The sequence below is a fragment of the Rissa tridactyla genome, chromosome W, assembly GCF_028500815.1.
Source record: "Rissa tridactyla isolate bRisTri1 chromosome W, bRisTri1.patW.cur.20221130, whole genome shotgun sequence".
Classification (NCBI taxonomy): Eukaryota; Metazoa; Chordata; class Aves; order Charadriiformes; family Laridae; genus Rissa; species Rissa tridactyla.
Window position 1 is genome coordinate 6,992,508 of NC_071496.1, and position 288,358 is coordinate 7,280,865.

The 288,358-nt window shown below is 42.6% G+C and overlaps 1 protein-coding gene across 1 annotated transcript; it reads left to right on the plus strand.

Annotated features, from left to right (window-relative positions):
- Nucleotides 1-9,091: 9,091 nt before the first annotated feature.
- On the plus strand, nucleotides 9,092-140,704 carry LOC128901959 (guanine nucleotide-binding protein G(q) subunit alpha). Its single transcript, XM_054184164.1, has 7 exons — nucleotides 9,092-9,280; nucleotides 39,420-39,604; nucleotides 85,301-85,455; nucleotides 102,321-102,449; nucleotides 103,408-103,537; nucleotides 132,920-133,073; nucleotides 140,514-140,704. Exons 1-7 carry the CDS (start codon nucleotides 9,145-9,147, stop codon nucleotides 140,702-140,704), a joined length of 1,080 nt encoding a protein of 359 aa, XP_054040139.1. The 5' UTR covers nucleotides 9,092-9,144.
- Nucleotides 140,705-288,358: the final 147,654 nt, after the last annotated feature.

The window sequence follows — 288,358 nt, forward strand, 5'->3', positions numbered from 1 at the left end:
ATTTGGTGAGGGTGCACTTGATCCCACTGTCTATGTCATTGATGAAGATATCGAACAGTACTGGTCCCAGTACAGATCCCTGAGGGACACCGCTTGTCACCCCTCTACATCTGGACATCGAGCCATTGACCACTACCCTCTGGGTGCAACCATGCAGCCAGTTCCTTATCCACTGAACAGTCCTCCCATCAAATCCATATCTCTCCAACTTAAAGAGAAGGATGTTGTGAGGGACCGTGTCAAAGGCCTTGTAGAAGTCCAGGTAGATGATATCCATTGCTCTCCCCTTGTCCACTGATGCAGTCACTCCATTGTAGAAACCCACTAGGTTGGTCAGGCAGGACTTGCCCCTGGTGAAGCCACCTCCCTGTCCTCCGTGTGCCTTAGCATAGCTTCTAGGAGGATCTGTTCCATGATCTTCCCAGGCACAGAGGTGAGGCTGACAGGGCGGTAGTTCCCAGGGTCCTCCTTTCTACCCTTTTTAAAAATGGGTGCGATGTGTCCCTTTTTCCAGTCACTGGGGACTTCACCTGACTGCCATGACTTTTCAAATATCATGGAGAGTGGATTGGCAACTACATCAGCCAATTCCCTCAGGACTCTGGGGTGCATCTCATCAGGTCCCATGGACTTTGGTATGTTCAGGTTCCTCAGGTGGTCACGGACCTTGTCTTCACTAATTACTTAGTAAATTACTTAGTAAATTACTTATTATACCAATTTTTTTCAATGTATGTCCTTTTGTTTTAATGTTTGCTAATCAGGAAAGTGTTTCCCTTTAAGATAACTAGGTTAAAATACAAATATAAATGTGAGAGAACTAAAACATATATTGTCCATTTAAATCTTTTGCTGATGGCAAACTCTCAGTTATCTCTTTTATTTGTGTTGTTGAATGATACCTGAAACTATAATGATAGTGGGTGATATCTGCTGGAATCTGTGGAATAAATACTAAATTGGCTAAAAAATACAAAAGTACAGCATTGTTCACACATTAAGGAAAAGTATAAAATCAAGAGGCTTCTGAGGTAGAAAATAGCCGCAGCTGGCATGAAGGACACAACATCTGTGGTTCCCTGATAAGCTACATGAGGTACGGGACGGGATGCAATTATTCCGTGGCTTTACCTTATGATGTATAGCGGATACGGGAATGGGATGATACCATGAAACAGATAAGCTGCCAATTAGCTGCCTGCTCGATACTCGGAGCCAACTTTTTGTCAAATTTTGATGAAATGCTGTCCTTTGTGTGAACTTTGCTCATTATAATGTCATTATAATACCAAAACACACCTCCATCCCAAAGGCTACCCGCCTCCAAGGTGTGACCACTCCTTCTTGAGTCTGCGCCCTGAATTCCTCGTAAACTATACCTTTAATTGTGAAGCGAGAGAAATTTACACCAATCATGATAAAAGTATGTATGACTAAAGTCACTCAAACTCCACCTTGAAGATAACAAATAGTATAAAAATAGCCCGAGAGAGGGGGGATACCCAGGGAAGACACCATCATAAAGAATTCCATCACTGACTTCTGGGATCAGTCGATGGGCTGAGCCTCTCTTCCCCCCCATAGGGACGCCTTTGGGTAAGACTTAGACTATACCGAGTGCTTCCTCGGGAAACTTAGAAATTTCTCTAGAGACTCTTTTTTTTCTACATTTAGAGCCAGGCTGTATCATTTATAACTTTGTCGTGCGTTTTGTATATGTAACAATACTTTCATTTGCACGTGCTTTGCAGACAGTGTATTTATCACCGGCAATCCCAAGAACCTATATATCTGTTGTTTAAATAAACTGCACTGTTTAAGTAGCTAGTCGTTTCAGTTTCTCACTGAACGTGACCAAAGACTGGAGAGTGGCCGTGCTAGTTCAGGAGCATGACTAGACTGAAGGTGCAGTCCACTATTAGTGTATCCAAATCGTAATAGTTTAATACATATTAAACGCGATTGGACTGATAGTGCTGAATTGGGCATCACTCAGAATTTAAACCTAGCCGCACCTAGCCTCCCACCTCAGTGAGGAGTGTTAGAATGCAAGGGGGTTTATTTTCTGCCAAAACCGCTTTGCCCCTTTTCACGCAACAGAATCACACCAAGAGTATCCAATTATGATTTACTCAGCTACAGAATTATTTGGACAGAACAATATAGAAATATTTTGACTTCCAGTGTTGTTGTAGTGGTGATTGCTTTATTTTTATAGTTATATATAATGCATTCTGTGCTCTAAGTACTTGATCCCATCTGGAACACTTCGCTTGCATTGAAATACAAATATATTTTTTTAAAAGCTCAAATCTCCTATGCCTACTACATACCTGTGTTTTGATTAGGCATTGCTCAGGTATTTTAAATTAGAAAATGACATAATGCAAGATGACAATTTTTTGTCTTCCATACTAACTTTTAGTATGAGGTTGTGAAAAGTGTTGTGGCATGCTTTGATTTTGGACTAGTATTCCATTATAAAATTAAGGCCAATGAGATAGTTATTTTAGTGACATATTATGGATTGCAAAAATATAACCTCATTGGATACACTCTTTGGATGATGGAAGAAATTATGAATAATACTTCCCAATTATATACTAAAAGAACTACCTCTATCTGCATACTGAATAACTCCCCGTCTTGTGACACAAAAAGAAATAAGGTGGGAATGATGGCCTAACAAATTATTCTAACAGCTAGAATATTTCTGAGGATATAGGATCAAATATTTACTTAATAAAGCGGAGGATTTACACAGTTGCATTGTGTATATTAAAAACCTTAAAAGAGAACTCAGGGTCTGATACTACTATGTACAATGGTGAAAAACAATGTCATTCCATTGAAGATGATGTATTTACAGTGCTTTAAAACTTGAAGGAAAGCAGAAATAGGCTGCATATATCAAATAATAGACTGTAGGAGAAGAGTAAAAGCTACAGCAGGAAAATAATGTTTGAGGTCTTAGATACATATCCCAAGCATCTAATGTTGTTAACATTTATAACCCAGAAAAGCATGAGATGGCTGCAAATAAACTAGTCAGTATGAAAAGTGTCTATAGGTTAATAAGAATGCATGATCATATGCCCAAGAGTTTGAGTTTGAGTTGCACAAAAATAAAAACCCTATAAAGAATAAAAATCGCCTTTTAAAAAGTAGTGCTAATTCAAGAAGTTGAAAGGAAAGGATAAATGTACTTGAATGTTGAAGAATGTGATAAATAAGCATAAAAGGAATCTTGATAGAAGTGACAGCATTCCTAGGCTGCCAAAATGCAGATTTATAATTTAGGTTGCTTGGCATCCTTTTCACGATAAAGACAGTAGATAAACAACAGGGAAGAAGTCGTCAAAGAAGTAGCAGATGCTAATATTGAACACTTAACTCTCTCCCTTTTCTGAGATGCTGAATTACTGTGGTATCAATTTGTACTTTACCAATGTAATGGTGTACTTTGTGTCATATGGCTATGTCAAGTGTTTTTTCATTGCTGGAACTTAAGATCCTTTTCCACCAGACCTATGTGGACTATACGGGAACAGTTGGCTGGTGCAGCTGATCCAGTGGCTCATTGCCACAGAAAGGGTGGTCCCACCTCCCCATACCTACCAGACATTTCCCTCTCACTGGTTCTAAGGTTCATCTGAACCTTTGGGAAGCCAATGCAACTCTAATTCCAATGAAATTTCTGAGAGCCAGAGCTGGCAAAAGAGAGGAAAAGGATGGGATGTTGCAGAGCAGGGAAGGGAGCTGCCAAGGGTGACAGAAAGAAAGGATCTCCCTCTGTCTCTTCTGTCCAGCTTGACTTCACTGTGAGCACCAGAGCCTTCTGTCCATAGAAGCCGTATCACCCACAGAGCCCACTGCTCATGGCAGCCATCTCACCCTGTCACAGTCCATTTGGATCCCTCAAGTTTACATGACAGAATACTCTGTAAATTAAACTTTATTTCATGAGCTCATTAGGTTAAAAAACCCCCAACCATCAAATCAAACAAGGGCTCAATCCCCTTTGTACAGACTAGTCTAACATAAATTCTCTAATTCATTACTTCACAAATTCATGAGCCCATTGCCTACAGGAGCCATCTCACACACAGAGCCCGGCACCAGGCCTCCATGTCTCTCTTGCCCCTGCAGTTGCCATGGCACCTTCCCTTCTCATCAGCCTCTCTCTACACTCTTGATACAGGAAAATCGATCTGTGGACAAGACTTTATACTGCCCTGACCTCAAACTACCTCTCTTCAGCAGAGAGACCGGAAAAGAAATACCAGGCCATAAGGAGACATTTTACAGATGATTTTCTCTTGGCTACTAGGTGCAGTTTCTAGAAGTAGCTCGTATGTCGCAGTAAACCAATATGTCAATGCGCCCCCTGTTGGGTGCCCAGGACAGATACAGCATGATGCGAAGTGAACGGCACACAATGTGCCATTCCCCACGCGAAGCCAAGGAGAACTAACCCTCACCGCGCCCGGGACTTGAACTGAAAAGCAATGATAATAACATCATAAGGGTCCTTGAGTGAGGGACGGAGGGATAAGTTACTATTTCCGTTTCAAAGAAGGAACAGGAAAAGGGCAGGATCGCCGTGCGTACCCTGGGCACCGTTCTCTCTCCCTCCTTCTCCCCCGGCTAGTGTAGCGCGGGCTCACGGGGGTAATCCGGATGGGCAGGGGAGCCGGGCTGCGGTGGCATGCCTTCCAGCCGGCAGGTGGCGCCGCAGCTGCGCCGCAGGGGCGTGGCGCCTTCTCGGGGCAGTCCCTCCGTGGAGGCTGGCTTCCCTTCTCCTCCCTCAGAGAGGGGCGCCCGGGGGCACGGGTGTCGCCCCGAGGAAGGCACGTCAATAACACCCGGCAGGTTCTGCCTAAATGCTCTCAAAATGTCTTAGTCTTTACGAGTGAGGGAAGTTGTAACAGGGTTTAAACATTCTTCAAGAAATAAAATGTTCCATTAGTTTTACACACACATATATATACACATATACATATACATAAACTTTCCTTCTTTCAAATGTTCTATAGAGTCAGAAAGATATGTAGGATACATCCACGGTGCACTGAATCCAGCTCTCTGCACAACATATGAGTGAGGCTATATTACTTGCCTGGCAAGCAATCCCCTTCTGATAGTTTCTCTTGTGTGTATTTTTTTTTCCTTTCTGTGTTGCATTGTCAACAAATTAACAAATCAAATACTTTTTTTAACCCTTTCTTAGTGATTAGTCTATACCTTAGGACCTTCACAGATAGCTATTACTTCTAAATAAATATCACTGGGGAACTCATAAACAAGGGTAATTTGCTCTACTCAGACATACTGATGGCCTCTAAATTAACTGTAAGCACTCAAGACTGAGATATAATTGTGCATAGCACTGTGAAAACATCTTCATAATGCACAACGGCAATCAAAACGGACTTGTAAGATATTCCATTGCTTAAGATGGGACACTGACTAACAATAAAAATCAACAATGTTGTTATATATGGTCTGCTGGTTTACTGTCATGTGAGTACCAAGTTCAGATGCTAGTTGCAATCTTTCAAAACATCACAGAAAGCATATCTCAAACAATAAATATCTTTAGGTATGCGGAAGAAATGAAAGACTGGGCTTGATTAGTGCAAAGAAAGATACAAAGATGATAGAGTGGTAGTTCCCCAATCTCTGTTGGCTTGTGAGCAAGAATACTGAAGATGCAGCATGTTTAATATCATACTTTGCTCCCTCTGACAGCCACACTTTTAGCTTTTAATTTCCTGTGACAGTGAGAAACATTTAAACATCTCACAGGCAATGGGTTTGCTTTAAGACATGACTACTTGGATAGAGGAATATGAAATTAACAATGTTACAGGGAAGGTTTATCAGGAATTATCTGTACAGGATTAGGTAACAGTAGGGATAATATCTATGAATAATAATTATCTGTATGGGTAATTGTATCTGTAATTTACTGACAGTTCTTATTAGGATAAAATATTTATAAAGGATATTTCATGTTTCAAAACAAAAACCAACCATTATGGAGGTGAGGGCTGAAAAAATTTCCTCTTAGGTTTATTATCACATAATTGTCCATTATGGGGGTTCTTCTAACTTCCACTAAGTCACAAAGCAAATGGATAAAACAGTGTGTAATGGCTATCAGCTGATGCCTGATTAAGGACTACATGGCTCATCCATTACAAATCTGAAGATATTTATTAAGTAGTGATTTTGAATCCAATGATGTCAATGGGAGTGGTACATACAGATTAAATTTATGGCCCTTGGGGTGTCTTTTCTCACTAAAAATGCAAAATTAAATGGCAGTTTCACATTTGAGGTACACACAGCGTTCGTGCCTTCTACACTGAGCATGTAAAAGAGTTGGTTAAGAAAGCTGAGTCAGACTTCATCTACTGGGGAAGGTTACAATATTGTTTGGGGTATGTGGGGTTTTCATAGGACTGCTTTGCCCTCAATTTGGGGAGGGATTTTGATCAGTTGATCCATATGTCACATTCATTGACCCGTTTGTATCCTTTCTTTAGACTTGTTGCCAGATGCTGTTTGCTGTGGACTTGAACTCAGTGCAGCAATGTTTCAGGCACAGAGCAGTTGTACATCCATTGAATATTTCTTGTAACCTGCACCACACACCCATTTTCATCTTTTTGGGACACAACTTTTAGGAGAAAATTCTGATATGTTAAGAATTTATTTAATGAAGAAAAATCTTTTCCCCTTTGGTTACTTATTTGCATTTTTACATTTATCATATTTGTAATTCAATCTTTATAAAATTATCAAATTTATCAATTTATATTTAATTATCAAATTTTCTTTATCAGATTATCAAATCTTTATTGCTGAATATTAACACATTAATCTGGGACCACAAAATAGACAGATAAATACATAGATATACCTACATACATATGAATTTTAAAATCCACATCAGGTAAATAAAGAAGATGCTTTAATGAAATACCATTTTTGATTAATAAATAGAATTACAGAATTTAGAATAAAATTCACATATTCATTTACTGGAATAAAGAACCATATTAAAATATTCCAAATTTTCTTAAATGCTTTTATACATTATACATAAAAATAGTATATAGATCTAAACAAAAATCATGCATTTTTAAAGTAACAAAAGACATTTTCATGCTCTAAAAACTGAGAACTATATTATTCTATTGATTATTACATTTTCATTTTTTAATTTCCTCTTAGTCTTACACCTTATGGTGGACTCTACTTAATTCATATTGTCAGCATATATGAACAGTTGTAAGAAAGGGCACATGATTTTCAAAATAGATAACAGGTGCTGGACATCACACGTGAAACTAGAAGATGGAGAGTGATGCACCCCTCTACCTACTTAATAGACTACTATGATTCTCCTGGAAGATTTTGCAACACTCCTAGATAGTTAATTTAATATGGACGTGGGAAAAGGTAGGGCAAGTGTGGGAATTTTGAAATATTTTACAAATCCACTAGAACTTAATATGTCCATCAAATTGTGTGCTATCACTCTGGGAGCTACTAAAAGCTATGTTAAAGACAAGCTTTCTAGTATTGGAATTGAAGGCTGGTTGTGAAAAAGGATGGTAGTTGAAAGTTGAATAAAGGTCACAACAACAGAATATAAAATGCAATATATCTATGCCTTGAAATGATAGAATATTAGGTCCTTATAAGCAAGGGAAGTATCCTACTGTTTTTATTTGTTGTAAATGTCTTTCATTTCTTCTGTATATGACAGAACTATTCAAATACCGTTTTCAGGATTACCAGCATAAAAAGTTAACTAGTGTCTAGTATATTTTTATCCCCCACATTTTAATTTCCATCTGAAGGTGGAGAAGATATTTCTCCCCTCATGGAAATTATTACATTTTTCCCCTTTCCCTATGAACCAAAGACATTTCTTCTAGGAAGAGAATGCAAGGGTATAACAAAAATGTGCATTATCAACTAAAACCAAAGGTAGCAAAAACAAATAAAACGTGTAGAACGTGAAAAAAAAATTATCTACCCTACAGAACAAATAAGAGAAGGCTGCATTCCTCGCGGCCGTTTGGCACGAGAGACCGTCCACTCCCCTCCCCTCTCATCCCCTCTCCGATGGCTGTGGGCCTAGCAGGGGCGGCCTTCGAGCGCCGGGCTTGGTCGGGGGCAGCATCCCGGGAGTTCCTGGCTCTACCAGCTGCTCATTCCCGGCGCGCAGCGGCGCAGGAGAAGAGCGTGAGAGGCAGCAGGAAAAACAGTCCGCCATATTTCTGCCTCACCACGCCCGCGGAGCCAAGTCATTGAAAAGCCCGGCGAGCTAGGCTCACGGTGTGCACGTCCCAGTTTCTGCCTGCCTTTTCTTCTTTTCTGGTAGCGCTCTACCTATCCCCCTCCCCCCTTTTTCTTACTGTCAGGGCAGGAACGAGCCGTGACAGCTCTTCAGCAGCAGCTCTCCCCACGAGAGGGGCGAGCGACTGTGCCTACAAGAAAGGTCCAATGTAAGGAAGTTCTCCCGCCAGGCACACGCTGAGTTTGCCGGGCGGCGGCGGGCTTACCCACTTTCGGAGGAGCCGAACTCCCGCTTTAGGACAGAGGGAGCGACAGGGAAGTGTGTATGTGTGGGGGGGAGGGATTAGCAGCCATTAGCATTTCCGTGTGGGGTGGTTACTTCGGAGGGCAGTGGGGGTGTAGTTTGCGAGGGATACTCGGGGACCGCGTTGGTTGCAGGAGGAGGCGGCGGCGACAGCAGAGGTAGCGGTGAGGGAAGAAGGGAGTGGGGTGTCTATGCTGAGTAGTTTGGCTCTTCTAGATAGCGCTGCTGCTATGGTGGATGTTTTCATGTTGCTTGGTGCATAATTTAGAGGAGAGGAGGAGTTGGAAGCGGCGACTATTAGAGGCAGGGAACGGGGGATCTGTGCTGCTGGGGGGGGGGGGGTGTCTCTCTCTCCTTGCCTGCGTGTGGCATCGAGGCAGCTCCTTGCGCTTGCCCTGCAGTGCCCGGGTGGGGGCTCCCGGGCAAAGAGCGTCTGTGTCCCCCGGGGCCGGTGCTCTGGTGGGGTGTGGGTGTGTGCGCGCGCGTTTTTAGGGTGGGGGTTGTGTCTGAACCAGTTAGGAAGAATGACTTTGGAGTCCATCATGGCGTGCTGCCTGAGCGAGGAAGCCAAGGAAGCCCGGCGGATCAACGACGAGATCGAGCGGCAGCTGCGCCGGGACAAGCGGGACGCTCGTCGGGAACTGAAGCTGCTGCTGTTGGGTGAGTGCGGGCCGCTGTCGGCACACACGCTTTAAGTGCCGCTGGGGGTGCAGCCCACACATCGCCGCCCCGGGCTCCCTCCGGCTGGCCCCACCGGCGCGTTACATGGTACGGTCGGTTCGGTTTCCCCCGGGCGCTCGCCACCTTCTCCGTGGGGCGGCCGTCGCGATGGCGGTGGTGATCCGCTCGTCGTTTCTCCGCCGCCGCGTTGCGTGTGCGCGCCCATGTGCAGCCTTCGCTGAGGCGCTTGTAGTTGGGTAAATAACTGTGGTTCCTATGGGTGGGTTTGATATGATAGGGAACCCGGCCTTCCAAAATGTAGAGGGAAAGGATGGCTGGTGAGTGAGGGGGTTTTGGGGGAATATCGGCGATGATGGGTGTAGGAGAGTGATGGTAAGGAAGGAGATTAATGAAAGAACTCGTAGGGGGGGTTGCTTTGCGGATTGATGGTGACAGGCTTTAATATCTGCATTGTTCTGTAAGCCTTGAAAAGGTTGTTGGGTCACCGGTTGCATTTTTTTTTATTGCGATTTTTATTTAATGAGGCAAACTGGGGTAAGGGGCTTATGCCCAGATTGTAAACTAATTTTTAAAGCAAAAGGAGAAAGAAAACATAAAGACCCAGATGCACCCACGAAGATGAAGAGTAATCTTAAGTATGCTGGAGGATAACAGGATCTTTAATACCTTTGGAATCCACCCGCCCTTCGGGAAATAAAATCCATTGTATCATTTCTCTTTAATTAAAATAGAGGTTGTTATTTTGGAGCCACAAATGTGCAAAGACAATGTTTGTTTAATAAGAATTTGGCTTGTGTTAAAATAAGCCTTTTGAATTAAAATACATTTGTCTGTATTTTGTGTGTTCTGCTACATTGTGTAGTTCTTGCGGTAATACAGCCTTAGACTGGCAGGCCTTGAAATATGTCTGCACCAGTGTTTGGTGTGTGGATGAATGGGAATGTTCCAAGTGGATGCGGGGTGTTTATGCCAAAGATTTTTGTCTTGGGTCATGTACATGAAAGTAATGATTTATATTGGATGAATAAACTGCCTTTTCAATAAGGTAAGGAGAGTTGAAAGGAAGTCAGAATTTATTTTAATACTTGCTTACGAATGTGTTATTTCCTACTTTAAATAATACAGTTGGTCTTCTGTATATGGAGAAAGGTATTGGGATCCTTAACTGATGTGGAAAAAGGAGGGGTGGAGACAGATACAATGCTACCAGTAATAATGTTCTGTCTCATTTTGGCCTAATTTTTGGTTGACGGAAGTGTGTGCTGTGGCTATTTCAGGATCCAAAACCAAGATAAAATAGAGGACTGATAGCTTGCATTTGTTTGATTTTATGGATGTTTAAGTATAATTGCTTAACTATATACATTTGCTACAGGAGAGGTAGTTGAGGTTTGACTTGTTACTCAGGTCCAAATTGTTTCTGTTTCCTGGTTTTCTTGCAGTAATGCTGGAGGTTTCTCCCAAGTTTTTAAAAATGAATGAAGCTTATTGAATGATACCAACATATATCACCCAGAGAAGGAGTTCAGAGATTTGGTTCTACAATCAGTAGTACAGAACTCGTGTTGTTTTATAAGATCCACCCACTGGTAACGTTAAGTGCGTGGAAAGGTAATGGTAGATTAGGGCCTAATTGTGGCATTACTTTAGACCAAATGAAATAAGGTGTTTTCAGAGCAAATAGATAAGAAGCCATCGCTTAGAAAGCTTTGGACAAAACTCACTGATTGCTTTTATGAATGTTTTCTGCATATATCAATATAAACCATGCTTCTGAAAATGTAAGCATGATGTATGAGAAACCAAGAGAGGTAAGCATTCTGCTTCATACTTAATAGCATATCTGTGTTTGAGTAGAAACTGGTATAGAAATTATTATTGTGTACACATTTTTCATATTGTATTTTGTCAGCCTCAGTCATATATTTGATTGAAAGTGTTTGTGCATGTGTAGCTGTTTAACAGTTAATGATCTCATCTTGTAAAATGCAGTATATTAGTGAACCACTGCTGAAGTCACGGGGTTGGCTAGAGATTCAAGTTTCAATTTATAAAAATAAAAAAAAATAAAGCCCCCACAACAAAACCGTCTAAAAATTTAATTAGCGTGTTTCTCTTGAGTATCTGACTACTCTTTTCAGTCATTCTCACTGCTTCCCCAGCATAGTAATTTGTTCAGTTCTTAAGTTTGTGTTATTTGTTTGTATCATTCATATGGTTCAGATAGACAAAACCGTTTTAAAAATAGGAAAATAATAATTAAAATGGTGAGACTGGGAACATAAATGTCTGAAATTGCTTAGTCATCCATTTTTTTAATTGAGTTGACCTCTACTGTCCCATTACATGTCTTTGTCCCTCAAAACTTAAAGTAGCAGTATTACTTTATGTAAATGTTAGGCAAACTTTTTTCAAAAGTGCCAACTTCTCAGTCCCACTTTGAAAAGTGTTGTTGGATTTAGAAGCCTAGAGTGAGTTAAAGGCTTTTAAACGTGGGACAAAGGTATATCCTTTTGATCATAAGGAGAGAACACAGCTTAAGCTGAGCTGTTAATTGACCATGCCTGCTCTTTGAACTTGTTGCAAGTGCAAAGTAAAAGGTATTAACTCAAAAGGTTTTAAGGAACAAATGAGTATATCTATGCCACATTTTTTTTCTTATTTAAAAAATTAGACATACATACAAATGCACATATGTAGCAAATATAAAGAAAAAATTCTGTGTCAGAAAAAAGTATTTTCTTCTTAACTTGCAGAAATTATAGTGCTTCCTTGCAAAGTTAAATATTTCCCTCCTAACTGTGAAGGTTACTGTGTGACACACACTATGCTGTGTATGCCCTTCTTATGTATTAATAATGATATCTTTTTACTTTTCATGGGATCAAAGAGTTTAAAATGTTGAAAGTAATTTCTGGGAAACTTTTTTTTTTTGCATGGTAAGATTATTTTAAATTATTAGTTTAAAAAATAAACCCTCTTCATAATTAAACATTAAAATACCACTTTTAGCTACTGCATTGAGCATCATTGTTCTGTTCTAATCTATTCTAAAAATTAAGTACCTTTTTTATTTTTGTAATTCAAAAAAGTGAGAACTCTAACATCGTTCTGATTGGCCAATCCAGCCAAAACCACGACACATAGGCACTGAAGTGTATTACAAAGGCATAGTAATAGTTCAGCTAGCACAACTTGGCTGTAATGTTTAAGGTACTTTGAGGCAAATTCAGTCTTCCACTGAATTTGGTTTTCATCTCCTGTATTTTTCAAATTCTTCTGGATTTCATTACTACTGAATATTTTGTAAAAACTTATGATTGTTCTCCAGAGTGTAAAATTGTTAATGTCCATCTGTTGTTTGCTGTTGTAAAAACATTTATTGTTATAGTATGAAAAAAGAGGTGTTTTTAGTGTTTTATATTGGTATGTTTCAAACAATGTACAGTATTCTGCATGCTTGTGTTTTAAGCATGTATGTACGTATTTAGTGTTAAGTAGTAAGAGCCATGTGCACTGGCTTTCTATGTATATAGTTTTGCCTGGTCTCAGAAAGCAATGTTTGGGCCTAAATGTTAGATTATAGCCATAAACCTTCACTACTGGACATACTATGCCTGTATACTGTATATACTTATATTATGCATTACTTTTCTCATCAGGAAAGTATCTTGAGTACCTAAGAAAACAATTAGCAATATCTTGCTAGCTATGTCTATATAGTATAAAGTATTCTTTTTGTCTGAAATAGCAGATGAGTCAAATATGAGTATCCTTTCCTTCTCTATATGTTACCAAAGGAAAAAGATGGGAGGTAAACCATTTGAATTTAGCATGAATTGCAGTCAGTCTTAACTGGAAGACTCTTATGTTCTCTGAACCTACAGCATATATATATGGGGGCTTTTGTTTGTTTTTTTTTTTATACCTGTGTTAGCCGAATGAAAGATTCGCATGCAGAACTCAGTGAATTAGCAAAGATTTAGACTTAAAAAAAAACTTGAAGAGGAAGTGGGCCCATCAAGCCAGCAATGAATCTTCCTTCCCTGCTATAATCTGAAATACCTATGCAAATAGACAGTCTTCTCTACTTATATAAGTAGGTAAAATGATACTATGTGTGTTTATGTACACAATTTAAAAATGCTGATATTGGATAGTATATTCTAATTAGCTATTTTCTTTGCTTTTCATTAAAGCAGAAAACTTAATTTGAAAGAGCATTGCAACCTTTTCTTATTATCTTGTATTGATCCATAGAATCAGAATTGTCTAGGTTGGAAGGGACCTTTGAGATCATCTAGTCCAACCATCAACCTAATACTGCCAAAACCACCACTAAACTACGTCCCTCAGCACCACATCTACCAGTCTTTTAAATACCTCCTGGGATGGTGATTCCACCAGTTCCCTGGGCAGCCTGTTGCAATGTTTGATAACCCTTTTGGTATAAGATATTTTTCCTAATATCCAATCTAAACCTCCCCGGCGCAACTTGAGGCCGTTTCCTCTTGTCCTATCACTTGTTACTTGGGAGAAGAGACTGACCCCTGCAACCTCCTTTCAGGTAGTTGTAGAGAGCGATAAGGTCTCCCCTCAGCCTCCTCTTCTCCAGGCTAAACAACCCTAGCTTCCTCAGCCAATCCTCATAAGACTTGTGCCCAGAAGTGAACATGGTATTTGGGGTGGGGCCTCACCAGTGCAAAGTACGGGGGGGGCAATCACTTCCCTAGTCCTGCTGGCCAAACTATTTCTGATATAAGATGGGATGTGCTATTGGCCGCCTTGGTCACCTGGGCACACTGCTGGCTCATATTCAACTGACTGTCAATCAACACCCCTGGGTCCTTTTCCGCCAGGCAGCTTTCCAGCCACTCTTCCCCAAGCCTGTAGCGCTGCATGGGGTTCTGTTGTGGTTTTGGCCAAATTGGCCAATGGTTGGCGACAGATGCTTCCCCCCCCCCCCCCCCCCCCCCAACCTCTCGTACACGGAGAGGAGGACTCAGCGATGGGTAGGAACTGTATTCCAGAGCTGGATTCAGGAGCACGCAGATTGGGATCGAAGGCAGATGTGAACAGACAGGGTCCTCCTTGGACGTGGGCCATTGAAGAAAAGAGAGTTGACCCTTTGATCCCTCAGCTTTTATACTGAGCATGGGGCAGATGGGATGGAATACCCTGTTGGTCAGTTTTGGGTCACCTGTCCTGTCCGCTCCTCCCCGCAGGTGGGACCCTTCTATGCTTTTCTGCTTCCGACCCTCCAATGGGGCAACTAATGAAATTAGCTGACCTTGGTTGTTATAGCAATAAGTCTAAGCAAGAGCTTCTCTGCATACCATTCCCTGGCACCAATTGTAAACATTGGTCTTATCACTCTGAGAACGAACAGTTTTCGGCACAACATGCCGAGAGTTAGAAGAGGCCTAGCTAAGAAGTAAAATTACAGGACAGAAAGTTGGTTCTGTTTTACCTCAAACCAGGACAGGTTGTTGTCCTTAGCCTTACTGAATCTCATACAACTGGCCTCAGCCCATCAATCCAGCCTGTCCAGATCCCTCTGTAAAGCCTTTCTACCCTCAAGCTGATCAACATTCCCACGCAACTTGGTGTCTGTCATCTGCAAACTTTCTGAGGGTGCACTTAATCACCTCGTCCAAATCATTGATAAAGATATTAAACAGAACTGGCCCCAATACTGAGCCCTGGGGAACGCCACTTGTGACAGGCTGACGACTGGATTTAGCTCCATTCACCACAACTCTTTGGGCCCAGACATCCAGCCAGTTTTTCACCCAGCAAACAGTATACCTGTCCAAGTCATGAACAGCCAGATTCTCCAGGAGAATGCTGTGGGAAACGGTGTCAAAAATGGTGTCCATATTTATACTCGCACTGAACACTTGAATAATTTTAGATAGTTACAACAGTATGTATTTACAATTAGAAACAAACAAATACTTAATATATATCTTGATGATGTGTGTTGAAACTAGATTGGTAAGTAACTCTTACTTTGGAGAAGCTGTTTCTATGGTTATCTAATTTGATTCTGGATGGCAAACACTGATATATTCTATTATATATAGACATGTACATCCATATATAAAAATAACTGGTTTTGAGGAAACATTAATCGTCATCTTTATCAATGCGATATCATGATTTCACATTTGCTGGAAAAGAGCATATTTTTTATAATGCATGATAAAGAAATATTTTATTTTCAGTCCTTATAAAGGATTTTCTCGTGGGTTGTTTTTTTGTGTTTTTTTTTTTTCTTAGATTTTCCTCCTTCTAAAGAAGTGATCTGCTGTAGTTAATGGAAATTAGCTTAGAACCTCAATAGTCAAAGAATTCTGACTACTTTAATTTTTCTCATGTGCCAAAAACCCAAGGGACCCCAAATTTGTACTTCCCATTAAAAACAATATTGAATTTGTACAGGAGAAAAACATATATGCTGAACAGAGGACTCTCTTGAGAAGGGACTTTTGGGTATATACTGTAATGTTAAGACATAATTCTGTGTTTTTAGCTACTTCAAATTATTTTTGTTGGTGTGTAAAGGCAATGGCAATTTCATAAGGGACAGCATTTCTTTTGAAGTAATAAGACCGTCTCTGCAAAATTAATCAGGAAGGTGTCAAAATAGCATAATAAGGTAGATGTATGTTTCTTGCTTTACTGAATGGAATAACACTCAGGAAAGATGTCTTCTCATACTATGAACAGCTGTTGCTAATAAGATTATGGGAAGTTTTTCAACATTCACCTTTTATTTGCTCTACTTATTTATAATGTCTGACTAGCCAAGAATCAAGAGCAAGAAAGCAATATCAAAACTGAGGAAGGGCTTGAATGTAGGAAATACTATGAGGCCATATATCCAGTATTCTTAAGATCAAAGTAGTAAGCGTGCAGCAGGATTTAAGTATTGTTTTAACCCTGTGCAAAGAAATGAGATAGACTCATGCCTTTCAGTATTAATGTAAGTGATACTACAGTTTGGAAAGTTTTTAAAGTTACTGGGGAAGTTCCAGGAACAACATAAATGTGGAGTTTTTTTGTTTGCTTGTTTTTTTCCAAGCTAAATTCAGGGATGACCAAAAGTTAAAACATGTTATTAAGGGAATCGTCCAAATGCCTCTTAAGCACTGACAGGCTTGGGGCATTTACCACCTCTCTAGGAAGCCTGTTCCAGTGTTTGACCACCCTCTCAGTAAAGAAATGCTCCCTAACGTCCAGTCTAATCCTCCCCGGCACAGCTTTGAACCATTCCCATGCATCCTATCACTAGATACCAGGGAGAAGAGATCAGCACCTGCAGAGAGCAATGAGGTCTCCCATCAGCCTCCTTTTCTCCAGACGACCCCAGAGTCCTTAGCTGCTCCTCATAGGACATGCCCTCCAGCCCTCTCACCAGCTTTGTTGCCCTCCTCTGGATGCATTCAAGGACCTTCATATCCTTTTTAAATTGTGAGGCCCAGAACTGCACGCAGTACTCAAGGGGAGGCTGTACCAATGCTGAATACGGTGGGCTAATCGCCTCTCTTGACCAGCTGGTTATACTGTGTTGGATGCACCCCAGGATGCGGTTCGCCCTCTAGGCTGCCAGGACACACTGCTGATTCCTATTGAGCCTGCTGTCAACCAGCATCCCCAGATCCCTTTCTGCAGGGCTGCTCTCCAGCCACTCCTCTCCCAATTTATACTTGTGAGAGTATTTTGACTCTTAAGTCTTTAATCTGAATGTTAATTTTCTTGCTCATGTTAGGGAATGTTGGATAAGAATGCCTGAAACTATTTCAACCCATGTTTCTGGGTAAATGGGAGTTGGCCAGAAAGTCAGACAGATTTCCATTGAAGCAAATGCTAACTTATAAGGCCAGAAAAACTCAAATGCATAAAAGTTGGTAAAGATGCCATCATTCCTTGTACTTTTAGGAACCTATCAGGCTTGGGAAACTGAGGATCAAATATGGGACCTCTTTAGGTTTTTTTTTTTACTCTGATACTGGATTTACAAAGCACTACGTGTGCCATTTCATCTCATAGACCAGGGCAATACTAGCAATAAAAATTAAATGCTTGTACGGGGTGGGATGGAGTTAATTTTACTCATAGCAGTCTGTATGGTTCTGTGTTTTGGATTTGTGACTAAAACAGTGTTGATATCACCAATGTTTTGGCTATTGCTGAGCAGTGCTTTCACAGTGTCAAGAACTTCTTCCCCCCCGCAAGTGAATAAGCTGGGGGGAGGTAGGAAGTTTGGAGGGAACACAGACAGGACAGGTATTCCATAACATATGATGTCATACTCAGCAATAAAAGCTCTGGGAAAGGAGGAGGAATAGGGGAAATGTTTGTGGTTATGGCATTTATCTTCCCAAATAACTGTTGTACATGCTGAGGCCCTCCTTTCAGGAAGTGGGTGGACATCTGCCTGCTGATGGGAAGTAGTGAATTATTCCTCTTTTTGCTTTGCTTGCACATGTGGCTTTTGTTTCACCTATTAAACTGTCTTTATCTTGATCCACAAGTTTTCAGCTTTTGCTCTTCTGATTCTTTTCCTCATCCTGCTGCGGGGATAGTGAGCAAGTGACTGGGTGGGGGCTTAGCTGCTGGCTGGGGTCAACCCACCACAGTGCTGAAACAAAGGAATGGCTTATGCATCTTCAGCAGGTTCTGAGGGGGAGGGTGAATGTGAATGCCTGAGGGTTAATCTTCTACAGTGGCAACTATTTAAAGGTGTTGAGCATTCACCTGTCCATTGGCTTTTAGAGGGTCGATGTGGGTGTATGAATTCAACTGTATAAAAGCTTTTGTGATATATACGAACCTATAAGAGAAAAGAAGACTCTGTGATTTTATTTTTGTCTCTTTCAAATAGGAAATGTATGACCAAGACCATTAATTTTAGGGGAAAAAAAATGCAGTCTTGAGCTAAAAACTCTTGGACATGGAGGTATTTTATAATATACTTCTTGGTATATTATAAAAAATAACTTTCCCCTGTAAAAACATTGTCCCTGTTCTTAGCTTAGATTTGTCCAGGATTTGCTTCTAGTCACTTGCTATTATATCTTGTCTATTTTGACATCTGATATTAGATGTCTGACCCGTGGACACTTAGAAACTGAGACCAAGATACTCATTAATCTTTGTATCTATTGTGAAGCTAAATTAATTGATTTCCTAATGCTAATTGTGGGGTGAATTTTTGAATCCTTTAATCATTCTTATAGTTCTCTTTTTAATCCTTTCCAATATCGCTTCTGAATCACAATGAGAAATGACCACTGAGGCGTATATATTCTTTACTACAAGTACAGAAGTAAAATTTCTCTTCTGCTAGTTGAGATGCCACTGTTGAGATTTGTACAAGGAATATAACAGGCTTTTTAGTCATGGCATCAAACTATTCATGTTTAGATGACTATCTACCATAACTAAAATATTCTTCAAAATAATTTTCAGGGTGAGTTCATTCATCATTTGCAACCTGGTTTCTCTATTCCTGTATAGCTAACCTTACATTTAGCTGTATTCAGAAGCACAGTCTCTGCCTGTTCCTGGTTTACGGGTTATCCAATTACTTCACATTATCATATCCTTCTTAATTTACCAGCTCACAGCTTTTGTGTCACTTACAGGTATTGTCAGTAATAATTTTAGATTTTTCTTCTGTCTTGTGGGTTAAGTTTCTTATCAGAATGGGTGTATCACTGGGATCTTAATAGAAACAGAGCTGTCTGAGGACTTTATGTAATTTAATACTTACTGCTTAAACAACTATAATATGTGCTGTGTTAGTTTGTTGTATGACACCAAATCAGTTGCTCAGCAGAAGTCTAGTTCCTCAAAACTGCTGCATTTATAAACCAAACCATTAGAGCTGTTGTAACTGCATAATTCTTGGTATGCAATCTCTCCCTCATCCCATTCCCATCCTTGGATTTGTTTTTTATTTTTTTGTGATAGTTCAAGGTTTATAAAGCAGGAGGGCTTCTCGGTCAGTTCTTCTAAAGCTCTTTGATAAGAGGTATCTTGACCTGCTGAATACCAATGTTCTAACTTTAGTAACTGCTCTGTAACATTTTCAGTAACTGCTGTAGTGGAAATTCTTTCATTGTCACTTTAAATATGGTCTGTGTTTCCCTAAAACCAAAACAGAAATATTTATAAACTACGTGTGGATTTTCCCTGTTAATATGAAGAGTCATATCCATTTGGTAAAGGACTGATGCTGTTATAACAGTCGTTGACAAAGGTCCTGCTAAGGACAATCAGTAAAATTCTCAACAAGAACAGCAGGATGCACATCTGGAGTGCGCATCACATACTTAATGAGTGAATAGTATGTGTATTGCTCTATCATCTTCTGCCTCACATTCAGGGGTCTTCAAATTCACAACAGACTATTGCTGTACTGCCAAATCTGATTGGTTAGGGAACTTTGGAAGCCTAAATATAATGCTAAATAGATATGTTAAAGATACTTTTGAAAAAGCTGTTTTGTTAATTAACATCCACACATTCCTTACATAATCTTTGGTCAAATTAAGCAAGAATTAATAAATAGAATAGATTAACAAAATAATAGCTGGTATTTGTTGCTTCTGGTTTTGTAGCAATGACATTGGGAAGGGTTCAGTTAAATTTTGCTTGCCTTCCTTTTTTTTTTTTTTTTTTTTTGTTTTGAACCTGGTTGGTAAGTATTAAATATCCTTCTCAGGCCTATGAAAAACTTTTACTATATAAAGGGCAGACTTCTACTTTACAAAGCAGTATCTTAACTAAAATCAACAAATGTGCTTTGTTTTATCAACTTTTATGAAATAAATATGCTATGATCAGAGTTTAATTAACAGGAACAAAGTTTAACAGTAGAGAAATTTAAGATATTCCAAGTTAATTCTTGCTTTCACTCTGCTTTCTTTTTGGATGGTAACAGCTCAGTAGTATTTGTAATAAAAGGGAATAGTTATTTATCACTTGACATGTTCAGCATGTTGTACATCCACTAGCTAATCAGTCTGTCACCTTGGTGAGGCAGGTAAGTAGGTAATTATTATCCCAGTGATTGTAGGTGGGGGAATGGAGACAAAGGCTATGTCTACGTTAGCAAGTAGTGTGGACAGGAGAGAGTGGGTCTGTAGGGTAAAACAGTACGTGTTGAGATCCTGATGTCTGTGTTCCAGGGGTTGGGGTTTTTTTGCTTCAGACCAGGTCTAGCCTGATCTCAGGGACTAAATGCCTGTTTGTGGTTAGAATGTATTAAGTGTGGTCTTGGAATACATCTCTCAGGATGTACTTAGTTTCCATTTGCCTTCTTAATTTCGTTCTAAAGGAATCCAGTTCCTCACTTGGGGATTCTTAGCTACTAATGAATAGTATATGCATAGTAAGCAGGGGCATTCAGGAGGTTCACTTCAAGTGTGCTCCTGAATCTAACTTAGGTCCAGAGGGATATGCTGGACAGTGATTTCAAGTGGGAGTTTTGCCATGCATACAGACTGAGAAAGCCAAGCATTCATTTATGGTTGGACTTGATGATCTTAAAGGTCTTTTCCAACCTAAACAATTCTATGATTCTATGATTTTCAGAGCTGCTAAGCACAGCTCAAGTGGCAAAAGGCTTATGTCTGCTAGACATCTCTAAATAGCTTTTTATATATACAGAATAAAAACTTGGCCCTAGTGATTGAATACTACTTTGCACAAAAGTGGTAGAGCTGGCATTTTACCTCAGGAACTTTTCCTTCCCTGTTAGTGCTGTGTATAATGAAATATTAATCCTTTAAGTAGATCGATTTAGATTTAGAAACATCTCTTAATTACGCCTGATTCTCATGAAGAATGTGAGCTGCTTATTCTCTTTTTTTTCTGTTTATCAGTAATAATGTAAAAAACATTAGTCTGTTAAGGGAAAACACTTTGAATGTTTTGTACTTTTCATGGTATTTCTATATTTTAAATTGTCTAAGCCATTGACAGTGTTTCACTTGTCCATTGCCTTGCTTTCCATGTTAGACTGTAGAAAGTTTATATGGTAACCTAATTAATGGGTTAGGGAAGTTTTTATTCTTTGATCAAGTAATATAAGACCTATTCAGTTATTTGTCTTTGTCTAAATTACCAGTGTGGTTTTTTTTGATTTGACTTCCTTTCAGGTAATCATAGAATCATAGGGTTGGAAGGGACCTCTGGAGATCATCTAGTCCAACCCCCCTGCCAGAGCAGAGTCACCTAGAGCAGGTTGCACAGGAACAGTGTCCAGGCGGGTTTTGAACGTCTCCAGAGACGGAGACTCCACCACCTCTCTGGGCAGCCTGTTCCAGTGCTCTGCCACCCTCAAAGTAAAGAAGTTCCTCCTCATGTTTAGGTGGAACTTCCTATGCTCAAGTTTGTGCCCATTACCTCTTGTCCTGTTGCCGGGCACCACTGAAAAGAGCCTGGCCCCATCCTCCTGACACCCACCCTTTAAGTATTCATAAGCATTGATAAGGTCCCCCCTCAGTTGTCTTTTTTCCAGACTGAAGAGACCCAAGTCCCTCAGCCTTTCTTCATAAGAGAGGTGTTCCAGTCCCCTAATCATCTTGGTAGCCCTTTGCTGCACCCTCTCCAGCAGTTCCCTGTCCCTCTTGAACCAGGGAGCCCAGAACTGGACACAGTACTCCAGGTGTGGCCTCACCAGGGCAGAGTAGAGGGGGAGGATGACCTCCCTCGACCTGCTGGCCACACTCTTCTTGATGCACCCCAGGATGCCATTGGTCTTTTTGGCCACGAGGGCACATTGCTGGCTCATGGTCATCCTGTTGTCCACCAGGACTCCCAGGTCTCTTTCCACAGAGCTGCTCTCCAGCAGGTCAGCCCCCAACCTGTCCTGGTGCATGGGGTTATTCCTCCCCAGGTGCAGCACCCTACACTTGCCCTTGTTGAATTTCATAAGGTTCCTCTTTGCCCAACTCTCCAGCCTGTCCAGGTCTCTCTGTATGGCGGCACAGCCTTCTGGTGTGTCAGCCACCCCACCAGCTTTGTGTCATCAGCAAACTTGCTGAGGGTGCACTCTGTCCCCTCATCCAGGTCATTGATGAATATATGGAACAGGACTGGACCCAGTACTGACCCCTGGGGAACACCACTCCTCACTGACCTCCAACTAGACTCTGTGCCCCTAATCACGACCCTCTGAGCTCTGTCTTTCAACCAGTTATCTATCCACCTTACTGTCCATTCATCTAACCCACTCTTCCTAAGCTTCCCTATGAGGATGCTGTGGGAGACAGTGTCAAAAGCCTTGCTTAAGTCAAGGTAGACCACATCCACTGCCCTCCCCTCATCCCTCCATCCAGTCATGCCATCATAGAAGTCTATCAGATTAGTCAGACATGATTTCCCCTTGGTGAATCCATGTTGAGTACTTCTGATAGCTTCCTTGTCCTCCACATGCCTTGAGATGACGCCCAGAACGAGCTGTTCCATCATCTTTCCAGGGATGGAGGTGAGGCTGACCGGCCTGTAGTTCCCCGGCTCCTCCTTCTTGCCCTTTTTGAAGACTGGAGTGACATTGGCTTTCCTCCAGTCCTCAGGCACCTCGCCTGTTCTCCAGGACCTTTCAAAGATGATGGAGAGCAGCCCAGCAGTGACTTCTGCCAGCTCCCTATGCGCTCTCAGGTGCATCCCATCAGGGCCCATGGACTTGTGGATATCTAATTGATCTCTCACTTGATCCTCCTCAACCCAAGGGAAGTCATCTTCTTTCCCCGTTAATTCCCCCAATGCCTGGGACTCCTGAGGGCTGGGCCAAGCAGTAAAGACCGAAGCAAAGAAGGCCTTCAGTAACTCCGCCTTCTCCGCATCCTCCATCACCATGGCTCCTGTCTCATTCAACAGTGGGCCCACAACTTCTCTGGTCTTCCTTTTGCTTCCAATATACTTGTAGAAGCCCTTCCTGTTGAGCTTGACATCCCTAGCCAGGTTTAATTCCAAGGAGGCCTTGGCTTTCCTTGTTTCATCCCTGCATGCTCTGGTGGCATTCTTGTAATCCTCCCAAGGGGTCAGGTAATGGTTATAACTACCATCAATTCACATCACTGAATTCAAGGGAAGTATCAGTGAAGTAGGAGATGATGAGAATTAATGTTTCTGGTGCTTTTAAAAATAAGAAAGCAAGCTGGGAAAACTGCAAACAAAAATTTCAGGCTGTCTTTTTGTCAGGAAGAAACAAAAGACAGCTCCCCTCCTGCTTCTCTTTGCCTGTGCAGGTATATTCAGACAGCCTTTAAATTAACTTTGACCTGTGTAGCTCCACAACAGTATTTTTAGAATGAGAGGTTTGAAGTTGGTTTTCCCATGTGTTGGTTCTAAGTCTACCAAAATGATCTGACTTCTGAATTTTTTCTATGCTTAAACTGGGCCAGATGTCTTTAACTTGATTTACACTTATCTTTTACACGTTTCTCAGAAGTGCTTTATAAAGGTTATTGGTCACCAATAAAAGTGGAAAAGGAACAACTGAAGTTAATAAAGAGATGGGAAGCTTTTGGTCAGATAGATGACAGAATAGGTTTAGAATGTTGGAGAAGTGTGTCTCAGAATACATTCTAGACTAATAATAAGGGGAAAATAAATCTTACTCAGCTGAGTTTGTAAGGGAGTGGACTATTACACTCTAATGTTATGAGAGTCAAATACTCTCCTAATTGTGGTCTTCTGCGTTATCGACAGCAAAAGGCTTCCATCCTTAGGTAGGCTATAGAACATTCCTGTAGGTCACGTATTATTTTTAAATAATAAGAAAAATATTTGTTTATTAACTGAGACAAAGAAGACAAAGCAAAATGGATGAAAACTGAGACAAGACTGGATTTTGACCTAGGAAATTAGCTAGCTGAATTCACGGGACATGGAAATATAAAACAAGCTTTCTTGTCGATCATTCTTCATGGACTAAGAGACTCTCAGACAATTTTTCTCTTATGGCTTCAAAGAAAATTAATAAATATCTCCTGAATTTAATTAGAAAGAATCATAATGTAATTGCATCATGCATTAGTTTCTAACTAAGATTGCCAGTAAAATTCATAATGGTAAATGTGAATAGATGCATCTTTTTATGTTAGCAGTCCTTCCTAGCAAAAGCCAAGACAACATTATTCTTTAATAACATCTCTTTCTCTGTATTGAGTTTACATGGGGGGGTGGGGGTGGTGCCAGGGTGGCTTCTGTGAGAATTCACCAGAAGCTGCCCCCGTGTTGGGCAGAGCTAGTTTCAGCTGACTCCAAGAAGCTGGCCAAAGCTGAGACAATCAGTAAAGCTGGTGGCACCTCTGTGATAACATATTTAAGAAAGGATAAAAAATGCTGCATAACAGCAGCTGAGAGAGAGGAGTGAGAAAATGTGAGAAACAATCCTGCAGACACCAAGTTCACTGAAGAAGGAGGGGGAGGAGGTTTTCCAGGTGCCAGAGCAGAGATTCCCCTGCATCCTGTGGTGAAGCAGGCTGTCCCCCTGCAGCCCATGGAGGACAACAATGGAGCAAACATCCACCCTGCAGCCTGTGGAAGACCCCATACTGCAGCAGGTATATATGTACTGAAGGAAGCTGCAGCCCATGGAGAGCCCATACTGGAGCAGGCTCCTGGCAGGAACTGCAGCCCATGGAGAAGGGCCCCACGCAGGAGCAGTTTGTGAAGGACTGTATCCCGTGGGAGGGATCCCATGCAGGAGCAGGAGAACAGTGTGAGGAAGAAGCAGCAGAGAGGAAGTGTTGTGAACTGACTGTAATCCCCATTCCCCTGGGCTGCTCAGGGAGGGAAGAGGAGGACGTAGAAGAGTTAGGAGTGAAGTTGAGCCTGGGAAGAAGGGAGGGGTAGGAGTAAAGTATTTTTTAGCTTTGTTCTTATTTCTCACTATCCTACTCCTACTATTGCTACAATTAATTGGCAATAAATTAAATTATTATCCCCAAGTCAAGCGTGTTTTACCCATGACAGTAACTGGTAAGTGATCTCCCTGTCCTTATCTCGACCCATGAGCTTTTTGTCGTATTTTCTCCCCCTGTTCTGTTGATGGAGGGGGAGTGATAGAGCAGCTTGGTGGGCACCTGGTAGCCAGCAAAGGCCAACCAACCACAGGCGTTTGTGCTGCCCAAAGTGGGGCTATCAAGGGATTAGAGATAAGGATAGTAATTGGGAGAGGTAACGGGCAAAACATGGACTCAGCGTTGCTAGAGAGTGGAACAATTGTAGGAATTTTTGTTCTTGTAATTGTAGTGAAGGAACGAGGGGTGGAGTGTGTTTAATTGTCCACCTTTGTCAATGTTATGATGATGTTATTTTGACTTTGGTGTGGGAAGTTCTTTTTGTTGATCTAAGTGAAGTTTGTGAAGATTGCATGATGAATGTAATCTCCTTGTCCTTATTTCAACCGATGAGCTTTTAAGCCCAAGTCAAGTGTGTTTTACCCATGACAGTAACTGGTAAGTGATCTCCCTGTCCTTATCTCGACCCATGAGCTTTTTGTCGTATTTTCTCCCCCTGTCCAGTTGAGGAGGGGGAGTGATAGAGCAGCTTGGTGGGTACTTGGTGGCCAGCCAAGGTCAACCCACCACAGGAACTAATCTGAGAAGTGATAAGTCACATATAGCTGGCTTAACCACACCAGGTTCAAATCTGTTCACGTTCAGGTAAATGGGTGTTTCGCCACTAAATTGGAAACAAATAGGATCAGGACCCGAACATATAACTTTGTGATATCTTGCAAAGAACTGTTTCTCAAATAGAAATTAAAAAGCATTAGAACAGGTTAATAATAAACTTGTAACAGTAGAGCTGCGTTAGACTAAATATGGGGAATTAGTGGAAAAATTAAGTGTTCTGTTCTTTTCACTTGGCAGTTTAGTTTAAGAAATATAGTGGTTACTAGAAAATTAGAGTGAACTCTAAATAAATTTGACTTCATTTATTAGTATGCTATAACAAAGATGAAGTCACTTTTCAGGACAGCATTTAAACATGTTTAATCTTATTAACTACTGAGTCCAGTAGAATTTTGTGAAACAAAAGAGGGCTGATATATTAATTTACAAAGCTTGGTATTTGTACATAACTTACACATGCAAAAAAAAAATTAATGTGGAGCAGCTGATATGTGGTAACTATTCACACCATGGACTCTTCCTTCCCATTTTAAAAAACTATTTAGATACTTGGGTTACTAAGTGATGTGCAGAAACTTATAAAGCATCAAATGCTTTTTATTCTTTATTTTTAAAGAGTGCCTCTGAAATGATTAAAAACCCTTGCAGTATATTCTCTTTATCTCTAAGTTTTCTACTCTTATTCACATTAATAAAGCCACAGTTTGCAGTAATCTGTTTGCACTACTTAAAGAGTAAGGATGTAGGAATAAAATCCTTAATAAGGTTGCTATGATTAACCTTTCCTGAGGTCCTTATCACTTTCCTTAATTTATTTTTCCAAGCTGTTCTGTAACTTAATTTTTTTGAAGACGTGTGACTGTATATTTGCTGTACTACGGAAATAAGTAAAATTGATAACGGGAGATCATGAAGTGGTTTTATTATTATTGAAAATGGTCTGAAGCTCTCTTCTGTTCACTTACGTGGTCGAAAGATCTTCAGGAGGAGATTGAACAGCTGGGTGTGGGTTTGTATGAAGGAGCTGTGTCTGAATGGCACACGCAATCAATGGAGGTGACACTTCATTCTTTGGTGGTGAATGGGGATCTCTAAATCGTAAATTCTGCAAAATGATATCCAAAGCCATATGGGGAGTCTGTTAATCAGAAATCGTGAAGTTAGTGGAAGGAGTAGTGTTTATATCAATATTATTTCTTGTGTTGAAAAATGATAGTTTTCAAAGGTACTTTTATTATAAAAGATTGAAGGCCTTTAGGGCAACAGTGTTGTTATGCTGTTACTTTTTTAGACATCAAAAAAAGGGCTAGGCTATTTTTTTTAGTCATCAAAAGCTATTATCTGTAGTTTCTGTCTATGTGTCCAGGGCAGACCTGAGAACAAAAATAACAACTTCTGTTGTATTTCCCAGAGTTTGTTTTTCACAAGATAGTTTCATATGTTCCAATCCCACTTTAACTATAGCCTTTAAATCCATTTTATCTGATTTAGAGACTACAATTTATCAAAAATTGTAGCCAATGGGGAAACACAGGTAAAACACCTCAAAGGAATGCCACCTGGAGAGCAGCAGAAAGGAATTGCAGCCGCTCCAGCCAGTAAGTCAGCTTCAACGGGGACCCAACTTAAATACCTCTATGCAACAGCACGCATGGGGAACAAACAAGAGGAGTTGGAGATGTGCATGTGCCTCCAGGACTATGATCTTATTGGCATCATGGAGACGTGGTGGGATGGCTCCTATGACTGGAGTTGTGGGATGGAGAGATACAGGCTCTTTAGGAAGGACAGGCAGGGGAGATGAGGGGAGGGCGTTGCCCTCTATGTCAAGGACCAGCTGGAGTGCATGGAGCTCCACCTGAGGATGGATGAGGAGCTGACAGAGAGCTCATGGGTCTAGATTAAAGGGAGGGCAGGGGCAGGTGATGTTACAGTGTGGGTCTGCTACAGGCCACCCAACCAGGATGACCGAGTGGATGGGGCCCTCTATAGACAGATAGGAGCAGCCTTGCATTCGCAGGCCCTGGCCCTCATGAGGGACTTCAACTACCCCGATATCTGTTGGAGGGACAACACAGCAGGGCATAAGCGATCCAGGAAGTTCTTGGAATGTGTCAATGATAACTTCCTTCTCCAAATGATAGGGGAGCCAACGAGGAGAGGTGCCATGCTGGACCTTGTTCTCACCAATAAGGAGGGACTGGTGGGGAATGTGAAGCTCAAGGGTAGCCTCGGCTGCAGCGATCATGAAATGGTGGAGTACAAGATCCTTACGACAGCGAGAAGGACAAACAGTAAGCTTGCTACCCTGGGCCTCAGGACAGCAGACTTTGGCCTCTTGAGGGACCTGCTTGGCAGGGTACCATGGGAAAAAGCACTGGAGGGGAAGGAGCCCAAGAGAGCTGGTTAATAATCAAGAATCACCTCCTCCAAGCTCAGGAGCCGTGCATCCCAACAGTGAAGAAGTCGGACAAAAAAGCCAGGAGGCCTGCATGGATGAACAAGGAGCTCCTGGACAAGCTCAAAAGCAAAAAGGAGGCCTACAGAGGGTGGAAGCAAGGACAGGTAGACTGGGTGGAATGCAGAGAAACTGTCCGAGCGGCCAGGAACCAGATTAGGCAAGCTAAAGCCCAGATAGAATTAAATCTGGCTAGGGACATCAAGGGCAACAAGAAAAGCTTCTCTATATATGTCAGTGATAAAAGGAAGACAAGGGAAGATGTGGGCCCTCTCCGGAAGGAAATGGGAGACTTGATCACCCAGGATATGGAGATGGATGAAGTACTGAATGACTTTTTCACCTCGGTCTTCACCAGCAAGTGCTCTACCGACAACCGCCTAAGTTGCAGAAGGCAAAGGCAGGGCCTGGGAGAATGAAGAACTTCCCACTGTAGGTGAAGATCAAGTACGAGACCATCTGAGGAACCTGAAGGTATACAAGTCCATGGGACTTGATGAAATCCATCCATGGGTCCTGAGGGAGCTGGCAGATGAAGTTGCTAAGCCGCTTTCCATTATATTTGAAAAGTCGTGGCAGTCTGGTGAAGTTCCCACTGACTGGAAAAGGGGAAACAGAAACCCCATTTTCAGAAAGGGAAAAAAGGAAGACCCAGGGAACTACAGGCCAGTCAGTCTCACCTCTGTGCCTGGCAAGATCATGCAGCAGATCCTCCTGGAATCTCTGCTAAGGCACATGGAAAATAAGGAGGTGATTGGTGATAGCCAACATGGCTTCACCAAGGGCAAGTCATGCCTGACAAATTTGGTGGCCTTCTATGAAGACGTTACAGCATTGGTGGATAAGGTGAGAGCAACCGATGTCATCTACCTGGACTTATGCAAAGCGTATGACACTGTCCCGCATGACATCCTCGTCTCTAAATTAGAAAGGCATGGATTTGATGGGTGGACCACTGGGTGGATAAGGAACTGGCTAGATGGCCGCACTCAGAGTTGCAGTCAACGGCTTGATGTCCAAGTGGAAACCAGTGACGAGTGGCATTCCTCAGGGGTCAGTACTGGGACTGGTGCTGTTTAATATCTTTGTTGGTGACATGGACAGTGGGATTGAGTGCACCCTCAGCAAGTTTGCCGATGACACCAAGCTGTGTGGCACAGTCGACACACTGGAGGGAAGAGATGCCATCCAGAGGGACCAGCACAGGCTTGAGAGGTGGGCCCGTGCAAACCTCATGAAGTTCAACCAGGCCAAGTGCAAGGTCCTGCACCTGGGTCATGGCAATCCCAGGCACAAATACAGGTTGGGCAGAGAATGGCTTGAGAGCAGCCCTGAGGAGAAGGACTTGGGGATGCTGGTGGACGAGAAGCTCAACATGAGCAGGCAATGCGCACTTGCAGCCCAGAAAGCCGACAGCATCCTGGGCCGCATCAAAAGAAGCGTGGCCAGCAGGTCAAGGGAGGTGATTCTGCCCCTCTACTCTGCTCTGGTGAGACCCCACCTGGAGTACTGTGTCCAGCTTTGTAGTCCTTAGCATTACAATGATGTGGACCTGTTGGAGCGGGTCCAGCGGAGGGCCACGAAGATGATCAGAGGGCTGGAGCACCTCTCCTATGAGGACAGGCTGAGAGAGCTGGGGTTGTTCAGTCTGAAGAATGAAAGGCTCTGGAGAGACATTATAGCAGCCTTCCAGTATCTGAAGGGGGCCTACAAGAAATCTGGAGAGGGACTTTTTACAAGGGCACGTAGTAATAGGATGAAGGGCAGTGGCTTCAAACTGAAAGAGGGTAGATTTAGATTAGATATTAGGAAGAAATTTTTCACTATGAGGGTGGTGAGGCACTGGCACAGGTTGCCCAGGGAAGTTGTGGATGCCCCATCCCTGAAAGTGTTCAAGGCCAGGCTGGATGGGGCTTTGAGCAGCCTGGTCTAGTGGGAGGTGTCCCTGCCCATGGCAGGGGGATTGGAACTAGATGATCTTTAAGGTCCCTTCCAACCTGAACCATTCTGTGATTCTATGAAAAAGTTTTTCTATTTTTAATTTAAAAGAATTTAAGTTCAATTACATTTCCTTCCTAAGGTTATGCATGTGTGCCTTCTTACAGTTGCTGAAGAAGGACTTAGACTTACAGACCTGGTGTCATTTGAAATAAGCCAGTTGATAGCTCTTATGTGTTGTTGTTGACAGATGGTTGTGTGCCTGGTTGCTTGGTTTTTTTGGTTGAACTGAAATTATAATATAAAAAATTTATGAAGAATGTTGACTTGTTTGGATAACGTTTTAATAGCTGAAAATGTAAGTTAAAAATTTGGACTTGAACACTTCATTTGATTGTTGTGCAAAGGAATGACATATAAAGTAAATGTTTATTCCTGGAAATAAAAGTTTCCTTTGGAAAAAGTTAAAAAAAAAAAAAAAAAGTGAAGAAAAAAAGACAAACAAGCTATAAGTGCTCCCCACCCCTTGTGTGAGCTGAAATTGCATTGTGATTCTTTGTTAGAATAGGGACTGATTCCCTACCTAAGCATATTCTTAAGTATCTTGTTCTATAACAAATAAAAGTGACTATTTCAGTCACTTCTGCAAAACTAGAAGCTAGTATAACTAGTGAAAAGTAGAAATATTGAAATACTTGTTAAACGAAAACCTGAATTAGCCAGTGACTTAAGTGAATTTAGAATTTTTCCTCAAATGCTGAGGAAAATGAAGTATGAAGTATGATTTATAATCTCAATAACTTTTGTGCCAGTGATCAGCTTGTGAACCTTCTATTAAACAAAAAGCCATATAACATTTCAAGAGAGAATGGAGCTATGAAGAAACTTTGGGAGAGAGAGGAGATTTTTTTTTTTTTTAAGGTACATAAAGCTGTAGTATAGCTTATTTGCTAGAGCTGATGCAGTTTGATAAAACTAGTTGTGACTCAGCGCTTCTAATTCTTGCATTTATTAAGACTTCTCATACTGTAAAAGTATCAGTGTGTAGATACTGTTTCTGAAAGGCAACAAGGAACACCACTTATCTATAATTTCCATTGTGTTCTGATTGAGATAATATTATGACTTGTAACGCCTTTTTAATAGGGAGCAGTTATTAATCTAGACACTTTTGTTTGATGTTTTCTCTGTGTGTGTATATATAAATTCTATAAAAACATTGCAAAAAAATATAAAAGCTTTTTGAGGAGATGCTGATTTGGTATATACAAGGTTACGTAATCAAATCTAAATAAATATGTACTTTCAGCATATAATAAGCTACTAGCTAATTGTAAAGAGAAGCAGCAGCTCTTCTTGAGGAGAATGTTGGGAGTATTAGAACCATTAGTTTTGATTTGTCTGAAAAGTCTGGAAACCATTTTCCTTTTAGCTATTGAATTAGCTCATCTGAGCAGCTGGACAGAATGGATTTGAATTCAAGCTAGTCTGGCTGAATGGGCACTACAGGTGAATGCTGTCTACATAATAACATGATGCTCTGTTGTGCTGCTAATAATTTTGCAGAAGAACTGGAATATTAAGCTGCTGTTCTCAGCCATAGGAAAACAATGCTTTAAATGACATGGTGTGTTAATACACTGTGCTGTTATGAATGCAAATGCAAAATGAAGTGACCACATGTTTTGACTGGTAAAATTTAGCTGGTTTTCCCTGGTATCTTCTAATCTCATGTTCTTAGTGACCCAATAAAAGTTTCTGTCCTTCCCTTCCCCCAAGGTTAATTTTTTTGTTTGTTTGTTTCCATTTATTTTCATGAGCAAATATTGCATCTGAAGATGACTTTGCATTTCAGTAATCATGTAGTTAGCATAAAAATACCTATATGGTATAGTCCATAAGGCTAGCAAGGATGTCCTCTCAGAACTTAGCTATTCAATTTGCTTTCTCTCTCTCTTTTTTCTTTTTTTTTTTTTTAATAAAAAGCAGGGTTTTCTCTGTGTGTGTAGAATCTAATTATTATTTTAATTATAAACTTGTTCTTTGATAATATTGTCCTTGACCTGATTTCTTAAACTTTCAGAGTACCAGTATTTGTATCTGTAAAGTCTTCATCGCTCTGTAGGTGTCTGTGTACACACATGAAAGTATGCATATGGAATCGTTTAGCTTGTAAAAGACCTTTAAGATCATCAAGTCCAACCGTTAACCTAGCACTGACAAGTCCATGACTAAACCACGTCCCTAAGTGCCACATCTACGACCTCCAGGTGACTTGACTACTTCCCTGGGCAGCCTGTTCCAATGCTCGACAATCCTTTTGGTGAAGAAACTTTTCCTAATATCCAATCTAAACTTCCCCTGGTGCAACTTGAGGCCATTTCCTCTTGTCCTGTTACTTGGGAGAAGAGACCGACGCCCACCTCTCTACAACCTCCTTTTCTCTAGGTTAAACAAACACAGCTCCCTCAGCCGTTCCTCATAAGACTTGTTCTGTAGACCCGCTTTGTTGCCCTTCTCTGGACATGCTCCAGCAGCTCAATGTCTTTCTTATAGTGAGGGGCCCAGAAGTGAACACAATATTTGAGGTGGGGCCTTACCAGTGCCGAGTACAGGGAGACAATCACTTCCCTAGTCCGGCTGGCCACGCTATTTCTGATGGAAGTCAGGATGCTGTTGGCCTTCTTGGCCACCTGGGCACACTGCTGGCTCACGTTCAGCTGGCAGTTGACCAACACCCCCAGGTCCTTTTCTGCCAGGCAGCTTTCCAGCCACTTGGAAAATGCTTGTAGTGTTGCTACAAAGGTGTACATAGGTATATTGATATTAAAATATACAAGGAACATGATAAAAAATATGAATTTATTTAATGACTTATTATTACCTGTCTCGTTAGATTTGAAATGATTGAAATTAGACTTGGGGTCTCTCCTGAGATACAATAATGTAGAAGTTGTATGGTTCCTGTCCAGCTAGAGAGCTGGCTGGCCCTGGTTCCCTGTATGGGAACATGGCCAGCTCCCATGAGAAGTGCTGGTGAAGGGGAGCTGGCCAGGCTCCCCCCTCTCCTTGCTGGATGATAAAGTCTGTGGAGGAGCTAGTTTCCTTTGAGAGGGGCTGCTTGGTTCATGCACAGCTCCTTGCAATGGCTGTGAAGACACAGAAGTGCAAGAGGACAGCAAAAAGTAAATTGCTGGTGACTCTCTCCAAGGGAAATAGCTGTTAAAAAGCACTCTCGAGTTAAGGACGACCCACTGTAAGCAGTAGGAAATGCGTCACAATATTTGGAACTGTGCTTCCCTCTGTGTGGATTTATAATGCTGTTGTCCTTGGAACCAGCATAGATATCTCTGCGCGCACACACATGTGGGTGTTGTGAGAGACAGCTAAAACTGTAAGCGACCCTATAAATTTAGGACCAAGAGGGAATACAAACTCAACACTTGAGTCCCTCAGAATACGTGAGAGATGAAAATAAAAATTGAGTAGTGTTTTCATTGTCTTACTACTGTGTCAGAGCTCCTTATTGTGAACTTCTATCTAGTTTGGTCTATGCATACTCACTGGAGAAGAAAGGATGAAGGAATACTATTAGTTTTAAGGAACAGGTCTTTTGGGGGACATAGTCTCTCTTATAATTTCTTATTATGCTGTGAGAAACTTTCACTTTGAACAGTGGCTTTCATAAGGAAGACCTATGCTTTGTGCATAGCCAAGGAAGCAATAGCTGCAGTCTTGGAGCCTTAATGTGAGGGGAAAGACAAGTTCTAACCCCCCTGCCATGGGCAGGGACACCTCCCACTAGACCAGGTTACTCAAAGCCCCATCCAGCCTGGCCTTGAACACTTCCAGGGATGGGGCCTCCACAACTTCTCTGGGCAACCTGTTCCACTGCCTCACCACCCTCACAGTAAAGAATTTCTTCCTGATATTCAATCTAAATCTCCCCTCTTTCAGTTTAAAACCATTACTCCTTGACTTGTCACTACCGGAACTGGCAAAAAGTGTCTCCAGCTTTTTTTTGAGCAACCTGATTTAGTGGAAGATGTCCCTGCTCATTGCAGGGGGGGTTGGAAATAGGTGATCTTTGAATGTCTCTTGCAACCCAAACCATTCTATGATTTTATTTGTGTTTATTATAAATAAAAGTAATTTTTCTTTTTAGAAGGAATGCTCCATGATATCTAGGCTAAAGCCTAAAATTTGAGTGAATATCTCTTCTGAAACAGCGGCAAATCATTTTTGAGGGGAAAAAACATGAAAGCACTAAGAAGCACTTGCTGTTCTTAGTCTCGCATTTAAGACAGTGATATTTAATAATATCAGAAATGATGCTTGACATAAATATTGCGTTGTAACAGAAGTATAACTATTCCTATGACTTCTGTTTTCAGTAGAGATGTTTATGCTGGCTTTGGTATGATAAAACAATTCAATTTGAAAGCATTTATGCATTCTAAGAAACAAAATGCTCTGCAGTATCCTTTGATTTCCTGGATGGAGACCATTAATACAAGTGGGAGGTCAAAAGTTAATGTTAGACTGTCAAAATAGACCTTACAAATGTAAAATACGTTAAATATTACCAACACCCCCCTCCTTTGGAAAGTTTCCTTAATGTTTTTGCACTTCAGTTTTTAACACATTATTAAAAATTAACTAATTATATAACATACTGGGTTTTAATCTGCATTTCTGATGTATACAAATATATATCAACTATACTTTCCAGGTATTACAGTACTTATTTAAAATATCAATTAGAAAATCGAGCACCAAATATTTTATCTACAGTTCATGAAAGCAGAATGTACAAAGTATAAAGTCATATTTGTGTGGTAAATGTGGGTGTTTTTTGTTTCCTAGATATGTTTTGGTACATGATAATTACGTATAATAATAGAAAACATCAAGAGATCTAGACTCATCTTTTCCAGTTATGATGACTGAAATGTCATTCAGTGGAGAAGAATGGTAGTCAGTAGGGTCGGAGGGGGATGACAGGACAAATTAGGAGGAGCCGTTGGATTCCCTCGAGGGTAGAGAGGTCTTACAGAGAGATCTTGATAGATTAGATCATCAACTGTGTGAAATTTAATGAGAACAAATGCCAGATTTTGTACCTGGGATGGTGTAATCCTGGGTGTACATATAGATTGGGGGACAAGAGGCTGGAGTGCTGCCCTGCAGAAAGGGATCTGGGGGTTTTGGTTGATGCTAAACTCAGTATGAGTCAACAGTGTGCCCTGGCAGCCAAAAGCGCTAATCACGTCCTGGGGTGCATTAAGCACAGAATAGCTAACCTGTTGAAAGAAGTGATTGTCCCACCATACTCAGGATTGGTGCAGCCTCACCTTGAGTACTGTGTGCAGTTTTGAGCTCCACGATATAAGAAGGGCATCAAACTATTGGAATGTGTCCAAAGGAGGGCAACAAAGTTGGTGAAAGGCCTCGAGGGCATGACTTATGAAGAGCAGCTGAGGATACCTAGGATTGCTCACCTTAGAGAAGAGGAGATTGAGGGGTGACCTCATTGCTGCCTACAGCTTCCTCAAAGGGGGGCAGCGGAGGGGGAGGTGCTGATCTCTTCTCTATGGTGTCTGGTGACAGGATGTGACGGAATGGCTTAAAGCTGCATCAGGGGAAGTTCAGATTAGATATTAGGAAATAGATCACTGTAGCATTGCATGGGGTTGTTATGACCCAAGTGCAGGACATGTGATACTCCATGCAGTTAAGGAGGGCTAGAAATGTTCTCTTCACTGTTGCTGCTGTCTTAACCACAAGATTAGTCTGTGGGAATAAACAGGATGGTTTATTGAGCATTGACCTAAGAAGTGACAGACTTGAGGAAGTACGTAAGCAGAGAGAAATTACATTTTTATATATGTATGTGTAGTATTATACTTTTTTTGTGTATGTGCGGCTATATGAAAAAAGGTATTGGGTCCAATTCTATTCCCTTACAGACTTCTAGAAAAGCTGAAGATAGGAGTAAAAATAATTTTAATTTGGCAGCAGTGAATTATAATCTTTGCAAATTTTAGCATACCTTTAGATCTCCAAATATAGTTTATTATTAGCATTAAGCTGACAAAGCCTTAGTACAGTGCCACTCAATTCAAGAACCACAAAGCTAAATAAGATATAGACTCCTTAAGTTTTACTTTCTTCTTTGGATTTTAATTTTGTATGCCTATATATTGCAATTTTTATAGACTCACAAAGTGTAAATAATCTGAAATACTGTCTTCTCTAATGTAATGCAGATGGCTTTATCAGCATATTTTCTTTCCAATTGTGTGTGATTCTGATTGCTACCTAAACTCCCAGTAAAGAATTAAAAGAATTACAAGCTTCAATTTTTATTTTATTTTAAAACAGACTAGATAATACAAACGTGTTCTTACCATCTGAGTGGCTAAATTTGTATTTTATGATTTTTTTTTGAAGGAATATGGATTCCCTCTTAAAGAAGCATTATGTTGACCGAAAATGGAAGTTACTTTGTATTCCAATGATTTAGAGACATTTGGTGCAAATTATTTTCTTAGGCATTAGTTAAAGCAAAATTTTTCAATAAGAGTTAATCATGTCAAAAAGGCATACCATATACTATTCTGTGCTTTATGGGTTCATATTGAACAGACTATTGTACTAAATGTGCGACATATCTTGCTGGGAAAAGTGGAAAATATTACAGAATTATTAAAGCAATGTGTGATATGGTACTTTATTTCACTTCATATATAACAACATGACTCTATTGTGTAGGTTTCAGAAAAAGGGAAAACCTGAGATCTAAGGGTAGCCTGAATCATTTTTATTTATATTTTTTTTAGTATGCAGTAGTTCTGCATTGCCTAGGTCTATAATTTTATAAACTCTTGAGAAAAGTCATGTTCTCTCCCCTCTGGTAGATTACATCCTGGTGGCCAGTCAATGCCCTGCAGAGATGGTCTGTGTATTTGGTGCTTTGCTCTTGACCACAGCACAGTCTGGGGATCATAGTGAAGGCTGATTGTGGAAGCAGGCTCGGTCTAACTTTTCAACTTTGGAGAAGTTTAATTGCAATACCAGCCATTTGTGTTTCCACAGAGGAAGTAAAATAGGGTCTGTATATAACATTGTGCTTGATTTTCTGGAAGGGTGTGTGTAAGGAAGACTTGTATTGGAAGTTTGTTTTATAAACGTGGGAGATGAGGATAAAGGTTTCAAAACAAAGTCCACGGTGTCACAGTCTGTTTGTATCTCAAATTTTCAGGACAATGTACTCTGTGATTTAAACTTTATTTCATTAACTCATTAAGAAACATGACAAACGGGCTCAATCCCCTTTTGCCCAGACTAGTCTATCACATGAATTCACTTATTCACCATTCAAGTCATAAAGTTTCATAATTTATAACCCATAACTCTTAATATCGTGCACCTATGAGCAAAAGAAAAGAATTAGTTACCTAGCTGACAGTGAGAGTGCTCATCCTTCCTCCTCCATCATGATGTGGGCGTCCCCTGTGTCACACCGGGAAGCATGAAAGCCTCAGCAGTCCAGCTGCTGTTGGATCCACTTCAAAAGCTTTTTGGGTAAGCTAATGTTTTATACCTTCCAGCTTGGAGGTTTGGTCTATACCATTTCCATAAGTTAGCAGATTCTGAGAGACTGCCAGACAAAAGATAATGGCTGCAGGAGACAGCAATTTGCAAGTGATAATGGCTATAGTATAATAGTCCTTCAGCTCTTTCTGGCCACCTGTCCTGCCTACGTGGTGCTTTGTCTTTGACCTAATGGCACTGCTCCCAGCGTGCATCAGTCCTTAGCATGAGCTGTGTTAGTCAAAAATCTAAGCAGGAGTTGAGTGAACAGTCACACACAGTAGAGGCAAAAGCTTTTAGAGGCTTCCGGGTTAGATTTTGCAGTGTACTACCTCAGAAGTACTTAAGGGTTACCAGTACAGCATCGTTCTTTAACCTTATATTGCACTGCTTGTGAAATACTTTACTCTGAGACACCTAAAACATCATGTAAAGCATAAGGCTTTCTTTGTCCTGGGAGCCAAATATTAGATACTCTATGCTTGAGGCATGAAAGCTTTATAAAAAATTATCAAAATAAAATCATGGATGAAAGGTTAAAAGCACTGCATGCAGGTAAATGCGTTGCATTTCTTAGGGGGCTAAGTAGCTAGGTGATCATACAGCATTCATATGGCTGTGCAGCTGTTTGTTCTAAATTTCAGTTCTTCCTTATAAATTATTCATATGATATGTTTGCTTAGATAAGCTCTCCTAATCACAGAGAGACTGAATTGGACCAAAAGAAAAAATGCTGTGTGATATATTCTGTGTGAAATTCCCAACAAACAGATCTTAATTTAAAATTGTTAAACATTCCAAATGTTAATTTATAAGTTACTATTTGTGCTTTGTGTAAAGTGCAAAGAAATTTAAAGGAAGTAATGACTCTCTGTTCACAAATATGACCCAAATTTTAATTAAAGCTGATTTTATTTCTGAGGTTGAAGTTTGCAGAACTGTAATTGTTATGTTATTTGCCTTTCTAACAAATTTATGTATTGGTTGTATATTGCTGCTTATCATAATGTCCTGAAGGTCGGCCAAGCAAGATAATTTATTTTTTTTACTCTATGAATTTTTGTGATAGAACATCTCATAATAATTCCCTAAAGTTAGTTGTTGTTGAGAACTATATCTTCAGGAATGGAAATTTATGCTTATAATTTTAAATACACAGTGGTATATTCTAGATATTTTGGAGTGTATATTTTGGTTTAGATATTAGTTTAGTTATTAAATCATTGCTGTCCTTTTTTTCTACTTCTATTTTGTCTTCAAAATAAAAGTTTTAATTCAGTGTTGCTTCAATTGTTACTGTGTTACTGCCTTTTTGATATTGAACTGGTCCTTGTAGCAAGCACCTTGCAAGCACCATAACCACTTGACAGTGTTCTGCCCTGCACTGAACAAGCTATCTACTTTGTGCAGAAAAGTCATGTTTGTGTCCAGTGGCTGAAGTATATTCTTATTTGTCTTGTAGGCACAGGAGAGAGTGGCAAAAGCACGTTCATCAAACAGATGAGAATCATTCATGGATCAGGTTACTCTGATGAAGACAAAAGGGGCTTTACAAAATTGGTGTACCAGAATATATTTACAGCAATGCAGGCCATGATCAGAGCCATGGATACCCTCAAAATCCCATACAAGTATGAACATAATAAGGTGAGATTTTTGTTTATTTCCATAACTGAAACTTTTCCTCTTTTATCTTTAGGAAATGTACTGAAGATCTCTAAAAATTATACATCACATATAAGTTATATTTTACCTAAAATTTAGAAGAAAAGGGCTTCTTCCAGTCCTGCCTCTAGTTCTCTGCCCTTTGCACTGCTCTGATAACACAGTTCCTAACAAGATGTCTGGGGGGTTTGTCATAGCGAGAGGGTAAAGGGCAGGCTGGTGTTTGCCTGTGACTTTAGTTATCTTTTTTCCTTTCCTCCCAGCCCATGTATTGGCCAGAGCACAGTTAAGCCATTTTTCTGGTTTGTACCAGTACTACTTAAGGTTTTCCATTAATATGTGGGGAAAAAATAAAATTATTAGAAAAATAGGTGCTTCTGTGTGAGTATATTATAAATAAAACTTTTGATACAAGGCCTTAGAATAAGCAAATTCTTTTGAAAGTGATATCATTGAAATTTAGAAAGAGAAAATACATTTAAAGCATTTTGTAAGGTCTATCTTTGATTAGCCTAACTTCTTTCCATTTTTTCCATTCAGAAATTGAAATCAAATGTATAACTGGTATAACTAGTATTAAAAAGGAAATTTGTGTGTGTATTTCAGCTCCATGTTTTTGCTGTACATAAAGCACTGAATTTCCTAACAAGCTTACTTGAAAAGTTAGTTGATTGTGAAGCGCACATTTTTATTTAGAATTGGTATTGACTGTCACTTTGCTGTAGTATATGAAAGTCTTAATCTTAAATCAGTAAATTATTTCCTTGTATTATACTACAAAGTATATATTCTACAGTTATTATTCAAATTGAGTGTTGAATTTATATAAAATTGTTCATATAGTTGATATGGCATAGCTGTATACACATGACCAGAGCTTTCTAATTCATTTTCTCTATATAAAAATAACTTGACTGAAAATGAGCAAGTCTTTATCTTTTAGCTCAGCTACTTTGCAAGCATTCCCATCAGTTCTAATAGGGCTGGCTAGGTGTGGAGTAAAGTAAAACTTGCCAAAGTTGTCAGGTTCTAGATGCAATTCCTTTAAAAACTCAGGGGAATTAAAAAATGCAAACTTGTTTGGTTCCCCCCCCCCCTTTTTTTTTTCTCCATTGAAAGCAAATTCGTTAGCCTTGCAAACTAAAACACACAGGAAGGGCACTTACTATTAATTTGAATCTCATATCAGGAAATTCAGTCCCTGGAGAGAATATGTCAAAGTTTGAGTAACAGCATATTTTTAGCTCAGTATTTGTTTTGCACAATAGCTTAGAAAACTACAGCTCAAGCTGATGTTTATGCAGCTGAGCCTAAAGAAAAGAGAGTGAGGTGACCCTTTTATCAAATTCAAAAAGTTCAGTTAAGTAGGCAGTTGGGATCTTTGTACAGTGTAAAAAATGACATCTAGGCTGGATTATTTTAATATCATCAATGTAGGAAGAGGCATATTTTAAGTTAAGGAAGTTAGTTCTTCCAGCATTGTGTTGGCTTCTGTCGTGGTTTGGCCTCAGACAGCAACAAAGAACCACATGCCGCTCTCTCGAGCTTCCCAAATACGGAGAAGAATCAGAAGAAAAAGGCAAAACTCGTGAGTTGAGACAAAGGCAATTTAACAGAACAACAAAGGTAACAAGAAAACAACAACAATAACACGGACAGAGGAATATACAAACACGATTATGGAATCCCCGCCGGACCCAGGACAGCTTCATAGTCACCAATATAATTAAAGAGGCAGAGTCTGAAATGCATTGTCCTATATTATAATAATCTAGGCTCTTTGAAAGATTTATTATGAGAACAGTGAAAGTCAGTTGAGAAATGTAAATATTAGTGTTTACATTGTAATGTCTCAGAACTGATGTTAGGGCATTGTATCATACTTCTTTCATCACACTTCTTTCTTGTCAACTCAAGAATATGAGCTCTACTGAGGTTTAAGATAATGGGTGAGGGTTGTCTCTTCTCTTAGGGATGTGACATAGGAAATGTTGGTTTATGGATTGGTTTTTAGTTTCCTTTTGAGTAAATGTTAATGTGTTTACATTATTTTTTTAACCAGAAGTTGTGAAGTTTTTATATGCATCTTGAATTTTGGAGAAGCAGTTTATAAATTACAGAAAAGGCTTAGGTGTTTGGTTGTTTTGTTTTGTTCTGCTTTTACAGAAATGGACTTGAGCAATTCTCAGAATTGACTGTCTGCAAAATTTTTGTGAATGTACAGTAGTAACTCACATGCAACCACTGACATTCAAATTCAATTTTTAAAAATTAAGATACAGATGTATATATCTTAAAATCTTTTTAAAAACTGTCTTTTTATAAATTTGACCTATGTATCTATGTTCCTGTCAGTCCTTTCAAATACTGAATTAAGAAAACCATTAACTTTAGTTTTTTTAACTTCTGACATTCCCGGTGTTGTCCATAGTGGCTTAGAAGCCATTGCTCCAGGTAATGTAGTCCCCCATTTCTCTTTTTCTATCTTTTTCCATGTCTAATATTGCTGAAAGTTGGCTTTTTTTTTTCTTCATGTTGTTACAGAAGTTTTACTAAATAAATCTACTACTGTACTAAAGAATTATTACCACTTTTACCCCTTATTGTTCCTTTTCAATGTAATTTCCAGAAGACAGTTGCCTCTTCTTACAGACGGTCAGGAAGGTGTCACTCAGTAGTGGTTAGCAGGCAGGAAATCTTAATTGAATTCATGCCCATAATTTCCTGTGAGACTTCTTAAATATTTATAACAAGATATCTAATGTGAGTAAGATAGTAACAGAACAGGTTACAAGAAAATATAGAGACTGAAAACATAAAATCACGTCTTATTGTAGACCAAGACTTTTGCTGCAAAGAGTGGTTATATTGCTGAAGTTAGCCCCAGCCGGCAACAAAGAACCACGCGGCCGTTTGCTCACTCCTCCCCGCGGCGGGACGGGGGAGAATCAGAAGAAAAAGGCAAAACTCGTGGGTTGAGATAAAGGCAGTTTAACAGAACAGCGAAGGAAAGAGGAAAACAACAATAATACTGATAAAGGAATATATAGAAACATAATTAATGTACAACCGCTCACCACCCAGAAAGCCCCAGCCGGCTCTGGAGCAGCGATTCCTGCAGTGCCCCCCCCCCCCCCCCCACTCCCCTGGCTATATACTGAGCATGACGTCACATGGTATGGAATGCACCTTTGGCTAGTTTGGGTCAGCCTTTCCAGCAGTGTCCCGTCCCAGCTCCTTGTGAAAATTAACCCTGTCCCTGCTGGAACCAGGACAAACACACACAATAAAGTGGCTCTTCAAGCAGATGGAGAAGACTGAACTGTGCAAACAGTATTCTTCAGTGTCTCAAACGCGAAACAGAGAGTTTAAAAGCAGGTTGCAGGAAAAAGGGATTTATAGTAGTCATGTTGGTTAGTATTTGACATAGCCTAGTACTCTCAGATGTCTTCCTCCAGACACACAAAAAATAAAGAAAAATTAATAGAAGTTTTGCAGACAGTTAAATGCTTCTAATGTATGGTTGGACTTGATGATCTCAAAGGTCCTTTCCAACCATGAAGATTCTATGATTCTAATACTGTGAAGCTCCTGATGCATTTTTTTTTTCCGCAAGAAATAGACTACCTAAGAGCCAGCCAACATGGAAGAGAGTGTATAGTAGGATTTCAAGTATTGTAATCAGTTAACATCTATTCAGATAAAGAAATTGAAGATCAGTCTTTTTTTTTTCAGGAGCCTTGTTTGACATGAGGTAAAAACTGGTTCCCCAACAGCTTTACATTTCCTTCCATGAGGATGTTCATTAAAGAGCTTTAGGGGCTTCAATAAAGCCATGAACAATTTCTTCCTCAGTGCTTCATAAAGAATGAACTTCCACAAGGACTTCCACAATCCTAAATAGATCTCAGTCTCTCCCCAACTGCTTTTCTCTTCTTTTTAACTGTCTCCCTCTGTCATCCTCTCATGCCTAGCTGGCCTCTCCAGTCTTTTTACATTTGACCTTATGAAGTTTTTACCTTATAAAGTTTTTATCTGTTTACCTGTGACTTTACCATATTGTCCTACTCTCTACTGTTTTCATTTTTCATTATATTTGAAGCAAACTTTTTTAAAATCATCTTTTTATCTATGTAGTAACTTATATCCTGGCCTCCTCCTACCATTTCACTTGCTTCCCTCATTTGTTTACCTTTTGGTTAGAGCAGGGATTTCTTGCATTTGTCTGTATTGTTCCAATGATTTTGTGAATTACTCATTTCCATCTCTTATATTCTGCTTTACTATTTCATATTTTATCCCAACAGAAGTGACTTTTAGATTTATTTTTTTTTCCAAGTGCAGGAAAAATGATTCTGTATCAGAGGTAAGGTAGGTTAGCAGGGTCACTCAAAAAGCTGAGAATATCTTTCTTAAAAATAAACATATAAATATACAAGCAAACATTTTTCACCTTCCCAGTAAAATTATAGGTAATTTCACCTACATGAAATGTCGAGACTGTTTAAACCTTCAGTTCTGCAAATGTACTTAAATATTCACATTTTAGAACAGCTGCAAACCCCAAATAGTCAGTGAATTAATTGCATTTAAGTTCATGCATGCGCTAACATTTAATTTTGAAAAGAGTAGGACCTTGATTATGGAATATATATGCCAAATATAGGATACTGTAGACATAAATTTGAAAACTCAATGTTAGCTACTCGTTTTGCAGTGCATTAAAATTTCTTCATTCCTCCTTTTATATTTAATTTTAAGAGAAGCACTTTATTTTTTTAAAAACATAATATTTTAAGTGATTAACTGCCCTTTGCTAATGGAAACTGATAAGTCATATACAAAAGCATATGTGTGGGGTGTGGTGTCCATGTTTATCTTTCCAATTCCATCATTTTACTTCTAATAGAGAGAGAATGGGTGGTGAAAATGCTTGCTTACAGATTCTTGTAGATTTTGCAATGGCTCCTGCAGGGCTTAAAGGACAATAACTATAGGAAGATATTTCTAGCTTTTTTTGTCAATGTTGTTTCTTTTTAATAAGTATTCTTTCTCTTATACTTCAGATATGTTTGTCACATAGTTATTTTTCTTATTGGGTGTCTGAAAAGAAACATTCATGTGAGCATGCATTCTGATAATAAAAATGTGAAATACTCTTAGGTCAACTTTTCTATGTAATAGAGGTCTGGAGTTTATTTTAAGGTAATGAGTGAGATGTCACAGTCTTGGAACGATTCTGACTTTTTCCTTTATTAACAGTAGTTATATAACTATATGGGTATTTGTATTATGTATAATATTTAATATACAAATATAAACATATTTTTTCTTAGAGTAAAATATTTGTTAACTTCCTAATTAGTTCATTCATTTGTACAAGTTATGTGTTTAGATAACCCAGTGTTTAATTCTGAAATAATTTCAGATTGAAATATTTTCTTAAAATTCCTCTGAAATTTAAAAAAAAAATTTCCCTCCCCAGTAAACATTTTTTGTGAAACTAACTGATGCAGTTATGTTCCATTTATGTTATGTGAAATTACTAAAAACTCTTCAGTCTCATGTCTTCATCGTTCATTTCTACTAACTCACAAGATCTGCTTGAAAAGGTGGACAGGGAATGGGGATTGCGGTCAGTTCATCACACATTGTCTCTGCTGCTCCTTCCTCCTCACACTCTTCCCCTGCTCCAGCATGGGGTCCCTCCCACAGGAGACAGTCCTCCATGAACTTCACCAATGTGAGTCCTTCCCACGGGCTGCAGTTCTTCATGAACTGCTTCAGCGTGGGTCCCCCATGGGGTCACAAGTCCTGTCAGAAAACCTGTTCCAGTGTGGGCTCCTCTCTCCACAGGTTCACAGGTCCTGCCAGGAGCCTGCTCCAGCGTGGGCTTCCCACAGGGTCACAGCCTCCTTCAGGCACATCCACCTGCTCTTGTGTAGAGTCTTCCACAGGGTGCAGGTGGATATCTGCTCCACCGTGGACCTCCATGGGCTGCAGGGGGACAGTCTGCCTCACCATGGTCTTCACCATGGGCTGCAGGGAAACCTCTGCTCTGGTGCCTGGAGCGCCTCCTCCCCCTCCTTCTTCACTGACCTTGGTGTCTGCAGAGTAGTTTCTCTCATATCCTCACTCCTCTCTTCCGGCTGCTGTGTGCAGCAGGTTTTTTTCCCCCTTTTAAAATATGTTATCACAAAGGTGCTACCACTGTTGCTGATTGGCTCAGCTTTGGCCAGCAGCAGGTCCATCTTGGAGCTGGCTGGCATTGGCTCTATCGGACATGGTGGAAGCTTCAAAACCTTGTCATGCAAACCCAATACAATTTTATAAATTCTCTTGCAGTCAGCCTGCAAATTAAAATAAAAAGAACATAGGGAAGAGTAAAATGTTGTGACATTTTTCAAAAGTAGCTTGTGGAACGTTTAACTTAGATGTGCAGTAATAATTTGGGGAAGAAAATAACTTCAACATTTATTTTCTTTTTTAAAAAGCTTTTTCAGCTACCTGCCATTTCATAACTAGCTTGTGTTTTTTAAACCCTTTTCTGTAGTGAAAAAGTTAACTGGTTCTGTAGTAATGCAGGTGCCAACAGTATTGGGCTGAGATATCACTAAAAGATATGAAGAACATTTGACTAGTACATATAGTACATGTATGTACTTTGGCAGACAGTATAAAATGGATAATGGATTTTTCTAAAAGAGAATTGGAGTTACTTCTTTGTTTCAAATTTGCTCATGGGAAAAGGTGTTTAAGGATATGTATGAGGAAATTGAGGAATACATGAATGGAGAGATTTTTTCAGGGGTTGCACAGGAGTCTCTTGCACAATGGGATATCTGCAAGGGAGAACAAAGAGTGTTTAAGTAGTTTTTAAACTGCCTTCAGGAATTTTCGAAGAACCCTATCTGTCCCTTTTTGGATGCTCGTCATCTTTTGTGGTCTTCCTGTAGAGCTTCCTGTGTACTGTTCTTGGATACCATATGAATCATCAGTGTGTGTGGTGTTTTACCCATCTGACAAATGAGAAAACTGCAACAACAATATTCTTCATGTTCTTCATTGAGATTGGCTCTATTAAGAGAACTACTTTCTTAGATTGCACTGGAATGAATTTATGTGATCCAGTAGGTCTTTTTTAATTTCTGTCATCTACTAGCTAGGATAGACAGTAGAAAACAGCCTTTTATGAATGCATGCCAAGCAGATGTTACAACCGTCTGGGTGTACTGAAACAGATGCCATCTACAGAAGCCTTTTCAACATAAAATGTAATCACATTGTGGCTGTTCCACATTCTAATGTAAGTTTTCATCATGTCCTGCATTACTGGGTTGAACTACATGAAAATTGGATTGTGTGATTTCTTTCCCCTTGGGAAAGGAATGAAAATGAGATTTCTCATATGAAGCTATCCCAATGAGAGGAAATGTACGTAAATATGCCTTGGAGGGGATTTGACAGTATAAAGGTAGTCGTATAGCTGAGATGCAGCTTGACTCGTCAAACCTACTTTTAAGGTTAGGGCTAATGCCTGAATAAGTGTATTCAGTAATGTTTCTCCAGTGTTCAGATGGTCTCATTAAGTCATTATTTCTTAAACATGACAGTTATTTCTCAGCAGGATACCAAATTAAGTTTTTTTCACTAAACACCTTTTTTGCCTATTCTGTATTTGGCAGTTAGATTTCTTTGATCATGTTAGGGTTGTGTATGTGGTGGTTTGGTGGGGTGGGCAGGTGGTGGGGTCTTTCACCATGGGTATTCTCCATATCTGATCTTGTACAACAGTATTATACTGAAGAAAGTAAGAGGAGGAAATAAACAAGAACTGTTATACTGCTGCTTTTTTCCTGGTTCCCATATTTCTTTTGAGTATTTAGTCTTTGAAACTTAGTAAGTTTCTCAGGAAATTTTCTCTAGCAGTATGGATCATGGAATTCATCACATGGGGGTCATTCTTTGACATAACATCATTTTGTCTAGCTATATGAAGCTAAGGTGGCTGTGAAGTACAGTCTTTCTGATTTAGTAGTATTTTCAGACTTATTTTACAGAGAGAGGGCTATTACCAGCTGCAGAGTTCTAAAGAACTGTGATACAATGTTTGTTAAAATAAGTATGCCAAGTGACTGTGGAACCAAACAGAAAACAGTGTCATAATTTTAGGCTTTACAGTTGATGGTATTGTACAAAATACAAAAACATCCCTTCTATAAGCTGTATGTAAAGAAGCAACAGTATCTTTTCTTTATGAAGAGCAAAAATGTAATGCATACTTTTACCATGAATTAATTTTGTCTCAGAAGATGGAGTTTATAGATACTTTGATAGGCTGAATAAAATGTGCTTAACCAGAACCATACCACATCCAAAATTCAGACATCTGTATTTATCTCCATCTCCTAATTATGTCTCAGTGCATCAGCAGATGAATGTACTGAGTAACAAGAATAAGTCTTCTCTGTTATGATATGTTACTGGTGCCAGCACTGTTATAGTTTATAAATAAAATCAGTAAGTGAGCAAAGCATTTTTTTCTGCATTATATAGAATTTTTTCCTCAGCATAACCAATTATAGAATAAGGGAAAGGCTTATGTACTTTAAAATGTTTCTTCTGTTTTGATGGAATCTTGCCATTTTGAGTGTTAGTCTGTGCTATAGCTCATGCTTTTACAGCATCTTGCTATTCAGCAGCCCAATGCTGTTAGACACCAATGGGTAGGATTGAAATATTAATATAGTAGACTTCACGATGAAGAGAGTGATGGAAAAGTGTTCAAAGCTGTTATCCAAAGACTATTTGACTGTAGACCTCTTTTCCCCCTCCCTGAGTGCTGAACTGTGTCACTATCCATTGCCCCAGCCTCTGCATCCCTTGCCCTACTTGCACTCTCATAGTGAGTGGTCCCAGAATAACACAACATTTGATTTACAGCGCAAAGTCATGAATGGAAAGCAGCAGTAGCGTGTCCAGCACATGCTGCCTTGGATTACCATAAGGTAAAAAATCTCTTTGGAACTAGGTCATCTTTGTGTAAATGATGTGTGGTGGGCTGTAGGGATCCTTCGATCTTCAATCCCTGTCTCTGTCAGCAACTAATTATGTGGCCACAAGAAAGTCAATTTTGCCAGAAGTGTTGAATATGCTTGTTAAATTTGGGTAATTCAATCCAAATATCCTATAATAATGCCTTAATTTGTTTTACTTGCTTTACATACTTAGTGCAGCATATGCTAGCTATTGAAATTGATGGCAGCTGATGGCAATGATACTGGCAGCTAAGAACCTAAATATAGGTCTTGGATTGTATCCTACAGAATTTAAATTTGCATTAATGCTGTTTATTTTAAAGCTATCAAACTTTAAACAGATAAATTTGAATATGATAATTGTCTCTTTTATCCCCCTCTTTTCGCTTCTGTTTAAAATAAAATTGTTTCCTCCCTTTATAACTTTATTGTATCAAAGTGTTAATCATACTAGTTTGGGGTTGCTGCAAAATCTGTATGATTGTAGAAGTGAATGCTGGAATCATGTATTTGTGGCTCAGTGCCTTGTGCCACTGTGCAGAAATATAGAAATACATGCTCTGCATATTACATGGGTAGAAAGAGACTGACTCAGCTTATCAGTATTTTCCTCCACCCCGTTTGTGTTTTCAGTGTTGGTGCGTAATATATATTGATAGTGCATGTGACTTTCTGCTGGTTTTGGCATAATGAAACTTTGTATAGTTATATCACTATATAGTGTTGTCCCTCCTAGTGGAGTAGAAATGCACACAGTAATTTATTCATCATGTTCTTTTGCTGATTATTTGATTGTTGTTCGGTATGCGCGTGGGCAGTAAAGTTAATCTTATCTTCATGCTGATTTTTGGGTAAATAGCAGACTATATACTTCTAAAGCAAAATTGAAATTCATCTGTGATTCTCCATAGTGACAAAAATAAAAGGAATACACATTTACATGTGGCCTTTTTTTCATTCAAATAACATATTGCAAATTGATTCAAACTATATATATAGGTCAAGGAAAATGTATGGCTTACCGACACTTGCTCTAATGTTTCCATTTTACTTTATTGTTAGTCTTGTGATGTTTAATCATGTGGAAGTATGCTTACCTAGATGCCATGCACAGGAAGTAGTCTGAGGTAGAACTCCTTGAAAAACATAGTTGATATTATCCTTGCACCGTTTTGCTAAATTGTTTTACAAAATATCATCTAGTACTCTGTCCCACTCGGGAATATCCTCTCTGGAGCCAGGAGCTCTGTCAGCATCTCTTGGTTTGCCAAGATTCCAAGCTTATGGGTGTGCTGCTCTAAGAGGAAAGGAAGTTTCTTGTTTCCTGTACCTTTGCCTTATTGTGGTACAAAACATGAATAAGCACTCAGTAGTTTTAATGTATCGAACCATGTTTCATTAATTTCCAATATATTCAGAATTGCCCTCAGATAACTTAGACTTAGTAATTACATGAAATGTATTAAATCATTAAAACCTCAGTGTATTCTGTGTTTTTCTGGAAGGGGAGGTTGGGGAGAGGGGCTTTGGGTGGTTTGGGGGGGTGTTTAGGGGTTTTTTGTTTTTTTTAAGATGAGTTTGAGTTTTGGGAGATTGGAGTAATCTCAAGAATGTGCTGGAAGCCTCTCATTTTTAAGATTCAAATAAATATATGAAGAGTTGGAAAACATGTTATAGACAACAATCTTGAACGTGTAGGTAGATAAGTTCCTACATGTAGTTGGCGATAGGACAAGAGGAAACGGCCTCAAGTTGCACCAGGGGAGGTTTAGACTTGATATTAGGAAAAATTTTTACACTGAAAGGGTTATTAAGCACTGGAACAGGCTGCCCAGGGAAGTGGTTGAATCACCATCCCTGGAGGTATTTAAAAGATGGGTAGACATAGTGCTTAGAGATATGGTTTAGTGATGGTTTTTGTCAGTGTTAGGTTGACGGTTGGACTAGATGATCTGGTGAAATTCCCGCTGACTGAAAAAGGGGAAACATAACCCCCATTTTCAAAAAGGGAAAAAAGGATGACCCAGGGAACTACAGGCTAGTAAGCCTCACCTCTGTGCCTGGCAAGATCATGGAGCAGATCCTCCTGGAATCTCTGCTAAGGCACATGGAAAATAAGGTGATTGGTGACAGACAACATGGCATCACCAAAGGCAAGTCATGCCTGACAAATTTGGTGGCCTTCTACGATGTTGCCACAGCATTGGTAGATAAGGGGAGAGCAACCGATGTCATCTACCTGAAATGCAAAGTGTTTGACACTGTTCCACATGACATCCTGGTCTCTAAATTGGAAAGGCATGGATTTGATGGGTGGACCACTCAGTGGATAAGGAACTGGCTCGATGGCCGCACTCAAAGAGTTGCAGTCAACTGCTCAATGTCCAAGTGGAAACCAGTGATGAGTGGCTTTCCTCAGGGGTCAGTACTGGGACCAATGCTGTTTAACATCTTTGTAGGCGACATGGACAGTGGGATTGAGTGCACTCTCAGCAAGTTTGCCAATGACACCAAGCTGTGTGGCACGGTCGACAGGCTGGAGGGAAGGGATGCCATCCAGAGGGACCTGGACGAGCTAGAGAGGTGGGCCTGTGTGAACCTCATGAAGTTCAACCAGGCCAAGTGCAAGGTCCTGCCCCTGGGTCATGGCAATCCCGGGCACAAATACAGGTTGGGCAGAGGATGGCTTGAGAGCAGCCCTGAGGAGAAGGACTTGGGGGTGCTGGTGGACATCCAAAAGGTGTGTACAGCTTGGTAACATGGAAAAACAAAAGTGTGCCCAGTGAAAACATCTGTAACTGATATGTGGCTATGGTGATATGTAATTGTATTACAACAGTATACTTAATATAAGAACTTACCTTTGATTTATCACCAAACTTTAAAGAAAAAAATTAGGAAATATAAAAAAAACTTAGAATCATAGAATTGCCTAGGTTGAAAGGAACCTTTTACAGAATCATAGAACTGTTCAGATTAGAAGGGACCTTAAAGATCATCTAGTTCCAATCCCCCTGCCAAGGGCAGGGACACCTCCCATTAGACCAGGCTGCTCAAAGCCCCATCCAGCCTGGCCTTGAACACTTCCAGGGATGGGGCATCCACAACTTCTCTGGGCAACCTGTTCCAGTGCCTCACCCCCCTCACAGTAAAGAATTTCTTCCTAATATCCAATCTAAATCTATCCTCTCTCAGTTTGAAACTGTTGCCCCTTGTCCTATCATTACACTCCCTGATAAAGAGTCCCTCCCCATCCTTCCTGTAGGCCCCCTTTAGGTACTGGAAGGCTGCTATAAGGTCTCCTCGGAGCCTTCTCTTCTCCAGGCTGAACAACCCCAACTGTCTCAGCCTGTCCTCATAGCAGAGGTGCTCCAGCCCTCTGATCATCTTTGTGGCCCTCCGCTGGACCCACTCCAACAGGTCCATGTCCTTCTTATGTTGAGGACTCCAGAGCTGGACACAATACTCCAGGTGGGGTCTCACCAGAGCGGAGTAGAGCAGAGGGGTAGAATCTTAACCTGCTGGCCATACTTCTTTTGATGCAGCCCAGGATGCGGTTGGCTTTCTGGGCTGCGAGTGCACATTGCCGGCTCATGTTGAGCTTCTCATCCACCAGCACCCCCAAGTCCTTCTCCTCAGGGCTGCTCTCAAGCCATTCTCTGCCCAACCTGTATTTGTGCCTGGGATTGCCATGACCCAGGTGCAGGACCTTGCACTTGGCCTGGTTGAACTTCATGAGGTTTGCAGGGGCCCACCTCTCTAGCTCGTCCAGGTCCCTCTGGATGGCATCCCTTCCCTCCAGTGTGTCGACTGTGCCACACAGCTTGGTGTCGTCGGCAAACTTGCTGAGGGTGCACTCAATCCATGTCGCCTGTCCATGTCGCCTACAAAGATGTTAAACAGCATTGGTCCCAGTACTGACCCCTGAGGAAAGCCACTCATCACTGGTTTCCACTTGGACATTGAGCCGTTGACCGCAACCCTCTGAGTGCGGCCATCGAGCCAGTTCCTTATCCACCAAGTGGTCCATCCATCAAATCCATGCTTCTCCAATTTAGAGACCAGGATGTCATGCGGGACAGTGTCAAACACTTTGCATAAGTTCAGGTAGATGACGTCGGTTGCTCTCCCCTTATCTACCAGTGCTGTGGCAACATCATAGAAGGTTACCAAATTTGTCAGGCATGACTTGCCCTTAGCGAAGCCATGTTGGCTGTCACCAATCACCTCCTTATTTTCCAGAGGTGAGACTGACTGGTCTGTAGTTCCCTGGGTCATCCTTTTTTCCCTTTTTGAAAATGTGTGTTATGTTTCCCCTTTTCCAGTCAGTGGGAACTTCACCAGACTGCCACGACTTTTCAAATATAATGGAAAGCGGCTTGGCGACTTCATCTGCCAGCTCCCTCAGGACCCATGGATGGATTTCATCAGGTCCCATGGACTTGTGTACCTCCAGGTTCCTCAGATGGTCCCAAACTTGATCTTCTCCTACAGTGGGCGGTTCTTCATTCTCATAGACCCTGCCTTTGCATCCTGCAACTAGGGTGGTGTGTTTGGAGCCCTTGCTGGTGAAGACTATGGCGAAAAAGTCATTCAGTACCTCAGCCTTCTCCATATCCTGGGTGACCAGGTCTCCTGTTTCCTTCTGGAGAGGGCCTGCATCTTCCCTAGTCTTGCCTTTACCCCTGATGTACTTCTAGAAGTTTTCCTTGTTGTCCTTGATGTCCCTAGCCAGATTTAATTCTATCTGGGCTTTAGCTTGCCTAATCTGGTTCCTGGTCACTCGGACAGTTTCTCTGTATTCCACCCAGTCAATCCGTCCTTGCTTCCACCCTCTGTAGGCCTCCTTTTTGCTTTTGAGCTTGTCCAGGAGCTCCTTGTTCATCCATGCAGGCCTCCTGGCTTTTTTGCCTGACTTGTTCTTTCTTGGGATGCACCGCTCCTGAGCTTGGAGGAGGTGATCCTTGAATACTAGCTAGCTTTCTTGGGCCCCTCTTCCCTCCAGTACTTTTTCCCATGTTACCCTGCCAAGCTCCCAGGATGACAATCGCATCCCTGGCAGGCACTGGGGAAGTCCCAGACTGGACTCAGCAATGGACAGGAGCTGAACTCAGGATCTGGATTCAGGAACACATGGATCGCGATCAAAGGCAGATGAACAGATAGAGTGCTCCTTGGAGGCCGACCACTGAAAAAAGAGGGCTGACCCTTTGATCCCTCAGCTGTTATACTGAGCCTGATGCAGATGGGATGGAATACCCTGTTGGTCAGTTTTGTCCATTCCTCCCCTAAGGTGCGACCCCTCTACACTTTTCCACTTCCAACCCTCCAACTTGGTACATAACAAGTTAGCTGACCTGTGTTTTTATAGCAATAAGTATAAGCAGGAGTATCTTTGCATACCATTCCTTGGTATTATCTATAAACACGGGGCCTTAGCTCTGCTAGAAGCCGACACTGTCTGAAAAATATGCCGTTAATTTCAGAGAGTTCAGTTAGAAGAGGCTTAACTGAAAAGTAAAATTGTTGAAAAGAAAATTGGTTCTGTTTTACCTCAAACTAGGATAAACTATAAGTTGTAGTGACTGTTTACTGAATGTTTACAAGAAGAGGGATATAACAAGATAATTTCTTTTGAAAGCTTCATTTTGTCTGGTTCTTTTTTTAATTCCCTTCTGCACCCTTCCTGATTTCTTCTCTTACCCTGGGTAGCAGATCTATTTTGAATTATTTGCAAATATCTTGTGGGGGAGGGACATGACACAACCTTCATTAACTGCAGATGAATCTCAAAAGAATTCAAATGGAAATGCACCTAATATATATAATGTAAGCCCAAACAGGCACCTTTTTGCACTCCAGGATCTCAGGCATCTCTTTTCAAGCCATCTCCTTTCTACATTTTTTTTTCTTTCCTTGCTTTCACTTTCCTTGAAAGATAAGCCTTCCGTCAAATCTGTTATGTCCTCACTCTTAAGGATTATTGATATAAGGTCCAGGCTTGACGTGCATGAAAGAACATCCAAACTCAAAACACTTGATACAACTTGTTCTCTGAAAATTGTTCTATTCGAAGAATGTTACTGATTATCAAGCTGGGAACCAGAAGAAAGTTCATTGGGAATGCTTTTCTTACTGCATTGTGGGGAAGCAGAGGAGTTTAGCTTCTTGAATGGGACTTTTTAATGAAACTTCTCCATAATATTGTATACAGTCTAGGACAGCAGAAACACTTTATGTTGTTTACACTTCTTATTTTACTTGCATCTCCTATACAAAAGTTCTTCAAAGTATGTATATCAGTTATGTAGGACTGCAAAACTGCTGATAGTCCAAACTGATAAGTATGAAAAGAGATATCTAAGTCCAAATTGATGTTCTTTCCTTTAGTTTCCCTCTGAGAAAATGTGTCCTTGCTTATCATATATAAAGAAGTTGTAGTGGTGTGAAAACATGGTTCTGTACGTTTTTCTTTTTCCAACTGCAGTTTTGCCTTCTGAAGTAACGAAGCACCTTCCCATTTCTTTCTTTCTGCCTGTATTTTAGATTTCTCCAAATGCATTGGATAATCTGTTTTGTAATGCATTATTATTCTAGTGATTGTACAGTAATTCCAAGTTACTTCAAGTTTGGTTTCCATTAAAACAGAAAATTATATATAGCTCTGGGAGTTCTTACCCTTTGTACATCTGCCTTTTTTTGAGGGAAAAAAAAAAGTAGTTAAAACAGACCACAATGAAGAAAACTCCATATACATGCTGTTCCTTATTGTTCCCTTTAGTGCAATTACTTAAAATACACAGTAAGAGGAATAGATCAATTAATTAAAATTCAACTGTTAATGACGGAAAAACTGATTGAAGCTCAGATATAACTGTCTCAGAGCACCGTACATGTCCTTTGCTCGTGACTTTATTAATCATGTTGTATTTATAATATTGTACTTTAGTGTCATGGTTTATATAAAGTATAAATAAGTATATTATTATTATAAATATAATGGGTATATATACACACACACACACTTTATATATACTTTTATATATAGTCATAATATTATAATTTAGTGTTGTGGTTTAACCCCAGCCGGCAACTAAGCACCACATAGCCGCTTGCTTACTCCCTCCCAGTGGTATAGAGGGGAGAATTGGAAGGGTAAAAGTGAGAAAACTCGTGTGTTGAAATAAAGACATTTTAATAATAGCTACTGTGAAGAAAATTAACTCTGTTCCAGCCAAAACCAGTACACTCTTGTTTTGAAATAGTGTTCAGCTTTTACAATTTGAATATGCTGGAGGCTAAATCTGGTCCTCACTGCTGTACTGTTAAGTGCATTACAATCACTATATATTTATAATAATTATAATTTCCATATTATAATATGCAAATAACATGTTCATTTCCCAGGATTTTTTTCTAGCAATATGATTTTCTTCTGCATGTAGCATTGGATCTCTGTTGACTTATTTCTGAGACCTTCCTATTTACAAGCCCAGTTGCATTTTGACAAGGAAGTAACTTCTTCATATATTTCAATCTTTTCTACAAATTTCAAGTTTTTCCTAGAAAAATCTCCTTCCTAGTGCATCTTTAAAAATATATCTTTCTGTGATACATTTTGTTGGAATCACGTTTAAAGAATACATGTTTTTTGAATTATTTTCTTTTAGTATTCCATCAAAGACCAGGCTAAAAATTGGTTTTCCACTATAACTTTACATCTTACTCAGATGATTTAAATATTTGATAAAGTTAATCAGAATCCTCTTCTGTTGAATTTAAATTATTTTCTGTGGATTGCATTATATACTGTTTAAATGTCTAAATGAGAAATCAAACATAAAATATAAATATTAACTATGAAGACCTACATTCCAAACCAAGTGGGATTTAGATTAATCAATATCAGACTAGATCCCCCTTAATAGAAAGATTTATTTGATATATAATGAATTATCTTTAACCTTTAGCTTCAGATATATGATAATTATTTCATCCCTCCAGAATGACTGTGAACACTCATAATCCATTTGACAGAAGAGATTTTGAATTGTTACCATTCATACATCTGCTATTTACTGGGCTGGAGTAATATTTGTCAAAAGGCAATGCTTATTTTGATGATATAAGGAAAGGTTTTGAATGAGACGTTGGTACGGGTTGAGAAATCTTGACAAATCAACATTGGTTTCAGTGAATCCACAGTGATTCATATCAGCTGGCCCTGCATTCAACAATTGCGGATTACTATTAATGAGATAATTTACTGATTTAGCAAGTTTTAGAAGGAATGTGTTTTTATCTTCTAAAATATTGCATTTTAGCACAAGTGAAAATATTTTATCCTTAATTGCCCTAAGTTATTTAAATGAACTGTAACTTCTCAATGAAAAGAAATATTTTCATCTTAAAATTTATTTTTGTGCTTAGTATTTTCCTTTTATTTTCAGAATATATGTCACACTGTAAGGTATTTCCTACATAATAGATACCATAATGCATATAAATAGTACAGCATTTTTTCTTCCAGCCAAACCAGACAACAGTGACTTAGGTGCCTTGTGTAATTGGTAATGTGATGAAAGAAATCACCATTGCCACCAAAGGCTTGTTTTTTGCAAAGTTAGGTCCAGATGTTTTTTAACTGTACATCTTTTGTATGATATATGTAGTCAAATCTAAATACTTTTGAATGGTTACAGAAAGCCATGAGTCACTGAATCTCCCTCTGTTGTTGTTGTATAATATACCATAAAAGGTGTTTGTCATATACAGGGGCAGGATCTGTTTCAGTTGCAGAATCTTTTAAGAGATCCCAATAACTACTATGAACACCAGTAATTAATTTCATTCAATAAAGAGTGTCAGGAAGAGAGTTCTTAAGATTCATACTGAATAACAAAGTAAAAATTTTAAGACTTGTACATTTTGCTTCAAAACAAAATCATTCTATTTCAAATATAATGTAAGTCCATATCTTCTAATACAGCAAACCCCATTTAAAGATTTCAACTTTTTAAAAATAATTAAGTTTTAGTAGCGTAATAAATTGTCCTGGTTCGGGGTGGAGCAGAGCCAACTGTCTGTTCAGTGAGAGAGGCTCTTGCTCTTACTCGTTACTGTGGCAACCAGGGTCAGCTGACCTGGTTGTTTACCCTGTGGAGGGGTTGCACCTGTGGGGAGGAGTGAACAGGTCAGATGACCCAAACTGACCAATAGGGTATTCCATCCCATCTGCCATGCTCAGGATAAAAGCTGAGGGATGAAAGAGGTCAGGTTGGCTCTTTTCTGATGATTTCTTTCTTTGATGGCTCTCTTTCTTTAATGACTGATGCTTAAGGAAGACCCTGTCAGCTCATCTCCCTTTTGATCCTGATCAGTGTGTTCTAGTTCCCATTTGTCACTGAGTCCAGTCTGGAACTTCCCCAGTGCCTGCCAGTGACATTTCACTGGGAGCTTGATATACTTTTGTATATATTGTATCTATTTCATTAAAGTAGTTTAGTTTTTTTCTAAACTCACAAATCTCTTTATCTCTCTTCTTCCTCTCTTTGGAGCGAGAGGTGGGGGAGAGCATCTTGTCATTGGCCAACCTGCCCCAAACCACAACATAAATATATAACCAATGTTCTCTGTTTAGTGAGGTAGGAGTGATATTGACGTAGCAATGGATCTAATTTAAAAAATTGCAAACAATAGCCAAGATGTGTGGTGGGTTTTTTGTTTGTTTTGTTTTCTTAATAAAAGGCCTTTAGCCTAGGTCAGCTTTTGAGAGAATCTGTTATGCTTACAAAAAACCACTGTGCTGTAAATCTCTTCATTCAGGTATTACTGTAGTTTAGATGTCAGAAATCAGAACACATCTGGAATTCTGTCAGCTGGGGATTGCACATTTTGAACAATTTTGTTGAGATTGTACTAAAATAAAATACTGTAAAATGTTTTACAATATAGGCCTAATTATGAAAATTAAAGCCTATTACCATTTATATGTCACATTTTTAACAGATATTTTCTTCTAACATGAGAGGAAAAAAAAAGAAAACAAAGCTTAAAAAAAGAAATAGACATTACAAAAGTTTCTTAGTGTTTGACTCATTAATGTTCCATACAGTCATACTTGCAGCTTTCTTTTTTGTCAGCGCATGGGCAAGGACTGCTGTAGGGGAAGCTGCAGCAGGGGCACACAATACACTGACCATTTCTGGTTACCTCCTCCCATTATTTTTTTGTAGTGAAACAGGATTTGGGATGCTTTATGATGTTGGCTGGAACTACTTACAGACTTTCCACCTGCAGCCTCCTGTCTGTGTGATTGAGGTGAATATAACTCAAGAGTGAATATATAGTTCAGTGAGTGATAAATCTAAATGACCTAATTTAGCTACAAACTCCTGTACATTTACTGTAATGTACTTCTCTAGAGAAGCAAATCTAGGACTTTGAAAATTGCATTAGTCCATCCTGTTCTCAAGAGGCCAAAAATCACACAGAAGGCTTTTCCAATCTCTCGTTCCTGGACCAAGTAATTGAGAAAAGGTTAACTAACAATCTCCATTAGTATATTCCATGTATTAACATTTCAAATGCCTCAGTATCAAGGTTCAAACTAGGGCAGAGCTCAAAGAATAGCTCTTTATTATAATAATAATAAAGCCTTTCAAGAGTAGACTTAGTTTCCAAAGGCTGGTCTGAATGAAGGACTGTTTACTGAATGAATATGTCCACACAATGATGTAAGTGGTTTAATAAACCTTTTAAAAGTGAATTCCAATTAATTCTCCCAGGTGTTTGTGTGGAGAAGACACTGGATTTGGTAGTGAGTGGCACCTAGAATGCCTTGTAATACAGGAAGATTTTTTAAAAGTGGAAGAAAAATATAGGGAGTACTTAATTTATTCTTAAAATAGATTTATGGTGTGGTACCATATTTCTCACTATTCACAAAAGGGGTCACAGAAATACAAATATCAAAATAAAAAACAACAACCTCTTTATAAGCGATAACTTAATTCTATATCAAAATAAATCAGTGAGCATAATTGTAGCAAGCGTAGCACTTACTGGAGCTATAGCTGTAATGTAAACCAACCTGTATAATGTACCAGAGAAAAACTCAAAGCAATTATGTCAAACCCTGTTCATCGAGAACTGCATGATAAATGCACGTGGCTTTGGAATCCTGAAAAGCCTGTGAGTCAGTAAAAACTCTCGTACTGCCAAAGAATAAGCTCAATTTAAATGTTTCTTATGTCCAGAAAAGAAGTTGCTTATTTCCAAGCAAGTCTTTTTTTGGTGATAAGCCTATGTTCAAGACCGTAAAAGCTATTTGGCTTCCAAGCTGTCTAAAAGAATCCATAACAGTTTAGCAGCTTGAAAGGAAATAAAGGGTTAAATGTCTGGCTCTTGAACTGAGTTTCACAAGAAAGTTAAGAGTGCAGAGAATTTTGCAGTGCAGTAGCAAATGAAGTTTTTCTGAAAGGGGGGTAAATTTATCAACTTGCCTACAAGGCCTTCAGTAAACAAAACTAAAAAATTGCAATGGGTTAATCAGAGCTGTTCATATTCCTTTATATCCAGATGACTATTGCTTAATGCGAGATGAAAATAAAGAAGTAATGGATAATAGAAGATTGTGTGTGTGAGAAAGAGGAGCATGGTTTGGGTGAAAAAACAATATTGATAGGGATTTGGTGGTGAAATGTACACGAATGAGTGTGTTTATTTTCTTGACAGCTTTCAGTTTTAATGGTTTGTCTATTTAATAGTTCTGCTGGCTTCAAAAGATTTCTGTCTGGCTCCAAAGTTACCTGAACGCTGTCTTCCATCAGCCTGCCATGTCATTAACACAATTATATGTTTTCTTGATAGCTTTTTATGACCTATTATTCTTTTCACCAGCTGAACAGTAGAAATACTTAGACATTAGACTCCAGGCTAATTGTGATATAGGACAAGGAGCTCTATTCTGAATGCATGACCACTGATTTCAGCTGTTAGAGATGTGATTTTTTTTTATAGATTAGAATAGCAAAATGATAGATTCTGCTTATAAGATGGAGAATGCCCTTTCATCCATATTACATGATAATCAGGGAAAGCAATTTTAACATCAAGGATTTTTTTGCTTGCTTCTGTTTTCCCCTATCACTGATTTTTTTTTAATCCTCTTTAGACTATAAATGTGCATATTTCTGATAAATCAGTAAATGCAGTTCTTTTCTAGGACCTTCTTCAAGCCACAGTAGTTTGTTCCTTTTGGGGATATTCTAGTGCACGTAATGTAGTTGATAAGTATCTTAGTTTCCTTTCTACACCATTTCCTATATTTTCTGTTTCCTAATATAGATCCATGTTTTCATTTGCACCAAGAGTTTAGAAATATTTCTAGGGTCAGCTGTCTTCTACTTTGTCTGATTGTCTCTGCATTGGTGAGGCCGCACCTCGAATACTGTGTTCAGTTTTGGGCCCCTCACTACAAGAAAGACATTGAGGTGCTGGAGCATGTCCAGTGAAGAGCAACAAAGCTGGTGAGGGAGCACAAATCTTATGAGGAGTGGCTGAGGGAACTGGGCTTGTTTAGCCTGGAGAAAAGGAGGCTGAGGGGAGTCCTTATCGCTCTCCACAACTACCTGAAAGGAGGTTGTAGTGAGGTGGGTGTTGGTCTCTTCTCCCAAGTAACAAGTGAAAGGACAAGAGGAAACAGCCTCAAGTTGCACCAGGGGAGGTTTAGCTTGGATATTAGGAAAAAATTTTTCACATAAATGGTTGTCAAGCATTGGAACAGGCTGCCCAGGGAAGTAGTTGAGTCACCATCCCTGGAGGTATTTAAAAGACGTGTAGCTGTGGCGCTTAGGGATATGGTTTAGTGGTGGACTTGGTAGTGTTAGGTTAACGGTTGGACTCTATGATCTTAAAGGTCTTTTCCAACCTAAATGATTCTATGATTCTTTGATTTGTGTATGGCTCACAAGTTCTTGTCCAGATGCCGCCAATGTTTGGATAAGTAATTTGTTTTTCCCCAGAGTACTTGTTCTGCTTGTTGCTTGTTCTAACATCTTTACTCATCATGTTGAAAGGAAGGACCACAATTAATCTGGGCAAGGCCTCTTCATGAAGAGAAAAGGGCTACTAATGCTATCAACCTCTGTTTTTTTTTCAGGGGCATGAACTCCTAGCAACCTTTAAAGTTTAGCAGTCAAGTTCCTGTTTTGGTTCCAAGAACATCGCTTGAACATTTAATACTGAAAATGGACTTACCTGTAATGAGGTTTTGAGAGGGTTCTACATGAAAATAGACAATATGGTGGTGCCTTTACCATGTAAAAATAATTTTTGAAAATTCTAAATATAGCCAATATTAGTAGAGCTGTGTTTTCTCAGTTACTTTTAATAAATAATTTACCTGGCCCATTGAATCTCTGAATAAAAGTGGGGAGACCAATATAGCAGCATCGTTTCAAATATGTTTCTAAAATAGTGTTTTAGGAATGTTTTTAATACTTCCCTTGGTTTTAATATATATACCCTTCCTTTTATAATTGTACTCCTAGGACAGTAAAGAGACAGCACTGTCCACAGGATGTCCTCTTTAAAGAAGTAATTTCCTTTCCCATCTCTTCCTCCTTGTTGCCATCGCATTTTTATGGCACATACAACAGGAGAACATACTGAGTAGCAGTATTTTCTGTTATATTAATAAAAGTAGATTTGGCCACTGAATAATCCTTTACAGAATGGCACTTTTCAGCACATGAAATGTTGTAATTATGCAACACAGCCTATTGAACCAGTTATCATCATTCATCAAATACATATGGTAGTTGAATTTCCATTATGGTCTGATATCAAGGCAAGGAGAAAAACACAATGTCCAGATCTTTGCAAGACCCTTACGGAATTTATCTAATGTATCTGGTTCATATAGGGATAAGTAATTTCTAGAGTGCTCATTCATTACTTATTTATTTATTGACATAGAAGTATTAGTGCAAGACCCAAGATACTGTTAGTCATAGAGGTGAAAAAGGTTTTGGTAGGTTTAAAGGTTGGTATCAGTCAACCACTGGGATTATTTTTTTTTGCACATCAAAGGCATAAAACATTGAGAGGCTGACCAGAAATGTATGCTTGCCTCAATTTGATGAAACTGCTTGTTAAGCCTTTGGTCTTTATGGAAACAAAATATGATTGGACGGGGCTCTGAGCAACCTGATCTAGTTGAAGATGTCCCTGCTCATTACAGGGGAAGTTGGACTAGATGACCTGTAAAGGTCCCTTCCAACCCAAACTATTCTATGATCTCTAATTAAATTTTTGTTTCCTCCTCAAGAGCTCACATTTTTAAAACATTTGTTACTTTTTTCTTTACTGATGGGTCTTGTAAATATCATGCACAGAGCCCACTTATCAGAGTTGAAACAGTATTTGTGAGACTCACAACACTGCAATATTTGTGACTGTAGTGCAGGAGGCTGAGACAGCTTTTGCAGAGCAGCAGCCATGGAAATGTGCATAGGCAGAGCTTTCTTTTCTTATCCAGAGTTTTTTGTTTTTCATATGTAGGATTTTGTTCCCCTCCCACTATTATACTGGAGCTTTGCACTTACTCAGGAGCAGACGCTGAAAACATTTCTGTCTTTTTGCTGCTTAAATTGAACAGAGAGTGACCTACAAAGAGCAAAAGACTTTCTGAATGAAAATACTTATTTGCCAGGTCCAAAAATGAATTATGATAATTTTCTTCTGAGGGGGAGTTTAAAGCTCGCTGAAGAAAATAGACATCTTAATATCAGTTGGTACTGGATCAGGTCAGTAGTGTTTTGTTGTCTTTTTCAATATAATCCTCTCTTGTTCCTTAAGGTGAATTAATGCTATCTTCTGTTTTGATTTGCAGGCTGTTTTGCTATCTAGTTCAATCTTAATTTGCATTAAAACTCATTCCAGTTCAAAGTGCTTGTGTGTGTGCGTGGTAGCTGCATGCTGATTTCTTAAGTAGTTGTCTCTCTCTCATAGTACTTATGAACAGAGTAGATAGATCTTATCAATACACTTCTTTCTGGATAGTAGAATTTAACAAACAGACTATCTTTTCTGCAACAACACTTTCCCTAAATTAACTTGATTAATTTGTCTCCCAGATTTTCTGGGAAACTGCTCTGGGCATTTGTGAAAGAATTATTACAGGGGTAGATTCAGAACACTTATGGCTAAGTAGAACCTTTTGAGTCCAGGAGATTTGATAGAATACATCGGTATTTTGCTGTTGACTTTGTCCCAAGATCTTCAGCTCCTTGTTGCATCCTTGAGAATCTCCAGAGTATATCACACAGAATGATTAAGCAATATAGTATAGATGTCTTGCTATATTAATAATGAGAATACATAGTTTTTCTCAATAGACTGTGTTGTCACTTTTCTACATTTCTTATTTAGTTCCCAGAAGCTTCTTCCAGATTTAATTTAATCTAAATTAATTCCAAAAAGCTCAATTTTGCTTTCCTTCACATATATTTAACACTCAGTTAAAACAGGGGCTTACTAGAAACATAATACAAACAAACAAATAAAAAAACCTCCAAAAACCTTTAGTGACTAACGGTCCATTTTATAGGGACCACGTCCACTTTTGGCTAACATCTTGAGAGGATACTCCATTTATGCTTTGGCAGATAAATAAACCTTCTCAAATGATTGTTAAATAACCTACCTTGGCTTTTCCCTGTCAGTACTGATTAGTTAGTTAATAGAATTAATCACTTTAAAACACATGTTAATTTGCTTAAGTCAGAGTATGGATCAGTTTTGCACACACCAGGCATCACAGGAAGAAGCTTTCAAGCTCTTATATAAACAAGACTTAATTTTTTTGCAAATATATGAAAGATGTGTTTTTATTTGGTTTTCTTCCTCTTTCCTAATGATCGAAGTTGGTGCTGTGTTTCAGGAGACCGGTAGTTGCCTGAAGCCATGAAAGACAAGTCAGCAGTTCTTTGCTGCGCTTCTTTAACTGAGCTCTGCTTGGTGTCTGATTTGACAGAGCAGAAATAAGATATGTATCTAGCAATGAAAAGATCGTGACTAATTTATAAAGCTAGCACTTTTTTATGTCAAACATGACATAAAACTTTAATCTCCCTGAAGGCACATTTCAAATAGTTACTCATCACTATGCTATATATAATATGTCTGTGGTTTCTCTGGAGAAAATAATGTTGGGTTGCTATCTTTAAAAAGACTGAATTCATTCTTCCATGACCCCGTTCAAGACAACAGCTTTTCATCTGAGATTAAATTTTACCATTTATTCAATCCTGCCAGTTCTTTACTCTAGATAAATGCTTTCATAAAGGGATTAGGGAAAACACCTGAAAGAAGTAGGTGATCGGATAATATGTAGCTTGACATGCCTAAGATAAGTCTAAAGCTAATTTTCAGAGTTCTGCACTGCTTCTCTTTGCAGTGCTTTTATTTGACCTATCTCAGTTTTAAATTTCATAGATATTATTTATAAGTACAAGATTATTTTTAATGCAATACTTCCTCTTCTACATTGAAACAAAGATATGATGGCATAATTTTTTTTAAAAGAATCTGCTATTTGTTTCCTTCTGCCTGTCCTATAAACATCTTAGGTTCTTCTGTAGATATTAAAGGCAGTGAAACTTCTGCAGTTCCTTTGTTTAGGCAATTGAATGGGACTGCTGAATTTCTGAACTGCCTGAATCAACTGACCATAACTTCTACTCTACAAAGAGGCATACAGTTTTTTTCAGTTCTAACTATTTAAATCCATGAAGCCAAGCAAAGCTGTTATTCCTCTGATCCTTAAAAACACCTCTTCTGCAACATGCATTCAGTCTTTGTATAGGAATGAGGCTCAGGAGGAGTTCTGTGCATGTGTATGCTTCTTAGGTGAGAATTCACAGACTTTTTTGTTAAATGCACTCACTATTGTATTGCAATGGTTGACTGAAGCAAGTGTATTCTTCAGAGTTTTGTCAAGTACAGCCACTTATTTCACTTGAAAATAGAGTGAAAATTTGAGCGTGTCCATGTTTTCATAACATTACCTTCAATAACACCAACCATATCACTATATAAAAATAATAATGCAGAAAAAATTGCCATTATTTACAATACTAATATTGAACACCATTCTTCAGAAATAGGTATTAGGACATGAAGCTTGCTATAAAGCTATTAAAACCCATGATGCATGTAAAATAGAAGAAGGATTAGTTTTAATTAAAAAAAAAATTTACAGTGATTTATGCTACAGTCTTGTGAAGTCACTGTAGAGATGTAGAGAGATTGGCAATTAAATTTATTATTAACCCCTGTTGGTTTCCAGATCCTTTTTTTTTTCTGTGGGCAAAGCAGATGAAAGATGTCCTTCAGGAAGGATTGGGAGGGGATGATTTTGGTTTGTTTGTTTCCATGTTCTATACTGTGATCCAATATGCCTTTTGATACTGGTTGACAGTCCCTTGGGAGGCAGTCCTGAAGGGCAAAGGAGTCCAGGAAGGCTGGACATTCTTCAAGAAGGAAATCTTAAAGGCACAGGAGCAGGCTGTCCCTATGTGCTGTAAGATGAGCTGGCTGGAAAGAAGGCTGGCCTGGCTAAACTGAGAGCTTTGACTGGAACTCAGGAAAAAAAGGCCTATGGAAGAAGGGGCAGGCCACTCACTCAGGAGGACTACAAAGATGTCGTGAGGCTAAGCAGGGAGAAAATTAGAAGGGACAAAGCCCAACTAGAACTTAATCTGGCTACTGCCATAAAAGACAATAAAAAATGTTTCTATAAATACATTAACAATAAAAGGAGGACTAAGGAGAATCTCCATCCTTTATTGGATGCGGGGGGGGGGAACATAGTGACAACGGATGAGGAAAAGGCTGAGGTACTTAATGCTTTCTTTGCCTCAGTCTTTAAAAATAAGCCTAGTTGTTCTCTGGTTACCCAGCCCCCTGAGCTGGAAGACAGAGACAGGGAGCAGAATGAAGCCCCCATAATCCAAGAGGAAATGGTTAGCGACCTGCTACAGCACTTAGATGCACACAAGTCTATGAGGCTGGACGGGATCCACCCAAGGGTACTGAGGGAGCTGGTGGAAGTGCTCATCAAGCCACTTTCCATCATTTATCAGCAGTCCTGGATAACCTGGGAGGTCCCAGTTCACTGGAAGTTTGCTAATGTAACGCCCATTTACAAGAAGGGCTGCAAGGAAGATCCAGGGAACTAGAGGCTTGTCAGTCTGACCTTGGTACTGGGGAAGGTTATGGAGCAGATCATCTTGAGCACCATCATGTGGTACATACAGGACAACCAGGTGATCAGGCCCAGTCAGCATGGGTTTATGAAAGCCAGGTCCTGCTTGACTAACCTGATCTCCATCTATAAGGTGACATCCTTAGTAGATGAGAGAAAGGCTGTGGATGTTGTTTACCCAGACTTTAGTAAAGCTTTTGACACCATTTCCCACAGCATTCTCCTGGAGAATCTGGCTGCTCGTGACTTGGATGGGTGTATGCTTCGCTGGGTAAAAAACTGTCTGGAAGGCTGGGCCCAAGGATTTCTGGTGAATGGAGGTAAATCGAGTTGGTGGCCAGTACAAGTGGTGTTCCCCAGGGCTCAGTACTGGGGCCAGTTCTCTTTCATATCTTTATCAATGATCTGGACGAGGGGATTGAGTGCACCCTCAGTAAGTTTGCAGACGACACCAAACTAGGCGGGAGTGTTGATCTGCTTGAGGGTAGGAAGGCTCTACAGAGGGACCTGGACAGGCTGGATTGATGGTCCGAGGCCAATGGTATGAGGTTCAACCAGTCCAAGTGCTGGGTCCTGCACTTGGATCACAACAATCCCATGCAGCGCTACAGGCTTGGGGAAGAGTGGCTGGAAAGCTGCCTGGCAGAAAAGGACCTGGGTGTGTTTGTCGGCTGCCAGCTGAATATGAGCCAGCAGTGTGCCCAGGCATCCTGGCTTGTATCAGGAATAGCATGGCCAGTAGGACTAGGGAAGTGATCATTCCCCTGTACTTGGCACTGGTGAGACTGTACCTGGAATACTGTGTTCAGTTTTGGGCCCCTCACTACAAGAAGGACACTGAGGTGCTGGAGCGTGTCCAGAGAAGAGCAACAAAGCTGGTGAGGGGTCTGGAGCACAAGTCTTATGAGGAGCGGCTGAGGGAACTGGGCTTGTTTAGCCTGGAGAAAAGGAGGCTGAGGGGAGACCTTATCACTCTCTACAACTACCTGAGAGGAGGTTGTAGTGAGGTGGGGGTCAGTCTCTTCTCCCAAGTAACAAGCAAAGGTCCCTTCCAACCTAGACAATTCTATGAATTCTATGATTCTAAGTGTGGCTGGAAAGCTGCCTGGTGGAAAAGCACCTGGAGGGGTATTGGTCAACAGATGGCTGAATATGAGCTGGCAGTGTGCCAAGGTGGCCAATAGCATCCTGGCTTGTATTAGAAATAGTGTGTCCAGCAGTACTAGGGAAGTGATTGTCCCCCTATATCCCCCTATACTTGGCACTGGTGAGGCCGCACCTCGAATACTTTGTTCAGTTCTGGGTGGGGGTTAGTCTCTCTTCTCCCAAGTAACAAGTGATAGGACAAGAGGAAATGGCCTCGAGTTGCGCCAGGGGAGGTTTAGAGTTTTGAGTCACCATCCCTGGAGGTATTTAAAAGACGGGTAGATTTAGTGCCGAGGTGCATGGATTAGTGGTAAAGTTTTAGGTTAACAGTTGGACTTGATGATCTTAAAGGTCTCTTCCAACCAAAACAATTCTATACCTATTTCCTGGTGACCAGCTTGTCGGGCACATGCTATTGAACAATATGCATGATGAGGAAGCACGTTGGAATGAGAAAGGTATCTCTGACTCTGGGGCTGGCATCGTTCTCTGCTCACTGTTGTTTAAAGCAGTTCCAAGTCTGCCCCAGGTTACACCGGCTGAATATAGAAAGAGCTCTTTGATTTTTCTAGCTCCAGCTCTGCCTTTGTATACTCTGTTCTGCTCCATATAAGCTTGATACAGTAGTTTTAGTGACACTTATCGGGGGTAACTGGAGTAACACTAAGAAGCAGTCCAGCAGTGCTCTTTTTTGTCATGTATATACTAACTGGTTTAGCTAGCTCAAGAAACAATGGTATGATTGCTTATGTGTCCATATCATAATTATTTGTTTAATTACTCAACAAAATTTATTTGAAGATGTTAGATTAAGAGCAGATCTTAAAAAAAAAATTAAAAATATCCAGGATACTGATATTTTTTTCTTAAAACCTGATTGTATATGCATGCTTTGATATGTTTATGAAAACATTTATTGATAATACTGTCTTTATATAGACAGAGCAGTAATTTAGGTTATTTATGTGTTGGGGTTTAACCCATCAGGCAGCTAAACACCACACAGCCGTTTGCTCATGTCCTGGTTCCGGCGGGGATAGGGTTAATTTTTCCTGGTATTCCATGCCATGTGAGCCATGCCCACCCTGAGCTGCCGGGGGAGGGGGCAGGAAGTTGCCGCTTGGAGCAGGCTGGGGCGTCCCGGGTCCGGTCGGTGAGCGGCGGGGAGCGGCGGTCCCGTAATCGTGTTCTATATGCCTCTGTCCGTGTTATTGTTGTTGTTTGCTTGTTCCCTTTGCTGTTCTGTTAAACTGCCTTTGTCTCAACCCAAGAGTTTTGCCTTTTTTCCTCCGATTCTTCCTGTATCGGGAAGGCCTGAGCGAGTGGTTCTTTGTTGCCGTCTGAGGCTAAACCACGACAGTCCTTTTTGGCGCCCAACGTGGGGCTCGAAGGGTTGAGATAACGACAGAATCCAACTAAAACGTGGAAAAACGGATTTTTTTTTTTCGTATGCATTTATTTTATTAGGTAAATAGTCGCTGGTCATCATGTTGCTTGGTTTGTTCTCATGGCTGTGTTATATAAATTCCTATATGGCTTATGTACTCCCTGCGATGCTGTTTACCATGTCTGGAAGAGGGATGAGGATTGTCATTCTGCTGTCCTGTGCGATATCTGTTTATGATATGATAACATCACTGTTCAGACAGCTATTTTGGGGTGTTTATGTGGTTTTGCTGTCCTGTCCGTACATTGGACACCGTCTCTCAGAATTTATTAATAATTACACCCAGTCTGTGGGGGAAACGGGGGGGGCACTTTCCCCAGCTCTTTTGCCTCCCTTTTCTCCTTCGGGTCAGGTATGACAACTTTTGAGAATTTTGAATATCCTTGGGACGCTCAAACCAGCGTGTTCCTAGTGTTATGTCTGCTGAATGTGTTCCAGGTCTTGTTTAGGGTTAAACGACTACTTAAGACTACCACCCAGAGATCTGCTCCGAGGCTGGATAGTCAGGGGTGGCAGGGCATGTGGGAGAACATGGGCAGGTACCTAGAGAGCTTCTCACCTCCAGTGGTCTGGGACTTCACCCCTGAACAATTACAGGACCCTGATAAAGTGGTAGAATATCTGAAGGGAAAATGCTGTGGCTATTCCAGAGAGGCACAACTCACCGCACTGTGCTGGGCCCTGGCCAGTATCTACCAGGCACTGCTCAGTGTTATGCAGCACCCTCAGGGGGAAGAGATGGAAACCGGACCGGCAGCCACTGCGGCTACTGCAACCCCTGCGGCAGCCACTGCGGCTACTGCAACCCCTGTGACGGACACTGCGGCTACTGCAGCCCCGGTGGCAGTCACTGCGGCTACTGCAACCCCTGTGACGGACACTGCGGCTACTGCAACCCCTGCGGCAGCCACTGTAGCTACTGCAACCCCTGCGACAGACACTGCGGCTACCGCAACCCCTGCGGCAGCCACTGCAGTTACTCCAACCCCCATAGCAGCCACTGCCACTGAACCAGGGAACCAACCCGTGCCGGTATCGGTTGCCCCCATACAGAAGAAGAAGTACACAAAGAAATCAGTTCGCTTAGTAAGAGATGATGATGAACCAGGGCCATCACAAGAGCAGGAGGAAGAGGCAGAACCAGAGATAATTACTCGATCCCTATCCTTGAGTGAGTTGCGGGATATGTGAAAGATTTTAGCCGACTTTCAGGCGAGCACATTATCACCTGGCTGCTCCGGTGCTGGGATAACGGGGCCAGTAGCCTGGAATTAGAGGGTAGGGAGGCCAGGCAGCTGGGATCCCTGTCTAGGGAAGGCGGTATTGACAAGGCAATTGGGAAAAAGACCCAAGCCCTCAGCCTCTGGAAACGACTCCTGTCAGGCGTGAGGGAGAGGTACCCCTTCAGTGAGGATGTTGTATGTCAGCCAAGCAAGTGGACTACCATGGAAAGAGGTATCCAGTACTTGAGAGGATTAGCCGTGTGGGAGATGATTTATTATGACCTGGACAATGCAGACTTACCCACAGACCCTGATGAGGTGCGATGCACAAGGCCCATGTGGCAGAAGTTTGTACGGAGCGCACCATCATCATATGCCAACTCCCTGGCAGTAATGGAATGGAAAGGTGAAGAGGGACCAACGGTGGATGAGGTGGCTGGCCGGCTCCGGCGATATGAAGAAAGTCTCTCTTCCCCCCTTGTCTCAGCTGTGGAGAAACTGTCCCGGAAGGTCCAGCAACTTGAAGAGAATATCTCCTACTCCCCACCTGCACGGGCCAGCGTCTCAGCTATTAGAAGCAGGCATTTCCCCACTCGAGAGAGAGAGTACAGAGGGTACAAACCACGAGGCACCCTGTGGTTCTACCTGCGGGACCATGGGGAGGACATGAGGAAGTGGGATGGACAACCTACTTCGATCCTGCAGACACGGGTACAGGAGTTGCAAGGAAGGACAACCACAAAAGGGGATCCCTCCAGGAAAAGTGCCGCCCCGGTTTCCAGCGGGCAGTTCCCCAGACAGAGCAGAAGGCCTGATCTTGCTTCTGATCCTCTTGAAGGAACTTCCAAGTCATTTCTGCAAGAAGTGAGTAATGGATACTATGACCAGTATTAGGGGGGCCCTGCCTCCGGCCAGGTGGAGGAAAGGGACAACCGGGTTTATTGGACGGTGTGGATTCGATGGCCTGGCACATCAGACCCACAGGAGTATGAGGCTCTAGTGGACACAGGTGCACAGTGTACTGTAATACCATCAAGCTATAGAGGGGCAGAACCCATTTGTATTTCTGGGGTGACAGGGGGGTCCCAAGAGTTGACTGTACTGGAGGCGGAAGTGAGCCTAACTGGGAATGAGTGGCAAAAGCATCCCATTGTGACTGGCCCAGAGGCTCCATGCATCTTTGGCATAGATTACCTCAGGAGAGGGTATTTTAAGGACCCAAAAGGGTACCGGTGGGCTTTTGGCATAGCTGCCTTGGAGACGGAGGAAGTTAAACAGTTGTGTACCTTGCCTGGTCTCTCAGAGGATTCTTCTGTTGTGGGGTTGTTGAGGGTCGAAGAACAACAGGTGCCAATTGCTACCACAACGGTGCATCGGCGGCAATATCGCACTAACCGAGACTCTCTGATTCCCCTCCATAAGCTGATTCATCAACTAGAGGTTCAAGGAGTGATCAGCAAGACTCGCTCACCCTTTAACAGTCCCATATGGCCGGTGCGAAAATCTAATGGAGAGTGGAGGCTAACTGTAGACTATCGTGGTCTGAATGAAGTCACGCCACCACTGAGTGCTGCCGTGCCGGACGTGCTAGAACTCCAGTACGAACTGGAGTCCAAGGCAGCCAAGTGGTATGCCACAATTGATATAGCGAATGCATTCTTCTCAATCCCTTTGGCAGCAGAGTGCAGGCCACAGTTTGCTTTCACTTGGAGGGGCGTCCAGTACACCTGGAATCGACTGCCCCAGGGGTGGAAACACAGCCCCACCATTTGCCATGGACTGGTCCAGACTGCCCTGGAGAAGGGTGGAGCTCCAGAACATCTGCAGTACATTGATGACATCATTGTATGGGGAAACACAGCAGAAGAAGTTTTTGAGAAAGGGAGTAAAATAGTCCAAATCCTTCTGAAAGACTGATTTTAAATGGGGTCCTGAGCAACGACAAGCTTTTGAACAAATCAAACAGGAAATAGTCCATGCAGTGGCCCTGGGGCCAGTCCAGGCAGGACAAGATGTTAAAAATGTGGTCTACACCGCAGCCGGGGAGAACGGCCCTACCTGGAGCCTCTGGCAGAAAGCACCAGGGGAGACTCGAGGTCGACCCCTAGGGTTTTGGAGTCGTGGATACAGAGGATCCGAAGCCCACTACACTCCAACAGAAAAAGAGATCTTGGCAGCATATGAAGGGGTTCGAGCTGCTTCGGAAGTGGTTGGTACAGAAGCACAGCTCCTCTTAGCACCTCGACTGACGGTGCTGGGCTGGATGTTCAAAGAAAGGGTCCCCACCACACATCATGCAACTGATGCTACATGGAGTAAGTGGATTGCACTGATCACGCAGCGAACTCGAATGGGAAACCCCAGTCGCCCAGGAATTCTGGAAGTGATCATGGACTGGCCAGAAGGCAAGGATTTCGGAATGTCACCAGAGGAGGAGGTGACGCGTGCAGAAGAGGCCCCACCATATAATAAACTGCCAGAAAATGAGAAGAAATATGCCCTGTTCACTGATGGGTCCTGCCGGATTGTGGGAAAGCATCGAAAGTGGAAGGCTGCTGTGTGGAGTCCTACACGACGGGTTGCAGAAGCCAGTGAGGGACAGGGTGAATCGAGCCAGTTTGCAGAGGTGAAAGCCATTCAGCTGGCTTTGGACATTGCTGAGCGAGAAAAAGGGCCAGTACTTGATCTCTACACTGACTCATGGATGGTGGCAAATGCTCTGTGGGGGTGGTTAAAGCAGTGGAAGCAGGGCAACTGGCAGCGCAGAGGCAAACCCATCTGGGCTGCTGACCTATGGCAAGATATTGCTGCCCGGATAGAGAATCTGGTTGTGAAAGTACGCCATGTAGATGCCCATGTACCGAAGAATTGGGCCATGGAGGAACATCAGAACAACCAGCAGGTGGATCGGGCCGCTAGGATTGAAGTGGCTCAGGTGGATCTGGACTGGCAACATAAGGGTGAACTATTCATAGCTCGGTGGGCCCATGACTCCTCAGGCCATCAAGGGAGAGATGCGACATATAGATGGGCTCGTGACCGAGGGGTGGACTTGACCATGGACACTATTGCACAGGTCATCCATGAATGTGAGACATGCGCTGCGATCAAACAAGCCAAGCGTTTGAAGCCTCTTTGGTATGGAGGGCGATGGCTGAAATACAAATATGGGGAGGCCTGGCAGATTGATTATATCACACTGCCACAGACCCGTCAAGGCAAGCGCTATGTGCTCACAATGGTGGAAGCAACCACTGGATGGCTGGAAACATACCCTGTGCCCCATGCCACTGCCCGGAACACTATCCTGGGCCTTGAAAAGCAAGTCCTGTGGCGACATGGTACCCCAGAGAGAATTGAGTCGGACAACGGGACTCATTTCCGAAACAGCCTCATAGACACCTGGGCCAAAGAGCATGGTATCGAGTGGGTATATCACATCCCCTATCACGCCCCAGCCTCTGGGAAGATAGAACGATACAATGGACTGTTAAAAACTACACTGAGAGCAATGGGTGGTGGGACTTTAAAACATTGGGATGCACATCTAGCAAAGGCTACCTGGCTAGTTAACCCCAGGGGATCTAACAATCGGGCTGGCCCTGCCCAATCAAAACTTCCACGTACCGTAGAAGGGGATAAAGTCCCCATAGTGCACATGAAGAATATGTCAGGGAAGACAGTCTGGGTTAGTCCTGCCTCAGGCAAAGGCAAACCCATCCGTGGGATTGCTTTTGCCCAAGGACCTGGATGCACTTGGTGGGTGATGCGGAAGGATGGGGAAGTCCGATGTGTACCTCATGGGGATCTGATTTTGGGTGAGAATAGCCAATGAATCAGATTGTGTGCTGTTAATTGCTAAGTAACACTGTCACTGTATGTCCTCATTGCTATAATTGCTATCAGTTGTACTACAAGTAAGGCACAGGGATGATGGGATAAGAACTGACCTCAGCAGCTGGCGCCCAGCAGTTTCCTCAAGATCTACATCTTCAGCCCACGGACTGTGAGCATGAGCCACACCAGGTGCACCAGTCACAAGCTCCAAAAAAAACCAGCATGCAACAGACCAGCACCACCCAGCATCTCACCTGCCCTGAGAGACTGTTCTAACAGATGGAGCCCAAAGCCATGAATTACAAGAACTCAACGGACACTTTGGAGGGATGGCCCGTAAACTAAGGGCATTATATCTGCATGAATATATATGTATATATATATGACAGGGGAGAGTGGTGGCAATTCATTGGAACCTGTAAGATCTGGGCATGGCATAGATGGTATGGAATAAGGGGTGGATAATGTCCTGGTTCCGGCGGGGATAGGGTTAATTTTTCCTGGTATTCCATGCCATGTGAGCCATGCCCACCCTGAGCTGCTGGGAGAGGGGGCAGGGAGTCGCCGCTTGGAGCGGGCTGGGGCGTCCTGGGTCCGGTCAGTCGGTGAGCGGCGGGGAGCGGCGGTCCCGTAATCGTGTTTGTATATGCCTCTGTCCGTGTTATTGTTGTTGTTTGCTTGTTCCCTTTGCTGTTCTGTTAAACTGCCTTTGTCTCAACCCAAGAGTCTTGCCTTTTTTTTTCTTCTGATTCTTCCTGTATCGGGAAGGCCCGAGCAAGCGGCACGTGGTTCTTTGTTGCCGTCTGAGGCTAAACCACGACAGCTCACTTCTCACTCCACTTCTGTTTAACAGGACAGAAAAGGAAGGGAAAATAATAAGAATGATAAAAGATAGAAAACAAGTGATGCACAATGCAATTGCTCACCACCTGCTGACCAATGCCCACCCAGCCCCTGAGCAGCCACCACCATGCCCCAGCCAACTCCCCACAGCTTTATAAACTGACCATGACATCGTATGGTCTGGAATATCCCTTTGGCCAGTTTGGGTCAGCTGTCCTGGCTGTGTCCCCTCCTAACTTCTTGTACAGCTCCAACCTCCTCGCTGGCAGGGCAGTATGAGAAGCTGAAAAGTCCTTGACTTAGTGTAAGCACTGGTCAGCAAGAACTAAAACATCAGTGTGTTATCAACGTTATTCTCATCCTAAATCCAAAACACAGCACTATACCAGCTACTAGGAAGAAAATTAACTCTATTCCAGCCAAAACCAGGACATTATGTTAGCTACAACAACTGTTGTGGGGGAAGATTTTGTTGTAAATTCTTTCTTATGGTGATTCAAACCTGAAATGTCTTTAAGTCTGTTTCTGTCATTGCAGATTTGTGTTACATTTTAAATAGATTTTGTCACTTGAAAAAGTTTTTACCGCTTGGGCTTGTCGGTTACTAGTTGTGAGACCTTTATGAGGCTTGTAAGATTGTTGCTAGTGACTATGTCCAAGAGAAGAATTGGATTTAGTTTTATGTTCAGATTGCTTAAATTAGCAATGTTAGAACCCACGTGCTGCAATTAATTTCAAACTCATTCAGAAATTCAGTAAGGGTTTCTTCACCAAGATCTTCCACTACTTCCTTGGAAATCTTAAGGATTTATCTGAACCAGAATATGAATCCCATAATTTTGACACCCCTTCAACTGGTAAAAGGTTCTGGTAAAAACCTATGAAATTTGGTTGTAAAAGTAACATTTTGAAAACAAGTCAAAACAAGACTCATGTTTTAAAGTACATAGTAAAAGAACTTTGGAACTCAGCAATCTGGATCATCCTTTACTTACAGGGTCTGAAATTTACTTGTTGCTCTATTTTCTTCAAAGTAAAACTAGGCAAACCATGGAAAACATTGTTGAATTAATGGAACAAGGTCGCTCCAGTAAGTCCATATCTATCTTGTACTGGGGAGCCCAGAAATGGGCACAGTATTCTTTAATGCAGCCTTACCAATGCTGAGTAGAGAGGAAGGATCACCTCCCTCCACTTACTGGCAGTGCTCTTCCTAAGTGCAGCCCAGGAGGCTGTTGGCCTTCTTTATCGCAAAGGTGCATTGCTGGCTCATGGTCAGCTTGGTGTCCACCAGGATCCCCAGGGACTTCTCTGCAGAGCTGCTTTCCAGCTGGTTGGCCTCTAGCATGTACTGGTGCATGGGGTTGTTCATCCCCAGATGGAGGACTTGGCATTTCCTCTTGTTGAACTTTGTGAGGTTCCTGCCTGCCCATTTCTCCAGCCTGTCATAGTCCCTCTGGATGGCAGCACAGGTCTCTGGTGTATGTGTTGGAATATGTAGAATTCTATGGCGTTTTGGTTAGAGGGAATGATGAGAATGTATAATTCTGTCTCAGAATTACCCTCTTTCCCATCCTGGAGCCATAGTGTTCTAAAACACTTCTCTTTAAATAATACATTCACTTAAATAGTACACTATAGCAAAATGAAAAACTTTCTTTGAGCAGTGAGGAACAGAAAGCTGTCCTGAAAAACAAAGAAAAGGAAACATAAACAAATACTGACTGAAAGATGAAAGGGAGTGTCATGGGTTTAATGGGGAAGCTTCCTGGGTCTTGCAACAAAAGAAATATTTATTTTTCCTTCAAACCCTTTTAAAGACAAATTATACATTAGAAAATTGGGACTGAATTATCTTAGCTATAGAAAGCTATGTTTCAGCTTCAAAGAACACAGTATTCTCTGACTGTCAGAGACAGTTGTTTCCACAAGCAGCAAGTAAGCTATAGCATACATTGTATTCTATCTGCGAAACTTGTTACTCAAAGGAAAACTTTCTTCATATATACACAGATAAATTTCCTTAAACTGAAGTGATTGTTTAGACAAAGTGTATTTTTGTATTCAGGGATGTATAGCAACATATGTGTGTGTGTTTATATATGGATATTCAAGTAGCATGATATGGTATGTCATTTAGTATTTCTGTGACTAGTAATGTAGGTAGATCAGGTTTTGTACTGTGTCAGCAACATAGAAATATTTATAAAACAGTTTTTTACCATTTCAAGTTGACAGCAATTTTCTTCTACAGGACTGAAAACAAGTTCATTAAGAGTTATGTATATACCTGTACTGTTGACATTTTATGATAATGGATCTAGTAGTCACTAGAAAATAGTCTTATGTTTGAGAAATACCTTTTTGTGCCTTTTCATCAGTTTGTATTTACCAAAGTTTTTTCATAATGCTAAATGACGTTCCTTTTATTCTTGTAATTAATCATCTGAGATGTAATAATAATACAGTGGTAATTACTGTTATTTGGACACTAATAGGTTTATGCTTTCATCAGTGAAAATGATTGAGCTGTGTGTTGTGATAATTTTATATAACTACTTCCTAGTGATATTTGTGACATTTGTGAAGTGTTTTGAGATTGTTTGGTAAAAAAAAAATATATTGTATAATACAAAATCTAAATGTCAATATTTGCTTTGTAGAGTTGTCAATTCAGGAAGATTTTTATCATATTGAATGTGGATTCTCTTTTCAGAGTTTTTTTGTAAATTGCTCTGCTTAGACTTACCACAAACAACAGAATTAGGATGTGCTTCCAAAATCTAGCCTTCTTTTGAGAGAAAGAGATAGCAGAGACTTTAACAGTTGAAGTTATCTAAGATTACAGAAAGACTGATTCATTTAACTTCATCTGCCTGTTTGTCCTCTTAGTAGAAAGTATGTTGCTTACGGATGCTTCAGTACTCTTTTTCTCCCTGTTTTGTTTTGCAAACCTGTTTTTTCTATAGAGGTTGATTGCCAACAGCATTTGTTGAAGAAGTTGTTTTGGTTAATGGAAATATTCTTATGGATATGGATTTTTTGGAGGGAAGGGGTGAATAGAGACAAAAGTGATAATTCAGGCCTTTACAATTAGATATTCTATCAAAATAACAGTAATAAGCATTTTGATAAATTTATGTTTCTTTTATTTGTTAGGCAACAGCTTAAGTGATAGTCAGGCAACCTGAAGTTTATATATGGGAAATATGAAACCTGGAGAGTACGTGACAAAACAGTCACACCCTTTTTTTGCCCTGCAGTGTGGCATAGTGCTTATTGTCTTTGTGTCTGATGCAACTTAAAGTAAATAAGAAATCATGAAAATTCAGGGCACTGATTTCAGTGTAGAAATAAATTTCTGATTCATTCAGCTACTCCGTAAGCTTTCTCTGAGCCCTATTAAAAATAAAAAAAGAAATATCATAGGTCTAGACATGTCTTTTTTTCTTCCATTATTCCAGTGTTTTCTTATATAAAAATATTATAGGTAGAGTTTAATGATACATTTTGAACTGAGTCATTTTCAAACTTAAGTCACAAGATATTTTGTTTAAATCCTTATTTATTGTTTTACTGTAGTGCCTATGAGTCATGGGTTAGGACTCATTCTAAACATTTTACAGACAATGAATAGTAACAACAAAAATATTCTTTATTGCAAACTCAAATTTTTAGATTCTGTTATGTGTTTGTGTAATTCTTTTTCAAAGAGCATAGGCTATTTTTCCAACTCAAAAGTTAGAATATAAAATAGGAAAGGATGACAAATTCTTATTTAGACAGTTTTGATACCCTATTGACCTTTTTCAATAACTGCAGGATGATTATCATTGTATCAAGCCTCCTTCCAGCAATTCACAACAAATTTTTTAATTTATATGCAATTCTTCAGTGTAGCACACCATGAAACCTCTTTCTGTTTAGCCTAATTCATTCTGTGCTTCAGGGTTGCTCAAAGGAAGCAACTACCTCTCTACAGTTCTCTTCCAAATTACTTCTTTCAGGCTGCTATGTAAAAGCCCTTTCCTATCTTGGGCTGATCTTCAGTGATTTATGATTTCTGATATGTTAAGGAACACATTCCCCATCTGTTACTTGTTCAAGACCGTGAAATATAGCCTACTATAACTATCCTTGAATGTCACACCTGTTTCAATCATGTGCAGGTTTGCAGGAAAGTCTTTACTTTTTAATTTGCTCTTGATTTAGTAGGTCCAAGGAAAAAGAAAAGAAAAGAAGGTACATTTCCTCCAAAGCTGCATATCTTGCTATACATCCCAGTAAGACAAGGTATTTGTATGTACCACAGTTGTAGATTGCAAGTCATCAGGGTCTGAACCTGTAAATGACTTATGACTTTTGTTGACTGGCATAAATGTTTCTCCTATAAGCAAGAGCTACATTCTCAAGAAATTAATCACTTGGGGGGTTTAGTCCTCTCAAGACAATAGAGAAAAAGTCATGGTCAGGATGATGGCTTTTTGTACTGACTTCTATTCATCTCCCAGACTGCTTGGATCTGATCTCATGCCATTGCTGTCAATTATGCAGTCTATGTGAATTATGCCATCCAGACCAACCTAATATCACAGTGCTTGATGATTTAGTTACTGACAGGCCAAGCACTACAACCTTTCTTATAGGTTTGGGAAATCCTGTTACAAAATGGTAAATATTTGCTGATATATATTTTTCCATGTGAGAGAGATTCTTTAAATGGGCATCTTAAAATCAGCTAGTCCACACAGACCATTGATATGAAACAACCTTGCCTAGTGCATCTCAAGCATATTGCTTTTTTCTGTGGATCGGAAGAGGAAATTTTTTTTAAAATAGACTGCATTTGTGTATGTCTCCCTCATAAATCTTTCCGGTAGGTTAGAAAGCTAGTTTGAAAAAATTACAGAGACAATATCAAAAGGAATAGAAAAATTTGAACTTTTTTACAAGCTTGCTCCAACATTGACTGTAACCACTCTTCTAAGATTCCAAAAGGTTGGTGCATATATGGAGAGAATATGGGAACAGATCCATGTGCTGGCCCACTTAGTCACTAAGAAACATCAGTACTTTCAAAAAATTAAAAGATAATAGGTAGAAAACTGACACTATGGACCCTAGGGATTAAAAATATATTCTTATTTTTAATAGTAATTATGTGGAAAAGAGTATTGCCAGAAAGACCAGTATAAAACTATAATATTCTTCAAGCTGAGAATTAATTTAACACTGTCAATAATTTTATGAGGGGAATGATGAAGACGGAGAAAAGAAGATAGCTATTTTGGTATCCTCTAACACTCAGATTTCCTGGTTTCAGAAGCTAATGGTATTCCAGGAAATTCCAGTTTTCTTTTTCTGGGATAATTTTTTTTAATACTTGTAGAAATCAAGGAAGAAACATTTAAAAATCGAAAATGTTTGTGATTTGCTAATGATAATTGAATGAATGTTTTTATAAGATCTGTGGCAAATAAAGTGCAAATTGTTACAGGTATTCTTATATCCTCAGAAGGACATGGAAAATGTTCTTTGACTACTGATGTCAAAAGTGTATCAGACTGAAAAGTCAAACCATCTAGATTTTGTTTGTAGAACATTATGGCTTAACTAGTAATTGCATCTTAATTACCAGTTTGAATTTGGTGGTACTTGCAGAGTCCTTCAGTTTTATCTTTTTTGTTTGTTTGTTTCACTGCTTTGATAGCAATTATTGGTGTTCCAAAAGAAAGAAATCTCAGAAGGTACAATTTTCTAAGGGGTAGCAGCTTTACTATTTTGTTTCAAGGAATGTCTATTTTTGGGTACAGCAAAAAGTATCAGTGAAGACTAAGAAGTACTGGATGAAGTTTATACTGCAGAAACTGGATGAATGATGAGTCCTCAGATTTTTCATACAAGCAATTTGAGTGCTAACATCAAAAGTAATGTTCCAGAATTTATATTACATTAGTGGAAGGAAACTAAAACCGGTAATTAGCAGTAGTGACACCACACATCATGCATGATTAAGTCTTTTTCTGTATTAAAATTATGCTTCTGCATCTCATTAGATTTCAGTAGAATTACTTTTGGATTTTACCAGAGCAAATAAGAAAAGAATTAAATAAGTAGATGAGATCCTGTATTTAGATTTCTGTCTCTGACCAGAAATTAGAAACCAGTAAAAGATACTGACTGACAAAGATTCAGAGAAACAAAGAAAAATTGTAATCTACAGGAAAGTAGTACCTCTGGGGAACAAGAAGACATAGCCTAGACATAGTAAAAAGACTTGAAATCTGTGTGAAGGGTTATTGCTTTCTTTTTTTTTTAAGAAAAGAATTGTTGTGAAGAGCTGTATGTCAGTAGGGTACAAGTAGTCATGAGTCTACCCAAGCAAATCACAGGGAACCAGAAACAGTATTCACTGGGGAAATAATGTTTATTTTTAAAAGGCTGAATTAGATTTCTGATGGATACAACTCATTGGCATGTGTTGGAGTTTATTTCAGAAATTTTGCCACATCCGTCCTCCCCTTGCCACAAGGAAGGCTAGGGCCCGCTTGGAATTAAACCAGGCAAGGGATGTCAAGGACAATAAGAAGGTCTTCTTCAAGTACATCAGTAGCAAAAGGAAGACTAGGGAAAATGTGGGCCCGCTGCTGAATGAGGTAGGTGCCCTAGTGACGGAGGATGCAGAGAAGGCGGAGTTACTGAATGCCTTCTTTGCTTCAGTCTTTACTGCTAAGGCCAGCCCTCAGGAATCCCAGACCCTGGAGGTAGGAGAGAGAGCCTGGAGTAAGGAAGACTCTCCATTGATCGAGGAGGATCAGGTTAGAGATCATTTAGGCAAACTTGACAATCACAAATCCACGGCCCTGATGGGATGCACCTGCGAGTGCTGAGGGAGCTGGCAGATGTTATTGCGAAGGCGCTCTCCGTCATCTTTGAAAGGTCCTGGAGAACAGGCAAGGTGCCTGAGGACTGGAGGAAAGCCAATGTCACTCCAGTCTTCAAAAAGGGCAAGAAGGAAGACCCAGGAAACTACAGGCCAGTCAGCCTCACCTCCATCCCTGGCAAGGTGATGGAACAGCTCATCCTGGATGTCATCTCTAAGCATCTAGAAGAAAAGAAGGTCATCAGGAGTGGTCAGAATGGATTCACCAAGGGGAAATCATGCTTGACCAATCTGGTAGCCTTCTATGATGGAATGACTGGCTGGGCGGATGAGGGGAGAGCAGTGAACATTGTCTACCTCGACTTCAGTAAGGCTTTTGACACCGTCTCCCATAACATCCTCATAGGGAAGCTTAGGAAGTGTGGGTTAATTGAGTGGACAGTGAGGTGGACTGAGAACTGCCTGAATGGCAGAGCTCAGAGGGCTGTGATCAGTGGCGCAGAGTCTAGTTGGAGTCCTGTAACTAGTGGTGTTCCCCAGGGGTCAGTATTGGGTCCAGTCCTGTTCAATATATTCATCAATGACCTGGATGAGGGGACAGAGTGCACCCTCAGCAAGTTTGCTGATGACACAAAGCTGGGAGGGGTGGCTGACACACCAGAAGGCTGTGCCGCCATACAGAGAGACCTGGACAGGCTGGAGAGTTGGGCAGAGAGGAACCTTATGAAATTCAACAAGGGCAAGTGTAGGGTGCTGCACCTGGGGAGGAATAACCCCATGCACCAGTACAGGTTGGGGGCTGACCTGCTGGAGAGCAGTTCTGTAGAGAGGGACCTGGGAGTCCTGGTGGACAACAGGATGACCGTGAGCCAGCAATGTGCCCTTGAGGCCAAGAAGGCCAATGGCATCCTGGGGTGCATCAAGAAGAGTGTGGCCAGCAGGTCGAGGGAGGTCATCCTCCCCCTCTACTCTGCCCTGGTGAGGCCACACCTGGAGTACTGTGTCCAGTTCTGGGCTCCCCAGTTCAAGAAGGACAGGGAACTGCTGGAGAGAGTCCAGCGGAGGGCTACAAAGATGATCAAGGGACTGGAGCACTTCTCTTATGAGGAAAGGCTGAGAGACCTGGGTCTGTTTAGCTTGGAGAAGAGAAAAGAGAAGACTGAGGGGGGACCTCATCAATGCTTATAAATATCTAAAGGGCAGGTGTCAAGAGGATGGGGCTAGATTCTTTTCAGTGGTACCCGGTGACAGGACAAGGGGCAACAGGCACAAACTTGAACATGGGAAATTCCATCTGAACATGAGGAGGAACTTCTTTACTTTGAGGGTGGCAGAGCACTGGCACAGACTGCCCAGGGAGGTGGTGGAGTCTCCTTCTCTGGAGATATTCAAAACCTGCCTGGATGCATTCCTGTGCAACCTGCTCTAGGTGACCCTGTTCTGGCAGGGGGGTTGGACTAGATGATCTCCAGAGGTCCCTTCCAACCCCTGCCATTCTGTGATAGTGCAAAGTCATATTAGTTGTAGGGCAGGGCATACAGAACTGGTAAATAAAACAATATAAAATCTTGGACTATTTTGTAGTAATTATGCATCTAAATGGATAACTGAATAAAGTAATTACCTTTTATGATTATCTGTACTGCTGATGTAGACTACTTGAGCAGCTGTTGGAGAATGTTTAGACAACTGTTAGAGAAATATTTCAGTTATGATGAATTTCTGATGAAAGATTAAGAGCAACTTTTGAATACTGAGTTAATCTTTTACCTCTGTTAGCATTTTGATATCAGCTTGCCATAATTTCAGAGCTCAAGTATAATTAAAAAAAAAATCTGAATATAGTGTTGTATCAGTTTGTCATTAGTAGTGAGCAAATACTTGGGGCATTGTTCTTTTGGAAGAATACAAAGCCAATTGAACACGTAACTGAGCTTGAGGAAAAAAAATAAAAATCTTTTGGGGAAAAAAAAAATCTTCCTGTTTAACAAGAGTATTGGCTTATGCTTAGTACAATACTATTTTTTTGTTATTTTGTTATGAGACAGTAGAGACCCTTCATGATTTGTCCAGTTTTGTGTTGGGTGGACATGATGTTCCAGAAGAAAATATACTTTGTTAGAATTTGGAGACTTGGGCTCTTATAACAGAGAGCGTATGTTCTCCGTATCTCGAAGACAAACCTTTTTCACATTGAACTTGGAGTTCTTGATTTCCATGTGAGGAAACAATAGTTGCAGGTATAAAATTTTATTAAGTCATGAGTAGTAGCATTCTCCTGGACTGTCTAAAAAGGGGGGTGATGGATTGTATGTGTGTAAACAGGATAAATTACTTTAAAAAGAACAAACCCAGTCCTTTCTGTATGCATTTACCTAATTTAGAATGCAAAGGGGGTTGTGTCATTGCTGAAATGTGTCTAGTCTGAGATGCAGACTAGATTTGAGGATAGAATCCTCAAATTTTTTGAGTTTTTTTGCTTGACTAATTTTTCATCTGTTCTTTTTCTCTCTTAGTGTATGTACATATAAATTAATCTCTTTAAAAGACAAAATTCCTCCCTCCCCGTTCTTTCTGCTCCCATCAGTCTAACTCTGCCAAGTTGCGTAACTGGTCATTTAAAAAGCAGATATATTATATGCCCTAAAATTGTACCTGAAAAATGAAAACTTTCTTAAAAATTAGCTTAATTAAATATAAATTTTGTCCATTGAACATTTTATCCATTTCAGCTAAATAATACTGGATTAGGATAAACTTATTCTAAAATAAGGGGTCGTATACACATTTATTAATTCACCTTCTCTCATATCATCCCTATTACTATTTTTCTTAGTTTGAGCACACCTTATCATCATTCATTCATAACCTTACATTGGTCAGATGACCAGTCTGAAAAATTATTCCTGTTAATCACATTCAGTGTATATGAACTATTTGTAAACATAGAAAACTAAGTAAATTTTATTGTTTTCTTTGTTTCAAATTAGGCTCATGCACAGTTAGTACGAGAAGTTGATGTAGAGAAGGTGTCAACTTTTGAGAACCCCTATGTGGATGCAATAAGAAGTTTATGGAATGACCCTGGAATCCAGGAATGTTATGATAGACGACGAGAATATCAGTTATCAGATTCAACTAAATAGTAAGTATATAGTGGTTACAAACAACTGTGTCCTATTTTCTGTTCTTTCTGACAAAGTAATTCTTACTTTTTACACTATACTTTTGTGTACATACATATACAGTTTGTGTGTGTGTGCAAGTATCTGTGTGTGCGTGCACATTCAGCACAAACATACACTTAACTTCAGTGTAAAGGCTACTGTAAGGAAGGTAGTGTATCTATTTATTATGTGTGTGTTTGTTTCCCAAAATATAAGCCTATCATAATTTGAAATCTTACATTAAGATTATTACTAGGGAAGTGCAATCAAGGGTAGACCTCCATGGAATTCATAAAAATTATAATGCCCTAGAACATCTGTTTTCCTATTTTTTTCCTTTTCCCTTTTCATTCCCTTTTCCCATTTTTTCCCCCCTTTTTCCCTTTCTCTTTTGTGGTCCTGGTGATGAGGTAAATAGTATCAAGCAAGTGTTCTTGTGTTTTGTTGAACTGCCTTTCTTTTGTCCAAACAAGACCTAATCTTGAAAGAATATGGCTGCCAAGAAGGCAAACACATAACTGAAAACAGACTTCAATTTGTAAAGGGTAGGAAAAAAAGTATTTTAAGTAAGTTAAATCCTATTTGTTATAGCTCAACAACAATGAAAATGCATATGTGGCTAAACTTGGTCTTGAATGGTACGCGTGTACTCTCTTCTGGCAGGATTCTGATAAAATAGCAATGTGGAATTTAACATTGGACCCTGAGGACTGTCTAAATGTTGGCTCCAAGAAATTCGCTTGCTCTGAGTAATATACTATATAGCTCTGGTAAAATTTTCAATCTGTTAAAAAAAAAAAAAGAATGATGGTAGAGGAGGATGAACTTTTGGTGTTGCCCACTAGAAAAAGAATTAGCATACTTGGTTATTAAAGCTGTGGCAAAAACTTCCATGGTCTCCACTGAAAATTTTAGATTAGCTATGAAATCATTCTAGTCTCCATGTCAGGTTGACATGAAAGGAAGCCTCGCATTGAGGAAAGCACAGAAGAAACTGAAAGACACCATGAAGGTCCCATTAAAGTCAATGGAACATGGTCATACACATAACAGAAGTCTGGTGTGAGATTCATCTGCACAGTAGTCTGAGGATCCTTATCTAGCACAATCCTTTATACATGACTGAGTCACAGAATCACAGAATCACAGAATCTTCATGGTTGGAAAGGACCCTTAAGATCATCGAGTCCAACCAAACATATGCCTGACAAATTTGGTGACCTTCTACGACGACGTTACAGCATTGGTTGATAAGGGGAGAGCAACCAACGTCATCTACCTGAACTTATGCAAAGCATTTGACCCTGTCCTGCACAACATCCTGGTCTCTAAATTGGAAAGGCATGGATTTGATGGATGGACCACTCGGTGGATAAGGAATTGGCTGGATGGCTGCACTCAAAGGGTTGCAGTCAATGGCTCAATGTCCAAGTGGAAACCAGTGATGAGTGACATTCCTCAGGGGTCAGTACCGGGACCAGTGCTGTTTAACATCTTTGTAGGCGACATGGACAGTGGGATTGAGTGCACCCTCAGCAAGTTTGCCGACGACACCAAGCTGTGTGGCACAGTCGACAGGCTGGAGGGGAGGGATGCCATCCAGAGGGACCTGGACAGGCTTGAGAAGTAGGCCTGTGTAAATCTCATGAAGTTCAACCAGGCCAAGTGCAAGGTCCTGCACCTGGGTCACGGCAATCCCAGGCACAAATACAGGTTGGGCAGAGAATGGATGGAGGGCATCCCTGAGGAGAAGGACTTGGGGATGTTGGTGAATGAGATGCTCAACATGACTCAGCAATGTGCGCTTGCAGCCTAGAAAGCCAACCGCATCCTGGGTTGCATCAAAAGAAGCGTGGCAGCAGGGCGAGGGAGGTGATTCTACCCCTCTACTCTGCTCTGGTGAGACCCCACCTTGGAGTACTGCGTCCAGCTCTGGGGCCCCCAACATAAGAAGGACATGGACCTGTTGGAATGGGTCCAGCGGAGGGCCACGAAGATGATCAGAGGGCTGTAGCACCTCTGCTATGAGGACAGGCTGAGAGAGTTGGGGTTGTTCAGCCTGGAGAAGAGAAGGCTCTGGGGAGACCTTATAGCAGCCTTCCAGTGCATAAAGGGGGCCTACAGGAAGGATGGGGAGGGACTCTTTATCAGGGAGCGTAGCAATAGGATGAGGGGTAATGGTTTTAAACTGAAAGAGGGGAGATTTAGATTGGATATCAGGAAGAAATTCTTTACTGTGAGGGTGGTGAGGCACTGACACAGGTTGCCCAGGGAAGTTGTGGATGCCCCATCCCTGGAAGTGTTCAAGGCCAGGCTGGATGGGGCTTTGAGCAGCCTGGTCTAGTGGGAGGTGTCCCTGCCCATGGCTGGGGTGTTGGAACAAGATGATCTTTAAGGTCCCTTCCAATTCTAACCATTCTATGATTCTATGATTCTAAGAAAACATTAGAACTATGAATCACTACGTGTGAGTCTTTATATGAGCCTCTCATATATTTATGCTTGCAAGTACAGTTTCTTTACATATTGAAGTCCAGGAGAAGCAATTAGGAAAAAACAAATAAACATTGTTTCAAAAATACAGTCCACATGTTTAGGGATAAAACATCTAAACACAGTTAGAGATCAATCCTGATTATGTCTTCTCATGAAACTTTGTGTCACCTTTTGAAAAATATTGTAATAACTGTAGTGCTTTGGTCAGATAGTAATTTTTGTATGATAGTATTCTACCAGAGTTTGAAGTTCTCTATAGATTCTACTGAACAATTATTTTCCTCGTACCTATCCTTTAAAAGTAACATTTTGCTTCCATGTTCCACTTCAGAAGTAGATGCATTTCAGTGGAGTTGATTGTGCGCTAAATAAAATGTGATTAGGGACCCACAAGGAGAAAGGTCAGTATATGCACCTAAGTTATTACTGCAACATTTTTCTCTGTTAGTTGCTATTGCCTCTGGTGATCAGAACATAAATTCTTTTGTTTCATAAAACTGTAGGGAATTCTTTAGGCATCTCAGTTCTGTGTAATTTTGTTGCAGGTCTCTATAAAAAGAAGAGACTCGTTATGCTGCTAACATCATTGGGATAGTAAATTATGAACAACTATCTGTAAAAAAAACGTTATTTGTCTGATGTGAGAACCAAATTCTCATATACTCATGGTTATAATAATAATATAAACAGGCACACCATCATTTAATAAACATTTTTATATTGTTCATTGCTTTTCTTCCCTTTATAAAAATGTACTTGAAGTTTCTAACACTATATTTTTGTGTAATTTGTGCTGCAGAATAGCAGATCCTGATTTTATATATTCACGGTTTACATGACCTAATTTGTATATAGTTTACAATAAGATAAAACAGCAAATAAAAATGACAGGTCTTCACCACATGAAACAGGCTGAAGCTTAAGATAAAGTAGTGGTAGAAGTGTGCTTACCCTATCATGCAATAGACATACTAAATATGAAAGGATGGTCTGAAGAAAGACATGGAATTTGCTGTGTAGTGCTGCTTCCTATAGAAAAATTGAAGATTAAGCAATTGAACTAGGGAAATTCAGAAAGGGAAGTGAGATTACATTAAGCAGTATACAGCATGCATTTCCTTCATGATTTTTTTTTGTTGCAGTATTGAATATGCTTTTAATATCTGTATAATTTTTAACCCTTTTTCCATTTAGAAGTTTTGAAAAAATTGCACAAGTGTTCTTGGGTTTGATGACTTCAGTTTTTTAGCCTTCTGCTAATTTTGGGTTTTAGCCATGTAGGAATTCTAAATTGAGAGAGGCAGTTAGGTAGGATTTGGATGGGATAAGAATAAAAAGAACATAGTGCAGCTTTCTTCTCCACCTAATACATCACTTTCCACGAATCTTAAATTTACTTTATTTACTTTAGACTAAGATTAGATAATCCTGGAAACTGGTAAACATGCCTCAACATTTTGCCAGTGGTAAAGAGGTTCAGAGATGCAAACCTCCACAGAGATTCTGAAAATGTGACCAATACTTCTTTACAGTTACCTTTGCTCACAGCTTGTGTTACTACACTGGAAATTGCATTTACTGTACTGCGTGTTACCAAAGAGGATGCTTGTCTCAGTCTGGCAACTCTGATGTAGGAAAAAATCCTGCTACAACTACTTAAACATTTTGCTTATGTGGAGTTGGGAGACAATAAAGTTGTATGTATTTTTCAAAAGTGCATTAAAAGCCCCTTCCCTTTCAGAGCTTATTGTTTTCTAGCATGTGATCAAAATTACTGCATGTTTTGGGTAGTGTCCTGGTTTGAGGTAAAACAGAATCGATTTTCTGTTCAGTAATTTTACTTTTTAGCTAAGCCTCTTCTAATTAACTGAACTCTGAAATTAACAGCATATTGTGTAGAAACTGTTTGCTCTCAGAGTGATAAGACCTATGTTTATAGTTAATGCCAAGGAATGGTACGCACAGAGGCTCTTGCTTATACTTATTGCTATAACAACCAAGGTCAGCTGATTTCATTATTTGCCCCGTTGGAGGGTTGGAAGCAGAAAAGCGTGGAGGGGTCCCACGTGCAGGGAGGAGCAGACAGGACAGGTGACCCAAAACTGACCAACAGGGTATTCTATCCCATCTGCCCCATGCTCAGTATAAAAGCTGAGGGATCAAAGGGTCATCCCTCTTCCTTCAATGACCGGCGTCCAAGGAGGACCCTGCCTATTCGTCTGCCTTTAATCCCGATCTGTGCATTCCTGAATCCAGATCCAGAATCCAGTTCCTGTCCATCCCTGAGTCCAGTCTGGGACTTTCCCTGTGCCTGCTGGTAACGCGATCTCCCTGTGAGCTTGATACAGTTTTGTATATATTGTATATATTTCATTTTTTTATTATTATTTCATTAATTTATTGATTTTTAATTAAATTAGTTTAGTTTTTTTCTAAACTCATAAATCTCTTTATCTCTCCTTCTCTCTTTGGAGAGAGAGGTGGAGGAGAGCATATGTCGTTCTCATTGGCCAATCCAGCCCAAACCACGACAGGTAGTCTCATCAGCCAGTTAAGTTTTTTGCAAAAAGAAAACTAACAGAATTCCCCCCACCAAACCCCAACAACAACCCAGTAAGGGTAGCTCCACCTGATTTCAGTAGAAACAGGCCCCAAAGGACAGAAATGTAGCAAATTGAATTAACCAAAGCTTACAACTAAGGATACTTAATCAGACTATTTAGTTTTATTTTAACTTGAACTGACAGTGTATGTGTATGACACACCATTTTATAGAGGGTCATACCTATCTTAACTTTCAGGAAAATACATTTTTGCATTAAACCTGACAGCTTTAGTGTTGAAAAGATGTAAATATTTACTACTGTTATCATATATGGAAAAAGTCAGCCATGCTGTGTCTATCTTTACATGTGGTTGAACACACTGAATCCACTTGCACATGAAATGTTGCTGGTAGGCCTTGCTGTTGTAGCTGTGATTATAGAATCATAGAATAATTTAGGATGGAAAAGACTATTAAGATCGAGTCCACCTGTTAACCTAACACTACCAAGTCCACCACTAAACCATGTCTCCAAGAGCCACGTTTACAAGTCTTTAAATACCCCCAGGGATGGTGACTCAACCACTTCCCTGGGCAGCCTGTTCCAATGCTTGACAACCCCTTTGGTGAAGAAAGTTTTCCTAATATCCAGTCTAAACCTCCCCTGGTGCAACTTGAGGCCATTTCCTCTCATCCTAACGCTTGTTACTTGGGAGAAGAGACCGACCCCCACCTCACTACAACCTCCTTTCAGGTAGTTGTGGAGAGCGATGAGGACTCCCCTCAGCCTCCTTTTCTGCAGGCTAAACAACCCCAGTTCCCTCAGCCGCTCCTCATAAGACTTATTCTCTAGGCCCATCAGTTGGCCTCAGACCATCAATCCAGCCTGTCCAGATCCCTCTGTAAAGCCTTTCTACCCTCAAACAGTTCAACACTCCCGCCCAACTTGGTGTCTGTCGTTTGCAAACTTACTGAGGGTGCATTTGATCCCCTTGTCCAGATCACTGATAAAGATATTAAACAAAACTGGCCCCAATAATGAGCCCTGGGGAACGCCACTTGTGACCAGATGCCAACTGGGTTTAACTCCATTCACCGCAACTTTTTGGACCCTGTACACCTGTCCAAGCCATGAGCAGCCAATTTCTCCAGGAGAATGCTGTGGGTAATGGTGTCAAAGGCTTTACTGAAGTCCAGGTAAACAACATCCACAGCCTTTCCCTCATCCACTAAGTGGATCACCTTGTCAAGGAGATCAAGATAGTTGTGTGAGCCAATGCAGACAGGATGCAGAAACAACCACAAAACCATGGATGAAAGGCAAAGAACAAGTTTAATCTCGATACCTCACAGACCGGGGAATCTTCCAAAGCAATACCCAGGTAGAGGCACGCGAGCAGGGGACGTAGGCACGTTGCTTGTTAGCAAGAGTCCTTGGCAGTGAGAGAGTCCTTGTTAGTAAGAGCGCGCCCAGACTCCCTGTTCTCGCTGGTATTTCAAGGGTTCAAACAGGCATGGTTTTCCCACTGTGCTTTGATCTTCTTCAGCAACAGGCCAGGATTCTCAAGCGGCTAGATAAGGTGTCCCTGAGTCCATCACAGACTTCTGTCATCTAAGTGAAAGTGTTTTACTTGCAAGCACCCAAGACTGAACATCAATTAGTGTGATATATGTGTTTCCCAGCACCCCAGGTGCAAGTCCCTTGAGCGTATTTACAATCCTCCTTGCAGATCTTCCGTTGCTTCCCCACAATAGTCAAGCAGGACCAACCTTTCATCAACCCATGCTGACTGTGCCTGATCACCTGGTTGTCCTGTATGTACCACGTGATGGTGCTCAAGATGATCTGCTCCATAACCTTTGACAGGCCTGTAGTTACCCGGATCCTCCTTGCAGCCCTTATTGTAGATGAACCTCACATTTACTAACCTCCCGTCAACTGGGACCTCCCCGGTTAGCCAGGACTGCTGATAAATGATGGAAAGTCGCTTGGTGAGCGCTTCCGCCACCTCCCTCTGTACCCTTGTGACCCTCCTCTGGACCAGCTAAAACAGGTCCATGTCCTTCCTGTACTGAGGGCTCCAGAGCTGAATGCAGTACTCCAGGTGGAGTCTCACGAGAGCAGAGTAGAGGGGGAGAATCACCTCCCTTGATCTGCAGGCCACGCTTCTTTTGATGCAGCCCAGGATGTGATTGGCCTTCTGGGCTGCAAGTGCACATTGTTGGCTCATGTCCAGCTTCTTCTTCGAAGGTCAGGCTCTCATGGATACACACATAGTTTTTGCAGCAACAGTACTGAGGTCCTTTTTCTCGGCACGTATACTGGGTTTGGTTCAACTAGTAATTTTCTGTCGTGTCTCACTCGGACCATCCTCTGTTATCCCTTACACAGTCATCTAGTCCAACCCCCCTGCAGTAAGCAGGGACATCTTCAACTAGATCAGGTTGCTCAGAGCCTCATCAAGCCTGGCCTTGAATGTCTCCAGGGATGGGGCCTCCACCACCTCTCTGGGCAACCTGGGCCAGTGTCTCACCACCCTCATTGTAAAGAACTTCTTCCTAATGTCTAATCTAAACCTGCCCTGCTCTAGTTTAAAACCATTGCCCCTCGTCCTATCGCTACATGCCCTTGCAAACAGCCCCTCCCCAGCTTTCTTACAGGCCCCCTTCAGGTACTGGAAGGCTGCTATAAGGTCTCCCCAGAGCTTCCTCTTCTCCAGGCTGAACAACCCCAACTCTCTCAGCCTGTCTTCATAGGGAGAGGTGCTCCAGCCCTCTGATCATCTTTGTGGCCCTCCTCTGGTTTCACTGCAACAGATCCATGTCCTTTTTGTGCTGAGGGCTCCAGAGCTGCATGCAGTACTCCAGGTGGGGTCTCACGAGAGCAGAGTAGAGGGGCAGAATCACCTCCCTCAATCTTCTGGCCACAGTTCTTTTGATGCAGCCCAGGATGCAATTGGCCTTCTGGGCTGCAAGCACACATTGTTGGCTCATGTCCGGCTTTTCATCCACCAGTACCCCCAAGTCCTTTTCCGCAGGGCTGCTCTCTATCACATCATCCCCCAGTCTGTATTGATAATGAGGATTGTCCCGACCCAAGTGTAGGACCTTGCACTTGACCTTGTTGAAGTTCATAAGGTTTGCTTGGGTCCACTTCTCAAGCTCATTCAGGTCCCTCTGGATGACATCCCGTCCCTATGGCCTGTCAACTGCACCACTCAGCTTGGTGTCATTGGCAAATTTGATGAGGGTGCACTTGATCCCACTGTCTATGTCATTGATGAAGATATCGAACAGTACTGGTCCCAGTACAGATCCCTGAGGGACACCGCTTGTCACCCCTCTACATCTGGACATCGAGCCATTGACCACTACCCTCTGGATGCAACCATGCAGCCAGTTCCTTATCCACTGAACAGTCCACCCATCAAATCCATATCTCTCCAACTTAAAGAGAAGGATGTTGTGAGGGACCGTGTCAAAGGCCTTGTAGAAGTCCAGGTAGATGATATCCATTGCTCTCCCCTTGTCCACTGATGTAGTCACTCCATTGTAGAAACCCACTAGGTTGGTCAGGCAGGACTTGCCCCTGGTGAAGCCACGCTGGCTGTCTCTAATCCCCTCCCTGTCCTCCGTGTGCCTTAGCATAGCTTCTAGGAGGATCTGTTCCATGATCTTCCCAGGCACAGAGGTGAGGCTGACAGGGCGGTAGTTCCCAGGGTCCTCCTTTCTACCCTTTTTAAAAATGGGTGCGATGTTTCCCTTTTTCCAGTCACCAGGGACTTCACCTGACTGTCATGACTTTTCAAATATGATGGAGAGTGGCTTGGCAACTACATTAGCAGATTCCCTCTGGACTCTGGGATGCATCTCATCAGGTCCCATGGACTTCTGTACATTCAGGTTCCTCAGATGGTCACGAACCTTGTCTTCACTTACAGTGGGAGGAACTTTGTCCCCCAGGTCCCCATCTTGTGGTCCTTCAACTTGGGAGGCATGAGGAGAGAAGTTGCCAGTGAAGACTGAGGCAAAAAAGTTGTTGAGAACCTCAGCCTTCTCCTCGTCTGTTGTTACCAGTTTGGCATTCTTGGTCACCGGGGAGGGTACGCTTTCTTTAACCTTCCTTTTCTGGTTGACATCAACTCCCTTGACCTTCTGGATGTGCTTCTTGTTATGCACTCCAGGATGTGATTGACTTTCTGGGCTGCAAGTGCAATATCCAATTTTTCATCCACCAGTACCCCCACATTTTCTCGGCAGGGCTGCTCTCAATCCCTTCATCCCCTAGCCTGTATTGATACTGGGGATTGCAACAACCCAGGTGCAGGACCTTGCACTTGTCCTTGTTAAACTTGAAGAGATTTGCATGGGCCCACTCCTAAAGTCTGACAAGGTCACTTTGGATGGTATCCCTTCTTTCTGGTGAATCAACTGCACCACTCAACTTGGTGTCATTTGCAAACTTGTTGAGGGTGCACTGAATCCCACTGTCTACATCATTGATAAAGATATTGAACAGTACCAATCCCAATATGGACCCGAGGAACACCACTTGTTACTGATCTCCATTTGGACATTGAGCCATTGACTGCATCTCTTTGGATGCAGCCATCCAGCCAATTCCTTATCCATCTAACAGTCCAGCCATCAAACCCATTTCTCTCCAATTTAGAGAAAAGAATGTTGTGGGGCACCATGTCTGAAGGCCTTACAGAAGTCCAGATAGATGATATCCGTAGCTCTTCCCTTGTCCACTGATGCAGTCACTCCATCGTAAAAGGCCACTAGGTTGGTCAGGCAGGACTTGCCCCTGGTGAAGCCATGTTGACTGTCTCTAATCACCTCCCTGTCTTCCATGTTTTTGGACATGTCTTCCAGGAGGATCTGTTCCATGATCTTACTGGGCACAGAGGTGAGGCTGACTGGTCGGTAGTTCATCTGATGTAATTGTTCCTGAGAAAATACGAATATATCATGTGACTACTTCCAACAGAAATCTGACCTCAAAGATACTGAAAAATAGTAGTTCATGTTTAGAGGTTGGTGTTTGTTTGAAGTGCCTGCCCCATGATTGTTCATGTTGAAAATGTTTCAAAACTTCATTTATTGAAAGTAAATTCAGATAAGTTTTGATGATCTGTCTTCATTAGGTAGCATAATTCTGGGAAATTAATTAAAGGTGAATGTTGAGTTACAAGGTTATGGTGAATGGGGTTATATTTAACTTCTTGAAGACGATTATTGGTTAAAACTACTCTTGTTTGTTTATTAAGTTTAGGAGTCTTGTCACTTCTTTGCCCGATTTCTATATGAGAAAAACATGGGAAAATACATAGCTAATTAGTTTATTCCTGTTATCATGTTCTCTCTGTTTATTTTGTAATTTGGACAAATGGTACCTTTGAAACTCTCTTTCAAGGTTGTCATTAGCACCTTCATAGCCTGGTAACTTCTTTGAAGGCTGGCTGCAGTTTTGGCCCTTGTCACAGGGAATATATAATTCATTAAAAGTAAGTAATACTTTCTCAACATGGACTAGGAAACAAAAGATTTTCTTCTATTTCTGATCAGTGTGTAGATCACAAATATGCTACGATATTTTAGCAGATTTTCCTGATGCTAAGAGAGAGCTACTGTCAGCAGCTTGTTACACACACGTTACTTTGGTAATGCACCTTGTGCCTGTTGCTATTGCAACCCCACAGAAAATTACCTCAGCAGCCATTCAAATTAATTTTTACAAAAGTAAAGTAATTATAAATATAATTAACTTTTTAAACTTGGTCTGTAGTATAAATTTACTCAGACCTATGCTACTGGGGGTTTTTTTGAGTAATTTTGTGCAACTTTCCTTTTATTGTTCTTTTGTATAATTCTTAGCTGAATAAGTACCATTTGGGTGAGAGGTCATAAATATGTCTCATCAAAATAAGACATTTCTTAGCAGGTGGTAAAAATAAAATCATAGTGCCATGTAGTTCTGCCCTAAATTGTTTGCACAGTTGCTGCTAACTGTATAACTGACTTCCCAGTAATAACTGTGATTATCTGGTTTTGGACTCCACCTTAAGACAATGGCCAGGATATTTCCGATATCCATATCATTAGTATGATCTGGTTTTGGCAATTGTTGTCCACACTTTTTTTTTGTTGTTGTTGAAAGTTCATGTTTATGACAAGTTTCCTGGTTGGTTTGCAAGAGTACATGTGTGTAGCAATTTCTAGTGTATACTGAAGAGGCAGTTGTGTCACAAAATCTGATTGCAGAATTTGTGCATGCATATATGCAGTGAAGCTTGCAGTTTTATTTGTGGGGTTTTTTTTTAGTTAGACCCTTATCCTAAAATCCCTCATGCATTCCTGTTATGTGCTTAAAATTTGTGTATGCGCACATGATTTGTTTGCCCACGAGCAATGTATTTGTCAGTAGTTTGATTAGAACTGCAGTAGATGAGTGCTTAAAAGCCATAGTGAATTGGGTCTTTAATAAGTAATTATACAAAGAAATAAATAAAAATCTTAATTTTCTGATATTATTCTCTCTCACTCTTCATCCAGAACAGTCTGAATACAGAGATTCTCAAGACATTTCATGTAGCCCTATCGTTTCATTGGGTGTCTTATAAATTAAATGTCTTGACAAGCCCTCTTCTGGTTGCAGATAAACCAGTGGAAGAGGTAACTCCATCCTGCTTCCCTGCTGGAGGTTACGGACTTGCCACACTCCAATCTGTATCCATCAAACAAACTGGCTTAATTTGAACAATTTCCATAGTGCTTCTTTGCTATTCTAAATCATTTTCACAGCAATAGGTTATGGAGACATTGCACAAGTGCAAGAGCTAGGAGCTAGAGATGGACTGTGACTTTTGGAAAAAGGTGCAGTGAGAAGCAGCTGGAGTGGGGATTTGGCCTGCACAGCTACAGTTGGAAAAGTTGTTTGATGTTTTGCTGTTTTCATTTAAAGTTGCTGCTTGTGCCAGAGTCAGTACCAATGTGTTTCCCATTACTGTTCTCTATAATATGCTCACTGTCACGATGCTGGGCATCCTCAGGTGCCAGGAAGGAATATGTAGATTTAAACCAGCTCAAGCCTGTTGCTCTCCTCAAAATTCTTTTGTTAGTTGTTCAGTTCTTATATTCTATATTGGGCTGAGCCAGGTATACACTTCTCCCATGCTGGTCTGGCTAACTCAGAGAGACATTCACACTCTCTTAACGAACTCAGGGAGAAACATTTACACCACCAGTTGATCCACTCAACTTGTTGATCCAGCCCTTTTGATATGAAGAAGCCTTTAATATAATTCCCTGCAACAATAAAGACTTAGAAACTATGATAAACCAAAACTATGATAGACCCTTTATCTAAGGGTTATCAAAGGTGCAGCCTCACCTTGAGTATTGTGTGCAGTTCTGGGCCCCACAATTTAAGAAGGATGTTCAGGTCCTTGAATGCATCCAGAGGAGGGCAACAAAGCTGGTGAGAGGGCTGGAGGGCATGTCCTATGAGGAGCAGCTAAGGGCTCCAGGTTTGTCTAGTTTGGAGAGAAGGAGGCTGAGGGGCAACCTCATTGCTCTCTGCAGCTTCCTGAGGAGGGCAAGTGGAGAGGGAGGTGCTGATCTCTTCTCCCTGGGATCCAGTGATAGGACGCATGGGAATGGTTCAAAGCTGCGCTAGGGGAGGTTTAGACTAGGAAACGTTTCTTTACTGAGAGGGTGGTCAAACACTGGAAGGGGCTTCCTAGAGAGGTGGTCAATGCCCCAAGCCTGTCAGTGTTTCAGAGGCATTTGGACAATGCCCTTAATGTGCTTTAACTTTTGGTCAGCCCTGAATTGGTCAGGCAGTTGGACTAGATGATTGTCGTCAGTCCCTTCCAACTGGAACTATTCCAGTCTGTTCTGTTCTAAATAAATTAAATTCTAAATGTTCTGTGTTACTGTAACAGCTGTAATCATGATATTTGAAAATCATGTGTGCTGGTAGTGTATGTTTAAATAATAAGGACATTCCAATTGTCTTTTCCTTTTTATGTAAATATTCACTTCTGTTCATTTACACTTTCCATATTCCTGCTCAGCATTTTGAAATATTCTGTCAACCCAGTAAGTAAGCTATTTAAAAAAAAATAATCAAATCATCATCCCATCCCTCCTAATGGAAAATGTTTTGGTTTTGTGTATGCAATTCTAGAGGCATAAAAGTATACTGTTATGCAGTTAATATAAAAGTCATTATAATGATATTGAGCATAAGTGTGTTGATTTGTTCCACTGGCATTTTGGGAAGATTATACATGACTAAAGAGAAACAATTAATTTCTGCTATATTGCAAAATATTCAGATGTTGTACAAAGCAGTGGGTGCAGTAGAGCAGAAAGACCCTGATGTCAATCCTGATGATACACGCGCTTACCCAATGTTGATTTTTTTTAAAATTAATTATGTTATTTTGTATCAGAGGGGGCATGAGTTTTAAAGAGAAATATAAGGAGATTTTATTGATTTTACAGTATCTTGAAAGGAATTTTGTGTTGCTGATGCAGGCAAAGCTTTCAGTCTGATTTTCAGAAACATGTTTAATTCCCTCTAAGTTGACAGAAGAATGGAAAGTTATATCTACTAATATGGTAACAGGAAGTGTGGCTAATCTCCTGCAAAAGTGTGAAATTAAGTAACATAAAAATTGTTCATGAGAAGAAAGTTAAAATACATCTCTATTCCTTTACTTCAGAGCAAGAATATACAAATTGCATTAAAATCTGAATTCCAGCCCAAGCAATTCTTCTACATAAATGTCTCTGTTAAGAAAAATGAAACAAAACAAAACAAAAATTTAAGTGGATGTGGTGGGTTGACCCCAGACAGCAACTAAGCACCCACCTAGCTGCTCACTCACTTCTTCCACAGAGGGATGGGGGAGAGAATCAGAAGAGCATAAGTGAGAAAACTTATGGGTTGAGATGAAAACACTTTAAAAAGTGAAGGAAAGGGTGGGGGGAAACCCACGAGTGATGCAAGCGCATTCACTCACCACCTCCCACAAGCAGACCAATGCACAGCCAGTCTCCAAGCAATGGCTACCTTGGAAAAGACTAAACCCCCAGTTGTTATTGCTGAGTGTGATATTATATGACATGGAATATCCCTTTGGTTGATTTGAGTCATCTGTCCTGGCTTTGTCCCCTCCCAGTTTCTCACCCACCCTCAGCCTACTCCCTGGGGCAGTAAAGTGAGAAACAGAGGTGGCCTTGATGCTGTGGAAGCACTGTTCAGCAACAGCTAAAACATTACTGTGTTATCAACACTGTTTTGGTCACCAATCTAAAACACAGCACCATACTAGCTGCTATGAAGAAAGTTAACTCCATCCCAAGCAGACCCAGTATAGTGGAAAAAGCTCTTTTTATTTTAAAACAATTCATTGAATATTTTCTATATGCTCATGGCAGGAATTTAAAACTAATAAAAGATTGAAAAGTAAGGTTGTGCAACAAAGAACTATTAGTCTATTTTCATGAATACAGTGATATATTTATTCATCATCCTACATCCTTTAAACTGTTAAGTGAAGAGATCTAGGGAAGGTAATAGGACTCTGAGTTTGTGTAAGGATTCTGTATAGTCTCTAGAAGGTGCTACTGGTGAAATGAGGAAGAAGTTTTCTGTTTAGTACATGTGTAAGAGCAGAACTGAATGAGGCTGAGGAGAAGATGCAATTTTAAAGGATAAATTAGTGCTTCTGGAACTTAATGACATCAGTGTTTTGTGCTAGGACACTTTGCTCTTTAAACGGTTTCCAGTAACACAAATGAAATGTGACTATTTAATAATGCCCCTTTAAATTATTGTCTTTCTAAAAAACAGATGTGCAATACTGCATATGTTAGTAGTATGTCCACTATGCTCATGGTGCAGAGGTACAGTAACCAGGTTCACGGGCTACAGCTGAGGCTTTCCAAAGGAATGCAACAAGCAATTGTATGAATGGATCACCTACAAATTTATTCTCTTAAAGCTCTCCTGCTTTCATGAATACCACTATAGCATGTCATGATCCATAGTGCTTCTTTGTACCCTTCTTTTTATCCGAAATAAAGTCACAAAACAAAACCAATGTTTTTGGTGGGGTGGGAGGGAAAAAGAGGCCAATTACTGTTTCAGCATCTCTTTAGATTTCCTATTGTGGTGGTTATGGATTTGTTATGGATTTCCCCCCCCCCCAGCAAATTGATGATCAGCTTATCCATTCTGCTTTTTGTGTAAAATAACTAAGGGCAGATGAAATGCTCACATTTTCAAGCCCTTTTTTCTTATTGGCAGAAACTAGTCAGGGTTCTGAGAAAATATTTTCAGAGTAGTAACTTCTGAATATGAAAATTTTTCTGAGATTTATGGTTCAATACATTTTTCTGAATATGTGTAATATTCTCACATTCAACATTTACTATCAGCTTAATCTTTCATTAATAAAATCGTAATGAGGAAAATTTGATAATATTTTTGGCTCCCTCCCAGACTTAACAAATTAATTCTTCTATATTTTTGCTGTAAAGTAGAACTCAAATTGCTTTGTTTCTGTCATTGTTCATAACAATTTACTTTCACTATTGCATAACAAATAATTCAGAGTATCTAGAAGTAGTCTAATTATTCCTTGTGTGGATTTATTTTAAAAAGAACACCTTGTATAGTAACTATGAAGAAAATAATACATTCAGAGCTTAATGATATTTAATGATTTGATAAATTGCAAGGATTACATTGCTACCCTCCCCTGGAATGAATCAGGGCAGCCTTAGGTTATCTTACCAGTAGCTAACTCTGACCAACTAGGTCATTCTTGTGCTTGGAAGTAATCAAATACACAAAAACTCAGTTTCCCGCAGCAGTCTTTTTCCCAGACATCTACCCTGGGGAGAGCCCAAGCTGCCTGGTGCACTGAATTCATGTAATGTGCAACTCCTGGACCCAAACAGGCCATCACACGTTGGTATATTATCCCTCCTTTTTTTAAGCATCTCTTATGAAAGTTAATTAAAACCTCCAGTGCACTGCTGCTTTATACTTGAAAACTACCATTAAGCAATAGCAGAAGAGTTGTGTGTTGTAGTTAACAAGCCCTTATAAACAATTTTATTGCAGTTTCAGATTATTTGCTGACTGACTGGGATGTATTTCATGTACTGCAGGCTGCTTATTAACTTGATCAGAAGTTTCAGTGTGGATGCAGGAATTTCAGGTGGAGAGATTTTTAATTTGTCAGTGTGGCTTTTTTTTCTTTTATCTCCAAAGAGTGCCAGTTATCCTCCTACCATTTTGAAACTGATAATTAATAGTTCATTATCACTTGGGAGATTCATGTTTATCTATCCTTTGTAGACACTGCAGAGTAATTATCAAGAAATATGTTATAGTTTCAGATAAAATTACAGCCTTCTATTTCTTATATTTCTTACACATTTTATCATATTATTTGTCTTTAAATTAACCAGAACTGAATAATTGAAAATTTTGAATTGTTGATTCAGCCTGTGAAAGCCAAGCAAGTTTATATGAAAATCATAATAATCATGCTGTCCTTTTGTAGAATTTACTTGAAGCTATAAAAATGACCAGGAAGGGGTAATGGAGCACTCCTTTATATTTCCTTCCCTCTTTCATGTTGATATTGCTCTTTTTTCTGTTGCACTTCTTCCTATCCCACACCCCATTTCTTTTCCCAAGTCTTCCTTTCTCTTTTCCTCAGTGGGATTATGGTATCGCTGTCTTGCATTCCTGTTGTTTCTCCCTATCTATAGTTACCTTAACGACTTGGACCGCATAGCAGATTCATCCTATCTGCCAACTCAGCAAGATGTGCTTAGAGTTCGAGTCCCAACAACAGGGATCATTGAATATCCATTCGACTTACAAAGTGTCATTTTCAGGTAGAAAAAAAGTTTAACACCCATTTGCTTTGTTTCTTTTGTTTCCTTTTACATTAGTAATACCATGTATAGGATATTGGTTAAAAGTACAAATTATTCAATGTTTTCAAAATCTGAGCTTGTTCATTTTATTTTCATGCTTTTGTCCATATATGATTAACAGCTGTTGTTAAAGATGTCAAGAGGATGAGAGACAGACAGACTTGTCTTTTTCTGAAGGTAGCTATTATTGATAAAAAAACTGGAAGCCATTTTTCAATAAAATGAGTATACCAGTTTTATTAGGAATAATAAATGATGAAATGTAAAGGTACTTGATTTTTAGAGAAAAGTGACATTTTGTAAGTTTAATACCACTCCTACAAAAAATTTTCCCCACAGCTCATTTTGCGTGCAAAACAGTTGCTTAAAGAATAACTATGCAATTACAATTTCAAGTTATACACCCAAGTGTTTAGTTACATTGAGACTCATAATGAATTGAGAGTACATTCTGCCAGCAAATTTGAGTTTTTATTTTGACTATTAACAACTTTAGTAAATACAGACTGTATTCTATTTATACTCTTAAAATTAGGCAGCCTTGACGAGTTTAGAATTTTGACTGGTAATTTCTTCAGAAAAAGGCAGGCCACCAACTTCATTCTGTGGACATGTGTTTCTGCCGAATATACAGGGCATACATTCTAGAATCGTGGCTGAGAATCATGACAGTTTTGAATATCAGAAATTTGAGGGCTTTGAGACCCATAATAATTCAAATTCAGAAAGCACATCAGACTAAAAAGTTTACTTACAACACATTCCATTAGTCTTCAATACGAATGGTAAAATTTTTAAGAAAAACAAACCAAATTGTGTTTTCAACTAAATTCTTGAATTCAATGTTCCATATGTGATTGTATGTTTATCTGCTAAGGTATTTGTGGAGTTGATGTGATCATTGTTAATTTTGCAGAATGGTGGATGTAGGAGGCCAACGATCGGAAAGAAGAAAATGGATACATTGCTTTGAAAATGTTACATCTATCATGTTCCTAGTAGCTCTTAGTGAATATGATCAAGTGCTTGTGGAGTCAGACAATGAGGTAAGCAAGCATCAGCATAAATCACCATTTTTAAAGAAAAAATAATTTCACTAAAATTAATTTTAAATTTTAAATATTATTTAAAATTTGATTAAAGCACAAATTTGTAGAGAGCTTCATTAGAAATGTGTGTGGTTTTACATAATTATTTGGATATTAAATTTGTTGGACCAATAAAGTATGATAGATTGAATACTTCATGCTAAACAGCAAAACTCAAAGTTGTTAGTTCTTTTAAGACATTTTCAAAGCAGACTGGCTTGTCCGGTCCTGGCTGTTTTCCAAATGTCTACCAGCAGTTGTATCCAACTACATGTAATGAAATGAGAAGTTCTACAGAGATTAAGAGGCTAATCCTCAAATAATATGACACAAACTGATCTCCTCCATGGAGGGTCAGTGGAACCTATCTATTTTGTGTTAAAAGTGGAATAGTTGACTGTAGAGAAATGTTCTTATTGTAGCTATTTACATAGTTAGTGTTGTGTAGCAGAGCCATAAAAATAGACAGTAGGAATTAAAACAAAATTCATAGGTTCTTTGCTAGAACAGACCCTAAAGTAGTAAACTTCATTCCATTGACTTAAGGTGTAGGATTTATATTGGCTTATATTTTCTACTTGTATTGTTATTTCAAAGAATAACAGAAGAAACTTGTGGGTGATGATGTACGAACTAAGCAGGCAAAATGCAATAGTACCCAGTGTTTTGTATACAGTTTTACAAAATAGGGGGGGAATTTAATATTTGGATTTTTTTTTTCATGAAGACTGTTCCCGTTATTCATCAAACTTACATGAGTTACTCACCAGCACTGTTCTATGCAAGTTTTTAACATTCATTTACAGAAGTTAGATGAAAAAAAGAAAACATGTTCTTCATATCATATCAAATCAACATATATATGTTGATTTCATTGTTTAAGAGAAGGGTTGCTTATTTAAAACACTAATTTGGGCCCCGGTATCAATTAAAAATTCTAAACTTAGCCGGTTTGGATCCACAGGAATATGTATATAAGGTTCACTGTCAGCAGACCATTGTCAGGAATTCACCATGTGAGGAATGGGCAGCCGGAACTCCAAACTGTGACTTCTATTTTTTTAACTCTTGCAACTCCTCCCGCAGAGGCACGAAAGGGTTAAGTTTCCCGTCCTGAGGGAGTGTGGCTGCTGAAGCTTCCCTTTGATCCATAGTTTTCCCCTCTAGCAATTCTACCAGCTCCTGGATGTGATCAGTGGGTTGTCCTCGCAACATTGTTTGGGGTACCCCTAGTTCTAATGCTTTTCACCAAAGGTCATTTCTTTCTAAATCGTAAGTCCAATCCGATCTACAACAGAAAGGCTCAGATTTCTGGTGAGGAAGCTGGTTGGGGGTTGGATTTGCGACTGGCCTGTCGGACCCTCCTATTCCCGTTTGTGCCACCCCCCAGATCAGTCCATCTCATCTCGTGCCCATAAATCACTATATTGTGTAGCGTCTCCGACCAAGTCAAAACAGGGAAATTTCTGAGGGTCTTGCCGATTGTGCTCAATGGCTCTCTGAATCATTTCTCTCAGGGACTGAATATGTATTTTCAAAGCTTCCGGCAATCCTCTAATAAGAGATTTAAGGTGGCTGGAGTCCACCAGTGCAGCCATCAGTATCTCTTGCTGCCCTCTCTCATAAATTACCTCAATACAAGCAGCTTTTTGCACTCCTTCCACTAGCTCCAACCACCCCTTTATTTTAATAGTAATAGGTTCCCCCTGCTCTTTGGGGTCCACACCCCCAGCCCAATAAGCTACTCGGGATGTTATTGACTGGTCTCCCTCTGGTCTGTCACTCAGAAACGCTCCCAGACCCCAGAACCCTCTCGCTTCATCATCACTCAACAGTATCTGATCACCACCCACTGTGAGAGAGACTCTCCACAAATACTCTGTTTCTGTTTCACCCGGCTTGCACGAAAACTTAGTTTGCAATTCACTGAGCTCAGGTCCTCTCCAGGGAATCATGCGGTCTGTGGTTTGGGGGTTTCTGCCTTGTGGACTCGTGTGCCTCTCTGTTTTAATAAGAGGTTGCATGTCCCTTTCCTCCAGCTCCTACGCTTCTTTGGAGCTATTTTCATCAGAGTCTCCCCAGATGTCCTCATAACAATCCTCAGGATCTGTGCCCACAATCAACTTTTGGATTTGGACAATGCTGGGGTTTTTTTTTGCTTGTGCTAGCATTATTTCAATTTTTTGTTCCAACAGACACATCCACTCTCTTTCTCTTCTCAATTCTCCTTTTAAACAATCTATTTCTAGTTGTTTCTTTAAATTTTCCTTGTCCAATCTGTCGCAATCATTATTTTGTTCCTGTGCTTGAACTGAGCAGGGGCCTAGGATGGCACACATAGTTCCTTTATTTTTGCCATCTCGACTATTTCCACGGCATTGTTCTATTCTCCATGACTGCTACCGGGTCAGACCACTTCTCCTTTGCCCAATTTGTACCTGGAGGAAGACTACAGCCGTGCCTCCGTAATAATTCCACTATAGACATCCTGCTGACTATGCCAATTTAAATGTCGCAGAACCTCACAAAACCAAGCCAGATCGACTAACAAACTGAAAACGGGATTTATTTTTACAAGATGGTAACAAAATCAAACTAAATTTTACTCTAACTGAAACCGCTTTGAGAAACATTAACATTCAACACGTTCAGAATGTTGCTCGGGAGTTAATACTGCACCACTGACTTAAGAATTCTTAAGGTTTATGGCTGATGACCCAAAATGCATAATCGCTCACCTAATATATATGGTCATATATGGTCATGTAGCCCCCTCATTGGCTGAAGACTCCAACTTCCTCACCTTTCAACTGAAACGTGCACATGCTGACCACCACCGTGTGGGCGTGACAAGAGCTGTGGATGGAAGTTTTTGCAGGCTTTTGTTGGGTCTTTGTCAGGGCTTTGTCAGGACTTTGTCAGGGTGGGTGCATCTGCCACAGTGAACTGTCCCTAAGAACAGTATCCACAGCATATTCAAGAGAGGCTTGCTCAGAATAACTGACAGTAGTACAAGTAAACCAACTACAATAAACAGCAATATAGCAGGAGGATTTTTCCAGATTGTTGTGGTTGAGATAAAAACAGTTTAATAGGTAAAGCAATAGCCGTGCATGCAAGCAAAGCAAAATAAGGAATTCATTCACTACTTCCCATTGAGGGGCAGATGTTTAGCCATTTCCAGGAAAGCAGGGCTTCATCATGTGTTAACAGTTACTTGGGAAGTGTCATAACGCTGAATGTCCCCCTCCTCTCCTCCTTCCCATAGCTTCTTGTGCACCTCAGCCTACTCACTGGCAGGGCAGTGCGAGAAGCAGAATAGGCCTCAATGCTGTACAAGCACTGTTCAGCAATAACTAAAACACTGTTTTGGTCACAAACCCAAAACACAGAACCATATGAGCTACTATGAAGAAACTTAACTTTATCCCAGCCAAAACCGGCGCACAGGTTCATCCAGGTTGGTCCAGTAGTTGGGCTGAGTCAGCAGCTCCAGGCTCATCATGGACATTATCACTTCCTGAAATAAAAAAAAATCACTTCTAGGACAGCCCAAAGGGGCAGTCTGTGGATCCAATGATGAGATTTGGGCCCTGGTGTCCACAACAAAGGTGACTGAGTGCTGGTCATTCATGACAACTTCTAATCCGGGCTAGGACATAGAGTACGCAAAAAGGTCTGCCAGAAAACAGAACTAGGAGGCAATCTCCGTCTGGTGGTGGACACCCAGTTCTCAGTCAGCACCTTAGAGAGAGGAAGGAGGGGCTGAAGGTGAGACACTGCAAGGCTCACAAGGAAGGGGTGGGGGGTGGGTGGGACACCACGTCATTTGGTGTCCATGTCATCTGGCAGCAACAGCCAATCATGCAAATGCCTTTTGAATGCAGGTAAGAGTTGCACCACCCCTTGGCTCCACAAATGGTAGCATGATTTGAGAGAATCATACCTTACATGAATAATGTGGGCAGCACCCTGCCTATGCTGCTGATGCTGGTCAGGGGGCAGGGTGTTGTCAGTCTGTCTACACTGCTAATATTGGTCAAGGGGCAGGGTGTCAGGAGGTAGGGTGTCAGATGTGATGTTAATTATTTTTCTCAGTGTATTGATCTAGCAGAATCACATTACCAGTATTGTGTTTTTAACTAGAGCCCAAGTATGGAACATGAATGACACAAGGAAAAGTAGTAGTGCAAATAGCTTGCAGCATAAAATGCATCCTGCTTAATGGGGTAAAAAGAGATGAATTTAAGACTATAATGTGTGCTATAACTAGGCTCCTAGTCTTTGTGAACATTTTGGTTTCTGGTAAATGTAAATAAAAATACATTGAAATAGTCTTTTTAGGAGAAGGAGATTAAAAAAAAAACCCTCACTTTCACAATTTTGCATGTATGTTAGTGTGTTAAATTATTTATAACTTGTCCATCTTCTTTAGAAGATGGAAGAATATCTTCCTGGGCTTTCAGAGTATGCAATCTTGTCCTTTGTTGTTATCAGCTAAAAGTGTTCACATGTTACAAACTGAATGGAACATATGGACTGAACATTTCCCTTCTGTCTTGGGCTCTCCTCCCACTTTGAAATGACTGAAGTGATATTATTCCATGACTTTTTCAACTCTTATGAAAAAGAACTTACTCATAAAGCTGTCTTGATTTTTCAAGTTTTCACTTTCAAAACAAAGCGTTTTGGAGGTAAACATGGAGGTAAAAATTCTAAAACTCCTCTTTGTCTTGAAGATGATTCTTCTGCCTCACTGCTAAACTATTTATGTTCCTCATTAACATCAGTGAAAAACTTTTGAAACTTTGTTTTTCAGTTTGAAATACATTCATAACTGCAATTCAAAGCATTTTGTCAAGTCATACATACAGAAACTTCTGGCACATTCCATCAGCCTTAGGCCTGTGTTCCTCTAGCTCTTAGGTGGATCCAGCCTGTCTTGGAGCTAAACACTCATCTGGGCAGATTAGTTTTGACTTTCAGTAAGCTATATCCTGTCTATTTGGCCGCTGTGAGACAGGTTAGTTTTACGCTACTGATGATGTGTTGTTGCGATAGTAATCCTGTTCAGTATGAGAGGAACCACAGATTCAGACTCCTGGTGCATGTGTTTGGCTGAGGAGCCACTGGCACGAGGCTACCATCTGCGTGCGGGCTTATGACTAAATGCATCTAAGTCAGAATCACGCCTAGATGTAGCGATACCGCAGCACCACCAGCACCTTGGGCTTGTGGCAGTCGGCAGCCCGCTCCACATGGGGTGGGCCCAGTGCAAAGCAGCACTCATGGTCAGGAAAGGAGGGGTGGACAGATACGGCATTGCCTCTTCTCCGTCGCATACTGCGTGATCGTGGGGCGCACGGCACTAAATCATTCGTAGATGACCTGATTCTGAGTCAGGGTTTTGTATGTAGCAGAGCTGCTCCCTTACTGCGATCTATTGAGAATCAGACCTTGACACGAGATTTTGTAAAGAATAAAAAAGTAAAAATTAAAAAATAAAAATTAAAAAATTGCACCCATTTTTAAAAAGGGTAGAAAGGAGGACCCTGGAAAATACCCTACCGCCCTGTCAGCCTCACCTATGTGCCTGGGAAGATCATGGAACAGATCCTCCTAGAAGCTATGCTAAGGCACATGGAGGACAGGGAGGTGATTCGAGACAGCTAGCATGGCTTCACCAGGGGCAAGTCCTGCCTGACCAACCTAGTGGCTTTCTACAATGGAGTGACTACATCAGTGGACAAGGGAAGAGCTACGGATGTCATCTAACTGTAAGGCCTTTGACACTGTCCCCCACAACATCCTTCTCTCTAAGTTGGAGAGATATGGATTTGATGGACGGACCATTCACTGGATAAGGAATTGGCTGGATGGTCACATCCAGAGGGTAGTGGTCAACGGCTCAATGTCCTGATGGAGACTAGTGACGAGTGGTGTCCCTCAGGGGTCTGTATTGGGACCAGTACTGTTCGATATCTTCATCAATGACATAGACAGTGGGATCAAGTGCACCCTCAGCAAGTTTGCCAATGACACCAAGCTGAGTTGTGTGGTTGACACGCCTCAGGGACGGGATGCCATCCAGAGGGACCTGGACAAGCTTGAGAAGAGGGCCCATGTGAACCTCATGAGGTTCAACAAGACCAAGTGCAAGGTCCTGCACCTGGGTCAGGGCAACCCCTGGTAACAATACAGTCTGGGGGATGAAGAGACTGAGAGCAGCCCTGCTGAGAGGGACTTGGAGGTACTGGTGGATGAAAAGCTGGACATGAGCCAACAATGTGCGCTCACAGCCCAGAAGGCCAACCATATCCAGCAGCATACAGCATGTTGAGGGAGGTGATTCTGCCCCTCTACTCCGCTCTCATGAGACCCCACCTGGAGGCCTCAGTACAAAAAGACATGGATCTGTTAGAGCAGGTCCAGAGGAGTGCCACAGAAATGATTAGAGGGCTGGAGCACCTATGCTATGTGGACAGGCTGAGAGAGTTGGGGTTGTTCAGCCTGGAGAAGAGAAGGCTCCGGGGAGACCTTATTACGGACTTTGAGTACTTAAAGGGGGCTTATAAGAAAGACGGGGACAGACTTTTTAGTAGGGCCTGTTGCGATAGGACAAGGGGTAATGGCTTTAAACCAAAAGAGATTTAGACTAGATATAAGGAAGAAATTTTTTACGATAAGGGTGGTGAATCACTGTAACAGGTTGCCTAGAGGGGTGGTAGATGCCCCATCCCTGGAAACATTCAAGGTCAGATTTGACGGGGCTTTGAGCAACCTGATCTAGTTGAAGATGTCCCTGCTCATTGCAGGCGAGGTTGGACTAGATGACCTTTAAAGGTCCTTTCCAACCCAAACCATTCTATGACTCTATGATTTTATATAGATTTTTTTTTAGCATACCAGAACACTGCTTTATTCCCATCCTTTTCCCTTCTCTTCCAGTCCCAGAAAGGAAGAATATATTTATTTATTCCACTTCAAGCAAAGTGTATTTTTGTCAGAATCTGTGTGTGACAGAAATAGTAAAAGGTTTTAAATGTGGTAGTTCTCACTATAAATTAAGAAAATTACAAGAAATATTATTCTTATTCCTCACTGTGATGTGACAGGTTCATTAAGAAAAACAATAATTGAACTTGGGTACTTTGGTAATCAGTTATGGATATTTTTTCACACTCTGCAAAATTCAAATAACCTTTGAACTGTGAAACAGTATTAAAATTTCTACACCAAAGTGAGAGAGTGTGTATAAATGCCCTTCTTTTTTCTTATGTATAGCATCAGTGTGGTACTATGATAGAATCTAATCCTTCTTTGATACTTGTGCCTGTCATCTGTGTAGGAGATCTGACTCAAAAACTTGCAGTGTTCTGCTGCTCCTCTTGCATTGCTTTCATGGCCTGATTAAATAGTATGATATTTGTAAGATGGCCTACTTTTTCTAATTAGTCCACTGCATGATATTGCCTGAATTCTTTTTCCTCGTAGTATACTTTAACAAAGAAAACTATACGTTTTAAGTTATCTGTGTGATTCTTTTCAGTTAATACATTGTTTCATTAATCTCATTTTCATGTATAAATATAAATCTGTACAAATTATTATTTGCCATTCAGTGCATCTGAGTTTGTTTATATGACCCTTCATCTTTCTGAAACTGTTTTAGAGTTCTGTCCTGGTTTGAGGTAAAACAGAACCAATTTTCTGTTTTGTAATTTTACTTTTTAGCTGGGCCTCTTCTAACTGACTAAAGTCTGAAATTAACAGCATATTGTTCAGACACTGTTCACTCTCAGAGTGATAAGACCTGATTATATCAAGGAACGGTATGCACAGAGGCTCTTGCTTAGACTTATTGGTATAACAACCAAGGTCAGCTCACTTCGCTGTTTGCCCCATTGGAGGGTCGGAAGTGGAGAAGCATAGAGGGGTCCCACCTGTAGGGAGGAGCAGACTGGACAGGTGACCCCCAATGTGGGGCGCCAATAAATCTGTCATGGTTTTGGCCGGATTGGCCAATCAGAACAACAGATGGCCCTCCCCCCCCCCCCCCAGAGAGGAGAGGAAGAGATAAGATTTACGAGTTTAGAAAAAGAACTAAACTACTTTAATGAAAATAATAATAAATAAGAAAATAGTAAATAATAATAGGATAATAAAAATGAAAGGAAAAAAGTATACAATACATACAAAACCGTATCCAGCTCCCAGGATGACGATCGCGGCACTAGCAGACACAGGGAAAGTCCCAGACTGGAGTCGGTGACGGACAGGAGCTGAATTCCGGAACTAGAGTCAGGGATGCTCAGATCAGGATCAAAGGCAGACGAACAGACAGGGTCCTCCTCAGACGTCGGCCATTGAAGAAAGAGTGAGCCAGAGCCCCCTTTGCCCCTTTGATCCCTCAGCTTTTATACTGAGCGTGATGCAGATGGGATGGAATACCCTGTTGGTCAGTTTTGGGTCACCTGTCAGTGACCAGGTGACCTTCTAACTAGTCAGTTAGAAGAGGCCCAGCTAAAAAGTAAAATTACAAATCAGAAAATTGGTTCTGTTTTACCTCAAACCAGGACAAGTTCTTAAGGCTCAGGTTTGTATTTTCAAAATGTAGTGCATGATAGACTTTCTGCTGTAAATCTGTTTCTTTCCTTGTTTAGCTTATTCAAGAGAAATACATTTGGATTATAAATCAGATGAGGCTATAGTAAGTTGAGAGGTTTTGCTAGTGTATCGCAAGGGCTTTTACTTACTGGGTATGTGTGGGATTGAGTTAGACATCATTCGTGACTTCATATCCTTAGAGGAGTTAAGTCTTCAATTACTCTATAAGGGGGCATCATGCATAGAAATGAGACAAGTGTTCAGACTGCCTGTCTTTTAGAGCCCTGTGTAGGATGATGCTTAAATGATATATCCATGAAATTGCAATCCAGTGACAAAGATCTGCAATTAAAGAACTGGGAAGAAAAGCATGCATAGCTACTCAAGTTATATCATAACTATGACTCCTCTAACAACCAATGCTCAGAAACAATGTCATCTCTCCTCTCTTAAGTATGTGTCTAGTTTGTACATAAATAAGCATCTGATTTTGGTGCATAAATACAAAATGTGAAAAATTGCTAAGGATAGTATATTTAAACATCTCTCAAAAATTTCAGATGATGTACAGATTTGAAATGCCTCTCTCTTCTTAAATGAATATAAAAGGGCAGATACTTAGATGTTCCAAATTCTGCCCTTAATAATACAGTAAGTCTACCTAGATTCATTGGTGGAAATGAGGACAAAATTTGATCCAGATGACATAATATATTCATTATGTTATTAGTACTGTAAATTAAGTAAATCTTCCCTCAATCTGATATGATGTGATGAAGGGAAACATAAATTAAATTATCAGATGCATTTGACCTTTTCAGTTTTCCAGAACAGTCTGACAAAATTAGTAGTGAGAGGAAAAATGAAGGGATCAGCTCTCTGATAAATTTATGATGTCCTATAGGTCAAATTTTCCCTGAGTTATACCAGTGGATCTGGAGAAACTTGCAGGTTTATCAAAAAGCAGAATTTAGAACTTATTTTTAAATAAGTTAAATTTTAAATACGTTAAACTTATTTTTAAATGAATTTCTTTAAATCAACTTCTTTCCTTAAATAAAGGATTTTTCCTACATAAAGTATATTATTATTCCATATTCCAGGATAAGTTGTCTTCTACCAGCATTTCTTTTCATCATGCTGGTCTGCAGAAAGATTAAAACAAGTGAAGAGAATAAAGGAATCATTCCTGAGCTCTGCATGTGTTTGAAGTAGTCTCTTACCGCATTTGAGTTATTCATCACAATACAATGGTTTGTACAACCATTACAGTTCTCTCTCAGATAGCTAGTTATAGCTACATGATTATATTTCATACTGATGGTAAAAAATTTAAGTGTTTCCAGTTTTGAAACTGTATTTGCTTTTTTACATAGTTGAGGACTTGGCACTTACCTGATTTCCTCTTATTTCCCAACCTTACATGTAGCAGCCCTATTATATTTCCAGACAAGAAATACGCTACAGGGTCTTTCTGTGCAGCCAGACAGTGCTGCTATTTAAATAATTGCTGTAAGTCTTATTTGGAGAATGGAGATATTCCTATTTAATATAGACTTTCCAACAGAAAAAAAGACGCAAATGCACAAACTTTTGTCAGGTCACATAATGGAGTGCATCGTTGTGATGCTAAATAACTTCCGAAATATTAACCTCTGCTTTGTGATCTTTGGGGGTGGGGGGGCTGAAGCTCTCTCGTGTCAGTACTCCCTCTTCATCTGCAGTTATCTCTGACTGAATCCTCTCTCACTCAGATAACCATCTCTTGCCGGCATAAACAGTGTACTGGGTGTACTTGGCAATGTTTTTAGGTAGTGGGGAGAGGAAGGCTGCCTCTGGGGGAAGAGGTCAGAGGCTACCCTGTGTCAAACACAGCTGGTTCCAGTTGTCTCCCCAATGGCCCCATTGCAGGTCAAAGCTGAGCCCATCAGCAAAGTTTGCAGTGCCTCTGTGATAACATATTTAAGAAAGGGTGGGAAAAAAATACTGGATTGAAGGAGGAGGGTAGAAAAAGTGAGAAACAGCAGGGGGAACACCAAGGTTGGAGCAGGAGCTCAATGGTAGAGCAGATATTCACTGCAGCCTTTGGAGAACCCGAACCAGAGCAGATGGATATTCTTGAAGGAACTGCAGTCCCTGGAAAACCTATGCTGGAGCAGAGGAAATGTGTGAGAAGGAAGGAGCATCAGAGGGAAAATGCTATGTACTGACCATAATCTTCACTCCCATCTCCATTGTGTTGCTGGGGGGGGGGCAGAGTTGAAGAGTCTGAAGAGGAGTGAAGTTGAGTGTGGGAAAGTGGGGAGGAATGCTGTTGTTTTAATGTTTGTCTTTTCTTTCCCACTACCTGAACCAATAATTAAATATTTAATTGGCAATAAATTAAGTTAAACTTCCCCAAGTCCAGTCTGTTTTGCCTGTGACAATAATTAGTAACTGATCTTGTCTTTATCTCAACCCACAAGCTTTCTTGTTCCTGTTTTTCCTGTTTTCTACCCCTATCCCGCTGGGGGCAGGGGAGCAAGAGAGCATCTGGGTGGCAGTTTGGCTGCTAGCCAAGGCTAACCCAACACACATAGATATACACAGCACAAGCTCATAATTAAAAAATGCATCTTTGTTTACCTCACCACCTTATCTCTCATCAATTAAATTCAATCCCTCAAAATCTGTGAAATCCTAATTTTGTTAACAGAACCTATTTAAATTATTACTATTTTTTAAGGAAAAACAATAACTACATTATTTGGGTTATATGTATGTCAACTAGATGCCACTCTAGTCAATCATAAAGATATTTAGTTCTGGGTGAAATGATACACTACTGCTTCTGCGTTGTTCCAGATTAATATTGTACTCAGTCTTTTCTCTTAGAGCACTATTTTTGTTATCTGAGAAATGCTGCTTTTTGCCTTCACTGGATACCAGTTGATACAGCTTTTAAATGCTTTTTTATCCCTTTTCAGCTATTTCTCAGAATTTGACTTGTTAGAGCCAAACTATTATAAATTATGCCAGTTATATTATTTCTGTATTTGCAAAAGTAATTGAAATAACTGCAGATTTTTCCAGAGCAATGGAGATCTTGGGAAATGGTAAAAATAGTGGTTCTGCTGCTCATTTTCTTTATGCTAGGTGCCTAGAGAGCTAAGGAGACCACAACAAGCTGTTGCTGCTGTCAGAGGGAGGTTGCTGTGAAGGTTGTCATGACTACTGTGAAAAGCTGTCAGCCACTGAGAAGCCTTGAGCCAGCTCCAGCTGCACATTTCTGTACATTAGTTATTCACAAGTTTCTGTCTGCAGCCTTTTCCATTGCAGCTGAAAGCAATTGGTAAGGAATTGCTGAAAGCAATTTGGTGAGGTAGAGCTGGCTCATAAAATCAGAGCTAGTGCTTGAATGAGCTATTAAATACTGCCTGCTCTCCGCTGCTCCTGCCCTCTCTTCAAAGAGTCATACTGTCTTGCTTGGTTTGGCAAGGCTTCCTTCACATTGCATCTGATATAAGGTCAGATCCCCAATTCAGGCCTTGCCCTGTATTCCTTGTTCTTCCATCCCTGTATCCAGAACTAGTTCATATTTCTTTAGCTGTACAAACAGCTAGTTTAGTTTATGTGTTTGTAGGAAACAGTTTTCCCTTGAAGGTTAGTTCAGCACTGGAAAAGGGAACCCAGAGAGGTGGTGAAATCTCCATCCTTGGAGGATTTGCCTAGACAAAGCCATGGCTGGTTTGGTATCCTGTTGCCAATAACCCTACTTGAGTGAAAGACTGGACTAGATGGGCTCCAGAGGTTCCTTTCATCTAACACTTCAGGGCTAATACTCTGTTGTCATTTCAGTGGTGTTTCAGTGGGAGATGTGTGACAGTGTGAGTACTTACAGCTGTTTACATTTAAATGGCTTAAATATGTGGCTGTTACTTGTTCTGTGGTGCTTAATGGTCTCAGCAATGCAGCAGCATCCCTGCTGCTGTACAAATACAGTCATGCTCTCTATGTTCTCTTAGGTTATCTAACTGCAGCGTTTTACCCTTACTCTGAAGCCACCCATGTAGTCAAACTCAGTCATTGAAATTGTAATATTTTCCTTGAAAGTCCATTACTTTCTATTAGTATTCTATTAGTATTTAAGCTATAACACTTCATCTCCCTGCTTCTTTTGTTATGCTTTTGCTTTCTTTTAAACTTTCTGATTCTATCAAACAGAAACTACAAAAAGCAAAAGGTAAAGGCCCTATGTGGGCCTTTCAATAGAAGCCTGAGGCTTCTAAATAAAACTAACTAAATAAAATAAATAAAAACTAAATAGTTTTTCATAATGATACATTTTAAATTCAGATTTACAGTGATGGCTTTTGGGACAGTTTTTAAAAACTGCTGAGAGTTTAATATGTGTTAATGAGATCCTGTCTACCTTCCTTATAACAACAGGGAAAGGGAAAAAGCCTGGTAAACATTTTTATTTAATTCCTAAGGAGGGGCTCAGTTTTGGAAAGACCACCTACCTGAAGGTAGCAATTACAGGGGCGGAATGGAAGAGTTAGATCCTACATGATTTATTATTCATAAGCCTATACATCAGGAGAAGATACAGGTATGCTCTTGTCTTTAGACCATGTTAGGTATTTTATTTTCTCAAACTTTAATAGTTAGAGGTACTACTGTCCATAGTGTGAGTGTAGTTTGTGCTAGTAAGCAAAAAAAACCCATGGAAAACAAAAATGGTTAAAAAAAATCCTGTGAATTTAGGACATGTTTTCCCTTATTTTTTCACCTCCTCTGACTCCCCTCGAGTTTTAACTAAGATATTGTTATTAGGTCTATATATTATAAAGTTATAAAAGGAATGGTAATGATTGTACTTTAACAATTAACCTAAGGACTTATGTTTTATGCTCAACTCTGTTAATATTTTAGTTTTTCTCCTTTTTGAATGAAATTCTTGCACCACTGAAGTCAATGCAACTGATTGATTGCAAAAAAGCAAAGATTTTACTTCTCTGCCTTAGTTTCTCCATCTCTAAATTTCTCTATTTATTTTCACTCACCACTCCAACATGCTATGAAGTTTAATAAATTGCTTGAAGATTCTCGTGCTCTCGTGGAAGCATGTTGCCACCCAGGTGTCAGGCTGCAGGGTGTGCAGATCAATCAAGTCCTCCTCAGGGGCAGCTGGTGTCTGAGGGACAGTTAGCACCATCTTGCTACATTTCGTTTCTGCTTTGCCTTTCTCCCGGGGAGGCTGCTCTGTCCTGAGGGATAATTTCCTTTGATCTTTCCAGGCACAAATGAACTTCTCTAGGGCTGCAGTGGGTAGGCCATCCATCATGTCCTGGGGAATTCCCTCCTTAACTCCTTCAGTCCACAATAGATTTCTCTTTGCCCCTAGGTTTCGTGGGGGGGTGTGATCCTCCTGTTGTTCTACTCTACACACAGTGAGTTTTGAGTGAGTTTTGATTTACCCAGTTCCCCAGTAAGGCCCATCCTTCGGCCATGTGAGAAACAAGTTCCAGTCCGAATGAAATAGGCTCAGGCAGAATCCTCTGTGAAGCACATTTTTATTTACGTTCTTGCAAGAGCGGGTGACCTAGCAAGTAGGCACACTTTCAGTTCTTGAAACACACCTTTTTATTCCCTAATCCCGGCCAAATTTTTCCCTCCCCTGTTTCCCATTGGTTAGGTACTCCAGGGTTCACAGCCTGTCCGAGGCGCCTAAAATTCTTCCCGCATGTCCTGCCTCTGTTTACTTCTCTTTATGCTACACCTAAAGGGATTATCTGACTAGTTTATTTCTTTCCTTTTTGGTAAAAGACTGCTCAATGTCATTAGCCCTGGTTAAATGTTTGACTCCCCTTCTAGACACTAATCCAGTAGGAATCAGTTTGTCCTTTTGTCTGTGTGATGAGAGATGTTCTACAAGCCTCTGCTGGAGCCTCTTTGTCTTAGTCATTCCCTTATCGTGTCACCTCTGATGGAAACGGCTTTTCTCCTCTGCAAAAGCAATACCTCCCTTTCTTACAACTTCCCCCTTTCCTTTTTCATAATATTATTGTCTTTTGCATTTCTAGGGCATGGTTCCATATGAGGCCTCTAGAGATGACAGCAGGATGTTACATTCCTCTTCTTCTTGAGAGTTTTTATTTTCTTCTAGATGAAGCATTTTCCCAGGGTATGGGGGAGGGTCTGCTTCCATTCGTTTCGTTAGGGCAGTTTCAATTAATCGTTGAACAAATCCTCGCACACAGGGAATGATACAGCATCCTACAGCCACTAACATTCCCGCTACCATTATAAGAGAAGTCAGTATTGATACCACCATACCTTTCCATTTCCCAAACCAGGAATCCAGCCAACTTGTCAGTGAGGTGTCTATTCCGGAGTTCTCAGCTAACTCATGAGCTAGAGTGGTGAGCCCCTGAAGGGCTTTAGTTATAGTATCATCTGGAGCTGTATTGTTGGGGATGAAGGTACAGCACCGATTCCCTAACATTACACACACACTTCCCTTCTCTGCTAAGATCATGTCCAGGGCGATCCTATTTTCCCATGCCATTCGGCTGGTTGCATCCAATTGTTCAGCTGTTCCTTTCAATGCATCCCTGGTATAATTAATAAACCTCTGCTGGTTATAGTGAATATAATTTATCCAATCTACATTTTTGTTTATAGTTACCTACCAGAAAAGGACAGATTCGAATCCTGCTCCTATCTGATTCCTTGCTTTGTGTTCATCTGGGACTCCGCTAGGGACTCCAATGGGATCTCTATATATCCATTCATCAAAGGATACACCCAAACTTCTTTTTACTCTATTGCCTGAGCTCAGGGTTCCTGTTCCTTTTTCAAATGCTAGGGTGAATGGTATTGCCAATTGTACCATTCCACATGGACCTTTCCAGTTAGCCAGCAACACAGATCACAAGGTCTTCCCTCCACAATACCACCAGAGATCCGCCCGAGGCACTCGTATCGCTGAGTAGTTTCCTTTCACATCCTTGGTCACATTCAGAGTTTCAGTGCACAGGGTAAATCCCCCCACAGGTCTGGCAGCCTTCACACCCTGCCGTGAGAGGCACGCTGGATGGTTACCAATTGCTGTGGAATATGCTGGTGGCACTTTAACATCTCTAGACTCCAAGGCAGGAAACAGTAAGGAAAGCGAATGCCAGGTCTCATTTCCCCAGGCGGTCCTTTCTTGGTATAATGCTATCATACACCACACCCCTACGGAATCTTTCGTCCACCCTAAGGGAAAAGGGACGATCTGTGCTGTGGGCCTTCCTGAAGCACAAGCAGAGCAATTGCTTTGGTTCAAACTACTAACAGTATATTTTACCCATTCTACCCAAGCATTTGTCTCACCGTACCCTGTCTCAATCCCAAATGTTTGTCTAAGATCTTTAATCTCAGTAACCGTGACCAAAGCTGGATCATTCAGTGGTTCCCACTGTTGTATTACTGGGAGTTTTAGTAGTCATAGTTGTCCCTTCAGCTTAACTGCTATTTTCCAGTGTGTCTATTCTAAATCTTCCCCTTGGATCTCTTCCAGACACATCTGCTCCTATTCCATACATTAGGTTAGCCGTATCATCCACCTGGGTTATAGTTATCAACAGAGGATTACATTCTAAAAGGCCACACTCTGGGGAAGGTGATCCTTTGTAAAAATGTATTTTCTTTTTGAGAGGGTGATAATAAGATGACTTGATCCACTTGTCATCGGTCCACCCTCCAATTTGGGTGATCCACCACACTGCACTCCATCGGTCACAAGGTGTAGCCTCGTGATATCCCTCTGCGACCCTCCAAATTTCTGGGCACAGGTACTTGTTTTCACCACTCAACCATCTTTGGGTCTCTAGATCCCCACACTTCAGTACTTGACAGGCATCAAAGCGTACAGTCTGTGGGGTATTTCCTTTAGTGATATTTATGATAAGCCTAACCGGGTAATCTGGGTGTGCACTTTGCATGTGATCTAGGCGTACAACACCACCCCTATGACCAGTATCATCGCAAAATGCTTCTTAAAATTCATACCGTACACAGATTTATATCTCCTGACTGGATCATCCCGCCCCAACCCATGGCTTATTGTCTCTTTAGGGTTACTCGCAGCGGGCTGTCAGTAGAAGGTACAGTCCACTGTTCCACTGGATCTGTTGGTGGGGGTTCAATGGGTCCTTTTAGCTGAGTGTAGTGAGTCCAGCCCCTGTCGGCCGTCCTCACTGCAGTCTCAGTGGTCAGTAACACTTGGAACGGGCCTTCCCATTCTGGTTGGAGCTTGGTTTCCTTCCAGGATTTGATCAAGACCCAATCTCCTGGTCGGAAGGCATGGACTGCAAATTCCAATGGGTGGAGTTTGAGCAAGAAGTCCTTTATTTCTGAGGAGAGAGAAAGAAGACGAGAACCCCAGTATATAGTTCTTAAGAAACACATCTTTAGTTTCAAAAGTGGGCAAGTCTTCTCTGTTACCCATATAAGGTAGTTCAAAAAGCATCTCATAGGGCAAGAGACCTGTATCTTTTCTAGAAGTCTGGATCCTCAACAATGCTATTGGTAAACATTTAGTCCATGGTAATTTGGTTTCTAAAATCAGTTTCGACAATGGTCTCTTAATGGTCTGGTTCATCCTCAACTTTTCCTGATGATGGGGGATGCTAGGGGATGTGAAATTCCCAAACTATCCACGAAACTATTTGCATGTTGCATGCGTTCCCCAATGGCTTCCCTGTTGTAACACTGTCACTGTTTCTCTCATTGTTTGTTGACCATTTCCCTTCCATCAGGCAGAATCCATTTACCACATTTCTCCACTGCCCCTGCTTCTGTCATTGCTTCTCCTGCCCCAAGGCCGCCTCTTTTGCCACCTTGTCCACCAATCTGTTTCCCCTTGTGGTAATTGAATTGCCTCTCTGGTGACCTGTAACATGTAAAGCTGCTATTTCACTTGGTATTAATATATTAGCTAACACCTGCTTTGTACGTTCTTAGTGTAAAAGTTCTTTCCCTTTGCTATTTATTAGTCCTCGTTCTTCCCAAATTTTACCAAAGGTATGCACTACCCCAAGGGCATAACAAGAGTCTGTATATATTGTTCCTTCCCCTTTCTCCAGTTTTTAAGTGCCTGGTTTAAGGTATACATCTCACATATTTGAGCAGACCATGCACCAGGTAATTTTTCAGATGCTTTTACTTGTTGGTGTCGCGTTAAAAGGACTGTAGTTTCGATATTTGTCTGCCAGAGTCCCAGGACTTTCACTGATTTACTATCAGAGTCCCACCAAAGGATTTTCACTGAATCAGATTCACAAATAATCGAAATTAGTTACTTTATTGAGAGCGACAGAACAGATTCGAGATTGCCGTTGATAAATTCACTAACTACAGTAGTGCTAATTACTTAAGGTTAATATTGCTAGCAAAAATAATGATAGTACAACAACCTGGGGCAACATTCACCAGAGGGTGAAAGGTGCAGCGCTTACCCAGAAAGGCGTCCCTGCCTGGGGTGGAGGGAGAGAACACAGCCCATGGACTGGTCCGTCAGGTATCAAGTTTCTTCTCTCCCAATTTAACAGTCATTTTCTCCATCCTTTTATCCACAAAATTACGAGGTTTCCCTCCCCTAGGTGACGTGTAGTATGATTTGGGTGGAGAGACAAGTGCTATAGTCATATATGTTTAGCATGATCTCTAAAATCTTCCTTAGCATATACAGGGGTGTCAACTTTAATATGCATTTCACAGGTAACGAGGCAAAGGACTACCCTGTCATTTATGTATCCTGTGATAGCCAGGCAAGCCTTCACTCCCCTGGGCTGCACAAGAGATAGCAAAGCCAGTCTTAATTGCTCTTTGAGCACAGAGACTTCACCTCATTATCCAAATTCCACAGTTGACTCACTCCATGCACCACCGCATATCCATTACACCTCTTTCCTTCTATCACTCTTGAAGAAGGTCTACGAACAAATGAAGACCCCCAGATAGGGGTTCTTCCCTTAAGTCAGGTTGTATCTTAGTCTGGTACTCAATTTACATCTAAGCATTCGTGTGTAAGTTCTTCATCCTTTGCCTCTATTTTTTTTTTTTTTTCCTCAAAAAGGTCGCTGGGTTAAGGCAAGAGCTGGTAGTTAAAATCAAATCATCCTTTTCAATTAAAATTCCTTCATACTTCAGTATTCTTGAATTGGTTAGCCGTTTTCCCATGGTTTGGGCTAAAATGGTTTTTACTTGGTGAGGGGTGCTAACTTCTATCATTCCCCTGGCCACCCTCGGGAGACCAGATCTAAGAGTTTAGATAATAGGCCACTGGCTGCCGCTTATCCCCCCCACTCTTGAGTTCCTAATGCAGCCCCTTTGTCTACAGTTACAAATAGTTGAAAAGATTTTTCCAAAGAACATAAGGCTAAAACTGGAGCTCTGATTAGGCTCTGTTTTAAATCTTCCACTAAATCCTCCTCTTCTTCTGTCTAAACCAATACATTTGGTTCTTCAGCTAACAGTTTGGAATATAGTCCTTTAGTCTTTTGAGCATACTCCTCTATCCACAGTCTACAGTACCCAGTCAGCCCCCAAAATTTTCTCAGTTCCCTCTTGGTCTTTGGCAGAGGTAAGTCTGCTATTCCTTTGACCCTCTCAGGATTTATAGGATTTATTTTTCTACTCCCTTTACTGATTAGATGTCCCAAGTACTTCACTTCTGTTCCCACGTATTGCAATTTTTTTTTTTATTTTTTTTTTTTGAGACCCTCAAACCTTGCTGTCCCAAAAAGTTCAGTAACTCATTCGTGGCTTCTTTTACCCTGCCTTCTTCCTCCCCAGATACCAATAATCATCCACATACTGAAGCAGGGCTACTCCCGATGGAGGGCTGAATTGTTCAAGCACTTGTTCTAACACTTGCCCAAACAAATTAGGGGATTCTCTAAATCCCACAATGATAACACCCTACCAGTGAACCTCGAGCTGCTGGTAGGAGTGGCTGGGGCAATCCTCATCCCCTGTTATTCACCCCTCTTCCTCGCCCCCAAGTAACAGTCTAAGGGGTCCCACTTCGGGAATTCAATTTCTTTGTCGATTGAAACATCACCGACAGTATGAGCCGGGAACATATAAAATGGATTTGGACGTCCCTGAATCCTGAATCTATTCATCTTGTCCCAGCAAAAAGCATATTCACCTTCTTCTACTTCCTTATTATTCCTTATTATTCACATACATGTTTAAAGTCTGACAGACCCAGTCTTCATCAGATCCAAATTTGGGCCAAAATACACTAGGAGGTCTTATGGGTTCTTTGGTCCAAACAAATTCAAATGCAAATGCAAACATGTCCCCCCTGGGACACCTCTGGGATCCTCTAAGACAGACACAGGACCCCTAGGACACTCCTGGGACCCTCCCCAGGATGTCCATGGGCCTGCCCCCCGGCCACCCCCGGCCCCTCCAGGATGCGGTCCGAACAAAACAAATCATTTTCTTTTTATCTTTATCCCTTGTACAAGAAGAATCATTCCAAAACCTCAACATTCTCCCCTAAAGGACTGTCTGGGGAACGTTCCCGGGGTCTTTCTTAGTATCCCCTTTTTCATCCCTAGGCCCAGAATCCTTATTTCCCATTCTGAACAGAGACTTTTCTTACACCCCTTCCTTTCGCTTCGTCCTTCTCCGGCTGCGCCCCTCGCGGGACTACAGAACCACGGATCCGGACTCCACACTCGCTTCGTACCGCAGTACGTCTCAGTCACTCACACCCAAGTCTCTTAGAATGTCCCGACCACCAAGGCAATACTTTAACAGTCCGATTTTTCTTACCTTGGTCTGTGCACGGAGTTGCCTGGTCGTACTCTCTGTGCCTACTGTACATATCCCTTTTCCCCCTGTGGTTCACAGAGTCTGCCGTCCAACTGGGTCTCGAGATCTTAGTTGATTCCTCCCGGAATCCCTGCCGACGATCCACAAGACTGTTGAAATCAACGGGACGCGTCTTCCTGTCCTTCGGCGACAGGGACTCCCAAGAAGATGACTTCTTCTCCCAGACGAGCCCCCAAATTGTGAGAAATAAGTTCCAGTCCGAATGAAATAGGCTCAGGCAGAATCCTCTGTGAAGCACATTTTTATTTACGTTCTTGCAAGAGCAGGTGACCTAGCAAGTAGGCACACTTTCAGTTCTTGAAACACACCTTTTTATTCCCTAATCCCGGCCAAATTTTTCCCTCCCCTGTTTCCCATTGGTTAGGTACTCCAGGGTTCACAGCCTGTCCGAGGCGCCTAAAATCCTTCCCGGATGTCCTGCCTCTGTTTACTTCTTCTCCTTATGCTACACCTAAAGGGATTATCTGACTAGTTTATTTCTTTCCTTTTTGGTAAAAGACTGCTCCATGTCATTAGCCCTGGTTAAATGTTTGACTCCCCTTCTAGACACTAATCCAGTAGGAATCAGTTTGTCCTTTTGTCTGTGTGATGAGAGATGTTCTACAAGCCTCTGCTGGAGCCTCTTTGTCTTAGTCATTCCCTTATCGTGTCACCTCTGATGGAAACGGCTTTTCTCCTCTGCAAAAGCAATACCTGCCTTTCTTACAGCCATATCTAATCAATTCTTGTGCCACCTCCACCCAGGTCATAGCTCCCCCCTGATGATTCTGTCTCCCTCCCCTCGGGGCTAATGCGTCCTGCAAACGGTTCTGGAGTTGGATAGCACATAGTTTTAAAGAGTCAGGCAAGCCTCGGATCAGGGGAATCATTCTGTCAGGATTTGCATTTAGTAACATTGGAGAGGGTTGCCGAGATACTAAACGTCTGCCGTGCATCAACTGGAGACAGGCAGTCTTTTGCAGACTTTCGGTTAAGTGGTTTATAGTTGGGGTCTCAATACACACAGGGTCTCCTCGTTCCATGGGATCTAACCCCCCTGCCCAATACACAACTCGTTGGGTTAAGGACCATGGTTCTCTCGGGTCGTCAGTGGTCAAAAATACCCGGGGCCCCCAGTACCCCTGTGCCTCATCTTCTGACAATAAAATCTGGTCTCTGCCAGTCAACGACACCCTCCACACATACTCTGTCTCAGTCTCTTTTGCTAGGCGGGTATATTTTTCTTGAATGTTAGATAACTCAGTTGCTGAATATGGTATCATTCGGGTGGTAACTTGTGGGACCCCCTCCGCCTGACCGTTATCAGTAGTCTCTGTCTTAATCAAAGGTCTCAACGTTGCCTCCTCATTTTCAGGATAAAAAATTTTTCTGCTCATCTCTAACTCCTTTGTCGGATACAAAGGTCTATTGGCCAATTTTGCCAGATTTGTAAATCCCAGTTCACTATCTGAGAATGGGTTAAGATTCATTTTAGACGGGGGCGGGGCCAGCAGTAACGGCACCCCCACACACACTCCCACAAAAGGCGGCCCTAGGGAGCGCTGCGACTAGAGTGGCAAACAGCGTGGTTAGGCAGCTCGCGCGGAAAGGTGCTGAAGTGCTGTACCAGCTTGACCAGGGAGCCATGGTATCCACCCGGCAGAAAGCCTTGGCCTCTCCAAGCCCTACAACCAGCAGGACTGAGGCAGCTTCCCAGATGGAGCTCTTGTGGGAGCATGCTGCCACCCAGGTGTCAGGCTGCAGGGTCTGCCCTACCCTTATGCCAGCATCACATGGCAACAGTGAGCATGTCTGTGGGAGGTGCGCCCAGGTAGAGGAACTCCTCTGCCTAGTGATGGAGCTCTGGGAGGAGCTAAGTAGATTGAGAACCATCAGGGAGTACAAGAGGGAGATAGCCTGCTGGAGTCACAGCCTACCTTCCCTGAACCAGGCCCAACAGGCAGAAAGGCCACATGATACAGAGGATTCCCTGTCCTCTCTCTGCCTAGCAAAACAAGGTAACTTAGAGGACAGGGGGCTATGGGAATGTGTTCTTGCCTGGTGAAGCAGGCATGTCTCCCCAGTAACTCCCCCACCTTCCCAGGTACCCTTAAAAATTAGGTATGAGGCTCTGCAAGGGGAACCCAATCATGACAAGGAAGATAATTCAGTGTCCACGGAGGTATTGCCAAGGTTAAGTCAAACTACACCTCACATGAAAACATCTTCAGTTAAGAAAAAAAGATGGGTCATTGTCATAGATGACTCCATCCTGAAGGGAGCAGAAGGCCTGATGTGCAGACCAGACCCACTTCTCAGGAAAGTATGCTGCCTCCCTGGGGCCTGGGTTAAAGACATAAAAAGAAAACTTCCCTCCCTGGTAAACCCTTCAGATTACTACCTGCTATTAATTTTTCAGACAGGCAGAGATGAACTGATAAGAAGAAACCCAAGGATGATCAAGAGAGACTTCCAGGCTGTGGGACAACCACTTAAGGGGTCAGGAGTGCAAGTAGTGTTCTCCTCTGTCATTCCAGTCACAGGGAAGGATGAGGGAAGCAACAAGAAGAGCCAGCAGATCGATACCTGGCTCCGAGCCCAGTGTCAGTGGCAGGACTTTGGTTTTTTTGATGACAGGATGGTCTACATGACACCAGGTCTGCTGGAGACAGATGGGGTACACCTGTCTCAAAGGGGGAAAAGGATCTTTGCACAGGAGTTGGCAGGGCTTATTGAACAAGCTTTAAACTAGATTCGAAGGGGGAAGGGGATGAACCCAGCAGCAGAGGTGCCAGGGTCGTTGATGGGTTAGAAATTATGGTTGTGCCTGGGAATGGACAAGTAGGAGTTAAGGCTTCTCCCAGCAAAAAGGTGGCAGGACCAGTAGCCCAGCTGAAGCGCTTCTACACTAATGCATGCAGCATGGGCAACAAACAGGAGGATCTGGAAGCCATTGTGCAGCAGGAAAACTATGCTGTAATTGCCATCACGGAAATATGGTGGGATGACTCGCACGACTGGAGTGCTGCATTAGATGGCTACAAACTCTTCAGAAGGGACAGGTAAGGAAGGAGAGGAGGTGGGGTGGCTCTGTATGTTAGGGAGTGTTATGAATGTCAAGAACTTAATGATGGTGACAATAGGGTTGAGTGTTTATGGGTAAGAATCAGGGGGAGGGTCAACAAGGCAGATATCATGGTGGGAGTCTGTTATAGACCCCCCAACCAGGATGTAGAGGCAGATGAAATATTCTACAAGCAGATGGCAGAAATCTCAAGATCACTGTCCCTTGTCCTTGTGGGAGACCTCAACCTACCAGATATCAGCTGGGAACACAATACAGCTGAGAGGGAACAGTCTAGGAGGTGTTGGGAGTGTGTTGGGAATAACTTCCTGACACAGATAGTGAGGGAGCCGACTAGGGAAAGAGCCCTGCTGGACCTGCTGTTTGTAAACAGAGAAGGACTTGTGGGGGATGTGACAGTTGGAGGCCGTCTTGGGCACAGTGATCATGAAATGACAGTTTTCAATTCTCAGAGAAGCAAGGAAGGGGGTCAGCAGAACTGCCACCATGGACTTCTGGAGGGCAGACTTTGGTCTTTTTAGGAACCTGCTTGACAGAGTCCCTTGGGAGGCAGCCCTGAAGGGCAAAGGAGTCCAGGAAGGCTGAACATTTTTCAAGAAGGAAGTCCTAAAGGTGCAGGAGCAGGCTGTCCCCATGTGCTGAAAAACAAGCTGTCGGCAGAAAAGACCAGCCAGGCTGAACAGAGAGCTATGGATACAACTCAGGGGAAAAAAGGAGAGTTTATGGCCTTTGGAAGAAGGGGCAGGCCACTCAGGAAGGCTACAAAGATGTTGTGAGGCTACGTAGGGAGAAAATTAGAAAGGCCAAAGCCCAACTAGAACTTAACCTGGCTTTGGATGGTGAGAACAATAAAAAGAGTTTCTATAAATATATTAGTAACAAAAGGAGGACTCAGGAGAATCTCCATCCTTTATTGGATGAAGGCGGTAACATAGTGACAAAGGATGAGGAGAAGGCTGAGGTACTTAATGCTGCCTTTGCCTCACTCTTTAGTAGTAGAGTCAGTTGTTCCCTGAGTACCCAGACCCCGGAGCTAGTAGATAAGGGCGGCGAGCAGAATGAAGCCCCCGTAATCCAAAGGGAGATGGTGAGGGACCTGCTCCAACACCTGGACGTACACAAGTCTATGGGGCTGAATGGGATCCACCCGAGGGTACTGAGGGAGATGGTGGAAGTGCTCACCGAGCCACTTTCCCTCATTTACCAGCAGTCCTGGCAAACCAGAGAGGTCCCAGTTGACTGGAAGTTTGCAAATGTGACGCCCATCCACAAGAAGGGCCAGAAGGATGGTCCGGGGAACTACAGGCCTGTCAGTCTGACCTTGGTGCCTGGGAAGGTCATGGAACAGATCATCCTGAGTGCCATTATGCTGCATATGAAGGACAACCACGTGATCAGGCCCCATCAGCATGGGTTCGTGAAAGGCAGGTCCTGCTTGACAAACCTGATCTCCTTCTATGACAAGGTGACACGCTTGGTGGATGAGGGAAAGGCTGTGGATGTTGTTTACCTGGACTTCAGTAAGGCCTTTGATGCGGTTTCCCACAGCATTCTCCTGGAGAATCTGGCTGTCCATGGCTTGGATGGGAATACTTTTCACTGGGTTAAAAACTGGCTGGAGGGCCAGGCCCAGAGAGTGGTGGTGAATGGAGTTAAATACAGTTGTCGGCCGGTCACAAGTGGTGTTCCCCAGGGCTCAGTATTGGGGCCAGTTCTGTTTAATATCTTTATCAATGATCTGGACGAGGGGATTGAGTGCACCCTCAGTAAGTTTGCAGACGACACCAAGTTAGGTGGGAGTGTTGACCTGCTTGAGGGTAGAAAGGCTCTGCCGAGGGATCTGGACAGGCTGGATCGATGGGCCAGTTGTATGAGGTTCAACAAGGCCAAGTGCCAGGTCCTGCATTTTGGTCACAACAACCCCATGCAGCGCTACAGGTGTGGGGAAGAGTGGCTGGAAAGCTGCCCAGCAGAAAAGGACCTGCGGGTGCTGGTCAACAGTTGGCTGAATATGAGCCAGCAGTGTGCCCAGGTGGCCAAGAAGGCCAACAGCATCCTGGCCTGTATCAGGAACAGTGTAGTGAGTAGGACGAGGGAAGTGATCGTCCCCCTGTACTCGGCACTGGTGAGGCCCCACCTCTAATACTGTGTCCAGTTTTGGGCCTCTCACTACAAGAAAGACATGGAGGTGCTGGAGCACCTCCAAAGAAGAGCAATGAAGATGGTGAAGGGTCTACAGAACAAGTCTTATTAGGAGAGGCTGAGGGAGCTGGGATTGTTTAGCCTGCAGAAAAGGAGGCTGAGGGGAGACCTTATTGCTCTCTACATCTACCTGAAAGGAGGTTGTAGAGAGGTGGGGGTCGGTCTCTTCTCCCAAGTAACAAACGATAGGACAAGAGGAAATGGCCTCAAGTTTCACCAGGGGAGTTTTAGATTGGTTATTAGGTAAAAATTCTTCACTGAAAGGGCTGTCAAGCATTGGAACTGTCTGGCCAGGGAAGTGTTTGAGTCACCATCCCTGGAGGTATTTAAAAGACTTCTAGCCATGGCACTTAGGGATATGGTTTGGTGCTGGACTTGGTAGTGTTAATTATTGGACTCAATGATCTTAAGGGTCTTTTCCAACCAAAATGCTTCTATGATTCTATGATTCTATGGCTCAGCAACAGCAAAATCTGCAAGATTCGCTTCCTTGATTTTGTTCTCTGAAGGCCTGTTTGGTGGTGAAACTGTTGTTTTCAGCAGGCAGATTCTAAAAAAAACTTCCATAGGTAGCTAATCAGGCCTGCCTTAGAGTTTTCCAAATGAAGAAAGAAGTAGAATTAATTCCTGGTACCAAGGTCAATTTGTTCTGACTCTACATTAGCTGCATCGTGTCAGACTAACAGTTCTTCAGAATTGTATAAAAACACAACAGAATTATACAGTGTCAGAAAGCCCTTACCAACAGAACTTTATGCTTCACTTACATTTACACTATAATACAAAATGCTTTTCAGGAGCAATTAAGCAAGGCTTAAGTAAAGACTAACTGAATGATGTTAGAAACAAATTTATCCTTTGTAAGGTTTTATATCATAAGCCTTTGATTTGGGGAAATATTCACAGGTTATCAATGAGCAAATTTCAAATTTAACAGGAACTATTTTAAAGCTGATCTCTTTCAAAAAATTAAGGATAACTTGCATTTAAAGTTCAGGAAAGTCATATAAAATGAATAAGGTTCTTAAAACTTGGTTATTCTGTCGTCTTGTACGCTTCCTTGTGCCTTAAAGCACATGTATTTCAGTACCCATGAATTTGTTGGCTGATCATAACTGTGCATTGTCAGTATATATAACAGTACCTGTTACAGCTATCATGTCCATGACCTGTGTTTTAAAGAATAATTATAGAATCATAGAATTGTTAGGGTTGTAAGGGACCTTAAAGATCATCTAGTTCCAACCCCCCTGCCATGGGCAGGGACACCTCCCACTAGATCAGGTTGCTCAGAGCCCCATCCAGCCTGGCCTTAAAAACTTCCAGGGATGGGGCTTCCACCACTTCTCTGGGCAACCTGTTCCAGTGTCTCACCACGCTCATGGTGAAGAACTTCTTCCTAACGTCCAGTCTGAATCGTCCCATCTCTAGTTTTAATCCATTCCCTCTAGTCCTAACATTACGCGACATTCTAAAATGTCCCTCCCCAGCTTTCTTGTAGGCCCCCTTAAGATACTGGTAGGCCACTATAAGGTCTCCTGGGAGCCTTCTTTTCTCCAGACTGAACAACCCCAACTCTCTCAGTCTGTCCTCATAGGAGAGATGCTCCAGCCCTCTGATCATCCTCGTGGCCCTTCTCTGGACACGTTCCAGCACGTCCATATCTTTCTTGTAGTAGGGGCTCCAGAATTGGACGCAGTACTCCAGGTGGGGTCTCACGAGAGCAGAGTAGAGGGGGAGAATCACCTCCCTCGACCTGCTGGCCACGCTTCTCCCAATGCAGCCCAGGATACGATTGGCTTTCTGGGCTGCGAGTGCACACTGACGGCCCATGTTGAGCTTCTCGTCCACCAGCACCCCCAAGTCCTTTTCTTCGGGGCTGCTCTCAAGCCAGTCACTGCCCAGCCTATATCGGTGCTTGGGATTGCCCCGACCCAGATGGAGGACCTTGCACTTGGTCTTGTTGAACTTCATGAGGTTGGCATGGGCCCGCCTCTCCAGCCTGTCAAGGTCCCTCTGCATGGCATCTCTTCCCTCCAGCGTCTCAGCCGCCCCACACAGCTTGGTGTCATCAGCAAACTTGCTGAGGGTGCACTCAATCCCACTGTCCATGTCGCTGATGAAGATGTTAAACAAGACCGGTCCCAGTACTGATCCTTGAGGGACTCCACTTGTCACTGGCCTCCACTTGGACATGGACCCATTGACAGCCACTCTTTGGGTGCGGCCATCAGGCCAGTTCTTTATCCACTGAATTGTCAGTCCATCAAACCCATATTTTATCAGCTTGGAGACCAGGACGTCACGCGGGACAGTGTCAAAGGCTTTCCTCAGGTCCAGGTAAATGACGTCAGTTGCTCTCCCCTTGTCTATTGATGTTGTGACCTTCTCATAGAAGGCCACCAGGTTTGTCAGGCATGATTTGCCCTTGGTGAAGCCGTGTTGATTGTACCAAATCACCTCTTCGTTATTCTTCTGCCTCAGCAGTGCCTCCAGGAGGATCTGCTCCATAATCTTACCAGGCACGGAGGTGAGACTGACTGGCCTATAGTTCCCTGGTTCCTCCTTCTTTCCCTTTTTGAAAATAGGGATTATGTTTCCCCTTTTCCAGTCAGCGGGGACCTCACCAGACTGCCATGACTTTTGGAATATAATAGAGAGCAGTTTAGCAACCTCATCCGCCAGTTCCTTCAGTACCCGTGGGTGTATCCCATCAGGTCCCATGGACTTGTTCACTTTCAGGTTCATCAGATGGTCACAAACCTGATCTTCACTTACAATGGGCAGTTCTTTCCAACCCCTGCCATTATCTTCTGTGACTCTGGGAGTGTGGCTGGAGCACTTGCCAGTGAAGACTGAGGAAAAGAAGTCGTTGAGAACCTCGGCCTTCTCCATATCACTTGTCACCAGTTCTCCCGTTTCCTTTCTGAGGGGGCCCACACCTTCCCTAGTCGTCTTCTTACCATTAATATACCTATAGAAATTTTTGCTCTTTCCCTTGATCTCCTTGGCTAGATTTAATTCTAACCGAGCTTTAGCTTTTCTCACCAGGTCTTTTGCTGCTCGGACAGCTTCCTTATATGCCCCCCATTGCAGCTGTCCTTTCTTCCACTCCTTATAAAGTTTCTTTTTGTGTGACAGTGTATCCAGGAGCTCCTTGTTCATCCAGGCAGGTCTCCTAGCATTCTTTCCTGCCTTCCTCTTTGTTGGTATACTTTGCTCCTGGACATGGAGAAGGTGATCCTTGATTACTGACCAGCTGTCCTGGGCCCCCCTTCCCTCTAGAGCTTTGTCCCACGGCACTTTGGCCAGCAGATCCCTGAAGCGATCAAAGTCTGCATGCCTAAAGTCCAGGGTCGTAATTATGCTTGTGTCAATGAGTTTGCAAAAGGAAACTGCCTGCATATTTAATTTACCACTTACCTATGAATTGTAAATGAATCAATTAAATCTTACATTTCAGTAAGAAGGTGAAAAACATGAAATGGATATCTGTATCAAATAAAATAGAATTGCACGGATTGATTTAAAAAAAATAAAAATTTATTTTCACAAGTGCATAAATTCATCTCTCTTTTTTTTTATTCCAGAATCGAATGGAAGAAAGCAAAGCACTCTTTAGGACAATTATCACATATCCATGGTTCCAGAATTCTTCGGTCATTCTGTTCTTAAATAAAAAAGATCTCTTAGAGGAGAAAATTATGTACTCCCATTTGGTTGATTATTTCCCAGAGTATGATGGTAAGTATATTGCCACCAGAGCTCATGCCCCATTTACACTGTGGTAATGACAAAATGTAATAGCCTTGCCCATATTTTGCTTAGAGGTTCTTAAGACAAAGTTTATCACCCATTCTTCATTACGCCCATTTTCTTCTTTACAAATTTTACTTAGTACACCAAATGGTTAGTTTGTAGTTGAATGACTTGCTGGTCATGTTTTTTAAAAAGTATATGAAAAGGAAAAAATTATTAAAAATAGCAATTTTTAATACTCCAAATATTTAGTCACTGAAGTCTTGTAGGATTTTGTAGATTGCCAGGATTTCGTTCTATACCTTCATTAATTGTGGATAGGATAGCATTACCTTTCATGTGAAATTATTGGTTCTAGATGAATAACATCATATTAGCAATGGACCTTATTCTGTCCTTGTTCATATGTTGGGGTGAGGGTTTGAACTGAAGTATAAAGCTAAAATTACATAAAAAATGCATTTCTCATTTTTAGTGTCACACTCTTCTTTTTTTGATTTTTTGTTTTGGTTTTGTTTGTTTGTTGTTGTTTTTTTGTTTAACGCTGGATATCTGAACAGAAGCGTCATAAATTCTCTGTGGCTGTCAGAGAAACCAGTATCACTCCTCCCACCCTTTCATTTCTTTTTTGTTTCCTTTATTTTACTTTTATGTTACTTATGTGAAATTTAATGTGCTTGTCCCAGAAAACATTATATGGAACACGCAGCTGTTTCTAAGGAAGCTGTACTTTCAGAAAGTTCTCCTGAGGTGAAAAGTTAGGTATTCTAAGGTAACTGAGTGGAAGCTTTGATAACAGGAAGAGGGTAGATTCCTTTCAAACTGGAAGAGGGTAGATTAGAAATTAGTAAGAAATTTTTCACTATGAGGGTGGTGAGACACTGGAACAGGTTGCCCAGGGAAGTTGTGGATGCCCCTTCCCTGGAAGTGTTCAAGGCCAGGCTGGATGGGGCTTTGAGCAACCCAGTCCAGTGGGTGGTGTCCCTGCCCATAGCTGGGGGGTTGGAACAAGATGATCTTTAAGGTCCCTTCCAACCTAAACCATTCTATGATTCTATGACGTACTGGAGAGTCTAGTGAGCTTGCTGCATGCCCTCCTTGCTGCCCTAAGGATCTTGAATTCTGCTATCACATGGTCATTACAGCCAAGGCTACCCATGCCTGTCTTGTACTGTGGAGCCCAGAGATGGACTCCAGGTGTGGCCTCACCAGTTCTGAGCAGAGGGGAAGAATCACTTCCCTTGACCTGCTAATTGATTCCTCCTAATGCAGCCCAGGATACCATTAGCCGCCTTTGCCTCAAGGGCACATTGCTGGCTCATGTTCAAATGGTGTCCACCAGGAGCCCCAGGTCCTCTTCTGCCAAGCTGCTTTCCAGCTGGGTGGCCCCCAGCATATATTGGTGCTTTGGATTGTTCCTCCCCAAGTGTGGGACTTGGCATTTCCCCTTGTTGAACTTCATGAGGTTCCTGTCAGACCATTTCTCCAGCCTGTCGAGGTCCCTCTGGATGACAGCCACTCTTCCCAGTTTTGTGTCATCAGCAAACTTGATGATGATACACTCTGCTCAGATCATTAAAGAAGTTAAACAGGACTGTACCCGATATTGATCCCTGGGGTACCCCACTAGTTACTGGCCTCCAACTAGACTTTGTGCCACTGATCACCACCCTCTGATCTCAGCCATTCAGCCAGTTTTCAATCCCCCTCACTGCCTGCTCATCCAGCGCATACTTCATCAGCTTCCCTATGAAGAACTTATGGGAGACAATGTCAAAAGCCTTAATGAAGTCTAGGTAGAAATATCCACTGCTCTCCCCTTGTTTACCAAGCCAGTCATTTCATCATAGAAGGTTATCATCGAATCATAGAATACCAGGTTGGAAGGGACCTCAAGGATCATCTGGTCCAACCTTTCTTGGCAAAAGCACGGTCTAGACAAGGTGGCCCAGCACCCTGTCCAGCTGAATCTTAAAAGTGTCCAATGTTGGGGAATCCACCACTTCCCTGGGGAGATTGTTCCAATGGCTGATTGTTCTCATTGTGAAAAATTTTCCTCTTGTGTCCAATCGGAATCTCCCCAGGAGTAACTTGTACCCATTAGCCCTCATCTTTTCCATGTGCCTCCTTGTAAAAAGAGAGTCTCCGTCTTCTTTGTAGCCACCCTTTAAATACTAGAACGTGGTGATAAGGTGTCCCCTAAGCCTTCTTTTCTCAAGGCTGAAAAAAACCAATTCCCTCAGCCTTTCCTCATATGGCAGGCTTCCCAGTCCTTTGATCATCTTGGTGGCCCTTCTCTGGACCCTCTCCAGCCTGTCCACATCTTTTTTGCATAGTAGGGACCAAAACTGAACACAGTATTCCAGGTGTGGCCTGACAAGCGCTGAGTGGGATAATGACTTCTTTATCTCTGCTGGTGATGCCCTTGTTGATGCAACCCAGCATCCTGTTGGCTTTCTTTGCCGCAGGAGCACACTGTTCACTCATATTGAGCTTGTTGTCCACCAGGACCCCCAGGTCCCTTTCCACAGAGCTGCTCCCCAGCCAGCTAGATCCCAGCCTGTGCTGCACTCCTGGATTATGTTTTCCCAGGTGCAAGACCTTACACTTGTCCTTGTTGAACTTCATAGGGTTCTTATTAGTCTACTCTTCCAGCCTATCCAGGTCTTTCTGCAGGGTGTCCCTCCCTTCCGAAGTGTCCACTTCCCGACTCTATTGTCATCAGCAAACTTCGTCAGGGTACATTCGATCCCATCATCCAGATCACTTATGAAGATATTAAACAGTATTGATCCCTGGGGGACCCCGCTTGTGACAGGTTGCCAGTTTGAAAAAGAGCTATTTACCACCACCCTCTGGGTGCGGCCTGTCAGCCAGTTCCCCACCCACCGCACAGATCACTTGTCTAGACCTTAACGCATCAGTTTCTCTAGGAGGAGGCTGTGGGGAACCGTGTTGAAATCCTTGGAGATAATGTCCAACACTCGCCCCACATCAACTGAGCAGGTTGCTTTGTCATAGAAGACGATCAGGTTTTTTGCCCTTGGTGAATCCATGCTGGCTTTTCCCAATCATGTGCTTCATTTGACTTGTGATAGCCCCCAGGAGGATTCGTTCCATAACTTTTCCAGAGACTAAAGTAAAACTGATGGGTCTATAATTTCCAGGATCCTCCTTTAAGCCCTTCTTGTAGATGGGGGTGACATTAGCCTTCTTCTAGTCTTCTGGGACATGCCCCTGATCTCCACGACTTCTCAAAGTTTATGGAGAGTGGTCTCACAATGACATCAGCCAGTTCTCTTAACACCTTTGGGTGGATATTGTCAGGGCCCATTGATTTGTAGGGGTCAAGCTCTTGTAATAGTTCGCATGCCAACTCTTCCTTCACTGATGATGGGTCTGTGATTGCGTCAACCTGGATTGTTGTTCCCAAGGCCTGGGGCCCAACAGTGCTGGTAAAGACAGAGGTGAAGAAAGTGTTGAGAACCTCCGCCTTTTCAGTGTTGTTGGTGACTAATTCCCCTCTCCTGTTTAACAGCGGGCCAATGTTTTCCTTCTGTTTCTGCTTGTTGTTTATGTACCTGAAGAACCCTTCCTTGTAGTTTTTGACATCTCTGGACAATTTCAATTTGAGCTGAGCTTTTGCTTTTCTAACTGCATTTCTGCACACCCTGGCAACGCCCTTGTAGTTCTCAACAGGTATTCGTCCACTTTTCCATTTCTGGTATGCTTCTCTTGGTTTTGAGCAGACTCAGAAGCTTGCAGCTAAGCCAAGGGGGGGTTCTTGCTCCATCTACTTCTCTTACCTTTAAAGGGGATGAATTGTTTTTGTGCTTCCAGGAGACCTTTCTTGAAAAACTCCCAGCACTCACTAACTCCTTTATTCTCCATGGAAGCTTCCCACAGAATCCCTCCGAGCGAGCTCTTCTTCTAAAATCTAAAACCTTTGTCTTAGTACTAACCTTCAGCATGTTCAGCAGGATCCCAAGAGATATTATAAAGCAGGTTTTCTTGGTTTGTGAGTAGCAAGTCCAGCAGTGCCTTGTTCCTGGTTGGCACATCTAATATTTGTATGAGGAAGCAGTCCTCTACACATTCCAGGAACTTGGTGGATGACATGTGAGCTGCTGTATTGTTCTTCCAACAAATGTCTGTGTAGTTGAAGTCACCCATAAGAACCAGGTTCTGTTGACCCAAAGCTTGCTTAAGTGACCCAAATATTGCTTTGTTGGCCTTTTTGTCTTGGTTTGGAGGTCAGTAGCAGATGCCTACTGTAACATTCCCCTTGGAGTTGACATTTTTTGCTGCTCTGGTTGGCCTGGCTCATTCCCCAGTTGGTTGGAATGGCATGAGCATTGCCACTTTGGATCCCGTACCCCGAGTCCTTCAGTTTAAAGTCTGCCTCACCAAGTTGGCCAGCTTGCTGCTGAAGATTCCCTTGCCTCTTCTAGACACGTGGATCCCATCCCTCCCTAACAAGCTATAGTCATCAAAGAATGTCCCATTGTCATAAAAGCCAAAACCCTCCCGATGGCACCAGCCATGAAGCCAGCAGTTGATTTGCATTATACATCTATTTCTGGCTGCACCCTTTCATCTAACTGTTAAAATGGAAGAAAAGATAACTTGGGCACCAATACTTTTCACTTGCACCCCCAGGGCTTTATAGTCTTCCTTGATTCTGACCAGGTTCCAGCTTGCAGTGTCATTCGCGTTCATTGTTATGAGGTTTTTCAATCAGTCAGCTCAGAGAAACCCTCTTCCTCTTCTCCTTTGCCATGGGTAAGGGAAACAAAAGAAGGTTATGGACCACTAGGGCCATAACCAGTAGGCCAGACCTGAAAGTCTTTAAGCGTCTGACTCTAATTCTGCAGATCTTGCTGGACTTAACCCCTTAGACAGGGTTATGGTTTGATTTGATTTCTTCTGGTGGAAAGATGGGGTGGGTTACACAGTCTGTGGCTTGCATGGGTCACTGTGTGGTCCACTCTGCTGTTCCAGCACTCTGTTCGGAGACGTTGAAGATGGACAGATTTGGAGAACTCATCAGAATTAGGTATTTTTCAGCAGTTTCCCGTGCAGTTTCCTGTGTGGTAGCACAATGGAGAAAGTAGCATAGAGATGAGAAATGCTAACCAGGATGGCAAACTGGACTGACTAAACTAAGCAGTTGTACTGCACAGTATGTCATAACAATATTGGATGAGAGACTGAGACGTGCTCAATGGTAAGAGTATCACATGAAGGTATGTTTTCACAGCTAATACTAAAAGACAGACTCACAGACTGGAATTAAGTGCTGGGAGAGGGGAAAAAGACAAAAAGACGCTTGGGAAGGAAAATAGAAAAAAATGTCTGTCCACAGGAGCACACTCCCCTCCAGAGTCTTCAAAGAAAATAAATGATTACACTCACCAAACTGATGTAGCCAAGCCAAATTGTAGTACTTTTTATATAGGACTTAACTATCATATAGAGAGACCCTTTGAAGACTGCTAATTAGAGAACAATGGACAAGAAACCTACTGATTTGTATTATAATTCTTTTCCAAGATTATTTAGATCATAACCACTTAGCATTGTAAATCTAACATTGGCTCATTCCCTTTTTTTAAAATTCCTGAGGTGGCAAACTTTCTTTTTAACCTCAGTTTTCCATACTTGAACTCCAGTCAAAAAAAAATTAAAATTACATGATAATCAGCAGACATGTTATTAGGTAAGCAAAATTTGGATACAGGCTTTGAATAGTGCAGTAGATTTTGAGAGAGGGACAACCCTACCTGTGTCTACCCACTGTAAAACAGTTTAACAAAATTCTAGGAAGTTGATTAAAACAATAAATGGCTTATTTTGAAGAAATCATTGTCTTTGAAAGTCTAGGAGTCTCCTTTACAAATATTTAAACTTATTAAGAGTAAAAAAAAATAGCGGTGAAATTTATTGTTGCTGCTGTTTCTATAGAATATGTGCTGAAGCACATACTGCAACTCTTTCGATGCAGCCATCCATCCAATTCCTCATGCACCAAACAGTCCAGCCATCAAACTAATTTCTGTCCAATTTAGAGAGAAGGATGTTGTGGGGGACTGTGTCAAAGGCCTTACAGATGTCCAGATAGACGACATCCATAGCTCTTCCCTTGTCCACTGATGTAGTCACTCTGTCGTAGAAGGACACTAAGTTGGTCAGGCAGGACTTGCCCTTGGTGAAGCCATGCTGGTTGTCTCAATTAATAACCTCCCTGTCCTCCATGTGCCTTCACATAGCTTCTAGGAGAGCTCATGTGCATACACCAAGATATTGCAGAATCATGTTCTCCTTCCACAAGGCTTTGCAACCAATAGATATCAGAAATCATATGATTTCTCTTCTGTTGTGTTTTTTTTTTATTGTGCTGTTATTGAAAGTTATGTGGGCACACGCTAACCCACTAAGTATAGATTTCATAACCACTGAAGGACAGAACTATATAACAGCTGAGCGATGATATTTATATTGTCATGTAACAAGACCAGGACTAATGAGGAGATAGGAGGAGGAGGCACAGAAAACATACATGTTCTGTAGAAACCCATATTGGAGAAACAGGAGGGCAAGTGAATAATGGCCTATGAAAATTGCAGTGGAACAGAATTGCAATACAGGAAAACAATAGCTTGCTCCTGCTTCTCTCCTGCTCTTTTGGCTGTGAACATGAACAAATCCTCACTGTTCTAAATTGGAAGTCATTATTTTGCCTTCTGTCTTGTGTAAAGCAGACCATGCCATTTGTTTACATAAACTTTGTGTTTGTCTGAGAATTACAGACTTTTTCGATTTAATAGTATTGTTATATATAATTTAGAGAATTGATTTAGAGAATTGACTTAACTTTTTACAATTAAACAGCTTCAACTAGCAAGCATGTATATTTTATTATGACTAAAGTAAATTAAATTATATTGGAGAAAAAGTGTCAGATCAGTTTAGAATGTAACTTGATTATGTTATGTTTTAAAAGAACGTACTTTAGTATAGTTTTACTATAGTATAGACTGAAAATGGGCCAATTCCATTTTTTTTTAATATTTATTAGTATAAAGCAACTATTTCTTCTGTTGTTCATTTTGTGTGGTTATAGACCATCAATTTCATCTCTCCATTTTAAATATCTTATGGAAGAAGAGGATAGACAGCAGGAAATGAACAGCTCTTGCATCATCAATTTCTGGAATTTCCTTCCATTTTTATTTTTTAATGGTTCCTACTGGAAAAAAATAGTATATTGTAGTATTTATTAGTAAAAATTTTCCCTTTTTCTATCATATGAAGATCACAGACTGAGTCTTTCTTCTGTTTTCTGCTCCCAAGGTTCCCCTCCTAAAGAAGCTCAAATATTGAATTGACTTTAGGAAAAAATGACTTTCTCTTCTTAATTATCAGGACCACAACGGGATGCACAAGCAGCACGAGAGTTCATCTTGAAGATGTTTGTAGACCTGAATCCAGACAGTGACAAAATTATCTACTCCCACTTCACATGTGCTACAGACACAGAGAATATACGCTTCGTCTTTGCTGCTGTCAAGGACACAATCCTACAGTTAAACCTGAAGGAGTACAACCTGGTCTAACTGTGCCTAGGAGGCCCTCCAAGACCACCTTTGCGTGATTGAAGATACACAAGAGGGACTGTATTATCTGTGAAAACAAATTGCATAATACTAATTTATTGCTGGCCTGGACTCTGTGAATGTCCACAGAGTTTTTAGTTAATATGATTTTATTTAAACTATACGGAGGAAAACCAAAAGATGCTGAAGTACATTCACAGTACATTTTCTTATTTTTTAGGCAAAAACTTGTGACTCAATGTGTTTTAAATTCTCAGTTGTACACTCACAAAGGATAATAGCTTTTTGCTATTGAAGCAAAATACATCTGGTTTCCTCATTCCCTGACCCTTGCTCTCTCCCTCCTTCCTCCTCCCTTATGTTTTTAAAGGTACAATGGCCATTTTCCCAGTTGCATTCCTTGGTAAAATATTTTCTGTTGGGTGATTTGGTCAGGAAAAATGCTATAATCAGAACTGAAGTTATCAGTCATTCAAATTTTACAGAATGTTTCTCTGAAGGATCAAATGTATTGATAGTGTGATTTTTAAATTCTTGACATGGGTATTTTCATTCTGTCTTCACTTCTGAGGCTAGAATATTGGGATTGCAAAATAGAAATAGTTGTGTATGGATTTAGAATTTAACCATACTTTCACAGTTCAGAAAGATGCATAGAAGACAGTAATGAAATAATTAAAGACACAAACCTGGGGTGTTCATGGAATATCATAGACTCTCTTTTTAATTGCCATGTGAAATTATTTTTTCTTTTCTTTATTCACAAATGCCAAACAGAAATGTTATGGACACTACATTTTCCCCAGTGGCTATAGCCTGAAACAGTGGTGGTTTGGTTTTTTCAGTTGTGTGCGTTTTTTCATAAGTTAGAGCTTTTTTAAAGTGTGTTTTTCCACAATAGAAAAAATATTTTTGTTGTATAAAATCTTGCCAAATCTGGCTTTTTATAAAACCAATACTTTTGGAACATAACATACCGATTGAAATGCCAAACTGATGGATTGGGAACTGACCTGACTGAGTCAACTGCCAAACAATAAGCAAACATATTTTAAGCTCATATGTTCCCTTTTTTAGAAAGCGTTCCATTTTTTAATGCCAAGAACAACAGTGTGAGTGAATACGCTACTAGGTTTCCATGTATAGAAGACAGTTTAACTCTCTCCTTATGTCAGAGATGGCATGAGAATGCGTATAGTGTTTTCTGTAATAATAGCAAAGCATGTGAAGTACAGCATGAAATTATTGATGAGTGATCACATTCAGGAACCTTTCTTGATAAGATTGCTTCTTAACCAATTCACAGACATTTGATAGGCTTCATGCAAAATAGCCACTCTTGATGTTCTTCAGAAAGATTTATTAATGTAAATGAAACAGTGAGAAAATCACTCTTGAAATTTCAATGTGCAAATTTTTAACAACAAAAATGTAGCACACATCAATGAGCAGCTTAGGTTGAAAGATTTATTTTTTTTTACCAGGTGCATGATTGCTAGCAAGCTACAGAGAACTCAGAGGACAGGCGTAATTGGATTGATTATTTACAATGCCAAGTAGCACTAGAGTACACTTAGCACAGAAATTACTGCTTCTCTCAGCAGTGGAGGAGAGTTGGAAAAAGAATGACTTATTAGTTGAGTAACAAAGTTAACATTAAATACTAATGAGATGTTTTTCATCCTTAACCCTCCCAACTCCAAAATAACAATAATAAGAACAGTTGCTATTTTTTACTCCCTCATAAAACACCTTATAATTGAAAACTGATTGTAGGTATAGTGCAATTATGAATGCTATAATCATTGTACATACATCTATATATATATGGTAGCATCCATATTGGCTTTACAATCATTAATTTTTGACAAATTGAATGTGCTGTGTTGATATGTATCTATGTAATTGTATCGTATGTCTTACAGCTTATTCACATTTTAAATAATGTTATTTTATTTACTTTTTTAAGACAAGAATGTAAATTTTTCCAGTTTATTTCTGACTAGGGATTTGCTGTTTTTATTTAAAAAGCAAAAAAAGCTTATTATAGTGCAGAGTGGTACTAGCATTGTGCTGTATAAAATCATTTGTACATTCCTGAGTAAAAGTAAATTGGAGAAACGCAGAGGACATTCTCAATCAAAACACTTAAATCTTGTCAGGGCTTTATACAGATGTAGAAACTGTTTTTGTTGAAAGAATTTATGCCATTATATCTAGGATTGGAACATAAGCTCTTAAATATGAATTTGGTTTTGGCAGATTCAACTTTGGTTAATTTTACCTTTCTAATAGCCTTTATTAGAAAAGTTAATTTAGAGACATTTCAAACTATTGAACATATTAAGTACTAATGGGTATATGCTATTTCCCTAAAAGTATCATGAAAAAATACAGAACATCAGATCAGTTAAACATTATTTCAGAAATTACAGAAACCTTAGATCTAACTACAACAAAGTCACTAGTGTTAACAGTTTTAAGGAGTTAAAGAATTTTATTTAATAAAGCTAAAGCAGGTAGTTGTAGGTTATAAAAAGTGACACTAACATTCTAAATACATGATCAGAACAGTTATTCTTGTTATATATGTCATTATAAAATTGGTCTTGATCGTCCTTATAAACATAACAAACCTTCTGTTTCCAATGTTGACTCTGGAGTGTGTGATAATATCCCTTCTTTTGACCTGGGAATATATTGGCCACCTTGGATTTAGTGATATAAATAGAACTGTAGCCAAAAAAAAAAAAAAAGCCAGTGGTATCTAATGAAGGTTTGGGATTTTTGGGTTTTTTTTGTTATGGGATATTGGGGGGGGAATGGCATTTTAAGTTTTGTATAACAACAAAAAAAAAGTTTACTCATGCTTTTTAGATATATTGTGATTGCAAAATTCAAGAGTGTGCGCCACTGGGCTACTTCTGGTATATTTTAATTGAGTTGAACCTGTGATAATGTTTAGATCATTTGAGCATATTCTGAAAAAATATCTATTCAGCATGCTAATGCAAGCCTTACATGAATCACCTAACACAGCATTGCAGCATGACAGTGTTTACAAAAACATTTCCTTTTTAAATGATATAGCTGTTCCCACTTGCAATATATTCCGTTGCTGTTGCTGTTTTAATTGGTGATTTCCACTACGCATTATAGTGCTTGAGTCCTCTAACATGAAGCCGAAGGCAAAAACAAAGCAGAAACCCTTTTAACTTTGCCAAAATTATGTGATTTCATTGAATGTCATAAATGGGAGAGGAGGAAAGGAAAACATCTTGGGAACCTGTGTATTCTAGGTGGTCACTAGTACAAGAAAGCTGTAATATGTGTTTTACAGAAACCTTAAATTTCCTTTTTTCACTAAGTAGCTGTCACTGTCCTGACATATATAGGATGATGAAGCTATAAGAGCAGTTTACTTTTTATAATTCAGACTCTTGATTTTCAAGGTGTATGAACTGCAATTTTTAATTATACTGCCACATCATTGTGAAACACTTTTTTAAGTTTGAAAGTGGATAAGAGACTTTATGCTGGCTATCAGTGAGAACCAACTGCATGATTTGCAAAAACTTTAAAAGGGCTGCATATGAAGACATTGCTAAACTCCAAGCTTTTGGTTGTAAAATGCAAAAGACTCAGATTACTCAACCTAATTCCCCTTCCCTTGTTATGCGTTCTTGACAAAATAATGAAATAATAAGAGAAAACAAAGACATGTTAACCCACACGAAAAAAAAATGCCCAAATAATTTATTGTATGTGCTGCTGTTCTTGGAGCTCTGTGCATGGTTATCCTGCATTACATTAGTAAACTAATGAAGTATATTAACAAGGCCTACAAATTACCTACCTCTGGTTAAGAAACCAATAAAGTAAATATGTTTTGGAGAGATTGTCACAAGTTAGGAAATTAAAATGGCCTGTTGAAGATTTTTAATGACTATTTTAGACATTCACACTTTTATAGATACAATCCCTCTTCGGACATAAACAACTAAGGTCATATGTCCCTGTCCAATTTGTTAGTTTAGTAGAGATCTTGAAAAACAATGTGTTTTGGTTTGATAAGAACCATTGATATCACCTCTTTTTTTTTTTTGGCTTTTATTTACCCATAATATTTTGAGTTGTATCAATCATAACAAACAGTTCCATGTAATTAGTAATCCATTGAGGGTCATTATTTATCTAGTTAAGAGAATTCAATCAGATCAATCTTATTCTAAAGCTGGTTTTGTGGTGTGGTGGTTTTTTTCTCTCAAAAGATGGTCTAAGCTGAAGGCTATTGCTGAATTCCTTATTTATCATGCTGCAGGAAATCCTTATTCGACCAATATATTGGGGGAGTATAGATACATTGTTTTAATTTGCAGTGTTTAAAAAAATAAAGATCATATTTGCTATTCTTAAAGTGTCATTTAAATGCATATAGTGTCTATTGTTCCGGGGACAAAAACAGTGTGGTTTTTTGGTTGAAAAAACTAATGCATAAATACTGTTCCTCAAAAATCTTGCTGGTTAAAAATACAGTATTTTTGGCCATAACTTTGTATTATAGTACCTTCGTTCCTTGACATTTAGCTTTTCTGAAATATATTTGGGCTTCTTGTTCTCCCAAAATGTTTCTTATGATAAATATTGTATAGATGTATTATTCCAGTGATTACTTTTTAAATTATACATGCTCTGTCCTCATTGTCCATATATTAACATTTCCTGAATATCATTATTACAGCCAGAAAGTTCAAAATATTTAAGGTTCAGTACAGTGAAAACAGTTATTTGCCATTATTACTAAAGATTTTTTGGCTTGTGTACAACAGAAAGAAGCATGAGGGAAAAGAAATAATAATCTATGTCTTTATTAATAGAAAACTTTCAGAATTTGTAGGCTATTAAGTGTTTTGCATGACTGCAGTAGTACTGCAAGAGCAGACTGTTTCTTTGATCTTTTTGTTTGCCTAAGTGATGATAGGAGTAACAGAAAGATGCCTACATGTTGCTTTTCAGGATTCTGGCTCATACTTGAACAATAATCATGGGATCTCACATCTTTACCACTGAAGAAATAGAATTTCAGGCCACTTGCAAAAATGACTTTGTTCTCTATTATGTGATTACAACAGTTTAAATAAGATTCTTGGAATGCAAATAATTTGCCTAAGTAAGGACTTCAGTGAATTGCTATTTATTTTTCTTTCCTGTTGCAGAATGTAAAGGAGAGTGAGGAAGGATTTATTTTACCTTTATGTCTCAGTGAGAATAAAATCAACAAAAATAAAAGTGCAAATTGTGATATTTAGATATGTAAAATAGATGTAGAAACTTTATTTATGTGATAAATTGAGCATAGTTGTGACATAAACTTACATCATATACTATGGTCATATGACCTGATTGCCAAACCATTTTGTACTATACTGTCCCAAACACCTAGGAGTTTCAGAGTATTTGTAAACAGAGAAAGCTTCATCTGCCACAAAATATGCAGTTGCCTGCTCCTCATGAACGCTTCTGGTATCAGTGAGTGAAGTTTCACAAAGCAGCTGACCCAATTTCATAATTCATTGCTGCCAAAATGAACCACCCTCTAATTCTTCCTCAGTTCCTGGGTCTCAGCTACATGGTGCTTTCCCTCTCCTTTGTGTCGGCCCTTGGTACTTGGTAAGTGAGTAAACTGAGTGAAAACAGCCCCACTCATTTCTGCTCTTCTTGCTTGGCTAGTTTAGTACTCTAATTTTCCATTTTTTGAGCCATTTTGGCTAATCAATGGTTCAGACAAGTGCCAAGCTGACTAAAGGGAAGAGATAGAAGTGTGTGACCAAAAGAAAGGCTTACAAGTTAGAAAACAAGGAGTAAGACTACCCTCCTCTTAAAACCTAATCCTGAAATTTCCATGCACAGTGAGTAGTATCTAAACCCCTCATTTTAAGCACTTCATGATCTACTAGGTACTTTGGCTTGGGAGGATTGCCATTTTCACTTTGAAAGGTCTTGATTTAATCTTTATTCAGAAAAAAAAGCCTTTAAAGAAAATGGTAGGACAAGAAAAACTCTTTTCTGTTCCCCTGTAAGAATAACAAGTTTGTGTAAATATGGACTAAAACCAACTGTATTCAGACTGAAGCTAACAAGTCATGCTTGGTTTTAGGAATGGAAAAGTATAAGAATTGGGCTTTCATTTGTCTCAGAAAAAAAAAATGAGTTCCTGTTTATTTCCAGTAAGATCTTAAAAAGAAGAAAATAAAAAAAAAGTCTTCCTTCTGATGATATTAAAAATGCCCTGTCATCACACATCACATTCAAGGTTTACTGTCTCGTTGGCCAAAACACTCCTTCCTTCACTCTTGTCTATCACACTGATTAATTGTTTCCTGCCATGTAAGGAAAATATTTTTACAGTACTGCTCTATGTATGTACTTTCTGGAATACTTTCTGATCCTTCTGAATTAAGTGTAAATTGGTCTTCTAAAACTGAACAATTGATGAAGTGTAGTACAGATGAAGAATAGCAGAGCTTCTTGCTTAGTCTTCTGTCATCTTCCTTCTACTATTTTCCTCTGATTATTTTTCTATATCTTTCCTTTATGCTGTTTGTCATAAAGAGAAGGTTGCTTGACATATCAGATTCAGTTCTGGTAATAATTACAGAACTGTTGATACTGGCTAAATTAAAGATAAATTGTGACTAAGAATAGGATTAGAAAGTTCTGGTAATTGGGGGCAGTTCTCATGTGGACACACATTTTAGAAAACAAAATACTATAAGAAAATAGTTATACCATCTACTGAAGCATACAGTGGGCTAATGTGGGCCAAATTGGGCCAAAATTACTCATTTTAATTTGTCATTTCGCACTGTCAATAGAGAATTGTATTTGCCAAAATGTTACTGAAAAATTGCTTTTTTTCCGATAGTCCTGTATGAGGTGGTCATTTCAATGATCAAAGACTGCTACTCAACTGAAGAAATGCATTAATTCAATACGTTCAATTGTATTCTTGCAGAGATATGTTATTATATAAAATTACTTTATATGAGGCTAACAAAAAAAAAGATGAGTTGCATGCAGTAAATACTTAAGATATTGCACTTCTATACATTTATTATAAAAAAAAATCACTCTCTCCCTATAAATAAAATTCCATTTATCTCCAGATGAAGTATTTGGAGTCTCTTAACAATTGTCAGTTAAATGTGCTCAAAGGTTTGATTATTTTATATTAGAGGTTAATAATTGATTATCACATGATGTAGAATATTTGTTTTGTTCTAAATGCTGTTTTTAGAAAGTTGGAATAACATTGAGTATCAATATCTTGATTGCTGCTTTTCTCAGTGTGTCCTAGGAAAATATGGAAGACAAACCTTCACAGTTACTGAATAAGACCTGATTTACGTTAGGTTAAGACAATGACAATTGTAAAATCTATGATTAAGGTTTTTATTCAAATACTTTGAAATTTCACTGTTTTATCTGAACTTGCTTAAGTTAAGCATCCTGAGTATTACTGTGGGGCAAAAGGCCAGATGTATACTTAATCAAATTGGATACTTCCCTTGCCTAATAATCTTTTGTTTTAACACATAAATCAATAATATGTTTACAATTTAGCTGATGGAGCTACTCTTCTTGAATTGCAACAGACCATTGTGGTAATAAGACAAAAAGTCACTTTTCCTCATCTTAGGTACATAATCATATAATTCAAATTCTTTACCAGCTGTCAAAAGTGTTCAAATAATGTTAGGATTAATATTTGTAAAAAAGACAGCTTAATTGTTTTTCAGTAATATTTACTATGATCTGGAAATTGGTTGCATTACACCTGTTGTAGGAAGGCGTAGAAATGGTGACACAAGTGGAAACTTTCTGTGCTTGTGGATAAAATGAATAGCTTTTTATATATATTGATATTCATACATGTTGATTTAATTTCTGCTAATATGAAACAAAAGCAACTCCACTGAAGATAGCAAGATGTTATTCCATTTAAAACCAGAATATAAAAATATATAGCGCCAGAAGAGGAACACAGAAGTCATCCTAGATGATGGTGTTTAGTGTAAATGAGCTCAGCAAACTTCAAAAGCAGAGAAAAGCTTAAGTAAACTGAGAAACAGTTTTTGAATGGTTTAGGTGTTTACCTGTTCAAGGTTAATGGAAAAACAAAACTTGGGCATGAGATACTTTGTTAACATAACTCTTAGAGCATATGTCATAGGCATGTCCTATGAGGAGCAGCTGAGGACTCTGGGTTTGTCTAGTTTGGAGAAAAGGAGTCTGAGGGGTGACCTCATTGCTCTTTACAGCTTCCTGAGGAGGGCAAGTGGAGAGGGAGGTGCTGAGCTCTTCTCCTTGGTATCCAGTGACAGAATGTGTCACTTTTTCACAATTTTCACAATTTTCGGAGGTTGGGGGCCATTAGGGTTGTGGATCTATGTGTTGATAAAATGATGAGAATGGATAAGGCGAATGAACCTAGGTAGGTTTTTAATTAATCCAGAGTTGAGAGTGGTTGAGGTTTTGGTTGCCATAAGTTGAAGGTCGGTGAGTCCTTCGGGGCCTATTTTTTTGTACCAGGATAGGTCGATTAAGTGGGAGCAAGTTTTTGCCCACTGTTTAGTAGGCTTGTAGAGCTAAGGCGATGTGATAGGGGGTTGAAGTATCCTAGTGAGGAAGAGAAATTTATGAGGGTGGTTTGTTTTGGTTGTGTTAGGGTGTGGGTCATGTTTGAGAGTTCTAGGGCTAGGATGATACCTAGGATTGTGACGATGATGGCTGCAGTTTTTGTGAGTATTGGTATGGTTATTGGGGGGGGGGGGTGTTAGAATGATGAAGAATGTGAGAATGGTTCAAAGCTGCATCAGGGGAGGTTCAGACTTGACATTAGGAAGTATTTCTTTACCAAGAGGGTGGTCAAACACTGGAAGAGGCTTTCTAGAGAGGTGGTCGATGCCCTGTGCTTGTCAGTTTTTAAGAGGCATTTGGACAATGCCCTTAATAACATGCTTTAACTTTTAGTCATCCCTGAAGTGGTCAGGCAGTTGGACTAGATGATTACTGTAGGCCCCTTCCAACTGAACTATTCTATTCTATTCTATTCTATTCTATTCTATTCTATTGACTCCTTTAAACATATTTTGCCTAATTTGTCAAAAAAAGATAGAAAAGTAATGCAGGTTAAGAGCTCTTTATCACTTATTCTCATATTCCGAGTTCAATAATATATACGATTGCAGAGTGTTCAGAATGACAGCTCCAAAGTGCAACGCAGCAAGACACGGAAGACTAATCTTGCATCCCGAATGAAATAAGTGAAACTAATTCTAATAGTTGACCTGCAAAATATGCATAAATCAATTATTTGGTAACATATTATTTCTTAATAGAAAATGTAATTCTTATTAGGAAATGTAATTGTGACTTCAATACGTTAGCTGATCATCTTTTTAAGTCTTAATTCTTTTAATTCTTCGTTCAGTTATTTTAATTAAAATATAAAGAATAAGGATTGCCTTAAGCTAGGCTATAAAAACTGGAAGGTAAATTCCTCTCCCCAACCTTCCAGCACATAATATGTCTTGATTTGTTTTCTTATAGAGACACAGATATGTCCTTTATTTATTCTTTCATTGCACAGCAATTAAAAACACAGGTGTCTCTCATCAGAAATTTAATGAAATGGCATACATATCACCTGTTCCAGACTTCATTTTCTGCAATCTATTAATATTCTTTCGATCTTTGCTTTCAGCATTTTAATAGAATAGTGTAAGTTCCTGCACCTGGGATGAAATAACCAGAGATACCAATACAGCCTAGGAAGCAGCCTTACTGAAAGGGGCCTGGGGTCCTGGTAGACAACAAATTGAAAATGAGTCAGCAGTGTGTCGCTGCAGCCACAAAATCCTCAGCTGCATCTGTAAGGGCATTCAGATGGGTTCACCTTTCTGAAAGGGGGAAGAGGGCCTTTCTCACAAGCTAGCAGGGCTCATTGACTGAGCTTTAAACTAGGCTTGAAAAGGGAAGGGGACAATATCAGGGTTGCCCATGACAAGTGGTGGGCTGACATGCCAAGGTCAGAGGGATGGGGTGCTAGCAAGGACCCTCAGCCTGTTGCTCTGCGACGTGCTGGCTACACTGCAGCACACTTGAATTCTTACAGAGATGAACCAGGGGCTCCTGAGGTCATAGGAGCCAAGAGGAAAACACCAGTGAAATACCTCAAAGGAATTAAGGGGTGTTCTTCTAAGAAGGTGACACAGCTGACAGCCCGGCTGAAGTGCCTCTACACCAATGCACACAGCATGAGTAACAAACAGGAAGACCTGGAAGCCACCATACTGCTAGGAAGCTATAACCTAGTTGCCATTACTGAAACTTGGTGGGATGAATCCCGTGACTGGAGTGCAGCTATCGATGCCTACAGGGTGTTCAGAAGGGACAGGCAAGGAAGGAGGGGTGGATAGAGTGTGAAGGGCTGTCTCTGAAGAACAGCCATGAGCAGGTTGAAAGCCTATGGGTAAGAACTAGAGACCGAGGCAACAAAGGAAACCTTGTGGTTGGTGTCTACTACAGGCTACCCGATCAAGGGGAGCTTATTGATGAAGCCTTCTTACTCCACCTACAGGAGGCATTGTGCTCGCAGACTCTTGTCCTGCTGGGGGACCACTCTGACATCTGCTGGAAAAGTAGCAAGGCGAGCTGTAGGCAATCCAGGAGAATCCTGGAGTGCATCGAGGATAACTTCTTAAGCCAGGTAATTGACAGCCCTACCCGAGGGGATGCGATACTGGACCTGATGGTCACCAATGCCAGTGAGCTCATTGGTGACGTCAAGATTGGAGGCAGCCTGGGCTGCAGTGACCACGCACTGGTGGAGTTCACAGTCCTGAGGGACATGGGTCAGGTGAAGAGTAAAGTCAGGACCCTGAATTTTAGGAAAGCAAACTAACAGCTCTTCAAGGAATTAGTCAATAGGACCCCCCGCGAAACTGCCCCCAGGGACAAGGAAGCAGAACAGAGCTGGCAGATCTTTAAGGATGCTTTCCATAGAGTGCAAGAGCTCTCGATGCCCAGGTGTAAGAAATCAGGAAAGGAAGGCAAAAGACCAGCATAGCTGAGTTGAGACCTGCTGGTCAAACTGAAGAGCAAGAAGGAAACGCACAGGTAGTGGAAGCAGGGACAGGTATCCTGGGAAGGGTATAGGGACGTTGCCAAGTTGTGTAGGGATGGGGTCAGGAAGGCCAAGGCGCAGCTGGAGCTGAAATTGGCAAGGGATGCAAAGAATAACAAGAAGGGCTTCTACAGCTATGTCAGTCGGAAAAGGAAGGTCAAAGAAAGCATACCCTCCCCTGGTGAGCAAGACTGGCAAACTGGTAACAAGGGACGAGGAGAAGGCTGAGGTACTCAACAACTTTTTTGCCTCAGTCATCACTGGCAACCTTTCTCCCCACACCTCTCGAGTGGATGGACCACAAGTTAGGGACTGGGGGAGCAAAGTCCCTCCCACTGTAAGAGAAGATCAGGTTCATGACCACTTGAGGAACCCAAACATACAGGAGTCTATGGGACCTGATGAGATGCATCCCAGAATCCTGAGGGAATTGGCTGATTGTGGAGGGATATTAGTTGTTTAGCATAAATAAGTAAGTTTTAATTAGAATAAATTACTTAAGATTATAATATGGTTTGATTTGTGCTGTTTGCTTAGCTTTACTTAGCATGAGAAACTAGATTTGCTGAAGCCTATAGGCCACGATAGATTTATTTTTCTTAGTAATTTTCCTAGCAACTGGTACAGTGCTGTGTTTAGTCTTTTAGTTTGGGAAGATATTGATATCACACTGATGTTTTGGTAGTGTTTTTCCCAAGTATGGGACTCTTCAGTTCTCCATGTTCTGCCAGCGAGTGCAGGTGCACAAGGAATGTAAACCAGAAGATAAGGAGGCTCCAACCCTTGGCTGAAACTGAAAATCAACAAGATAAGATCCTGCCTGCCTGGACACAGAAAAAGAATCCAATAAGCTGTTAGAAGACCCCAGACCAAAAATCACGATTGGAATAAAAGACGCATGGACAGCGTATCAAGGACGCATGAGGGATGGGTATATAGATCACAAGGGCATAATTGCCCAGGGATTTCTTTGTTTGGGGTTTTCTTTGCAGGCACCCAGCTCAGGCTGTCCTTGCTGCTGTACCTTTCAATTAAATTAATTATTTTATAAAATCCGACACCTGGGACACTGCTGCAGGAAACCTAGCGTCGAGCCTGAATAAGGCACACCAAGAGTAAATGTGTATGTGTGTGACACCATGAGTGGTGTATTAATCCTCTGGCAGTGGCTTCTCCTTTAACAGTTTGGCACCCCAGATGGGACCTTAGGCCACCAACCTTCATATCCTCTCATCTCCAAACATCCAACTGCCAGCAATGGGTGAGTTCACCTGGGACCTTTGGAGCAGGAGGCGCTGGAGGACAAGTGTTAAAAATCCCTGAGCAGACCTTGGAGAGATAGAGAGAGAAGGTTTATTTTTTGCCGCAGCTGTTGAGAATGCATGGCCTGAGCAGTGTAGATCGCACAGGGAGCACATGGCCTGGTCAGTGTAAAGCACACAGAGGCACAGAGATCAAGAAAGTGATGGGAAACTTACCTGGCTCAGAGAAGGGGACACCCTTGGCTGAGGTCATACAAAATTGGAATAGGATTCTTGGTACAGCAACTTTATCAAAAAAGCGCACTGACATTTTATGTCGAGCAGACTGGCCAGTTATAACTAGAGATGGAAACCTGGCAGAACAGTGGCCATCACAAGGGACCTTTGACCAGCACAAACTTACCTTCCTGCAACTTCGCCTAGAGGATAGGTTCCTGGGACAAATGGATTACTGGTATGTTTGGGATGATTGGGCACAGGAGAGGGAACACCAGAGTCAGAGGAGTGGGATGAAAGAGGCATCACCAAAGGTAATGCTTGCAGTAGCAGAGGCTACTGTCCCGAACGAAGCCTCAGATAATGCTCCAATTGTGTCATCTCCACTTTATGCGCTTAATGCTCCTTCTCTGTTTTCTGTTTCTGCTCTGCCAGCCACCAGACTCTATTCTGTGATTTTTAATGTTTTACCTAATCCTGATGCTATGCAACTGTGAGGGGGTGGAGCTCCCCTTGTGTTGCACATAGTTACTAATCAACCTTGTAATTCTGGTGATTTAGCTACATGGGGGAGTAAAACGCCGAGACTGAGAGAGGATGCTGAAAAATGCACTCAGTTTTTTTCTAATACATGCACTGGGTATAACCCAAATTGGGAGGATGCTCAAATACTTTTGAAAGAGTTGTTTTGGCCAGATGAATGTGAAAAGATAATTAATAAAGATGCAGAACTAGCACAAAAGGCTGGAGGAGGTAGAAACCCCTGGCTGGCAAATGATCCAAACTGGGATTATAATAATGCAGGGGATAGAGTCACCTGCCAAACTGCACTCCAAAATTTTGTAGAAGCAATTAGGGCATGCAGAGAAATGGGGGTAAATTGGGCTAAGGTATTGGAGCTCAGACAAAGGCTAGATGAACACCCTAGTGATTTTTGGATGCAACTCCGAGAATCCTTGTTGAAATATGGGGGAATGACCACACAAAATTTTAATGATGTGCTCACAATTAGCGTCTTTGTGGATCAGTCAGCCCCCAATATACGGAAATACTTTAAAGAACACATGCCTGGGGGGCAGAGAGAAAATTTGCAAAAAATTTTGAGTGTTGCTGTGTTTGTATATGATGGATGCGAGGAAATGCAAAAAGTTGAGCAGGTTACAGAGAAGAAAAAAAAGAAAGAACAGGAGGCAAATTTACCAGCTGTGGCTTTAGCAAGGAATTTGCAAATGAGAGATAGGGGCTGGAGGGGGAGATCAGATTCATGGTCTGAACTAAGATGGGAAGAGGGGAAAGAGAAGCAGGAAGGAATGCTATTATTGTGGGAATTTAGGACATTTATAGTGGGAATGCCCATACTGGCCGCGGGACAGGACACCAGGAAGAGATTATCACCAGAGGGAACTGCCCTAGGAAGTCTTGCAATCACAATGACTAGAGGAATGGGACCCTGTGGAACTGGAGGGGGGGCTAGAAAAATTAGAAATTTTCAATATGTGGGTAACCCAATTGGACCAGTGGGGACATATTACAGGTAAAGGTGAAGGTCATGAAGTTCTTGGTAGACACAGGAGCCATGTTACCCCTTTTGAATTTTACCCTGAGAGGATCTAGGACCACAGATAAAATTTTAATACATGGAGTCACAGGACAGAAAGATCAGAATTTAAGTAAACCTCTATTAGTAACTATAGGTAATAAGAGTATATAGGGGTGATTTATATTAGTGGAGGACTCCTCAGTGTGTCTGTTAGGGAGAGATCTTTTGTAGGCTCTGGACGTATAATTACACTTGTCACCTGAAGGAAGAGATTTAATAATCATGGGAGTGGCTGTGGTCAGTGAGAGCCCAAATAATGAGCTAAAAATAGAATCATAGAATCGTCTGGGTTGGAAGGGACCTTTAAGATCATCGAGTCCAACCATTAACCTAACACTGTCAAAACCACCACTAAACCATGTCCCTAAGCATCACATCTACCCGTCTTTTGAATATCTCCAGGGATGGTAATTCAACCGCTTCCCTGGGCAGCCTGTTCCAACATTTTTGATGAAGAAATTTTTCCTAATACCCATCCTAAATCTCCCCTGGCACAACTTGAGGCCGTTTCCTCTTGTCCTATCACTTGTTACTTGGGAGAAGAGACCAACCCCCACCTTACTACAACCTCCTTTCAGGTAGTTGTAGAGAGAGATAAGGTCTCCCCTCAGCCTCCTTTTCTCCAGGCTAAACAACTCCAGTTCCCTCAGCTGCTCCTCATAAGACTTATTCTCTAGACCCCTCACCAGCTTCATTGCTCTTCTCTGGATATGCTCCAGAACCTCAATACCGGAAATACTGAAATCCATACTAACAAAGCTATGGAGTAAAACTAGCACGGACATAGGATTACTAGTTTTGGCTCAATCTGTAAACATAAAAACAAAGGGAGGAAGCCCTCCTCCAGCTGTGAAACAGTATCCTATTCCCCAAGAGACTGAAAAAGCACTCAAAAGCAAATAGAGTGGTATTTAGCCCAAGGAATTTTAAAAGTATGTGTGTCACCATATAATATTCATATACTCCCTGTAAAAAAGAATCAATTAGATGAGGATGGGGACCCGGAATACCGTTTTGTACACAATCTATGGGTAATTAATCAACACGTAGCGGCTCCTCATCCAGTGGTGCCCGATCCCTCTACTATACTTTTACAAATATCACATTGGGCAAAATATGTTACTGTGATTGATTTAACTGCCATCTTCTTTAGTATTCCTTTAAACGAAGACATCAAGCTTTTATTTGCCTTTATGTGAAAAGGACAACAATTAACCCGGACATGCCTCCCGCAAGGGTTTGCAGGATCTCCTACAAATTTTTCTCGAATACTGAGAAATTATTTGAAAGATGTAGAACTACCAGGTGAATCAGCGCTTGTACAATATTGTCAGGAAATTATAGGGTGAGTCTGTGGGGATAATTACCCCTTGCTCTCGTAGTTCAGCTATCACAGGGGTGATCCCTTCCCTTGCTCCCAGGGGCAGGGCGTAGGGTTTTACATTAACAATTTTGAAGGGGGAAAGTGAAGGCGCTTGCTGTAAAAGTTTCATAGAGACAGTAGGGAGCCCAAATTTCTATTCCCTTCCTTTTGAATCCATAAATGAGTGACCTGCATGTATCTATCTATCTATATATATGGGTATAGATTTGATAGATAAAAGCATTAGTGATCTAAGCACGATGCAAATGGTATGGAATAAGGGGTGGAATGTCTTGGTTTGAGGTAGAACAGAACCAACTTTCTGTCCTGTAATTTTACTTCTTAGCTAGGCCTCTTCTAACTCTCTGAAATTAACAGCATATTGTGCTGAAAAGTGTTCGCTCTCAGAGTGATAAGACCAATATTTATAGTTCATGCCAAGGAATGGTACGCACAGAGGCTCTTGCTTATACTTATTGCTATAACAACCAAGGTCAGCTAATTTCGTTATTTGCCCCGTTGGAGGGTTGGAAGTGGAAAAGCGTAGAGGGGTCATGTAAGAGACAGACTGTAAATTCCCTGACAAGGGGCAGAAGGCCCTCCAAGCCTTCAATGGAATGCCTCAAACACTCGCAAGGAAATAAATAATGCAGGCCTGGCTTTCAAAGAACTGATAAGGCTAACACTTCTGGTGCCTGAAAGTGTGGGAGAACTGTCTTGTGAAGACAGGATAAGTTCTGCCACTCGTGTGGTGAGCTTGCTAGTTCTCTGTTCTTGAGGCCATTGTGTCCGATGAGTGACCTTTGCTTCATTATCCGTGAAATGCATATGAAAGCACACACTCCTGCATATGCTAATGAAGGTTATAGAGATCATGCTAAACATATATGACCATGGCACTCGTCTCTCCACCCAAATCGTGCTACACATCACCTGGGAGAAGGGAGAAACCTGAGACGAGGCTGTCCTCAGCAAGGGGGGTGGACCATGCTAATTCAGCAAACATAAAAGGGGAAAATAAGTGCCCCTAGGGAGAAACAAAGAAGATGATCATCCCTAGGAAGATTTTTTCCAAGAAAGAAGATGATTATGCCTGGGAAGATTCCCTGAAAAAGATGCTGGAACCAGGACCGGTGATCTCTCTATCTCTGTCTTTTTTCTCCGTCTTTTCCTTTCTCTGTCCCTCGGTTTCTCTTTTCTTAGAATTGTTAAGTAACAGTTAGATTTGTTAAGTAACGACCTTGAGTACCGCTTGCCATAAGTTGTCCTATACCTGTTGTTAAGTAACACAATGCACACCTCACCATTTGCCATAATTTGTTATATACCTAACCAATTATCGGGGACTGGTTAAGACTTATACTAACCATTTTGGGAAGCTAATAAATGTTTGTATATGGACCTTGAGATTTATCTCACCTTAGTCCACGCTGTTGGGGATTTACGAATCTGAAGTCACTTACCCTCCCCTCTTTCCTGGGAGTGGAATCATTGCCATGATTTGATGACAATTACCTGCTTCAGAGGTAATTCCTACTGAAGCACAGCTCCTCCTGGTGCCCCGATTACCAATGCTGGGCTGGATGTTCAAGGGTAAAGTTCCTTCTACTCATCATGCCACCGATATGACCTGGAGTATGTGGGTTGCCTTAATCACGCGGTGAGCTTGAACAGGAAACCCAAATCGTCCAGGAATCATAGAAGTGATCACAAACTGGCCCGAAGGCAAAGACTCTGGAATGCCACCAGATGATGTGGTGACTCGTGCTGAGGAAGCCCCACCATATAATGACCTCTCAGATAATGAGAAACAATATGCCCTGTTCACTGATGGATCTTGTTGGTTCATAGGAAAAGATCGAAGGTGGAAAGCTGCTGTATGGAGTCCTACATGATGATTTGTAGAAGCAACTGAAGGACAAGGTGAATTGAGTCAATTGGCAGAGGAAAAAGCCATCCAGCTGGCCTTAGACATTGCTGAACGAGAAAAGTGGCCAATACTCTACACTGACTCATGGATGGTGTCAAATGCTCTGTGGGGATGGTTAAAGCAGTGGAAGCAGAGCAACTGGCAACGCAGAGGTAAACCTATCTGGGCTGCTGAATTATGGCAAGATATTGCTGACTGGCTAGGGAAACTAGTTGTAAAGGAATTCCATGTAGATGCCCACGTACCCATAAGTCAAGCCACTGAAGAACATCAAAACAATCAGCAAGTGGATAAGGCTGCTAAGATTTTCCAGACAGATTTGGACTGGGAACATAGAGGTGAACTGTTTTTAGCTTGGTGGGCCCATGACACGTCAGGTCATCAAGGAAGAGATGCAACATGTAAATGGGCCTGTGACCGAGGGGTGGATTTAACCATGGACACAATTGCACAGGTTATACATGATTGTGAAACGTGACAAAATCAAGCAAGCTAAAAGATTAAAACCTTTGTGGTATGGGGGACAATGGTTAATATATAAGTATGGGGAGGCTTGGCAAATTGACTACATCACACTCCCTCAAACTTGCCAGGGCAAGCATTACGTGCTTATAATGGTGGAAAGAAGCACTGAATGGTTGGAAACCTATGCCGTACCCAATGCTACTGCCCGGAATACCATCCTGGGCCTTGAAAGGCAAGGCTTGTGGCGACATGGTACTCCAGAAAGAATGGAGTCAGACAAGGGGACTGTAAGGGACAGACTGTAAATTCCCTGACAAGGGGCAGAAGGCCCTCCAAGCCTTCAATGGAATGCCTCAAACACTCGCAAGGAAATAAATAATGCAGGCCTGGCTTTCAAAGAACTGATAAGGCTAACACTTCTGGTGCCTGAAAGTGTGGGAGAACTGTCTTGTGAAGACAGGATAAGTTCTGCCACTCGTGTGGTGAGCTTGCTAGTTCTCTGTTCTTGAGGCCATTGTGTCCGATGAGTGACCTTTGCTTCATTATCCGTGAAATGCATATGAAAGCGCACACTCCTGCATATGCTAATGAAGGTTATAGAGATCATGCTAAACATATATGACCATGGCACTCGTCTCTCCACCCAAATCATGCTACACATCACCTGGGAGAAGGGAGAAACCTGAGACGAGGCTGTCCTCAGCAAGGGGGGTGGACCATGCTAATTCAGCAAACATAAAAGGGGAAAATAAGTGCCCCTGAGGGGGGAACAAAGAAGAAACAATAGAAGAAGATTGTGCCTGGGAAGATTCTGCCAAGAAAGAAGATTATGCCTGGGAAGATTCCCTGAATAAGACGCTGGAACCAGGACCAGTGATCTCTTTATCTCTGTCTTTTTTCTCCGTCTTTTCCTTTCTCTATCCCTCAGTTTCTCTTTTCTCTTAGAATTGTTAAGTAACAGTTAGAGTTGTTAATTAATGACCTTAAGTGCGACCTTAAGTACCGCTTGCCATAAGATGTCCTATACCTGTTGTTAAGTAACACAATGCATACCTCACCATTTGCCATAATTTGTTATATACCTAACAAATTATCGTGGACTTGTTAAGATCTATACTAACCATTTGGGAAGCTAATAAATGTTTGTATATGGACCTTGAGATTTATCTCACCTTAAGAACCAAGTAGAAAACCTCATATAGCACAATCCTGAAAACTCTTCTGTAGATGCTTATTTTTGCCTTTGAGTAACACAAATAAAAGTAAGGGAGGTACATTAAGACAAAATTTGGATTACACGGACTTTGAATTTTTCTTTGGAGAGACAGTACTAATGTGGGAACAGAGATATGATGTGAATTTTCAAAGTTGTTAAGGTAGTGGGAATTCTGTACACCTTTCTGTAGTTCACCAAAAAACTTATTCCGGCATTTACCTCAAACTGTATGCACCGGTCAACAAATATTCTTTGGCAAGGCAAATATTAACCTGCACTAGCAATTAATAACACTATTCACAAAATAACCACATTTCTATGAAACTCCAGGATCAGCAGACTTGGAGGATCCTGACTCCTTTAAATCCTGCTTGCATTCTTTCTCATCTTAGGGAGATATTACAAAAAGTTACTATCACTAAAAGTACAAAAATATTTAGCTTTCAAATTATGAATTAACTTCTTTATAATTGCTTACTCTCACATATTTAATTGGTGAAGGTGGATATAGTTTTCTGTGGACCTTGAAATACTTAGCTTTATCTTTTTAAAAAAATATTTTATGTTTAAAACATAAATACATACAACTACCTTTGGTCAAGAAATCAACAAATCAACCAGTTATGCTCATTTAAATAATTATTTACTTATCGTTCTAGCAGATTCACCTATCACTGTTACATAAACTTTGAGGCTTGTTACTGAATGCATTTAAAATATCGCAAGTTCAAAAGCTCAAGTACCATTACTAGGTTTGTGTTTTCTTCAGAATAAACCAGAAAACATGATAGGAAGATGACAAATAAAGAATGAGAGTCCAATAAAATTTTGAAGAAATACATGGAGAAAGCAGATAAAGTTCCAATCATTTGATTTTTAATATATACACTGTGTTGTTATAAACTTGAGGGTCTGGCTTCTGTATAATAAATTTCTCCTACAGCAAAAACCAAATAAAAAACCCCAACTCCTGAAACCCCCACAAATTAAAAATCTAAAAACAAACCAGAAAAATTGCTTTCTAAACCTGAAATAACTTGGAAAACATACATATTTAACCAATTCTAAAATTATGTGCTGATTTTACAGACCTTTATTAGAATTAGAAAGTCATACACATTCACCACCTTTTGCAAACTCATAAATGAGTCTTCAAAGTTTGGGACATGGAGTATGATGTAGGAACACACCTGCTCCTGTAATGCAAAACAGCTCTAGAGATTATTCTTCCCACAGAATAGAAGGGGCTGAACTGAAAACACTCCTGAAACCCTATGGATCTCTAACCTGAAGGACTTGCCAACTTGACCACCCTCAGCATACAGTTATGTTTGCAGTTTTAGCAAAATTGAGTATGTAGATCTTTCCCTTCAGCACTACATTACTTCAAGAGCTTGCTTGCAGTTCCATAGCCTCAAAAGAGTAGGTGATGGTTCTGTAATAAGTCAGTGTTTTCTGTATTTAGGAATAGCAAACACACCTTTTGTAATAATGCTAATTGTTAACAGTGTAATAAATAGCCAGATCCCTTAAACAGAAATGGCACTTATTTTATTATAGGGACAGAGCCAATAAAGCAGAAGCACAGCGCTGGGTGCATGACTCAAGTCAGAGGCACACCAGCTAACACTTCAACCATGTCTTATATACATTCAATATTGCATACGCATTCACTATTTTAGACAGAGTAATTGTTTATAATGATTGATTATCATTAGTCCTTTTTCTCTTCTATTTGTGTGTTTCCTTCTGAATTGTTTCTGAGGATCGATGATCTTCAGCTCCCTTTTCCCATGCATCTGTTTCCTTCTGGTAGGATCGATTATCATCAACTCCTTTCTCCTATGCATCTGTTTCCTTCTGTTAATCACTTGTGGGGTCTTTTGGAGAAGTTCTCTTTTGTTTCTCTCGCATGTTTTTCTTCATAGCTGCTGTTAGTTGTTATCATCTTTGAGGTTTCTCATGTTTCCTAATTTACTAAAGGTTAGTTATCCTTATAAGTCAAAGATTTATAGCCTTGTTATTATGGCGAAAGCCAACAATACCTTCACTATTTTTCACAATTCCCCCTTTTTGTCTTTTATACTACATTTGGCTTGAGCCATAACTTTCATTTTGCTTAATCCATTTGTTTTGTTCATAGATCGATTCTGCTTCTTCCAATTGTTGTGGAGTATTTCTTATTTTCCTTAATACCATTATCTTTTTAGTTGAGCCTGAGTCTGCCAATTTTGGATTCTTGGGTATGGAAACTACTTGCATGCTTTGGACTACTGTTGTAATTAAGCGTATAAAACAAGGGATTAAGCAAGGAAGAAATAATAAACCAGCAATTGAACATAAGAGAATGTAGCCTACTTTCTTCCACCAGGTTCCCCCAAAAACATTATTCCACCAATTATCATTTAACATAGATTCCCATTTTTGAACCGGTACATGCGCAATTTTCTGGATTTCTTCTGTTATTTCCAATATTGCATCCCCATTATCATCTATCTTTAAACAACAATCTGAAGTGTTCCATTTTCCACAAACGCCCCCTTCTTCCGCCAGTAAGTAGTCTAAGGCTAATCGGTTTTGGTAGATAGCAGCCCTCATTTGTTTTTGCTGTTTCGTTATTAGATTTATTGCTCGAGCTGTTCTGTTAGATATTATTTCTACAACCGCCTGTAGTTGGACAATGCGGTTTAACATATAAATGGGAGTCCGGTAACCCCAGCTGCCATCTTGAGCCCAAGTGGCTGGTCCGTATACTTGGATTATCTGTTCAGGAGGCCAATCCTCTTCACCCCACCTCTGAGATCCTCCTATAATACCTCTTTTAGTTCTTTTTAAGGACTCATATACCGGTACTCCTAAGTCATCCCCTTTTGGTCCAGGCAATAAGAAAAATCCCGGCTGGATAATACCAAGGGTACAGCTACCCTTCCACTTAGAAAGTAGTTCTGAATAAGCTCTTTTTCCGCATATCCAGAATAACCCTTCAGGGGCTTTCCAAAACTCTGTCTGCATCTCCGCTATATTTTCCCAAAACTTGGATATTTCTGGAATGTTTTGATAAGGGTTTAGGACTCTTTTTTTACATTTAAAAAGTCTGGTCATACTGTCATACTCACAATTTCCTGTATTATTAGTTAGAGCCCATACCCATTTTGGCTTTTCTGGGTACCACCAGGTGGAAGTCCCATTGCTGATTTTAAGTCTTTTACAAGGAGAATGTCCCACACTCTTTAAATAATTTTTACCCTCTCTCCGTAGGCATTCCTCCCCTATTGTGATAGAACTCAAAATCCATCCCTCAGGTCGGTCTTCTCGTGTGCTACTGGTACGATTCCATTTAAGGAGTTCCACTGGCCCTAAACTGCTCCCTTTCCAAGGCCACTCTTCCGTCATTAAAGGCCCTCCGCAAATCCAGCAATTTGTTACATTTAATTCCCTGCTTATTCTTTCCCCCAAATCTACAAACAAATTCTTTCCTAATGTTGGGAGTCCTATTTCTTCCTCCAACTGCTTTCTGATTTTTGCATACAATTCTCCATCAAATCTTGGAGTTATTTTTTTCTTAATTTGTTCTATTTTATTTTTCACTATTTCGGCTTTTATCATATCTTGTACCCCACCTCCGTCTGATATGTCCCAATGCACGGCTTTAGTAAAGCAGAGCCATTGTTCCCCTCTAGGACAATGTACTCCTAGTCTTGTTCCGCCTATTCCTAAATTCTTCCCAACCCAATATTCGTGTTGGTCGTATTTGCACACTGTTAACTCATGGCGGTTATAACAGCGGCTGTTGATATGCGAATGCACTGTCATAGTGGAAACCATCTTCCTATTCCAGGAGACCTGCTGGTAACACTTCATGCATTCGTTACTGGATACTAAGGATACCGCTAATAACCATACGAGGAGTGGAGGTCCAGTATGGCTTATACTCCTACCTCTCATGCCTATTGGGGTGCTTCCAACAGCCGAGAAATAATTCTTCTTGGCAGCGAGTACAGTGGCCAACCTGGTCTTGCCCTCCATCCTCTTTTGATCCGGTATCCCTGGCTCTTGTAGCAGGTAGGGTTCTTATCTCTTTTCCAAGCAAAATCGTTTTTTTACACTTAGAGACCACTGTTTCCCACCATTCTTCAGGAATTTCCCACAGAACCGGCACTAGCAATTCCCACCCACAAATTAATGTTACAATATTGGTATATCGTATCTGAGTTTGAGCCAAACTCGAATTTTGCTTCCGGCAATTTAAACAGAAGGGATGTCTTCGGGATGAATGGTAATACCAATTTTGCTTACAACCTAAGCATTCGCACTTCACCCAACTATGATGTCTAGCATAGGGATGTATCAGACAAGGTATACTACGGGGTACTGGAGGGGGCTGTAGTTCTTCCTCAAGGTTAGGATGTAGCCGACTATCTTCTTCATATAAATCGCATGCAAGTGCAAACAGAGAGTTTTCAGTTTTATACAACCCTGACCCTCCTGTCTGTAACGGGAGTGCTCTTCCCCAAGGAGGATATCTAATTTTCTTTAAGGTTTGTCCTGGCCATACCCGAAACCAACGGTAAAGTTCTGGTTTCACTTCCCAAGTTTCTGTGATTTCTAAGTTATGATTCAGTTCCTCTCCCGTACATCACCGCATTGGTTGGCGTTTTAAGGCGAGTCTGGTGTCCCCGGGAGCTGAAGTCAGAGTCCAGTCTCTAGGTTCTTCTACTGGTCCTTTTATTCTGCTGGCGTGAGTCCACCCTTTTTCCTTCGTCCGTACTGCAGCTTCTGTAGTCAACAGCACCTGAAAGGGACCCTCCTACTGGGGAGTTAAAGATTGCTCTCTCCAAGTTTTTACTAAAACCCATTCTCCAATTTTAATGTTATGGATCTTAAAATCCAACAGGGTAGTTTGTGGGAGCAACCCTTTATTTCTTAGTTGTTCCAAGTTCTTTGCAATCTGCATTACGTATTGTTTAATACTAGCCTCCCCTCCTTCATAAGTAGCCATTTCCTGCTGTGAAGCCAAGAAGGGCAAACCAAACATCATTTCATATGGAGAGACTCCGAGATCCGTTCTGGGTTGAGTTCGAACCCTGAGTAATGCTAAAGGGAGGCACTTGACCCATGACAGTTGAGTTTCTATCATTAATTTGGTTAAAGCCCTTTTTAAAGTCTGATTCATTCGTTCAACCTTTCCTGAGCTTTGGGGATGCCATGGAGTGTGTAACTCCCATTGAGTACCTAAGGCTTGAGTTATCTGGGTGATTATTTTGGAGGTGAAATGTGTTCCCCTGTCAGAGTCTATTCTATGAACCATTCCGTATCTAGGAATAATTTGTTCTAGCAGGATCTTTGTTACTACATTAGCCGATGTTCTAGTGACTGGAATTGCCTCCACCCAATGGGTAAGATGGTCTACTAATACCAAGAGGAACTTCCACCTTTGGACTTGTGGGAGTTCTGTAAAATCCACTTGTATATTTTGAAAGGGGCGTAAGGCCAACTCCCGCCCTCCATGGATGGGTTTTCTCATTACCTTTTTATTCACCTTTTGGCAAGTTATACACCTATCGGTGATTTGTTTAGCTACTCTGAACACCCCTATGCATCCAAATTTTCTAAGAAAGTGATCGCAAATGGCCTGTGTTCCCCAGTGGGTTTCTCTATGCAATTCCTCCAATATTTTTCTTGCTAATGTTTTATTTACTATCTGACACCCATCAGGTAACACCCATTTTCCTTCCGGAGTCTTTTCTCCTCCTATTCTAGTCAATTCCTTTTCTTCAGCTTCAGTGAATTGAGGAATATTACCTCGCTCCTCTTTTCTCTGTCGAACAACTAATAATTTCTCTTCCCCATTTTCAGCAGCCTCTTTCGCCTCTTGGTCGGCTAGATTATTTCCCCTTATTTCTGGTGTTAATCCTTTCTGATGCCCCTTTACATGGACTACTGCAATTTCCTTAGGTAGAGTTAAAGCTTCTAATACCTCCAATATTAACTCCTCGTGAACTAGTCCTTTTCCTTTTGAAGTTAGTAATCCTCTTTCTTCCCAGATTTTTCCAAAAGTATGTACCACCTCAAATGCATATTTAGAATCTGTATAAATAGTTCCTTCCTTATGTGCTAGAAATTCTAATGCTCTTTTTAAGGCGTATAACTCACAGCTTTGAGCAGACCAATTAGATGGCAGTTTTCCTTTTTCTATAATCGTCATGTTACTCCCATCTATTATTGCATATCCAGACATTCTTTTCCCTTGTATACACCTAGATAATCCATCTATGTATATCTTTTCTGCTACTGATAAGGCTTGGTCGGTCAAATCTTCTCTGATTTTTGTCTGATAATTTATTACTTCTAAACAATCGTGTACTAGTTCCTCTTTAGGTTCCCCATATAGAAACTGGGCAGGATTTTGATTCTTATCTGTTACCAAGGTTAGGTCTTCGTTGTCTAGTAAAATGGCCTCATATTTCAACATCCTAGAATCCGTCAACCATTTATCTGCTTTCTGATTTAAGATATTCCTTACAGAGTGTGGAGTGTGAACTATTAGCTTATCCCTGAAAGTGAGTTTTCGACTTTCTTCCACTAGTATCGAGGTAGCGGCTACCGCTTGGATGCATATTGGCCAACCTCGGCTGACTGGATCTAATAATTTTGATAAGTACGCTACCGGTTTCCTCACCCCTCCCCATTCCTGGGCCAAAATTCCATGGGCTATCCCATTTTCCACATTGACAAACAAATAGAAGGGTTTCTCTAATGATGGTAGGCTCAGAACCGGAGCTTTTATCAGTTTTGACTTTAGTTCTTCTAGTTTTTCATTGTCATTCTGCGTCCACTCTATCTTATCTTCCCCCATCAATTTTTCGTATAAAAACTTCACCGCCTGGGTATACCCCTCGATCCATAATCTACAGTACCCTAGTAGTCCTAATAACTTCCTTACTTCTCTTCTTGTAGTTGGGGGTGGGAGGGATATTATTCCGGCAATCCTCTCGGGGTTTAATTTGCAGCTTCCCTGACTTATTATATGCCCTAAGTATCGTACTTCAGGTTCTACAAATTGTAACTTTCCCTTGGAAACCCTTAAACCTTTCTCTCCTAAAAAGTTTAATAACTGAATTGTTACTTCTCTGACTAATTTTTCCTCTTCCCCTGATATTAATAAGTCATCTACATACTGAGTGATTTGAGTTTTTGGAGGGGTGTGAAAAGATTGTAACAGCTTCTCCAGAGCCTGTCCAAACAGGTTGGGAGACTCTGTAAACCCTTGAGGTAGCCTTGTCCATCTGAGCTGCTGTTTACATCCGGTATTTGGGTCCTCCCATTCAAAAGCAAAGATATCTCGACTTTCCTCAGCCAGGGGACATGCCCAAAACGCATCTTTTAAATCCACTACACTAAACCAGCTATGTTCCGGTGGAACTTTGCTCAGAAGGGTATAAGGGTTTGGTACAACAGGGTACCGAGTCAAAGTTCTCTTATTCACCTCCCATAAGTCTTGCACCAACCTATACAGCCCGTCAGGTTTCTTTACAGGTAGGATAGGAGTGTTATGAGGAGACATACAGGGTTCGAGGGTCCCATCAGAGATGAGTCCTTCAATTACCGGCTGGAGGCCTTTTTTTCCCCTCCATTGAAATGGGGTACTGCCTGACTCGTATGGGGTGATTTTCCCTTTCTATAGAGTCTTTGATTGGTTGGATATTCAGACCTCCTCTGTTACCGGCCACAGCCCAACCTTGCTGATTAATTTTGGATTCATCCTCCTGACTTAATCTTAGTATTTTTGCAATGATTTTCCCCTCCTCGGGGATTACTCCAACTCCCAGCTGGATCTGCAAGTCTCTTCCCAACAGATTGCACCCAGCCCCAGGCACTAGCAAAATATTCCCTACACCTATTTTGTCATTACCTTCAAAAAACACCTGCTTGATCACCGGGGCTTTAAAACTTTCCCCCTTTGCTCCCGTTACATTAATTACTTTTTTACTTATAATGCATCCTTTAGGTATGTTACAAACACAAGTTCGCTCAGCTCCTGTATCTACTAGAAATTCTAATACTTCCTCCTGGGGGCCCACTCTTAGGTTTATCAAGGGCTCAAGGTGATAGCTATCCCCCAGGAGGTAGAGCCCCTGACACCCCTAATCCTCAATTTCTTTAAACACTTTGTGATCTTTATCCCTTTGAGGACATTCTTTCTTAAAATGCCCAAGTTTCCCACAATAGAAACATCCACTTCCTTCATTCCTTTTCTCAGTTCCCGATGGTCCCCTCCTGGGAGGGATCTGATTCCGTCTAAAAGTCTCCTCCCGCCTCTCAGGATTCCGTCCCATCCCCCCTTTCACCCTGGGATTTTTCTGAATATTTCCTTCCCTCATGGTGGCTACCATGATTTTAGCTTTTGCTTTAGCCTTCTCCTCATCTCTTCGTACATATACTTTCTGAGCTTCCCTCAGTAATTCGTTCAGGCCCCGATCCTGCCAGTCCTCTAGTTTCTCTAATTTTCTTCGAATGTCTGGCCAGGTGTGTGTAACAAATTGAACTCTCAGTATTGTTTGCCCCGCGGGACTCTCTGAATCTATTCCTGAGTACTGTCTCATGTTACGTCGCAGCCTTTCAGGCCATTCGGTCGGGGTTTCCTCCCTTCCCTGCTGCCCATCAAATGCTTTGGTTACATTCTGCCCTCTAGGAGCGGCTTCTTTTATACCTTTAATAATTAAATTTCGATAATCACTCATGTTCCTACGACCCTCTACATCATTTTGATTCCAATTTGGGTGTACTATTGGCATCTTCTGATCCCCAGGTGGGCCTTGCTGATTTTCCCTTTCCCAAATTCTCATCCCAGCTGTTCTAATCATTTGCCGTTCTTCGGGAGAAAATATTATACTCATTATCGACTGCATTTCCTCCCAGGTATAAATATTAGGGCCTAGGAATTGGTCTAATTGTTCTGATAGGCCTATTGGATCTTCCAGTAACCCTTTTAATTCCTTTTTAAAATTCCTGACTTCAGTGGGAGTCAAAGGAACATTTACAAATCCTATCCCCCCTTGTGCTCCCCCCAGGGGTACTTCCCTTAAGGGGAATAAACTAACTCCTGGTGTTTCCTGCACCGTGTCTTGGTCTTCCAATTCCTTTACTTTAACAGAAGTTTTCCGCCATAACCTAGGAGAGTTTGTAAGTGATGCTTTTTCAATTAACCTCTGAGACCTGTCCGACCTTCTCCTAGCACTAGGTGTCAGCTCTTTCCCAGGAGAAAGGGGGGGCTGTTGGAGGGAGGCGGTAGGGAGGGGGCAAAACTTCCAGAGGATCCCACCGCTTCTCCTTTTCTTCCCTTGGGATCTCAGATATTTTAAAGGCGCTAACTCCTTTTGGCCAAATCTCCCCTTTCCAGCAGGAGGCATATTCACTCTCCTCTGGGCTGAATGATTCTTTAGAGTTTACATAAAGGTTTAAAGCCTGGCATATCCACCCTTCAAAGGACCCATATCTAGGCCAATACAAATGGTCTGCTCGTATAGGTTCCTTTGTCCATTCTATCATACAATACTGAATCATTTTAACTTTATCCTTATTTTTAGTATCCGGATCAATATTCCAATTAGCCAATTTTATCCCCAAAGGACTGTCTTGGGGTATATCTGCTGGCACTTTCCCGCTCCCCTTTTCCCTGGGACTCTTTTTACTTATCTTTTGTCCCATTTCCCTGGGGCTGTCTTCCGCTCACCACAGCAGTCATGCACCCAGTTTTCCCGGGGCTGTCTTTCACTCAATCATCTCTGACGTTTCATCTCTTCACCGGCCAATTCCCTCGCGGGAGATTGGAACCGCGGTTAGAAAGACTCCACACTCGCTCCCCAGATCCGGACTGTCCGGTCCGAGTTCCACACACACAGCAATCAAGCCCCAAACCCACCCAACCAAGCAGTACTTACAGTCCTGTTTTCTTGCCTGGGTCTTCGTGCACAAGAATTATGGGCTACCGCGGTTTTTCCTGGGGAGACTTACCCCTTTTGCTTTATGAGTCCCTCCTCTCGTGGGATTATCAGCTTGGAGTCTCAACAGGCACCGGGAAGTCCTTCGAGCAGGCTGCCGAAATCGGTGGGGTGCACCTCCTGCTCGGGGTCTCGGAGCCCACTGGGACCAAGTGAATTCTCCTGGACGAGCCCCCAAATTGTAATAAACAGCCAGATCCCTTAAACAGAAATGGCACTTATTTTATTATAGGGACAAAGCCAATAAAGCAAAAGCACAGTGCTGGGTGCATGACTCAAGTCAGAGGCACACCAGCTAACACTTCACCCACGTCTTATATACATTCAATATTGCATACGTATTCACTATTTTAGACAGAGTAATTGTTTATAATGATTGATTAGTATTAGTCCTTTTTCTCTTCTATTTGTGCGTTTCCTTCTGACAATTGTTTCTGAGGATCGATGATCTTCAGTTCCCTTTTCCCATGCATCTGTTTCCTTCTGGTAGGATCAGCTCCCTTTTCCCGTGCATGTGTTTCCTTCTGGTAGGATCGATTATCATCAACTCCCTTCTCCTATGCATCTGTTTCCTTCTGTTAATCATTTTTGGGGTCTTTTGGAGAAGTTCTCTTTTGTTTCTCTCGGATGTTTTTCTTCATGATGTTTTTCTTCATAGTTGCTGTTAGTTGTTATCTTTGAGGTTTCTCATGTTTCCTAATTTACTAAAGGTTAGTTATCCTTATAAGTCAAAGATTTATAGCCTTGTTATTATGGCAAAAGCCAACAATACCTTCACTATTTTTCACAACAGGATTCACAATAGCAATGAGGTAGCTCAGCCCAGATCCCACTGACACTGAACAACTAAGTAGCAGGCAGGCATCAACTATTTCCCTACCACGTGGTAAGGTGGGTTCCTGGGACGTTGACAGAGCACCTGAACCGCACTTCCCCAGCTGGGAAAAGGTTTTTCTCGCCTCCTCTCTTGCAGCAGGAGCCAGAGTGCCGCTGGCTATGACCACCTGCTGTCTCTCTGCTAAGGAGAAGTTGCAGCGTATCAGCATGGACATCAAGCGTCAGCTGCACCATGACAAGTAGGACACCTGCTGGGAACTCAAGCTACTGCTGCTGCTGGGTGAGAGCAAGTTGCTGCCACCAGGTCCCCGGGGAACTGCCCTCCTGCCTTGGGGTAAGGAGACACCTCGCCCTGTCTCTACCCTGGCAGGGCTGGGAGGTTTCTGCCTGGCATGTTCTGTCGTTTGCACAGACACCATCAGGTCCTGCTTTGTTCGTGAGGGAGGTGGGGGTAAAGCAGAGATTAAAATACCAACCAGTGCCAATGCCTCTTCCTTCAAAAGCCATTGTCTTTCTATTGGTGCTACTGAATGGTGTTGATGGTGGGGAGGTATCCTGTCAGTATAGGCAATGTCTAAAGTTTTCATTGCTGCTACTATGTGTGTAACTGGAGTGGAGACAAATGACAGATTTTCATATATCTTGGGCCTGTAGAGTTGTTGCCTGGGTGTTAGTTTTGGGTGTGTCATGGTTTGGGATGAGCTGGCCACTAAAGCGAATGACAGATGCTCTCTGACCTCTCTCCCTTCAGAGGAGAGGAGAAAGAACAAGAGGAAGAGAGAACTATGAGTTGAAAAGAAACTAAACTGCTTTCATGAAATATTATTAATAAAATAATAATAATAGAAGGCAATAATATTAATAAGATAATAATATACACAATGTATACAAAACCAGTATTGAGCTCCCAGGATGATGATCACATCACAGGCAGGCACTGGAAAAGTCCCAGACTGGACTCAGCGATGGACGGGAGCTGAACTCAGGATGTGGATTCAGGAACCTATGGATTGGGATCAAAGGCAGACGAACAGATAGAGTACTTCTTGGACAGCAGCCATTAAAGAAAGAGAGCTGACCCTTTGATTCCTCAACTTTTATACTGAGCATGATGCAGATGGGATGGAACACCCTGTTGGTCATTTTTGGGTCACCTGTCCTGTCTGCTCCTCCTGTAACTGATTCTTTTTTAAAGATTCCAACGTACAAACCAGAGCCCACACAAAGAAAAAAAAAAAAGGTTAACTCTGCTTTATTGTGAAGCCTTGCTACAGAGAAAAAAAAACAAACAGTGAATTCAGCTTTATTGCGAAGCCTTGCTAAGCAGTTCCCAAGTGTCCCAAAAGTTACTTCAGAGAGTCTTACCACCCCATAGATCGTAGCAGCACCGCTGAGCAGCAGGATAATGAGGAGCTCCATCGGTATGGCAGAGGGAGGCAGACACGGTGCTTGCTAAGCAGTTCCCAAATGTCCAAAAGTTACTTAAGAGAGTCTTACCACCCCATAGATCGTAGTAGCACCGCTGAGCAGCAGGATGAGGAGGAGCTGCATCGGTACGGCAGAGGAAGGCAAGGCACAGCTCAGTCAGGGTGTCCCCTGTATCTTCAAAGTGCGCTCATGTCTCTCTCCCACTCTCCGGCCCGAGACAGCCCCCTTATATCCTGCACCAGATTGAGTGGAGAAGTACAGGGTAGAGTCACTGCATGCGTGGCCAGCACATGCAGTGAGCCTCACCAGACTCATGATCCAGCTTTGCTAACAGCGGCTGTCTGATACGTGACCACATTGTTGTAATCCCTTCTTATCGTCTTCTGTGAAGGTCAGGTTCTCATGGATACACGCATAGTTTTTGCAGCAACAGTACTGAGGTCCTTTTTCTTGGCATGTATAGTGGATTTGGTTCAACTAGTAATTTTCCATCGTGTCTCACTCAGACCATCCTCTATTATCCCTTACACATCTCCCCACAGGTGCGACCCCTCTATGCTTTTCCATTTCTGACCCTCCAGCGGGGCAAATAACAAAGTTAGCTGACCTTGGTTGTTATAGCAATAAGTATAAGCAGGAGCCTCTCTGCATACCATTCCTTGGTATTAACTACAAACATCAGGCCTTATCTCTGCTAGAAGCTGACAGTGTCTGAAAAATATGCTGTTAATTTCAGAGTGTGCAGTTAGTTAAAAGCGACTTAATTGAAAAATAAAATTACTGAACAGAAAATTGGTTCTGTTTTACCTCAAACCAGGACAGGGTGGTGGTGTGTTTTTTTCCAGAAACACATCCCCCTCCCCCCATCCAAACTCAGGCACTTAAAAAGAAGAAAGGCCACAGTGTTATAATGATGCTGTTGTAAAGTTGTAGAGACTTGTTCTTGTGAATGACGAGGCATGTTTGAGTAAATGATAACTGTAAACTCAGGAAATGGTATTTACACATTACCCTGATACATGACCTGTCCTGTCCCATAGCTGAGAGAGGTCAGTGGCTCTTGAGCTTTGCATGTGCTCAATACTGGGTTAAAGGCCTGTTTACAAGGAGAAGGGAGAGGGAGTACCAGCCTGCCCATCTCTACTAGTATTCCTCTGGGCACGTATCCAGAGTACATCTTCCATGGTTTCATCTCCTACACCAAACACTACTTTTTTGATGAATACTCTTTCATTGGTAGTAATTCAGCTTGATGGAGATGTTGGCGAGAGCTTTAGCATCGATGAGGCTGACAGATTTAAGCCATTCTAACTGTTGCTGTTCTGAGCAGATGCCATACACATCTATGTGAGTGAACTAACTTTACTTTGTGCTAGTGCTAACACTCCCTTGTTACAGTCTCCACCTTCAACTCTACTACAAAACTGGTCAAGCTATGATAGCTTACATAATGTACCTGATCAAATAACTAACCAGGAATTAACTTACAAGGAATAATCAAATGGTAATTTTTTAGGAAGAATGGAGAAAACCAAGATTAAACAGACTGTTGTCTGTGTAAAATTACAAAATTATCATAACACAAAACTGATTTTAAAAAAAGAAAACCCAAAATACTGAGTTACCCTCAGTGGCGTGTCTGTTGTGATATTGCCTCTGCCTATTACCTGTGTAGAAATCTGTAGGTAACTAATGAAACAGTCTAAACTGATGTCTGTTCATTTTATGAAAGATTCTTGAGCCAAATAGGAAAGTATTTTGGATTTTGTGGTAAATATTTATTCATAAGAAATAAGATTTGTTCATTAAAATGTTGTACTAGAGAACTGCAGTGTGTTAACCTTGGCTGGATGCCAGGTGCCCACAAAGCTGCTCTATTACTCCCTCTCCTCAACAGGAAAGGGAGAAAATAATGTGATGAGTCACCTCTCGCTCATGGATCGAGATAAGGACAGGTAGATAGCTTACCAATTACCATCATGGGCAAAACAGACTCAACTTAGGGAAAATTAATTTAATTTATTGCCAATGAATAACAGAGTAGGATGGTAAAAACACCTTTTGCCCCACTCCCCCTTCTTCCCCCACTCAACTTCACTCCTTCATTCCTGACTCTTCTATCTCCTACCCCCACCCCCAAGCAGCACATGGGGGATGGGGAATAGGGGTTGCAATCAGCTCATAACATTTCATCTCTGTCGCTCCTTCCTCTTCATTCTTTTTCCCTGCTCCTGCGTGAGGTCCCTTCTACAGGCTGCAGTTATTCAAGAACTGCTTCAGCATGGGTACAGTCCTTCAGGAACAGACAGCTCTAGTGTGCGTCCCCCACAGGCCGCAGTTTCTACCAGAAAACTTGCTCCTCCATAGGCTCCTCTCCACGGACTACAATTCCTGCCAGGAGCCTGCTCCAGCATGGCCTTTCCATGGGCTACAGCTTCCTTCAGGGCATATCCATCTGCTGCAGCGTGGGGGTCCTCCACATAAAAACTGTTTCTATAAATACATTAACAACAAAAGGAGGGCTAAGGGGAATCTCCATCCTTTATTGGATGGGGGGGGGGAAACAATGACAAAGGATGTGGAAAAGGCTGAGGTACTTAATGCCTTAAAACCAGTTGTTCTCTGGGTACCCAGCCCCTGAGCTGAATGAGGGAGACGGGGAGCAGAATGAAGCCCCCATAATCCGAGAGGAAATGGTTAGCGACCGGCTACACCACTTAGACACATACAAGTCTATGGGGAGGGATGGGATCCACCCAAGAGTACAAAGGGAGGTGACAGAAGCACTCACCAAGCCACTTTCCATCATTTATCAGCAGTCCTGGCTAACCGGGGAGGTCCTAGTTGACTGGAAGTTTGCTAATGTGATGCCCATCCACAAGAAGGGTCGGAAGGAGGATCCAGGGAACTACAGGCCTGTCAGTCTGGCCTCAGTGCTGGGGAAGGTTATGGAGCAGATCATCTTGAGCGCATCACATGGCACCTACAGGACAAGCAGGTGACCAGGCCCAGTCAGCATGGATTTATGAAAGGCAGGTCCTGCTTGACAAACCTGATCTCCTTCTATGACAAAGTGACCCACTTGGTGGATGAGGGAAAGGCTGTGGATGTTGTTTACCTGGACTTTAGTAAAGCCTTTGACATGGTTTCCCACAGCATTCTCCTGGAGAAACTGGCTGCTCATGGCTTGGACGGGTGTACCATTCACTGGGTGAAAAACTGTCTGGAAGGCTGGGCCCAAGGATTTGTGGTGAATGGAGGTAAATCAAGTTGTCGGCCGGTCACAAGTGGTGTTCCCCAGGGCTCAGTACTGGGGCCAGTTCTGTTTAATATCTTTATCAATGATCTGGACGACGGGATTGAGTGCACCCTCAGTAAGTTTGCAGATGACACCAAGTTAGGTGGGAGTGTTGATCTGCTTGAGGGTAGAAAGGCTTTACAGAGGGATCTGGACAGGCTGGATCAATGGGTTGAGGCCAGTGGTATGAGGTTCAACCAGGCCAAGTGCTGGGTCCTGCACTTGGGTCACAACAACCCCATGCAGCGCTACAGGCTTGGGGAAGAGAGGCTGGAAAGCTGCCTGGCGGAAAAGGACCTGCGGGTATTGGTCAAAAGCCAGCTGAATATGAGCCAGCAGTGTGCCCAGGTGGCCAAGAAGGCCAACAGCATCCTGGCTTGTATCAGGAATAGCGTGGCCAGCAGGACTAGGGAAGTGATCGTCCCTTTCTACTTGGCATTGGTGAGGCCACACCTCGAATACTGTGTTCAGTTTTGGGCCCCTCACTACAAGAAAGGCATTGAGGTGCTGGAGCATGTCCAAAGAAGAACAAGGAAGCTGGTGAAGTGTCTAGAGTCTTATGAGGAATGTCTGGGGGAGCTGGGCTTGTTCAGCCTAGAGAAAAGGAGGCTGAGGGGAGACCTTATCACTCTCTACAACTACCTGAAAGGAGGTTGTAGTGAGTTGGGGGTCAGTCTCTTCTCCCAAGTAACAAGCGATAGGACAAGAGGAAATGGCCTCAAGTTGTGCCAGGGGAGGTTTAGGATGGGTATTAGGAAAAATTTCTTCATCGAAAGGTTTATTAAGCATTGGAACAAGCTGCCCAGGGAAGTGGTTGAGTCACTATCCTTGGAGGTATTTAAAGGACTTGGAACATGGTCTAGTGTGGTTTTGGCTGTGTTAGGTTTACGGTTGGACTTGATGATCTTAAGGGTCTCTTCCAACCTAAATGATTCTATGATTCTATAAAAGAGTGATTATCCTTGACTACTCTCTGTCCAGCCATGTTTTGTCTCCAAAAAGCAGATCATTAAGGAGTGTTATGAGTGACACAAATATGACTTTTCCCCAGCCTGCATTCTTAGCCTCCAACTAAGTAGCAAGAATTCTCCTGGTACCTTTTGTTTTCCTAAAAGAAGTCATTAGATTTTTATAGGTGTACTGGTCTGGCTGGAATGGAGTTAATTTTCTTCATAGCACCCTGTATGGGGCTGTGTTTTGTATTTGTGACTAAAATAGTGTTGATAAAACACCAGTGTTTTGGCTGTCACTGAGCAATACTTGCATGGCATCAAGATTTTTTCTTTTTCCCACTCTGCCCTCCCCACCAGCAAGTAAGCTGGGGGGTGGGCAAGAAGTTGGGAAGGGACCCAACCTGGACAGCAGACTCAAATTGACCAAAGGGATATTCCATGCCATGGAATGTTATGATCAACAATAAAAACTGAGGGGAGTTTTTTTTTGTGGAGGTAGCCATTGCTTAGAGACTGTCTGGGCATCAGTCTACTTGTGGGAGGTGGTGAGTGATTGCCTTTGCATCACTTGTTTTGTGTTTTTTCTTCTTCTTTCCTTTGCTTATTAAACTGTCTTTATCTTGACCTACGGATTTTCTCACTTTTGCTCTTCTCAGTCTCTCGTCCATCCTGCTGCAGGGGGAGCGAGCAAGCAACTGGGTGGGGGCTTAGCTGCCACCTGTATCAACCCACCACAACAAAGAACAAATTAGTCTTTGTGAGAGTGGGAAAGTTCTAGATGTGCCAACAAGGTTAATTTTTTTCATGCCACATGACAGGCTGGTATTCATAGATGTGGTAAAATATAACTTACTGTTTTTAAGTAGTGGCATAGGAGTAAGAAATGCATCCATGGTGAAACCAATTTGAATTTGTACGAGTCAGGAAGATATGGAGTAAGATAATACATACGTATCAATTTAGTGATGGTAGAGTAAATTTTACCAAGCCCTCAGTAGATCTGTCTAGATACTTGTTAACCTAAGCTATCAGACTTTATAGATTAACCTGAAATAAATATGATATTAGAGTTGAAGCTTTTCTCCTTTGGGTTTAATGTAAGCTCACATAGGCAGGATTGAGCATCTAGAATGAATAGGATTTTTTTTCCCAGTACACCAATGGTATTGCATGTTGGTTTGTCAGTTTTCTACCTGTCATGGTTTCAGTTGGGATAGAGTTAACTTTTTTACTAGCAGCTGGTATAGTGCTATGTTTTAAATTTGGGATGAGAAATAGTGTTGATAGTGCACTGGTGTTTTTAGTTGTTGCTAGGCAGTCAAGGCTTTTTCTGCTCCTCACATAGCACTGCCAGTGAGCAGGCAAGAAGCTGGGAGGGGATACAGCTGGGACAGCTGACCCCAACTGACCAAAGGGCTATTTCATACCATGTGATGTCATGCTCAGCATATAAAGATGGGGAAAGAAGAAGGAAGGGGGAGACGTTTGGAGTGATGGTGTTTGTCTTCCCAAGTAACTGTTACACATGATGGAGCCCTGCTTTCCTGGAGATGGCTGAACACCTGCCTGCCAATGGGGAGCAGGGAACAAAGTCCTTGTTTTGCTTTGCTTGCATGCACGGTTTTTGCTTTGCTTATTAAACTGTCTATCTCAACCCACGAGTTTTCTCACTTTTACTCTTCTGATTCTCTCCCCCATCTTGCGGTGGGGGGAGCGAGCGGCTGTGTGGTGCTTAGTTGCCGGCTGGGGTTAAACCACGACACATAGCTGTAACTGGGTTGTATGTGCCAGAAACATTTTTGCTTTTCCATTTTGAATGTGGTTTTTATATATCATTTTTATTACCGCCCGTAAACATATCTGTTATGAATGGCTAGTGAAAAGCTTAAGGGCTGAGGCCAAATTTGAGTTAATTGGTGAGTTACTGTGCCTGAATCCATGTGGGTGTCTTCATGCAGTGCTACGGGGTACAGTCAAGGCATCTTGGTCTGTGGAACTCAGTTCTTCATTGCATATACAGACATGAGACAGATCCCTGCTGTGCCTCAGCTTCTCACTGTTAACTGGCAATAATGGCACTTGTTTTATCTTCCCAGGATAAGTACATGTCCTGGTTTGGGATGGAGCAGAGCCAACTGTCTGTTCAGTGAGAGAGGCTCTTGCTCTTACTTGTTGCTGTGGCAACCAGGGTCAGCTGACTGGGTTATTTACCCCATGGAGGGGTTGCACCTGTGGGGAGGAGTGGACAGGCGACCTGAAACTGACCAATAGGGTATTCCATCCCATCTGCCATGCTCAGTATAAAAGCTGAGGGATCAAAGGGGTCAAGCTGTCTCTTCTTTGTCTTCTTTCTAGTTGGATCTTCTTCTATGGGCTGCTGTTTCAATTGCTCTCTTTCTTCAATGACTGATGTCTGGGGAGGACCCTGTCGCCTCATTTGCCTTTTAATCCTAGTCAGCATGTTCCAGTTCCCATTTGTCACTGAGTTCAGTCTGGAACTTTCCCAGTAGCCTGCTGGTGACATCTTCCTAGGAACTTGATCCATTTTTGTATGTATTTATGTTGTATCTATTTCATTATATTTTTTTTTATTTTATTATTAATATTTCATTAAAGTAGTTTAGTTTTTCCTAAACTCATAAATCTCTTTATCTCTCTTTTCCCCCCCTTGAAATGAGAAGTGGGGGAGAGCATTTGTTGTCTTGTCATTGGCTAACCCAGCACAAACCACAACATAGGTATACTGCAAAACCAATCTAATTTGAATGGATGGCAAGAGAGGAGGCTGTTTCAGTTTGAAGAATAATCTTGTATGAATGTCACTAATTTTTGTTCACTTTGTTTCTTTTAGTAGTTTGCTCACAGAGGATTCCCAAAATTGACTCTCAAGGGAAAACTGATGCAATGAGCAAGTGCTGGATATGCCTTAAGATTCTGATTGTGTACTTCAGTTTCTGAGATTAAATGAGATAATCCATTTCTTTGCAAGCAAACCTGAACAAATACTTGATATAAATCAATTTCAATAGCTGTAAGCTTCAGTATGATGGGCAATTGTAAAATATTAATGAAGTGTTTGGCTCATGTGTGCCTGACTTGAGTTGTGGAGCATGAAATCTGGTGATCGTGTAAGGATATCTAAGATGGTTTTCAGTGTACAAATGCATCCTTCATTCTTAATTATTTCTGAATCACACTTCAGATAGATGAACCAAGGTGGCATCCTTTTATAATGTAGAAAAAAAACCTCAGTGTGCTTTAATATTGAGAACCTGATTTTGCAGGGCTGGGAGTAGACTGATCCTCAGATAAATATCCTGGGTGGTAAAGACAACTATAGAGTTTACAGTAAATCACTCAAACCTTTACTCAGATCTTTACATATCAGTATGTGTGTCAAGACAGTAATTTTGCTTGAACTGGATTTTATTTCTTAGAAAGATATCTTAAAGATATCACATGTTAATTCATGAATTCTCCCCATGTACCTTGATTAAAACAGTCTTTCCATTCTTTGACTATAACAGTTTGCTCTTGGCATTTCTGTTATGCAATTTTAAACATTTTAAATATTGTATTAAGACAAAATTCATTTGCTTGGAGGTTCATCGAAATGATCATTAAATGCCAGTGCTTTGTGCCAGAAGGTTTTCATGTTGTCACTGCGTATTAGTTGGAAATGCCAGTTATTTTCTGACTCCAGTATGCTCTGTGCTTCGTTTTGGGACAACTTAATTCTTGTGCCACCACTGTCGAAACATAAAAGAATTTGTTTGAAATGTTCAAAGGAATAGCAGCTACTAGACAATTAGTTGTTGTAGGATATAACAAGCACAATATTCTGAGGAGGAAATGGATCACAGAATTTTTTATTACTTAGTTTATGAAAATCATGAAGCGTTACTTTGGGACATGAGAGATGAGGTGTGAGAGAAGAGGATGTGATCTGTTGAGAATGTTTGTTACCTTTAAGGTCTCAATAAGGTAATCAACATAAAGGAATAAAGCGCCATCTGATTTTTCTATGAAGTAACATCTTACTGCTAGTTGATTTGGCTTTTTGTTGCTCCATTTTTCTGAGGTATCTAGTATTCATTATTCATCTTTCTTGAAGAAAGCAACAAAACTGAATAAGGGAGAAAATGTAATTAGGTTTTTCTGTGACTGCTATCATAAAGGAAGATAACTCTAAATATTTTTCTCATTTCATCCTATCTAGCCTTCTTTCCAAAGTAGCATAATACGCAATTAGAATTTTCTGAAATGGTATGGCTTTACTTAAAAGGGAGGTTAATGAGTGGTATAATGTAGTTTTTAGTCTTCTAAAAGAAAAGGAAGACATGAATTATTAAACTAAGATAAATGAATTATTAAAATAATAATTAAACAATTACATTTTTATGATAATGCTATTAAATTTTAAATCTTCTGTTAATGGCTAAGTGATTCTTATTAGGATAGCCTTCATATTACTTTCTAATACTTGCTTATTTGTTCTTCATATAATCTACTCTGTGTGCCTAATATTATTACTAACAGTGGAAAAAAGTAAATGTAGTAATATATCTTTCTGCTTTGAAACTGAAATATAAGAACTAGCTTAAAATAAATTATCAGGATTCAAGAGCTACATTCTTATACAAGATCACTATGTGAAGTGTTGGGCACTGTGAGTTAGTGAAAATGAACATGGAAGCTGATATATTGCAAATTTTGAAGTACTGTTGTGGTTTGGGATGGACTGGCCACTAAATGAAGGACAGGTGGTCCTTTTAACTTCTCTCCCAAGGGAGAGAAGAATGAGGGAGACACACACTTATGGATTGAAAAAGAAACTAAACTGATGAAATAGTAATAAAAAATAATATGAGAAATATTATAATATTAATAAAATTATGAAAAACATACAATATATAAAAAACCAGTATCATAGAATCATAGGATGACGATCATATTGCTGTCAGGCACTGGGAAAGTCCTGGACTGAACTCAGCGATGGGTGGGAACTCGATTCTGGATCTGGAGTCAGGAGTGCACGCATCACGTCTAAAGGCAGCCATCTGGTGGTTGCTTCCAACATTGTAAGCACATAGCATTTTCCCTGTCAGGTTCGTGGAAGGGAGTTATAGTCAATTTGCCAAACTTCGCGTAATTATATTTCAGCCACCATTCTCCGTACCACAAAGGTTTTGATCTTTTGGCTTGCTTAATTTCAGCACATTTCACATTCATAGATGTCGTGGTTTAGGCCAAATTGGCCAATGACGAGATGATAGATGCTCTCCCCCCACCTCTCGCTCCAAGGTGAGGAGGAGGAGAGATAGACTTACGAGTTTAGAAGGAAATAAACTACTTTAATGAAATAGTAATAATAGAATAAAAAGGAAATAATGAAACAGATAAAATATATGCAAAACTGTATCAAGCTCCCAGGATGATGTCACTGGTAGGCACTGGGGAAGTCCCAGACTGGACTCAGCAACGGGTGGGAACTGGATTCCAGACCTGGAGTCAGGAACGCACGGATCGGGATCAAAGGCAGATGAACAGATTGAGTTCTCCTCGGCTGGCCACTGAAGAAAGAGGGCTGACCCCTTTGGTCCCTCAGCTTTTATACAGAGCATGGGGCAGATGGGATGGAATACCCCGTTGGTCACTTTTGGGTCACCTGTCCTGTCCACTCCTCACCACAGGTGCAACCCCTCTACGCTTTTCTGTTTCCAACCCTCCAACGGGGCAAATAACGAGATTAGCTGACCTTGGTTGTTATAGCAATAAGTATAATCAAGAGCCTCTCTGCATACCATTCCTTGGCATTAACTATAAACATCAGATATTATCTGCTAGAAGCCAACACTGTCTGAAAAATATGCTGTTAATTTCAGAGAGTTCAGTTAGTTAGAAGAGGCTTAGCTGAAAATTAAAATTACTGAAAAGAAAATTGGTTCTGTTCTACCTCAAACCAGGATAAGTATCAAGGAATTATAATTTACAAACAATGCCTGACTTGCTTAAATTTCTCTCTGAGTAACCATAGGTGGGCAAACTATGTAATAACTTGTTTTGTCTGCATAAAGCAAACCCAGTAGTGCATACCTCCCTCTCTACTAATTCCCTCTGACTCATACAATCTTGCCTGTGGCTTCAATATTGTTAATGCACAAAACCTTTCCAAATGAATGGCATGTTTGACTGTTTGGATATACTAAAACATGATCCTGTGATATCACAATCACATTTTTACTCATATAGTTTATCTAGTTCTGATAAACTGATCTACTCTTTTTTTTTTTAATGAACTACGTAATATTTATAAATATAAACTCGCCAAGGAGACCAGCTCCAGTGCAGGTAAGTATGTACTGGGGAAGGGAATCGCGGCAAAAAAGGGTCGGCTAGGGGCTCGTTTTGGAGGCTTTTTAAAGCCAGGAAAAGCGTCCAGCCCAGGCCGGTACCCAGCGCTTCTGGGGGGCGGAGGCAGCTGAGGAGCCGAGGGCAGAGCCACCACCCCCGGCGGCAGGTGTGAACGAGCAGGGGGTGGGACCACTCCCCCCCTCATAAAAGAAGCCCTTCGGGAGCAAACAAGCAGCAAGTGGGCGTTCCCTGGGTGTCACCCGCGGAACCACCCGGGAGCACCACGACCAGTACTTCCTGGGCTGGAGAAAAGGGCGGCCAAACAGGGCACGATACACCAGTCCAATCACAGCAGTCTGCACAGCAGTTTGCGCAGGATAGAGCTGAAAGACTGCCAACCCGGCCAGGTAGCAATGGTAACTACTCGCAAGAAGACTGTGGCATCCATGAGCTCCACAACCACCAGGTCTGATGCAGCCTCTCAGACAGAGCTCCTGTGGGAACATGCTGCCACGCAAACATCAGGCTGCAGGGTGTGCCCTGCTCTTATGCCAGCGTCAGATGGCAGTGGTGGGCACGCCTGTGGGAGATGTGCCCAGGTAGAGGATCTCCTCTGCTTAGTGCTGGAGCTCAGGGAGGAGGTAAGCAGGTTGAGGAGCATCAGGGAATGCAAGAGGGAGATAGATACTTGGAGTAGAATCCTGCATCCCATGACAGAAACCCAGCAGGCAGACAGAACCCCTGCAGCAGAGAGCTCCCTGTCCTCTCTCCCCCCAACTGAAGGTGGTGACTTGGAGGACAGGGGGCAATGGCAGGAAGTTCCTGCCTGGCGCAACAGGCGCTGCACTCGAGACAGCCCAGCAACTACCCCATCTTCCTGGGTGCCGTTATGTAACAGGTACAATGCTCTGCAGAGGAACCTGGATGATGACAAGCATGATAGTTCTCCTACCTTGGAGGTGTCAGCAAGGTCTAGTCAGACCATGCCCTGCATCAAAACCTCTGCGGTAAAGAAGAAAAGACATATCCTTATCATAGGTGACTCCCTACTGAAGGGAGCGGAAGGCCCAATATGCAGGCCGGACCTGGTACATAGGGAGGTCTGCTGCCTCCCTGGGGCCCGGATCAAGGATGTGAAGAGGATGCTTCCTTCCCTGGTACGGCCCTCAGACTACTATCCACTTTTGCTCTTTCAGGTAGGCAGCGATGAGGTAACAAGAAGTCGTCCAAGGGCAATGAAGAAAGATTTCAGAACACTGGGATGCCTGGTCAAGGGATCGGGAGCACAAGTTGTGTTCTCCTCTATCCCCCCAGTTGCGGGGAATGACGAGGGGGTAAATAGGAGGAGCCAGCAGATCAATGCCTGGCTCTGAGCCTGGTGCTGCCGGCAAGACTTTGGGTTCTTTGACCATGGCCTGATCTACAAAACGCCTGGCCTGCTGGTAACAGGTGGGAATACCTTGACTTCCAGGGGAAAAAGGGCTCTAGGACAAGAGTTATCAGGGCTCATTGAGAGGGCTTTAAACTAGATTTGAAGGGGGGTGGGGATGGTACTGGGCTTGCTGGTGAGGTGCCAAGGCATAGTTGCTCAGCGCTCGTGGGCCAGTGTGCCAGTATTTCTGAGAGCCAGAAGGCACACCACATCTCAAGGGTGAAAACTACACACACAACTCCCTCTCTGAAATGCTTATGCACCAATGCACGCAGCATGGGGAATAAGCAGAAAGAGCTGTAGATCTGTGTGCAGTTGCAGGGCCACGATCTCATTGCAATTACAGAGACATGGTGGGACAGCTCACATGACTGGAATGCTGTCATGGATGGCTATGTCCTTTTCAGGAAAGACAGGCCAGCGAGGCGAGGTGGTGGAATTGCACTCTATGTGAGAGAGCATTTGGAATGCATTGAGCTCTCACTAGGGGCGGATGAAGAGAGGGTCGAGAGCTTATGGGTAAGGATTAAGGGGCAGGCAAATATGAGGGACACTGATGTGGGTGTTTATTACAGGCCACCTGATCAGGATGGGGAAACTGGTGAGGCTTTCTACAGACAGCTGAAGGTAGCCTCGCAATCGCAGGCCTTGGTTCTCATGGGGGACTTCAGTCACCCCAATATCTGCTGGGAAGACCACACAGCCAGGCACGCACAGTCCAGGAGGTTCCTCCAGTGCATTGATGACAACTTTCTGACACAGGTGGTACAGGAGCCAACAAGGAGAGGAGCACTCCTGGACCTGGTACTGACAAACACAGAGGGACTGGTGGAGGACATGAAGGTTGGGGGCACCCTAGGCTGTAGTGATCATGAAATGATAGAGTTCAGGATCATGGGTACTATGCACAAAACAACAAGAAGTAAAATTGCAACCTTGGACTTCAGGAGGGCTAACTTTGACCTCTTCAAGAAACTGCTTGGAGAGATCCCATGGGCTAGGGCTCTGGAAGGCAAAGGGGCTCAAGAGAGCTGGTTGGTATTCAAAGACCACTTCCTCCAAGCTCAGGATCAGTGCATCCCTAAGAGCAGGAAATCGGCCAAGGGAAGCAGGAGACCTGCATGGTTGAGCAGGGAGCTTCTGAAAAAGCTCAAGTGGAAGAAGGAAGTTTACAATAAGTGGAAGAAGGGACTGACCCCTTGGGAGGATTACAAGAATACTGCCAGAGCGTGCAGGGATGAAACAAGGAAAGCCAAGGCCTCCTTGGAATTAAACCTGGCAAGGGATGTCAAGCCCAACAGGAAGGGCTTCTACAAGTATATTGGAAGCAAAAGGAAGACCAGAGAAGTTGTGGGCCCACTGTTGAATGAGACAGGAGCCATGGTGATGGAGGATGCGGAGAAGGCGGAGTTACTGAAGGCCTTCTTTGCTTTGGTCTTTACTGCTTGGCCCAGCCCTCAGGAGTCCCAGGCATTGGGGGAATTAACGGGGAAAGAAGATGACTTCCCTTGGGTTGAGGAGGATCAAGTGAGGGATCAATTAAGTCAATTAGATATTCACAAGTCCATGGGCCCTGATGGGATGCACCTGAGAGTGCGGAGGGAGCTGGCAGAAGTCACTGCTGGGCCACTCTCCATCATCTTTGAAAGGTCCTGGAGAACAGGCGAGGTGCCTGAGGACTGGAGGAAAGCCGATGTCACTCCAGTCTTCAAAAAGGGCAAGAAGGAGGAGCCGGGGAACTACAGGCCGGTCAGCCTCACCTCCATCCCTGGAAAGATGATGGAACAGCTCGTTCTGGGCGTCATTTCAAGGCATGTGGAGGACAGGGAAGCTATCACGGAATCACGGAATCTTCAGAGTTGGAAGGGACCTCTAGAGATCATCTAGTCCAACTCCCCTGCTAGAGCAGGGTTGCCTAAAGCACATCCCTCAGGGCTGCATCCAGGCGGGTCTTGAAAATCTCCAGAGAAGGGGACTCCACAACCTCCCTGGGCAGCCTGTTCCAGTGCTCTGTCTCCCTCACTGTAAAGAAGTTTTTCCATGTATTTGAACGGAACTTCCTATGTTCTAGCTTGTGCCCATTGCCCCTTGTCCTGTCGCTGGGAACCATTGAAAAGAGCCTGGCTCCGTCCTCCTTAAACCCACCCTTTAGGTACTTGTAAACATTAATCAGGTCCCCCCTCAACCTTCTCTTCTCCAGGCTAAAGAGTCCCAGCTCTTTCAGCCTTTCCTCATAAGGGAGGTGCTCCAGTCCCATAATCATCTTGGTTGCCCTTCGCTGGACTCGCTCCAGTAGTTCCCTGTCCCTTGGATTCACCAAGGGGAAATCATGTCTGACTAATCTGATAGCCTTCTATGATGGCATGACTGGATGGATAGATGAGGGGAGGGCAGTGGATGTTGTCTGCCTTGACTTCAGCAAGGTTTTTGACACAGTCTCCCACAGCATCCTCATAGGGAAGCTTAGGAAGAGTGGGCTAGATGAACGGACAGTAAGGTGGATAGATAACTGGTTGAAAGATAGAGCTCAGAGGGTTGTGATTAGGGGCACAGAGTCTAGTTGGAGGGCAGTGACGAGTGGTGTTCCCCAGGGGTCAGTACTGGGTCCAGTCCTGTTCCATATATTCACCAATGACCTGGATGAGGGGATAGAGGGCACCCTCAGCAAGTTTGTGATGACACAAAGCTGGGAGGGGTGGCTGACACACCGGAAGGCTGTGCTGCCATACAGAGAGATGTTAAACGCCAACACTGCACCCCTGACTGCTGCGGTTCCGAATATCGCGGAAATTGTGACAATGATACAAGGAGCTGCCCATCCTTGGATGGCTGCCTTAGATGTAAAAGACATGTTTTTTATGATCCCCCTCCTTGAGCAAGACAAAGCGCAGTTTGCATTCACGTGGAAAGGAGTCCAATATACCTTTAACCGACTTCCACAAGGATACAAACATTCCCCCACCATTGCTCATAATGCTTTAGCTAAAGTGCTATCAGAGATTCCTGTTTCACAGGGATGTACAGTATACCAATGTACTGACGACATCTTAATAGGGGGAGAGAGCCAAGAAAGTGTACAAGACATGATGCAAAACATCCGAAAAACATTATCAGATTTGGGATTGGAAATTCCAGGCTCAAAGTGTCAGGGACCTGCACAGGAAGTTAAATTCCTGGGGGTCTGGTGGATTAAGGGAGCTGCTTCTGTCCCTCAGGATACCCTGGAAAAAATAGAACATGGACAGAATCCTTCCAGCGTGAAGGAGTTACAGCAAGTTCTGGGAACTTTAAGTTATTGGCGTAAACACATCCCTGGCTTTTCCATCATTGCTCGCCCCCTTTATTGTTTGCTCAAAAAGGGTAAATCCTGGGAGTGGACTGAACAACATGCTAATGCACTAGAATTGCTAATAAAAGAGCTAAGGTTATTCCAACAACTTGGCCCCATACATCCAACTGACCCTGTCTATGTAGAATGGGGGTTCAGCGAACATGGTTCTCATTGTAACTTATGGCAAAAGGGACCAGCAGGACCGGAGAGACCATTAGAATTTAGCTCTCACTCCTTTAATGATACTGAGAGCAGATATTCAGACCTTGAGAAGGGTTTACTGTCCCTAGTGCGGGCGTCGCAACGAGCAGAGCAGATAAGAAGAGAACAGAGCGTGATTGTTCGGGGCCCTTTCCGCCTCCTAGAGGTGGTCCGTAAAGGGACAGCACCACCAGCCGGCATTGCCCAGAAACCCACAGTTCGAAAGTGGTATGCTTATTTAGAAGGCATTAATGAAATCATGCCAATCTCTGAAGGTAGTATCAAAGTATCCAAGCTCCAGAAGGATATAGATGGTGCCCTATTGTTCCAATCCCCACCAAACAGACCATCTCCAATCCAAGAAGCACCTCCTCTGAAAGAAGGCAGTGATCTTACAGGAGTGTGGTTTACTGATGCATCATCTCACTGTGAGAACAATAAGTGGAAATACAAGGCCGTAGCACTGGAAGTAGCAACGGGGGAAAGAGCAATTGAAACAGGAGAAGGTAGCGCACAAGTAGGGGAACTCAGAGCTGTCCTACTAGCTGCACAACATGGGGCCACCTCCATTTACACTGACTCATATGCTGTTTTTAAAGGAGCCACTGAATGGATAGGACACTGGGCAGCCAATGATTGGCAGGTGAATAGAGTCCCAATTTGGGAGACAGACAGTTGGAAGCAACTGTTGGAAATAGGAGGACAGAGAACATTGCACATTGGTTGGGTAAAAGGCCATGATCGTTCGAACTCGATCACTGCTCAGTTCAACCAACAGGTAGATAGCCTCACGCGGCTGCAGCAAATTGACATTGTAGATGATGGTCGGGAATGGGAACGCTTACTCGAATGGTTACATATTAAGCATGGCCACACAGGCCGTGCTGATCTGTATCAGGAAGGATTAGCCCGGGGGTGGCCTGTGTCGGTTAACCTGTGCGAACAAGTAGTAACTGCCTGTTCACAATGTCGCCTACGACTCAATAAAGATCATCCAAGTAAGGCGCCTCCCTTTACACATTCGGGACAAGAAAATGTTGTGGCATTCATGGCAAATTGATTATATTGGGCCCTTGAGATCATCAGGTGAGAAAAGATACGTCCTAGTCAGAGTGGAGATTATCTCCGGCCTCACTATGGCCACCAGCTTCAAATCAGCTACCAGGGACAACACAGTGAAAGGCCTAAAAGGGTGGTTCAGCACACTTCCCCTTCCTGAGGAAATCCAAAGTGATAACGGTTCACACTTTACCGCTACAGTGGTACAAGATTGGGCCAAAGAAGAAGGGATTCGATGGGTATTTCATACTCCCTATTATCCTCAGGCTAATGGCATTGTTGAACGCACCAATGGATTGGTTAAGCATTTTGCAAAAACTCATGAACCTGGTTGGCATTTGCGATTGGATGATGCCATCTATCAAATAACAGATGGAGTGGAGATGGCTGTCCTAAAATGAAAGCTTTCTGTGTATCTGCCAATATCATCACTCCAAAAGCTCCCAATGAACTGGGAAAATACCTAGGACAATTTCACCCTGGGCAACCTGTGTTAGTGAAAATGCCTCAAATTGGCACAGTACCAATGGTGCTAGCTACTCCCAAAAACCCCCATGCATGGGAAGCCAAAGACTGTTCAGGGAAGATACACCGGATCAGCACCCGGTGGATCTCACCCTCTTTTTAACCCCGTCGGTCAAATGAGACTGAGCAGATTTTCTTTTCCTTTGTGTCTTACAGGAACCTTGGATGAACTGCACGTGGACAGACGCATTGGCCTACGCTAACCTCGAGTGTCTCCAGGGAATCCTGACATTGATCCTGGCAATAATATTATTTTTATTATGTATGGCCATCTGGAGGCCTAAATTTTAAAATGATGAATTGGCAGATGGAATTGATGCTATTCAGTTTTACCTTTTTACTCCCTGTTGTTTGTACTCAGAATGGCCGTGGTCTCAAGCTTATGTAAAACACAATGCGATGGCAGGAACAAGAAAAGGAAAATTGAGCCTGGCCACTGTAGTCCTACATGAAAATGAGGTGTTTTCAAAACATGAGTGGACCTGGAATAGCTGGTACCCAACCCTGAAAGGTAGGCCAGGAGAGGAAGTCCAAGTAGGATGTAGAATGATCAACAGCTCAAACCATGAGAAGGCCACAAGAATAGAAATATCTCGCCCTCAGAACCCACGCTCAATGACAACAAAACACTGTATCACTGATAAGGGAGATTGCTGGTATAATTTTACCCTCGTGGAACCCACTTTTGTAACCTGTCATTGGCAACAAGATGAAATAGCGCTGCTACTCGAACTCAAGATAGATATAGTCGAACCTGACCCAACTCCACAGACTAGTCTGGTTCCACTGCCACTATCTGAAACCCCCGACAATGACACCTTATTGAGCGGACTTAAGAATCTGCCCCTTGATGATGAGCTTTGGGATAATGCACTGTCACGATACACTGCAAGCACTGAGATACTAGAAAACATAAGGGATTTAAATCTCTCCACTCTGGTTATACAAGGAAGTGAAGTGTATTCCAGAGATAAATGGAGTTGGAAAGACTCACTCCAAATGGCTAAGCTTGAAGCCGCCCCAGGAAAGAAAATACAAATTGGCTGCCGAGTAATCAATGGGTCTGCTCACCATAGACCAACTGTAATTGAAACCATCCATGTAGACTCTACTAAACCGGACAAATACAACACTGATTGTTACAAAATTATAGAGCCAAACTCAGATTGCTGGCACAATTTCACCTTTATCAAACCTATCGTAGTATATTGTATTTGGGGCTACAGGGGCACGGAATTGTTATTTGAATTTATGATTGACTCAAATACATCTGAACCTGCTGAAATGAACCCAAAACCTACACCCCCACAAACTTTCAAGGGTGTAGCTACTCAGCCCTCCATTAGTCTAACTCCTTACACCTTCAACATTGGCCCTTATGCCATTAAACACACAGGTCAACAACAGATACTGTTTAACCCAACATATTCCCTCAAACGAGTAGAATTGTCAATGCAGATTAATATCTCTGCGATCAACCCCACCTGCTCACCATTCCTGAGTACATCTTATGCAGGATGGTCAGCATGGTTAGGCCGACGAACTGTTGCCACCTCACAACGACTGAAGAGAGATGTGACTGGTATCTTAGGAACAGGACTGGGAGTCTTAAATAGTATAGATGCTGAGATACTTGCAAACAAACTAGTCACAACTACTAGTGATCTAGACAAATTAAAACATCCTCTACAGTCCTCTCTATCAGCATTGGGAAATCACCAATGGCTTTTATCGAATATATTGCCTCAGTGGGAAGAAACAGGTGAAAAAGACCATCAGCTGATCACAAATGCACTTGGTACAACCCAAAACAATGTTTCCTTGGCCCTTAGTTGTATCCAAGCCCAACTGTGGATGCAATCTATGACAGCCGCAATCATAAGGGAAGGTGAGGAAGGCACCTTGCCCACTGAAATTCGAAAAGTAATATGGGATAACGCAATTGAGTTTGAGAAAAAATTTCAATCCTGGTGGTATCTGGTTAATTTCACCTACGATCCCACCGAGAGCAAAGCCACAGCTTTTGTCTTAACGATATGCAATGCCTCAGTATACACCATATACCCAATCATCGCACTGGGGTTGAATCACCATGGAGCTATACTCCATCCGGTAGAGCATAGAGTGTGGGCACAACAAAATGAGAATAAATGGCAAACTGTTGATGTTGAAGCATGCATTTCACGAGATCAACAAGGATTCATTTGTGAGAGTAATACTCTCAAGGCACAAGACATTTGTCTTGACACCAACCAGAATGTTTGTCACTTTGAGATACATCCCGATGAAACCCCAGAAACTGTGCTTGTATATATTGGGAAAGGGTGTGTTTGCATGAGGTCTCCCTGTACTCTTGTATTCGTAGATGACATAGCAGTAGATATAAGTAATAACTCAAATCTTTGTGTTTGTAACTTTACTAACATCATTGGATGTGACTTCAGTTATTCAGCTCCTGTTACGTCTTTTCAATTGCTACAATCTAATTACACATTGATTCGAGATTTGCTGCCTACCCCTATCAGAATGAATCTCTCACTAGTGAAGAAGTTGCTACAACACGATGAATTGAAGCGATTGTTGAAAGAGGCCCAAGAAAATGGACAAAGAACTCTGATTACTGTCCATCATGATGTTGAAGAAATACACCATGTACTGGAAAGGGTCAAGAGAGATGGGGGACATGAATGGTGGGACACCCTCTTTGGATGGTCACCAACAGCTACAGGACTTTTTAACAAGATGCTCCATCCTGTTGTTGTTTTACTAGTACTCACTGTATTGTGCTTTGCTTTGACAATTGTTTTGTATGTTAGACTTTGGATTATGATGAAAAGCTTAACTCGCTTAATCACCCCACAAGAAGTATTTGCACTTGATATCCCTCGCCACAAGAGGACATGTGATATTCCCCATCAGTATTGATTATCGTGGAGCTTGAGTGACTGTAGTCACGGGGTGGATTATGTGGAATAATTACTAAATTGGCCAAGAATACAAAAATACAGCATTGTTCACACATTAAGGAAAGTCATAAAATCAAGAGGCTTCTGAGGTAGAATACAGCCGCAGCTAGCACACGAAGAATGCAACATCTGTGATTCCCTGTACAAGGTTGTTTGCGAAACTACACGAGGGATGGAACGGAACGCGCTTGTTCCATGGCCTTCCCTTGTGACGAACAGCAGATATGGGGACGAGATGGTACTACGGAACAGATAAGCGGCCTACACGCTACCCGAGCCAACATTTCGTCAAATGTTGATGAAATGCTGTCCTTTGTGCGAACTTTGCTCACCACAATGTACTAAAACACACCTCCATCCCGGAGGCTATCCGCCCCCGAGGTGTGAACACTCCTCCTTGAATACATTAATCATAATAAAAGTACATATGACTAAAGTCACTCAAACTCCACTTTGAAGATAAAAAAATAGTATAAAAATAGCCCAAGAGAGAGGGGATGTCAGGGAAGACACCATCGCGAAGAATTCCACCGCTGATTTCCGGGATCAGTCGACGGGCTGAGCCTTTCTTCCCCCACATAGGGACGCCTTTGGGTAAGACTTCGATTACACCGAGTGCTTTCTCGGGGACTTAGAAATTTCTCTAGAGAATCTCTACCCTACATTTATAGCCAGGCTGTATCGTTTATAATTTTGTCGCGCGTTTGTATACTTAACAATATCTTTATTTGCACGTGCTTTGCAGACAGTGTATTTATCACCGGCAATCCTAAAGAACCTGTATATCTGTTGTTTAAATAAACTGCACTGTTTAAGTAGCTAGTCCTTTCGGTTTCTCACTGAACGCGACCAAAACTTGAGAGAGGCCGTGCTAGTTCAGGAGCACGACTAGACTGAAGGTGCAGCCCACTATTAGCGTATCCAAATCGTAATAGTTTAATACATATTAAACGCGATTGGACTGATAGTGCTGAATTGGGCATCACTCAGAATTTAAACCTAGCCGCACCTGGCCTCCCACCTCGGTGAGGAGTGTTAGAACGCAAGGGGGTTTATCTTCTGCCAAAACCGCTTGGCCCCGTTTCACGCAACACCTGGACAGGCTGGAGAGTTGGGCGGAGAGAAACCTTATGAAATTCAACAATGGCAAGTGTAGGGTGCTGCACCTGGGGAGGAATAACCCCATGCACCAGGACAGGTTGGGGGCTGACCTGCTGGAGAGCAGCTCGGTGGAAAGAGACCTGGGAGTCCTGGTGGACAACAGGATGACCATGAGCCAGCAATGTGCCCTCGTGGCCAAGAAGGCCAATGGCATCCTGGGGTGCATCAAGAAGAGTGTGGCCAGCAGGTCGAGGGAGGTCATCCTCCCCCTCTACTCTGCCCTGGTGAGGCCGCACCTGGAGTACTGTGTCCAGTTCTGGGCTCCCCGGTTCAAGAAGGACAGGGAACTGCTGGAGAGGGTGCAGCAGAGAGCTACCAAGATGATTAGGGGACTGGAACACCTCTCTTATGAAGAAAGGCTGAGGGACTTGGGTCTCTTCAGTCTGGAAAAAAGACAACTGAGGGGGGATGTTATCAATGCTTATAAATATATACAATGCTTATAAATAAAGGGTGGGTGTCAGGAGGATGGGGCCAAGCTCTTTTCAGTGGTGCCCAGGGACAGGACAAGAGGTAATGGGCACAAACTTGAGCATAGGAAGTTCCACCTAAACATGAGGAGGCACTTCTTTACTTTGAGGGTGCCAGCGCGCTGGAACAGGCTGCCCGGAGAGGTGGTGGAGTCTCCATCTTTGGAGACAATCAAAACCTGCCTGGACGCATTCCTGTGCAACCTGCTCTAGGTGACCCTGCTCTGGCAGGGGGGTTGGACTAGATGATCTCCAGAGGTCCCTTCCAACCCTATGATTCTATGAAATATATCTAGCTAGCTTCCTTTTCATCTTTAATAACTTGGTGTGAAGGAAAGCACCTGAAGAAGTTCCAGCAGCACCAGGCTCGGAGCCAGGCATTGATCTGCTGGCTCCTCCTATTTACCCCCTCGTCATTCCCCGCAACTGGGGGGATAGAGGAGAACACAACTTGTGCTTCCGATCCCTTGACCAGGCATCCCAGTGTTCTGAAATCTTTCTTCATTGCCCTTGGACGACTTCTTGTTACCTCATCGCTGCCTACCTGAAAGAGCAAAAGTGGATAGTAGTCTGAGGGCCGTACCAGGGAAGGAAGCATCCTCTTCACATCCTTGATCCGGGCCCCAGGGAGGCAGCAGACCTCCCTATGGGCAATACCAATGTGATCTCCATTACCAGTCTCTAAAATATGCTCACGGTCACAATGCTGTATGTCCCAAATCACCAGAAAGGAATATGTGGGTTGAAACCAGCTGAAGGCCGTTGCTCTCTTCAAAATTCTGTCGTTAGTTGTTCAGTTCTTATATTTTATGTTGGGCTGAGCCAGGCATACGCTCCTACCACGCTGATCTGATTAACTCAGGGAGACATTCATGCCACCAGTTGATCCACTCAGCTGTTGATAGCTGTTTATCTAAAACAAAGACTACCTTCTGGTCCCCCTTGTGTTGAGATCAAGTAAGCTTCTTTGCAACAGCTGTGGTCAGTCACAACCTGCATTATTCTCTGAGCTTCATGGACACGTGTCCCTTGCCCATCTCCAATGAGCCTTTTTCCACTGTAGGGATTTATTCAGTGACTCACATTCCACCCCTATGGGTTTAATCAGTCACACACAGCTTTTAGCTAACCTAGCAAAAATAAGGAAGATAAGATTTTCAGCAGCTTAAATAAACTCACCTTTTATTTGTCCTTCTATGGCATGAAATTTTAGTAAGGTGTAAGTCCAGTTAAGACATTTTTCCTGGGTAACCTCACAGGAAATGAAGGCATGACAAAATACAACTCATATATATGTGAGGGTATATATACACACACACATCAATATAGCTTTAAAATGAGAAGCCCTTGTGACCAGATTCAAAGTTGTTATCTTCAGCAACGTCCTACACTTTCAAAAAGTGGTTGGAGGACTCACTTGTGTATAGCAAATAAGCTACCACATTAAACCCACAGACAGGCATTGGCTACCTATGTGTGCGCTAACGCTAAAGCTTGAACTGCAGTTAAAAGATTGTTGTGTGGGATTGCTGTCTAGGTTTCTTCTCACCAGGTTCAATTACCTGTAGCAGCAACAACTTGCTATCTGAAAAGATGGGACTCTCTGAAGCACCTATGGACCTTTTAGGGGGCTGTGAGAGATGAAATAGCAAGAATACTATCATCTGTACTTTTCTTGGCTATTTCAATTTGACTTGGGGATAATTATCCTGTATTTTTCCACTCTTGTGAACTGCTAGCAAAGTTTTAGAAACTCTGAGCTGAAATTATAAAATTTATCAGACGCTTTTGTCAGTTTGTTAAAAACTGGGATTACTTTTTTTTTTTTTAAACAAATTTCTCTAGGATTCATTATGTTAAGGGATAGTAAGACAGCCGCCTCCTCCAGTTGCTCTGGCCCAGGACTCTCTCCTGCATGGCTGCCAGAGCCCAGCCCTGTGTGCCCGGAGACCCAGAATCTCTGACCAGGCTAAGGGACACAGCTACTGCTTTCCTGTTTGTGGGTTCAACCAGTAGAAAAGCTTATATCCATATTAATATGGTACGAGTATGGGTTTGTCCTCATTCACCCCCTCTCTCACAATAGTATTTCAAAAAGAAAGCTGTGAAGCTGCTGATTCAGAGAGAACAAAATAAGTAGAAAATGGGGATAATCTTTACAACTGACATTTCAGAATACTATAACTCTTTTTTTTAAAAAAAAAACTAGCCACGGAATTTGTTTCTGGTATTCCACAATCTTATTAACAACCTGCATGATGTCTTTTCTTGTAAAGTTAAAATAAAAGTTAATACTTTTATTCTGCTTTGACCAGTAATAACTAAATTACCTGGTGGGATGAATCCCGTGACTGGAGTGCAGCTATCGATGCCTACAGGGTGTTCAGAAGGGACAGGCAAGGAAGGAGGGGTGGAGGCGTTGCCCTCTACATCAAGAAATGGATAGAGTGTGAAGGGCTGTCTCTGAAGAACAGCCATGAGCAGGTTGAAAGCCTATGGGTAAGAACTAGAGACCGAGGCAACAAAGGAAACCTTGTGGTTGGTGTCTACTACAGGCTACCCGATCAAGGGGAGCTTATTGATGAAGCCTTCTTACTCCACCTACAGGAGGCATTGTGCTCGCAGACTCTTGTCCTGCTGGGGGACCACTCTGACATCTGCTGGAAAAGTAGCAAGGCGAGCTGTAGGCAATCCAGGAGAATCCTGGAGTGCATCGAGGATAACTTCTTAAGCCAGGTAATTGACAGCCCTACCCGAGGGGATGCGATACTGGACCTGATGGTCACCAATGCCAGTGAGCTCATTGGTGACGTCAAGATTGGAGGCAGCCTGGGCTGCAGTGACCACGCACTGGTGGAGTTCACAGTCCTGAGGGACATGGGTCAGGTGAAGAGTAAAGTCAGGACCCTGAATTTTAGGAAAGCAAACTAACAGCTCTTCAAGGAATTAGTCAATAGGACCCCCCGCGAAACTGCCCCCAGGGACAAGGAAGCAGAACAGAGCTGGCAGATCTTTAAGGATGCTTTCCATAGAGTGCAAGAGCTCTCGATGCCCAGGTGTAAGAAATCAGGAAAGGAAGGCAAAAGACCAGCATAGCTGAGTTGAGACCTGCTGGTCAAACTGAAGAGCAAGAAGGAAACGCACAGGTAGTGGAAGCAGGGACAGGTATCCTGGGAAGGGTATAGGGACGTTGCCAAGTTGTGTAGGGATGGGGTCAGGAAGGCCAAGGCGCAGCTGGAGCTGAAATTGGCAAGGGATGCAAAGAATAACAAGAAGGGCTTCTACAGCTATGTCAGTCGGAAAAGGAAGGTCAAAGAAAGCATACCCTCCCCTGGTGAGCAAGACTGGCAAACTGGTAACAAGGGACGAGGAGAAGGCTGAGGTACTCAACAACTTTTTTGCCTCAGTCATCACTGGCAACCTTTCTCCCCACGCCTCTCGAGTGGATGGACCACAAGTTAGGGACTGGGGGAGCAAAGTCCCTCCCACTGTAAGAGAAGATCAGGTTCATGACCACTTGAGGAACCCAAACATACAGGAGTCTATGGGACCTGATGAGATGCATTCCAGAGTCCTGAGGGAATCTGCTAATGTAGTTGCCAAGCCACTCTCCATGATATTTGAAAAGTCGTGGCAGCCAGGTGAAATCCCTGGTGACTGGAAAAAGGGACACATTGCACCCATTTTTTAAAAAGGGTAGAAAGGAGGACCCTGGGAACTACCGCCCTGTCAGCCTCACCTCTGCCTGGGAAGATCGTGGAACAGATCCTCCTAGAAGCTATGCTAAGGCACACAGAGGACAGGGAGGTGATTTGAGTTGAGACAGCCAGCGTGGCTTCACCAAGGAAGTCCTGCCTGCAAGGCCTTTAACACGGTCGCCCCCAACATCCTTCTCTCTAAGTTGGACAGAAATGAGTTTGATGGGTGGAGTGTTCAGTGGATGAGGAATTGGTTGGATGGTCGCATCCAAAGGATAGTGGTCAATGGCTCAATGTCCAGATGGAGATTGGTGACAAGTGGCGTCCCTCAGGGGTCTATTTTGGGGCCAGTACTGTTCAATATCTTCATCAATGACATAGTGGGATCAAGTGAACCCTCAGCAAGTTTGCCGATGACACCAAGCTGAGTGGTGCGGTTGACAGGCCAGAGGGACGGGATGTCATCCAGAGGGACCTGGACAAGCTTGAGAAGAGGGCCCATGTGAACCTCATGAGGTTCAACAAGACCAAGTGCAAGGTCCTGCACCTGGGTCAGGGCAACCCCTGGTATCAATACAGGCTGGGGGTTGAAGGGATTGAGAGTAGCCATGCTGAGAGGGACTTGGGGGTACTGGTGGATGAAAAGCTGGACATGAACCGACAATGTGCGCTTTCAGCCCAGAAGGCCAACCATATCCTGGGCTGCATCAAAAGAAGCATGGCCAAGGTTGAGGGAGGTGATTCTACTTCCCTACTCCCCTCTGGTGAGACCCCACCTGGAGTACTTTGTCCAGCTCTGGAGCCCCCAGCACAGGAAAGAAATGGACCTGTTGGAACGGGTCCACAGGAGAGCCATAAAAATGATTAGAGGGATGGAAGACAGAATCAGAATCACAGAATCTTAGTGGTTGGAAGGGACCTCTGAGATCATCGAGTCCAACCACATAAAAAAAAAAAAAAAAAAAAAGCACCCACCTACTAAACTCCACACCCACAACCCCACACACAACACCCCACCACAAACCAATAATCTTGGGCACTAGAGCATGCCCTGAAGAGCCATGTCTACACGTTTCTTAAATACCTCCAGGGATGGTGACTCCACCACCTCCCTGGGCAGGCTGTTCCAGTGCCTGACCACTCTTTCAGTAAAGTAATTCTTCCTAATATCTAATCTAAATCTCCCTTGCTGCAGCTTCAGACCATTTCCTCTGGTCCTGTCGTTATTCCCTTGGGAGAAGAGGCCAACCCCTGCCTCTCTACAGTTTCCTTTCAGGTAGTTGTAGAGGGCAATGAGGTCTCCCCTCAGCCTCCTCTTCTCCAAACTAAACATGCCCAGCTCCCTCAGCCTCTCCTCATAGGACTTGTTCTCCAGCCCCCTCACCAGCTTGGTGGCTCTCCTCTGGACATGCTTCAGCACTTCAATGTCCCTCTTGTACAGAGGGGCCCAAAACTGAACACAGTACTCGAGGTGAGGCCTCACCAGTGCCGAGTACAGAGGCACGATGACTTCCCTACTCCTGCTGGCCACGCTATTCCTGATACAAGCCAGGATGCCATTGGCCTTCTTGGCCACCTGGGCACACTGCTGGCTCATGTTAAGCTGGCCGTCCACCAGCACCCCCAGGTCCTTTTCTGCCGGGCAGGTTTCCAGCCACTCTTCCCCAAGCCTGTAGTGTTGCCCGGGGTTGTTGTGACCAAAATGCAGGACCCGGCACTTGGCCTTATTAAACCTCAAACTGTCAACAATACCCTAATAATCCCAATAACTGTCTTATCTGTCTTTTATTAGTGGGCGCTGTTAGAGACAAAATTCCTTTTACTCTTTCGGGATCTAATTTCTTGTGTCCCTTTATGAGCCAATGCCCCAAATATTTTACCTCTTCTTCAGTAAACTGTAATTTGGACTTAGAAACCTTTAATCCCTTGAGGCCTAAAAAGTTCAATAATTTGATGCTCTCATTTCTGACTTCTTCTTGAGTTCTTCCAGCGATCAATAAATCCTCCACGTATTGTATTAGAATTAGTCCCTGACTTAATTCATAAGATTCCAGTAACTGTTCCAGAGCTTGTCCAAACAAGTTTGGAGACTCTGTAAATCCCTGGGGCAAAACGGTCCACCGTAATTGTTGTTTTCTATGGGTCTTGGGGTTCTCCCACTCGAAAGCAAAATAGTCCCTACATTTTCCTTCTAAGGGACAAGCCCAAAAAGCATCTTTTAAATCTATAACACTATACCATTTATAATCTGGACTTAACTGATTAAGTATAGTGTGCGGGTTAGCCACCACAGGGAACCGGGTAATGGTTCGTTCATTTACGGCTCTCAGATCTTGTACTAAACGATAGGACCCATCCGGCTTCTTTACGGGCAATATGGGAGTATTGTGGGGAGACATACAGGGTTCCAAAAGCCCTTGGGCCAAAAGTCTCTCAATTACTGGCTGCAACCCTTCTCTCCCCTCCCTAGAGATGGGATACTGTTTTATCCTAATTGGCTGGTCTGGGTCTTTTATGGAGACCGTGATCGGTTTGATATTTAATTTTCCCACCGACCCTGGGCTATACCAAGTTTCTGGATTAATCTTGGCTTCATCTTCTGCAGTTAATAAGCATAATCTTACTTTTAATTTCTCTTGCTCTACTTCCAAATTGATTCCTAATTCCACCATCAGGTCTCGTCCCAAGAGGTTATACTCAGCTTCTGGGACCAATAAAAATGTTCCCACTCCGTATTTATTTGGGGCTTCTATTGTTACATTCCTTATCAGGGGCACCTTAAAAGGTTCCCCCTTTGCACCAACTACTTGGAGTTTATCCTTTGATTCAACACATCCAGATGGTAACTTTTGGACTGTTGATCTTTCGGCACCCGAGTCCACAAGGAACTCGAACACTTCGTGCTGAGGACCCAATTTCAATTTTATCAAGGGCTCGGTAACCTTAGGGGTCCCCAGCAAATAGAGCCCCTGACCCCCCTAATCTTCCTTAAAAATCTCCTCATCCTGCCTTCTCTTCCGACAATTTCTCTGTAGATGTCCCTTCTTGCGACAATAAAAACATTCTATGTCCTGCGAACTAAATCTTCTTCTTCTCGGTTCTACTGGGCCCTTCCGGGGACTTTCTCCTCTCCTGCCCTGATTTTGTCCTTCCCTTACAGCTGCCATCAGGATTCTGGCTTGTTTCTTCTGATTTTCTTCCTCCCTTCTCACATACACCTTCTGAGCTTCTCGTAATAATTCATCTAACCCCCTTCCCTGCCAGTCTTCTACTTTCTCTAACTTTCTCCTTATATCTGTCCAAGATTTAGCTACAAATTGAGTTTTCAGCAGGGCTTGACCCACTTGGCTATCGGGGTCTAACCCGGAATATAGCTGTAAACTTTTTCTCAATCTTTCCAGCCATTCGGTGGGGGTTTCATCTTTCTTTTGTTGTTCATTAAAGGCCTTATTAATATTTTGCCCTCTGGGTACAGAATCTCTAATCCCCTGAATTATTATATCCCGGAGATCAATCATGTTATTTCTATGTGCGGGGTCTTGATTGTCCCAATTGGGCCGCTGTAAGGGCCATTTTACATCTCCGGCGGGACCATGCTGATGCCTCTGATCCCAATGCCTCATGCTTGCCGTTCTGATCATTCCTCGTTCTTCGTTTGTGAACAAGATCTTTAAAATAGATTCCATCTCGTCCCAAGTATAAATGTTAGGCCCGAGGAATTGATCAAAACGTTCTGCTACCCCTAATGGGTCCTCTAACAAGTGTCCCATTTCTTTCTTAAATTCCCTCACATCCCCGGAGCTGAGGGGTACAGATACAAATCCAACTCCGGGTTGTGGTCCCCCCATAGCAGTCTCCCTTAAGGGATACAACAAGTTTTCCTCCCTCCTTTCTCTAGTTTGACTTCTAGTTATTCTTCGATTAGAAGGAGGAGCCTCTTCCCCAGGTTCTGTGGGGGCTGTTGGAGGGAGATCTTGCTCAGGACCTTGCGGAGGGGGGACATAGGGTGGGGGAGATGCTGGAGGTTCGTCTACATCCCACCTTTTCTTTTTATCATTTTTCTTTTCTTTTAATGGAAACAAATTAGCGGCCTGAGCCGTGCCCAGGATCCATAAAAAGGCGTATTCACTCTCCTCCTTATTAAATGGTCGTTTGTTGTTAACATATATGTTTAATTGTTGGCATATCCAATCCTCTAAGGATCCATGAATTGGCCAATATAAATCTTTTCTTATCTGTTTTCTTCCCCATACCTCCATACAATAATAGACCAATTTCTCCTTGGATTTCCCTTTTTGAGAAGGGGAACTATCCCAATATCTAATCATTAGGCCTAACGGGCTATCTTGGGGTATATCGGGGAGCCCACCCCCACCCCGTATCTCCTGCATGGAACCAGAAGTCCTACTTTTCTTCTGTCCCATCTTCCGAAAGTGCCTTCTTTCACTCAAAATTCACTCACTTGCCTCCGTTCGTGGCCCACGCCCTCGCGGACAATGGGAACCGCACTATTAGGAGGTCCACACTCACTTCGTCCGGTGGGCTACTAAGCCCAGTGGACGTCTCAGTCACTCGCACCCGGGTACCCAATCCCCGACCGAACGGAACCGCAATATACTTACTCACTCCCGAGTCTTCGTCCGGCTCTTCGTGCACAAAAATTACGGGGAACTGCAGTATCTCCTTTCTCTTTTCTTTTTGCTTTCCTATCTCAGTTCGGAAAATCCAGGTGAGCTAAGTCGGAATCTCCTCCGGGACCATCCGAAGATGGGGCGCCCTCCCAGAGTTGAATTCCGAGTCGGCTGTCTGGATCCGAGTCACGGCCCCAAATTTGTTATAGTTGAATTTAAAATAAATCGAGTCCGAAATAGATTCAATAAATATTTATTGAGGTAGGAAGGCAAAAGCAGCGCTGGGCGGCCGGGGAGTCGCAGCTCCACCAAAGGCTCGCAAATTCAAGCAAGCTGAGCAGCTCTTTTTATCTTCACGGAGGTCGGGTTTCGACATCTTCGGTACGCCCCTCCGTAGCTTCTTGCTTGAGGTAGTTTAGATAAAATGTTGGTCACAGAATCAGCTCAAAACAATACATTCTGATAACATTGTGGTTAAGCTTTTTGTCAAACAGGAGTTCCCATGTTGGTGTAGCAAGATAACATTGTGGACATGTCTCTTCTGGTAAAACAGGGAGTTCTCAAGACTGCCACAATGGGTTCGTTCCTCTTGCTTAACTTGTTCGATCAGCAAATCACCTTTAGTTACTTATTACACACACATAGTTTTTGCAGCAACAGTACTGAGGTCCTTTTTCTTGGCATGTATAGTGGGGTTGGTTCAACTAGTAATTTTCCATCGTGTCTCACTTGGACCATCCTCTATTATCCCTAACACAGCTGGACCAAAGTTTTAAGACATTATGGAAGGTAATTCCTTCAGTCTCACTTTGATGAGAACTATGCGCGCTCATGGAAATTACCCAGGCTAGAATTTGGGACATATAGGAGGGAATATCCGTGTACTGTAGCATAAAGCTGACAAAGGGCGGGGGGAGGGGGGCTTTACTGAACTTTGTTTTCTTTTAAAGTCAGATGACTGCTTGTGTAAGTTCATGTCTTGTTGGCATAAGCAATGAGTAGTAGCTTTCTGAATATTAGTTCTTCTTCCTTGATCTAGAAGGGAAAGGACCAGAGAAAAGTCAGCCACTGAAAATCCCCCTGGGCATCTCTGAGAGGTCTCCAGCAGGGCAGCCTAGAGTTGACTAGCTGTGCCTTCATTGTTGATATATGCCTTTTGTTTTTAAAAAGGAAATGTGTGCAAAAATTTCTTGGACAATTGGAAAATTTTCCATGAACACTAAAATGAAGGTTTTCAGCGGGGAGATTTAAAAAATTATTTAGCAGGTTTTCCATCCAAAGTGCAGCATATCACTTCCAACTACATTGCTCTAAGAAACCTGCAGAACCAGGGCAATATTCTCTGTATTTAGATGATTTCCATTTTAATAAAGAACAGAAGTTATGCTTTTTGTCACTTACTTTTGAAGTTAGGATAATATTCAGTACCATGATCTATAGTTGGACTAATTTTTTGTTAATTTTCTTTCTTGTTTCTCTTTGGAGTTGGAGTTCAAAACTGTATAAGACAAAGAAACATCTTACTGGGTGACATCACAGCTGTCCTTTTCATATTAAACCTCTCCCTTGTAAATAAGGGAGTTCTTTAGATTGTTCTTGTGTCCTGGAATATGAAAGGCTGATGACTTTTTTCATATTTAATCTTTACATATTTGGTCTTTAGTTATATGAGTGGAGTCGCACCATTTCTTCTTATAGCATGTTGTGATATCTAGGATACCAGGTAAACACAGAAATTGAAAAATAGAATAAAGATATCAGATATAGGCCTGAAAATTTAAAGCTCTCTCACTGAGTGGATTCTTCAGCTCAAAAGACAATATTCTGTTACTCAGTGACAGGAGGAAAACTCTTGTTTGAATTGCCAAAAATTTAAACCCAACCCAGCAGATTAAACTGATATTTTGTGTATTTCTTAAATTTATTCTGTTATTTTAATTTATTCTATTTCAATTGGTTGGATTCTGGCACAACCCAGGCAAAAAACCATATCATTTGGGGAGGGAGGGGGGAGCTTGTTTTACAAAACATTCTACTAAAAACAACTCTAAAAGATTTTTAAAAGCACTATTAGATAATCCCTGTCACTTACATATGTTTAATAATTTACTTAGCATCTCTGGTTATTGCAGATGACACTTGAGTAGAGTTAATGTCTATAAAACTTTTCATGTTCTCTTACAAACTTGCAATGTAAGGAACTTCCTACTCTTTTGGTTTACTTCTTTGTAAGACATTCTTAACACACACATTTCAGTTTAAGTGAAATGCTGAACACTAAACTAGGTCACACATTAATCTTGATTTTACTATTTGTTCTTTCTACATAATCCCTATACACAATTAGAGAAATATGTTGTGTAAGAGAAGCTATTTATGAGTTTGTCCTGCTTTATCCAGTATTTACCAGTGTCAGAAAATCTGGGGACTCCAAGTGTGTAATAACACAAGCACAATTTAGGACAGGTCAGACTGAAGTTTGATTAACTATGATCATAGTAAGAGAACATTCAGACAGCATCTCCCCCTCTGCTCCCCTGTTCTCTGCCAAGTCATTGCAGAGACCTAACCTATATACTGTTTCAGAAAAAAAAATATGAAAGAGGTGAGGAAAACAATCATTTCAATCTTAACAAAACCAGGTATCCATCCCTGGGAGGGATGGACTCCTTAAGTAGCTTGCTAACTGCCACAATTCTAAGAAGGACTCAAACAGTAAATAATGTAACAATACGGAGAGATGGCTCTTGGTGGAGCCTGTAAGAGTGGCACACCCTGTATTATTTTAGCTCAGAAGTGGGGAGTTGGAAACAAACACAGACTCTTAGCTTTTAGTCGAAATGAATGTTCTTTTAGTTAGGATAAACTTCTTAGACCTCTTGGTGTACTTTAGAAAATGGAATTTTCCTCTGAACAAGAACAAAGAGCCACAGAAAGGTTACAAAGGTCTTGCTGATGTCCCAAAGCAGGGTCGTTTACCCTGTGTGCAAGACACCAATGTACACACAGAGTAGAAGTATTTATTTAAATCATTTCTGCAGAGATAGGTGCTAGATGGTAATCCACAAAGCTAGCATACCGGTCTGCAAACTCCTTGGAATATTTATAAAGTTCAAAACACAGAAATACACACCCTTAATTATAATTATTGGTTAGTACCTTGTCTTAACAGTTTCTATTGGTTAGTACAGTCTCTCACTTTCATTTAAAGTTACAATGTCCTTTAATTGATGTGCGCATGCTCCAGCACCGTGGGGGGAGGTAGTCCTGTTCAGTCTCTAATTGAGTTGGTGGTTGCGATCTCCCACTCCCAGTTACTGGAAATCTTTGTTGACTTTATGCTTCGTCCAGCAGCTGTCCGGCTTTCAGCCGGGTTTTGGCACCTCCTGTGGAGGAAGGTTCCCTTGTTATCAGTCTTCTGTTCTTCTTCAAGGGTATATTCATTAGCAAGGCATTTATTGTTTATACCAAGTGTCCAGTTTCACAAGGCCTTGTAACCTTTTTGCAGCTCTTTGCTCTTGCTTAGTAAGAGATTCTACCTTCTAAAATACATTCTACCTTTTTAAAAGTACATTCTACCTTTTTAAAGTGCATCATTGTGAAGCAGGACTATGTCCTTGAAGAGGAACTAAAGACTGATAAAAAGGGAATATCCTACCCCAGGAGGCACCGAAAGCTGGATAATTGCTAAAGCAGCAGTCAGCAAAGATCTGCGGTAACTGGGGGAAAGGTAAAGGCGGCAGCGGGAGATAGTGATCACTGACTCAAATAGAGACTGAGCAGATTTACCCCCCCTCCCCATTAGAGCATGCGCACATCGATCAAAAGACACTGTAGCTTTAAATGAAAGCGAGGGATAATACTAACCAATAGGAATTGTTAAGATAAGGTACTAACCAATTATTATAACTAAAGGCGTGTATTTCTGTGTTTTGAATCGTGTAAGTATACCGTAGATTTTGTGAATTGGTGTGCTAGCTTTGTGAATTACCACCTAGCACCCATAATTGCGCAAATATATGATAAATAAATACCTCTTTTCTGTGTGCACATTGGCATCTTGCACACTGGGTAAACAACCCCACTTTTGGGACAACACTCTCAAATCACAGAATCACAGAATGGTAGGGGTTGGAAGGGACCTCTGGAGATCATCTAGTCCAACCCCACTGCCAGAGTAGGGTCACCTAGAGCAGGTTGCACAGGAATGCGTCCAGGCGGGTTTTGAATGTCTCCAGAGTTGGAGACTCCGCCACCTCTCTGGGCAGCCTGTGCCAGTGCTCTGCCACCCTCAAAGTAAAGAAGTTCCTCCTCATGTTTAGGTGGAACTTCCTATGCTCAAGTTTGTGCCCATTACCTCTTGTCTTTAAATCTTAATAATTTTACCACCACACCAGAGTATTAGAAAGTTCAGGTTTACACACAGTTTTGGACTGTCATTGGCTAAGTTATTTTGCAGTTCCTTATATTCATTATTTTGTAACTTGGCCTGTAAAATTTTGCTCCAAGTATGAATGGTATTAACTCATAATCTAGAAATATTTTTTCTTCCTTAGGTCTTTGTAGATTTTTAAATTATTGTAACGCAAATAAAGAAAAAATTTATTTTATGGCCTTGATACAACACAGGGTAGAATAATGAATGTTAACTTCATATATTTCACTGTGATTCTGTGAATACATGCTCCAAAATATAAAATGAGTACAGATGCAAAGCACAGCACCATATGGGTGTGATGGAGGCACCTGCTCTGAGTGAGTGAACAGTACTTTGGTTCAAGCATCACTGACAAGTAGGCCTGACTGAAATCAGCCTTGCTATGCAAACCATGAGCACTGTGCTAGGCCATATCAGGGACTAAGGAATCTAGCCATGTCTTATCAGGAGCTAACAGTACCAGCCTGAGCTGGGACTAGACAAAACTAAAACTGCTACAGCTGCACAGCTGTGCATACACCAAAGAGGGGTTTGACTATGAGTCAGTCACTTAATGCTATAAATATTTGTAGCCCCCTCAAGCCCATTGAGCTCTCCTGTATAGTAGCAGGCTGCACGGCAGTGATCTCCCCCTTGAGCAGGGATGCCTCTCAACGTTACTCCTCGAGGTAACATTAGACCTAAAAGTATATTGTATGCTAGCGTAATTTATATATATCCAGCTTAGATTAATTATTAGAAGTGTAGTAAGTAGTAGAGTGTTTGACCACTGTCTAAATCATCATCTAAATCATTGTCTAATCACCATCTAAATTATCCACTGTCTAAATTATCTTTTAAATCATCATTTAAAACATTGTCAGATCATTGTTAAATCACTGTTTAACTAAAATTCAATTATTGCTTAATTGCCATTTGATTACCATTTGATTTTTTCTTTCAGCACAAGAAGGACATGGACCTGTTGGAGCGGGTCCAGAGGAGGGCCACGAAGATGATCAGAGGGCTGGAGCACCTCTGCTATGAAGACAGGCTGAGAGAGTTGGGGTTTTTCAGCCTGGAGAAGAGAAGGCTCTGGGGAGACCTTATAGCGGCCTACCTGAAGGGGGGCCTACAAGGAAGCTGGGGAGGGACTGTTTGAAAGGGTATGTAGCGATAGGACGAGGGGCAATGGTTTTAAACTAGAGCAGGGCAGGTTTACATTACACATTAGGAAGAAGTTCTTTACAATGAGGGTGGTGAGACACTGGCCCAGGTTGCCCAGAGAGGTGGTGGAGGCCCCATCCCTGGAGACATTCAAGGCCAGGCTTGATGAGGCTCTGAGCAACCTGATCTAGTTGAAGATGTCCCTGCTGACTGCAGGGGGGTTGGGCTAGATGACCTTTAAAGGTCTCTTCCAACCCAACACGTTCTTTGATTCTATGATTCTATGATTTTCATTCAATCATTGATTAATTACCATTTGATCATCATTTGATCATTAATAAAACCCTTTTAGTTAAACCCCTAATGATGACTTCTCTTAAAAATTTACCTGTGACAAAGGGCTGCTGTGAAGGAAGTTAATTCCATCCCAGACAGACCCAGTGCGCTATCAAAAATTATCAAGATGACTGTGGGATGGTCTAAGCTTTTCAGAAAGTTATGTCACAGACAAGAGTGTTTGTCCACCTAATGACTGTGTATATAAACCGGCAAGAATTGGAAGAAATTTCTTGAAAACAATGTTGTTTGCATTTTAAAGATGATTTGGCTTCAGATTAACGTTATTGATGACATATTTCATAGAATCATAGAATGGTTTAGGTTGGAAGGGGCCTCAAAGATCATCTAGTTCCAACCCCCCTGCCAATGGGCATGGACACCTCCCTCTAGACCAGGCTGCTCAAAGCCCCATCCAGCCTGGCCTTGAACACTTCCAGGGATGGGGCATCCACAACTTCCCTGAGCAACCTGTTCCAGTGCCTCACCACCCTCACAGTAAAGAATTTCTTCCTAATATCCAATCTAAATCTCCCCTCTTTCAGTTTGAAACCATTACCCCTCATCCTATCACTACATGCCCTTGTAAGAAGTCCCTCTCCACTTTCTTGTAGGCCCCCTTTAGGTACTGGAAGGCTGCTGTAAGGTCTCCCTGTAGCCTTCCCTTCTCCAGGCTGAACAACCCCAACTCTCTCAGCCTATCTTCATAGCATAGGCGCTCCACCCCTCTGATCATCTTCCCTATTTGTTGCTTATCAGCAGTTTGATAAGCAATCTCATAAAGTTCTTCAGCTTTTGTAAATACTTAAGTACCCTCCTCCTGAAATTGGAGTTTGTATCTTCTCAGTTATATGTAATTACCAATAATAACCTATGTTCCCTACATGGGGTGATGATGGCATTTGGAACTGGTTTTCTCTTTTTTTGGAAGTGAAAAGTATGGCAACAGCAAATTAGCCTCTTTATGTTCTGCAGCACAAAATGCTAATATAAGTACAGACTAATTAAGGATAATATCATAAAATATTTTAGAAAAACAATTTGCTATTTATGTATTTGAGCAGTAAATGATTGGATCATACTGGGTGGGAGACTACTCTTGATTTAGAAGTAAGTTACCATTTAGTCATGGTAAAGTTTTTGAAAGTGTCTAAATCTCATAAAAATTCAAGAGAACTCAGGCTGCTAAATTGCTTAGATCCTTTAGAGGCTGTTAGCCTCCATCTTCAATGAAAGAAATTAAAGCAATCCTGATAATTACAGACTGCTAAATTTTAGTGGGAAACTTTTTTTTTTTAATTGAGTGCTTCCTATACCAATCTACAAGTGTTTATAAGATGATCTGGCAAAACTTTTATACAATTCTGTCAAAGTGTTTATAGATTAGTGTTTAAGGCTAGACCTCAAATTGGTCTTTGGTAAATTTTAAAGCCCTACAGATCTTCCATGTTAGAGGAAAAATATGTTGTGTTTGATCCAACAGCACAAGAGAGGTGAGGTTGCTGCAGCTCTGTGCACCCGAGTCCCACCAGTATAAAGGCTGAAGATGTATTTCCCAGTAGGCATATGCACACAGAGCACACATATACACCACATATATACATATATACACAGCCAACCACACAGATAACACAGACAGACATACACAACATGCACACAACCACAGATTGCATCAATGGCCTCATCTCACTCCCCTCTCTGGATGAACAGAATGGAGGTCCACTAGTGAGAATAAATAAATAAATATATGCATGTGCACACACACATGCATACAAGGGGATACCATCAGGAGAGCTGAAAGTAAGCCAAGGGTTGGCATGGCATCACCTGAGGGTGGCAATACTAATGGGAGCATTTACTCTGCTCCACAGAGCACTGAGGGCTTATGAGCACATCTGAAATGCTTGTACACCAATGCATGCAGTATGAGAAACAAAAAGGATGAACTGGAAGTGTTGGTCAGTTCCCAGAGCTACGATATCATTGGTATTAGACTTGGTGGAATGAGTCCCACAACTGGAGTGCTGGGATGGAGGGCTACAGGCTGTTCAGGAGAGATAGGCAGGGCAGGCAAGGTGGAAGAGTTGCACCATATATAAGGGAGAGGTTTGACTGTACAGCCCTTACAGTTAGGGATGATGTAGTTAAGAGCCTCTGGGTGAGGATTAGGGGGATGGAAAACATAGGAGATGTTGTAGTGAGTGTCTACTACCGATCACCCAGCCAGGATGTTAGCAATGATGAGTTATATATAGGCAATCTCTGGATCGGTAGCCCTTGCCCTTATGGGATATTTCAACTTCCCAGGCATCAACTGGGAATACCATACTGCTGTGACAAGCAAGTCTGTGAAATTTCTGAAGTATGTGGGAGATGATAACTTCTTGTCACAAGTGCTCAGAGAGCCTACTAGGAAAGATGCCCTCCTAGACTTGTATGTAAATAGAGAAGGACTCGTGGGAGATGTGATGGTAGGTGGCTGTCTTGGTGACAGTGATCATGAAATGGTTGAGTTTAAAAATTTCAGTGCACTGAGAAAAAAAGACAGCAGAGTTGCTACCCTGGACTTCATGAGAGCAAACTTTAAGCTATTCAGGGAGCAATTTAGTGGAGTACTCTGGGAATCTGCTTTTGAGAGCTTAGTGGTCTATGAGTGCTGGTCAGTTTTTAAGAACCACCTTTTAAAAGCACAGGACCAGGCAATCCCGTTGTGTTGCAAATCAAGCAAGTGGGGCAAAAGACTAGCTTGGCTGAACAGGAAACTCCTCGTGGAGCTCAGGAAGAAAAAGAAGCTGTATGATCTCTAGATGTGAGGTCATAGAATCATAGAATCATAGGGTTGGAAGGGACCTCTGGAGATCATCTAGTCCAACCCCACTGCCAGAGCAGGGTCACCTAGAGCAGGTTGCACAGGAACGTGTCCAGGCGGGTTTTGAATGTCTCCAGAGATGGAGACTCCACCACCTCTCTGGGCAGCCTGTTCCAGTGCTCTGCCACCCTCAAAGTAAAGAAGTTCCTCCTCATGTTTAGGTGGAACTTCCTATGCTCAAGTTTGTGCCCATAAGGTCAGGCTTTGCAGGAAGATTACAGAGCTGTAATTTGTATATGCAGGGAGAAGACACAAAAGGCCAAAGACCTAGGTAACTACAGACCTGTTAGTCTAACCTCAGTTCCTGGAAAATTTATGGAGAAGATCATACTGGGTGCTATTGAAAGGCATTTAAAGGACAATGTAATCATCAGGCATGGTCAACATGGGTTCACAACAGGGAAAGTCCTGTCTAATTAATTTGATATCCTTCTAAGATAAGGTCACCCACCTAGTGTATGAAGGGAAGGCGGTGGATGTAGTTTTCCTGGATTTTAGTAAGGCTTTTGATACTGTCCCTCACAGCATCCTTCTGGACAAGTTGTCCAACCATGAATGGTGTATGAGAGTAGCTTGTGCCAGTGCAGGCGGGGGAGTAGCTTTTGCCGCAAGCTGCAGAGTGGCCTGTGCTGGTACAGGCTGCGGAGTAACTTGTGTCAGTGCAGGCAGTGGAGTAACTTGTGCTGGTATGGGCAGGGGAGTGGCTTGTGGCAGTATGGGCTGCGTAGGGGCTTGTGGGGTTTGAGTGGCAGCAGCATATTATACCTACTCCTGAAACGATTCTTAATAAGAAACCACCCCTGCAACACATTCAGGAAAATTGACAATAAAATTATGATTTTAAGAAAGTAACATTCAGTTTCAAAACAGTCCAAAAGGTTTCCATCCCCTACCTCTGATGGTGTCACTTTGGCATAAGCATTAAAGGGTGAAGTAAATTTTCCCCAGGTAAAATTGAAAGTGTAATTAGTAATAGAATCCATCACGTGATGCCTGAGATATACAGGTAGAACTGTTATCCAAGTAACCACATTATACATCTGTATTCTGAACCACATCAAAATAGCACGTTTAAACCACCACATACAAACACAAAGAGCAAATAAACCATGCAACACATTTGGCAGGTTAAGCAGCATTGCATCAATTAACTTCAAACAAAGCTCTCTAAAGGCATGATATAACATTTGGCTTAAGAATGACATGGTGTGAGCTGTCTGTTTTGATTTCTGAGCAATCTGGAATTCTAACTATTCAGGCAATCTATCAGAGCCCAGGTCAAGCTCCGCTCAAGCCCCATGTTGGGCACCAATAAATCTGTCATGATTTGGGCCAGACTGGCCACTGAGATGAATGACAGATGCTCTCCCCCACCTCTCTCTCCAAGGAGAGGAGGGAGAGAGAGAAAGAGATTTATGAGTTCAGAAGAAACTAAACTATTTTAATGAAAATATTAATAATAAAATAATAAAAAGAAAATAATGAAATAGATACAATATATACAAAACCATATCAGGCTCCCAGGATGATGATCACATCACCAGCAGGCACTGGGAAAGTCCCAGACTGGACTCATCGATGGATGGGAACTGGATTCCGGATCTGGAGTCAGGAATGCATGGATTGGGATTAAAGGCAGGTGAACAGACGGAGTCCTCCTCAGACACTGGCCATTGAAGAAAGAGGCGGACCCTTTGATCCCTCAGCTTTTATACTGAGTGTGATACAGATGGGATGGAATACCCTTGTTGGTCAGTTTTGGGTTACCTGTCCTGTCCACTCCTCCACACAGGTGTGACCCCTTTATACTTTTCTGCTTCCGATCCTCCAACAGGACAAATAACAGTTAGATGACCTTGGTTGTTATATCAATAAGTATAAGCAAGAGCCTCTCTGCATACCATTCTTTGGCATAAATTACAACTAATCGGGTCTTATCACTCTGAGAGTGAACAGTGTCTCCACAATGTGCTGTTAATTTCAGAGAGTTTCAGAGAGTTCAGTTAGAGGAGGCTTAGCTACAAAGTAAAATTACTGAACAGAAAATTAGTTCTGCTTTACCTCAAACCAGCACACTTGGTAAGGTGACTGAGGTTTGCAGATGTAGAAAATGATGAAATATTTATTTTCACAATGAACTGATAGCAAAGTTAGTTTTCAGCTACAATTATATGAAGTCCTCTTAGACACTTGCAAAGCTTTACCATGGAATGAAGCCCGAGTCAAAATGTTTTGATGGGTATTTGCATGTCAAGTAGAAGTTCCCTCCATGAGGAAAGTTCATTAATCCCCACCCTGAAAACTGCTTTCATTTTAAAGTTGACAAGAAAATAGTTTTGCAGCATTCCAAGTAGAACCATTTGCCACTATTGTATCAGGTTTTCATTTCTATATGCAAAAAATTCCTTATCAAAGTCTCTGTTCTATCTGAATAGAACAGTCTTGACATCTTTAAAATGTTGAATGTTTTCAATGTAAATATGTAATCAATAACAACATGTTTATTTTAAGTAAAAAATTCTACTGCAAACATCTCTTGTGAAAAGTTATAGTTTTTGACTGCTGTATGCTAACAATACAAGTTAGTCTTTTTTCCTTCTAAAGACATTATTATTTAAATGGTGTTTTCAGCAGCCTTCTCTTAATACTGGGTGTTAAAAATCACAATAACAGAAACTTTCTGACAAAACTCTAGAAAATATAATTTGTTTTGTGACTTTAGCAAATTGAAGGAAGAGTTATTTGTAATCTAAATTATTCTGCACATGTGTCTCAAGAGATAAGATTGAAACTATGGACAGAAGTTATTCCTAGGATGCAATAATATCTTGCCTCATATCCAGTGCCTAAATAAAATACAAGTCACAGATAGAGCTCTTCCTCTGTTGTTCTAGATAAGCATGAGTATGTGATATAATAATTAAGGAAGGACAATATTGCCTGCCTTGTTAACATAGTTAACACCTTGTTTACACATGCTGTGTAAAACGAAGGTATAAGCCATTATGGATTACATCATGTCTGCAAAGAAATGCTAACAAATTTTAATAGCATGATGCAATTTAGACTATTTCAAATTTATTAGCAATTTGCAGTTGTATTGGCTTTACGTGACAAGGTTTTGGTAGCGGGGGGGAGGGGAGCTGCAAGAATGGCTTCTGTGAGAAGACACCAGAAGCAGTCCCCATGTCTGACAGAGACAGTTTCAGACAGCTCCAAGACAAACCCACCACTGAGACAATCAGTGATGGTGGTAGTGCCTCTGTGATAACATATTTAAGAAAGGGTAAAAAACCTGCTGTGCAGCAGCTATGAAAGAGGAGAAAATGTGAGTAAAACAACTATGCAGGCACCAAGGTCAGTGAAGAAGGAGGGGGAGGGAGGTGCTCCAGGTGCCGGAGCAGAGATTTCCCTGCAGCCTGTGGAGAAATACATGGTGATACAGGTTGTCCCCCTGCAGCCCATGGAGGACCCTATGCCAGAGCATGGGGGGTTGTAGTCAGTTCATAATTTTTCATCTCCACTGCTCCTTCCTCCTCACGCTCTTCCTCTGCTCCAGCATGGGGGCCCTCCCACGGGATATAGTCCTTCATGAACTTCTCCAATATGGTTCCTTCACACAGGCTGCAGTTCTTCAAGAACTGCGCCTCTTGGAGGGGAGGAGTAGAAGAGTTAGGAGTGATGATGAGCCTGGGAAGGAGGGAGGGGTGGGGGGAAGGTGTTTTGTAGGGTTTTTTTTTATTTCTCACTATCCTACTCTGTTACAATTGATTGGCAATAAATTTAATTAATTTCCCCAAGTTGAGTCTGTTTTGTCCGTGATGGTAATTGGTAAGTAATCTCCCTGTCCTTATCTCAACCCATGAGTTTTTCATGATAGTTTCTCCCCCTGTCCTGTTGTTGGAGGAGGAGTGATAGAGCAGCTTGGTGGGGACCTGGCAGCCAGCCAGCCAAGGTCAAGCCACCACAACAGTGTAACTCTGTAATTCTAATGGTTATGTTAAAAGCTATTAGCTGTGTATTTTAAAAATACACATAGAGATTTAATAAAATTCAGAAAACTTGGCACTAATTTTTGTCTAACAGAATACCTGTAAAATCAAATATAATTCTGATTTCAGTTGTTTAGTGGCCCTGCTCTTCTCAGCAAGCTAGACCACTTTTGCTACCTTAAGACTGCCAGTCTCTCTTGTTTTTCCATTTAAGTTCTTTGTGAAGAAAGGAGAAATGCAGGGAACAAATTCAGAACAGAGGTTCTGCATGACAGAACCACAGAACCATGGAATGCCTGCATAGTTTTCACACTCTTCTTTTTGTGGTTTGTTTGCAATGTTATGTAACATCCTTCAGTGTCTATTGTTTTTTAGTTTTCAGAATTCTGATGGAAGAACTACATTGCCAAATGTGTTGCATGGTTTATTTGCTCTTTGTGTGGTCCAGTAAAATGCTAATGTAGATACACACTTCAGGCATTCTATGAAAACTCTGAGATAACTACATGTTAAAAATCATTTTCCCAAGAAATCAAAATGGCCAGGACTTGCAGCAATCTCTGTTCTTTATGAGAAGTATCATGGGATCTTAAAGAACGTGAAGAAACCAACTCAACTTAAGCATATTAACTAAGTCATCAACCTCAACTTGCTTAAGCAAAGCAGAGTCACTCCAAATTGTTTGTAGAGGGCATAAGACAGATCAGATCAAAGTTCCTTCTACCTCAGTCTTCAACCGTGGCCAAAATGTATGCCTAGGGAATCACAGATTGGATTGGAAATTGGAAGGGACCTCTGGAGGTCATTTGATCCAACCCCCCTGCTCAAGCAGGGCTACCTAGAGCCAGTTGCCCAGGACCATGTCCAGATGGCTTTTGAATATCTCAAAGGAGGGAGACTCCACAACCTCCCTGGGCAACCAGTTCCAGTGCTCAGTCACCCTCACAGTAAATAAGTGTTTCCTGATGGAACCTCCTGTGTTTCAGCTTGTGCCCATTGCCTCTGGTCCTGTCACTGGGCACCACTGAAAAGAGCCTGGCTCCATCCTCTTTGCATCATCCCTTCAGGTATTTATAGACATTGATGAGATCCCCCCCCTTGTCTTCTCTGGGTTAAACAGTCCCAGCTCTCTCAGCCTTTCGTCATATGTGAGGTGCTCCAGTCCCTTAATCATCCTTGTGGCCCTTTGTTGAAGTCTCTCCAGTATGTCCACGTCTTCTTGTACTGGGCAGACCAGAACTGGACACAGGAGTTCAGGTGTGGCCTCACCAGTGCTGAGTAGAGAGGAAGGATCACCTCCCTTGGTCTGCTGGAAATAGTTTCTCTAATGCAGCCCAGGATACTGTTAGCCTTCTCTGCAGCAAGCACACATTTCTGACTCATGTTCAACTTGGTGTCCACCAGGACCCCCAGGTCCTTTTCTGCCAGCTGGGTGGCCCCCAACATATATTAGCGCATGGAGTTATTATTCCCAAGCTACAGGACTTTGTACTTCCCCTTTCTTGAACTGCATGAGGTTCCTGTCACCCCACTTCTCCAGCCTATCAAGGTCCCTCTGGATGGCAACACAACCCTCTGTCGTATCAGCCACTCCTCCCTGTTTTCTTTCAACAGCAAACTTGCTGAGGGTACACTCTGCTCCATCATTCAGATCATTAATGAAGATGTTAAACAGGATCGGACCCCCTGGGGTATACTGCTAGACACTGGCCTCCAACTAGACTTTGTGTTGCTGATCATTACCCTCAGGGCCTGTCCATTCAGCCAGTTTTCAATCCACCTCACTGTCCAGTGAGCCCATACTTTCATCAGCTTCTCTATGAGGATCTTATGGGAGACGGTGTCAAAGGCCTTCCTGAAGTCCAGGTAGGCAATATCCACTGCTCTCCCCTCATCTACCAGGCTAGTCGCTTCATCATAGAAGGTGATCAAGTTGGTCAAGCATGACTTCCCCTTGGTGAATCCATGCTGATTACTCCTGATGATTTTCTTGTCCTTCATGTACCTGGAAATGGTTTCCAGGATTAGCTGCTCCATCACCTTCCCAGGAATCGAGGTGAGGCTGACTGGCCTGTAGTTCCCTGGGTCCTCCTTCTTGACTTTCTTGAAGATGGGGGTGACATTTGCTTTCCTCTAGTCTTTGAACACTTCTCCCAATCATCAGGATTGATCAAAGATTATTGAGAGTGACCTCACAATGACATCTGCCAGCTCCCTTAGCACTCGTGGGTGCATCCCATCAGGTCCCATGGAATTATGTATGTCCAGTTGGCTTAAGTATTCCCTGACCTGATCCTCTGCCACTGAGGGTACATCTTCCTTGCTCCAACCTTTCCCCTGGTCCCTAGCACCAGGTGTCAGCCTGAGAGGTATCTCAACTCAGGGGAGTTACTGGCCACAGCCCGCTGCGATCCAGAAGAGCTCAAAGGGTCCTTACTAGAATCGCTACTTATAGGATCTGAGACAACTGACTTTTGTCAGGTGCTTTTCCACTCCGGCCCAGCTCAGATGATAGTTACGCAACCCTAGAGCTTGCTAGATCTTGGGGTCCTAGTATCCCCCCCTCTGTGGCCACGATCCATATGGTGTCAAGAGTGATCGATTATAGTTATTATCTCCAAGTGGTAGGAGCCACAGGGACTAGGCACACTATTGTGTTCTTGGTCTGTTGCTTTCTACCTTTTCTTTCTTCCATGTTAGACCATTATGTTACGTTCTGGTCCATTGTGTTGTTCTGTGGCCCAGGTTGGGAGGGAGATCACGCCAAGTACCGAGTGGCCTGAAATGGGGGGGGTTGCACCACCACAATCTGCCCCGTGACTAAAGTCAATTTTTCTCATCCATAGAGTGGCAGTGTGGTTGCCTCTTGCCTCTATGCCTCTATGCAGGGAATGCCACAATCCAATTATAATCTGAGGGAAATTTGTGTTTGGCTAGTTTCTCAAGGTTTTGTCAAATGTGGTTAGGTGACATTATATACGTGGGGAAATTTTTGCAGAAATGCAATTTCTTTAGCCATCCTCCAAACTGTAATGTATAGAACAATAATCAACAACAAACATAATATAACAGCAATTAGTAAGATCACGATAAGGTGCAACACCAGGTTTAGTGTTCCAGTAGTCATCAGAGACCATCCAAAAAGGACTTCCCACCATCGGTGTTCTCCATCTCCTTTGACTTTTTTTAGCACTCAATGTATTTCCTCAACATCTTGGTGGACTGTGATAAGAGTCTTGTCTGGGCTTTCGCACTTGTTGTAGGAGGTTGATTAAGTCAGGGCGGTGAGAGTTGTTTGATTATAGTTAGATTCATCCTGATAGGTGTGGGTTGTAGCCCGTGATATAGCATATAATCAAAAGACAAATCATTGCGAGTTGTTAATGGTACAGAAAAATTAAAATCTCTGTCCTGGTTTGGGATAGAGCAGAGAGAACTGTCTGTTCAGTGAGAGAGGCTCTTGCTCTTACTTGTTGCTGTGGCAACCAGGGTCAGCTGACTTGGTTGTTTACCCTGTGGAAGGGTTACACCTCTGGACAGGTCAGGTGACCCAAACTGACCAATAGGGTATTCCATCCCATCTGCCATGCTCAGTATAAAAGCTGAGGGATGAACAGTATCATGTTGGCTGTCCTTCAGTAGCTCTATTTCCTCAGTGATTGAAGTCTGAGGAGGACCTGTCAGCTCATCTCCCTTTTGATCCTGGTCAGTGTGTTCTAGTTCCCATTTGTCACTGAGTCCAGTCTGGAACCTTTCCAGTGCATGACAGTGACATCTTCCTAGGAACTTGATCTGGTTTTGTGTATATTTATTTACATTATATCTATTTCATTATTTCCCTTTTTATTTTAGTATTAATACTTCATTAAAGTAATTTAGTATTTTCTGAACTCATAAATCTCTTTATCTCTTTTCCTCTGTTCCTTAGAGCAAGAGGTGGGGGAGAATATCTGTTGTCTTGTTATTGGCCAACCTGGCCCAAACCATGACAGATTTATTGGTGCCTAACATGGGGCATGACCTTCCAGTTTGCTCAGGGAACGTCATTCCTAAGCAAAAAGTTCTGTTGTGCCTTTAGAGAGCATTGTTTGAAGTTAATAGATACAATGCTCCTGAAATTGCTGAATATGTTGCATGGCTTACTTGCTCTTTGTATTTCTATGCAGTGGTTTAAATGTGCTATTTTGGTATGGCTTGGCATTCAGATGTATAATATGATTACTTGGGTAATAGCTGTATCTGCATATTTTGGGCATCATGTGATGGGTTCTACTACTAATTACCCTTTTGGTTTCACCTGGGAAAGGTTTATCTTGCCCTTTAATGCTTATGTCAAGGAGCTAGGGGATAGAAACCTTTTGGGCTGCTTAGAAAATGAACGTTACTTTCAAAAGGTTGTGATTTTGTTGCTGTTTCTCCTGAATATGTTGCAGGGGTGATTTTGTGTTTAAAAATTGGTGCAGGAGTGGGTATTGTGTGATATGTGCTGCTGCTACTCGTATCCCACAGGCCAATTCACAGCCAGCACAGACACAAACCACTCTCCAAGCTACTCCCCACCTGTACTAGCTATGCCTCTGCCCCTGACTGTACAAGGGGAAGCTGCAGCATCAGCCCCACCAGCACCAGTTGCTCCAGCATCTACAACAAGAACTGCTGCTACACAAACTCCAACAGAATTGGTACAAGTTGCCCCAGTGACCAGGAAGCAGAAAACAAGATCAACTGGTTGCCCTGCCCCTTATGACAAAGACCAGCAGAAGCCAGGTAGCATGGGAGAGAGTTCTTCTGATGAAGATTCAGGAGAGGGTCCTTCTCAGGCAGCGTCAATGCAGGAGGATGACTCAGATGTAGAGATAATAGTTAAATACTCTCTATGAAGGATTTGTGAAATAGAAGGAAGGACTTCAGTCATCAAGAAGGGGAGACACTTATCTCCTGGTTGCTCTGATGCTGGGACAATGGAGCTGATTCCATAGACTTAGATGGTAGAGAAGCCTAGGCAGTTGGGCAACCTGGCCAGAGATAGAGGTATTGATAAAGTGATTGGGAAGAAGACAAACACTTTCAGTCTCTGGAGGCGACTGCTATCAGCTGTGAAGGGCAGGTATCTCTTTAAGGATGATATCAAATGCTGTCCAACTAAGTGGACCAGCATGAAAAAGGGTATCAAATACATGAGGGAACTGGCTGTGTGAGAGGTGATTTATGGTGACTGGCAAGTGATTATAGATCCTGATGAAATGCCATGCAAATGATCTTTGCTAAGAAAGTTTGTGCAGAGTGCACCATGGATGTATTCCCACACATTGTCAACAGTGGTCTGGGGAGCATCCGATGCTGATGCACCAACTGTAAATGAAGTGGCTAACAGGGTATGCCAGTATGAAGACAGTCTCTCTTGTCCCCTCACTGTGGCAGCTGTAGAAAAAATGACTGGGAAAAGGGAGGAAATGACTGAGGCAATATCTAAGAAAAGTGATAAACTGCTTGGAAAAACTGTTTGAAAAACTGTCTGGGAAGGGGAAAGAATCCCACTCTTCCCCTGAATGGACCCAAGTCTCAGTCATTAAGAAAAAACACCCTCCTAACAAAACCAATTCAAGAGAAACAGGACCTGCTCCAAGATTTCCTGCAGCTTTGCCTCTGCAACTATGGAGAGGACATGAGTAAGTGGGATAAAAAACCTACCCCAGTTCTACAAGCACAGGTGCTTGAGTTGCAAGGTAAAGCAGATGGAAGGAAGAATTTTTGCAGGAGGGTGGCTGCTCCAGTCCATGGTAAGCAGTTGTCTGGGTAGGAGCTCATCTGCTAATTGTAGATGTTGCTCTCTATATTAGAGGGCCCCTGCCTCCAGCCAGGAGGAGGATAGGGACAGCCGAGTTTATTGGACTGTGTGGATTCCATGGCCTGGCACATTAGAGCCACAGAAGTATAAAGCCCTGGTGGACACTGGTGCACAGTGTACCCTATTGCCATCGAATCATAAAGGGACAGAATCTGTTACCATTTCTGGTGTGACAAGGGAATCTCAAGAACTGACTGTTTTGGAGGCCAAAGTGAGCCTAACTGGGAATAAATGGGAGAAGCACCCCATTGTGACTGGCCCAGATGCTCCATGCACCCTTGGCATAGACTACCTCAAGAGAAGGTATTTCAAAGACCCAAAAGGGCTTTTGGTATAGCAGCTGTAGAGACTGAGGACATTACAAGCTGTCTGCCTTACCTGGCCTTTCAGATGACCCTTCTGTGATGGGACTGCTGAGGGTTAAAGAACAGCAGGTGCCAATTGCTGCTTCCATGGTGCATGGATGACAGTATTACACTAACTGAGACTCCCTGGTTCCCATCCAGAACCTGATTCATTAGCTGGAGACCCAAGGAGTGATCAGCAAGACTCACTCACCCTTTAACAGCCCTATATGGCCAGTGTGAAAGTCTGATGGAGGCTGTAGATTAACAGTAGACTCTGGTGACCTGAATGAAGTCATACCACCACTGAGTGCTGCTGTGCCAGACATGCTAGAACTGCAGCATGAACTGGAGTCCAAGGCAGCCCAGTGGTATGCTACCACTGACATGGCTAATGCCTTTTTCTCTGTTCCTTTAGCAGCAGAGTGCAGGCCACAGTTTGCTGTCACCTGGAGAGGCATCCAGTACACCTGGAATTGACTGCCCCAGGGGTGGAAGCACAGCCCCACCATTTGCCATGGGCTGATCCAGACTGCCCTGGAGAAGGGTGGAGCTCCAGAACACCTGCAGTACATTGATGCCACCATTGTGTGGGGTAATACAGCAGAAGGAGTTTTCAAAAAAGGTAAGAGAATAATCAAGGTTCTTCTGAAAGCAGGTTTTGCTGTAAAAAGAGGAAAGGTCAAGGGACCTGCATGAGACATCCAGTTCTTAAGAATTAAATGGCAAGATGGTCGTCACCAGATCCCAATGGATGTGATTAATAAAATAACATCTATGTCCCCACCTACTAACAAGAAGGAAACACAAGCGTGTTTAGGTGTTGTGGGTTTATGGAGAATGCATATTCCAGGTGATAGTCAGATTGTGAGACCTCTTTATGAAGTGACTTGAAAGAAAAATGAGTTTTCGTGGGGTCCTGAGCAATGACAGGCCTTTGAGCAAATTAAGAGATTGTGCATGCAGTAGCCCTTGGATCAGTCCGAACAAGATGGGACATTGTGTGACCCGATGCAGGAACAACCACAAAACCATGGATGAAAGGTAAAGAACAAGTTTAATCTTGATACCTCATGGATTGGGGAATCTCCGAAGCAGCACCCAGGCAGAGGCATTGAAGCAGGGGATGCAGACACTGGAACGAGAGTCCTTGCTAGTGAGAGCATGCATACTCCCTGTTCTTGCTGGTATTTCAAGGGTTCAGGCAGGCATGGTTTTCCCACTGTGCTTTGATCTTAAACCACAGGGCAGGATTCTCAAGCGGCTAGATGAGGTGTACCCGAGTCCATCGAAGACTTATGTTATCTAAGTGCAAGTGTTTTACTTGCAAGCACATAAGACTGAACAACAATTAGTGTGGTATATGTGTTTCCCAGCACCCCACGTGCGAGTCACTTGAGCATGTTTACAATCATCCTTGCTGATCTTCCATTACTTTTCCACATTCTACCCCCTTGCTCAAGAGACTACTTCTGCTGGGGCTGACAAAGCTGGAGATGTTCGTTTAGGCTTGCAGGGTGTAACAGAGTAATTTACAGAGGCATGCAATAAACATATATATAGAAAAAGGAATAAACATAACTCTACAATAATGCTTTGAATCAGGTGTCCCATTCCTCTTGTCAGGAAATTAAACCGCTCAGCCAGCCAGGCACCACCAGTAGTTTGTTTCGTTTGGTGTGTTAAGTCCCAGTGAATGCTGAATGTCGTGCTCCACGCTGGCTGTTTCATCATTTATGTTGAAGCAACACATTCCTTCAAAGTTAAAGCCGCATTTCTGGTGTTGAGGGAGGAAATAGTCCACCATCAGTTGATATTGTAATACTCATTGGCATACAGCCGTTACCTACTCAGAAAAGATAGCATGAAAGACATTTATATGAAAATCACTTAGCATAGTATACTTCTATAATACAGCTGCTGGGGTTGATGCACCACTGAAAACAAGTTATCTAAAGATCTGCAGCTGTTAATCTTCCCTTAATATGAAAGGCAGATGAGTTGGTTACAGTAGAGGCTAACAGAATCGAAGTATTTACCTGTTGATTTTTGTGGGGATGTATCCAGGGTGTGTGCTTGTAGTACTTGACTACAAAGCACAATGAGCCAACCTGTGATAGGGGAGGAAAACAGCAGTGACATCTCCTTCCAGTGATAAAGAAGCGTTGCTCCAGCTCCAGCTATTATTACTCCATATTTGATAACCTGATGTGGGGTAACTGCCCAAACAGATTGGAGAGCTATGGCTTCTGCTTTTTCAGATTGAACTTCAATTTGATGTTGGGTTTGCGACACCAGTAACACCGTTCCAGTGCTATCTCCTCTAGATATGGCACAGGTATTTGTCGAGGTCACCTGAAATACAAGAACTCGAGAATCTGATATTAACAAAGGATGTAAAGTAAGAGAAGTTGGCTTATGATATATAGGGTAACCTTGTAATGCCTTGGACCAAAATCCTACAGGTTCTTTCTGATTTTTCATCCCAGTCATCTGCCACAATCCCGAGACTGTATCATCTGGAATTGTTACTTCTCATTCAAAAGGATATCCTTGCTTAGGAGTGTATAATTGTGCATGCTCAGTCAAAGCATTTTTGCAGTCACCAAAGGCTTCTTGTTGCTGCTTGGTCCCCTGCCAGACAGCTTTCTTCCTAGTTAATTTCTGCAGAAGGCACATGTAAGAAAGGCAGGTATTGCTTTTGCAGAGGAGAAAAGCCGTTTCCATCAGAGGTGACACGATAAGGGAATGACTAAGACAAAGAGGCTCCAGCAGAGGCTTGTAGAACATCTCTTATCACACAGACAGAAGGACAAACTGATTCCTACTGGATTAGTGTCTAGAAGGGGAGTCAAACATTTAACCAGGGCTAATGACATGGAGCAATTTTTTTACCAAAAGGGAAAGAAATAAACTAGTCAGATAATCCCTTTAGGTGTAGCATAAGGAGAAGAAGTAAACAGAGGCAGGACATCCGGGAAGGATTTTAGGCGCCTCGAACAGACAGTGAACCCTGGAGTACCTAACCAATGGGAAACAGGGGAGGGAAAAATTCAGCTGGGATTAGGGAATAAAAAGTTTGTTTCAAGAACTGAAAGTGTGCCTACTTGCTAGGTCACCCGCTCTTACAAGAAGGTGAATAAAAATGTGCTTCACAGAGGATTCTGCCTGAGCCTATTTCATTCGGACTGGAACTTATTTCTCACAATTTGGGGGCTCGTCTGGGAGAAGAAGTCATCTTCTTGGGAGTCTCTGTCACTGAAGGACGGGAAGACATGTCCCGTTGATTTCAGCGGTCTCGTGGATCGTCGGCAGGGATTCCGGGAGGAATCAACTAAGATCTCGAGACCCAGTTGGACGGCAGACTCTGTGAACCCCAGGGGGAAAAGGGATAGGTGCAGTAGGCACAGAGAGTACGACCAGGCAACTCCGTGCACGGACCAAGGTAAGAAAAATCGGACTGTTAAAGTATTGCCTTGGTGGTCGGGACATTCTAAGAGACTTGGGTGTGAGTGACTGAGACGTACTGTGGTACGAAGCGAGTGTGGAGTTCGGATCCGTGGTTCTGTAGTCCCGCGAGGGGCGCAGCCAGAGAAGGACAAAGCGAAAGGAAGGGGTGTAAGAAAAGTCTCTGTTCAGAATGGGAAATAAGGATTCTGGGCCTAGGGATGAAAAAGGGGATACTAAGAAAGACCCCGGGAACATTCCCCCAGACAGTCCTTTAGGGGAGAATGTTGAGGTTTTGGAATGATTCTTCTTGTACAAGGGATAAAGATAAAAAGAAAATGATTTGTTTTGTTCGGACCGCATCCTGGAGGGGCTGGGGGTGGCCGGGGGGCAGGCCCATGGACATCCTGGGGAGGGTCCCAGGAGTGTCCTAGGGGGCTCTGTGTCTGTCTTAGAGGATCCTGGGGGGGATCCTGGGGACATCCCTGGGGGTCCCATGTCTGTCATGAGAGATTTTCGGGGTGTCCCGGGGGGACATGTTTGCATTTGCATTTGAATTTGTTTGGACCAAAGAACCCATAAGACCTCCTAGTGTATTTTGGCCCAAATTTGGATCTGATGAAGACTGGGTCTGTCAGACTTTAAACATGTATGTGAATAATAAGGAAGTAGAAGAAGGTGAATATGCTTTTTGCTGGGTCAAGATGAATAGATTCAGGATTCGGGGACGCCCAAATCCATTTTATATGTTCCCAGCCCAGACTGTCGGTGATGTTTCAATCGACAAAGAAATTGAATTCCCGAAGTGGGACCCCTTAGACTGTTACCTGGGGGCGAGGAAGAGGGGTGAATAACAGGGGACGAGGACTGCCCCGACCACTCCTACCAGCAGCTCAAGGTTCACTGGTAGGGTGTTATCATTGTGGGATTTACAGAATCCCCTAATTTGCTCGGCAAGTGTTAGAACAAGTGCTTGAACAATTCAGCCCTCCATTGGGAGTAGCCCTGCTTCAGTATGTGGATGATTATTGGTATCTGGGGAGGAAGAAGAAGGCAGGGTAAAAGAAGCCACGAATGAGTTATTGAACTTTTTGGGACAGCAAGGTTTGAGGGTCTCAAAAAAAAAAAAAAAAAAAAAAATATTGCAATATGTGGAGACAGAAGTGCTTGGGACATCTAGTCAGTGAAGGGAGTAGAAAAATAAATCCTATAAATCCTGAGAGGGTCAAAGGAATAGTAGACGTACCTCTGCCAAAGACCAAGAGGGAACTGAGAAAATTTTGGGGGCTGACTGGGTACTGTAGACTGTGGATAGAGGAGTATGCTCAAAAGACTAAAGGACTATATTCCAAACTGTTAGCTGAAGAACCAAATGTATTGGTTTGGCCAGAAGAAGAGGAGGATTTAGTGGAAGATTTAAAACAGAGCCTAATCAGAGCTCCAGTTTTAGCCTTATCTTCTTTGGAGAAACCTTTTCAACTATTTGTAACTGTAGACAAAGGGGCTGCGTTAGGAACTCAAGAGTGTGTGGGGGATAAGCAGCAGCCAGTGGCCTATTTATCTAAACTCTTAGATCTGCTCTCCCGAGGGTGGCCAGGGGAATGATAGAAGTTAGCACCCCTCACCAAGTAAAAACCATTTTAGCCCAAACCACGGGAAAACGGCTAACCAATTCAAGAATACTGAAGTATGAAGGAATTTTAATTGAAAAGGATGATTTGATTTTAACTACCAGCTCTTGCCTTAACCCAGCGAGCTTTTTGTGGAAAAATAGAGGCAAAGGACGAAGAACTTACACACGAATGCTTAGATGTAATTGAGTACCAGACTAGGGTACGACATGACTTAAGGGAAGAACCCCTATCTGGGGGTCTTCATTTGTTCATAGACGGTTCTTCAAGAGTGATAGAAGGAAAGAGGTGTAATGGATATGCGGTGGTGCATGGAGTGAGTCAACTGTGGAATTTGGATAATGAGGTGAAGTCTCTGTGCTCAAAGAGCAATTAAGACTGGCTTTGCTATCTCTTGTGCAGCCCAGGGGAGTGAAGACTTGTCTGGCTATCGCAGGATACATAAATAACGGGGTAGTCTTGGGGAGCCAGGACAGCCCTGCTTTTCGTCAGCAGAGACAGTAAAATCAAGATAACAGAGACTTTGTGTAGCTCTTTGTTTCCTTGAGAGGCTGCCATGTCTGGTAATTGACCTTTGCCTCATTACCTGTGAAATGCATATTAAAGTTGACACCCCTGTACATGCTAATGAAGATTTTAGAGCTCATGCTAAACATATATGACTATAGCACTCGTCTCTCCACCCAAATCATACTACATGTCACCTAGGGGAGGGAAACCTCGTAATTTTGGGGATAAAAGGATGGAGAGAATGACTGTTAAATTGGGAGAGAAGAAACTTGATACCTGACGGACCAGTCGATGGGCTGCATTCTCTTCCTCCACCCCAGGCAGGGATGCCTTTCTGGGTAAGCGCTGCGCCTTTCACCCTCTGGTGAATGTTGCCCCGGGTTGTTGTACTATCATTATTTTTGCTAGCAATATTAACCTTAAGTAATTAGCGCTATTGTAGTCAGTGAATTTATCAACGGCAATCTCGAATCTGCGACTGTCGTTCTCAATAAAATAACTAATTTCGATTATTTGTGAATCTGATTCAGTGAAAATCCTTTGGTGGGACTCTGATAGTAAATCAGTGAAAGTCCTGGGACTCTGGCAGACAAATATCGAAACTACAGTCCTTTTAACGCGACACCAACAAGTAAAAGCATCTGAAAAATTACCTGGTGCATGGTCTGCTCAAATATGTGAGATGTATACCTTAAACCAGGCACTTAAATTAACTGGAGAAAGGGGAAGGAACAATATATACAGACTCTTGTTATGCCCTTGGGGTAGTGCATACCTTTGGTAAAATTTGGGAAGAACGAGGACTAATAAACAGCAAAGGGAAAGAACTTTTACACTAAGAACTTACAAAGCAGGTGTTAGCTAATATATTAATAGCGAGTGAAATAGCAGCTTTACATGTTAAAGGTCACCAGAGAGGCAATTCAATTACCGCAAGGGGAAACAGATTGGTGGACAAGGTGGCAAAAGAGGCGGCCTTGGGGCAGGAGAAGCAATGACAGAAGCAGGGGCAGTGGAGAAATGTGGTAAATGGATTCTGCCTGATGGAAGGGAAATGGTCAACAAACAATGAGAGAAACAGTGACAGTGTTACAACAGGGAAGCCATCGGGGAACGCATGCAACATGCGAATAGTTCTGTGGAAGTACAAGTGCTTTGGCATATACACAATAGCCAAACAAATTTGTGAGGGATGTATTATTTGTAAGAAAGTAAACAAGAAAAGCCTTGAGAAAGCAATCTTCAGGAGGAAGAGAGCCCAGCTTGAGACCGTTCCAAAGTATACAGGTAGACTTCACTGAACTACCACCAACAGGCAGGCTAAAAGATCTTTTAGTCCTAGTGGATCGCCTTACTGGATGGGTGGAAGCCTACCTCTTGGTGTCAGCTACTGCAGCAGGGGTAATTAAGATAACACTAGAACAAATTATTCCCAGATACGGGTTAGTGGAGAATATAAACTCAGATCAGGGCAGTCATTTTACTTCTAAAATCCTTCAAGGAATTGTGGAAAGTTTAGGAATAGTGTGGGAATTTCACATCCCCTAGCATCCCCCATCATCAGGAAAAGTTGAGGATGAACCAGACCATTAAGAGACCATTGTCGAAACTGATTTTAGAAACCAAATTACCATGGACTAAATGTTTACCAATAGCATTGTTGAGGATCCAGACTTCTAGAAAAGATACAGGTCTCTTGCCCTATGAGATGCTTTTTGAACTACCTTATATGGGTAACAGAGAAGACTTGCCCACTTTTGAAACTAAAGATGTGTTTCTTAAGAACTATATACTGGGGTTCTCGTCTTCTTTCTCTCTCCTCAGAAATAAAGGACTTCTTGCTCAAACTCCGCCCATTGGAATTTGCAGTCCATGCCTTCCGACCAGGAGATTGGGTCTTGATCAAATCCTGGAAGGAAACCAAGCTCCAACCAGAATGGGAAGGCCCGTTCCAAGTGTTACTGACCACTGAGACTGCAGTGAGGACGGCCGACAGGGGTTGGAGTCACTACACTCAGCTAAAAGGACCCGTTGAACCCCCGCCAACAGATCCAGCGGAACAGTGGACTGTACATTCTACTGACAGCCCGCTGCGAGTAACCCTAAAGAGACAATAAGCCATGGGTTGGGGCGGGATGATCCAGTCAGAAGATATAAATCTGTGTACGGCATGAATTTTAAGAAGCATTTTGCGATGATACTGGTCATAGGGGTGGTGTTGTATGCCTAGATCACATACAAAGTGCACACCCAGATTACCCGGTTAGGCTTATCATAAATATCACTAAAGGAAATACCCCACAGACTGTACGCTTTGATGCCTGTCAAGTACTGAAGTGTGGGGATCTAGAGGCCCAAAGATGGTTGAGTGGTGAAAACAAGTACCTGTGCCCAGAAATTTGGAGGGTCGCAGAGGGATATCACGAGGCTACACCTTGTGACCGATGGAGTGAAGTGTGGTGGACCACCCAAATTGGAGGGTGGACTGTTGATGACAAGTGGATCAAGTCATCTTATTATTACCCTCTCAAAAAGAAAATACATTTTTACAAAGGATCACCTTCCCCAGAGTGTGGCCTTTTAGAATGTAATCCTCTGTTGATAACTATAACCCAGGTGGATGATACGGCTAACCTAATGTATGGAATAGGAGCAGATGTGTCTGGAAGAGATCCAAGGGGAAGATTTAGAATAGACACACTGGAAAATAGCAGTTAAGCTGAAGGGACAACTATGACTACTAAAACTCCCAGTAATACAACAGTGGGAACCACCGAATGATCCAGCTTTGGTCACGGTTACTGAGATTAAAGATCTTAGACAAACATTTGGGATTGAGACAGGGTACGGTGAGACAAATGCTTGGGTAGAATGGGTAAAATATACTGTTAATAGTCTGAACCAAAGCAATTGCTCTGCTTGTGCTTCAGGAAGGCCCCCAGCACAGATCGTCCCTTTTCCCTTAGGGTGGACAAAAGATTCCGTAGGGATGTGGTGTATGATAGCATTATACCAAGAAAGGACCGCCTGGGGAAATGAGACCTGGCATTCACTTTCCTTACTGTTTCCTGCCTTGGAGTCTAGAGATGTTAAAGTGCCACCAGCATATTCCACAGCAATTGGTAACCATCCAGTGTGCCTCTCACGGCAGGGTGTGAAGGCTGCCAGACCTGTGGGGGGATTTACCCTGTGCACTGAAACTCTGAATGTGACCAAGGATGTGAAAGGAAACTACTCAGCGATACGAGTGCCTCGGGCGGATCTCTGGTGGTATTGTGGAGGGAAGACCTTGTGATCTGTGTTGCTGGCTAACTGGAAAGGTCCATGTGGAATGGTACAATTGGCAATACCATTCACCCTAGCATTTGAAAAAGGAACAGGAACCCTGATCTCAGGCAATAGAGTAAAAAGAAGTTTGGGTGTATCCTTTGATGAACAGATATATAGAGATCCCATTGGAGTCCCTAGAGGAGTCCCAGATGAACACAAAGGAAGGAATCAGATAGGAGCGGGATTCAAATCTGTCTTTTTCTGGTGGGTAACTATAAACAGAAATGTAGATTGGATAAATTATATTTACTGTAACCAACAGAGGTTTATTAATTATACCAGGGATGCATTGAAAGGAGTAGCTGAACAATTGGATGCAACCAGCCGAATGGCATGGGAAAATAGGATCGCCCTGGACATGATCTTAGCAGAGAAGGGAAGTGTGTGTGTGTAACATTAGGGAATCGGTGATGTACCTTCATCCCCAACAATACATCTCCAGATGGTACTATAACTAAAGCCCTTCAGGGGCTCACCACTCTAGCTGATGAGTTAGCTGAGAACTCCGGAATAGACACCTCACTGACAGGTTGGCTGGATTCCTGGTTTGGGAAATGGAAAGGTAGGGTGGTGTAATAAGTAACTAAAGGTGATTTGCTGATCGAACAAGTTAAGCAAGAGGAACGAACCCATTGTGGCAGTCTTGAGAACTCCCTGTTTTACCAGAAGAGACATGTCCACAATGTTATCTTGCTACACCAACATGGGAACTCCTGTTTGACAAAAAGCTTAACCACAATGTTATCAGAATGTATTGTTTTGAGCTGATTCTGTGACCAACATTTTATCTAAACTACCTCAAGCAAGAAGCTACGGGAGGGGCGTACGGAAGATGTCGAAACCCGACCTCCGTGAAGATAAAAAGAGCTGCTCAGCTTGCTTGAATTTGCGAGCCTTTGGTGGAGCTGCGACTCCCCGGCCGCCCAGCGCTGCTTTTGCCTTCCTACCTCAATAAATATTTATTGAATCTATTTCGGACTCGATTTATTTTAAATTCAACTATAACAAATTTGGTGCCGTGACTCGGATCCAGACAGCCGACTCGGAATTCAACTCTGGGAGGGCGCCCCATCTTCGGATGGTCCCGGAGGAGATTCCGACTTAGCTCACCTGGATTTTCCGAACTGAGATAGGAAAGCAAAAAGAAAAGAGAAAGGAGATACTGCAGTTCCCCGTAATTTTTGTGCACAAAGAGCCGGACGAAGACTCGGGAGTGAGTAAGTATATTGCGGTTCCGTTCGGTCGGGGATTGGGTACCCGGGTGCGAGTGACTGAGACGTCCACTGGGCTTAGTAGCCCACCGGACGAAGTGAGTGTGGACCTCCTAATAGTGCGGTTCCCATTGTCCGCGAGGGCGTGGGCCACGAACGGAGGCAAGTGAGTGAATTTTGAGTGAAAGAAGGCACTTTCGGAAGATGGGACAGAAGAAAAGTAGGACTTCTGGTTCCATGCAGGAGATACGGGGTGGGGGTGGGCTCCCCGATATACCCCAAGATAGCCCGTTAGGCCTAATGATTAGATATTGGGATAGTTCCCCTTCTCAAAAAGGGAAATCCAAGGAGAAATTGGTCTATTATTGTATGGAGGTATGGGGAAGAAAACAGATAAGAAAAGATTTATATTGGCCAATTCATGGATCCTTAGAGGATTGGATATGCCAACAATTAAACATATATGTTAACAACAAACGACCATTTAATAAGGAGGAGAGTGAATACGCCTTTTTATGGATCCTGGGCACGGCTCAGGCCGCTAATTTGTTTCCATTAAAAGAAAAGAAAAATGATAAAAAGAAAAGGTGGGATGTAGACGAACCTCCAGCGTCTCCCCCACCCTATGTCCCCCCTCCGCAAGGTCCTGAGCAAGATCTCCCTCCAACAGCCCCCACAGAACCTGGGGAAGAGGCTCCTCCTTCTAATCGAAGAATAACTAGAAGTCAAACTAGAGAAAGGAGGGAGGAAAATTTATTGTATCCCTTAAGGGAGACTGCTATGGGGGGACCACAACCCGGAGTTGGATTTGTATCTGTACCCCTCAGCTCCGGGGATGTGAGGGAATTTAAGAAAGAAATGGGACACTTGTTAGAGGACCCATTAGGGGTAGCAGAACGTTTTGATCAATTCCTCGGGCCTAACATTTATACTTGGGACGAGATGGAATCTATTTTAAAGATCTTGTTCACAAACGAAGAACGAGGAATGATCAGAACGGCAGGCATGAGGCATTGGGATCAGAGGCATCAGCATGGTCCCGCCGGAGATGTAAAATGGCCCTTACAGCGGCCCAATTGGGACAATCAAGACCCCGCACATAGAAATAACATGATTGATCTCCGGGATATAATAATTCAGGGGATTAGAGATTCTGTACCCAGAGGGCAAAATATTAATAAGGCCTTTAATGAACAACAAAAGAAAGATGAAACCCCCACCGAATGGCTGGAAAGATTGAGAAAAAGTTTACAGCTATATTCCGGGTTAGACCCCGATAGCCAAGTGGGTCAAGCCCTGCTGAAAACTCAATTTGTAGCTAAATCTTGGACAGATATAAGGAGAAAGTTAGAGAAAGTAGAAGACTGGCAGGGAAGGGGGTTAGATGAATTATTACGAGAAGCTCAGAAGGTGTATGTGAGAAGGGAGGAAGAAAATCAGAAGAAACAAGCCAGAATCCTGATGGCAGCTGTAAGGGAAGGACAAAATCAGGGCAGGAGAGGAGAAAGTCCCCGGAAGGGCCCAGTAGAACCGAGAAGAAGAAGATTTAGTTCGCAGGACATAGAATGTTTTTATTGTCGCAAGAAGGGACATCTACAGAGAAATTGTCGGAAGAGAAGGCAGGATGAGGAGATTTTTAAGGAAGATTAGGGGGGTCAGGGGCTCTATTTGCTGGGGACCCCTAAGGTTACCGAGCCCTTGATAAAATTGAAATTGGGTCCTCAGCACGAAGTGTTCGAGTTCCTTGTGGACTCGGGTGCCGAAAGATCAACAGTCCAAAAGTTACCATCTGGATGTGTTGAATCAAAGGATAAACTCCAAGTAGTTGGTGCAAAGGGGGAACCTTTTAAGGTGCCCCTGATAAGGAATGTAACAATAGAAGCCCCAAATAAATATGGAGTGGGAACATTTTTATTGGTCCCAGAAGCTGAGTATAACCTCTTGGGACGAGACCTGATGGTGGAATTAGGAATCAATTTGGAAGTAGAGCAAGAGAAATTAAAAGTAAGATTATGCTTATTAACTGCAGAAGATGAAGCCAAGATTAATCCAGAAACTTGGTATAGCCCAGGGTCGGTGGGAAAATTAAATATCAAACCGATCACGGTCTCCATAAAAGACCCAGACCAGCCAATTAGGATAAAACAGTATCCCATCTCTAGGGAGGGGAGAGAAGGGTTGCAGCCAGTAATTGAGAGACTTTTGGCCCAAGGGCTTTTGGAACCCTGTATGTCTCCCCACAATACTCCCATATTGCCCGTAAAGAAGCCGGATGGGTCCTATCGTTTAGTACAAGATCTGAGAGCCGTAAATGAACGAACCATTACCTGGTTCCCTGTGGTGGCTAACCCGCACACTATACTTAATCAGTTAAGTCCAGATTATAAATGGTATAGTGTTATAGATTTAAAAGATGCTTTTTGGGCTTGTCCCTTAGAAGGAAAATGTAGGGACTATTTTGCTTTCGAGTGGGAGAACCCCAAGACCCATAGAAAACAACAATTACGGTGGACCGTTTTGCCCCAGGGATTTACAGAGTCTCCAAACTTGTTTGGACAAGCTCTGGAACAGTTACTGGAATCTTATGAATTAAGTCAGGGACTAATTCTAATACAATACGTGGAGGATTTATTGATCGCTGGAAGAACTCAAGAAGAAGTCAGAAATGAGAGCATCAAATTATTGAACTTTTTAGGCCTCAAGGGATTAAAGGTTTCTAAGTCCAAATTACAGTTTACTGAAGAAGAGGTAAAATATTTGGGGCATTGGCTCATAAAGGGACACAAGAAATTAGATCCCGAAAGAGTAAAAGGAATTTTGTCTCTAACAGCGCCCACTAATAAAAGACAGATAAGACAGTTATTGGGATTATTAGGGTATTGTCGACAGTGGATAGAAAATTACAGCAGTAAAGTAAAATTCTTGTACGAAAAATTAACTAAAAACGGGTTGGTAAAATGGTCCCCTGAAGATGAGAATCGTTGGGAAAATATAAAAAGAGATCTGGTAGAAGCACCTGTCCTCAGTTTACCCGATATCCGTAAACCCTTTCAACTCTTTATCAATGTAGATAACGGGACAGCTTATGGGGTTCTGACCCAAGGATGGGCAGGGCAGAGAAAGCCTGTAGGATATTATTCTAAAATACTGGATCCTGTAAGCCGCGGGTGGCCCACCTGCTTGCAAGCAATAGTGGCCACTGCATTAGTAGTAGAAGAAGTTGGAAAAGTCACCTTGGGAGGTGAACTAAAAGTATACACCCCCCATAACATTCGAGGAGTATTGCAACAACGGGCTGATAAGTGGCTTACAGATAGTCGACTGCTAAAATATGAGGGAATTTTAATTAACTCCCCTCGACTAGAAATGGAAACCACTTCTATTCAGAATCCTGCCCAATTTTTATACGGAGAACCTAAAGAAGATTTGACACATGACTGCCTCCAACTAATAAATTTGCAGACTAAAATAAGGGAGGACTTAGAAGACGATGAATTAGATGAAGGAGAAAAATTATTTGTGGACGGCTCCTCACGAGTGGTTGAAGGACAACGGAAATCAGGTTATGCTATTGTGGATGGGTATACTTTTAAGATAAAAGAATCAGGACCATTAAGTAAAGCCTGGTCCGCACAAGCGTGTGAGTTATATGCTATGCTAAGGGCATTAAAGCTCTTAGAAAATAAAGTTGGAACTATTTATACAGATTCAAAGTATACCTTTGGGGTGGTACATACTTTTGGAAAAATTTGGGAAGAGAGAGGCTTAATTAACACCCAGGGAAAAGGATTAGTCCATGAAAAGCTAATCTTAGAAGTTTTAAAGGCATTAAGAGGTCCACTAAAGATAGCCATAGTCCATGTAAAAGGACATCAGAAGGGACTAACCCATACTGTAAGAGGAAACAATCTAGCCGACGCGGAGGCAAAATGGGCTGCATTATTAATGGTTCAGACCTTGAGAGAGGAACCTGAAAGGCTAAAATTAGATAAAACTTTCACTCTCCAAGAATTGGAGAAGCTAAAACAAATTGGAGCAAAAAGAGATGGTGATAAATGGCTGCTACCAGACGGCAGGGAAATTCTTCCAAAAGGATTAGCTCGGGGAATACTGAATAAATTACACCATAAAACTCATTGGGGAATTCAAGCTTTAGTGGATCAGTTTGAGACAAACTATGCCTGTGTCGGAATATACGGTCTAGCTAAGAGGATTTTAGAGGGATGTTTAACCTGTCACAAAGTGAATAAACGACAACTTAGGGAAAAGGTTCAAGGAGGTCGTGAATTGGCTAAAAGACCCTTTGAGAAAATACAGGTGGATTTTACCGAATTGCCAAAGGTGGGGAGATATCAGTATTTATTGGTCTTGGTTGATCACCTTACGCACTTTGTAGAAGCCTTTCCGGTGGTAAGAGCTACTGCAAAGACAATTATTAAGATTCTCTTGGAAGAAATTATTCCAAGATATGGGACTGTTGTGGTAATTGACTCAGACCGAGGTCCACATTTCACATCCAAAGTAATTAAAGAGACAACTGAATTGTTTAGTACAAAATGGGAATACCATACTCCCTGGCACCCACAGAGTTCTGGGAAAGTAGAAAGAATGAATGGGGAGATAAAGAAACACCTAACCAAACTTATGGTGGAAACAAAAATTAATTGGGTTAAATGTTTACCATTGGCTTTGCTTTACATTAGAACTCAGCCAAGAACAGATACTGGTATATCCCCCTTTGAAATGTTGTATGGAATGCCTTATGACTTTGGGTTATTAGTGGAACACCCAAAAGTCGAGGATAAACTTTTAACAGAATATATTTTAGAACTTACAAAAAGAAGACAGGAACTAAGAAAGAAGGGCTTGGTAGTACAAAGACCTCCCTTGGACATTTCCATACACCGAATCCAGCCCGGAGACCAGGTACTAATCAAAACCTGGAAAGAAACCTCCCTAACACCCCGTTGGGAAGGACCCTTTGTTGTTTTACTTACCACAGATACGGCTGTACGGACAGCAGAAAAAGGATGGACTCACGCTAGTAGGATTAAGGGACCTATCTTCCCAGAGAAGTGGACTGTGACGTCGGAACCAGGAGATCTTCGAGTAAAGATAAGGAAAAGCGAGACCGGTAAATGAGCCACTCCAGAAGGGAAGTAAGAGATAGTTTATATCGATGGTTCCAAATACCACCAGGAAATACTCTACGAAAGGTATATTTTGCACCTTGGAGTGAAGAAAGGATACCGGACCAAACAGGGGGGGGTGGATTATACAAACTAACAGGAACTCCCCAGGTTTTTCCATTTTGTTGCGAAACAGAGACGGAGATACCCGAATCACCCGGAATAGGAGATCTCTGGGGAATACCCTGCTTAAAACACCCTACTTCCGGACATTTATGTTGGGTTGTTTGCCGATGTCTAAATTGTAATAGAGATTGGTCCTGTGTTTCATTTAAGAGACAACCCTACTGTATGAAATGTCGCAATGATTTGATACGTGCCAGGGGACCAGAGGATCCAGTGGAAATTCGTAAATTATTTTGTGGGTGGGAACTGTCAGTACCTGAACTTTGGGAAGTATATGAAACAGACTGGTATAGAGTTTTAAGACAGTGTGCTATAAGATTCGCCTGGAAACGGGCACAACAACCACATAGGTGGAAATATATTTGAGAGATAACTAACTCTTTAGACCTTGGAACTTATTGACAGGATAACAGCAAAATTCCCCTGAAGACTATCTGCTGCTGCCGAGAAGATCTTGATATCCCGTTGCTCTCTGCAAAGGAGTAGACGAGGAAGGCAGAGAGGTACTAAACAGTGGGGAAATGAAGGCTGGTATCCTATTAATGGTATTGATTACCATGACGCTAGAAAATGAACATCAACCCTTCAATTGGACCTTAGGTCGATGGGAAGATTCAATGGAAGTTCGGTATAATGTGACAGCCGGACCCCCAGAATTCCAAGTTAAATTGGAAGATTTAGTCTTTTATGAACTAGACCCACCTGGCCGACGAGAAAGAGCAATAAAACCTTTTTATCTCTGCCCCAGTTCGAATCCAGGGAAAAGCTATTGCAATTTCCCTAATCACTATTACTGTGCATATTGGGGATGTGAAACCATAGCTTCAAACTGGGACGTAGCCATTAAAGATAGATTTTTAACTATAACATGGGGACCCAGAGGATGCAACCCGCCAGCTCCTAGCTGGGATGGACACATAGAGGGCCCCCACCTTGGCAACTGTAAGCATGTTATACTAGAAATCCTGCAGCCTAATGACCACGGATGGTTATTGGGACGAACCTGGGGAATGCGATATTGGGAATCTGGAACTGATAGAGGAGGACTAATATTCATTCAAAAACGGGAAGTTAAAATGCCACAAGCAGTAGGGCCCAATCGAGTCATCACAAAGCAAAAAGGGAAAAAGAAGAAGCCAAAGGTAGGAAACTCCACAGCCTCAGTCACCCCAGGGACATACCTAACCTCTACAAATAAAGTGGAGAAAATACCCAAAGACAATGAACCCTTACGGGCTGTAATGCAGGCAGCCTATCAAGCTTTAAATACAACAAATCCAAATTTTACCATTTCCTGTTGGTTATGTTATGACATAAAGCCCCCTTTTTATGAGGGGATAGCTGTGTCATCTCCTTTTAATACCTCTACCGAGGACAATCCCTCCAGATGTAACTGGAAGGAACGGAAGGCGGGGATTACTCTCCAACAGGTCAGAGGGAGTGGTTGGTGTATAGGGAAGGTAACGAACGAGAGAAGAACTCTATGTACCAACCAGACTCAAAACTTTACATCTAATACTAAATGGGTTCTGCCCAGTCCTGGGGCATGGTGGGTCTGCTCCATAACCGGATTAACACCGTGTTTGTCCACTGCTGTTCTCAAGAAAAGTATCTCAGAATTTTGTGTACAGGTTACTGTGGTACCTAGAATCCTCTTACATGGGGAAGAAACTATGTATTTACATTGGAGCAATTTAGGACATAAAATCAACAAACGAGAGCCAATATCTACAATTACTATAGCTACTCTACTTGGTTTAGGGGTCGCTGGGACCGCCACTGGCATAACCTCCTTGGTGCAACAACAGCAGAGTCTAACATCTCTAAGAGCTGCAGTAGACGAAGATTTGGCCCGAATAGAAAAATCTATTTCCTATTTAGAGAAATCATTGACCTCATTGTTGGAAGTAGTTTTACAGAATCGAAGAGGATTGGACCTTTTGTTCTTGCAAAACGGAGGATTATGTGCTGCCCTAGGTGAAGAATGTTGCTTTTATGCTGACCATACAGGGGTAGTAAGAGATTCATTAGCTAAACTGAGAGAGGGATTAGAGAAAAGAAAACGAGAGCGAGAGGCTCAGTCCTCCTGGTATGAATCTTGGTTTAATCAGTCACCATGGCTGAGTACCTTAATTTCTACTTTGGCGGGACCCCTCATGATGTTGCTATTTGCTCTGACTTTTGGACCCTGTGTCATTAACAAATTTGTAACCTTTGTTGAAAGCAGGTTAGAAAAAGTGCAGCTAATGGTGATGAAGCAATCAGAACTGGAAATGAAAATTATACCGAACGAAAATCCTGAATTAGATGCAGCTTGTGAGGCATTGTCTAGGTTTGATCAGCAAATCACTTATAAATAAAAGAAGGGGGGGATTGTAATAAGTAACTAAAGGTGATTTGCTGATCGAACAAGTTAAGCAAGAGGAACGAACCCATTGTGGCAGTCTTGAGAACTCCCTGTTTTACCAGAAGAGACATGTCCACAATGTTATCTTGCTACACCAACATGGGAACTCCTGTTTGACAAAAAGCTTAACCACAATGTTATCAGAATGTATTGTTTTGAGCTGATTCTGTGACCAACATTTTATCTAAACTACCTCAAGCAAGAAGCTACGGAGGGGCGTACCGAAGATGTCGAAACCCGACCTCCGTGAAGATAAAAAGAGCTGCTCAGCTTGCTTGAATTTGCGAGCCTTTGGTGGAGCTGCGACTCCCCGGCCGCCCAGCGCTGCTTTTGCCTTCCTACCTCAATAAATATTTATTGAATCTATTTCGGACTCGATTTATTTTAAATTCAACTATAACAGTAACACAAATACTGGGACTTTGGAAAACTGAAGAAGTATTAAATGTCCTTATATAGCTATGTTAAATGTATCACATGCTTATCATTGCATACTTGATCTATAAGGTTTCATCACTAGGGAAGAATACATTCTCTACTCCAAAAGTCATGTGACTGAATGCATTATTTCATAACATTCTGTATTTTAGCACCAATTAACACAAAGCTGATTAACTAGCAGTTGTAATTGAGTACAAAACAATTCGAAGCTTTTTTGTAAGCAAAGGTGTTTTCAGGAACTGCCAAGAATGCATGGAAACACAGAATAGATGTAAAAATTAAATCCCCAAAGGAGCTTAATGAAGGTAGTTGAAGGACCTATCAAATGTCAATTATTTAATTCTAGCCATTTTTTAAAATCAAACAGCCACCAAACTTCTTCTAATAACAAATACTGGGATAACAGTACTGACAAGTCTGACAAGTAGAAGTGCTGTGAAATAGAACAAATTTGCAAAGAAACAGGCCTTCCTTCTTTTTCATTAAGAATTTTCCATCAGCATAACTTCTCTCATGGTGTCCTCCAGTAGTTTGCCCACACCATGCCCACACCTCCTACAAAGTTAGTAGCTGAAGCTTCCACTTCTGTTTCCATTCTAAAAACACATGAAAAGGAACAAAATAATAAAAAAGTGTTTTGCTTTGAAAAGCAGCATTGTGTTTAACCCTGTCTCACATCTATCTGAAGATTAATTAGCAAAATTTGTAGGCTATGCACTGGTATTGTGTCCCCACCCCAGAAGGAGACACCCATACTGAAGCTACAAATAACTTAATAAACTTACAAGCGAGAACTCTGCTCGTGCTCTTGAACACTGCTTCAAGTACTTATAGCCCACAATGTCAGAAAACAGTCCCAACAAGAAAAATAAAGAAAGATACTTGAAGAGGCACAGAGACTAGGGGAAAAAAGAAAGCAGAAATATCATAGACCTAATGTGTCCTGTAGCTCAGGAAGTCCCAATCTATTTTACTGTGTGAAGACGTGAAATTTGTTACACAAAGTGTAATTGTATGCTGTATTAAAAAATACACACAAATCATTTTATTCATGCAGCAACTAATGGTGTGATGGAAAGCAGGACTTGCTACAAAAACATAAAAGCTTCCAAACTGGTATTATTGATTCACCTCAGTACAGATGATGCAGAATGTCAACTAAAGAACACAAGGTCTCAAAAAAAATTTAATAAAATCCTCCAAAATTTTCTTTGTACAGGATATAAAGTCATCGAGGGGCTGTAAGGGAGCAAATGGCCCATGGAGAGAATGGACAGAGTCTTAAAAAAAGTGATGGTAAACCTCTGAAATAAGAGGTTTCCATGACACCAAAGAGCAGGTATTGAAGGAGAACCACCAAAGAGAAAAAGTGATGCTTAAGGCCATCATTCTTGCTGTTACGCGAAATAGCAACCAGGTTCACAGATCTGCTTTCAAGAAGACACAGACGTATTTAAGTTAAGCATGATTATTCAACTGCATTTATTGATTATACTCATGATCCCTTCAGCAAGGGGAAGCCCCCGGACCTTGCAGGAAGCAGCAGGTGATTACCAAGCACAGCAGAGCATCTGTCCATGGTCAGGGCTTCAGTGAGGGATCAATCTCAAAGGGTTTTTCTAGGAAGGGGGGGGAAGGTCATGCGTACATCTATGATACATGATATAGCTATGTGGCTGGCTGTAGTCAACAAGATATGTATCCACTTTAGCAGGTATCCGGGCCTGATAAGCATGAGCTTGCTACTTGTCTGGCCATGGAAAACAATCATTTCAGTGTTAATAAAGTCAGGTATCCATCCCTGGGAGGGATGGACTCCTTAAGTAGCTTGCTAACTGCCACAATTCTAAGAAGGACTCAAACAGTAAATAATGTGACAATACGGAGAGATGGCTCTTGGTGGAGTCTATAACAGTGGCACACCTTGTATTATCTTAGCTCAGAAGTGGGAAGTTGGAAACAATCACGGACACTTAGGTTTTAGTCAAAATGAATGTTTTCAGTTAGGATAAACTTAGACAGACCTCTCAAATCTTAAATATTAATAATTTTACCACCAAAATGGGAAGTTTGCCCCTCCTGAAGAAATCTTCTGAGCTTCCCTTCTCCCCCATTTACAATGAATACAGTCATTGTCTATGGAAGGATCATACAACAAGGAAAACCGTTTTGACTAAGAAGGGGAGAATCAAGAATGTCACCCTGTATTCCAAGTCATGTGAATCATCTATAAAATCTTCTATAGAATGAAAGCATAAGATTTCAAAGCTACTTGATATGGAGTCTCGGTGCTTGGCTCACTGAAGCTGGTATTTGGCACTGAGGGTACCAGCGATAAAAATTAAGTGACCTAAGGTTTGGAACAGAAAGTCCTTGCTACAATGGTCCCAGGAGAAGTGGTGGCTTGGGGTTCACAAATTTGAGTTCTGGGGAGCTTGATTTCAAGGTCTACTGAAAAGCAAGCCCTGAAATTCCACTCTAAGGTATGTTTTAAAAAAAGAAAAAAAAAAAGGGAGTGAGAATATGTGAGAGGAACAACCCTGCAGACACCAAGGTCAGTGAAGGAGAGGGAGGAGGTGCTCCAGGTGCCAGAGCAGATTCCCCTGCAGCCTGTGGTGAAGACCATGGTGAGGCAGGCTGTCACCCTGCTGTGGCAGAGAGAAACAGACTTCACTGAGAGGTTCAAATTAACAATTTATTTGGACTTCACTCACAGGTCCGATATGCCACTATTGCAAGTTCTTATGGATACAATGGAAGAATGCACTATTGCAATTTAAGGAAAAAGAACAAAACAAATCACAGAATACACTATTACCACCTAACAAGTGATTCCGAAAAGTAACAAAACAAACCACCAGTGCACTAGATATGAATACCTTAAACGAGTGCACAAATCACGATCTTAGAGCATGCTAGACATCATATGTAAGTTATCAAATCACTTACCCTCTCTCTCAGGTAAGGCCACTCAATCCCGGGAAGTTACCTTGCGCAGCGTCCTGGACAAGGGGGAGGAAGAATCTCCTACAGGCCAGCTGTATCTTTGGAAGACTCCCCATTTTGCTCCCCAAAACTTTGGACTTAAATACCCTGTTTCCCATGACTGGGCAGGATTGTGCCTGAATGGATTGCCCTATCTGGGATGGTTATCTCTGGTGGTTTGATGGCCCCTTAGGTAGCAATGTTTATTTTGTGATGTCTGGTCTCACACTCACTGAATAGTGGTGGGATGTGACTCAGGGCATTTTGTTTGTTAAAGGCACCATTTGGGTTTTGGTTTGGGTTTCCGTTTGGGTTTCCGTTCTTATTGTGATGCAGTGTTGAGACCACCCCGGGCTGAGCCATTTCCACAGCTCCTCCCAAGTTATCTCTGCATAGATAGGGATCAATAAGCATTTGCCAAGGGGAGATGGAGCTGAGTCGAATGACAACTCCCTGCATTTCACCTTTTGTGTTCTGAAACTGGTTTGGCCAGGTGATCCCATTCACCTGCAACCCGTGGAGATCCATGGTGGAGCAGATATCCACCGGCAGCCTGTGGAGGACCCCACACCGGAGCAGGTGGATGCACTCAAAGGAGACTGTGACCCCATGGGAAGCCCGCACTGGAACAGGCTCCTGGCAGGACCCGTGGACAGAGGACCACACAATGGAACAGGTTTGCTGGCAGGACTTGTGACCCCATGGGGGACCCACGCTGGAGCAGTCTGTTTCTGAAGGACTACACCCCGTGGAAGGGACCCACGCTGGAGCAGTTCCTGAAGAACTGTAGCCCGTGGGAAGGACTCATATTGGAGGAGGTCGTGGAGAACTGTCTCCTGTGGTAGGGACCCCACGCTGGAGCAGGGGAAGAGTGTGAAGAGTCCTCCCCCTGAGGAGGAAGGAGCGGCAGAAACAACGTTTGATGAACTGACCATGGCCCCCATTCCCCATCCCCCGCGCTGCTTGGGGGGAGGAGGTAGAGAAAATCAGGAGTAAAAATTAAGCCCAGGAGGAAGGGAGGGGTGGGGGGGAAGGTGTTTTTAAGATTTGGTTTTATTTCTCATTATCCTACTCTGATTTGATTGGCAATAAATTAAACTAATTTCCCCAAGTCGAGTCCGTTTTGCTCGTGATGGTAATTGCTGAGTGATCTCTCCCTGTCCTTATCTCATCCCCCGAGCCTTTTGTTATATTTTCTCTCCCCTGCCCAGCTGAGGAGGGGGAGTGGTAGAGCAGCTTGGTGGGTACCTGGCATCGAGCCAGTGTCAACCCACCACACAGACCAGCACCACCCAGCATCTCACCTGCCCTGAGAGACTGTTCTAACAGATGGAGCCCAAAGCCGTGGATTAAAAGAACTCAACGGACACTTTGGAGGGATGGCCCATAAACTAAGGGCATTATATGTGTGTATATATATATATATAAAAAACAGGGGAAAGTGGTGGCAATCCATTGGAACCTGCTGGGCATGGCATAGATGGTATGGAATAAGGGGTGGATAATGTCCTGGTTCCGGTGGGGATAGGGTTAATTTTTCCTGGTATTCCATGCCATGTGAGCCATGCCCACCCTGAGCTGCCGGGGGAGGGGGCAGGAAGTTGCTGCTTAAAAGCGGGCTGGGGCGTCCCGGGTCCGGCCGGCGAGCGGCGGGGAGCGGTGGTTCCATAATCGTGTTTGTATATTCCCCTATCCGTGTTGTTGTTGTTGTTTGCCTGTTCCCTTTGCTGTTCTGTTAAACTGCCTTTGTCTCAACCCAAGAGTCCTGCCTTTTCTTATGATTCTTCCTGTATTAGGAAGGCACGAGCGAGCGGCACGTGGTTCTTTGTTGCCGTCTGAGGCTAAACCACGACACTCCCGATGATTGAACGGCACTACAAAACACCTCAAGTAAATGAATGGATTTTGTGTACCCATCACGGAGGAGGGGGGAAAAAAACCAGGAATGAGAGATCCTGTAGGTCAAGATAAAGACAGGGACATTACTGTTACAGGCAAAACAGACTCAACTTGGGGAAATTAATTTATTACCCATTAAAATAGATATTTAATTACTGATTTGGGTAGTGGTAACAAAAAGACAAATATTAAAATGAGACCTTTCCTCCCTCCTCTCTCAGGTTCAACTTCCCTCCTTCACTCCAGACTCCTCTATCCCAGTGCCAAGCAGCACAGCAAGGATGGGGGATTATGGTCAGTACATAGCGGTTTCTGTGTGTCACTCCTTCCTTCTCATACCTTTCCTCTGCTCCAGCGTGGGCTCTCCACGGCCTGCAGTCCTTCAGTAATATCCATCTGCTCCAGCACAGGTCCCCCATGGGCTGCAGGGAATACCACCACCATCATCGTTTTCTCAGAGGTGCCACATGCTCCCCTGATTGGCTCAGCTTTGGCCTGCAGTGGGTCCATTGCTGGGCTATATGGAACTGCCTGTGTGCAGCACAGGGCAGCCCCTTACTTCTTCTCACAGAGGCCACCCCTGCAGCCCCTCTCGCTACCAAAAAATCCCTACTGTGATTTAACAAAGAAGGCTCTCCAACTAAAACTTTAAATATCCTTAAAATTAATAGCTAAATTGCTCATTCGCTCTGATTCTTGCAATCTTGTGAGGAAAACCATCAAGTGTTAAGTTCAGGATCAAGAGGTTACAGCGTGGTTAAGACTTCCCACTAGTATTTGGGCTTTGCCATATTGATTTATCAAACCGCTCATTTTTTTTCATGTGTACTCCTGCCTTGTAATGTACTTATTTCTTTATTATTTTTTTTTCCTATCAGCTTTCCCATGATAGGAGAACTTAAAAAAATACAAATACTGAAAAACAGTTCCAGCAAAACACTCTTTATAAGAAGTTATGTTTGATTAGCGCTAACTGATAGAGATGAAAGAAAGATTCAGTCACACAACCTGACCTTCAGGTAGGTCAAAAGACAATTCCTTTCTCTCTTGTCTCCCTTGCTATTTTTTCACACACCAAAAGATATGCATTTAGCAGATGTAACAATCTTAAAGGCTGAATCTAGCTTCAAACTACCATTTGACCTTCATCATTACGTCAGTACAGCTGCAATAGCACAATTATGTTTTTTGACCAAGGTTCAGTAACGCAACAGAGTGTAGCCTTCATTGAGGACTAGTGCTTAGTGTTTAATTAAAATGCAAATTTAATTAAAATGCAGGGCCACGATCTCATTGCAATTACTCAGATGTGGTGGGATAGCTCACATGACTGGAACACTGTCATGGATGGCTATGTCCTTTTCAGGAAAGACAGGCCAGCGAGGCGTGGTGGTGGAGTTGCTCTTTATGTCAGAGAGCATCTGGAATTTATCGAGCTCTCCCTGGGGGCGGATGAAGAGAGGGTCGAGAGCTTGTGGGTAAGGATTAAGGGGCAGGCAAATATGAGGGACACTGTTGTGGGGGTTTATTACAGGCCACCTGATCAGGATCGGGAAGCTGATGAGGCTTTCTACAGACAGCTGAAGGTAGCCTCACAATCGCAGGCCTTGGTTCTCATGGGGGACTTCAATCACCCCAATATCTGCTGGGAAGACCACACAGCCAGGCACGCACAGTCCAGGAGGTTCCTCCAGTGCATTGATGACAACTTTCTGACACAGGTGGTACAGGAGCCAACAAGGAGAGGAGTGCTACTGGACCTAGTACTGACAAACACAGAGGGACTGGTGGAGGACATGAGGGTTGGGGGCAGCCTTGGCTGTAGTGATCATGAGAAGATAGAGTTCAGGATTGTGGGTAGCGTGCACAAATCAACAAGTAGGATTGCAACCTTGGACTTCAGGAGGGCTAACTTTGACCTCTTCAAGAAACTGCTTGGAGAGATCCCGTGGGCTAGGGCTCTCGAAGGCAAAGGGGCTCAAGAGAGCTGGTTGGTATTGATGCAGTGAAATGCCGAAGTTAAGACTCAATAGCCTTGGTGACTACTAAGCAGGTATTCTTTATTGCAGCGCCGGGCGCACAGGGGATTGATTGATCCACCTAATGTGCACGCCGACTGATTTAGATGTACGGTTTAAACACATACTATGTATGCATATTCACTAGTTTTCCAAGAAGTGATTACCTATTCATTACCTCGTTATTACAGGTTACTGCCCACTCCCACATGCGCGCTAGAGTCTCTCGGTGGTCTTCAGAGGTTTACTTCCTCCACTCCTCTTCATCGTTGTGACTTCTGGGTCAACTGCAGGCCTCTACTCCTTTATTCTTGCTGGCGCATCAAAAGTGTTAGCTTTGACTAGTCTCTGCATTCCTCAGTAACCCTGGGCCCCTTGTTTTGAGAGATAAGCTTCTACTACAAGGTTATATTGTCCTAAAGCATTCTTTCTTTAAAAATAGGAGATAAGTTCTGCCATTTAGTACTACAACTGTTGCATCTGCTCTTTGTACAGCCTTAAGGTGCCTAGTCTCCTAAATTAAGCTCCTACTCTAATTTACAGTTCTAATATATTAAGCTCCTACTTAAATTAGTTTACGGCTTTAATATATGAAACCCTACTTCAGTATTCAGATACCACTTTCTCCAAGCTCAGGATCGGTGCATCCCTAAGAGCAAGAAATCAGGCAAGGGAAGCAGGAGACCTGCATGGTTGAGCAGGGAGCTTCTGAAAAAGCTCAAGTGGAGCACATGGAAGAAGGGACTGACCACTTGTACTGAATGCTGTCAGAGTATGCAGGGATAAAATGAGGAAAGCCAAGGCCTCCTTGGAATTAAACCTGGCTAGGGATGTCAAGCTCAACAGGAAGGGTTTCTTCAAGTATATCAGAGGCAAAAGGAAAACTAGAGAAAATGTGGGCCCACTGTTGAATGAGACATGAGCCATGGTGATGGAGGATGTGAAGAAGGTGGAGTTACTGAATGCCTTCTTTGCTTTGGCCTTTACTGCTCAGGCCAGCCCTCAGGAGTCCCAGACTTTGGAGAAAGTAACAGGGAAAGTCTGGACAAAGGAAGACTTCCCCTTGGTTGAGGAGGATCAAGTGAGGGATCAATTAAGTCAATTGGATATCCACAAGTCCATGGGTCCTGATGGGATGCACCCGAGAGTGCTGAGGGAGCTGGCAGAAGTCATTGCTGGGCCACTCTCCATCATCTTTGAAAGGTCCTGGAGAACAGGCGAGGTGCCTGAGGACTGGAGGAAAGCCAATGTCACTCCAGCCTTCAAAAAGGGCAAGAAGGAGGACCCAGGGAACTACAGGCCGGTCAGCCTCACCTCCATCACTGGGAAGATGATGGAACAGCTCGTTCTGGGCATCATCTCAAGGCATGTGGAGGAAAAAGAAAGCTATCAGAAGTAGGCAACATGGATTCACCAAGGGGAAATCATGTCTGACTAATCTGATAGCCCTCTACGATGGCATGACTGGATGGAGAGATGAGGGGAGGGCAGTAGATGTTGTCTGCCTTGACTTCAGCAAGTCTTTTGACACCATCTCCCACAGCATCCTCATAGGGAAGCTTAGGAAGAGTGGGCTAGATGAATGGACAGTGGGGTGGATTGAAAACTGGTTGAAAGACAGAGCTCGGAGGGTCGTGATTAGGGGCACAGAGTCTAGTTGGAGGTCAGTGACGAGTGGTGTCCCCCAGGGGTCAGTACTGGGTCCAGTCCTCTTGAATATATTCACCAATGACCTGGATGAGGGGATAGAGGGCACCCTCAGCAAGTTTGCTGATGACACAAAGCTGGGAAGGGTGGCTGACACAGTGGAAGGCTGTGGCACCATTCAGCGAGACTTGGACAGGCTGGAGAGTTGGGTGGAGAGAAACCTTATGAAATTCAACAAGGGCAAGTGTAGGGTGCTGCACCTGGGGAGGAATAACCCTATGCACCAGGACAGGTTGGGGCCTGACCTGCTGGAGAGCAGCTCTGCAGAAAGGGATCTGGGAGTCCTGGTGGACAACAGGATGACCATGAGCCAGCAATGTGCCCTCGTGGCCAAGAAGGCCAATGGCATCCTGGGGTGCATCAAGAAGAGTGTGGCCAGCAGGTCGAGGGAGGTCATCCTCCCCCTCTACTCTGCCCTGGTGAGGCCACACCTGGAGTACTGTGTCCAGTTCTGGGCTCCCCAGTTCAAGAGGGACAGGGAACTGCTGGAGACGGTGCAGCAAAGGGCTACCAAGATGATGAGGGGACTGGAACACCTCTCTTATGAAGAAAGGCTGAGGGATTTGGGTCTCTTCAGTCTGGAAAAAAGACAACTGAGGGGGGACCTTATCAATGCTTATGAATACTTAAAGGGTGGGTGTCAGGAGGATGGGGCCAGGCTCTTTTCAGTGGTGCCCGGGGACAGGACAAGAGGTCATGGGCACAAACTTGAGCATAGGAAGTTCCACCTAAACGTGAGGAGGAACTTCTTTACTTTGAGGGTGGCAGAGCCCTGGCACAGGCTGCCCAGAGAGGTGGTGGAGTCTCCGTCTCTGGTGACATTCAAAACCCGCCTGGACGCATTCCTGTGCAACCTGCTCTAGGTGACCCTGTTCTGGCAGGGGGGTTGGACTAGATGATCTCCAGAGGTCCCTTCCAACCCCTGTCATTCTGTGATTCTGATTTTCTGTCTTTGTTGTTGCCATTGATGTATATCCTAGCAGGTCAGTGCAGTGAGGGGGAGAGGGAATAGACACGATGCTGTAAAGGTGCCAATGTCAAAAATGAGGGTTGCTTCTGCCGTGCTGCTAGTGGGATCATTGGAGATGTTGTCCATTCCCATGATGTCATTAGCGGAGTTCATCATTCATTAGTGGATGTTCGTCGTTCCTGTTAAGAAAGAAAAGAAAGAACTGTCTCGGTGTGGAAAGCCTATCAGGTTACCCCTTTTATACTGCAGGATAAATCCATATGGTACTGATTTTTAGCTCGACTCCATCATTGTCTATAGCGTCCCATGCTAAAGACCCTTGTGGCTTATTTAGGGTCACTGGTATTACTCCCACGGGTGGTATTTTTACCATCGCAGGCTGTCCTGGTTTTAGTGAAGACCAGGTATGCCCCGTTGTTCAGGGTTTTTTCCAGAGGAGATGCTGAAAAGGCTCGAGCAGATGGACTTCTATAGGGACCATACCGATTATTTATTTGTTGTATAGCTTTAGAGAGGCAGTTGTCCCATTGTCCTTCATGTGGTTTAAGGTATTTTTTCAGTAACCCATTGGCTTGTTCAACTATACCATTGGATTGTGGGTAATAGGGTCTATGAAATATCCATTTAATTCCTCCTTGTTTTGCCCATTCTTGCACTTCTTTGTTAGCAAAATGCGAGCCATTATCACTCTGGATGGAGTCTGGAACAGGTAGTATCGAAAACCATGAAGAAAGGCCTTGGATGGTATTTTGTCCATTAGCTTGTCAGCATTTAGTAGCTGCAAGAAGTTCAGCTATTATTTCTACACCGGTTAGGATGTATTTATATCTGGCAGAGGGTTTTAAAGGACCAATATAATCTATTTGCCAAGTAGACCGCAGGGTTTTCCCTTCACTGATATTTTGGTGGTGCTTTAGCAGGGTGATGTGTTTGTAATTTTAATTTACGCTGGGGGCATTCGGTGAGGATAGTTTCACATGTTTTCCTGCTAAGGGGCCAGCCTCGGCTTTGAGCTGAAAAGCTTCTCAGCCCATATGGCCTAGTTTCTGATGTAACCATTCCCCCAACCGATACCATGTGGGATCTAAAGAATCCTCAGCTTTTATCTTCCTAACTTTTGTCAGCTCATCCACCTTTTGGTTCCAGTTTGTAGATGGTTTATTGTCATTGGCATGAGCTTTCACCCATCCTATTTGAATTGCCAATCTTCAATTCTCCAGATTGGGGATCTGTTTATTTCCCAATTTAAGGCTTCCCATTGTCAAAGCCACTGGGTGGTGCCTGCCCACACAGCATATGAGTCCACATATATAAATTTTGCTTCATTTTGTGCTGCTAAAACAACCGCTCTTAATTCTCCTACTTGGGCACTGCCCTCTCCTTCTTCGACAAATTGTTTACTGTTTTTGATTTCTAAAGCAACAGCTCTATATTGCCATTTGCCATTTCCTCTCTTTGCTGAAGCATCAGTAAACCAAACACTCTCAGTTGCCGTATCTTCGGTAAAGGTGGGTGCATCCAAGATCGGTGAAGGTTTAAATGGCTGTTGTAGTGCTAGTGGGTCAGTGTTAATAGGCATTTGTAATTTAGAAACTTTTGTGTACCCTTCAGTCAGCTGCATTTCATCTGCTACCCCCACAAGGTAAGCATACCATTTCCTAACAGTGGATTTTTGTGCAATCCCTTCTGGGGGAGGGATCATTTCCAATAGATTAAATGGACCTCTGATTTGAACAGCTTGCTTCTGCCATATTTTCCCAACTTGTTTGATTGCTTGTACTAAGGACAAAAGGCCCTTTTCCCATTCAGAATATCTTTGTTCTGTCTCTTTAAATGCAGTTGAGCTAAACAGTATAGGTCTTTTCGGTCCATCAGGACCGGTTTGGAATAGATTACAATAAGTGCCATGTTCTGCAAAAACCCATTCCGCTATAATAGGGTTGTGAGAATGGACAGGTCCTAGAGATCGATATGTTTTTAATTCTTGGATTAGGGTTTTAACTGCCTCTTCATGTTCTGAGTCCCATTTCCATGGTTTTCCTTTTTGTAAAAGTGAATACAGTGGGCGGGCAGTGATGGAGAATCCCAGTACATGTTTTCTCCGGTACCCTAAAGCACCCATCAACTGTTGTAATTCTTTCCTAGACTGAGGCATCTGTGATTGCTCTATTTTATCCAGAGTGTTCGGTGGAGCTGCTGCACTGCCAGCAATCCACCAAGTGCCCAGAAATTTTACTTCCCTGCTTGGCCCTTGACACTTTTCATGTGGGATTTCTATATTTGCTGCATGTAATGCTTGCCAAACTGCTTCTGCTGCTTCCTTCATCTCTTTGGGAGAGTTTCCTCCAATTAAAATATCATCTCCATCAGGGAGTGAAACAGTCTGTAAAAGTTCAGCAAGCGCAGCATGAGCAATTGTGGGTGAGTGTTTATATCCTTGAGGAAGTCTGTTAAAGGTATATTGAATGCCTTCCCAAGTAAAAGCAAATTTTTCTTCATCCTCTTCCTGTAAGGGGACCACGAAAAACATATCTTTCACATCTAGTACTGCCATCCAAGGATGTGAGGCGGCTTGCAAGGCAGCTGTTAGAGTTGCAATATTAGGGACTGCAGCTGTCATTGGGGCTGTGTTTGCATTTAAGCACCGATAATCGATTGTTAAACGCCATTTCCCGTCTGGTTTACAGACTGGCCAAACTGGAGAACTGAAAGGGGAGTGGGTTCTGAAAATAATTTGTCGTTTTTCTAAATCTGCAATTAATTCTGAAATTCCAGTCCGTGCCGCAGCAGAAATTGGGTACTGCGGGACATTAATGATCTTTGATTCAGGGAGCACTGGAGCTGCGCGGAGTACATGTACTGTGGCAGCTTGTTGCCTTTTGTTAGGATTGAGATTGGCGTTTGAACCAAAGGCCATAAACTACCATCTGGCAAGCGCCAAGTCCGGCTGTTTAAAGCATCAAAACCTAAGATATTTTCATGGTGATCTTTAACTGCAAAGCAAATAGATGTCATGCGCTTTTCACTCAGGAGCCACAGTTAACCTTTGCGGTTTGGCGCACAGTGCTGGTTCCCGTACGTAACTCTGGTACTTTTAACTCTTTGCCGTCTGGGTCGTATGCCTAGCTTGTCAGCATCCTGCTGTGTAATGATTGAAATTTGTGCTCCAGTATCAATTAAGAATTTTGTTAATTGTTTTCGGGGACCGACTGGAATTAAAATGTAAGGGCTGTTCTCATTTAGCCATTGATAAGCTTCTACTTGCCGGACAGGCAGGCCCAATTGCTGTCCGGGCACTACTAGTTTTTTGGTTCTGTTTTTTGTAATTGATCGCTATGAGAGGAGAAAGGGCTATTTCCTTTTCTAGGAGCTGGCGACGGAGGATTTGGAGCGTTTGGATTATCACGTTTCTGGAATGCTTGAATTAGACTCAGAATGACGCTGGGAGACTGTCTCTGAATCGCAGTTCTAGGGATTCCTAGTGCCAATGCTTGCTTCTATAACTCATTTCTCCACTCCCGGTCTTTTAATTGCCGGTCAGAGTATTTTTGTTCCTGAGGGTAGTTCCAAATTCGCCCAACAATGCAACCTGTATTTCTTGTTTTGTTGGGAATTTCACTCCATCCTGTTTCTCGCACATGATTGATGGCTTCATGCATTAACATTGCCCATGTGGGGACCTCCTTGCAATTTGTCTCATCCTCTTCGCCATCCTCTGTACCCTCACCGTCTTTTATGGCTTGTGTGAAATTCATTATATCATTGTAATTTAAGTTTCTATGGATTTCCTCCTTTTTCGCAATAAGGAAGGTTTTGAGTGCAGCAGGGGCCCCTTTTATTAATGGCTTAAGCATATTAGGAATTACAGGCGCTGAGATAGGAGCGTTGATGGGGTCGCGTTCATGCATGGCCTGAATACAGGCAGCCTTTGTAAAAGCTGTGGAGAGTTCATTCATGGATTTTATAGGTATTACTAGGGGTTCTCCCCTTTCTAAGGCATCAGTGACACTAGCCCAATATGCTACTCTGCTGGTTAGCGAGTGGGGATTTTCCGGGGGGTCGGGGACATGAATTTAAGAAGACACAGGGACCCCAATAGCCGTTGGCTTCCTCACCATCTATCAAGATTCTATCTCCCCCGTTAAGGACACTCTCCATAGATATTCAGTTTCAGTTCCTCCAGGATTACGGCCATAGCGATCTTGTAAATTGGCCATCTGAATTGGATCAAATGGAGTTGTTTTAGTAGTTTTTCATTTTGTACCGCCCCTAGGTCCTGTAGTTACTTCCGATTTAACAATTGGTCTGACTGGGAGTGGGGGAGACTCAGGTGGATGATAGTAATTATCTCCATCCGAGTCATCACTACTGGAAGCACCCCATATATTACCGTCCCAGTCTTCGGGAGACACAATTAATTTTCTGATTTGAGTTATGTTGGGGGGTGGTAGTTGGTGATTGCAGTAGCATCATTTCAATGCGTTCTCCAAGTTTTTGGCGTTTTGATTGTGCCTCTTGAAGTTGGGCTTTCTGTTGTTCTATTTTAACTGACAACACCAGTTCAGTGGATTTGCGCCCCTGTATTTCATCCTGCAAGTCCTGTATTTTTCTAATGAGATTTCCTCTTTCCTGACAGACAGCTTCTAGGCACACTCCCAACATTTTGCAAATTATGCTTTTATCTTTTCCATCTTTAGTTGTACTTCTAGCTTCAGTTAACTGTTTCTCTACCTCTTCCCAGTTATGCCAATTATTACAAGCCCATTCCTCTGGGAAGGTGGGAATCAGTTGGATATCGTGTCTCTGTAAGTATTCGGTGATTTTATTTGCCATCCTGCCAACTACGCCAATTTGTTGCCGATGAAAATATTTGACACGGTTATGATTTAACAGCTATTCAACATTTATTAATGATGTAAGGCAGATTGAGAGGTTGAATTTAGCAGCATTTAATCATTAACCAGTTTAGGGGTTTACAAAGTGATTAAGCAAAATAATTGAACAGCGACTTAATTACAGAGTCGAAGATGGCAAAATTCACACTAACTGAATAGAAGGTATCCCGAATCAATACATATACGTATGAGTGGAGGTACAAATCACAAATTAATGCTTATCTCTCTCTCTCTCTCTAAGCAAAGCATATAAGTGTGTGCGCGCGCGCACACACACGCACACACAGGTCTCCAATCGGGAATTTCTTGATAGCAGGTAATGCTAGTGATCCGAAAGGTGCCACTTTTAGGTCCTACACGTTAACGGATGGACAGAAGAGAGTCTGCATCCATAAAGCTAATGTGTATCTCACAACATATGGGTGGAGAGGTGGATGAGAGAGAGAGAGAGAGACTAGTCTATAGTTAAAATTTCCCTTTCTCAGATTTAGGGCAAATATTCACGATGCATCGGCATTCCTCAACGGGCGATAGTTGAGGCTTGAGAAGGGTCTTCTCCTGCCCTGGCCTCGAGGTGTCAGCCTGAGAGGTATCTCAACTCAGGGGAGTTACTGGCCACAGCCCGCTGCGATCCAGAAGAGCTCAAAGGGTCCTTACTAGAATCGCTACTTATAGGATCTGAGACAACTGACTTTTGTCAGGTGCTTTTCCACTCCGGCCCAGCTCAGACGATAGTTACGCAACCCTAGAGCTTGCTAGATCTTGGGGTCCTAGTATCCCCCCCTCTGTGGCCACGATCCATATGGTGTCAAGAGTGATCGATTATAGTTATTATCTCCAAGTGGTAGGAGCCACAGGGACTAGGCACACTATTGTGTTCTTGGTCTGTTGCTTTCTACCTTTTCTTTCTTCCATGTTAGACCATTATGTTACGTTCTGGTCCATTGTGTTGTTCTGTGGCCCAGGTTGGGAGGGAGATCACGCCACGTACCGAGTGGCCTGAAGCGGGGCTGGGGTGAGGGTGGTGTTGCACCACCACAAAAATATGCAAGGATTATACTCAGCCACTTATATCAGTAGGACGCTGTGCACTCCCAGCAGTGGACAACAGATGTCGGACACTGCGAGCGCTACAGCTTCGGGAGGAAGGGAAGGCCTCAGGGGTCCAGCAACGAGGCAAGGAGTTCTCTGGACCGCCGCCATCAAGGGAGAGAGAGCACTACGCAGCAAACTTTCTAATTTATGTTGACTGTGATGTTCATGGTATGAAATAATCCTGTTGGCCAGCTTGGGTCAGGTGCCCAGGTCTTGCTCCCTGCACCTGGCAAGGCTTGAAAACACTGAGACCTTGAATCCCACATAGCCTAGCTGGCTATAAAGTAAACATCTTCACCAATTCAGACACTAGAGTCTTCTAAAAGTGCAGTTTTCCCGAGCATTAGAAGAGAAATTAGCCATGTGTCGCTCAAACCAGGACAATGGTGAGAAACTAAAATGTATTCCTTTGTCAGCAACTACTGTTGGAAGACCCATAGAAAGCATTGCTGAGGATTTGAAGAAACAACTATTAGAAGAAATTACACAGTGTGGTGAGGAGAAACAACTGGACTCCAGACGATCCAATGTGAATCAACAGAAGCCGTTTATTAAGCACAGATCATCATCTTTTATACCCTGTGTTGTAGCCGTACACGCCACTCGCTTATTTCCGATTAGCTAGTTACACTGTCCACGCGCTGTCCATGCAGTTCATTCACACATCAGATTGGTTACAAGAATTCGCATCGTAAATTGCTTAGTCATTAGCACAACATGTTTTCTGCCTTCTCAGTTCCCGTTTTTCCCACGTACTAATTCCATCTTCTACCACCTGTTTTGCCCTTAATCTAATCTCTCACAGTAGGGAGGCTGGCTCACATGGCCATTTTCTCTCAGACACATTACTACAATACCCCCTTTTTCTTCTTGAGCCAGCCAGACCTTATGCATGGCATTTTCTATCATGTCAGTCACTTTGCGAAGAACACACGAGGCTACCATAATCAATAATAATATAACCAACAATAGCATGAGCCCTTGCTTTAGTAAATCTGATAACCATCCCGTTATACCCCATGAGCTTAACCAATCATCGAAACCATTTTTGACCACTTTTAATTTGGACATGTTATCCTTCAGCTCCCGTAACTGCTTATGAATGGATGATGAGTGGTCGGAAAGGTTCATACAACACATACCTTCAAAATCTTCACATCCATGACCCTGAGCTAACAGCAAAAAATCAATAGCCGCTCGATTCTGCAACGTAGCATGCCAAATGCTATCAACATCAGTAAGCAAGCTAGATAGGATTTCAGTTGTAAGGTTTATCTGTTTACTTGCCCAACACCCTAACTTTCTAATATCTCCTAGGGCTTTCCCTGCCACAACCCCGGGGGCTAGCAAGGATGTTACAACCGTAGTGGGTAGATCCCAAAACTGGACTTCTTCGTTACATGTTGAATCAAGGGTCACAACAGATCGTTTCGACCGTGCATGCCGATTCGTCACGTTCCACACCGTGGTGTTCAATAGATCTTTCAGTGACAACTTAAACATGGTCAATTTACCTATATAACATGGTCCTCCCACAGGTCGCACAGGAACACCTTGCCAGGCACGATCACCACAAATCAAAAATAATCCTGGGCGTAGGGCCTTTGCCGAATTGTTGTTTCAATGATTCCACACCCCTGTGGTGTCTCCACAAAAGTTCACTAGGGTCGTGTTAAACGTTGGGTAAACTGAATTGAATCCTGCTGTATTAAAAGGAGCCGAAATACCAAGGGCTCTTAATTTTGTGCTCAGCTGCAGTGCTTTGCTCCCAAAGAAGACACAAGACCCGTTACGTGGAATGGAACCGAGCAAATCAAGTTCTTGTGGTGGGACAGGGGCAGTGACGTTAAGTGAATTAATAATTAGACCGGTCAACGCCGCCAGTCCTATAAATTTCGTACTATTGTGCTGACAGAGCGTGTTGTATATGGCTGGGATGGACACCTTGTTGGTCTGATTACAAGCTTGTTCTAACGTCAATTTCAACACAGACGCATTCCGAACGTACCCAGAAAAAACTTGGGGGTCATATATGGGGACTCCTATTAAACATGTTCGAAAAGGATCCCCTGGGGTTGCCATAGATAGGCAAAAGGAATCTTGCCCCGTCTGATTAGCTATTGTCACCCATATGTTTTCTCGGGGCGTGATAGGTACTGCAGGATGGCAGATGCAAATTCCGATCACAAGGATAAGCCCGACACTAATTCCCATTGGCATCTTCAAATATCAGTACCCTTGCCCTTCTTTCTGCGCTGTCGATGACCGAACCTGTTGCTACAGTGACGTACTACCTGTTCCCACTGGTCCTCCGGAACTGACCAAACCTCTGGCAGCAGCACTGTGTAACAGCACTGTATGCCACACACCCTGACCAGTCCTTGTGAATGGTAGGCTTCCCTAATCTCCTGTCGTTCAGCCAGCTCGTGTTGAGGTGAACCTGGCTCTATATGCCCTGTTGCAATAGCTAAACGAATTAAACCCGTCACCTTACTTAGTTCCTTATTAAAACACACAGCACACCGGGCCGCAGCGCGTGGTCTTTTATACCACCACCAGCCTCGACAATCCTCACAAGGCACAAAGATCCATGGGTCACAGTTCCACACCTAGGGCACTGCACTTCTTCAGCCCTCACCGTCGTTGTTGGTGTTGTGGGGTAACTCATTCGAATCCGTCTTCTCAAACCAGGGCTTTATCCACTTGGCTGGTACCCATCTGGTTCCGGCATCCACACCAGCCGCCGCGCCGGGGACATGGTCCCTTTAAATCACCCCCCCCGGGGGCCTGGCCGGTCCCACCGCTGCCCGCTGCCTCCTGCGTCGCTCCGCCTTCATATCTTGTAAGGTCGATAACACCAACCACCATGTCGTCGCCAACGGTGATGCCTCTTTGTCTCCTTTACTTATCACTTCCCACAGTTTTTTCCCAACAGCCTCCCATATTTCTGGTTTAAAAGCTGTCTGGGGCTCTGGTGCGAATCCGTTCTCTCTGCACCAGATTAACAACCTTCGGAGCATACGCTCATCGTATTTCACCCCTCTCTTAGAGAGGATATGCAGGAGAAGTCTTAATACAGCCCCTTCTTTTGTTACTTGTTGCCCCATCTCCTGCCCCGGCTGCTCACCTCTCGCTGGGTGTCCGTGGCCACGTCATCTGTTTCCTCTATTCCGGATTGCCGCCCAATCCGCCCGGTCTCAGTCCAGCTGAGCCATCCTCCAGCCGGTGGATCTCCTTCTGGGTCTTCCGCCCCTCGCATTCCATTGCTCAAGCCAAGCGCCGATCGGTATCACGTCGGGGTCACCATCTGAGGAGAAATAACTGGACTCCAGACGATCCAATGTGAATCAACAGAAGCCGTTTATTAAGCACAGATCATCATCTTTTATACCCTGTGTTGTAGCCGTACATGCCACTCGCTTATTTCTGATTAGCTAGTTACACTGTCCACGCGCTGTCCATGCAGTTCATTCACACATCAGATTGGTTACAAGAATTCGCGTCGTAAATTGCTTAGTCATTAGCACAACATGTTTTCTACCTTCTCAGTTCCCGTTTTTCCCATGTACTAATTCCATCTTCTACCACCTGTTTTGCCCTTAATCTAATCTCTCATAGTAGGGAGGCTGGCTCACGTGGCCATTTTCTCTCAGATACATTCCTACAGTGTGGGAGGTTTGCTATACACTTGGATGAAAGTACGGGTGTTTCTAATGTCTCAGTTTATGGTATTTGCTGTGTGCAAGATGTGTGAAAAGATTGCTGCATAAATGTTCTCATGTATGTGTATTAGTGCATGGAGTCAAGTTATACTTGATGTGCACAAGTTGCTGTTCACATTTTGATTTTGCTGTTAAAAGGTCAAAACTAATTATTTCTAATGTAGTATTTATTTTTGTGTTATTACTGCGTCTATGATTATGAAATTGCTGCCTCACAAGAGAAAAAGGTACTAAATCCAAGCATTATGAATTCAGAAATTGTCATTTCTTCAAACAATGCATAGCAATCTTGGGAGGAACCTAAGTGCCAAAACGATGGTATGCTTTTTATTATGTTATCTTTCTTCAGTCTCTCTCTCCTCCCTTCCTTTCCTTGTGTTGATAAACAAAGAACAATGATGTCCATGATAAAAGCGTGCTTCCTTAAATCAAGCTACTTCTTTGTAAACAATTAAATTTGCATGTTGTGGGGAGGTAAGGCATCACTGAGGCAACAGGTCGTGGGCGAGTAAGCAAATATATGCTGCAGTAAAAGGAACGGCCAGGAAACAGCAGGTTATGTGATATGTAGCATTCTCTTATTATTATGAAAAAGGAATGAGCAAGTACATAATCTCTGGCATTATTCCCTTTCCTATTCCCCCCAGTGATTAAAACTTTCTAATTAAATTGTTTAATTTAGTACATTAGATAGCAAGATGTAGTGACATTGACAGAAAGGAATGAAAATTAAAAAAACGCACATCTCTTGATTGAAAAAGAAGCTATTTTATTCTGAGAAATTTGCATTCTGAACTAAAACCAAGTTTTTTTCTGATACAGAATGATGAGTATACTCTAAACATTTGTCTGATAATTGATCTTTCAAGAATCTCAGGGCACAGCAAAAAGCTGATATGAACTGATCTTTCCTTTAAGTATTTGGACATAGTTTAAAATCAATATTCAATAACATCACTGAGTTCCTATCCTCTTGTATCTTTTTCTTTGAATCTATGAAATTTACAGTCTATGTTTCATAATCCTTTTGGCATGACTCCTTGCTTTATTGCTTAAGGATCAATTTCCTAGGAGTTTTTCTTTCTACACATCTACTTGTGATCCACATCAAATTAACAACTCTATCTTGTTATGTATTCTTTGATTATTTTTTTTTAACCCTTAAATATTTCCTACTTTAGTTCTTTTTTTAATCACAATGTTTTTACAGGCATATGCAAAAAACAAGTCCCCTATGGTATGCCTTTTATATTTATTGCACATTCTTTGCTCTTTAAGGAGTAGATAAAGTATAATGTTCCTCTTCACAGAATCACAGAATGGTAGGGGTTGGAAGGGACCTTCGGAGATCATCTAGTCCAACCCCCCTGCCAAAGCAGGGTCACCTAGAGCAGGCTGGACAGGAATGAATCCAGGTGGGTTTTGAATGTCTCCAGAGAAGGAGACTCCACCACCTCTCTGGGCAGCCTGTGCCAGTGCTCTGCCACCCTCAAAGTAAAGAAGTTTTTCCTCATGTTGAGATGGAATTTCCTGTGTTCCAGCTTGTGCCCATTGCCCCTTGTCCTGTCTCCGGGCGCCACTGAAAAGAGTCTGGCCCCATCCTCTTGACACCCGCCCTTTAGATATTTATAAGCATTGATAAGATCCTCTTCTACGTGACAGAATGTCTGAAATATATTTTCAAAGCTTCAGAAACTTCAGAGTTATCTGGCAGTCTAGGCTCGGCAGTTAACCCTTTTGTCACATATTTAATTCACTTTTGGTAAGAAATGGAGAAGGAAAGAAATACCAACGTCCTTTTTCCACCTTAGAAGTGTGAAGAAAATGAAAAACTTAGGCCACTCAATAGGATGAACTTCACCCTAGCTTTGGAGAGCTTTCTGTGAACTCAAGGAGGGAAGACGCTGAAGCATGAAAGCGACCCGCAGCCATACGCCCTTGCCCGATAACAAACCCATGGAAACCGGTTCTGAGCATGTAGCAGACAGAGGATGAAAAACAGCCCAAGCCACTGTCTCCAATCACGCAGCCACACGAAGGAAATCCCACTGTGCACATGAACATTAAGGACTGATTGGCCGACACTGGAAAAGCCTAGGACTGTAATTGGGCAATAGCCCACATATAGAATATGCAACCTGTTACTTATGCTTAGGGTCCCTCAGAACTAGGGTGGGTATTGTGATGGTGTGCTCCCCCTCCCCAGGTGCCAACCTGACCTTTGTCTCCCATAACCCTGCCCAAGCAATAACCACCCGTGGTGGTCATAACGAGTGCATGTAGTCATGGTGGCCGCACCGGGCTCAATGTAGTTTCAGGGAGACAGATAACAACGCAATAGCCAAGGGCTAACCTGAGCAATGCTGGTACTGTGGTCAATATGCAAATATGACTATAGGTAAATCATCTTACCTCCATAAATAGTGAACAGCCCAAGAGCCCTTTGAGCTCTCCTGCACGGCAGCGGGCTGCACGACAGGATCTCCCCTTGAGCAGGGATGCCCACTCAAGGTTACTTCTTGAGATTTAGAGATTCCTTGCCACAACAGATCCTCGGTAAGTGACTAAGAGCATGCTAAACTTTGAAATCTTAGCTAAGTGATATAAAGGACTGATTGCGCATATATAATCCTTTAGGCATAAACCGTTGACCAAATCTGGGACTAGGATTGGATCCAGCCGCACCTAGACTCCTCTCTGAGAAGGAGTTTAGAAAGCCAGGGGGTCCTTTCTGAACCTCATGACTCAACGGGAGGGTCTCCCTGACAGTTCTGTCTGACCCTGGCCTCTGTGCAGTAAATAACCAAGTGTGCCTTGCCATCTCGAATCTTGTTAAAACACTGTTGCATTTACCATCAAACTTTGTTAAATCCCTGTTTTATATTAACAAATGTATTGCTGCTTCTCTCTACAAGTGAAGTGCATCACTCCATCCGCGACAGGTATACGTATTGCAGTAAAGAATTTCCCTTTGTAATTCTATACTTAAGTGTGTCTGTATCTCCTTCCTTGGTCGGCAACAAAGAATCCCGTGACAGAAGCCATGCGAGCAATGGAAACTGGTAATTCCTGCCAACAGGTATCAGTAAGAGAGAGCAGTTCACATCTAACAACGGACAAGACAGAGGTGACATTGTTTCAGCAGCTTTTTTCTTTCAGAAATATTACTAAGCATGATTCATCCTTGCTTACAATTTGCATTTCCAGTGTTTGAAATCATTTCACTTCTATCGATTGCTGACAAATATCATCAGTGATAGGTGTCAAGGACAAAAACTCTCCCGAATTTTCCTTGTGGTCTTGGCATGCTGTAAAAACTGTGTTTTATTATCAATAAAATACTTGAACTCAATTTTAAATCTAATCCTTTCAGTTCCAGGAACAAGATGAAGAATAATTATATTTTTCCTGCTGTCATAAAAAAAATCTTTGTGGCTGTTTGGCAAAATAAATCTTGTAAGTGCAGAATGCCTCTGAACACATTCACTCACGGCAAACACGAGCAAGATTTTTAAGTTTTATTCAGCAGATTGCTAACACAATAAACTGCATGGGAGTCAACTTCTTCGGAGGAATATCTGAAATTCAACTTGGCTTAGTTATACTGCTAGTGGTAGTTTAACCACTTTCAAATAGCTAAAAGATTAACAATTTCTATACTTGCTTAGTCTACAGAAAAAAATTAGTTCTTCAAAAAACTGTACTGACTACCACATTTAAACTTCCAGGACAAGCTACTTGGTATCTTAAAAAACGTATTAGCTAGCCAGTGTGAAACTCTCATATTCTCCTGGGAAACCTTACCAAATAACCACTGCGAACCACCACTACCAAATAACCACTGAGCCACCAAAGCTTGATACCCCACCCAGCCGAGGTACTGCACAACCCCCACAGACACCCGCAGCTTGAGGCAAACCACACTACTCCCCACACCCCCAAAGCAACCAGCTACCAGGCAACTGCCCCTGCCTGTTACAACCAGGGACTGAGAGTCTGGTAAATAGGTAAATGTAACTCCTTGTGAAGAACAAACATACCACATCCCCGAAGAGACTGGAGGGACCGATAACAAGCTTGCAAAAGAAATGCGGGCGTTGCAAAAGCTTCTGCATTTATCTTCCCCATTCCACACAAAGAGATTCCTCTATTATCAGCTCAAACCAGACACCGTACACCACTAGGAACCACCCAAAACCTACCCTGAAGTCCCTAACAGACTTAATGCGCATGTGCCAAGGTGATGTGAATATGGAAATGAGTTCTGGAAATATAATGAATATGGCAATGAGTGCTGGGAAATTTAATGACCATGCCTATTCTGTATGGATATAAGTCTCTGTGAATCTCGCGTTGACATGTTAGGTGGAGAGATCCCCCATGTGTCCGGCGCTGAATAAAAGAATGCCTGCTTCTTAAGACTACATTGGTGTTAAGGAGTTCATTCCCGATTTCGGTGATGTGCCCATGTGGAAAGTGACTCGGAGGCACTTGCACCTGCATGCAGATGGCTCATGGGATGGGAGGGGAGGGGAGCAGAGCAAAGCAAAGCAAAGCAAAGCAGACCAAAGCAAAGCAAAGTGGACCAAAGCAAAGCATAGCAAAACAGCAAACCGGAGCAAAGAGAACCAAAGTAAAACAGAGTGGAGCAAAGTAAAAGCAAAAGGAAAGCGGGTAGCCACCCCCTCGGGCTGCGTGTTGGGGCGCTGCAGTTTTTTTTGTCTAGGGCAGGATGGGTTTGGGAATAGGATGGTGTTTGTGTTGTTTGTTGTGGATGTTCTGAATCAGTTCCTCAGTGACTACATGTTGAATCCGACAGCTGTTAGCTCAAGCTGGGCATCTGGGGAGATATGGAGCTGCTGCGGGGTGGGAAGAAGCACAAAACAGCACTGGCTGTGCTGGGGAGTTGCCTGCTGCCCTCAGTTGTCCTGTCCCATCCCGCCCCCCCCCTCCCCCCAACAACTCTTATCAGGTTGTTTTGTTTTGTAGATACCAACAACTTTTACTTTGGAGTTTTGGTATTTAGCTGTCACGTTATATATACGTGGAGCTTGACTTCAGGATTTTTCAACAATTTCCTCTTTAAATACTTTCAATATTTTAGAGTCTTAAGAACAAGCAAACACGCACACCCCTTGGAAAAAACCCAACCAAAATCTTGAAGTCTTTTGAAATTTTTGCGATTAAAATCCATTTGCAGTGCTCCAAAACTGAAGTTCAGTAGCCACATTATAGCCTATAACAGACCCTTATTTCCCCACTTTTGTTTGTGAGATCAACTTAATGTTTATAGAAGAGCAATCAGGGTACTGTGCAATTGGACTTGCAGCTACATTTCATGGCAAGTAAAACAGCTGAGTGTGATTGAGATTAATTTTTGGCAATGAAAGAGAATACTGACAGGGTCAGATTCGATATTTCAAATTAGGAGTGCTAAATGGTTGCCAGATAAGCTGTATCAGATTTTGAAATAGTTCCGATTTAATTGCAAGGCTGTTGTCCAAAAAGCAGATTCGTTGCCCAGTGTGCAATAAACCAGTTCTCACACACAGGGGAGATACTGCATTTTATTCAGGCCTGAGTGCTCGGTGGATTTCCACAAATCAAGGACACCCCATGCTGGTTTCCTCATTATATTTATACAGAAAACTTACAAGGTAGTACACTCCCAGTTACAATGACTGGTTAGTAATTTACATATAATTATAATATCTGCTGTGTCATTCTCTTCAATCACTGTGCCTGTGTGGAGGAAGGGTCTTCACCTGGGCAAGGATCTTCTTGACCTGTGGGTGTGTGTTTTAGCATTATAATGAAGACAGTTCAGTTAAGGACGCCTGGACTTGAGTTTTCACTGCCAAATTGGCAAAACCACAAAACCACAGATGAAAGGCAAAGAACAAGTTTAATCTCGATACCTTGCAGACCGGGGAATCTCTGAAGCAACACCCGGGCAGAGGCATGCAAGCAGGGGATGTGGGCACCGCAGTGCGAGAGAGAGTTCTTGTTAGCAAGAGTCCTTGGCAGCGAGAGAGTCCTTGTTAGCAAGAGCGGGTGCAGACTCCCTGTTCTTGTTGGTATTTATAAGGCTCAAACAGGCCTAGTTTTCCCACTGTGCTTTGATCTTCTTCCACAACAGGCCAGGATTCTCAAGCAGCTAGATAAGGTGTCTCTGAGCCCATCACAGACTTCTGTCATCTAAGTGCAAGTGTTTTCCTTGCAAGCACCCGAGACTGAATAACAATTAGTGTGATATATGTGTTTCCCAGCACCCCAGGTGCGAGTCACTTGAGCATATTTACAGTCCTCCTCGCCGATCTTCCGTTGCTTTCCCACAATGTATTAATTGTTAGAATATGTAATAATCAGTGTATAGAAAGGGAAATTTTTGAAACTAAGGTGTGCTCCCTTGGGATGAGCACCCCATTTCTGTGCATTAATGGAATAAACTTGGAATAAACTCTGCTCTGTGTGTTATTGGCTTGCACACTGGGTAAAGAACCCAGATTTGGGACAACAAGACAACAGGTCATGGGGGCCAATGTGTCTGTGGTGCCAGCAACTGGAGAGAGGGACTCTTTATGAGGGAGTGTAATGATAGGACGAGGGGTAACGGTTTCAAACTGAAAGAGGGGAGATTTATATTGGATATTAGGAAGAAATTCTTTACTGTGAGGGTGGTGAGGCACTGGAACAGGTTGCCCAGAGAAGTTGTGGATGCCCCATCCCCAGGCTGGATGGGGCTTTGAGCAGCCTGGTCTGGTGTGAGGTGTCCCTGCCCATGGCAGGGGGGTTGGAACTAGATGATCTTTAAGGTCCCTTCCAACCCAAACCATTCTATTATTCTATGATTCTCTGCATCATGATGGATGGTAATCCATCGTTTTTTTGGCCGTTGTTCTGAATTCTTTTTAGCAATTCACTCAGGTCATCATGTTGCAACAGCTTTCTCACCAATGTGAGACTCATTCCTATAGTGGTAGGCAATAAATCTTGGTACGATGAATAGTTAGATTGTAGCAATTAGTGGGTTGTGACAGGAACTGAATATTTAAAGTAGCATCCCATAATTCATATTGATTATGACAAATAAAGGAAGTGAGGTCTCCACCCCATGCATCGGGCTTGTTGGTGTATGAACCAAATTTGGTTCATGCTGTCAATGACTGCTCTTGTGAGAAGGATAAGCAATCCTTCAATGGTTAACCCGATCTCCAGGGGAGGTGTATTGCTATTATTCCCAGTATCATTCCTGGAAAGGAAAACAATACAAGTCTCGGTTGGGTTTTTCCAGATGGGTTACCCCTTAGTGGCTCAACTCGTTTAACTGCTCGAACTAAAGATAAAAGTCCCTTTTCCCACTCAGAATATCTCTGTTCTGTGTCTTTAAATGCAGTCGAGTGTAGGAATGTGTCTGAGAGAAAATGGTCATGTGAGCCAGCCTCCCTACTATGAGAGATTAGATTAAGGGCAAAACAGGTGGTAGAAGATGGAATTAGTACATGGGAAAAACGGGAACTGAGAAGGTAGAAAACATGTTGTGCTAATGACTAAGTAATTTACTATGTGAATTCTTGTAACCAATCTGATCTGTGAATGAACTGCATGGACAGCGCGTGAACAGAGACCGTAAGCCAATCATATAGCTGCCGCTAGCGCGTGCTCTTATTGCCTGTCTATATATACTCTGTGAAAACTGGAATAAAGGGAGAACGATCATACTCATATTGAGACTCCATCGTTACTCCGGGTCCGTCTCCCACTCCAACATCTGGTAGCAGAGGATGGTTCAGCGCGACTGAGTTCTCCGAGACTGCGGTAAGCAGCTAGAGGAGGGGAGTGGGAAACTTCGGCTGGGAGAAGTGCTGCTTGGGCGCATCAGCGGGAGCAGACAACGGCGTGAGGTCGCTCCTCACCTCCCAGGCGCAGCTATGGAAACAGAAGCTGCGGCCACGCTACTCGCTGGGATCCTCTCTAAGAGAGGGATTGAAACACCAGCGAAACTGTTGATCAAACTGATTAAGCCGGGGCAGGAGATGGGGCAACAAGTAACAAAAGAAGAAGGGGCTGTATTAAGACTTCTCCTGCATATCCTCTCTAAGAGAGGGGTGAAATACGATGAGCGTATGCTCCGAAGGTTGTTAACCTGGTGCAGAGAGAACGGATTCGCACCAGAGCCCCAGACAGCCTTTAAACCAGAAATATGGGAGGCTGTTGGGAAAAAACTGTGGGAAGTGATAAGTAAAGGAGACAAAGAGGCATCACTGTTAGCGACGACATGGTGGTTGGTGTTATCGACCTTATAAGATATGAAGGCGGAGCGAGCCACGGCAGCCGGGGCTTTTGCAGCATTACAACCCACGGGAGGGGGATCGAACAGGCCAGGTCCGAAGGTCTGGGACGATCCCCTGCTGATCCCCTCTGCTCCACCTGAGGCCGATGGAGGAGGCAGAATGTCATCAGAGAAGGACAGAGCCGGAGCTGTTTGCTCCTGCCATTGCCCACCCCCACCCCCATGCCCCCTCCCCTCCCCAGTCGTCTCCCTGAGATAAAAGTGCTGGTTTTGTATGTCTGCTGTGTAAGTGTGTGTGGGCGCCAGCTTATACCTGCTGATCAGCATGTGTGCTACTGTTTGCTTTTTGTTGTGTGCAGTGTCGTTAGGTGACTCCACTTGAGCAGGTGTTCTGCCCGGTGTGGTACTGTTCTCGTATGCAACTAGGGCTGACACTCCGTCAAGTGAAGAAGTTTGTATATACACAATGTTTAGATGTAAGGCGAGCGCGCCCCAGGCAGATACACCAGGATGGGCTGTAGAACCGATGGAAGTCCTGAAATATTGGGGGAGTTTTCACCAGTCGACACGTTTACGGTCTCGGGAACAGCTCGCCCGTGCAGAGTGTATGGCTGGTTGTTTGTTGTTTGTCTATAAGATCATGGTTGATTGGGAAAAGTAGTTGAGCCAAAATCTATCGGATGCTCTGTAGGAAAATGTGAAACTGAGCTCTTGTTGTAAAGGCAGACTTTTATGTCAGTTGTAAGTGATGGAAGGGGAAAAAAAAAAAAAAAAAAGAGAGAGAGAAAAAAAAGAAAAAAGAAAAAAAGAAAAAAAGAAAAGAAACCAAACAGGAACAATTAGATGGGAAATGTGCTACGTTAGCACAAAAGTATGCCATACGCATTACGAGAAAGCATCAGAAAAAGAGAAATAGGACACCTGATTCAAAGCAGTACCATAGAGATATGTTTTTGGTTGTTTCCTATATGTGTATATGTTATTGCATGCCTTAGTAGATTGCTCTGTGTTATACCCTGCGAGACTAAAATGAACCCCAGCAGAAGCGGTCTCTTGAGCAAGGGGGTGGAATATGGGAAAGCAATGGAAGATCGGCGAGGAGGATTGTAAATACACTCAAGGGACTCGCACCTGGGTGCTGGAAAACACATATATCACACCAATTGTTATTCAGCCTCGGGTGCTGGCAAGAAAAACATTTGGATGACATATAAGTCTGTAATGGACTCACAGACACCTTATCCAGCTGCTTGGGAATCTTGGCCTGTTGTGGAAGAAGATCAAAGCACAGTACCAGCAAGAACAGGGAGTCCGCATGCACTCTAGCTAACAAGGACTCTTTTGCTGCCAAGGATTCGTGATAACAAGGACTCTCTTGCTGCCAGGGATAAGTTTAACAATGCTACTAGTACCGCTATGTCTGAGTTATTGCTGGATGTAGATAGTATTCGATATGCGATGCTGCAAAACAGAGCTGCTACTGATTTTTTGCTTTTAGCTCACAGACATGGTTGTCAAGATTTTAAAGGACTGTATTGTATGAATCTAAGTGACCACTCCACATCCATCCATGCCCAGTTGCAAGAACTGCACCGACCGAACCAGCAACTTGTGGAGACCACTGGGTGAAATCTCTTTGCTGGATGGACTTGGGGGTGGGGCTGGTTGAAGCAAATTATACTCATTGCCTGTGGGGAAGGAATTTGTCTGTTATGTTTAGTATGCTGTTTGCCGTGTTTAATAAGCATTATATGATCAGCTGTAAATGCCGCTTTGCATCGTACCCTTGTACGAGTTGAAGAATATGTCGCTCTAAAAACTATGTGTGTATCCATGAGAACCTGACCTTCACAGAAGAAGATAACAAGAAGGGATTACAACAATGTAGTCACGTATCAGACAGCCGCTGTTAGCAAAGCTGGATCATGAGTTTGGTGAGGCTCACTGCATACGCTGGCCACGTGTGCAGCGACTCTAGCCTGTACTTTTCTACTCGATCCAGTGCAGGAGAGTCTGGTGGGACTCGCTGCATGCACTTGCCACGCGTTCAGCGACTCTAGCCTGTACTTCTCCACTCAATCCAGTGCAGGATATAAGGAGGCTGTCTCGGGTCAGAGAGGGGGAGAGAGACATGAGCGCACTTTGAAGGTACAGGGGATGCCCTGAAGCACTGTGTCTGCCCCCGCCCCCCCGCCCCCCCATAAGTTCCATGTTCATTAACCCCAACAGCTCCGAAGGCATTACAGCATGTTGCAAGATAAGATATAGTCTACTACTGCTGCAAGACGCATTGAACACCTTCCTACAAGAATTTCAATTTTATGCCCTGTTAGGACAGTGGGCTGATGCACTCGCAAAGAGCCTGACTGCATTAGAGTGGGTATTTTTGCCACATACCTTTTCAAAACCAGTAACTATGATGATTGAAATGTTACCGCGATTGTTTTTCCAGGGTCGTTTGTGCTGTCACCAGCTTTCTGGAATGGATCCAAGCCACATACATGTCCCCATCAAAAAGGATGACCTTGACCCTTGGTTATCACAATTTGACATGTTTTTGCAAAAAAAAAAAATAAAAAAAAATTCGTCCTTTACATGATCAGCTAAACGCTCAAATACTAAAGATTCAAGACTTAATGAACCGCAATGTATTTGAAATATTACAAAAGAATTTCTCGTGGGTAAATCCAAAGAAATTGGCTTTCTGGGCTAAATTTAGGAATCTGGGTATTTATTGCCTTAGCAGGGTTCTTCTTGATTCTGTTTTTAATTGTGTTTAGTATATAACCTGCTAAGAGCGTCACAACGAGTAGAAGCACAAGCCGTGGCGACCTTGTTAATAAATGGTCTGGTGTTAAACAAAAAAAGGGGGAGATGTGGCAGATCTACGAGCAGAGGCCTGCGTACGGCCAAAGACCCAGTGAGCAGAGCACACAGTAACCACAGAGCCAAGAGAACAGTTCATACCTCCACTCCATCCTGTGACGACCATATAACATTTTCGAATCTCGGACAAAGAATAGGGCTAAGTATTCTTCCTTCGCTAGGAACAGCAATGGCATTAAATACATTGAATAAGATAGGGTGTTGGGCAAGTAAACAGATAAACCTTACAACTGAAATCCTATCTAGCTTGCTTACTGATGCTGATAGCATTCGGCATGGTATGTTGCAAAATCGAGTGGCTATTGATTTTTTGCTGTTAGCTCAGGGTCATGGATGTGAAGATTTTGAAGGTATGTGTTGTATGAACCTTTCTGACCACTCATCATCCATTCATAAGCAGTTACGGGAGCTGAAGGATAACATGTCCAAATTAAAAGTGGTCAAAAATGGTTTTGATGACTGGTTAAGCTCATGGGGTATAATGGGATGGTTATCAGATTTACTAAAGCAAGGGCTCATGCTATTGTTGGTTATATTATTATTGATTATGGCAGCCTCGTGTGTTCTCCGCAAAGTGACTGACATGGTAGAAAATGCCATGCATAAGGTCTGGCTGCCTCAAGAAGAAAAAGGGGGTATTGTAGTAATGTGTCTGAGAGAAAATGGCCATGTGAGCCAGCCTCCCTACTATGAGAGATTAGATTAAGAGCAAAACAGGTGGTAGAAGATGGAATTAGTACATGGGAAAAACGGGAACTGAGAAGGTAGAAAACATGTTGTGCTAATGACTAAGCAATTTACTATGTGAATTCTTGTAACCAATCTGATGTGTGAATGAACTGCATGGACAGCACGTGAACAGAGACTGTAAGCCAATCCTATAGCTGCCGCTAGCGCGTGCTCTTATTGCCTGTCTATATATACTCTGTGAAAACTTGAATAAAGGGAGAACGATCATACTCATATTGAGACTCCATCGTTACTCCGGGTCCGTCTCCCACTCCAACAGTCGAGTTAAACATTAACAGCCTCTTTGGTCTATCAGGGCCAATTTGAAATAGGTTACAGTAAGTACCATGTTCTGCAAAACCCTGTTCTGCTATAATAGGGTCACGGGGGTGTACTGGCCCCAGTGACTGATATGTTTTTAAATCCTGTATTAAAGTTTTGACCATCTCTTCATGTTCTGGGTCCCATTTCCACAGTTTTTCCTTTTGTAAAAGTGAGTATAGTGGGCGAGCAATGATAGAAAATCCAGATACATGCTTTCTCCAATATCCTAAGGTTCCCATTATCTGTTGTAACTCTTTCCTAGATTGGGGCATCTGTAATTGTTCGATTTTTCTTAAGGTGTCTTGAGGAATCACTGCACTGCCTGCAATCCAACAAGTACCTAAAAACTTTACTTCTCTACTTGGTCCCTGACATTTTTCAGGTGGAATTTGAACTTGTGCTCCGTGTAGTGCTTGGCACACTGCTGCTGCCGCTTCCCCCACCGTCTCAGGGGAAGTTCCTCCAATCAGAATATCGTCCATATAATGGTACAGTTTCACATCTTGGGGGAGTGAGACTGTCTGTAAAAGTTCAGCAAGTGCAGCATGAGCAATCATAGGTGAATGTTTATACCCCTGTGGGTGTCTGTTAAAGGTGTATTGTATACCTTTCCAAGTAAATTAGAGAGCAAATTGCTCTCTACCCTTTTCTTGTAAAAGGACCATAAAGAACATATCTTTCACATCTAGCATCACCGTCCATGGGTGTGCAGCTGCTTGCAAAGTATCTGGTAAGTTTGCAATGGTACAGCAGCTGTTATCAGGGCTGTATTAGCATTCAAGCACTGATAATCAACTGTTAAATGCCACCTCCCATCTGGTTTTTGGACTGGATAGACAGGTGAGTTATATGGGGAGTGGGTTCTGGAGATAATTTGTCATTTTTCCAAATCAGCTATGACTTCAGAAATTCTGTTTTGTGCCACAGCAGAAATCGGGTATTGTGGTACATTAGTAATCTTTGAATCGCGGAGTGCAGGGGCTGCGTGGAGTACATGCACTGTAGTCTCCCGATTTCTGTCAGAGTTAGGGTCAACATTTGAACCGAAGGACCACATTCAAAACATTGAAACCCAAAATATTTTCATTGTGTTCTTTAACTGCAAAGTGAGTAGATGACATGCACTTCTCACCTGGGAGACATAAATTAACTTTTGCAGTTTAACAAATAACACTTGCTCCATTTATTCCGGTGACTTTGACTCTCTGCCATCTGTGTCGTATGCCCAGCTTCTTGGCATTCTGTTGTGTTAGTATTGAAATCTATGCTCCTGTATCTATTAGGAAATTTACCAATTGTTGTTGAGGACCAACTGGAATTAAAATGTAAGGGCATCTTTCATCTGGTCTTTGGTAGGCTTCCAGTCAATGGATGGACAGGCCCAATTGCCATCCTGGAGTTATTTGTTTTTTGCCAGGTTGGGTCCTAAATTTAAGAAAACTCACGAACCCCAAAAACCATTTGCTTCATCTCTAGCCAGAATTATCCAATTGCCAGTGCTGACTCACGTTTAGCTTGTAGACCACCAGGACCTCCAGGTCCTTCTCAGCAGAACTATACACCAGCTAGTTAAACCCCAGGCTGTACGGCTGCTTGGGGGTATGCCATCTCAGGTGCAGGACTGTATTGGATTTATGTGGGAAGGTTTTCGTAGTGGGCGGGGGGGGTTGGGCTGCAGGAGCGTCTTCTGTGAGAAGACACCAGGAGCTGCCCCCCACGTCTGACAGAGCCAGTTTCAGCTGGCTCCAAGATGGACCTGCCGCTGGCCAAAGCTGAGCCAATCAGTGATGTTGGTAGTGCCTCTGTGATAACATATTTAAGAAAGGGAAAAAATGCTGTGCAACAACAGCTGGGAGAGAGGAGTGAGAATATGTGAGAGAAACAACCCTGCAGACACCAAGCTCAGTGAAGAAGGAGCAGGAGAAGGTGTTCCAGGCACTGAAGCAGAGATTGCCCTGCAGCCCATAGCGAAGACTATGGTGACGCAGGTTGTCCTGCTGCAGCCCATGGAGGACTGCAGTGGAGCAGATATCCATCCTGAAGTCTGGACAATGCAAAGCAACAAATCAGGTCTAGGGTCTATCCAAGGAGTCCAGTGAGGAACAAGAGACAGGACTAGAGACAAGGCTACAACATAGGTTTAAAGTCCATTAAGGAGACAGAGCCAAAGACAAGACTGGAAACAAGTGACAACATATGTACAAGGGGATCCATTCAGGTGAGAAGCTACCTACAATGTAAGTCTGAGGGCTATCCGGGAAACAGGACCAGAGACAGGTACAAGTAGAATAAGAAAATCTTTTATCCAAGATAAGAAGTGACAGGTGCCATACTCCCCAACTTCTGGCAGAAGCTCCGCCCCTTCCGTCAGACACATGTCCCACTTGCCCCACAAGTCCTTCCCTTCTTCCAGTCACATGATCTGCTTTTTGCCCTGGGGGTCACCATTTTGTAAAATAGCATACCCCACATGTTCACAGACTGACCTCTAATTGGCTGGCAGGACCAGACACCTCTTCCTGTTACTTCAGAAAAGGAAGACCCTGCCCACTACATACACAGAAGCTGCCATTTTTTGACATCATACCCCATGTGTTTTCATGCTGCTCTGTGATTGTCTTGTTGCCCCTTTTTGAAAATGTCATATATCCACATATCAGAGCACCCTCTGATTGTCTCCCAGTTTCCTTTGGACCAGGAAGTACTCATATCTAAAAAATATATGTTTATATATACATATAAATACATATTTTATTAAATTATACATAGATAAACTCTATATAAATATTTATATGCATATATAGAGTATATATATACACACACATATAAAGCTATAGAAAATAAATACATATATATATCTCCATAAAAGTGTAGGGATAAAATGTATAAAACATTCTTTAATAAGAGCTGGTGAAATGAATAATTCAAGTTTAAATGTGAATAGAAAGTAAAGAAAGTATCAAATCTGAGCTGAATTTGTTTGAAGTGTCCCCAGTGCAGACCAGCATCTGTTTATTGAGGTGCCTCTACTTTCAGCTGTCACAGAGTCTACGCCTTTGGACAGAGGTTTGAACTTGTTCATGCCCACCCCCACCCCCGATCCTCTTGGTGCCCCCCCCACCCTCTTGAACCTCCCTCCAGCCCAAACATGTTAGGGCTTGTTCATCAGACTTGTAGAGTAGGGGGGATTTGAACCCGTTTTTCACTTTTGTTTAACTACTTTCTATTATTCTATTTCTAAGCTTTTATGGATCTATGTATTTAATTTCTATATCTTTATAGACCTGAGGGTCATGGATATTCCAGGGTGGGGAGGGGTGTCAGTGGGACTATGCAAACTGATGAAGAAATGAAAGCACACATACCTTCACTCTCTAGATTTAGAAGCACACACATTCATGGGTCCCTTGAATATCAGCATAGGCCCTCAGCCCATATAATATCCATGCCTAGATCCTGGGCCCTCTTACCCAGTATGCAGGTCTCTTACTCGCTGGATAGTCCAGTTTATGCTCGCTAGCAAATAGATGCATACACTCGCACGCTTGTCTTGCAAGCACCCCCACACTCATTGATCCCTTGGATATCAGCATGGGCCCCTGCCTGTCTGGTATCCCTGCCTGGACCCTGGGTCTCCTATTTGCCAGCTAGTCCAACTTGAAGTTTGATAGTGAATTATGCCACCACACCCCACCGCACACCAGGTTAGGGGAAGATACAGACACTTGTCCCCCACCCTGCCCCCGCAGCTGGCACCAGGCACACAGGCTTGTGACCTGCAGTCCTACTCCATCTGTTGGCCCATGAGCCATGGTCCCACTCTGGTGACTGGAGCAGAGACCCTCACACTCTCCAGCTGCTGGCACTGAGAGCACCCACTGTCTCCAGTTGCGGACACCACAGTCCAGGGGCACCTACACCCCCTGTCTGACACTAGATGCTGGCACCAAATTCACTTACTGTATTTCTTTGATGAGAGCTCCTTTGTGTTGCTGTGGACAGTGGGTGCATGCCTGAGTAATCTGTTCAGTGGAAAGCTGAGCAGTAGGGCTGATTGTGGGGTGGCAAGTGAAGTGAAGCACAGATCTGCAGTGGGAGTGTGGGAAGAAGGGCATGGGAAGGTGTCACCTGATGCTACACAATGCTATAGGGACAGGCAGGTTTTTATGGATCCTCAGTAGAATGAGAACTGGCGACAGGGTTGTAGTTATACTCAGACCTTTATTCTTATAGAAAGACTTTAGCAACCAGCGTAGCTTATCACTACACAGACTTTCTGGCAATGAGCATAGCTTTCCAGTTACCTAAAATTTCAGTTACATAGTGTGGTGGGTTGACCTTGGCTGGCTACCAGGTGCCCACCAAGCTGCTCTTTCACTCCACCTCAACAGGACAGGGAGAGAAAAAGCTCGTTGGTTGAGATAAGGACAGGGAGGTCACTCACCAATTACTGTCACAGGCAAAACAGACTCGACTTGGGGAAAATGAATTTAATTTATTGCCAATTAAAAACATTGAAGAAGCCAAGCCATTGAAGAAGAAGCGAACCTGACACTTTGATCCCTCAGCTTTTATACTGAGCATGGGGCAGATGGGATGGAATACCCCTGTTGGTCAGTTTTGGGTCACAGAATCACAGAATCACAGGGTTGGAAGGGACCTCTGGAGATCATCTAGTCCAACCCCACTGCCAAAGCAGGGTCACCTAGAGCAGGTTACACAGGAATGTGTCCAGGTGGGTTTTGAATGTCACCAGAGAAGGAGACTCCACCACCTCTCTGGGCAGCCTGTTCCAGTGCTCTGCCACCCTCAAAGTAAAGAAGTTCCTCCTCATGTTTAGGTGGAACTTTCTATGCTCAAGTTTGTGCCCATGACCTCTTGTCCTGTTGCCGGGCACCACTGAAAAGAGCCTGGCCCCATCCTCCTGACACCCACCCTTTAAGTATTCATAAGCATTGATAAGATCCCCCCTCAGCCGTCTTTTTTCCAGACTGAAGAGACCCAAATCCCTCAGCCTTTCTTCATAAGAGAGGTGTTCCAGTCCCCTAATCATCTTGGTAGCCCTTTGCTGCACCCTCTCCAGCAGTCACCTGTCCTGTCTGCTCCTCCTTGCAGGTGGGGCTCCTCCTTGCAGGTGGGGCCCCTCCACGCTTTTCCGTTTCCGACCCTCCAACAGGGCAACTAATGAAATCAGCTGACCTTGCTTGTTATAGCAATAAATATAAGCAAGAGCCTCTCTGCGTACCATTCCTTGGCATTAACTATAAACATAGGTCTTATCACTCTGAGAATGATCAGTTTTCTGCACAATATGCTGTTAATTTCAGAGAGTTAGAAGAGGCTTAGCTGCAAAGTAAAAGTACCAAACAGAAAGTTGGTTCTGTTTTACCTCCAACCAGGACAACACTGCCACAGTTTTGGGTTTTTTTGACAATGGGATGGCCTACACAGCACCAGGCTTGCTGGTGTCGGATGGGGTTCGTCTTTCTGAAAGGGGAAAGAGGATCTTTGCTCATGAACTAGCAGGACTCATTGACTGAGGTTTAAACGAGACTTAATGGGGGAGAGGGTATTATCAGGCTTGCTTGTGACAAGCCAAGGGACAACACTCCAAGGTTTGAGGGATGGGTCGCTAGTGAGGGCCCTCAACCTGTTGCTCTGAGATGTGCTGGGTATACTGCTGCAAACTTGAAGTCTTATGGAGACAAACCAGGGGCTCCTGAGGCAATAGAAGCCAACGGGGAAACATGAGTAAAGCACGTCAAAGGTAGACCACCTGGAGAGCAGCACAAAGAAATTGCAGCCACAGCAGCCAGTAAATCAGCTTCAACCCAGCTGAAGTGCCTCTATGCAAATGCAGGTAGCATGGGGAACAAACAAGAGGAGGTAGAGATGTGTGCACGCCCCGAGGCTATGATCTCATTGGCATCACAGAGATGTGGTGGGATGGCTCCTATGACTGGAGTGTTGGAATGGAAGGACACAGGCTCTTCAGGAAGGACAGGCTTTGGAGATGAGGAGGGGATGTTGCCCTCTATGTCAATGAACAGCTGGAGTCCATGGAGCTCCACCTGGGGATGGATGAAGACCCAACAGAGAGCTTATGGGTCAAGATTAAAGGGAACACAGGGGCAGGGGACATTACGGTAGGGGTCTGCTACAGGCCACCTGACCAGGACGACGGAGCAGATGAGGCCCTCCATAGACAGATAGGAGCAGCATCGCATTCACAGACCCTGGTCCTCATGGGCAACCACCCTGATATCTGTTGGAAGGACAACGCAGCGGGGCACAAGCAATCCAGAAAGTTCTTGGAATGCATCAATGACAACATCCTTCTCCAAACGGTAGAGGAACAAACAAGGAGAGGAACTATGCTGGACCTTGTCCTTACCAACAAGGAGGGGTTGGTGGGGAATGTCAAGCTCAAGGGTAGCCTTGGCTGCAGTGATCATGAAATGGTTGAATTCAAGATCCTTAGAGCAGCAAGAAGGGCATGCAGCAAGCTCACTACCCTGGACTTCAGGAGAACAGACTTTGGCCTCTTGAGGGACCTGCTTGGCAGGGTACCATGGGAAAAAGCACTGGAGGGGAGAGGGGCCCAAGGAAGCTGGTTAGTATTCAAGGATCACCTCCTCCAAGCTCAGGAGCGATGCGTCCCAACAAAGACAAAGTCAGGCAAAAAAGCCAGGAGGCCTGCATGGATGAACAAGGATCTCCTGGACAAGCTCAAAAGCAAAAAGGAGGCCTACAGAGGGTGGAAGCAAGGACAGGTAGACTGGGAGGAATACAGAGAAACTGTCTGATCGGGTTAGTCAAGCTGAAGCCCAGATAGAATTAAATCTGGCCAGGGACATCAAGGGCAACAAGAAAAACTTCTACAGGTACGTCAGTGATAAAAGGAAGACTAGGGAAGATGTGGGCCCACTCAGGAAGGAAACAGGAGACCTGGTCACCCAGGATATGGAGAAGGCTGAGGTACTGAATGACTTTTTTCCCTCGGTCTTCACTGGCAAGGGCTCTGGCCACACTGCCCAAGTCGCAGAAGGCAAAGGCAGGGACTGGGAGAATGAAGAATCGCACACTGCAGGTGAAGATCAAGTACGAGACCATCTAAGGAACCCGAAGGTGCACAGGTCCATGGGACCAGATGAAATCCATCCATGGGTCCTGAGGGAACTGGCAGATGAAGTTGCTAAGCCGCTTTCCATTATATTTGAAAAGTCGTGGCAGTCTGGTGAATTTCCCGCTGATTGGAAAAGGGGAAACATAACCCCCATTTTCAAAAAGGGAAAAAGGAAGACCCAGGGGACTACAGGCCAGTCAGTCTCACCTCTGTGCTCGGCGAGATCGTGGAGCATATCCTCCTGGAATCTCTGCTAAGGCACATGGAAAATAAGGAGGTGTTCAAGACCAGGCTGGATGAGGCTTTGAGCAACCTGGTCTAGTGGAAGGTGTCCCTGCCCATGGCAGGGGGTTTAGAAGTAGATGATCTTTAAGGTCCCTTCCAACTTAAACCATTCTATGAGTCTATGAAGTGAAGGTCCCCCCCAGAGAGACCTTGACAGGCTGGAGAGGTGGGCCCATGCCAACCTCATGAAGTTCAACAAGACCAAGTGCTCCATCTGGGTCGGGGCAATCCCAAGCACCGATATAGGCTGGGCAGTGACTGGCTTGAGAGCAGCCCTGAAGAAAAGGACTTGGGGATGCTGGTGGACGAGAGGCTCAACATGGGCCATCAGTGCGCACTAGCAGCCCAGAAAGCCAATCGTATCCTGGGCTGCATTGGGAGAAGCGTGGCCAGCAGGTCGAGGGAGGTGATTCTCCCCCTCTACTCCACTCTCGTGAGACCCCACCTGGAGTACTGCGTCCAATTCTGGAGCCCCTACTACAAGAAAGATATGGACATGCTGGAACGTGTCCAGAGAAGGGCAACGAGGATGATCAGAGGGCTGGAGCACCTCTCCTATGAGGACAGAGTGAGAGAGTTGGGGTTGTTCGGTCTGGAGAAAAGAAGGCTCCGAGGAGACCTAATAGTGGCCTACCAGTATCTTAAGGGGGCCTACAAGAAAGCTGGGGAGGGACTTTTTAGGATGTCAGGTAATGGTAGGACTAGAGGGAATGGATTAAAACTAGAGATGGGTCTATTCAGACTGGACGTTAGGAAGAAGTTCTTCACCATGAGGGTGGTGAGACACTGGAACAGGTTGCCCAGAGAGGTGGTGGAAGCCCCATCCCTGGAAGGTTTTAAGGCCAGGCTGGATGGGGCTCTGAGCAACCTGATCTAGTTGAAGATGTCCCTGCCCATGGCAGGGGGATTGGAACTAGATGATCTTTAAGGTCCCTTCCAACCCTAACAATTCTGTGATTCTATGATTCTATTAGTCTATGATGAAATAAGTGCAGAGCTCTAATGTGAGCGTGAGAAGAATAGGTGAGGGAAGCTGAGTGTAGGTAGGCTGGATAACCATCTGTGGACTCTTGTGTACTGAGCATAAGCCCCCACCCACCATTGCCCTTGTGCCACTGGCAGCAGACAGGAATCTGGAGTGAAAGAGTAAAATTGAGCCTGGGAAAGTGGGAAGGAAAGGTATTGTTTTAATGCCATTACATTTTTATTTTAATTCGCAATAAATTAATTTTCCCCAAGTAAAGTCTGGTTTGACCATGATGGTAAATGGTGGTTGATAAAGCAATCTCCTTATCTTTATCTTGACCCATGAGCTTTTTTATTCCTTTTGTTCCCATTTTCTCTTCCATTCCACTGAGTGGGAGAGTGAGCAAGTGGCTGGGTGGAAGTTTGGCTGCTAGACAAGGCTAATCCACACAAGCATGTTCGAGAGCTGGGTGGTAGGGCTGCGGTTTGGGTGGTGAGTGAAACGAATCATAGAATGGTTCGGGTTGGAAGGGACCTTAAAGACCATCTAGTCCCAACCCCCCTGCCATGGGCAGGGACACCTCACACCAGACCAGGCTGCTCAAAGCCCCATCCAGCCTGGCCTTGAACACTTCCAGGGATGGGGCATCCACAACTTCCCTGGGCAACCTGTTCCAGTGCTTCACCACCCTCACAGTAAAGAATTTCTTCCTAATATCTAATCTAAATCTCCCCTCTTTCAGTTTGAAACCGTTACCCCTCATCCTATCGCTCCACTCCCTGATAAAGAGTCCCTCCCCATCCCTCCTGTAGGCCCCCTTTAGGTACTGGAAGGCTGCTGTAAGGTCTCCCCGGAGCCTTCTCTTCTCCAGGCTGAACAACCCCAACTCTCTCAGCCTGTCCTCATAGCAGAGGTGCTCCAGCCCTCGGATCATCCTCATGGCCCTCTGCTGGACCCGTTCCAACAGGTCCTTGTCCTTCTTGTGCTGAGGACTCCAGAGCTGGACGCAATACTCCAGGTGGGGTCTCACGAGAGCAGAGTAGAGGGACAGAATCACTTCCCTCGACCTGCTGCCCATGCTTCTTTTGATGCAGCCCAGGATGCGGTTGGCTTTCTGGGCTGCAAGCGCACATTGATGGCTCATGCTGAGCTTCTCGTCTACCAGCACCCCCAAGTCCTTCTCCTCAGGGCGGCTCTCAAGCCATTCTCTGCCCAGCCTGTATTTGTGCCTGGGATTGCCATGACCCAGGTGCAGGACCTTGCACTTGGCCTGGTTGAACTTCATGAGGTTTGCACGGGCCCACCTCTCAAGCCTGTCCAGGACCCTCTGGATGGTGTCCCTTCCCTCCAGCGTGTCGACCACACCACACAGCTTGGTGTCATTGGCAAACTTGCTGAGGGTGCACTCAATCCCACTGTCCATGTCTCCGACAAAGATGTTAAACAGCCCTGGTCCCAGTACTGACCCCTGAGGAATGCCACTCGTCACTGGTTTCCACTTGGACATTGAGCCATTGACTGCAACTCTTTGAGTGCATCTGTCTAGCCAGTTCCTTATCTACCAAGTGGTCCATCCATCAAATCCATGCTTTTCCAATTTGGAGACCAGGATGTCATGCAGGACAGTGTCAAACGCTTTGCATAAGTCCAGGTAGATGACGTCAGTTGCTCTCCCCTTATGCTGAGGCAACATCGTAGAAGGCCACCAAATTCGTCAGGTACGATTTGCCTTTGGTGAGTCCATGTTGGCTGTCACCAATCACTTGCTTATTTTCCACATGCCTTAGCAGAGATTCTAGGAGGATCTGCTCCATGATCTTGCCAGGCACAGAGGTGAGACTGACCGACTGACCAGTCTGTAGTGCCCCGGGTCTTCCTTTTTCCCTTAGCCATGAGAGGTTAAGGCACTCTCTGCAGCCAGAGACCTGGGTGGCTGCATGCTTCCATGGGAGCTCTGTCTGTGTGGCTATGTTTGCTCCGGCAAGTGCAGAAGATGCAGGAAGCTGTGTCTTTCGGGTAGAGACCATGGCTGAAATCCCCTCCTGAGCTTTCCATGCAAACTGCCGTGCCACGCCCTGGTCGCCACACTCCCTAGGGCTGCCTTTTAAGGGGGTAGGGGCTGGCTGCTGCTGCAGCAGGCTCTGCCCCTGTCTCGTTGGCTGCCCTTACGTGAGCTGTGGGCTCCCTGCGGGTCCCTGCCGCTGCCCGGGCTTGTCCAGTGCAGAGCTGCAGTGTGAGTGCGAGAAGAATAGGTGTAAGGATGAGAGTGCAGGAAGGCTGGATAACTTGGTTGAGAATTCTTGTCTCAGTGTGGACAGCGAGTGTGTTTCCTTCTTCATTGCACCCTGGAGAGCTGAGCGGTAGAGCTGAGTTTTAGGTAAGGAGTGAAATGAAGCGCTAAGCTGCTGTGGGAGTGTGAGAATAATGGATGTGGAATGCTGAGTGTAGGCAGGCCATAGAGAAGTTGGCTGTGAGCTTTTGCCTTGGTGTGGACAGTGAGTGCGTTCCTGAGCTTCATGCGCAATTGAAAGATGAGCAGTAGTGTTGAGTTGTGGGTGGTGAATGAAACGAAGCACAGAACTGCGGTGTGTGCTGAAACAAATGGCACACCGAGGTAGCTAGGAAATGCCAAAAGGCCTGCTGTGGCAACCGGGCTGCACTGAAAGATGCACAGAGTCATCTGGGACTCACAGAAAGGCCTTCCAAGGCACCTGGTCCGTGTTGAAAAGCCCACTGAGGTACAAGTGCCAAAATTAAAGTCACACTGAGGGTGCTGGGCCTCACAGAAAGACCCACTAAAAATGGTGGGTCACACTAAAAAGCCTGCCAAGGCATCTGAGTTACACCAAAAGTACAGCTGAGGCACCTGCGCGATGCTCAAAGTCATACTGAGGCATCTGGGCCTCACAGAAAGGCCTGCTGACGCAGCTGAGCCACACCAAGAGGTGCACCAAAAAAAATGGGACTCACAGAAAGTCTGGCAAAGGGAGGTATGCCACACCAAAATTCCTGCCAAGGCATCTGGGACACACAGAAAGACTCCCTGAGGACAGTAAGTTGCACCAAAAGGCCAGCCAAGGCACCTGTGCTGCACTGAATGGCCTGCCAAGGCTGCTGGGCCCCAACAAACTGTGTACCAAGGCAGCTCAGCAATGCCGTAATGCTTGCCAAGGCACCTGGGTCATGACGAAAGGCCCACCGAGGCACCTGGGTGGCAGCGAAAGGCCCACTGAGTTAGCTGGGTGTCGTGGTGTAACCCCAGCCAGCAACTAAGCATCACACAGCTGCTCGCTCACTCCTCCCCAGCAGGATGGGGAAGAGAATCAGAAGTGTATAAGTGAGAAAATTCGTGGGTTGAGATAAAAACGGTTTAATAATTGAAAATATAATAATAATAACAACAACAACAATAATAATAAAATTGTAAGGAAAAGGAAAATAACGAAGAGAGAGAAATAAAACCCAAGAAAGGCAAGTGATGCAAATGAAAACAATTGATCACCACCAACTGACCAATGACCAGCCAGTCCCCGAGCAGCAGCACCCCCGCTGTAAAAGAAATAGGCTTGTAGACTCCTAGGCAACGCAACAGCAAACTGTAACCAAGCTTAATCTTTAGTATAGAAAATAATTATATATCAGCGAGTAGATAGATTATAGTATTGTAGAATTGATTAATAATATGCAGGTGGTAAGAACAATACTAAGCAATATACTGATCATTTGTCCTTTGTATAGCCCTTACCATGGCTGGCTTAAAACCCAGTCAAGGTGAATCAATAGAATAGCAAATGTAAATAGCAGGCATAAGACAGAATAATAGATAGGAAATAAGTGATTAACTTGGAAGAGGTTGGGCATTTAGAAATAGACATAGACTAAAGCATGTAATTAATAGAATGTCTTAAGTTTCTAAGAATCCTACAGGTAAAGCTTGTTTAAAGAAGACAAAAGACTGTGGTGACCAGAGACCGTGCCAGTGAGCTGCAACTTCAAAAGGAGAACTGGAACAAGACTATGAAGAATCACCTGAGGCAGAGGAATTGTATGGACTTCTGAAATTACTAAAGAACAGAGAACTGAAAAGCTGTAAGGGAACACCCAGACCCTCTTGGAAAGAAATACCAATTATGTAATGTTTGTGTTAACTGTATATATATGACATTACTCCTTGTCAGTCTTTGCCACTCACTGAGGTGATGGCCCAACTCTGAGTTGTTAATAAAGCAAACCTAGAGGTACCCACCAAGTAGTGAAATTCTTTAACACCCGTCAACCTCCTCCCTAGTTTTATTGCTGAGCATGATGTCATATGGTATGGAATCCCTTTGGTCAGTTGGGGTCAACTGTCCCAACTGTGCAACTCCAACCTACTCACTGGCGGGGCAGCGTGAGAAGCAGAAAAGACCTTGACTCTGTGTAAGCACTGCTCAGCAATAACTAAACCACCCCTGTGTTGTCAACACCATTTCCAGCATGAATCCAAAACGTATCTCCATACTAGCTGCTATGAAGAAAATTAGCTCTATCCCAGTGTGATGGTGTGCTCCCCCCCTGCCCCTAACCTGACCTTTATCTCCCATAACCCTGCCCAAACAATAACCACCCATGGTGGTCATAATGGGTGCATCTAGTCGTGATGGCTGCATCCGGCTCAAAGGCGGTTCCGGGGAGACAGATAACACCATAATAGTCAAGGGCTAACTTGATCAATGCACCCACCTAACCACAATGCTGGTACTGTGGTCAATATGCAAATATGACTATAGGTCAATCATCTTACCCCCATAAATAGTGAACAGCCCAAGAGCCTTTGGAGCTCTCCTGAATGGCAGCGGGCTGCATGACAGGATTTCCCCTTGAGTAGGGACACCTCTCAAGGTTACTCCTCGAGGTTGAGAGATTCCTTGCTGCAACAGATCCTTGATAAGTGGTCTATAGCATGCTAAATCTTGAAATTCTTAGCTAAGTGATATAAAGGATTGATTGTGCATATATAATCCTTTAGGCATAAACCATTGACCAAGTCTGGGACTAGGATTGGATCCAGCCGCACCTAGACTCCTCTCTGAGAAGGAGTTTAGAAAGCCAGGGGGTCCTTCCTGAACCTTGTGACTCAACAGGAGAGTCTACCTGACAGTTCTGTCTGACCCTGTCCTTTATGCAGTAAATAACCAAGTGTGCCTTGCTATCGAATCTTGTTAAACACTGTCGCATCTACTATAAAACTTTGCTAAATCGTTGGTTTGTATCAATAAATATATTGCTGCTTCTCTCTTACAAGTGAAGTGTATCACTCCTTCCATGACACCCAGCCAAAACCAGCACATTGGGCCTCAAAAAAAGGCCTACAGAGTTACCTGGGTTGTGCCAACAGGTCTGTCAAAAGGCCCAAATTGTGGGTGGTGAGTGAAATGAAGTGCAGAGCTGAAGTGAGAGTGTGAGAAAAATGTGTGTGGGCAGGCTAGAGAAGGTTACTGCAAGCTCTTGTGTTGGTGTGGACAGTAGGTGTGTCCCCTTGCTTATTGCACGTGTATTGGGTGTATGTGGCAAGGTTTTGGTAGTGGAAGGGGTTTTGGGGGAGCCTTTGTGGGTGGCCCAAATTCACTCACACTGGTCCCCCCAGTAGCTGGCAGTCTGGACACGTGCTCCTTAGATCTGTGGCCCCTCCAGCTATTGATGCCGAGACCCTCACTTGCTCCAATCTCTAGCATCACAAATGCATGGGGCACCTTGACCCGAGGTCTGATTCCAGCCATTTCCAAGAAAGCAGGGCTTCATCATGTGTAATGGTTACTTGGAAAGACAAACACCATAACTCCAAATGCTCCCCCTCCCCTTCTTTCTCCCAGCTTTTAGTGCTGAGCACAATATCATACAGTATGGAATATCGCTTTGGTCAGTTGGGGTCAGCTGTCCTGGCTGTGGCTCCTCCCAACTTCTTGTGCACCCCCAGCCTACTTGCTGGTGGGGCAGCATGAGAAACAGAAAAGGCCTTGACTCTGTGTAAGCACTGTTCAGCAATACCTAAAACATTGGTTTCTTATGCACACTGTTTTGGTCACAAATCCAAAACATGGCACCATACGAGCTACTATGAAGAAATTTAACTCTATCCTAGCCAAACCCAGTACAGGGACATAGCCAAGACAGCTGACCCAAACTGACCAAAGGGATATTCCATATCATATGACGTCATGCTTAGCAATAAAAGCTCAGGGAAATGAGGAGGAAGTGGGGACATTCGAGGTTATGGCATTTGTCTTACCAAGTAACTTACAAATGCTGAGGCCCTGCTTTCCAGGAAGTGGCTGGACAACTGCCTGCTGGTGGGAAGTAGCGAATGAATTCCTCTTTTGGCTTTGCTTGCATGTGCAGCTTTACTTTCCCTAAAGTCCAGGTGGCCCTCTCCAAAGCTATGCCTGTAGTTTCCGAATGGCCCATCAATTAGTGACTGGAGACTTGGTCTTTGTCAATGTCTCCATTATCCCTTGTCTACCAGGTTTGTGTCTCTTTTTGTTGTTTCATTTTTTTCCGCTTCTCCCTTTTCCCCTTTGCGCTAAAAAGGTCCTTGATCATATAACCTTAATGAAGCAGATGCTCTCATATTGATATCAAAACCTTTATGATTGTAACTCTGTAAATCATTTGGGTAAAGAGTTCTTGACAAGACAATGGGATAGAAGGAACAAATGGACCTAAAACCAGGTACCACAAACTTTAGTGGGCTGATTGCCCAAGAAACTTGGCTATACCATATGAATCAGCTAAAGATGTGCCCTTTAGGTGAGCTTGACTAATCTTAATATGAAAACCACTCCTCTAGAAGTTAGGATACCCACCTCCGCTTGAAGACCCTCACCCACTATGCTTGCACAGTAAAATTAAGAGACACTGTACCTTTAAATGAAGACGAAGACATTTCATATCAATCAGCTTCAAGATAAGGAATTATGAGCACCAGTAAAAAGTCAATAAACAATGAATATGAATTTACAATGTATAAATGAATGACTGTTTCAATGCTGTGTGTGCTAGCTTTGTGGAAATACCCCCTAGCACCCATTTCTGCGCAGAATTGCCAATAAATAGCTAGTACCTCAACTCTGTGTGTTATTGGCTTACATACCAGGTAAATGATCCCACGAGTTTTGGGACAACAATATTCCACAGATCCTTCAATATATAAATTAATATAATTTTATATATCAGTGCTTCCTGCTCCAAAATAAATGGGCAGCCAATCAGAGGGCACCCTGAGATCGTGTGGGTCTGATGGCTTCAAAAAATGGCAGCCAGTCAATCGCAGAGCAGCATGAAAACATGCAGGGTATGACATTGTCAAAAATGGCAGCCTCTGTATTTAATGGGCAAGGGCTTCCTGTTCTGCTGTACTTCTGAGCAAACTGGAAGCAGTGGCTTGTCCTGTCAGCCAATCACAGGGCAATCTGAACAGACCATGTGCCTGTAAGAGAGGAGGGACTGTTGGGGCAAGTGGGATGTGTGACTACTTGTAGGAGTGAGGATTCCAACAGAAGTTAGGAACCATGGCACCTGTTACTTCTTCTCTTGCATAGGTGTCCTTATAGTCCTGATATATCTGTAACATAGTCCAGGCAAGAAGTAGGAGCCCAGCCCTGAGCTTAAATGGAGCTCCTGGGCAGATGTGCAGAGGGCTTGTGGCTGCAGGCCCCAGGTGAGGCTGTTCAGGGCAATTAAGGCCTGTAGGAGCACTTGGGCCCTCTTCAGTAGCCTCTCCTCACATCAAGGTGTGCCTTCACACCTTCCTGAGATCTGGGTTCAGAGGAGACTTATTGCGAAGTGATCTGGTTGCCCTGGGTTTTCATGAGGCTATTTCAGTGGTGCGAGAACTAGGTGTTATGGCAGTGTACTGGGTCTGGCTGGGATGGAGTTAAATTTCTTTACAGCAGCTCGTGTGACGCTGTGCCATTTGTGACTAAACCAGTGTTGATAACACACCAGAGTTTTGACTATTGCTGAGCAGTGCTTTTACAGCATTGAGATTTTCTTTTTTTCCCACTCTGCCAGTGCAATGAGTAGGCTGGGAGTGTGCAAAAAGTTGGGGAGGGGACATAGCTGGGGCAACTGTCGTGAGCTAAAGGGTTACCCAGCTTGCGGGTGTGTAGAGTTTGCGACCATGGGCTTGTAGGATTCCATAATACACGTGGACACGGAGGCTTTTATTCTCTAAAGTTCTCTATTTTATTACAGATCACCACAAAAATCACCACTAGCAAGTATACCTATGATTAATAAAGCACCTCTCTCTCTCTCTCAAGCTATTACCATCTCATTACTATCATCAGTCAATAGTATAATATTAATCCATAGTATGTGTAGGGTGCAAGAAGACTTTGTCATGGTAACCAAGGATAGTTTGCCTCCTCCATCTGAGTATGTAGAGTCCAAAGCACATCTTATCTTGTTGTCACAGTAACCCGGGATAGTTCTCTTTCTCCCATCTGCATATACCCTTGCACGGGAGCCAAGGTGACGGCCAGCTGCAAATCTCAGAATTTGGAAAACAGCATCTGCATTACATCAGTAGGCTTGCTAATGAGCAAAACAAGACATTGTGTATGTATGATATGTTAATCAGCACAAGTTTTATTGTCCACCCCTGCGGCGCTTTCCTTTGAGCAGGGCTCTGCTGCATCAGGTCCCCATTTTTACTAGCATTGGTGTCTCGAGGCTCCCAATGTGGAAACACTATGCTTTCAATAAAGCCAGAGCTTTCACTCGCTGAGTGTCGAGCCTTGTCCCTGAGGGATCCGCACCTGCTTTTCGTGCATAACAGTATGGCAGCAGTCAATAATAGCAGCGATCAATTGTATAGCAAAACCCAATCCCATAGCACCAATGAGCCAGCAGCGTGCCTAGGT

Bases quoted from the DNA above. Each gene is read 5' to 3' on its own strand.
- LOC128901959 (XM_054184164.1), top strand. From the start codon at position 9,145: ATGACTTTGGAGTCCATCATGGCGTGCTGCCTGAGCGAGGAAGCCAAG. The intron at 9,281-39,419 runs GTGAGTGCGGGC...TTTGTCTTGTAG, and splicing joins ACTGAAGCTGCTGCTGTTGG to GCACAGGAGAGAGTGGCAAA. The intron at 39,605-85,300 runs GTGAGATTTTTG...GTTTCAAATTAG, and splicing joins ACAAGTATGAACATAATAAG to GCTCATGCACAGTTAGTACG.